The sequence below is a fragment of the Phlebotomus papatasi genome, chromosome 3, assembly GCF_024763615.1.
Source record: "Phlebotomus papatasi isolate M1 chromosome 3, Ppap_2.1, whole genome shotgun sequence".
Lineage (NCBI taxonomy): Eukaryota > Metazoa > Arthropoda > Insecta > Diptera > Psychodidae > Phlebotomus > Phlebotomus papatasi.
This window is the reverse complement of record NC_077224.1, coordinates 56,600,694-56,889,051: the sequence shown is the minus strand read 5'-3', so window position 1 is coordinate 56,889,051 and position 288,358 is coordinate 56,600,694. Positions and strand designations below refer to the sequence as shown.

Below are 288,358 nucleotides of genomic sequence, written 5' to 3'. Positions count from 1 at the left end.
CATTTTAAAATGAATTAAAATGTAAACATATCTTTGGTGCCCTATTTCGGCCACCTTCATGCTCATAGTTCCTTGCTCTTCGGGAATTCTTCCAATGTCTTTTTCACGTCTTCTAATTTGTCAAAGCTACATTTTTTGCTATTCTTTTGCATTGTATAATCTCTAGAGTATGTAAAAACTAAAAATTTATGGAAATTCAAGGAACAAAAAAGGTGGCCGGAATTGCAAGCTGGCCGAAATTTGGCACACTTACCCTAATCTCCAGTGAGATTGAGACTCTCGCCAATTCAAGTAGAAATAACATTCAGTCAAGGAAGTACCTGACAAAGGACAGTGGAACAATGTGATCTGATAACTGCCTATCGATACCCACACTGAGAGAGAAATCCGAAAAAGTTAAAATAACATTCCGGAAATGTTAATTTTACCCTGAATTATTGATCCGAAATCTGTGGTACTATTATGCTTTTTAGGTGTATTATGGGTTACAGTTACCCTTTTTCATGTTAATTTTACACTTAAAAAGGTGTAAAATTAACATTAAAAAATGTTGATATATTTTTACACATAAAAAGTATTAATGTTACGAGGAAAAAAGTTAATCGCACCCTCTCTTTTTCCTCAGTACTGTCCCTAAAAATATCAGCTCCTCGTTTAGGAAGCGTACTAATCTCTAGTTTGTTACAAAATCACCTAAAATGTCTCAAAATGGCCTGTTTTCCAACTCTTCAGAATGAGTTAATCTTACTTTTAGTATGCTAGTAGTCCTGCTTGGGATCCCCGCAAGTTTTTCCGCTTTAAATACTTTCTTGCACCTAATACTGTTCGTTTTTCCGAAAAATTGTTTATTTGACTTGGTCTTTTGAGTTCCGAATTAGTGCATTTGTTTCATTACACAAAAGCGTTCACAAAATAAATAATTCTATCAAATAAAAATTTTTATTAATTAGCAAACATACTCTAAAAAAAGGTTTTGTCATATTAAGAAGAAAAATTTGTCAAAAAAGATATTTTTGCATACAGAATATGGAAAAGTTTAATCATACAGCAACCAACTTTGAAAAATTTTTTTGAAATCAACGCTTTTGGTCAATTAATTAGTAGTTTACTTATAGTAAAAGAAACACCCTGTGTCAGTAAAAAGTTTAAAATAGTCAATAAAATGTTCCAGGTCAGTAAGTAGTTTTAGTGTTCAGAACCAGGGTCCCTCCTTAACATTACTTAAAAACCTAAACGGCGTAAGATATTAAAGTGCTTGAGATTTTTTAAGTAGCCCCTCTGTGATTTATTGAAGTGAATAAAAGGGAAAAAATAACACATGAATGTGAATGTAGCAAATCTCAAGTTTCCTTCTCTAATCCTCGTTGAAAATATTAAATTTTCTGGGAAATTGGTTTGATGGTCAATGAGATGAATGGAATAAATAAAATTTATAGGCATTAAATCTTATCCCACTTTTCCTGTTGCCACCCCCATCCATTTGGAATCTCCACCTCTGATGATAAAGGCTAGCTTCCGAAGGGATGAGCTACACATGTAGTACGTGAGATGAAGTCATGGTGTTCATGAATTTTTTCTGACCCTCTGTGGGTTATACAAGCAAAAACAGAGATATCTGCACGTTGGGTCAATTAATGAGGCGTGAAAAAATACTTTCCCATGCTTCGGCATGGAGTGTAGGTTTACTTGATACTGAGAGAGGAACCGACCCTACAAATCAATGATACACAATCACCTATTTCTCAGTGGTGTCCGTTTTGAGATGAAAGGCAAGAAGATGAAGATGAATAAGATACCACAGAGTGAAAGGAGACCCACTCATTGTCAGAGGGATGAAAGAGGAGACACTGAGGTTGATGGGGAAAAAATTCCAGTGGAAAGGGATCACGTAATGGGGTAGAAGGACTAATCCATTAAATTACTTCTTCAAACTCCCGACCATGAAAAATTGCTCCTCACCAACTGTGCGGGTGGCTTTTTTCTCCTTGAGTACCAATTAATTGCTTCTCCAAAATGCGTCTTTGTATTCAGTTTGTCACACAAGTTCACACGGGTCGAACGTGGGGTTCATGTTAAATTAAAAATTCAATTAACATCATCACGATTCCGGAGATCTTTTTCTCAGAACCAAAAGCTTGGAAAGCATTCTGACCCTTGGAGAAAAATTTTTTGTGCTATCACAAGAAGTGGTTTGAAAGGTTTTATTTTCTAAGAAATTCTTAAGGGTAAATGGGTTTAGGACAAATTCTGAACTGATTTTAGGGCTTTTCAAATATTTTCTACAATGCTTCTGTTTTGCTTTTCAAAAATATTAAAATTTTCTAGATTATGTCTAAAGAAACCTACTAAAAGAACTTGGATTAGAATCGAATAAGTGATTTTGTAGGGGAGACTGGGGCTAAAAATTAAAAATCGAAAAATTCAAAATTCAATATCATTTAAAGCCTCAGTTGAGGTCACCACAAATTCGCTCCTCTTCCTGCTCCCTCTCAAAAATTTTCTTCTGCGATTTCCCCAACGCATTAAAAGAGCAAACAACATAAATCCCATAAAATATCAATAAAATACTTTTTTTAATTAAATTGTGGGATTGTCTGGTGACATTAATGTATGTCCAAGCGGTCTGGTGCAACTTATGTCAAATTTTTCTGAACCTTCTCCCATCATAACCTCCTTGTACTTTCTTCTGGACAAATAAAATTTACCACGAACTGGGAAGGGATAATCTAAAAAGCCATAGATTCTAATTGTTTGATTTATTTACACCAGGTAATCCACTATATACTGTTCAGGGACGAGTTAAAGGATTATAGGTTCTATTTTGTTTGATTTATTTGCACCATGTAATTTTACCCTTATTTTTTTTGGTCCTTCGAATCGGATAACCTCATTGTTCTTTCTCTCGGAGAGGTAATTTACCACGGACTGGGCAGGAACAATCAGAAAGGCCATAGGTTCTAATTGTTTGACTTATTTGCGCCAGGTAATTTTACCCACATTCGGTAAGGAAAATATTTTATTAAGATCTGAAAAGTTTATTTTTTAATTTTCCATATAGCTTGTTCGAAAATCTTAAAACTTCTAGCGTTTAACCCTTTAAGGACGAGAGGGTCAAAAATCGGGGGTTAGAAAAAATCACTTTTTACTTTTTCTGATTTTTTAGAGCAATACACAAATTTAGATGACCGTAGGAAAAAATTAATTTTTGGGTCGCCGGTGACCCAATCGTCCTTAAAGGATTAAAAAGGTTCATCAAGGCTATGTATTGTAAAAATTTGAAGCCTTTGTCTATCTTACTTTTTAAGGCTTTAAAATTTAAAATTTATCATTGTAACACTTTACCTAGTTGTTTACTCATCATTTTTTTAGAACTAAATTTTATTTTATTAGATTACAAAATATTTTTCTAAGATTATTGAAATGCAAAAACAATTTTCTTATTCATCTTTAAATAAACTTTCGAAAGGAGTGTCCCTTATGTTTAAATAATGGAAGTTTACTTAATTTTGGGTTTGGGAAGTTTAGGGTGATAAGGATACATAGACAAGATAGCCTAGTAAAAGGCAATGATATTTAACTTGTATTTTGCCCATGTTGCGTCTTTTTTCTCTCCGTTGTCTCTTGGGCTTTATGTCATGAACCAAAGGCCATGAATCAATAGAAAACTGTGTCTTATAGCAGAAAAGTTCTCATCCTTTGTCATACCCCAAAAGTCAAGCAATCATATAAATTGTCTCTATTCTGTACAAAGAGCATCCAAGATGAGAAACCATCGGAGAAACCATGTAGTAATGCTCTTTTGGGGATATTTGCGCTGATAAATATACTCACGTTTGCCATTTATACAAAAGAACCCTCGGAAAAAATCATATACAGATAGATTTGTATTCTTTTAACCTCTTCGAAAAGGGTGAGAAATCTCTACCGGGGATATCGCTTTCTTTCCCAACCTCAAAATGTGGGCGATATGATTTCTGAACGGAGAGAGATTTGCGGAATAGTTTCATATAAATTTTATATGACCTTCCAATATGAAGCAATTTCAAAACGAAATCTCAAAATTTCATCCTTGACCAAGAAACTGCCAAAACATGAAATATATTTTACCATTTGCTTATTTATATACAATCTCATCAATTTGTAATTCAATCGACAAGAATCCTCAACATCAGCAAAAAATAATTTTGGACTGGAAAGCTTATTTTCCTATACTGAAGTCTTATAGCAATCGTACCGGAAATTAATTACTTTCGATTAAGACGACAATAAAATAATTCTTTATCAAATATAATTGGTCCAAAGAAAATGATTTTCTCTCAGGGGGAAATTGGCATGAAAAATATCACACAATTTATTACACATCGATAAAAAATATGGAATATTTTGCTCAAATAAATTTTTATTTCGCTGACAGACGTTTAAAATACCACATGCCATTTATATGTATACTAGTAATTTCCAAGAAAATGAGTAAAAAATTGTTTACGAAAATTGGTTTGCAACTATCAATGCTTTATTTTGGAGAACTAGGGTAAAGTGGTACGAGTTGGACCATGGTACAAGTTGGGCAGTGCTTTTTTTCTTGATAAATTTATTACTTCATTTTTAAATGTATATTTTTAATGCTTTAGTTTTATAATTTGGTTCCTTGTGCTTAAAAAAATTTAGTACTGTATTTATCAAGGAAAAATCCCTGTCCAACTTGTACCGGCGAATTGTCCAACTTGTAACACTAAGTCCAATTTGTATCACTTTACCCTAGAGTGTTTTATTATTTGGCAGGGTGAAAGGAACACCTATTGACACTTTTAATACCACTTTGGGATATGAAATTTTAGTATCTCGTATAGGATCATCGTACCATCGTATAGAAAAAGGTAGATAACAAAAAAAACGTTATAGGGGAAACTGAGGCACCACCGAACATGGGGTAGCCCCGAACAGTGATTTTTATTCCTAGTGAACAAGCATCCCTATACTATCTGTGAATTTATACAAATCACGTCTTCTGAAGTCTAATATCTAATTTAAAAAATCACAGTGTTCGATACTACCTCGTGTTCAGTAGTGCCCCAGTTTCCCCTAATTCTTACATTTTATTGAGTACATTATATATAACATAATTAAGAACACAAGGACAAGGGTTTCTTGTCGAAGAGGTATTCCTTCGAGCATATCCAGTATCCACTGGTAAAAATAAAATGAATCATACTGATCCAAATTTGATCCCTTCGCAAAGTATTTATCAAATTTCAATCTTTGAATGCAAATTTATCATAATACAACATGTTTTAACATAAATTTATTATGCCCAGTAAAATGATGGAAAACTCTTTCTCATCTGCGTCTGATCATGGTAATTACATCATCAATATATACAAACTAGACAATTTTGGATAATGTAATTCTGCTAAACCAATATTCAATTTCAAATTGCTGCCGAAGAAGAATTTTTAGTTATTTGAGTTTTTCAATGACGTGACAAAAATAGCCCGACAGAGAGATATACATTTTCCTGTGCTCTTCTCACTTCGCAGAAATTTGTGAACATTTTTAAGCATAAAGTTAAGCACTAAAAGTTTGACATTGCGTCGATTTTGGTAATATTTTCCTTCATTTTCTTCACTGATTTAAATTCAGGGTAACAAATTCTTTTCTTAGATAGCTGCACTCTTTAAATATACATATGTTGCTTATTGTAATGGTTTACTGCAAATAATTTTAAACCGGTGACCGTTAAGACACGTATTTGATATCGTCTTCTAACGCCCCCTTTCACAATAAGGAGGAAATTTTTAAACATGAATAATATGTGAACGATACGCTAATATTATTATGCCCAGGGGCCCATCAAGCCTAATAAAAAGTGAAGATATTTTTCACTTTTCCTTGTAAAAATTTTGCAGATATTGCACCGCGACTTGAACAAATTTCCTCGTAGTTCTTGTATTATTTCGGCGAGCACTATGAAATATGTATTTTTAGATAGCTTTTAATGCACAATTTTGAAATATATCAGACTGATAAGTCAATTCTCTTTAGGAAAAAACTTGCCAATAGTCTTCAGTGCCTCTATGCAAAAACGTATGGAAAAATGAAATGTCGAGAGGCCCCTGCCCCTGATTTTACTTAAAATTAAACTTGTAAAGATTTCTTTTGGAAAAGAGAGTGAGTAATGCTTAATTAATAAACTTGTAGTGTTTTTCGTATCGTACTTTTATTTGTGCTGTTAATTGACAAAGCGTAATGAAAATTATTAGTAAAATGTCTATTATTAAGATGTTTTCATCTTAAGTGCTTATTTGCTAGCATTTACTAATTAACACTTTTTCAAGTTAAAGAAAGAGTGAAAAAGGAGCTTTCTGAAGAGAGTTTCTCAAGATGTTCCGCTTTGAGAAATTTTTACTTTCAATCAATCATTAGAATTTTCAAAAGTTTCTCTTCAGAAAAATAAGGTATATTTGAGAATGGTAAAAGTAAAGCTTATATTAATTATCTTTGATTCTTCGATGCAATTTATTTTGTAGGATTTCTTTTAATCTTCTAATGTATTATACCTGCAATTTGCACTTTTCAGTCTTTCTCCAAGCAATTTGTTTTGTCTATATTTGAAAAGTATATCGAAGGAGAAATAAAGAACAGTGAGAAATTAAATTAAATTAAATTTCTACCAACAGTCTGGATTAAAATACTCGGTTTACCTTTTCTAAATGGCCAGAGAGCTTGGGGTGTATTTTTATTTTACCCTGGAAATGAGTGTTTTAGGAGCTCGATGTGAAGAAAAATCAATAGATGGGAGGAAAATAACCAATTATTTGCTCATTTGGGACCAACAATTTATACCCTCAAATGGTGAGTAAATATAAATTTATCCCCAAGCATGGGGATTTATATTATAATTTTTTTTAGCTCCCTTGTGGTGAAAGCAACCCCGGAGATTTCTACGGAAACCAACATCACTTGTGACGCGCGGCTAAATAATTAAATGAAGAAAGGATGTGTGACTAGAATTTAATGATTTTGCTGTTGCTCCCGAATTTTACGCACAGTTTATTGTGGAATTGATTACATCCGGCCGGCCAGCCGGCCGGCCGGGAACGTAACTTAGCCACATATATATTCGGAATCAGGAAGTGACGAAACACATTTTGGCCAAATTTGAGGTCGATCGGACGACATGAAATTTTGTTAGGATTATAGTAGGTGAGATTGTTAAGAATCTCACCTAATACCCCTAAATGTATTTTTTATGTCGGTAAGTTTGAACCGTTAGCACGGAAAATAGCTCGAGAAATTGGCGCCAAATATATTTTGCATATTTTACGGCGTTTCTTTAACTTATTCGAAAGAAATCTCCTAGAGGTATGCAAATTTTCTATATGCATATAGCTATTTCGCGCTATTTTCTTCGGTACCGGAAATATGCATAATCTCGGGACCCCCTGTAAGCATAAAAAGAGCTTTATTTATAATGCAATATTCAAGTTAAGCTTTTTCTTAAAGATTTAACGAAAAATCGCGTCGTCAGAAAAAAAATGAGATTATCTTCTACACTCAAGATAGAAATAATTTCGTGTATACAAACGTTTGAAATGTGCTTTGTTTATGTTTTCAATAAACGGCATTAGACAGCTCGAAAGATTCAATTTTGTCAAAATTTAAGCAATAGGGTAAAATGAGATAATTTGGAACCATTTACAATTTGGGACATTTGAGATTTTCTCACTGTTTTAGCGATTCAAAAGGAAAAAATCTGTCCCTTTTCTTCTTAATCGTCTTTTTCTTGTATTTTGCGGTCTTTATTTTCTTTTTGCTCATCTGAAACAATGAAAAAATCTCAAGTGTCCCAAATTGAAAATGGTTCCAAATTACCTCATTTTATTTTTTTAAAATTTGAATGTTTGAAAATATTTTTGGCTCATCCTCAGTCACCAGTCACCAAATTGCCATAATCGCTATAACAGGCTCATGTACATCTCTTTTTGAGTCCTTATCAGAATTATTGTATGTTATTCAATTTATTTTTTAAAAAGCCATTATACTCCTTCATGAAATTAAATTATTTTTCACTCTTTGTTTAATATATTTTTCGATTGAGTAATTGCCTTTTTTGGTATAAAATTTTTGCTGATGAAATAGAGTATAATGAGGTAATTTGGAACCATTTATAGTTTGGGACGTTTGAGACTTTCACACTGTTTCAGATGAACAAAGAGAAAACAAAGACAGCGAAATAGAAGAAAATTACAATTAAGAAGAACAGAAACAGCTTTTCTACCCTTTGAATCTCTAAAACAGTGAGAAAATCTCAAATGTCCCAAATTGTAAATAGTTCCAAATTACCTCATTTTACCTTATTGACCTCAAATATATTAATGCAAGCAGAAAGTGAAGCGTTTTCAATTTCACATCACTTTTTGATTTTTTTTCATGATAATTTATTTTAAATTACCTTCCATTAAAACAGCTTTTAGTATGACCATGTAGACCAGTCAAAATGTAAACAAATTGATTTTGAATGCAACCGACACAAAAGCTGTGCATATAGAGAGTGTGCATATGGAGAGACAGCACTTTATTTGCCAATAAACTGAAAAATATGATTTGAAGATTTTTATTATATGCAATATTTTATGCAAATTTCTGAGCAATCTGTGGAAAATTTGCACATACAATCAATATAGATTTGTTCAATTGCATTTTATCTTAAAAATCCTTTTTTTATTGAAACTTAACATTTCTTTTTAACTTGTTTGTGGACAAAATAATTTAGAATATATCAGTAAAGACCCAATTTGATACCATCTGTTATACTGAGAGAGCTTTAACCAGAGCATGCTGGTAATCATTTTCAATTACTCAACTACACACATTTTGGAACAATCCTCCACAGAGGAAGATCAAGAGGAGAGCTATTGAAAAGCTTGGCTAAAAGTGTGCTTCAGTTTTGAGGTGGAATTCCTTTTGTAACAAAGAGTAGTTGTAACTCTGAACATTCGTTGTTTAATGGCAATCCTCAGGCTCTATTTCAAGTGAGGTTTTTGCGTAGGGTTTTTGCATGTTCCGCATATCCGAGCTATTTTCAGCAATAATACACCTTTTACGAGTAACAATTAACATAGTATTTCGTCTGATTTACATAGACATGAGGGGATTATGGGAATTTGTATTGAATAGAATTTACATTTAAGAGAAATAGGCGAAAGCGACAAGGGATAATCGGAGGAAAATTTCGCTGTTGTATGCTAACTCTTAATCGGTTTAGATTACCATTTTGCTGAAAAAAAAAGATACATTTTCCCATAAAATCTCATTATTTTTTTCTTGTGTTGGAGAATTGCATAAAACCACGACTTATTTGATGTTCCCACTAATGAAAAACCTCAGTAAATCTCTGGGGTGATTTTTCATTGCTTATCAACGTTGAAAAAAAACTCATTTTCTCGGTACTGGTTTTGCTTTTCATTATGTACCGAAGAGGACAATGTGCGGCTGGTAAAGTAAAATCAATTCACCCACATTTCCATTAGTGTCTTTGCATAATGTGTGAGAATTGGTGAAAATCCAAATATTCGCATCACTGTTATAGTAAAAGCACAACTCGATCTGAAATTTTCTGATCTATTAGGATTATTAATCTTAATCGTATCGAAATATTGAAATACAAGTTAATTATTTTTACAATGTTATATCGCGTGTTGGAAGAATCTGCTAAGTCTATTGTAGACCGCCCAGTCATGCCTTATGCCCTAGACACAGTTACAACTTAAGCCGAGAGAAGGCTTAGTGGAAATTGATGGAAATGTAGTTTGAACATTATTTCTAATATATTTACGCAAACTCGTCTCCCGGCTAATCCTCAGGTCTGTCAAGGCCCTTAACGTAGTGTGGATTAAGGGGTGGTTAAGTGGCTCAAAGAGTGAACCGTGAGCTGCGATCAGCAAAATGTTGCTGATCTGGAGCTAAAATCGACAGATCGGCACTATTTTACTAAGAAATTGACAGATCGACACAATTTGGCCAGAATTCGGCAGATTGACATAAGATTGGTAGATTGACACGAGATCGCCAGGTTAACACGAGATCGGCAGATCGACGCCACTTTTGGGAGAAATCGACTCGAATGAACCGTGAGCTACACAATTATCTACACCATGGTGTGAATACTTCTTCCATGCTCTCTTCAATTACTTAATTCTATAATGCGTTATTCAGACTAGACATTTAGCCCAGTTCCCGAAAGTTTCAAAATCCTAAATAGCGAGCAATTTCGTTGCGTTTTGAGAGCCTCATTGGTAATTTATCTTTAACAATTCAATCCTGTGTTAAATTTTTCCAAAAACAAATCGTGATTGATAATAAATTAGAGCAGTTAAGCCATTTGGTTAAGCCTGTACCAATAACTGAGATGGGCTTATAATCGCTTACATGTAACATAATACAATAAAATTTGAGGTTAAAAGTAAGTTTCATAGACGCGGATACTTTCTTGTAGGAAACTCGAGCGCCAACTGGCAGAAGTATTTGAAAATTTATTATGTAAGTCGTGTAAGCCCTTCCGGTACATTTGTCAGTCTTTTTGTAAAAGCGTGGCGTGACATGTAATTGTGTAATACTTTTGGGAGAGAAATTTACGTAAGTTAGGATATTGCCTCATGTTAAAAATCTATGTAATTTAGTAGTATTTATTGTATAGGTTTGGCTGAACTTCTGGGGATACGATCAAGCTAGGTCCTGAGTCAGGATAAAGAGTTTTACAACTTGGTAGGTTGAGAGAAAAATTAGGGAAATTCAATATGGCGGATAGTATGAAAATCGTTAGATTGCAGGCTGTAAACTCGTTGGAAGCAAACGGAGGCCGTTTGCGTTAAAGTAAGAATTGAATTATCTTGTTTAAGAAAATGAATTGAAATGTAGGTTGTATTTTAGGGACCATCAACACACATATAAACATACTCGTATTGCAATTTATTGAAATAATTAGCTAATCAGTCACCGCCATACTTAATCAAGTCCTTGCAGTCCGCCATGTGCGAAATCCATTGATAAAAATAAATACAGTCCACTAACTCTTGAATTTGATTGACCCAGGGTACTTGGTCCCCAACATTTCCGATTGAGTCTTGTTCATATTAGTCCGAAATTCAAAGACCTTTCAAATAAATCAATATTCACGAAAATTGTTGGGAAAACACACTTAGCACAGATTATTAATGGATGAATTTGAGAAAGTAATTAATGATTTAAGTCTATTTTCTTTAACATTCTTTTACTGTACAACTTCATTTCTTGAACATTAATTTTAAACGAGTTTACTTCCTCTATTGCAAAGGTCCGACATATAGGAAGTTTGTGTGGTTTCATTCTTTGACACTAACAATACTGCATGTCCCTTTTTAGTTCATCCCTTTTGGGAATATCCTCGATGAAATATTATTTGCTATTTTGTGTCACCACAGATGAATTGTATCGTCTACCATTCGAGATAAACAATTCAAAAACCACCAATGAGGTTTTCATAGCAGGCCCTCCCGATGGGGCTGATAAAATTTGCCCCAGTCAGTGATTTATTGAATAAACCACCTCGGAGACCACAACGAGAATGAATTTTCCGAAACCCAAAGCTTTCATCGTATTGTCCAAAATATGTGTAGAGTTTGGGTGAAGATGGTGTTAATGTTAATATTAAATTTGTGAATTATTCACTGGGTGCCATCCTTGTCCATAGAAAAAAAAAAGACCTTCTCTCTGTTCTGAAAAATGTCTTCGACGCAGAAAGATTTTCATTTCCATTTTACATTGCTGGTTGGTATTAAATGATTATGTGTTTTGCATAAATTTTCACACATATTAACTCACAATCCACCGAGAAAGTACCACTCATCACTTTATCTCCTACCACTTGTGCTCAACTTCAAAATTTTCCCATGCATTTTTCATTACTTTTTCCACGCGTGATAATTTCTTTTCGGCACAATTCCTCTTTTACCTAAGGAAACGATTTATTTGATTTTTTTTTCTTTCCTCAAACTTCCCGCTATTTAATTTTATACCAAATATTCCATCAAGATTTACAGGGAATTTTTGAGCATGTGTTAGGAAATTTAGCATTTTAGTCAATAGCAGGAGCTTCCTTACAATGCTTGATCAAAATTTCAAATCAAGAATTTCGATATATTGTGAATATATATCCAAAGGAACTCTTGAAATTGTCTCATGTGAATTGTATATGTTGGTTTTTGGGAAATCGTTCACGTAAATTCAAATAATTTTACCCCTGAGAGCTTACATGTTGGTAATTTCTCTCAGAAGCAACATTAAAATAGTGTATAAAATACTTTAGTAGAAGTTTAGAAGCTCTTGTATGTCAAGAAAAAGAGTTAACAAAGAGCTTTCGTATGAGTAAGAAAAAGCTATAGCCCATCTCAAGCCATTATTCGCTTGTGTCACAAAAGTCACATTTTCCACATATTTTTATATAAGTGACTTTGTAACTGATGACTTTTGTTAAGACAATTGTCATGAGCAGCTGTGTCGCTATTCGAAAACTTCTGTAATTATTTTCAATAAAATTTCTCACATGACAATTATCACAATGAACTTTTTTCGAACGTAGGCAATAAAATTAGTTATGAAACCTGGTCACGAAAATATTCGAAATGCGATTCAGCAACGTATGATAAAACTCGTGATAAGTCTTGTCAATGAGTAAAGTCACTGACTTCAAAGTATATGAGAATACTAACTATCAAATTTTCATAAAATTAGGCTCATATTGCTTTTTGTTTTTTATGCATATTTTTTTATTTATTATATATTTATTTAAAAACTAATTGCTAATTCACGGTTTTTAGAGTGTTACATGATCATATTGGAAAAAAATCAAGGTGTTTTTAAAGAAACTTCTGTCTAAAAGAAATCTAAGAAGACGTGTAATTTAACATCACTCCACAAACACTGCATTTTTTGGAAAATCCGGAAAAGAAAGCATGAAAATGAATGTGTGAAGTATACTATAAGAATTTTACGTGAGATATACCATAAAATGGGGAGAAGTCATAAAGGTGGAAAACCTAGAGTGAACACCAGAGATATTCCCAATCGATCTATCATGATAGGTTTGCTCTTAAGCGAAAATTTCGCAGCTCATGAAAAACCTCATCCCCCAGTAACATTCGCGTGCGTACGCGTTCTTTCCTAGAAATTGGCACATTATTTCCCCCTAAAAAAAAACAGAACAAAAAAAAAAACAATAACACTAGTCCCTGGAAAATTCGTGATTTCAATGACTTCAATTTTGTGTGATCCGAATTAAAATGAAATTCATTCTCGCGATAAATCCTTTTTCAGTGTGATACTTTTCAACTTGTTGGAACTGAACTCATCGTGAATATAACATACAATCCATTTTGCAGTTGCGGTATATCAATCAATGTTCACCACAGTGTAAAATTTATTTTCTAAATCCCTTCAATTCAATTCAACACTCTTGCTTGTGTTTTAGTGAGAGGTCCTTTAAGTTTCATTTGGCACAAGTTTCAACCACAAATTGCATCGCTTTGTCTCATCGTTACTCAAAGTTGTTAATTTAATAGCGATTTCACAGAGAACATAATGATGAATTGAGAGAATAAAACATATTTAGGATCAAGGGGTTATTCAAAGAGCAATTAAAGTGTCTTCAATTACCGGTTGCTCGAAAAAAAAATGTATAGGAGACCCTTGAGACTCCGTGAATTTCTTAAAAAATATATTAGGTTCCCTGAAAAATATGGGTTCGCTGGTTTTCTGAAAAATGTATGCTGATGCTCACACTGCGTTCCTTAAAAAATGTTTTGAGTTCTAAAGTTCCTCATTAATTTTCCGAAAAAAAATGTACGGGTTTTCCAGGTTCTTGAAAAATTGTAGGGGTTCCTCGAGTTTCCACCCAGAACAAATATGGTTTCTCTGATTCTGGATTTTTGGAAAAAGTCTGGATTTGTGGATTTTTTGAGAAATATATGGGATGCTCGGGTTCCCTGTAAAACGTATGGATTACTTCGGGTTCCTTGAATAAATATTTCTCAAGTTTTGTAAATGAGTTCTCAAGTTGTCTAAAAATGTATGGGTTCTACGGATTTTCTAATGGGCTTTCATAAATTTCCCGAAAAAATATACAAGTTCCCCGGGTTCCCTGAAAAATGTATGTATAAATACCCCGTGTGCATTGAAAATTGTATGGGTTCCTCGTCTTCCTGAAAAAATGGGTCTTTGATTCTCTTAAAAATGTATGGGTGCCTGGAAAAATGGGATCTCCCTGGTTTTTTTGAAAAAGATTATGGGTTCTCACGATTTCCTGAAACGTGTATATGGTTTTTGCGGGATCTGCATGAGTTCTTTCAAAAAATGTATGTCATTTCGGCATTCTTAGCTTTTCAATTCAATTTCAATTCAATTTATTTATAATACCAACAACAAAATAGGGTTCAACCCTCTTACAAGTGTGTGGCTACAAAAAAACTAAAGAAAAAAATATGACGAAAGCAGAGAACGCATCAAGCAAGCCTGGACTTGAAATAACCCTCAATGTTTCCTTACAGAAACGCGAGCATCACGAGGAAGTGAAGTGTAAAGCGATACTCCTCTGACAAAGAGTGTGTGATAAAATGTCTCTTGCATCGCTCTAGGGACCAGGTATCCTTGTATCCTGATCGAACCCCCCCTCGTCAAGAGGGAAGCCAGGTACGCCGGACTCCCAGTCGTTATCAGACGATGCAAAAAGATAAGGGCACGCATCCGAGGGAAGGATGGTAAGTCACAACCAACAAAAATGTCCTTGTACGGAGAGATGTGGTCATGTGAGCCTAGAGCACAGATGTATCTCACACAGTTATTAAAGATAACCGTTAAGTGGCGAATGGTTTCACCATCCGCAGAAAAAAGAGTTTAGCTCCATAAGAGATTATGGGCAAAAGTAGCGCTCGTGAGAGAAGCAGGCGAGTGTCATAGGGTGTAATGTCCCGGTAATGTCGAAGGGTATAGATAAATTGTATAGGGAGCATGGTACGATCTTTGGGCTGCAGACACCTAAGCTCTATTTGAGCCCCTTATGTCTACCCAACAAACCTTACTCCAATTCTCTTAAAACCTGGCTGAACTGCAGAACATCCTGAGCTGCCGCTCTTTTGATATCCTCCAGTGTCAGCACTTCTTTCCGTCTGTTTCCGTCGAAGAGTTTAAAGAGAATAATTAATTTTACGACAAATGGAAGTAGCATGATCTGACCATGATAGGGTTCTGTTGAAAATGATTCCAAGGTTTTTAACCTAATCCGTAAATGGAATGATTTCTCCGCGGAGAAAAAGCGGGCTCAAAGTAAAGGAAAGTTTTCTGTGGGATACTCAGCCAGACTGGATCGACTTCAACTAAATGATTTACCCCTTGCTTAGGATTTTCCTAAAGAAGTTGCTTCACTAATAAACATCTTCCTCAACGCCGAACCGTACAAAATTAAATGCTATGAAATCTTGCTAATTATTTACAACCTGCCAATATAATTTGTAACAAGTTATGCTCCTTTTACATGAAAAAATCTTTTACATCTATTAAGTTAATAGAATAATTCCCCAAGAGTCGACATTTTTTTAAGCAACACAATTTAATTAAGCATTTTTTCACTGACAGCAGAGACATAAAAGTTCATTTAGCTTACCCATTTTGTAATTTTACTCCACTTCGTGCTACGTAATAGAGCTCGTTTTTCTTCTCTTAGTGCTAATGTTGGAAAAAGGGTCTCTCCCTGAAAAAGAAAAAAAATACAAGAGTAAATTTAATGTTCCAATGAATCACTTAGCACATTTTTTATCCTTATCGCGTATTGTGCAAAGAAATGCATATCAATAACATTTAAATTTTATAATAGAAGACACAACACAGGTGACAACACCTGATATGTCAAGGAATATCTAATATCCTATTCATATACATTTCTAGAGCATAAATTTGCTTATGTTATGGAAGAATTTTTGAATGTTTACTTTGCCATCACAACACTGTACCTTTCAAGGAAGATCAAATAGTGTGACAGAGGGAGAGAGAATGGCAAGAAATTTGTTAACATATTGGGTGAAAATGGGGAAAGTTTCCTTGCTGACTTGTAAAACATTTCATGTGAATTTTAAATTAATTTACTTCGAAGTATCCCTACAGTTTCTCAGAACTTCCAAAGTACAGAAATCGATCTTTAAAATTTTCTGCACTTGACTCACAACGCCATGTTTGTCTAGTCTAAGTGCATAAAAAATAAACAATGAAAAGTGCAATAATCCTGAAAAAATAAGGAAAATTCTTCAAAGGTTTAAGTACAGTGATTCAATTTATTTTTGTGATTTCAACAAACGAATTTCAATTGAATTTGAAGATTAAAAGTTTAAACACGAAATCTTAGTGCATCACGTACAAATCTCAAAGCTCTGACTCGACGAAAATTTAATTGCATGGGCAAACTGAACAAACGTAATCCACATCAGTGTTTAACTTGAAAATCACAAAATACTAAACATTGAAAATTGACAAATAAATCACTTAAATTGATTCTAGTATAATGTCATTAAAGCAATCTAACTAGGAGAAAGCGCGGTAACCTTTGGACGACTCAAGCTTCGGACAATTCAATTTTTTCTCAATGTTCCTTATGGATTTGACCCATAGCTCTTTTCTGAAAATTTGAGGTATTGGACTTAATTAGTTAGTAAAATATAATATTATAATGGCCCAAATTCATTTGAAACACCTTGAAAAAAATTAATTGTTCGGAGCATAAATCTTCCGAAGGTATAGCGTACGTTCTACTAAATACTTCTATATGCCCTCAGTATAAGTTCCATATCAGTTATATTTTAGAATATAAATTTAAAGCAAAATTTCTTTATTAATTTATTTAATTTCTTTATTTGCTCTCACTTTGGGCTTGAACAATGAAATAAAAAAATACATCTGATTTCTGACTTTGATAAATAAAAATCCTTATTTATCCTCGTTAATCTTGTTGCAACTCTTCTTGGTACATTTCCCCTATTTTGTAAATTAAATTATTTGCTCTTAATCCTTTCGAATCAGAATGTTCAAAAATTTGAAAATCTCTTTATCAAATTACTCTTTGTCTAAAGTGGTTGTGAATGCCCTGAAGGTGCGTTTAAATTTTTATTTGAAGAGAAGTAAAAGGAGTAAAAGGCTTGAAAGGTCTTTTTCATTGTAAATTCAAAATGACAAGAAAAGAAGCAACATCAGGAGCAAGAAAGTATTAATAATACTGAGTAAGACCCACAACAATGATCAAAAGCTTTATAGAAAAAAGATAGTTTTTCAGTTTGAACAAAACACTTCTGAAAAATAACCGGAAGAGTTGTAAATTCTTAATATTTAACAAATAACAACTTTACTGAATACAACTTCGTGTGTATACCGTTATTGGTACTGAAATCTAAATTAAAAGCCTAGCTAATTATTATTTTTTTATAAACTCCTAATTATAGATTGCAATCTGTCTCAAAATCACTTTACAAATTAGATTCATCACTGCACTGTGAAACTCTGTATAGTCATTCGAGGAGAGTTGGAACAGTGGGAGAGATGGACCACTTCTCTTCCTGCGTACGCCCTATTCACGATCTCCACCTCATTTGGTCTATTTGTGCCCTTCAACATTCTAATGAAAACCCCCAAGTTACAGCTTTCTACCTTTAAAATTGTACGAGAAAATTGAAATTGAATTTTTTGGATGTCTGAAAAATGGCCAAAAATTTTTATTTCGCCATAAGAATACGTGTATTTGGGGGTTGAGGAGAGATGGAACTTAATTGTTTTGGCAACACTTCTGGTGTGAATTTTGGTCAATATTCTTCAAAATCTTTTCAAGTAAATCTTAGAAATTACTTTCCCTGAATTTCTGGTAAGACTGACTTGATACACTCAGCGAAATTGCCATCGAAGTATATGAGCCACATATTCCACAAAATAAATCATTTATACTGAAAAAATAAAATAAACTCCAATAAATTCAATGAACTAGTGTTTATGTCTAAAATCACATCCCTCCTATTCTAAATTAATAAAATAAAGTAGAAATATTTTGTTAAAATTAGGGGTGTTCCATCTCACACGCACTTTTTTTAAGTGCCTCAAAATGCAACTTTTTTTAAATCCTATTTTTCGAAGTGACTATTTTCATCTAGGCATTTCTAATATTGATATCTTAAATTTAGAGGTGGAACACCTTTTATTTAAAAGGTGTTCCATCTCTCCTCGAATGACTATATCCCAAAGGTCCTCAGGATCTCGTCACCTCAATCTCGCAAATACTCCCGGACGAAGGAATTACGTGGCTAATTATAAGGATCGAATTAAATACTGTAATATATTTATGTAATAGCCCTTAAATAAGAATTAAAAATTTACAAATTCTGCAAATTTTATAGATTTTATGTATTTGGAAAATCCAAAAATAATATTCGTATAGATTTCAATTTTCAATTTTATTTACGATAGAATCGATAGAATAACATGAATAACATTTAATGACACTTTTAAGAGAAGCTTTCTTATAAGTTATAAACTAGTCAACTGGAACCAATAAAGTTTAGACTGAACATAATTTTAAAGCCATGCCTTTCTTTGTATCTAGAGGACATTCCTATAATTTTCTTCTAAGCCTAAAGTACTATTAATTTATGAAATGGGAAAGGTTTGCATCTGAAAACTACTGGGTTAAAGGGGTGACAAAGCATCGCAGACCTAGCTGAATGCTCGAACTCGTGACGTCGTGAATTAAATGCTATACCTCAAAAGTATTTTCGTATTATTCATCATTTATCAGTTCCCAACCGATTTCAATCGTTTTATAAATCACTTAAAAGATCACTCAAAAATAGCTTAGGAATAATAAAATTGATTTTAAGGTAAAAATTAGTTATCGGCTATGAACCCATTTATTACCGGTTTAGAACCATTTGGTACTGGTTCAAACTTATCAGACTAAGACCTTTACAACGAGCCCAAATACGAAATAATTAGGTTGATAAATAAAAAATAACAAGAAAAATGGGAAGCTATTTATTGAAAAAATAATTTATGAGTCCTAGATAAGTACTGCTGTAGAAGTCTTACGGAACGAAAAACTATTGAAAAATTGCTTTTTTGTGTAGAATATATACACTGGCATTTTATGCCAGTTTGGTATTTTACGTGATTTTTTGGCTCGGGTTTTAAAGTGTTAAAATGTCTTGAAAAAATTACTTAGTACAATTGGTATACATAGATAGTACTGCGTATGGGGAATGATATCAAAACAATTTTGACAAATGATGCGTGACCAGCCGGGTCTTTTGGCAGCGTGGGAAACTCGAGTTGTTCGGGTCTTATCCTGAGCTTTTGATATGACAACTCAGGAAAAATATGTTTCAACTCGGAAAATATTGTAATAGTTATTAAAATACACATTATTTTGTGAAAATTTTATAGAATTAAGATAGCTATTATCGAATCCTTTCGTTTGATGTACAATATTAGGAAAGTGAAGTTAAATTAATTGATTTATTAGCAAATGCAAATCTCAGCTTTAAATCGCTCTCCTGTAAAGTTGGCCATTCGCGAGTTGTTCGTTACTTATTCTGAGTGATCGAAATACACTCTCAAGAGCCTTTTAAACCTTTGACCTGGAAAAAACATTTTTAGGAATGATTCAAAGGTACTTCAATGACCGTTTTAGACAAAATACTGCCCAATCTGCTGCAGTCAAAATTTATTACGTTACTAGGGGAAGGATTTCAGGCTTCGCATACATTTTTGCTTCTAACACTTCATATTTCTTCCCATACTACTTTAAATAATCTTTCCTTTTTATGGGGAAGTGGGGCACCTTTGACATTAGGATTTTTCTCCTATGTTTAAGTGGAACTGAGCTATATCATAATGTATTTTAGCTTCTTAAATTGTTTGTGCAGCTAAATTATATCACGATAAGGCTCAATTTTATTTAAAAATAGGTGAAAAATCACAATTTTAAAGCTGCCTCACTTTCAAACGTGCCCCACATTCCCCTAATAATATATCTTAGTAACTAGTATTGAGTTTCATATTTTCGGAAAAAAATTGGTTCGAGTCATTGAATGAATATGGAAAAAATATGAAGTGTTCGAAGCCAGAATATGTGCGAAGCCTAAAAGCATTTCCTTACATCAGATCTAAATCTAAAGAGAAATATCATCAAATAAGTCATTTCAAGAGTTCCTTATCATACAAAATTATCATAGTTTTTGCAATTTTTAAAATAGCTATAGTATAAAAGTAATAAATTTATTTAAGGTGACATAGAACGGGGAATGACATTAAATCGTACCACCACCTTATTAGACAGAAATGTGTTACCAAACAATGGTTTTAGGTGTTGTTTATTTATATTTTTCAACAATAACGTCTCATGTATAAAATCAATTGCATAGAAATTCATGTGAACATGATACTTTTTTCTATACTTCACGGTTTCAAATAAAATTAGAGATGTTTTTTTTTCTTGTAGAATTTCTAAATTCCCTTTTGATAACATAATCCCGACTTGATATATCAATTGTCACAATGAATAGCGACACTCTCATGATTAGGGCTCTTGCAAAGCCCATGTTCGTTATTGAAAAGACAAACAAATGTGATGCTGTGGGCTGAGGTTTGTTGAATTTTGCGAGTGAATGCACAGAAATCAATGGGGGAGACCTAGGCTGTAATTTAATTTAAGCCACAACACGGCTTTTTTTTACATCGACTGAACCTGTGATGTGAATGTCTAAAATTATTTACCATCCAAGAAGAAATTCCCATGCTAGACGACAAAAAAAAGTTTGTGAAGGATATTTTGAGGGTTTTTGACACACAAAATATGCCCATGTGACGAGTAGGTGGGTCTACAAAGGAGTTGGGGGGGCAGGAATTTATTGTGAAAAACATCCTTGACATATTGAAAGCTCATGTGTGTAATTTTATAATACACCCTGACAGATGCTTCAGATTTATTGATCTCACACTTTTTTTTTCTGATACAACGGGAGCGACAAGCTCAAATCGACAAGCAATTTCCCTTCATTTGAATTTTCGATTAGCTATGGCAGTTATTTCGAAATATGCATACATTTATGTATTTCCGGAATTTGAAAAGTCACAGAAATTTTCACTGGAATTCACACGACATTGAAGGTTGTAACGTGCTGTGAGTGAGTCCTGATGGATTTAAAATATAAGTTCTCGAAGGATGTTATCCTTTTTAATAGGTCTTCAGGGAGAAAATGTGACTCATAAAAATATCGTTTCTTTTTATTTAATTTTGTAAGCCGTAGTATATCACCCAAGGACTTTATTGTATCAATAAAAGAACTTGGTGAGAGGTGAAGGCTATAAAATAATGGAAGGATATTGAATTTTGTCTCAATATAATTTCTTCATGGAATTTTTCAGTGAATAAAAATGTATGGGAGAAACTTCGATACAGGAGTATGCGGAGTATGTATGTATAAGAATCATCCGTTCAACTCTTCTTCCTTTGATCCCTTTCTTTCCCATTTTTAGCAAAGTCATAGATTGCAAATGCAAATTTATCCACTAGCAGAGATGGGATTGAGTTGGAGTAGGGGAATGTAGGCAGCCTTCGCACATTTTCTCGTGCTTCATATTGAGGATTTTTTTCTGACTAAATTGTAAAATGGGCAATGAATTTTACTACACCAGAAAGTTCTCTGATCTTTTAGGTTTCTATGCATGCCTAGTCCTCTATGACAGAATTATTGGTTTTTCCTGGGCAGGAAAATGAAAAAAATATGACGATTTGTGCGATTCTTGCCCCCAGAGACAGCGTTCACACGATGGGGGTTCGGGTTTGTCATTGCTTTTTTCTCGAAATAAATTTTATCCACAATTAAAAGTTATTTTTCGATTGTTATACTGTATCCTAGTGAACCCGCGGACTATCACTGCACTAAAAGAAGATCTTTAAAACACTTTTTTCACATTTTCTGGAGCACTGTTTTTTTTTCTTCCAAATGAATATCGAAAAATCGACTAAACTGTCAAAATTTCAAATGTGGCAACCCTAAAAAATTAATCATCTGGTCTGCAGGATTGAGTGAGGACTCTCACTCAATCGGCTCTTTTTCAATCGGGCGCAAAATTTTGTTGACGATTTTCACGTTTGATTTTAAAGCAAATTTGTTCAAATTTGCTGTATTTCCTCTTGTTTTATTGTGATTTTTTAAATTTCAGCACTTTTTGTGGAATTTATAATGATTTTTATGCCCAAATCTCTCGATAATTCCGATGACATTTTGCCCCATATGCCCGATTGAGAGAGAGTCTACTGTAGAGGTTATGATTTTCAAGCTGGAGTTGCCTGATGGATGTGCGAACACTCACACATTCAGTGTTTGAAACCACACACAGCGTAGTACTTGCAAAATTTCCGCCACCGTGAAAATAATTTCCCTCCGATGCAAAAGTTATTAGGGGGAAGTGGGGCACCTTTAAAAATGGGGCATCCTTGAAATTAGGATTTTTCTCCTATGTTTAAGTGGAACTGAGCTACATCATAATGTAATTTAGCTTCTCAAACTGTTTGTGCAGCTAAATTATATCACGACAAGGCTCAATTTTACTTGAAAACAGGTGAAAAATCCCAATTTCAAATGTGCCCCACTTTAAAACGTGCCCCACTTCCCCCTACGTAAATATCATCTCAAGTATACTCTTCATCCACTGTGTAAGTAATCTTTCTTAGAAATTAGTTTAACTATGAGAAATCAAATGAAATGTACGTCATCAAAATTACCTATTTTGGGCCAATTTTCTATTTGTGATCCTAAGAAAGAAGGACTTGGCTGCCTGAAGATAAGACACAATGAAGATAAGGTTGGTAAATACTTAACTTATGGCTAAGAAATGTGAAACCAACTTTTTGCAAACAAAGAGAAAATTCGCATCCTCCGAAAGCTCACACGTGCAAACCCTGCCTACATTCCTCTACAAACAAATGCTTGGAGTTTATTCTGCTATAAAAATAGTTGATATTTGATGTGGGAATGCGTGGAAAAGTTTGCCAGACTTTCCCTCTGCGGGTGGGATGTTTTCTCATAAACTTGGAAGACGATACAGCTAAAGAATAAATTAAAATATCACAACAAATTTTCATCTCATTCTGCATTTGGATAATCTAACCATTAACTTTAGGGAGATAATTTACATAACTAACTTTAAACTTTTTTCTTGAGTCTTTTTTTGTAACTTCACACAAATTATGAGGTTTATTTATATCACTAACCATAATGAGATTTTTCAACTACACTGAACATTGCCTCAATGAAATATTGATATGGGATGTTTAGAGTGGGAAAACTTTTACTCCACCACTCTCTTAATTGCCATTTTTAATTAACACAGAATTATTTAAAATATTCAAGGAATTCCATTCGTCTTCGTTTTGCCGTTACAGACATCCTCCGTACAGACAACAGAATCGATTTTTCTTATCTGTAGCATTTTGAGTTAGATGAATGGGAAAGAAAAACGGTTGTAAATTTCTTATTGAAAGTCCAGTAAGACTGATACCAGAAGAGTTGGACAGGTTAATTGATACAATTATACTAATTTTTAAAAATCGATAAGTATAAATTTGAAAACTTCTTGATAACATAGTTGTTCGTTCACAAATTTAATGATATTGTACACGAATTCTCAAAAGATAAAATTTACAGCCATAAAGCCCTTTATGCTTTTAATAGCTTCTATATAGGTCGATTTATAAAAAAAAATAATAAAAAGGGGTTGCAAGGCTTTGCTAAGTGCTCGAATTCGTGACTTACACTGAGAAAAAAGGGGGTGCGATTAATTTTTTTCCTCATAATATTAACACTTTATAGGTGTAAAAATATATCAACATTTTTTAATGTTAATTTTACACCTTTTTAAGGGTAAAATTAACATGAAAAAAGGTAACTTTAACTCCTATTACACCTTAAAAGCATAATATTTACACCGATTTCGGATCAATACTGCAGGGTAAAATAAACATTTCCGGAATGTTATTTTAACTTTTTGGATTTATTTTAGTGTAGGTTCTGTAATTCCTTCAAAATAGTTATAGTAATTAATATTTACTTTCAGTTATAAATTACTTATCAATTCATAACCGGTTCATTAACCGTTCACAACTACGTTAGCAGAAATATTATTCAATTTCGTATAGGAATTAGTTATCGGTTATAAATCAGTTTATTAACGGTTCATAATCGATTGTAATCGATTCAGGCTTTTCAAGAATTCCAAGACCTTTTCAACGAGCCAAACATGACCCCATTTGGTTGAGAAATGTGCTATGTGGAGCCTTTTTAACCTTTGACCTTGAAAAACCATCTCAACTGTTCAAGTCTCTATCTCCAACCTTTGTTATTTTCTTATTAGTTTTCTAGCGATATATCTACGTAATATCTATCTGCCTGAGTATATACGTTCCAAATATAAATAAAAATGAAGCCGTTTTCGAAAGAAACGAATGGTTTTGGAAGAGAAGAAAGATGTAGGATAAGTCAAAATGTCGACTTATTAAAATGGGTTATAGCGAACAAGAAATCGATATACTTGTCCTATAATTTCTAATGGTTAACGACGATAAATATTTATTCTGCTATTTTAGGATAAATTGTCCTTACAGTCAGCGTTTGTGTGATAGTCTACTAATCCATTAAAACCATTAAAACATACCATGTCCCAAAGCTTTCGGCACTGTATCGCATCTTCTTCTGGCTGTTTGAAGGAATTTTATTTGAATTTGAACGATCTATTAGTTTTTAAATTTTCTACTATGTCGTTTCTTTTACTGTTTGGTTAGTCTATTCTAAATTGTTAAAGTTTTATTAATAGTTTTTGAAGGCAGGATGAACTTTTTGATCAAGAACTAGAGTAGGTAGTGTTCAATGATGAACAGCAGTGCTAGTGGATATAAAGATATATTACCATCATTAATGAAGAAAAGCTTAGATTTAGGACTTTATTTTAGGAAGTACCTCTTGAACTTTCTTTTTCGATGTCCAACTTGTGAGGATAAAAAGGGGTAAAGCATCCCAGCTATGCGAAATTCTCAAACTTGTAACTTAGCTTCACTATCCCAGAATGACGTTCACATTATTTACGTAGTTTCTTATGTATAATCTTGATTCAGCTTCCAAATTACTGCGCAAATGTAGGTCAAAAGTATATTAATTCTAGAAAATTGCAAAAACGTTCAGATGTTATAATATGGTAACCCAAACATTGAATTCGGGTTTGACAGAATACAAAAAGAAAATAAAATAAATAAAACATCAAAGTGGTAAATGTGAAAAAACTGTAAACGGAAAAAAGTGTATTTAGTTGATTTAATTAATTCAGGCACGTAAAACTTCAAAGAATCAATTAATAAAAAGATTAGTAACAAAACCGTAAAAACAAAATTAATGACAGTTCTGGGTAAATTTAGCGAATTTAAACTAATAATATGAAGATATGCGGTGCGATCTTGTGTAAAAGCACCTGAGTGGAATAAAATAATAATAATAAACTAATAATAAATGATAATTCTAATCTTACCGAATCAAAATGATTTTTTTGTGTCATTACTTACCAAATTTAGCTTTTTCTGACTAAATTTCGTTTGTCAATTAAATAATATTATTATTATTATTATTAAATAGTAATATAATATTTATCTCTAATAATAATAATATTAGGGAAGACATAGTAGGTAGTAGACACTATTGAATAAGTGTAACTTTTGAAATAGGATTTTTTCTCATATTTTTAAATGGAACTGTACCTCACCATGTTGTAATTTAGCTTGATAAACTATTTTTGAAGCTAAATTACATTATTATAAGACGCATTTCTATTTAGAAATAGGAGAAAAAATTGTATTTCAAAGGTACGTCATTTCAAAGGTACCCTACTATTCCCTAAAGTTCTTCATGGGGCTTTGTGAAAACTGCTTTCTCGTGGGGATCGAACAGTTAAAGTACTATTAAATAATGCAGATTATTAGATCATATTGAAGCACGTTCCTTTTTTTTTAAATGGAAAATCCATAAAAAAGTAACTCGGTACATAATCCTGATTTCCTGTCTTCCAATTACGTTGTCTTTTATTGATTGCATTTCAAGCATATTCTATATTGCATTGCTATATAAAAAGTAGATATTATAAATAAAACGCAATATCAATGTTGCGATAGATGGATAAATTAGTGGGATTTAAAGTTATTTTTAAAGGTCATAGCAAAAATAACCAGCAAAAGAATTAAATTACTTCAGTAGAAAATCAAATTTTACTAGTTATTCAATTTAGAACTTTAAAAGCAGTGAAACTTTGATGCAAGCTTTGAAAAGGAAAAATAAGGAGGATTTCATTTTACCTGTAACCATCTTGGATTTTTCTTAAAAGACCCATTTTTTTTTAAAGATTTAGGCTTTTACGGAGCAAAATTTTAAATTTTTCTGACACATTTTTTTTGGTAACTGAATATAATTTTCTGACATACTGTATTGATCCTCTTGTTTCCTACCTTTGTAAAGGCATTTAAATGGAAATTGCGTTCAATGAAACAACGTTTTGCATTGTTGATTTGCTTACTTACCATATACATATATCGCACTTTGAGGATTTGAGTGGCATTTTTAAAATTTCGATTTTTCGAATATTACAGTATTATGAAGGGAATTTTGTGCACTTTCAAAATTCGGTTTTATATCAAAAAGTCTGTATTTAAAATTTTCCATCATTTTAGATTTTCCAAACCCTTGTTTGCCGTATTAATGACGTTCCCAAGATTTTCTTTAAAAAGATTAATAATATAGTGGTTATTTTGCATAGTATGATAATAAGATGATAATTAACAACAAAAATTTATTTATTTTAATAATAATTTATTTAAAACTATGTTTGAACTATAATTCACAGACATTTTAAGTGTAATATTGATGTTTATAAGAATAAAAGAAGAATTTATCATGGTCATTATCACGATATACAGAGTGAGCTTTAAATTGATTAATTCTCGTACACAAAACTCACAGTAGGGGAGACTGGGGCAAAATTTGTCAAAACGAAAATTTAAATTAATTAACTATTATTAACTATTAACTATTTTCTAGAATAAAAGAGACTGAGGCTTGAAATTTTTATTATAGATAGCCTTCATGAACCTTCTTAAACTTATAAAGTTTCAAGGGATTCGAGGAAGGATTCTGTAAAATAAAAAATAATTAAATTTTGAGCCGTATTTTTGGAATATTTGGCTTACAGAAAATATCAATACTGATTAGCTCAATTTAAGCACATTTCTCGTTAAGATAGGGAAAAATTATCTCCGACAAAGTTGTAGAGGAATAAATTTTCTATAAAAATATGTCTATTTGATATTTTTAACGTTTGCGAGAGTAAAACGTCACAAATTATCCGAAGACTAACAAAATTTGCCCCAGCAGTTTTAAGAAGAAAATAGCCTTCTGCAATGTTGTAGAGCAGTAAATTTCCTATAAGAATATGCTCATTATAAAAAGTTTAAGTTTTCTCAGAGCTCGTGAAAGAATTAAATATGCATTTTGACAAGTTTTGCCCCAGTCTCCCCTATCGCCCGTAAATTTCAGAAAGCCAATGGGTCAGGACATGAGATAATATAGACATATCGATCGGGAAGAAACACGCCAAAAAACCTTTCATGAAGATTCCTGAAATAATTCAACGCGCTCAGACGATGATTTGTGAAGATCCAAGGCATCCAAGGCTATCAATCCGGAAAATGGCATCGATTCTGGAAGTGAGTGATCACACGATGCGCAAAATAATCGAAGAGGATCTCAGTTACAAATCTTATACACGGAGCGCCCGCGCATACATTTGATCTAAAATTGGTTAAAGGACAATGTGCACATGTCCTGGCCCAAGTATTTCTGGCCTTCAAACAGCCTGGATTTGAATCCCCTGTATTACTACGTGTGGTGCGTTATCGAAATAGTAACCAACAAGCTCAGACATCCCAGCAGCGTTCCGCATCTAAAAGCAAGTATTGAGTCTGCATTAGCGGTACGGATAAGGACCCGCTTCATTGCGTGTGTGAGCGCTTCAGGGCCACTATGGAGTCTTTTGTGGCAGTGGGAGCGGGATATATCGAATAAATGTAATCTATAACACCTAATAAGAGAAATCATGAAGACAAAAATTTTTCTTTTTTACCTGAGTAGTAATACAGTAGACTCTCACTCAATCGGCTCTTTATCAATCGGGCGACAAATATTGAAGCTAACTCGCTCAAATTCGCTGTAGTTCTTCCTATTTTATCGTGATTCTTTATAATTGAGCGCTTTTTGTGGAATTTACAAAGGCTTTGACGCTCAATTCTATTGCTAAACCGGATGACATTTTGCCCCATATTCCCGATTGAGAGAGAGTATACTGTAAATATTAGTAAGAATAAAAAGATGAATAAGTCTCTATTTAAAGCACGCACCCTGCATTTGATGATATACTTAAACTGGATCATAAATCATGATATACTGGACATTATCATGATATAATTAAGGCGTTCAGAGCAAAAAAAACTCTAAGTCGTATGCATTTCCCTATTAAAATAGCGTTTTTTTGCTCTGAGCTCCTCTATTTAGCTCCACAAACTATTTGCGAAGCTAAAGTACATCATGATAAGGCTCAATTCCGTTCAAAAATTGAAGAGAAAAACCCAATTTCAAAACCACACCAATTCAAAGATAGATACATATAGATAGATTTTCCTTCATCAGCAATGCTTATTTATAAGGAATATCACAAGTACATTGTAATTAGCGGCCACCGCCGTCTTAGCGTTGATGACTAGCCTCAGCAGTGAAAACGGTGGAAAACTTCATCACAGGTTGTATATGCCAATCATCCATAGGATGTATAATTTTATACAGTATTTATTTCAAATTTACAATTAATCATGTTAAGAAAAAGATTAAAAAACAGTTAATACTGCTCTGTATGATAGTGCCCTAACAAGCATTGTGAGAAGAAAATGGCTAGCTCTGACTGAGCTGTGAGCCATTGATTATGGCATCAGCCTCAAAGTGGACAAAAGGTCACACTTACAATAAAAAAAGTATATAAAGTTGCCCCATTTCTCCCTAGCGATACTTTAGAAATAAAAACAAAAAAAATAAATATTTTAAAAGCAAAAATTATGTTAAATGTGACTATTTCAATCTTTCTCCAGCATCGTACGTTTGGATCTCAGTGGCGCAATAGGAAGATCGTTGAGTCTTTGGCGGTTGAGATCTCTGACTCGACCTTTGCCTAAAAACTCCGGGAGCATTCACACCGCGGCGAAGGCGCTCCTGGTCGGTCTACAAACGAACTCAGTAGATTCTTACATAATATAACATAACATGATTACATTGTAACAAAATGTCCGCATACGATTAGTAATAATAGCATCATACATATGTTACTTGTGCAAAGTTCCACTTGAAATATTAATTTAATAATTTATATGAAAAACTACAATAAAATGTTTGAGGGTTTTTATCTCAAACTGATGCTCAAAGTGCCACTCAAATACTGAAAGTGTGATATCATTCGGGCTATTTAATCCTCAATAGCAAGCCTCCATTTCACCATATTCAGTTCCCCACAGATAGTTTGGAATTTGTGAACAATGGTTAGAAGAGGCATTCAAAGGTGAGAATTAACTTGCGTGGATTCCACCATTCCCACCAACATTAAATCAACTTTAAAAGCTCATTGAACGAACCACAGCATCATGCTCAATGTCCTAGATTATATTTAGGTTATATACTGGACACCTAAAATTTCACTTCACTTATCAAAAAATTTCCTCTGTTGTCAGTGATTTTATTTTCATCCCACAGAATTTCAATAAATACAGGATATTACATATTGATTCACGGTGAATAAACCCAAAAATTGTATTTACTTCCCTATCAAGGGTGTTTTGTTATTCTGTTTTTTTGTACGTACTACCTTCTATGTAAAAGAAAACTTGAAGGAATGTTGTTGGAGCACTTTAGCGCTCTTCACTCTCCATCCTATCTGGGTTTCCGGTTTCAATGTCGGTTATGATATAATAGAATTTATATGGATTAAGATGATTCTGAAGATACTGCGGAGGATGTTGATGTTTTTTTTATAGCACATACCACACAAGTGATTTCTTTTCCTCAATCATCCTTCTATTGTGCATTCAGGAGAGTATTCTTGGTATTCTTAGTACTATAGGGATGTATTAATAAATAATTCTCAGTAAAATCCCAAGATCACACTCTGCGTTAATCAATCTTTTAAATATGAGTAAATGTGAGGATATAATGAGCAAGGATTTAAAATGGCATTAATTATGTAAATTCGCATTTATAGCTTCATAAGTGTTAGTTGGGAAATATTGTCAGCTTTTCACAATACTTGGGTGAATTATAAATGGAAGAACACTCATCAAATTTGCAATTATGGGAATTAATTTGAAGTATACCCAAACAGTTTAGTATGACATTTCTATGCCTCACCAGAGGCTCAATTAATACGTCCAATTTGTTTGCTTTATTCATAGATATACCCAATATACCAATAAAATAGCATCTCGTCAGTTTGAAGGCTTTTGCACTAGAAAATGCAATTTTCACATTGAGTGCACTGCAATGATAGGGTGCTGAATTCAATGTCAATTGAACATAGGTTTTCATTATTTTCAACAACTACAAACTCAAATCAATTCGTATATTGATCTCTTGCATTACATGAATATTTATGATGTACATTTAATCAATTTATTTCAGGCTTGTTTTTCCTACAATTTTTTTTGGGGAAAAGCCTTACAAAGGATGCAAAAAACAATATGTTTGGTTTATTAAAATAAATATTTTGTGCAGTGTGCGTGTTAAATAATTGACTAACCTTATTTTAATGAGATTGTTATCTTTTAGAACTGAAAAAATTCATAAATTGATATAAATTTAATTTATTTCTGCAAATAGAGACTAGAACATGAAAAGTTGATGCAGTTTAACCCTTTAAGGACAAGTGGAATCAGTGGAACACCGGTGTCCCATTCGTCCTTAAAGGGCTAAGCAATATATTCATTAAATCAAAATTCACATCCTTTTCTTTCTCAATCATTTTGCATAAGGTAAGTGTGCCAAATTTCGGCATAGTTGCAAATAAGCACCAAAGTCCCAAGTTTGAAATGCTATATTTTTAATACATATTGAAATTTTTTGTTACTTCCTTTTCGGGAGGGTTGTATGGAACCTTGAAAACTAGTTTATTATCTTTGTTAAAAGTTCAAAATATTGAAAAATTAATAAAAATATAGACATTGATTTGGGTAGTATTCCGGCCACTTTGAGTGTAATACCGGCCACCTTGTTTGTGACCGCCTTTTGTGAAGCAACGGATAGAAAATTTCACAACGTTTTACGGAACGAGTTTAATATTTAGTTTATTACGTTTATATGACCGACAAGCCCTGAGATTTTCCGTGTAATTTTTCCTGAAGGCCCGAAGAGTTTACCTTGGCATCTGCTCAAATTTACGCAGAGATTCCCGTAGCAGTTTGCCCTTCCTGTACTCTTCCAAGGCCTTTTCCACATCATCTTTTTCATAAAGGCGAGCTTATTTTCTATGGGCATTGTAGAACTCAAAACTTGAAAAAATAAATAAAATGAATAAGAAATTTAGAAAAGCAGAAGCAGTTGCCGGAATAGACAACATTGCCTCATCGGAGAAACGCTCACAAGGTATCTACTTTTTTACGCGAAATACAGGATCCAGCTGGGAAATTTTACCGGAAATTTAAAGATTGATTCACTATTAACTTAAACAGAAAGAGCCTTTAATGAAAACTAACCAATTTTCATGAAAAACATCGAAGGAAAACCCTCTGCATTTCACCACAAATCACAAGACTGCTAGAAACACAAGCAATCTGTCACATTTTTTGTAAAACTCTTTCCACACTGAATTTTTATAACACAATTTAAATTCAAATTGTAAGTAAAATTTACCGATTTTTGTGTTAATACATCCTAAAATGAGTAAATATTTAAAAGAGAAGTAAATTAATTGATTATTCGAAGATTAAATCCATAATATTCTAATTCATTTAATTGCTTGGCCGAAATTACACTCAAAGTGGCCGAAATATAAAGCTGGCCGAAATTTGGCATACTTACTCTATGTCTATCCCACTCTTTCTCACTCTTCTTTTTCTTTTCAAAAACACAACGAATTCAATTTGATAGCCTCCACTCCGACATACCTTTTAGACCAAAAAATTTTATGAATCCAAAATTCAAAACCCTTTCTTTCTCAAACATTTTAGTGCAGCGTCAGTACTTTTGACCACCCTTAGGATTTAATGGCCTCGTAAGGTGTGAAATTTTTGTCAGATGAAATTGAATTGTTGTATAAAGATACTTTGAAGCAGTATTTATCTATATATCTAGGATTTGTTTCGAAAATTTTGGTGAATCTCACTGAAACATGTGCATTTTCTCCAATTACGCTTGTTTCAGTACTTTTCGCCACTTGTTTTAAAATGAATTTTAAATAATTAAGAGATGTAATAACCCATTATAATAGTAGAATAGAATATATTGTAAGTGTTGAAATACAACTTATTCTTAAAGTCCTTAAATTAGTTGATTAATCTTAGGTGGCCAAAAGGTGCTTACATGGCGAAAAGGGCTGACCCTACCCTATATATATATATATATATATATGAATATTAGGCCGGCTTCATACCTGAGACTAATGCCAGTTCCTCACTAAGATGGCTTGATTAGTGACTGAGGATGAGCCAGAAAGCTTTTCAGACCTAAATTAAGACTTATTCTGACAATATTGGCGGGCTGTCAAACGACATTTTCCGAAAATATAAACAAAGTGCGTTCTCAAACGTATGTCCCACACGAGCATAGCGTGCACCTCGAGGCAAGATATTCGCTCATTGCTCGGCCAGTCACTCAGTACATGACGAGCGCCAAGGCAGTGTAGTGGAGTCTGAGGGTCGTTCCTCAGGTGCTCGTGCATTTAAGCCTCGATCTCTCTGATTTAGCTTTAACAATAAAGTAGGAAAATTTCTTCCTCATCACTGCTGAACTCACTCATTTTTCTTATAATTATCTGCGCGGCTTTTTTGAATTTAACAAATTTCTCGCAAAAATGTGTCCTGGCTATGAAAAATTTCAAGTGGTTTTTGCAATTTCAATGCTCAATTTTCTGAGTTCAATTTAAAATTAAATTGTGAAAAATCCTAGTGTGATAGCACCGTAAAGGGAGTCGGAGCCAATAACAGTCAAATTTGGATAGAATCAAATCGAATTTGTTGTATGTCTGGCAAAAATTACAAAATTTTACGAACATTTTTTGTGTGTTTACGAACATTTACGGACAAATGTTTGTAAAAGTTAGAAAAAATGTTAGCCAAGAGATCATGTTACGAACAATATTTGTGAAAAAATGTAAACTTTTACAAACTTTTTTATGGGTTATACGATTTACGAGCTTTTCGTAAGTCCCCAATAGGAATTCACAAACATTTACGAACAATTTTACGAAATTTCTGTGTATGATTTTGTTAGGTGGGATTATCCTAGTAAGTAAGAGGTTTTTTGCCATAGTTAAAGGATCGGTCCAGTTTGTATGATAAATCAGACATAGTAACCTAAACTTGGACATCATTTTTGTGTGCGACTTCCCTTACAAACATGAAAGCTCTCAAGTATTTCTTCTTTTCTTTGTGTTAGTCAGGACTTGTCAGGAGGACATAGGACTATTTGGTGGTTTGGTATACGATAAGAAATGGGAAATACAGTCGTAGATACCATCACAAAGAAAAGTCGATTATGCATACTTTTATAAGAGCAAGAGCAGTCATGTAGGAGCACTGCACCAAATTTCGGACAGCTTGCAATGTCGACCACTTCTTGTATTCCTAAAATTTCCATGATTTTTTTTTGCATACTCTAGAGAAATTACAATACAAGAAAAAAAGATTTTGAGAAACGAGATAATGTGAAAAAAAAACTTTAGAAGAATTCCGGAATGGCAAGGAACTATGTGTAGTCAAGGTGGTCGAAATATTACCCAAAGCCGTGTCTATATTTTTATTAATTTTAAAATATATTGAGAATGGTTTTAGATAAGATAAAGACGATAACCTATCTACAAGTTTCCAAACAATACTCCTTAAAAAGAAAAAAAACTTTAAATGTGTATTAAAAGTATTAACATTTCAAACTCAAGATTTTGCATGAAACTATGCCAAAATTCGATACGCCTACGCTACTAAAAAAAAAATTCAGGACAAAGATTTTTCCTTTTCGTTTTTTATTAGAATAGCGAGATTAAACTTGTTTAAATTAAAGTTTGAAGAAGGTTAATTTGCTTTTTGTATATTAAGAAAATCATATTTGATAAGTGATTATAAGCAAATGATACCAATAGGGGGAACTGGGGCAGTAGTAAACTGGGGTAGATGTAAACACTGTAATTTTTTTCATTAATTTTAAGACTCCAGAGGATAAAACCCATAAGCATTCATAGATACCACGGGGATGTATGTCCACAGAAGAATTGGTCAATAAAATCCTAATACTTTAAAAATAAAAATCATTTTTCCCGAAAATGTTGATATTTCGATTATTATGGTCATTTGGATTTCCACCTGGAAATTAAAAACTGTGTAAAATAATCGAAATGTTACGAAATGAACCAGTTCTTTCCTACATCTTTTAGGATTATATTTATGCATTTACTAGAGAAATTGAGATTCTCATTATTTCAAAAGAATTAATAATTGGTCAGAAAACAGCATTTGGGGTAGATGTAATCAGGCAATTTCAATTACACAAAATGAGTAGGTAAAAGAGCGGGAAATTGACCTTCATGCGAAATATCTATAATTCATAGATTACGAAAAAAATTGGTGGCGCTGTGTTCAATAAAAAGTCACATGATGTCAAAATATGGGGAAAATCCATTGAAAAATGTCTTTGATATGCATGCTTTTAGTTTTTTTGCTATTTTAATTATTCTTTGTAAAAAGTGTAGTGATTTTTTGCAAAATATACAGTCTTTATATATCTCTTAAGTAATTAAAATAATCGAAAGTGGTACAAAGTTAATTTCAAGGGTGAGAAAAAAGGTGTTTACTTCCTCCCCAGAAAGTGGTTACTTCTACCCCAGGTATTTTGTGAAAAGAGAAAAATGCACAGTGAAACAAATTTTATTTTTATGGAAAACTCAATTGTTTTCCAGCATCCGCATTACCCTCGACGAATTACCTATACCCAAGGGTAAAACATGAGCTAAGAAATATTTTCCAAAAAATCACGGTGTCCTTGGAAAATCACCTCAAATTCGCATGTATCGAAAATGATTACATGTGCCCCAGTCTCCCCTATACTATCAGAATAGTAACAGTTTTGAAAATATTCAACTTGATGTTAATATAATCTGCTTACATAACATTATGCAAAAAGTATTTGCAAATAATGCTGTATAAAATGTTTCAATTTTAAGCTTTCAAGAAGTATTCAAACTTCAAACATTTTGGAGAAAAATTTACCTGGAAATTTTGTAAGAGAATTCCTAACATAGTCCAAAGGAATAATTTAATTCAATCTCAATGTTTTTTCTTCTCAAATTATTATTTACTGTCATTAAATAAAATGTGTCTTGTTTGTTGTTTTGTGTGGTTTAAAGTGAGGAAAATGAATACTCCCGCAGAGCTGCAAAATTTTGGAAACTTTACAAAAGAGAAGACGAGAAACTAAATAATGTGACATGGAAAATTCACTTAAGTGAGAAATTTATTTATGGATAAAATGTAAATGTGAATATTCACCCGCTACACAAACTTTTGTAGCTACTTTTGAGTCTCTCATTCACGAATTTAGGAGCTATATCTGGTACTCTTAGGTTAGGAAAATCCTTTTCCCTCAGTGGGGGAGTCTATGTGGATGATATTGTGAAAAAGGGAGTCAATATTGAGGCGTGGAATCTTGAACATTTCCCCAATATCCATATCCCAAATATTATTTTTTAAGGGGTCGAATATTGAGACTTTTTCCCACCCAAAAGCTCCAAATTCATGTTGTAAATGTTGCTGGTGAGTAAGCTTCTTTTTCGCTTAAAGCTGTTTAGATATGAAACGGGTTTTGTTATGTAAATCGATATGATGATAATTAAATTTTATATCTCAATCTTGACTTGATGATAAAATCTGTAAATTTATAGAATTTCTGCATATTCAATTTAATTTTTGGTCCTTCAAGTTGACGAGAAAGTTCTTGAGTGAAAATTTTCCGTTACAAAAGCACGACAGAATGTGATTATGATGGAAAATAATAACAGGAAAATTTTCCCCAAATGCATTAAGTTATGAAGAGAAAATGTTCCCAGAGAGAAGGAGAGATTTATTTGAAAAGTTTCCCTTCCATATTAGTTTCTCTCTTAATTTACATGGCTTTTATCAACTGTAATGACTTTCAAAGAACTGATTGGACTTGTACATACTCGAGAATGAAATTTATTAAGTCAATTAACTCGAATACAACTTATAGCTATGGCGAGAAAGTTTTGACATCTTTTGGGTTGTGGGGGGAAAAATCTCAAGATACTTTCAGTCCTTTTGAAAGTATAAAATAGCTCAATATATCTAGAAGGAATGCCTATGTATATTATGGATAAAATCCTGACGAGGAATTTTAATCTTTTATTGTGAGAGTGTCACAAAGGTTAAAATCTCTCTCTGGGAGGATGGTTTAGAGGCGTCCTTTTGGGGGTGGTGAAGTTTTCCAGAATGCGCCATAATATGATAAAATGACGTTAAAGACAATAAGCCAGAGGACGTGAACATTTAATAATACGACGGTAATTCTAAACAGTAGCCTAATTCCTATGAGCATATAATTTTCAAAAGAGAAACATTATACTTAAGGATATTTAGTAAAATGAGGTGGTTTCTGTAGGAAGGAGAATCAATTTTATAATTTAACTTAGGATCAACGTAAAGTCTAAAGAAAATTTCGCCAAAAATATATGTGTACACAAGGATATGGATTAAGTGATTTGACATAAAGTTTATGTATGAGAAAAACTTTTAATTATTGCAAATTGAGAAATTTACGTTGTATGATGTATTTGTGTTTCGAAGAATTTACTTCCATTTGAATGCTTAAAACAGGAAAAGTAATCTCAAGTATAGAATGACTTCATTTCATACACATAAGTATCTCCTCAAATATAAATTCTCCACAAGTGTGTTTTCACTTCAAATAGAGGAGTACCTAGTGTGGCTGAATTCATTGGTATGATTTTAACCACACCGGAGGAATTTAATCCATATAACTCTTCGTCATCACAGTTTCCCATCCTCATCCTTCTTGTTTCCACAACATAGGATCTTCTTTGGTAAGTGAGCACTAGTTGGGGATAAAGCACCTCACAGTAATATCGTGAGCAATTTCTTCGTATTTTCGCAATCGATCGTCAAGCAGGAAACTCAGAATATGTATCACTATAAGCTCCCTCTTTGAGCTTCAAACTTTAAAATTAATTGGGGTTTCAAAAATTTATTTAGCGTATCATGAGGTATTATACATTACAGTCACATTCATGTAACTTAATTTCTCACACGACAAACCATAATAAAGTTATTAATTGACGGAAACTTACGGTAATTGTCATGTTATATAATTTTGTCACAGATATGAAATATTGGATTAGTTATGATTAATTTTGTTTCATTTTATGAATATGCCTCGAGAATTTAGTTAAATAACTAAATAACAAATTCAAATTCAACTATTTGCAATATTAATAATTTTTAATTAAACAATTTTCAATTGATTAACATCCTAAATTAAGGTATAGAATCACATTGAATGCTGTATTCTTGTCACTTCTTTCAGATTTTACTCTTATTCACGTTATTTACGCTATATCTCCAAATAAATTTTAAATTCCCCAGCTTATCCCTAATATTATTTTCATGCAATTCTACAAAAAGAGCTTTAAAGCATTTGAAGCTCTCAAAAAAACGCATTCAGAGACAGTCAAATACTTTTATGGATTTAAAAAATTTATTCTTTATGACTTAATATTTTATTACTTTTGTGAATAGTACTTAAAACAGTAATCAATTCAATTTTCACACCAACATATTTTTCGCTCACTCTTTTTTATATATTTGGTATACTAGTTTAATTTTATAATATGATTTTAATTTGAAAAACGATAAATCATCGGAAAGGAAAATATAAAAATTTAAAATTTAAATCGGAAAAAAGGATCAAGGAAAGCATTTGCAATTTTATTGTCTGACAAAATTGAAATTCAATTTCAATTTTGTGTAACAAAAAGAAACATCGCTTAGCGTTATGCCTAATGCCCAACGCACAATAACTTTTGTTTACTAAACATGTTTTTTACATTTCAATCAGAGTGAATGAAACGTAAATCTAGTCATCTCGCTCGTTCTCATGGGAAATTTTGAAAACATGTTTACAAACAAAAGTTATTGTGCGCTGGTCATAACGCACAATAATTTTTGTTTGTAAATATGTTTTCGAAATTTCCTGTGAGAGTGAGCGAGATGACTAGATCTATGTTTCATTCACTCTCATTGAAATGTCAAAAACATGTTTACTAAACAAAAGTTATTGTGCGTTGGGCATTATGCTAAATCTAGGTTCACATGTTGTAAAATATAGCAAATATTGCAGAAAAAACACCTTTGTATTAACTTTCTACAACAAAAAGATTATACTAGGATAACATGTATTATTACTGTGCTTAGGATACTATAAAATGTAGCTATGCTAAGCCCAATGTACACTAATATGGTTTTAAAACTAGATATTAGTGTGAAACCTTATGTATTACAACCAAAGTTGTCAATTTATCAACAAAAGTTGTGTGAAAGCATAAAATTTTCATTTAAGTTGTATACTTCAGTCGAGATACTTTTCATTGGACAAAATTCATAACAAACATCAAATATCCATACATTCATATGAGTGTTTCGTGAAGACACAGTGCACTATACGCAAAGGGAAATCTTAAGTTTAAGAACTAAAGACAAGTAGAACGAAATTCAATAAATTCATAAATATCTAACAGAAATATCCAACAATGGCGCATCAGTTCTGAGATCAAAATCAAAATCAGGATCAAGAAAATTTCAAGATTTTGGTATTCTGAAATCAAAAAATCAAGATTAAGATGTCAAATCTGTCAAATATCTTGGAATCTTGGTATTGAAGATACAAACTGAATTTCAAGATTTCCAATTCTGGAACCAACATTTCAAGATTTGAAAAGTTAAATTTCTGAATTTTTTGAAATCATTTCAAGAAGAATTTGGAGGTTCTTGGAATTATCAAAATTCAAGATAACTAACAATTTGAAGATTTTCAATAATTTTTACATAGAATTTGTTCTATAAGAAATATTTTTGGAATAGGGGGTTCAAAAAGGATAATAATATAAAAATACGGTATTTTTGAACCTCCAACTTAATCGAAATATGGTGCATATTCTAAAATGTGTGTATGGAAGTACAACACCCTGGTAGTACCTGCAAAAGAATTACGCCTAGTATTTGCACTTTCTGTTTAGATGATTATGACCTCTTAGGGGAAACTGGGATACCACCAAACACTTTTGAAAGATGCGATTTTGACTGAATTTCCTAAGAAAACTGTGAATTTTAGAAAAATGTGGCTTTCCCCATGTTATAGTCTTAGGTATAGGCTGCATATTAATGTATACAAGGATGATGTGAAGCACTTCAATTTTTCGTAAAAAGGAAAATTATGTCACCATGCATTTTTAGCTTTTTTCCAACCACCCGGGGTACCAATAAACACTTTCTGGGGCACCAAAAAACACCTCATTTTCTCACTCATTGAAGTTAATTTAGGATTCACGACAACTATTAATTATAAAGAAGGTATATTGAAAATGTAAATAACATGAGGTGTAATACCTATTAAAAAAATCGCAGTGTTTGGTGGTATCCCTGTTTGGTGGTGCCCCAGTTTCCCCTATATTTGTTACAGTCTAATATTATTTTTTCTAATTTTTACAGCGATATTTCAACAAATTCTGCAGGGATATTGAGATGCTTTTCAATATTGACGTTTCGTTAAATGTGGAAAATCTTGATTTCTTAATCTTAGAAATAATATTTGACAGTTGAATATTTGGATCTTGATCTTGTTCTCAGAATTGAGATTGAGACCAACATTATGATTTTAACTTTTGAGTAAATATTTTAGGGATTTCACGTACATAAAATGTGACCTATTAAGCGACTAGGAATGAGGTGCTGGTCTATTTTTCAAGAAATTTTAACGAAAACAAAGTTATTATCACTTCGTATGAAACAAAAAAAGTATACCAAGTCAGAGGATGAGTGAATTTATTTTTATTTACGTGCTAGCAATAAATGTTGTATTCCGCTCTTTCTCTGTTCAAGAAGAGTTCTATATTTTCCTGAAGGATGAGAGGATTAAAATACTGATTTATAGGCAACTTTAAAGATATTTCAGCTTTAATTTGAAACAATTGAGGACAACCTAAGCTGTATGATTTTTTTCGAATCGTGAAGAAACATCTCAAGAATGATTTAAAGCTGCTTATTGTAAAGTTACCACCAAGGTAAAAAAAAAATTAATTGTTATACTCTATATTAACTTTTTATGTTTTCTACACAGAAAATACTGCAGAAATATTTTGGTGTATATTTATTAGAGTTTTAATAGTGTTTAAGAAAAAATGAAAACCAATTAATTTGCAAGAAGAAGTTCTAAGTTTTGGGAGATAGGTTTGATTTATTATAAGGCCATCTCAACTTAATCCTCTCTAAAATTAGACTGTAGAGAATCTCACCAAGGACATTAACTGATTCATATTTGTTTAGAATAAACTATTTGTGATTTCTCTAAGCGCATTATAATTATTATTGTAACAAAACATAATTCATAATTGAGAGGAATTACATTAAATTCCATACAATCTTTTTATGATTTCTTTACAGATAAGGTAAGGGCTCATAATTTTGGACAGTCTGCTTATAAGCATTGATTTTCCAAGTTTGAAGTGCGATATTTTCAATACTAATTGAGTTTTTTTGTAACTCTTTCTTCAGAAGGGTTGTTTAGAAACTTGACAAGGGTTTATTGTCTTTGTTTTTACTAAAATTAGTTTTAATACGTTTAAAAATTAATTGATATGTAGAGGTGAATTTGACTCTTATTTTGGACAACTTGGCTGTAAATTTGGATAGCTAATCCGCCTCAACAGGATGCCCATTGTTCTCAATTTCAAGAACTAATCTTACCAAGTCCTCTTTCCAATCATGAAAGGGAACCGTACAATGTCACAAAAAACCCGGAAACTTTCCATATCATTCATTAAAGTGAGTTGACTTCGGTACTCCATGTACGTGCGGATTCGCACATTCCCTGAGCTTTCCCGGAGCCTTTTGTAGAGATGATGCTCCTTTGTTTCTCCAGGCATTTGTCCAACCTAGTCATCACAAAAGCTAAAATTTCACGAAATTTCGTGAGAAAAACACCTGTCCAAAATGAGGAGTATCACCTCACTGGTGAATGTCTTAAAAAATTCCCATTTTTCACACGAAAAATCTAATTCACAAGGCAAATCTCACTTCAGATCAAATGTACAAATCACCAGTAACGTGAATCAACACAATATTCAATGAATATTTAATAATATCACTCAAGAAAGCAAAGAAACATTGTTAGTACTTCACCACAGCTAAATAAGACTGAAGTAAACATGAATTTCTGTCATATTTCTCGTAAGCAATTGCTCACACTGAATTTTCAACAAAGCAATTTCAACTCAAATCATATTCAAAATTTAACGTATTTAGTGTTAAAATCTTCCAAAAAGAACAAATATTTAGATAGAATTCATTGTAAAGAGTGTTTTAGGTTTATAAGAAAAAATTGCTTATTTATCCCGTTTCACCGATGCTGAATTCTCCTAATCGGCTCTAAAAATGATGGGCAGAATCATTTACTCACTCCTTTCCTTCACAGTCCCCTCTACCCGATTATCTCCAATGCACCACCGAAAGGACCGAAAGAATGACAATACTCAGATCCTATGTTCACTTTGTTCTTTATTACATTAGACCCCATTAAAACCTTCCGATCCAAATTAAACATCACTTAGGGAAAACTATCGATCTATGGCCCATATAAATGTTAATACTTTAATTCAAAGTTACAAAATATAAAAGGAGTTGACAAGTAATGGGGTAAATGATACTCAAGGTTTTGTTGATCCTGAATCCTCGATGATATCCGATGGCATAAACGTAGGGTCTCTCTTCTGCATGATCCTTGAGATCTAAGGAGCCGGAAGACGGGAGAATGATAACTTCGCTGATCCGCATTCTCTCCACTGACGCAACATTGAAGTCGATAACCCGGTGATCTTTCGGTGAAGATGTCCGGAGGCGAGCCTGGAGCCTCCCATTATAAAACCCCTCCGACCGGTAGATGGATTTTCTTCTCGGGTCTTCTGGACTTCGTTGTCTGCTGAACCGGTAAAGAAACGTCTCCCTCCCTCCGTGGGAAACAGACGGTGGGCGCCATCAGCAAGACAAAGTTCTCCTGGACCACAAGGAGCCTCCTCAGCACCCCACTGACATTTCACCTTCGCCCTCCTGACGGGAGGAAAAAACTTAAAACATCCACTCACTATCAAGCTCTGTCCCCGACTGCCCCCACCAGGGTCAGTACAATTACCTCTCTCCCTGTGACGGTGGGAAAGAACACACACACAGATACACAATATAGCACAAAACATAGACTTTCGGAGTCCGAAATTTAGTACATGGGGAACCCGACAGCCTCAGTGATCATGACTTTGAACCTCAACGGCCGAAATTAAGAAAGTGCATGTTATATCATTATTCATCAAATATTGGAATAAAAATCCATCATTTTAATTAATTTATTTTAAGTGTCCAATTTTATCCTCAAAGTGTCCAAAATAAGAAACTGGACAAAATTATGAGCCTTTCCCCTATACAGTAGCTACATAGTCGAAGGAATAACAGGAGTTGCAGAGGAGAGGATATTTACAAAATATCCAAAGTACTAGCAAATTGAAAATGTGTCAAATGGTGAAAATGGGGGTGGTGAAAATGACACACACTGTGGAAAAAAGCTGAGAAAACCAATGTGCAATTTTCAATCCTTCAAGTACCCTCTAGCTAGATTGAAAATCACTCTAGCAGAACGTTTTTCCATCTTTTTCCGTTCCCTATGTTGAAATATTTTCACGTTAGATCATCTACTTTACAGAATGGTATTTTCAACAAAGTGTTGGATTATGGAACACGTCCTTCTCTCTTAACAATAAGTCAGTTTTATTTTCACCAACTCCCTTTCCATTGTAAACTTATTATCTTATTCCTCTCGAAATGAAGAATCGTAATTTGCTACTAGAAAAGTTAATTAGATTGACAAAAAGGTAATTCTATATTGGTCTTCTGCTAAAAACACAAAGAAAAAATAACTTTTTTCTAACCACGAGGTATTTACATTAATTAGCAAATTTAAGTGCCAATGACTGAAAAGTTTCTCTAATGCACTATTTCTGTGAAAGAAAAACACTTTTAGCCGTGAATGTTGTCTAAAGAACTTCTAAATTATACAAAAATATTTTTTTAGGCAATACAAAATTTAACAATTTTAAATGAAAATTAAGAAAATTAAACCAAATTCAAACTAAATAGTCGTGAGATTTCTTGGAATATAAATAGAAGTTTCTATTTTATTGATTACGAATGTGTGCACAATGTTGTTTAAAATTGAATAGTAGAGAGAGTGATATTTCCGAGAGGTAACTCGCTTCATTTGCAACAATAAGAAATAGAAGCATATTCTTCTTCCAACAAAATTGCATATAAGATTTTCTTCAATTGATAAAGAACGACATTTTTCTTGGAATTGAATTTGGAACCAGAAGCACATCCAGCTTGTATTTCACAGAAATAAAATCTTATCCCATGGTAAAATCTCTGCAAAGTGCTTAAATGTGAAGTTTTATAAGGTAGAGTTAAGTACTAAGTATACGATGATATAAATTCAACATAAGTTTTGCTTCAACTGGGTATCAGTTTTCGTGCTTCAAATTGTTTTCAAATTATTGAATCAGAAAATTCTCAAAATTTATTGAACATTATTATATATTTACGTGCATAATGTTTGATGTTTATCGTTTACTCAGAAATAAATACTTAGAAATTTACTTTAAAATTGATATTGAAAATACAGCATCTGAAATTCAGGAAAAATAAAAAGTCTCTGAATCTGGACCATTACCTTTTGTCTATTTTAAATACTCGTCCATAGGTAGTAAGGGAAAGTGCTCATGCTTCGTACGATTCCAAGCTTCATAATGATTTTTTTCTATGTTTCTCAATAAATGTGACTAATCACACCCATATTTTCAAAACTAGGGGAAAGTGCCCAGTTGTTAAAATATCGTCGGTTGCGGCTACTTCTGTCGTATCTGCATTTGTTTTGTATCTGCATTCGGAGCAAGCTACAATACAGACGTCCCCTCTTGCGTGAAATGCTGACACAAAAGAAATGCAGATACGACAGAGGTAGCCGCAACCGACGATAAATTACGGAGTCGCATTTATTCAGAAATATAGGAAAAATTTAGTCATTACGAAGCTTGAGATCGTACAAAAGATAGGCACTGTCCCCTAATAAGATATATGCAAACAATCTTCTAATATGCGTACATATTAAAGATGAAGTTTATGTAATCAATTTGGCTTTTGATTATATTTGATAAAATTATAGAATTGTTCAGAAGTTATAAGATAATGTGCAATTACTTTTCTCTAGCGAAAATATGATTTTGAAATAAATATATTATTAATGGATTTCTATTTCTTGCTCATTAATTTGATCAACAAGTGTTTTAATTGATTCTCTTGGTTGAATCAGTAGACGAGATATAATATATATACAAGTTTTAAATGCTTCCTTCTTAATTTTAATTTTTGAAAGTAATGGACTTTAGAGTGCAAAGGCGTTAGATAATGATGACGTTAGAGTGCAAAGTGACAGAATGTATTGGATTTGAAATTGACAAAATACTGGGATTAATACCATATATAGGAGGTCCCGGAATTAAGCGCATTGCAGGTACTAAAAGTATCACAAAAATTCCCAATTAATTACATGTAATTAACTCAGTAATGAGACAAACAGGAGATATCTTTCGAACATTTTCGGCAAATTAAAAAATACCCAAAAATATTTGCCTTAACACATTGCCTTAACAAAAATCTGTTAAGGATCGGCATAAATTGCAATTATTATGTGCTGAGGATGCAATGATATTGAGGAGTCAGTTATACATTTAGTGTGTGTGACTGCCCCAGTGCATAACATGACACGAATGTTACTTGATAAAGGAGTCCTGTCTCGGGACGAGTTATCGAGGGTTGAAGCCGGCCTATTTGATGAAAATGAGCAGATGCATAATGGATCCAAAAAGAGTGCTCTGAGTGCAGCTGTACCATATACACACCGCTCACTCTTATAATCTAATCCACACTGAAAGGTACCCCGAAATTTTAAAATAGCATAAGGGTAATATTGATATTACCCTTACGGTAATAATCCAAAACCGGTGTACATATTATACACATTATCATTTTAGGTGTATCAGGAGCATTAGAGGTTACAATTATTAACAATATTAAAAAATAGCCCGGAAAAGTTGTAAAACAAAAATGAAAAAAAATGTAGAAAATTTTTACACCCAATACATATTACCGCTATAATGGAAATAAGTTAATTCTAATTTTTTTTTCTTTTCTCAATTTGATTACTCTTTACCTTGAGTTTTTCAACAAATTGTTCCTATTCACAAAATTTACTTAAAAAAAAGAAATGTTAAAAAAATGTATGTATTTCAAAAACTATTTTACGAATTTATTCCCAATAGAAAGTAAATTCATCCTATCTGTATCTTGTCCATTTCGTCTCCAGTTCGCCTTTACCGCCTTTTCAAACTAGCGATGTGATTTTTCTTGCAGAAAACATATTTTACAAAATGACTTCACAAGAATAGTTTTCATTAACGGTAGAAGCAATTTTCGTCAAAAACTGCCTTTTTAAAAAAAAAATCTGAAGTTTCTGCTGCAAAGATAGGGGAAATTTTCTTTAAAAAGGCATTTTTTAAAGAAATTGCTGATAGTGTGTAGAGGCCTTAAGATAGAAAACACTACATAAAATATTGAAAATCACAAAGTTATAGAGAACTGAATTTCCTCTAAAAGTATATAAACTGGATATTTCTGCAAATTGTGAGAGTAATCACAGAAAATATCACAAATTACGCTGTGTTTTATAAATATTTATCCCAGAATTTTTAGCAAACTTTTACAAAATCAATTTAAATGGTATGACTCGGTTAGAATCGTTAGAATACACAAGAATACATCCTTTAAAAAATGAAAACTACTCTCTCTCTTGAAGTTCAAGCAGTTAAAAGGGAAATGATCTTCGATAATTTTGGAAAGTGGTAAACTGCTTAAATCATTTTGATCTTTGAAAAAATTTATTATTCGTTGTATCATCATTCATCCCAAATTTATCTACGAAATATTGCAATAGTCTAGTAGAAATTTAGTGTTTCCTTTGGTGTTTCCTTCAACAATAAGGATGAACAAAAGATGAAAGTCATTGAATGACTTGAAACAACATCAGACTTTGATCAGACTTTGGAGAACGATTCGAAAGAGACTTCATCTATTAATTTAATTCTCCTTCAATGGGAGAGGTTCGTCTAGAAAGCTATTAAAGTGGTATACCATTCCGACAGTTATCATCTCTTTCGGTAGTAGAAAGACATCACAAGTAGCCCTCATTCCACTATACCATTGGCATTGCAATTCCAAAGAAGTATGAAAAACTCTGACTTTTAAGTTCTGAAGTCAAAGACTTTAAAAAGTATGTGAAACTCCTCACGACACAATTACTTACTATTTTTATTTCAAAAATCCGACAAAGTACCTTTTCTTTTTTCATAATAATATAGTTGCCAAGTAAAGAAAGTAATCCCAACTGCAAACTAGAGAGGATAATAACATCTTGCTGTAATTTTTCAGATTTATACTTTCAACTTTATTTTTCACATTTCTCTTCGCCATCCATTGAAATTCTTATGAAATTTCTCATCCGATATGAATTTAACCATGGAATTTCACTTTACTTATGTTTGTTTTGGAGAAAGAAGGAATGGAAGCTTAATTATATCATCAGAATTTTCTGTCAACCATAAATTTAATTAAATTGCTCTCACAGTCAACATAAACGAGTCTTCAAATTATTTAAAATAAAATATTCATCCATCGAGTCCTTCCTTGCAAGTCACTATGAGTTTGTTAATGTAAGAAATACCCTTTTGTTCATCTTAAGCTACATGAAGCATTAACCTTTTCAAATTTCTATAGGGGGAACCTTTGCAATTTCGTACAGAAAATTATGTCCAACTTTTAAAATTTTTTACTGAATGTCACGCAAGCTGAATCAATTATACCACTATGTCAAAATTTTTATTTACTTGTTAGGTACGTAATTCCACTTCATAAAATTTTTGGAAATCCTTGGATTTTTCTCTACAGGAAGACGAAAATTTAGTGGAAATTTTTACAAAGCTGCCCCAGTATGCTCAGCTGCGTAGAAAATTTGTCCACCTACGTATGCCTTATTTTCACCGCAAATACTACACAAAAAATTTCACATCAATGTTTAGATGGAATTTTAATCTATTTGCTTTAATAGTCTCTGTCGGTTCCGAAGAAGACTATTGTAAGTCCAAAATGTAAACTTTACAGGAAAGAGGTTTAAAGTTTGACAGCTAAAATTTATTTTCATTAATTTCACTGCAATTAATATACTTTCAGCTTTTGAAACTATTTTATCATACTTACGTATTGAATATCTTCTAGTTAACTCTACTTTTAAATTAATTACAGCAAAACTGTGTGCAAAAAACTCAATAATTGCGCACGATGATTTTAAGTTTTTTTCTTGTAACTTTTGCAGGAATATTTTAATCAACATAAAATTTTGTGGGGATATAGATATAAGGTTTCTGCATCCAATGATATCTTTTTATACTATTGTAAGTAGACTTACAATAGTCTTCTTCGGAACCGACGATATCATGCTTTAAAAATCAATCTTATGTTATTTTTATAACACGTGTTTTTGTGACACTTAGAAAACCATTTTTTCACTGCACTTTGATAGTCAATTAGGTGACAGTCAATTGTAACACCTGCAATCTGTCTTATAGAACGTGTTTTGACCATAACTGATTCCAAAAATGACCAGCCATATATTTGAAGTGAGATGTGGGAAATTTCACTTGAAATCAAGGAAAAATGGATAATAAATACTAAAAATGCACCGAATTGGAAATGAAAGAATCACACCTGCTTATATTTTATTTGATATAAGCAAAACAAAAACATCGTATGAGTCTCAATTTACTGTCGAAATGCGTGTTTTTCTTTGAATTTTTCATAAAAAAATATTTGATATCACTCTTAAGTTTTTTGAACTATTCTAAGGAATACCTGGATGAGCCAAATATTTCAGAGGGCCTTGCAAAGTGGGCTCAAAGCATTGTGATATTCCCTAAGGCGGGCGGTGGTCAGAAGTTTTGACTGATACTATTACAAAGCTACAAAAGTTCGATTTTCCCCAAGCTGTCAAGGTGGTAATTCTAGTCAATTTTAAGCAAAACCACAAAAAAACCTATTTAGAGCAAAAGATTTTTACATAACTATTAACCCTGATAAACTCCTTATAACTTGTAATAGACTTTTTCCCGAATACATATTTAAAATATGAAGAAATACATAAAATATTATACATCAAAATTATAGTTTTAGTTTAGACGGAATTTTTATTTTCACTTCTTGAACTTAGGGAAAAAGTCTAAGAATCCCAAGTTTCACAGGAAATTCAAGTGTTATACTGCCTTATTATGATGGCTATGGGTTACATTCATTTAGTAAAATAGAAAAAAAATCGACTTTTATGAAGCTGAAACTGAACAAAGCTGCAAATGTTTCCCCTATACAGATCAAAGACATGTGATAATGTTCTTTAGATATTTGTCATGAAAAATTATTTAAAAACAATTGTTTAAATAAACTTTTGACGATTTACCGATTATTCATTCTACAATCGAAAATTATAAAATTTCATCAAAATATTCACAACAAAATGAATTAATTAACGAATAAAATAAATATCTCTGACTGGAATCACAAATTTTAATTGGCTTTTCATATTTAAATTTAGTTAAAGGAGTGAAACAATAATGATTGATTTCCTTATGTGAATAAATATTAATTAAATTTTAAAATAGTATTTATAAATTTATGACATTTTAATTTGATGAAAGAAGTATTAGTTTAATTGTAGGGTAAATGTGCCAAATTTCGGCATAGTTGCATGCAAGCGCCAAAGTCTCAAGTTTGAAATGTAATATCTTTAATAGAAATTGATTTTTTTTATTCTTTCCACTTAAGGAAAGTTTCTTATTAGAACCTTGTAGACAGTTTATCGTCTTTATTTACACTAAAATCATTCTTAATACATTTTAAAATGAATAAAAATGTAGACATAGCTTTGGTGCCCTATTTCGGCCACCTTCATTCTCATAGTTCTTTGCCGTTCAGGAATTCTTTCAATGCCTTTTTCACGTCATCTCGTTTGCCGAAGCTACATTTTTTGTTATTCTTTTGCATTGTATAATCTCTGGAGTATGTAAAAACTAAAAATTCATGGAAATTCGTGGAACAAAAAAGGTGGCCGAAATTACAAGCTGACCGGAATTTGCCACACTTATCCTACTCCATTTCAATTATATTAACTCGAGTTTTTTTGGCTTCTGACCTTGTAAACAGTCTGAGAAAAATGCTTGTTATCTTCTACTTTTGTCAGGATAGTCACCTTGCAAATAAGAAAAGGGCAGGTATGAGAACAAAACGAACTTCACATTCAAAAGAATTTTCTCTATCAAATCGTATTGTTTTGATGTTGCAAGAAACGATTCCTCTGAAAAAAGACAATTCATGTGGAAGAAGAAACATGTTAAAAAAATCTTTTATATTCTCTTCGCAAATTTCTACAGTTTTAATTGAGTCTATCCACTGAAAGGTAATCTCTACCACTAGATTAAAAGTTACTTTAAGGGAGGCACTGAAAGCCTCAATTAAAGAATACATATGTATTATTTTAGAAGTTTTACTTATACATCAATGAACACGTTTAACATCCTTTGTTATTTTGATACATTTCCATTCACATGCTCTTTCCTAAAATTCTATGGGGCGCACTCCTTTCCAAGATTTGCTTTTGCAAATGATGTTTTCATCTTGGCTGGAAAAGTTTTCTTTTCCTTCTTTGGAGAGAAGAGAGACTTCAGACGATTGCCCGAAAGATGTTGAATTGTGATGAAGCACTTGACTTTCATTGTCAATTTATCAGTAAATCGAGGAAAACTTCCGATTGAGCTAGTCAAGAACTTTAAACAATTCATTGATTCAACAAATCACCAATAGGTCCCAACAACATGACTAAGCTTCAGGTGAATTTATTGGTGATGCTGACATTTTCAGGCTTTAACGGATTTTATAGGGGGAGTAAAGCACTTTTTGGGGTGAAATACGGTGAAACAGGGCGGAAAAAGAGATCCTAAAGAGCACTAAATCCACCCTTTCAGTTAAGTTAAAGCATCATAAAAGCACCAATACGAACCATGGTTTAGCTTATTCTGAGCTGTGATTCACATGGAAACCAGAATTGAATAATAGATTTTGTTAAAAACATGCTAAAAAGATTATTACACTACAAAACTCTGTGCTACCATAAAATTTATGCAAGTCATTTTTTCCTCAAATATTTTGGATTATACAGATGTTATATTAAAACTGAAATAATTAATTTTTTGCTCAAAATGCTTCATTGCACCATAACTAAAATATTTTATGGGATTGAATACTTTGTTATGTTACAATAAAATTTCTTTAAAATTAATTTTATACTACACATGTCTCCATCGTTAATTAAAAAAAATGTATTAACATTTCGAAAACTATTTTTACTCAAAATACTTTCATCAAAATTATATTCTATTTCTTGATAAACAGAATTAATAACAAAACATTGATAAATTTCAATAGAATGTTTACAATCCGTTTTTACTGATAATATTTCATTTGTGTTTCTTCTGTACCTTTTTAGTTGTTTGTTTAATTATTCTGTAATTGTTTGTTGTTTGTTTTAAGTGTTTAGTAGTGATTCTTTTTTATCACAGGTATTTTAATTATTATTGCACTTCTCAATGATTTTTAAGAAAACTTCAGAAAGATATCCTTTAACTTTAAATTCGCTAAAATAGAATAAAAATTGATTTACACATGGCCTACGGCTGAGAATATAATTGTTTTATAAATATATCAAATGATAATACGTGCCTCTATTGTAAGAATTTTCTCTTTCATCCCAAGTGAATTATAAATCAATATATTTTAGTTACAGTAAAAAATCGTACCAGCATTTTACTGCTCGAAGTCAAAGAGAAAGCAGTTGTATAGTCCGCATTTTTCAACGTGTCAAAAACGGTAAAGATATTAGTTTTCGGTCTTCGGTGACCCCCGATAAAAAACATTATTAGTTAACATTTTTTTTCACCCCGTTTCCTTCCATTTCCTCCCAAATCATGTTTTTTTGGTTCTTCTAGAAGTTGGCCCAAGCTTTTCCATCAATTTTCGAATGTATTCCTAGAGCCTAGCTAGACAAACATTTCCGTTATGTACCGATGACCGAAAAATTTGCAATTTTGAATTTTTGATGGTCGAAGTTCAACTAGTTTTAGAGGCTCATTTTTCAATAGACTTACTAAATTTGGATTTTTTATAAATGCATTGAAATATACAAGTCGGTTGTACTGATCTTAATCGGTAATTTTTCGTTTAAATACGGGTAATTGATTCATTTTTCTCGAAATTGCTACATTTTTGTTCCTGAGCTAGAGGACAAACGACAAGAGATAACGACTTCTGGTTTTTGATGACCCCTCCCCTCATAATACGGCATTATCTCGGGCGGTCGTTTTTTCTTTTTCCTCTCGCCACCCTCCATTCCCTCAAAAATCATGTTTTCTGTTTTTTTTTTTAATTAGTCTGAATTTTTAAAAAGACGATGTTATCTATAACCGGAAAATTCGCCATTCCGAATTTTCAAATGTCAAAGCTCAGCCGCTTTTAGAGGACTCATTTTTCAATAGATTTGCTTAAATTTGGTATTTTTGGAAAGGTCTGCGATTTACTTTTTTCCACGTAACTTTAACACTTTTTAGGTGTAAAAATATATCAACGTTTTTTAATGTTAATTTTGCACCTTTTTAAGGGTAAAATTAACACGAAAAAGGGTTAATTTAACCCCTAATACACCTAAAAAGGGTAATATTTACACCGATTTCGGATCAATAATGCAGGGTAAAATTAACATTTCCGGAATGTTATTTTAACTTTTTCGGATATCTCTCAGTTCGAGCATTCCGCAGAGCAAGAAGCCTAAGTCACCTCTTTTTATTTTGTAAAACGAAATAAAAGTTTTATTTCATCGTGCTTTAATAAATTGGCTAATGAAGGTTTTTACGTAAAGCTAGAAAGCTGTAATAATATTGAAAAATGTATTTCAAAAATATTCTTTAAATTTTTATTTTAAAGAAATATTTGCTGAACATTTTTATTTACTTTTATATGAAATAAGAACTGTTAAGTTACTTATGCTATTTTCTGTATCAAATTTCTTTCTTTTTCTATCACATAAGAAAGCGTTTCACATCGGAATCAAGTAAAAGTTGTATTGTTAAAATAAAATATTGCCAGATGATAGAAAAGAATCCTGCTGATGAATGAAAACTTGACTTGAACTGGAAACCGTATATGAGAAATCATTCCTTATCTGATTGGTATGGCAAAGACACAACTAGAAATGTGGCAAAAATTGTCGTTCGCGTAGAAAAGCTCTTTTCTCTGACATATTGTGCAACTTGATAGAGTTCAAATTCTTTTTTTGGTTTCCAATGATAAAAATTTTCCATTCAGCAAACAATTGAGAACCCATAAACCCAAATAGGATTTTCATATTTCTCTGATTATTGACTGACGGCGGAAAGAAAAGATTTCAGCAGAGATTACAATTGAAATCTTCAGTTAAAACGATTTCAAGTGCTGAGGTATGAAATGAAAATGGATGGAATTACCTTCAAGGATGCTTCTTATGTTCTTCTCCGTGAGCTTCCGCCTTCCTATCGTGCTCTATAAATTCCTCCTTTGGCGCTCCTTTTCTTTTTTTTTGCTCAAGTTAGAATTATTTTGAATTGGGAAGATTCTCTAACTACTTGACAATTTTTTTGTTGAAAGAGAAAAAGAAGGTTTCTTATGATGCCACCTTTATTCTATCCCCCCGCCAAAATGACAAAACTGTGTCTATTATTAATGAGTGGTGAAAATATAGAGGAAAATATTGAGAAATTCTTCCATTCCACGCCATTTACTTATTGGCACTCAAGAGAGTCAAGATGAAAAGTTGATTGAAGAAATTTCATTATAGATTTTAATGTTATTTGCATTTTACTGTACACCGTCTTCGTACTTTTTTATTAGTGCGAAAAGGTGCCACTTCACGAGCATGAAAAAATCCTAAGAGATGATTGAAGTTTGTAGGATGGGATGAAGAAAAAATCAATTTTATATGACTCAATTTTGATGTGGCTGTTCATGGAAATTAATTTTTCATAGGCATTATAATGCAATTATATGTTCATTTGAATTTCTCTCTGATGGTTCTCTTCATGCTCCTCCTCGCATTTGCAATTTATTTTGCTAAACCCTTTTTTACTAACCCATTAGATACTATAGCATAACATATTAAATGCAAACTAGACAATTGTGTTATTCACCATCCATTATGGTACGTTTATCTCAATTTTCAAGCCTTTCCATTTTTTCACATTATTATTTTTTCTGCAGAAAGCCAAAAAAAAAAACTAATCAAGAAGGTAATACTGGAAGATCTGGGGAGTTGATACATCGCCCAAAATTGAGGTAATCTCCGTTCGTCTCCAGTTCGTCAGACTGGATCCATTCTGTCCGACGTGGACACTCATTGGAAAACTGAAGGAAGGCGGGCATGTCAAGTAATTTGAATCCGAAAGTCAGATTCCTGATTCCCATCAAAAATCCCAATTCGCAGTCCATCCCCAAAATTTCGTACATTTAAAAAGGAATTTAGTAAGATTTTCTATATCGGAATAATTTTTGTTTCTCTGGTTCTCCTTGTTCTTCTACCCTTTCGTTGGTCATTGACCACCTTGAAATGCCTTGAAGCACCTGTCTCTAAATTTTGTTTTATCAAATATCTCAGTATCTACAGCAAAGATCGAGATGAAATTTTAGGATGTTTTAGCTGAATCCAAGACCTTTCCATCTATAGGTCAAACTCCTTTCTCGAATTATCTTGACTGGAACTATAGGCAATCAAATAATAAAATTTGATCAACTTACTTTTTAGTCAGTCACTTTAGTTTTTCTAATCTTAATTTTTGGTTACTTAGTACTTAGTACAATAGCCTGACAGAAATAGAAAGGGGAAAGTGGTCTGCCTTTTAATGCGGCAGCCTTTGAACATTTATTTTTTTCTTTTATTTACCGAAGCAAAAATTCTATTTTGTTAATCGAAGTTAATAGAAAATAGTTAGTTGTATTGACTATAGTTTAGAAAATACGGCTTTTGCTTTGGGAAATAAGAGAAAAATTTAAATATTTGTGGTACTTTTCTCGCTTCGCAGAGGGTTTGTAAGGGAAACTGGAGCAGTAGCAAATATGGGGCAGTAGTAACCACCGCGATTACTTAAAATTAGATATTAGACTTTAGAGGACGAGACCTATACATATTCACAGATACTACAGACATCCTTGAATCACTGAACAAATGATAATAAAAGGAGTATAAATTTCCCCTAATTTTTTACACGAAGTTTGAGCACAGATTCTTTGACACAACTTCGATTTTTATAACAATTTTTTCAATTCTTTTTTCTAATTTAATTCTTATTGACAAATTCTTTTCTTAAGATAGTAACACTATATTAATAATTTTTGTTTTTTAATGATTAATGCAAAGAATCGCAAATCAACGACAATAAAAATGTGTGCTTGATAATGTCTCCCCACGCCTCCATAATAGATATTTTTCTCAATAACCATTTACTAATTTATAAAGAAAAAAATCCAAAAATATTAACATTCTATCACCATGATTTCACGTACATCATTCTAATGGACTAATGATACATATATTTTGGAGAAAATTTTATTGATTAGAAACAATCAACACTCACAAAAAGTTTTCCGAGAAACTCATTTTTGCTCACCGAAAATAATAAATATTTGTGACCTGGGTTTTTCAGATAATGCGAAAAAGCACAATAAAACAAGTAACCAATCCCGAGGGTAAAAGTTGATTTGCTGTTCTTTGTTCTGGGAACTGGTACGAAAAATGTGAAATGCATAATCCTCGTGTTTGTTACGGGTGACGAAATTGGAGCAAAATTAATCCCTGGGAAACTTTTTGTACAGACTTAGCAGTGGCGTCAATGGAACTATACATTATTTGGTATGTGTATATATATATATATATATATATATATATATATATATATATATATATATATACGGTACTTTGTACGAATGAGCAATGAAATATTAAATAAAATTAAATATTAAATTAATTAAGTGAAATATTAAATAAAAAATCAAAGCTATTCAGAAAAAATGTTGTAAATTCCGCAACACTTTTGTTACGGATTTTAGCAACAAAGTGTTGGAAAAACCGCAACAAACTGTTTTCAGCGCTCGCGGTGGATGATGGCGGAACTAAACACCGCCAAAAAATGGCGATAGAAACCATTTAGCAGGTTATTCTCTTTTATTTGTTTTCTTTTTCTCTCCAAATGGACTTGAAATATTTTCACTCAAATTATTATTGCCTTGCTGGAAATTATAATCAGGATTTTCATGATCTATTTTATATATAGGAATTATGCGACGATATGCTGTCTATAGAGAATGGTCGAATTTGACTATTAAACATATTTCCGACCGAAAATTCGGCATTTTTTGGTGAATTGTCACATTTTTCATGAAAAAAAAATTGTTTTTTGTTCCGAGTAAAATTCACTCGAGGTATATAAAATTATTCATTATTTATGAAAAATGTGTTTTTCCTTTGCAGAATATTTCCCTCTATTTTTACAATTAAATGTTGGACTGGTTCTTGAATCCGTCATTTATAAAATTGTTCACAATTTGCCACAACTGTCACTTGATTGAAGAATCCGCGTGAAAGTTCCCCAATCCAGAACAATTTCATTCAAAAATCGGGCACTTTGTAAGAAAAAAAATTGCATTTCTATGAAACTTACAGTACCAGAATTGATTTAAATATTTTTTATTAGGAAATCTCTTTTTTTTAATATAAAATTTTATCGTCAGAAATATGTAGCAAAAGTTTTCAATTAACATTTTCCATATAGTTTTTAATTAAAATTATACCTAGAAAACTTATCCATGGGCTCCAATGAAACTGTCCTTCACGTATTTTTAGAAGTTAACATAAAATATTGAGGAAACTATTACACAATCCATTCAATGCGATTCATTTTTTATAAACCTTGAGACCACTAGTAAATTATTGTTATTTTACTTCGATACATAAGTGCAATGGTTCAGAAATTGGTGAAAGACATCCCAAAAAGTTTCATTTTCATGAAATTTTATAAAAACAGTTACAGAACTCAGTTAAGAAGCGCTTCAAGATTAATGGTATTCAAGAAGATTCGGCTTAGCGTATCGCTTTAGTAATGCGAAGGTTTTGACTTTGACTCGATCCTATCCTATTAAATACAGCGGTAAACCCAAGATTCAATTTATCTAATTTATTTTATCTATCAAATATTGAGAAACAATTCCCAAACTCGTACATGTTATGTAAAAAAGAAGCTTAAAGCAAAACTATTTCAAATAGTCGAATTATGTGTGCTAATTTCTTGAAAATTAATTTGTTAATGAGTTTAATTTTGTATAAAACTGCCTGATGTATAGAGCATGTTCATCAATTCTAGAAATCATCCTCTTTATAATTATTAACTTTAAAATTAATGATTTTGTTGACAGAATTTAGCTTGAAAATATAGTAATTCTGATGTTTACTATCAGTCACGATGTCCAATGTTGAATATTCTAAATAAAACTGTCCATTCCTCTGAAAAACTTTTCGTAAATTATATGTATCACTTTAGACAATAATCAGAGAACACCTTTCAGATTGTCAATTATTATTTCGAGCAGGAAAAGAGGGAAAACACTTTTCCAAGCTCATGGAAAACTTCATGAATATTTAACGATGATCCAAACACATAATTATTCTTGAATTGAAGAATGGTAATTCTGTAATCTACCAGGGATATCGATTGGATTTATTTTTGAACGCATAGCTTATATGTATCAATGTTTGTGTAATTAAAAATGCCAAATAATCTAGAAAAGTGTTCATGGGGATAGAAGAAACAAGAACTAGGATTCAATTACCAATTAAGTAATTAGCACATAGTATAATAGGAAATTGATAACGCCAGATGTAAAATTCCTGCTACGTGTCCCATTACCATTCAAACTAATCAATATCGGGTTCATCAAACAACAAACTTTATCGGCAAATGATTATGCCTTAATGTGAGAGACTTATTAATTCACTTTCAATTATCCACGATGCGAAACATTCTCTGACGGTGTTTATGAGATTGATTTAAATTGATTATATTGCTTCATCTAACTATAATGTCTCATTATGATGTTAATAAATTGATTAGGTGAGATATATTGATGCCTCTTTGTGGTATAGCAATAAAAGGAGGGGTGGAAATTAGGGTATGCATGTATGAGGAAAGGCGCAAGAGTAAATTGGTGAAAATACCTTTAATGAGTGTCTCATACAGAGACACTTTCACTACGGGTTGAAATTACAGCCAATGGAGTTAGCTTTTTTTTGGACGGTAATACCCTGGCTAAATTGTGTTATGTTGCCAAAAGGAAATTTTAACTCATCTTTCTCCCCTTTCTTTTCGCGCAATGCTCCAGTACGACCTCGTCTGATGCTGGGTATGTTTGCAAAGTGCTATTCACGTAGAGCTTTCGCTTTTTGGAGCTCAGCCAAGTCCCCAATAAAACCACATCAAGGCACATCAAGCTCAAATTCTAGTGGAATGGGGATTGGCAAGTCAACCCGAACAATCAACAGGCTGCCTTCACAAACTCTTGCTGGAGCTTATGAAAATTTTCACACACTACCAAAGGATTTGACCAAGATAAAGAGGATTTATCTGAACATTAATTGAAAAGGCAACATCGGTTGAAAAACCTTGTGGGAGACTTGGAAAAAAATTTCAAACAGTATTGTTTTTGCATCATAAATCAAAGCATATCATTCTTTTTATGAATAGGTTCTTAATTATTAAAGGAGTAAGGGGATGCTCACTCTGCTTTTAATTTTCTTTAACCTTTTATGGACAATTTGAACATCGGTGCACTACTGTAAAGAAATTATTTTTTTCTGAATAGAAATCTAGGATATTTTCCGCAAATCTCCTGGTGTAGGGTAAAACTTTCAGGCTTCGCACACACTCTGCCTTCGAACACTATTTTTTTCATATTCCTTTGATGATTATGATCTATTTATGTTGTATTTTAGTAGCTAGTCTAATGTCAGATACTTTCTGAAATTTTCATTTCAAAATTGTAAAAAATTTAGTCGTTGGGACCTGATTTGTAGAGATGGTTTTTGAAACAAAACACATATTTTTACGAGTTAAACTCGTACTTGACGGTTAGATTTTTTTTACCTTAATCACAACTAATTTTACAACAGAAAATATGGCGTAAAATACGCCGAAAATTGTATGTTTGTAGAAAATTCTGCAAAAAATCATATCATTTTGAAAAACAAAAATGTACCGTTTATGTATTAGTAAACTTTTCTTTATTTCTAGAACTTAGGGATAATCTTTACCGATCCGAACTACCATGTCTGATCGGTAAAGACCATACTTAAGTTCTAGAAATTAAGATAAAGCTTCCGAACAGGGGGGTGTCAAAGTCACACGCAGGGGATACAGATACCCGCACTTACGGTACGAGTTTAACTTATCAGCTAACAGCAAATATTTTAATTTTTTGACGTCAAATGAAAAATTTTGTCCACCGAAAAGTTTTTTTTTTTCAAAAAAAAGTCTAAGAAAATCCGGTCTCAGCTGCAGAATTTTTAGTATTTGTAAATAAAAATTTCAGAAAATATAGTTTAAATCGTTTAAATATTGTACTTTTATGTGCTTAAGAGCTTAAATTAAAATAAAAAATTATTATGTTGAAAAAACATTAGAGAAAATACGGTGTTTTCCTGTTTATTGACCCACTATTATAGTTATAAACAAAAAAAAATATTTTGCAATATTTTTTTTTCAATATTGCATTAAAATTTCTTCTCAAATTTTCTTATTTATTCTTATTTAGCTACTTATTTAGTTATTTAGTTTAGCATTTCATAGGGTGAAAGAAACACCTATTGACACTTTAAGAACTCGTTCCAGGACTTATTGGCACTCTACTTTGTACCATTTAGAATACGAAATTCGAATACTTATCCTTATCGAAAAACGCAGATTGATGAAAAAATGTTATAGGGGAAGGTTTTGCACCTTCGTAAAAGTTGATTTTTTTCCAAGTTACTAAATGAATTTCATCCATGGAAATATAATCTAAAAGCCAGTCCTACATCTCACATTTCCTGAGAAACTTGGAAGCCTAGGCCTTTTTTCCTGGGTACAAAAGGCAAAAATAAAAAATAAGTCTAAAATTCTAATTCTGGTGTTTAATATTTTACGCATTTTTGCACACTGCAAGTGTCTTTTCGAAAAATCAACTATTCCAAGTTATAGAGGGTTTATTAGGATTATTATTCACCGTGAAAATCTTTTGCCTGAAGGGGGTCGTTTTTGTGGGTGGAGGAAAATTCATAAAAATTACCACCCTTGCAGCTCAGGAAAATTGAATTTTTCAGCTTCGTAAAAACATCTGTCAAAATTACTGACCACCGAATTTGAGAATTCCTCACTGTTTTGAGTCACACTGTGAACGTCGCTCGGGATATTTGACTCATCGGAGATTCCACTGAATAAATTCACAAGAAAATTGGGATATTAAACAATTTTCACTAAAATCTCGAAGGAAAACACGCATTTCCCCATCAAAATGAGACTTCATCAGATTTTTTATTTCACTTCTGTCAAATTAAACATTAAGCCTGAATCTGCTTATGGTAGGTGTGATTCTTCTCTCTAAAAAATGCCACTACATTTTCATTCTCCTGTAGAGGAAAATCCAAGGACTTCCAGAAATTTTGTGAGGCAGAATTATGAACCCAATAAGTAAGAGATTTTTTTGATATAGTGATATAACTTATTCGGTGTGTGTGGCATTCAGTAAAAAATCTTAAATCTTGGACTCCTTTTTTAATACGAACCTTCAAAACCTTCCCCTATTACTTAAGTTTTATTGGATGCATTAAATAAATTTTAACATTTTGACAAAAGTTGGAAAAAAGGTTCCCTATCGAAGAGGTGTTCCTTCGAGCCTATATTAAAAAAAATTGTATGGATTCCTAGTGGCTTCCTGATAACATGATTATAAGATTAGTTGCAATCTGAGATCAATTTGGCATTGTTCCTTTTACATCCGTTTATTATATTTCTTAATGATATTATGCTAAAAATCTATAAGTTATTCATAATTTTGAAGATTATAACTTTCATAAGAAGCCTAAAAGAAAAATTCTAATGCTATTTAGAGACACTTTTCATTGTACATGGTTGTGTACAAATATATATAATTTCTGTATTAAATTGAAAGATATTATAAAATTGCGCAATAAAAATCTTGCTGAAGCATAATTTCATAATAAGAATTCATAGAAATATTAATTTAGTAATTCAAACAAACTCATACTGGCATTCAAAGTTTCTTTTGAAAAGTGTGAATTCACTCTCTAATTGGAGAACTTTTATGTTTCATCACAATTACTATAAATGTCGTAAACATAAATCAATAATAAAAATGATTGTTATTATTATTAATAAACTTAAACTCAACTGTTACATATATAGGATGCACTAAAGTCTCCTGATCTGTCCATAATATTATTATTTAATAATATAGTCTCAAATTCCAATTGAAAGTTCATATATATGAAACTTTCTCTCCCACCCCTGTACAAAGTTTTTCAATTCCCTATTTTTCGTTTTATTTTATAGAGGATCAACTCTATAAAAGTCTTAATTAGAAGTTCGAAAAACTTTTTCGGTAAAAAAAAGGAATCTATAAAGGAAAATTTTCTAAAATTAATTCAAAAACAAAGCTAATTGAGACATATAGATTTTTCTAAACATTTTATGAAATTTTCATCTTTTAGAACATATTTTAAATAATTAGCAAGTATTAGTAAAATCAAAGGATTGTTAAATTGCTCTCCCCAAGTAGCGTTCGAGCAATCCAAAGAGCTCACAATTTAAACTTTATATTGGATCTCAATAATATAATAAATTGCTGAAATTCGCGGAATTTCAGCAATCTTCTGAATTAGAAAACTTTGTAGAGAAAATTAGTGAATTAATTTATTTTTCAGAATAGCTTTCTTCGCAGAAACGTCCCTAAAGCTCCAAGTTGAAGAAAATTCAGAACCTTCGCCCGAGTAAAATTGTATGAAATGAATTCTAAAATCGAAAATAAACAGAAAAACATTAAGCAAACTAGCATTGAAAACTTTCCACGAATATTTTAAACTATTTTGTAAAACATAAATCCAAAACATTTTTGCAGAACTTTCTCATGGCGCATTTAACTTCCACCATCAGTTTTAAAGTTTTTTTTAATAGTTTTCTTCCAAAATGTTAGTTAAAGCATTTTTTTGCAATTTATTTCATATCTCAAAGAAAAAGTTTTCAAATGAAAAAGAAATCTTATAAATTTTTCGACGGAATGAAAATATTATCGTGGACTTAACTTTTCCAAAGTTAGCTAAAATTTATACGAACTTACTTTGTCAATATGAAAATTACAAAATTTGTACCTTGTGGATAATTAGAAAATTTTTTTAAATATTAAATTATTTTTGATTGCAAATTAAATTTTGTTTTTATTTTTGGAAATCAATTAATTATTCATTGGTGGCTATCAATCAATCATCGGGCACACTCATTTGGATTATAACAAAAAATCCATAATTTTTTTGTCACAGGTTTATTTTAGTGTCAGCAAATGAAAATCCATGCAGAATGGTCATTTAGTAATCATTCTTCATATACAAAATGATACAAGAAAGACCAAAGTAGAAAGGAGCCTAATTGATGCCTGGCGAGGAAAATAGATTTTCACGCATGAGGGTATAATTATTTTACTTTTTCATGGTAGTCATTAGATTTCCTTCCATCTTTTCTCTCTTTTTTTTTTTTGGTGCTTCTTCATGAAATAATTCTTCCCAATTTGTGCAAATAACAATAGTGGATTAGGAGAAAATTTATTTACACACTTTTGCTGTGTTATCCTCGGAAATTTATCTTTCACTTGGATGTCTCACTCAAGGGAGATCATGTCTTCTTTTTTGTCCTCTTCCTCAGTGTCGAATCAATAAATTTAATAAGCGAAAAAGTCTCGTATTTGTTGATAAATCGGAGAAAACGGAAAATCCTTCTTTTTTTATTTCTTTGCGAAGAATAAAATATCTGGGATGAACAATTGAGATTACTCTTTAATCACTTTTCTCTATTGAGAATAAAATTAAAATTTGTGTCTCTGTGACTTCAACACTGATCACCGGGAATGGGATTCTTTGCAATTTTTTTTTCTTTTTGGGGTTTAAACTTCTAAGGCTTCCGACGGAATACTCTTTGCGTGATACGAATCACTGAAATTTTCTGCGTGACTCACGAGACCGTTTTCCGAACAGCGAATACAATTTCAATGTTAACTGATGAAGAGTGTTTAAGAATTCAAGAGATTCTCCTTTCCCCGCCACACGTTCGCACAGAACTGGAGAGATGGCTTTTAGCTCTTCTGAAGGCAACCACCAGTGGGTACCTAAAAGCGCCCGCAGATTCAGTCACTTGTTGGTGATTTCCGTTGGGGCGCAAGCATGCGCCTAGGCCTGCCCTCCTGGAAAATCTCTTTCCCCTTTAGTTCCACTTTCTCTCAGGCCAGGCTTACTAGGCGCTACCTCCCCTCTTTGACCCCCATGAGAGAGCCACGAGAGCGCTAAAAAAGGCACCAGACTGGGTTTTACGTATGCACCAAAAAAAAAACGCGCGTCTCCAAGTAATTTTTGCACTAGAGCTTATCAGGAAAAATGGAACTGGTTTTTCATTTTCCCTTCTGTGCAAACACTCATTACTTTTCCCCAAATGTTCTCCACACGCGCCAGACTGCCTATAAAAAAAGTTCCAAGAAATTCTAATAATCTAACATCAGAAGAATTAAAGTTGAGGCATCGGCTATCTCAACTCTCCCATGTGAGATTCACATTGTGGGAAAAAGCATCTTATAACCTCTGGTGCCCAGATTTAGAGCTGTGCTGAATGGTGGTAGTGGTTCGAGAACCTCTCACCGAGAAGGTCACGTTTCATAAACCCACCATTCTCACCTCAACTAATCGGTATCCTTTTAGTCCATTTGATAAGGACCAAACATGTGACATGAGAGACATTTCCATCAGAATGTTCAATTTGAAATCAATTCCTCACATCTTCTGCAAATACCAAAACACTCTGCACTTTGATTAAAATTTGAAGACGTCAAACTCACAACCATTCAAAGCTTAACACTTGCTTAATTATACCCTTGGTATCTAATATTCCAGAGGACACCAATTAATTAAACTCCAAGACTGACTTCCTCGAATTCTGTCACATACACTTACTGCTCCGCCCCCAAATGTTTATTGAATAACATCAAATTTGTAGGTAGATACTCTATTTTTATCATCAATTTACACACGAGGAATATTGTAGTGTGCAAATGAGGTGTTGTAGCTTACGACATTTGAGAACCTTGTTTTAACCATCAAACTACAATGCAGTTCAATTAAAAATAGGAAAATTGGGAAAAAAATCATTTATTATGTCTTATTTTTGAAAAATAAAATTTTTCGCATTCATAATGATTTTTAATTGGATTTTTTTAAAAATGTATCATATAATTCCTCTTTATTTGACAAAACTCTGTTCGCTCTGTCCCATTATTTATTTATACGTTTTAAACTTGCAAGCATATGAAACACATAACATAGGTATTTCAGATAAAAATTAATAAAATTTTATTCGAGTCACCAAACTACAAAATGGCTTTTCATTGATATTCAATAATATGGGATAAATTCAGTTATTTTTCATAAATAAAAATATCACCAAGCAGATCAATACAAAAGCTTGTTAATTCAAACTTTCAAACAGGTTCCAACATGAGAGATGGCCTAGAGCGTTTATTTCATTTAAAATAAATTGAAAAATAATTATTCACTTTGAAATAATACAAAGCTAAAACTTTTTTGGTAAGTATTTTGGTAAAAACGGTAAGTAAAAAAATAAATTCGGTTAGTAAAAGTGATGGAATGTTAAGTAAAATTGTAAGTTTGGTAAGTAAAAAATCAAAATTGATAAGTAAAAAATCAAGAATGGTATAAGTAAAAAAATCCAAAAAAGTAATTAAAAATCAAAAATAGTACAAGTATTATAACTTCCCAAAATATTCCCTTTGCCCAGGAAATTTGCCTTTGCGCCACTACAAGATGAAACTAGTAATTTCTCAAAACACAGAAAATTTCCCGAATAACTTCCGAAAACATAGAATATTTTCCTTTGCCTGAAAAAAACGATACTGATGAGTTCTCAAAACACAGAAAATTTCTCTTTGCCCCAAAGAGCAAAACTGTTCCCTTTGGGAACAATTTTGATAACTTCCCGAAGGACAAAAAATTTCCGTTTGCCCCAAAGGGCAGAACTAATAACTTCCCGAAGGACAAAAAATTTCCCTTTGCCCCGACAGGCGATACTGATAACTTCCAAATCAAAGAAAATTTCTCTTTGCTCCAAAGGGCGAAACTCATAAATTCCCAACACCCAGAAAATTTCCCTTTGCTCCAAAGGGCAGAATTAATAACTTCCCGAAGGACAAAAAATTTCCCTTTGCTCCGACAGGCGATACTGATAACTTCCAAATCAAAGAAAATTTCTCTTTGCTCCAAAGGGCGAAACTCATAAATTCCCAACACCCAGAAAATTTCCTTTTGCCCCAAAGGGCAAAACTGATAACTTCCCGAAGGACAAAAAATTTCCCTTTGCCCCGACAGCCGACATAGAAAATTTTCCATTGTCCTAGTAGTGAAATATTTTAACATTTTTGATTTTCTTACCTACCAATTTAGTTTTTTTTACTTATCATTTTAGATTTTCTTACTTTACCATTTTAGATATTTCTACTTACCATTTTTGCTTTTTCTAATTACCACTTTTGATTCTTTTTTCTTACCATTTTAAATTTTTTACTTACTATTTTTGATTATTTTACTTAACAATTTTAAATTTTTGGTTACCAATTTTTATGTTTTACTTACCGATTTTGATATATTACTTGCCAATTTTGATTTCTTATTCACTAATTTTGAATTTTTACTTAACAATTTTGATGTTTTAGTTACCAATTTTGAGTTCCTATACTTACCAAATTTGAATTTTTTACTTACCAATTTTGAATTTTTTACTTACCAGTTTTGAATTTTTTTCTTACCATTTTTGAATATTTTACTTACCATTTTGCAAAAAAAACTTTGGGGCGTGAAAAAATTGAGGGATTATAATATTATACTTTTCTCTCCGTAGAGTTCGAGCAGTAAAAGCAAAAACTCACAAATTATTTCATCCCTGTCAAGTTTTGGCGGAGTTTTAAGAATACCCACAAAATCGACTTTTAGAAAAATTGACTGGAAAATCACTTTGTCTTTCTAGATAGAAAAAAATCGTTTTCACAAAAGTTATAGAGCAGAAAATTTCCTTTAAGACTATCCTTATCAGAAATTTATTAAATTTTCTTAAACATTGTTAGAAGATAAATATTTGTTTTCACAAATTTGTCCCAATCTCCCCTATAACGTTCTAAGAAATAATTTAATGTATTGGAATATTTCTATTCAAATTAATTTAAGTAAATTATATTCCTTTTGTGTGAATGGTTAGAAAAAATTCTCAGTATATCAGTGTAAGATTTTTCACATATATGTATGTATAACGGCACTCTAGTTGATTTTTCCAATAAAAGAGACAGGACACCAAAGTGACGAAGGCATCTGACGTCACTATGGTTGAAAGCGTTAAAAGCGTATGGTTGGTATGGTATTATGACCTTTTAAATTTGGTATATCCACTTCTTCAATAATGTTCTCTTGTAGATTTTTTTTAAGTTAGACCTTTTTACTCATCAGGCACAATTTAAGAAATCCTCAAATATTCATTTAAAATCTATTTAACACACTGTCACTTTCAACTGTAATATGTAACAGTCGTGAAATTATTTCCAATGACATTAAAAACAATATGCTCTTTCGGGACATAGAAATGGATGTTAAAAGCGGAGAGATAAAAGTGTTTCTGAAAATAGAATGACCAAGTATACAGTTGATACACATTATTAAATTATCAGTGAAATATATTGAATGAAATGGGATGAGAGTAAGTGGTGCGGTACATGAGTTCATGAGATAGTATTTGTTGCATAACTTTCCCCCCAATAAAGTCTGATGATGGCAAAAAATGTATAGTAAATAGTCATGGAATATACCATTTTATTCACAATCAAATTTCACTTGTTTGGCGAAAAGTGCTCTCACATTTCAACTGCAAAGCACCAGAAAAGTTTTACAAACAGACACCATCCCCTTGGTAGAGTTTCTTAGCGTAAAATTTTCCCATCTCAGGAACAATTATGTCACTGTCACAAAAATAGAGTCTGTGGGGAAGCTTTTGTGGACTCTTAGCCTTGGCATGATGAGAAAGATGTGTGAGATGGGCACTGTGAGATAACGAGCACGCGTTAGATGTGGCGCTCTTAATAACCTTATCACTTAAACTTCCACCGATCGAGCTTTTGGCTTTTATCTGATTTTTCCCTTAATTTGCTTTGCCCAATTCAAGTGGGAGAAATGAGATCATAGGAAAACTTTCGGTCAATAGAAACTTTCACATACTGGCTAATGATGCTCAATTTGTATGCAAATATGAACAAATAGAGCCTGGAGATTTGCTTGATACACAGTTTGCCCTAAATAACGTTTATTGGTAAATCTTGTTTCGCTTGTTTCAGAATAAATTTTGTAAATGATATAAAAGGAAAGAGGATAGACTTGTAGAAATTATTAGTAAAATGGAAAACATTCATTTTAAGTTTTCACAATTGGTACAAAACAGCTGCTGGTCGTTAACTATGGCCAGATAGATTGTTACATAACTAATCAAAAATAAAAATGTTGCAAAAAACAATTCTAAACGTGTTAACGTTGTAGAAGACCCACTGCGTCAGTTTTTCAATGCACATAAGGACATTGATCACGTCCTCTTTAGATGACAACGCTCTAGAATTAAAAGAGACGAGCTGATGAACTCCCGCAACCGTATAACCCCTAATCTTTGCGTTAATGACATTCTAGGACGGTGTATGGAGCACACATTGTCAGAACCCTTGAAAAAATTGTGGCATTTTTAAATAGGAACGGCTTAGAATATAATTTACAATGATACAGCATCTTGTTCATAATAAGCCACTAGGCTGCAGACTAAGGGTGAGGGATAAAAAGAATAAAAAAAAACCAAAATCATCCTGTTGTTCGTTTGCGAATTTTTCAAAGTGATTTTCCTCCAGATTCAGATTTATCAAAAATGAACACTCGAGGTAAAATTTGCCAGAACGCATGGGGCAATAATTGGCAGAAAACGAATAATTCTGACGTTTCACATGGCGAAAAGACACATCCAGTCACTGGTTCTGATTAAACTGCAGATGATTTCTGAGGCAGTACAATTCCAACAGAAAGAGGATTAAATGATTTTTGGATGAATTCCCAACATCACAAATCTGTTTTTAAGGCTTGAATTTTTCTGAGGATTTATAAATACAAAACACTCTCCACCACCTTTCTTCCTCCGTTTTGCTATGTGACATTTACTCGGCAAACTTCGTTTAGTCAACTCGCCCAAAGGCGGCGAAGAAGATTATCTTGCCAAAAACAGCTTTTGGAAAATAATTTGAAAAACATATTTCTGTTTTAGATATTAAAAATTGATCTGCATAAAGTTATAAAGGAATAAATATTCTATCAAAACATCTCAATTGAATATTTCTTTGATTCACGAGAACCTGTAACAAAACGAAAGAAAATGACAAAAAATACTCCACGTCTGACAAAATTTGCTCCAGGTTTTGAGAATTTCCTCAAAATCATCTTTTGAAAAATAGCTCGGAAAGCGCATTTCTTTTTGAGTTAGAGGAAAATAGCTTGGGCAAACTTGTAGAGCGGTAAATTTCCTATAAGAATTATGCTAAATAAAAGTCATTCAGATTCACTGATAACTTGTTAAAAAATGAAATATCCGTTTTGGCAAATTTTGCCCCAGTCTCCCCTAGTAAAAAATATGCTTTTCGGAAAATACACCTCTTTAGTTTAGCGGTTGATAACCAATTTTAACCTTTTATTATAATCCACTTAAAATATTTTTCAAACTATAAATTGACTTTTAAACAAAATTTCATTAGGGGGAAGTAGGGCACCTTTGAGTTGGAGCAGCTTTGAAATTGAATTGTTTTGTTGGTTTTCTCCGTTATCTCCTATTTTTAAAGCAAACACGATGTTATGATGATATAATTAATTTAGCTCCACAAACTAATTGCGAATCTAAATTGCATCAGGATAAGGCTCAATATCATTGAAAAATAGAAGAAAAAGTCCAATGATAAAGCTCTCCCAATTGAAAGGTGCCCCACTTCATCCTATCGGTTCATAACTGGTTCCTTACCTGTTTACTGTTTATTGGAAGTGACTCAAACTTTTCAACGTTTCAAAGACATCAAAAAACATTCGTGCTTCTTAACTTTTCACCTTGAAAAAAAAAACGATATTGGGTGAGATTCAGTTATTTTTCATATATGAAGATAATGTACGCCTAGACAGTTTCTAAAAAAAAAAAAGTTTTGGAGTTCAAGGGAAGAATAATGTTAGTCATGTTAATGTTTTTGAGCAGAATATGGATCGGTCGTTGTAGATCCCAAGTCGCTAACTCGAACCGTATGGGCTCTAGGAATGTTTTAATTTTTTAATTTTTTTTATTATTATTCAAAATAATAAAAAAACACAATTATTTAGAAAGTTAATACGATTTGTTTTCAGCTCAGAAAGATTTGTGTTATACATTTTTTTTATCTTTAGAAGGAAATGGAGCACCTTTAACACTTCGTAGAACCCTAACTAAAAGTGTCACGGAGGGACCAAGTGGCAGCCGCTGCCATTAATCGAATTTTACATAATATTTTGATATTTTTACTTATATTTTAACACTCGGAGCTTTAGTCAATTCTTTACTGGTGTTTGAATAAAAAATTTCATCTCTTTGGCTACTGTATCTAAAGATTTTTAACCATTCGATGTTTTCATCTTTATCAGAATCATGGAGTAAGGGAAAGTGGTCTGCCTTTGAATGCGGCAGCCTTTGAATGTTTAAATTTTTCTTTTATTTTTCAAAGCAAAAATTCTACTTTATGCACAATAGTTAATACTATTAACTATTTTCTATTAACTTCGCTTAACAAAATGGATTTTTAGCTTTGGGAAATAAGAGAAAAATTGAATAATTCCCAAAATTATTCATATTTCATTCATATTTCCAAATTCAATATTTCCCATAATTCTTCTCAATAATTTGCAAAAACACTTTCAATTTGTTCTTTTAATTTGTTCTTTTTCTTCAATTTGTTCTTTTTACACTAACAATCAAGAAAATTACATCTGTAGAACGTCAAACTCCCATATAAAATGCATATGGCAGCAACTGCCACTTGGTCCTTCCGAGTGCAGTTTTTTGTTTTTGCAATATATTTACATTAATATTTAATTTTTATTAAAAATTTTATAACGAAAAAATAGCCAGAGAAATTCTGCACGCATTCAATCAGGCCTCCAGGTGAAATGATATATTCTTCAATATAAAAAATTAAATTAAAAATTAAATTGGCAGCGGCTGCCACTAGGGTCCTTCCAAGTGTTAAATTGAAGCTGAACTTTTTACCAAGAAGTAACCCCTAAGCCCCCTCCTAAGCAATCTCCCGGTTCCCCGAAATAATATTATATGAGTTCTCAGAGTTCCTCGAATTCCTTGTTCCCAATCAAAATATTTATGATTTCTCCGTAGATTCTCTGGGTTCCCTGGCCAGATTGATTCCAGTTCTCTGAAACGAGTGACTTCTTGTTTATCATATTTTGTAAATTGGCTTCACAATTGGTTTGTGAGTCTAAATTGCATCCATGGCAAGGTTCCTCCAGTTACATTTAAAAAATAAAAGAAAAAATCCCTATTTTAAAGGTACCCCACTCCCCCCTATAGCAATATTGCAATAAAATTTTTAATATTGTTCTTTTTGTTATTAATTATTTGAAATCACGAGTTTATAATTTAAAATTTCCCTTAATGTATTGCTTCATACGCTTCATACGGAAAATCGTCTTCTAAGGTTATAAAAAGAAAATCAATTCCATTAACTAAAACTTTGTAAATATTATTACAAACTTTGCTTTTTGGAGTATAATTTTGAATTCGTCTATCTTTTTCTTGAAAGAAAAATCGTCTGCTGAATTGAAAGTAAATCCTCTTACAATATATAAATGTTGCATGGAAAGTCTTTCATATAGAAAGGATAAAGATGAAAATTGCATAAGCATCTGCATGGGTATTCATCCCTTTTCTTTAATAAAACCACATATTGTTTGGTTATGTCGTTGAGCTTAAGACTCGGTCGATTAATTTTCATTTAGACAAGTAAGAGCAACGAACGCTTTTCTATTAAATTGATTACGATTACGATGAAGGTCTCCTCCTTGGGTAGAGTCGACGACACAATAGGTGTATTTTTACCCTAGGCTTTTGTCTAAATAATTTTCAATAAAATGGAATAACAGGTGAGTGGGAGACTATGCCATCTCCTTTACACCTGGGATGCCATTGTTTGTAGGGGTTATGCTTGGTGCTAGGGAGAATGTGTAAATTAGTGTAAAGCTTGGTGTGTTGAGACACAAGAAATTCTGGTGAGGACAGCAAAATGGGGAAGAAAACATAACACATGTGTTCTGGGTATTTGTCCTCTGCTGTATAGCATCCCCCGTACATTTTATATCGCTCTTTCGCCAGAATATCATTCTATTAATATCCAGAGTCTGGTAGGAGAGCAACCCTTGTGCGAACGGAAATTAACTTTGGTGAGATGCGCAGTGAAGTTAGACACACATATCCTCATACAACCCCAAGGACAATCGACATTTATGATTACCTTTTCTCTCATCTCGGCATGCTCTCAACTCCCAACCCCGGGTTCTACCATATTTCCTTCAATAAATTAATGAACAACACATTAAATCAATACACTTTCATGCAACATTGAACAGGTTGAGTATCCTTAAGATTCTCCCTTTTTCCCATCTCCATCCATCATAGCTTTCATTCGAACACCCACACCATGCGACCAGGACAACAAGATCCTACCACATGTGTGATGACCCGGCTCAATTATATTCACAATCTATACATTGTTCCCAATTTACGTTAACACGCCTCATCAGTAATTTTCCGTCCATTATAATCATTCCCTTTGATCCTCTAAAACAGCTGAATTTTCTGCCCAACAAAACAGATTTCTTTTTGATTATCATACATTATTCAATTAATTTTGATTGCTGAAAAAACATTTAATTAAAATCACTTAATTCCATTATAAGCTTTCCATATTGTGCTTCTGCATGAATGACGAAATGTTTCAACAAACGCTCCCCTCGGGATAGTTAACCAAACTTGCTAATTACCAACAATTCCCAACAATAATGTAGTAAAAAAACAAAGTTTTGCTACAAAAATCAAGGATAATAAACTTCTCTATTTTTTCATTACCAAGGAAACATATACTTGAGTCTTTAACTCTTTATACTTATACCTAGGGGCTTCTTAAGATTTCAGTTGATTGTTGGAATGAATAGCTCTTTTAACAATCTCAATTATTTTCTTTAAGAAAGAACTCTTATCAGATTATCCACCAGGAAGTTTCCTGACATTAGAATAGGTTTCGTAGAAAGCTTTCTTCAGAAAATTTATAAAACATTCAAAGAGAATTAATTTGATTCTTTAAGAAAATAATGTAAGCTAAATTAAATAGGGTCAATGAATGTGACCCTGATTTGTTACGATTTACAACTTTTTTCTATTCAAAATCCTTTAAATCTTGTAAAAAGAATATTTACTATTTACTCATCAGTTACCAAAAAGTAATGTTTTTTTCTGACAACTAGGGGAAAGTTCCCATGCTATGCACGTTCCCAAGCTACATAATGACTAAATTTTCCTATGTTTCTGAATAAATGTGACTCCGCAATAAATTTTAAAAACAGGACACTATCCCCTAGTTTTTAAAATATATGTGCGATGAGTCACATTTATTTAAAAAACATAGCAACAATTTAGTCATTATGTAGCTTGGGACTGTGTAAAGCTTGAGCACTTTCCCCTAATTCCTCCAAATAAACTTTAATTACTTTTTCTTCATTACTATTCTACATCTATTCTCTATTACAGTTCTATTCCTTTATCTTATTCAAATTGTAAATGTAAAGTAGGGGAAAGCTTCTAGGCTTCGCACACACTTTGATTTCGAACACTTCATATTTTACTCATAGGATCGGAGGAACGTCTGTTCGACAGGGAACCCCTATTGACACTTTTGTCAAAATGTTGAAAATTATTTAATGTATCTAGTAAAATATAAGTAATATAACGTTTTTTCTGTAATATACCTTTTTATAAACAGAGATGTTCAAATTTCATATCCCAATTGGTACAGAGTAGGGTGTCAATAGGTGCTGACATGAGTTCTTAAAGTGTCAATAGACGTTCCTTTCACCCTATTCCCTTAATGAATCGATCTATTTTTTTTTTCAAGAAATATGTGACTTAAAACTAGCTATTAAAAAATTACCATTGATGTCATATTCATTCAAGGAATATGGGAAAAATGAAGTATTTGAAGCCAGAGTCTGTACGAAACCTGAAAACCTTTCTCTACTATTCCTAAGGGTGAAGCAAGTTTTAAGTACTCAGCATACAAGAGATTAGAGATTATGCAGGAAAGCCTCAAGTTCTAAATAAGTCGCTCAATGCTTATGTTCTCTCTCAATCCACTAAAATAATACACTAGATATACTGTAAATAGACTGTTCATATATTAGACCAAACTCCTGACAGATTAAAAACTGATCGTTGGCTTAAGAAAAAATAAGAATCGCAAATAAACGCTGTCAAACGCGTTTTAATTGTTACTGAATTTAAATTCTTTGAATTAAACTTAAAAAAACACCACATAGGGTAGAAGCTGGTATTACCAAAACGCTCCTAATATTGATCAAGCGATGCTTGTAATATCGACTTCTGTTCCAATTGATGGATAAAAAAAATTTCTACGATTACACTGTGCGACAAAATTTAGGTTTTTGTGGGTGTTTCTGACAAGAGTGCAAAAACTTGTTAGAGGGTCATTTTATATAGTATAACTATCAAAGAAAATAATTTGCAACCTGAGGTTCAAACCAGGGAAAACAATGAAGGAAAATATTATCAAAATCGAAGCGGTGTCAAACTTTCTGGACTTAATTTCGTGTGCAAACCGCTTTGAAATTTGCGTAGCTTTGAAACAATCTTTTTCACTCAATTTTGAATTTGCAGAATGTTTACGAAAGTTTTTCCTAGACCTTTTCTCGAAATAACTTGTATTATTTCTCTACCAAATTTTGTGATATTTTGCTATATCTTCAATAAATCTTTTTATTAAAAATTAATCAAAAACATAAACAAAATTTTATTTAAAGTTATTTTTTCAATAACTGTTAAGATTTCCTTTAGAAAAAAATTTCCCACACCCCTAAATTTACACCTTCCACCAAATGGAGATCACTTTTCTCAACATATCTCCAAGTTTCAGACGATTTCTGTGAAATGATTTCACGCTGTTTGTCCGTCTATCCGATCGTTACCACGGCTAGAGACCAAACGGTTAAAGATGAAGACTTAGAACCTTCAGGGAACCGTCCCATAAGTCGATCTTAGGACAATTAACATGCCCATTATTCTTCTCCACCAAAACCATGTTTTTTGGGATTGCTCGAAAACGTTTCATATGTCTTTTTTATTTTTTTTTAATACATTTGAGAGGTTGTCCAGGCAGATATTTATCCGAAGATACTGTTAAATCATTCCTAATGACGATTTTCAAGTACCACCAATCCTAATCCTTTATTCTTTTGAGACGCCCAACCCCGTACCATCCTCATGGGTGCTTAAAGGTTTCTTTGGGGCTCTTATTGTTAGGTAACTGTCCTCAGTCTTCAGTGAGTGAGCATCAGTCGCCGTGGATGGTGCACACTCATGAAGTGAAAAATGGGTGGCACCTTCAGTTCTCCAATTTCCCTCTATAAGTTTGTAATTTTATTTAAGGTGAGCCTCATCAGGGCTTACAATTTGGGCTCGTTGGAAAGGTCTTGGAATTCCTGACAAGTCTAAATCGGTTCTATTCGGTTATGAAATGATAATGCTCTGGTTTATAATCGGTGATTAAGATTAAGATTTGTCTATGGGTCGGTTATATTCCTTCCGGAACCGCTGCACCCAGGCCACTTATTTGGGCCCATTATGCACTCCCAATTCTCCTGTTTTAGCTTAACCCCCAAGGCGAGTAAACCTGCTCCATATCACAGTGCTCTGTGTGCGTTCTAATACACACAGTACAGTAGACTCTCTCTCAATCGGGAATATGGGGCGAAATGTCATCCGGTTTATCGATAGATTTAGGCATCGAAGCCTTTGTAAATTTCACAAAAAGCGCTTAATTATAAAGAATCACGATAAAATAGGAAGAACTACAGCAAATTTGAGCGAATTAGCTTCATAATTAAGCGTGAAAATTGTCAACAAAATTTGTCGCCCGATTGAAAAGGAGCCGATTGAGTGAGAGTCTACTGTACTGCTTTATATCACGGTAGACAAGCCTCGGTTTGTGGATCTGGGCAGTGAATGTGTATTTGTACTGAAACTCTGTATTTGTACTGCACTCTGTATGTCGAAACTTATTTCCTACACCAACCTCTCTTTTTAGGCGGTTCATTGTAAATGTATTGGCATTACTTTTCCATTCATTCACTGGACGAATTCGATACTAATACAATAGCTGAAAAATCTGCAGCTGCCCAGTCTCGAACCCGAGACCTCACAGTCATAGAGCCACTACTCTATCCACTGATCCACTGAGGCCCCTAATCGGTAATTAAGTTTTATTCAAAAATAAATTTTATTACACCTATGCTTATTTGGGTGATATGCGTAAATAAAATAAGTCATAGCACTAAGGTATGTTACCCATATATATGAATTGTTGATCTATAAATAGCGATTTCACATAATAAACTTTTTTTATTATTTTTGATGGAAATTTTAAACTGGCTTAGTGTATCAGATTAACTCTGAGCCTCAACAGGTTAATGAAATATTATAAATTAGATGTGGAATTGTAGTGACTAAAATATACTAAACACATAATCTGTTTTGGTAAATATATGCTACAGCAAAACTGATGTAATTTAGTTAATGCAGTAGTGGTGTACCAACCCCTTTTACAAAACGTTTTACCCCCTTCACAAAAGCTCCTGGAAAAGCTTCCTGAAATCATTTCAGTTTGGAATGATTTCTCGTAAAAATGATTGTAGAGGGATATTAATGCAATTATTTGCATTGATCCTGTTTTGCCAATAGAATGTTTAATGTTCTAGTAGTGGCTTCAATATATTTCCCATGGTGTAGCAGATGAAAAGGTATGGAAAAGCATTTAGTGCACTCTTGCATTGGGGTCTGGCTGGAAAGTTTTGTTCGAGAAAAAATTCCCCTCTAGCTTATTTATTCGCCAATCCTCCACATGATGGATTGCAAATTGCCAACTGATATTTTTTTTTGTTGATTTATGTTGTATGAGAAAATATATCGGTGATATGGGAAAAAGTTTGAGATATGGGAAAAGATATGGGAAAAGCCAATCATATATGAAGTTTGCTTTGTCAGGGAAAAAAGTGTATATCTTTTTATGATGGAGAAAAATGATATCTCTTCTACCTTTTCTCACAGTTGTATCATCGGTATCATCATTCTTTCCAATTCTCCGTGCCTGATTATCTTGTGTTTTTATTTCATGGTGGCTGGGGGTATTGGCTATGAGGGTAGATAAAATTGGCACAAATGACCATAGAGACGAAAAGTTGAGTGTATTTGGCTTCTGGGGGAAATTCCTTGAGACTTCCTGCGAAAGACTTTCCCACAGGAAGTTTGTGGGTGAAATGTTTAAATGTGAATTGAAATGGGAAGGACATCGTGAGTTCACCAATATATTTTACCATCAAGTTCAACTTTTCGTCCCTTTTTGGCCAAGTGTGGGATGAAATGAACTAAAGCGAATTACATTTCCGGCTAATGGACATCATCGAAGCGTCTTCCACCTCAGTTCATGGTGTGACTCCTCCAGTTAGATTGAACACGAACCTACCTTCAAGGCTTGTGTACATCCATATAGATAATGCAATATTCTTCGTTCTAGATACCCAACGATACACACCATAAGATAAACATGTGGAGCTATATCGCAAATGCAATTAATTGTTTTAATGGGTGAGACACACGTCGACGTATTTCATTGCCCGACGGATGAGGGGTTGGATCAACAAACTCAATATATGGATTTTCATTGCCTCGCAGGGCAAAAGTCAACCAAGTATATAATGTGGGAAAAATATTAGATTTATATGCAAGTAAAAATAATATTTTCCAGAGAGAAACTCTGACAATATTATACGACTTGGGGAGAAAAAAATTCAGGGGATTCATACTAATAAATAAAGCAATGGAAGAGACTTTGTGAAAATGGGGAGCTTCTGAATGTGACTTTAATATCCCCACTTCATTTGTCGTGACACACTCGTTATCGCATAATGTTTATGCCTCATTGTCAGTGTAGGAATTATGTGCCCTGCATAAGGGAGGATTATGTGTCCAGAAAATTCATACTCTCTAGGTCCATCCAAACACTCTTTCTTAATCCCCAAAAAAAGATTTTAGGCTACGAAAACACGTTATAAATCTCGGACATTCCGTTAAAAGTTTCATGAAATCTTTCATTGGCTCCCAAAGAAATTTATGAGGGAAACATGAGAGGAAACTCATGAAAATGTTACGTGAGGCGGGTTTATATACATTTAATAATCTGAAATAAACTAATATATAACTTAAGTTGAATACAGTTTACATACATTTAGAAAAACAAAATTAAAAAATAGAGCTATATGCAAAAAAATTTCACTTTTAGCAATTTTGAAAAATGAAAAAAAATTGAGCTCATTTTTTGTAAATAATTTTTCAATACAGCATTTTTAAAAGGCTTTCCCTAAAGGTATGAAAGTGACCTTCAATTAACAAACCATCAAGCACTTAACCCTTTAAGAACGATCGGGTCAATGTGTTGCAAAAAAATATCCTACGTCCATCTAAAGTTGAGTTTTACTCTAAAAATTCTGAAAATTATTATTTTTGACCCTCTCATCCTTAGGAGATTACGTGGGTCTCAAAGATTGAAAAAAAGACGTGTTCTCTAATTTTTTTCCAACGTAATTAAAAGGTTATTTTATTCAAGTTCTTAGCCATATAAAAGCGCAATATTTAAGCAATATTTTCTAAAATTTTCATTAAAAATTTTAAATGAATAAAATCATCCAAAAAATATAATTATAAATTCTTTTGCAAGATTTTTTTTGTCTAAGTACAAGTTTAACTCATCTGCTAACAGTAAATATTTGTTTTTTTTTTTACTTATCATGAACCTACTCTGAGAGTAATCGTGACTACCACAAAGTAAAGTTTTTCGAAAAAGGACTCCGAAAATCAAGTCCTTGTAGCTGAATTTTTAAAATTTATAAGCCAAAATTTTTGAAAACATTATTTAAATATTGTTCTTTTGTATTTGAGAGATTAATGCCTAGCACACAATAACTTTTGTTTGTAAACATGTTTTCAAAATTTACCATGAGAATGAGCGAGATGACTTGATCTAGATCTCACTCACTCTTATTGAAATGGTAAAAACATGTTTACTAAACAAAACTTATTGTGCGTTGGGCATAAATTGGAAAAAAAATATTTTGCTGATTTATTTATTTATTTTTAAGAAAATATGCTGTTTTTTTATTTTGACTTCGATAACCCCTTAATGAGTTAATTCACAATTTTTTGGTGCAATAGAAAATTTTAAAATTAATAACTTTGGAATTTTAACATTAAGGAATTTTGTGGACTCATACCTTGCTATAATTTTGCAAAACACATAAATGACATGATGTGATATTACCCAAGTAGCAATTTAGAGAAAGAATATTGCTTCAAAAGTTTGTATTCTGGATTCAGGAAATAGTTCTTCTACCGGCTAACATGCAGAAAATCGGATAAGGGTAATAAAAGGGAATGATTACGTTTAATAGAAGGGTAGTTATTTCGCGCACAAAATTACTCTGAAATTTTGCTCGAATGATTAAAAAATAAAGCATTAAACGTGCACGAAATCTTAAAAAAGCATGATATTTCCACGACTTTTCTTTGATTTTGATCAATTTCTTAATAGATTTGACGGAAAAAAACTACATTTAAAGATTCCAATTCAAAGTTTTCCGTCCTCACTTTGAAAACCGAAAAAGAAAACTTCAAAAAGAATTTGTATTGGGGACCAAAGAGGAATTTGTCATCAATGATAAATTAATGCCTATAATAAAACCGTTAATTTTCTCAGAACTTCTGTACAATTTTTTTTCTGATCATCAAATCACACTGTGCAAAAATTCTTTGGTATAGTAAAACTTCAAAATTCTACTTATGTAGAACATTTTATAATTACCAAAAAGGGGTTTCACAATTTTCTGGGAAATTGTATATTTTATTCTCGAATTCTCTTAGTTATTCTAATCCCTTCCGATACTTTTAACTTTGGTTTTATTGTGACCACGATATGTAAAACTTTCTAAGTTTACTGAAGTTCAAAAGTTATATGATACAGACATTTTCAGAAACTTTCATAGCATATTTGAATCTTATCCCTTCTCTTTCACACATATCATATTCATCAAACGAGGTGAGATTGTGGTGAAATGGGAAGAAATAGTTGGATTTTGTGGCGAAAAGCTAAAGTGATGTGGATAAGTTTGTTCTAGCTTATTGAAGCTGGTGATTATTTTTTTTTTCAAAACTTGTAAATTACCTTAAAGAGATAGATATTTAAAAAAAAAATAGACACTAGACAGTTTACGTTTAGACCCTTATATCCATAACCTGGATCATGGGTAGGGAATTTTGAAAAAACCATTACTCTAACATAAACTCAAAAATTAAAAAATAAATAAATAAAAGAGATAGGGTCAAAGGAACACCTATTGGCACTTTAAAAACTTGTGTCACAACCTATTGGCAGTCTATTTTGTACCGCATTTGGGATATGAAATTTGAATATCTTTCCTTATAGGAAGAAGTAAATTAATGAAAAAACTTCATATTATTTGAATTTTGTTAGATACATTAAATAAATTTGAATATTTTGACAAAATAGCCATTAGGTGTTCCCTGCCGAATAGGTGTTCCTTCGACCCTACAAAAAAATGAATTAGAAGAAATAAAACTTGAATATCAAAAATCGTTAACCGTATAATAATTCACACTGAATTATTCAAAAAATCTGTCTAAATATTTCTTCCCAAAACAGAAATAAGGGTGACAAAAGAGCCTCCGATTAACGTAACATTCGAACTTATATATCGAACCAATACATAGAACACCTAAGAGTGTATCCCAAATCTAAACCGCTATCTATAACGGCTTCCACAGGTTCCAGCTTATTTGGGATTCCAAGACCTTTTAAATTAATCCAGACGGACTCTCATGGGTTAAGTTACGACAAGTACTTAAAGATTGACCTTAAAAAATCATTGTTAGGAATTATTCTAGGATATTTTCGTATGGACAAAAAATCTAACTAGACGTTATCTGAAAAAAAAAATATATATATATATATAACTGAAAAAATGCGCAACATCTAAAACATATCCCAATAAAACATGTTTTCAAAAAAGGGGTTGATAAAAACTGAAGATAATGTTGAAGAACTTTGATTGCCTAATGGGTGGATCCTCTGAATCACTATCTTTAACCGAGTGATCTCTAAAAATATGAACATGAATAAGAATGGAAAGACAAACGGAAAATAGCTTTAGGTCCTTGACATACTTAGAACTTAAGACAAGAGACGGCTAAGTGGAAATTGATAGACATGTGGTTTAACCATTATTTCGAATATAATTACTCTAAGCCGTGTTTCGACTAATCCTCAAGTCTGTCAAGGCCCTTACATAATTTCTAGAAGTAATGAGATTTAGAAAATGATTTAGGTTCCCTGAGGTTGGATAATGGGAATTTATTTAAATGTTGAGAAAAAAAATGTTGTGAGTATACCTGTAGAGTCATAAATTTAGAATTCAGTAAATTTAGTAAATTAAAAAAATTAAAGCATCGGAGATAATGCATATATCTTAGGAAATTAGTTTTTCAAGCAAAATTTACGATTATACTTTAGCAAGAACAGTAATATAAATGTGACTGGCACAAAATTTGGTGACAACGATGAAAGTGATGATACCGCACTCCTGGTTTTGGATGTTGATCATTTGTGGCATCGTAAATCTTCAAAAGACGTACACACCACACAGCTTGAAACTTAGTTACTGGAGAAGGTTCACTTTGCAAAAACCAACTCTCTTTGAAAGATTGCAGAAGCTGTGATATGGAATAATCACAGTTAATACACCCTTTGGATTCATTTCCTTCTCTCAAAATGAAAGTATCTCTAACCACTCTCAAAATAATATTGCTATACCTTCTTCTCTTGGACTTATGTATTTGTAAGGCATAAAATTTATGTGCTAGATATGTCCTTCCTAGAGAAAGAGAAGATTCCACATTCACACATAAGTCCGAGAGGAGAGTTCATGATCAAAGCTTTTGAGATTTTTATGCGTTAAGAGGGTTGGGCTTTTTAGAAGAAGTTGGAGATGGGAGTATAGTTGAAACCTAAAAAGCAGCTCATGAAAAAATTTTCTGCTCTTTAGAACGATTTTTCAACAACGCACGAATTCATCTCTATTTTCATGGCATTTGGCCTATATTCAGTGGAATGTTTAATGTATTTTCGTACAATAAATCGCATCTTGTGCAATTTGCGTTATTTGAGAAGGACTTTCTTTTTTGAATATTTTGAAAATTTCACTTTATGTCGGTGTTACCTGGTCCTTTGTGTATTTGGTTTTCATGGCTAAAATACCTATGGCATAAATTTCATAATTCATCTGGGGATGTTTTTTCTGCGCCAGAATTTCACTGGCTTTCCGTTGGGGTATGCACAAATTTAGCAATGCCTGTAGAAAGCATTCATATACCCTCTGAGTCAAAATGAATAACGCTGTCTAAAAAAAAAGAAAGTAGGGGAAAGGGAGGTAGCTCTGCACCAGGGTAGCTTTGCTTTGAACGATTTTTTCCATAAGATTTGAGACTTCAGTGTACAAGACCAATATGTATTCATATGATATATGACAACTCTGTGAAGGAATATTAGGCAATTGGGTGTGAGTGCCACTATTACTTCTAATCCTGACCACATATTTTTGCCTGAAGAGCTTAATCCTCATTTCACGTCCGTTAGTGTGTCTCAAGATGACACTGGCACTATCTTCTGCAGTGTGCTCGGCTACCGTCACTTACCTATAATAGAGGTGACATCTGCATTTTCTAGACTAGGTTCTTTATCCCAGACATAAATGGTGTTCCAGAATCCTTGCTAAAACAGCTATTTCCATTAATTCAGGGCCTTATTACTGACCTTTTTTTTATCAGATTATTATCACCTCAACCTATCCCGAAAATTGGAAGACAGCTCTGAGGATGCCAATAGTAAAAGTAGCTAATCCTCTCACTAGACTAGCTCGGATTCCGTCTGATATCTTTACTACATGCGCTCTCTAATGTTTTTGAATCCTTCTTGTCTCTCAGATCACAAAGTACTTTAATTCTCACGGTTTCAAAGGGGACACAGCACTATGAATGTTGTTTTTCGAGTTGTCCACGATATCTCCCCATCTTTGGACAATTCATAATTCGCAGTCCTGGTTTTATTGGACTTCAGCAAAACACTTGATGGTTTACTTCATGGTCGATTGCTATGAAAGCTTTCGAACCAGTATGGATTTTCCTCATCTGCCACTTCATTGAAAAGGTTTCATTCAATTCATTCGAAAGGTTAAGTTCTACAGGCAAACCTCCTCTTAAGACTCTTGGCATGAGATATTGGCCAAGGCTCAATTTTTGGACCTTTACAATTCTCTATCTTTATAATGACTTACCAGACGTTTTGTTTCTCTTCATTACCATCTTTACGCAGATAACTTACAAATATATGACTACGGTAACTTTGGAGGTCCTCAGTCTATTTTTCTGCGTCTGAATACTGATGACCATGTCACATATAAGATTAATATTAAGATTAATACTTTCTGAACTGCGAGAATGGCAAAAATAGATAGCAATTGTTTTATCTTGCCTCCCTCTCGCATTTCCCCTCTGCGTACAAAGTTGGCAGCAATACAATCGCTCGAAAACTCACCGAATCACAGTTAGCATGCATGGAAAATTGCTCGACCCAGCTAGCACAGTTAGCAGAATAAAATAGGATTTTCAGCATTTTTTTGCTGAATCGGTCTGCTGGCCAATCAGCAGCTCTCGAACAAAAAGTGCTAAGCAAATACATAAAAATGGCACTGTTTAGCGCTCGCAGTGGATGATGGCAGAACTAAATACTGCCGGTAGATGGCGCCAGGAAGCATTTAGCAGCAAATTTTCTCTTTCATTTTTTTTCTTTTTCTCTCAAAATGTCAAAATGGACTTGGAATTTCCCCTGAAATTATTTATCAACTTGGGGGATATTATAATCACGATTTTTATTACTTATATTATTATAGGAATTATGCTGCGGTATGCTGCCTATAGAGAATGGTCAAATAAGAGTATTAAACATACTCCCGACCAAAAATGTTGCATTTTTTAGTGAATTGCGTCATTATTTTCCCGAGAAAAAAAAATATTTTTTTCTGAGCAAATATTCAGTCGGGGGTTATAAAATTATTCATTATTTATGAAAAATATGTTTTTTCTTTTGCAAAAAGCATATTTTCCTCAATTTTCGCAATTAAATATTGGCATCTTTCCTGGAACAGCCATTGAAGTATTATGCTCACAGTCGGTCACAACTATTGTAATTGATCTTGAAACAGGATTTTTCTACTTTTTTAACTTTTTATGGTAAATAAAGTTCCAGATGCATTTAAAAAAATCCATTTAAAATTTGTGACTCCCCCACTTAACTCTTTCGCCTCTTTTGGGACTCTGAGTACACAAAGCAGCATATGAATACTTTGTGGAAAACAATGCTTTTTTTTTAATTATTCAGAACTGATGAAAATCCTATTCTTGTGAATGATTACAAACTATAAGGATGTCTAAATGTAAAATATTTTTTTGTAGGACCTCAATTACAATAGACTCTCACTCAATCGGATCTTTTTCAATCGGGCGACGAATTTTGTTGACAATTTTCACGTTTAATTATGAACCTAATTCGCTCAAATTCGCTGTAGTTCTTCCTATTTTATCGTGATTCTTTATAATTGAGCGCCCTTTGTGGAATTTACAAAGGCTTTGACGCTCAATTCTATCGCTAAACCGGATGACATTTTGCCCCATATTCCCGATTGAGAAAGAGTCTACTGTAATTTCTGAGCAAAGATATTTTTGATTTAAAAAAAAAGTGAAATTGGCTTACAGTATATGCTGCGGTCCGGAAAGAGTTAATGAGTTCAAAATTGCCTTTTAAAAATACTAAAAAAAAATTTCTATGGATACTACAAAATAAAATATAATTGTTTTATCACAATTTAAGTTGAAAAATTTACATAAAAGCGTTTTTGTTTGTTGCGGCAAATGCGGAAAATATATATTTTTTATGTTATAAAATGTTTTATATTTTACAAGTGAAATAAATGTATGATCCGTGCACGATGCATATGCATAATGTATATGCTGCACTTTTCTATTTATAAATTTTCGATTATAAATTTTCTAAAGCGTATTTTTACGCAAAAAACTACTTTTATTATCGTGGTAAAATAACAAACCAATAATTATCGTTTTTTTAATACTGTACGTATTCTTTTTTAAATGAAAAATTTATTCAATTTGATGATTCATTTTTTAAATTAAAAAGATATGCATTTATATTTTTTAGAAGAGAGTTTTTAAATACCTTTAAAGTCAGGAAAATATGCTAATTTGTTGGAAATCATTTCAAATAATTTTGAGTAGACTGTGTATACCATTAAATAAAAATTATAGAGGCTCTAAATTCTACATGTTCTTGATCTTCTTGGTATTTCCATGAGGTTCCGAAGTTTTTTCAATATTTCTCGAATTTAGAATTCATTAAATATCAAAATATCTTGAGAATTCCCAAGAATTTCTTGGGTTATTAATTTTCTAAAATCACAGCGGACAAGAATTCTTGGCAATGCAATTTTAATTTAGGTGTAGTATATTTTTTTTATAAATGAATTCACAATATTTTTTGATAAAATTAGATAAAAAAATTAAATTTATTGGTCGGAAAAGGTTTAAGAATACATATTATTCAAAATATATTATAAATATGATTTTTTAAAATTTTTGTGAATTTTAAATTTTTTGCTTTATTTTTTAATGTCAAATGTGGTTATTGTAAGAATCATAAAATTGTAATAATGGAAAAGGTTAAACTTAGCTTCTACTCAACTCAGCAAAGACAAAAACCAAGTGCATTAAAGTCTCTCACTCGATTGGGGAAAAAGAATAACTTTGACTAATTGCCACTGCGATCGCTAGTGTAACTTCGAGGTCAGCAGAGCTCAGCTGAAAAAATATATGTTTTCAGCTGATTTGAAAAAGCTTAGCATTTGGTGCTCGCTGGGGAATTGCTTGTAATACGATTCAAAAAACAATTGATACGAACAGTAATATCGTACTCATCGTATTACTCCACTATAGTGTACTCTTTCTAACACAAGTAATTTTCCATTTGAAATTTTGCATACTATATACCTCTCTTTCCGGCTTTTCTTAATATTAATATTAATCTTATATGTGACACCACGGTGAGCTTGACCGAATTTGGGAATGGCCTGTAGAGAATGGCTTAGCACTTAACACTGACAAATCCTAGGCTATTGTTATCTCGAACAAAAGCTTTGAAGTTACACTACCGGTATTGAGCATTGGAGGTTCTCCCATTCCTTATGGTCAGTTGGTCAAAGCCCTGGTTGTGATCCTAAATGGGGATATCACTTGGTTAGATCATGTGTCTTTTCTTTGTACACCCTACGGCGGCATATAAAACTTATCCTCACAGACACTCGGCTGTTGATCGTCAGGTTTCTCATTATGCCGCACTAACCTTCTGGCACTAAAATTTGTAGCTGTACGACCATGTTTCCTCTGTATCTCGGTGTTTTGCAGGATGTTACCTGCCTCAAAATCTTGAATTTAGAACTGTGCTCTTTATTCTACGCCTCTCTCTGACCTCAACTCTGTCCTGTCTCTTCTGTTTGTTAGTTGAGGGACGTCTGTTATGTCTCGGTGCATCATGGTACCGAGATCGCGGAGCACCAGTTTCCAATGAACTCTCACTGTAGACGGGATCTAAATTTTCAACTCAATTCCACATTCCTGGATGTCTGAACTCTTTTGCTTGTAATCGTACATGAGGGCCTTCGTTAGAAGACCTCCGGTTGTATGGTATCCGGTTGTATTCGTAACGGTCGATGTAACCGACGGACGTAAAATTCGTTAACTCTCTCTGAACCGTAAGATATTCATAAAGACAATTTCATTCAACTTTACTCTTTTCAAAGATTTATTTCATTAATAAAATATTTCATTAAAAAAAATTGTCGTGAGAAAGAACTTCCCGATTCACAAGAAACTTCTTCATTCATTTTCAACCACTTATTCCTAGTAGGGTCATGGGCCCAGGATATCCAGGTTAGCTGCCCACACATATCGATCCTCCACTACTTCGGCAAGGTGTTCACGATCAATTTCAAAGCGCTCCAAGTCAAGATCCCGAATTTGATTTACCCACCTTATCCTAGATCTACTCGTACCCCGATGTCCCTGCACAATGGCTGACATAACTTTCCAAAAACATTCAAATCTTCAAAAACGTGTCATAGTTCCAAGCTTGGTTTACAAAAAAAAATACAAAAAAAGTACAGTGGGACCTCGATAAAGTCAACTAATAATTTCCAGGCCTGTTGACTCTATTGAATTCATTGACTCTATCGGATTCCGAAAAAATCAATTAAAATGTGAAGTTTTAATATAAAGGGGTATTATTTAATGTTCATTAGATCATTGATAAATTCAACACGAAAGTAGAAAATTTTATTAAATTAATCCATATATTCTATACCCTCTGGCCCAAAAAAGTCGTGTGTTTGGGCAAAATTTGGAGATTAAGGAATGATTTTTAAGAATATTTTTATTATTAGTAAAAACACTCAGTCCCGATTATGAGGATTATGCACATTTTCGGGATCGAAAAAATGCGCGAAATGGCGTTATGCATCAAGAAAATTTGCATACCCGCAAGCGTTCTTTTTAATAAATTTACTTAAACATTTTTTTTTGCTTAAACATTTTTTTTGCTTAAAAATTTTAATTTTCTATTGTTTATTTTTGTTTTTTATCCAAATTTTCTTTTGAGATACTGATATTTTAAATTAAAAATGTAAGTTAAAATGTTAAAATAAATTTACACGTTTTCTTTAAAAGCGTAATTTTTATGATTGTTTATCATGTACATTTTTTAAAGAAAATATCTTTAAAAAGTTCCAATAAATTAAGAAAAGTTTCTTCACTACGTTATACTCAAAAAATCTAGCATCCTGTACGTTTTTTTCTTGTAATTCGAGTTAAAAATTTTTTTGCCATAATATTATTCACTTACAAATTAATGATAGCTCAAAATTTCTTACATTGTGATCATAGACCTTATCGAAAAATCTTAAGACAAGAGAACTTTCAATCGGTCAAAAAGCTTAAAAAGTACGTAAAGAAAATTATTTTGTTGGAAAATGATTACACGGTTAATAAACCTACGAATTTTATCACAAAATTACCATGTCCTTACATAAATATTTTTTCTTGTGTTCAAAAGTATTACGCTGATACACAATAAGACTGGTTTTTATTTCTAAAAGATCATATTAAAATCATATAATATTATTCGTTCAATAATGCAAGAAAAGTTGACTCTATCGGAGTCAATTTGGGTCCAAGTTGACACTATCGGAGTCCGTAGAGTAAAAAAATAGCTGTTGACTCTATCGGGGGTTGACTCTATCGAGGTCCCACTGTACTTCTATTTCAGAACTACACTCAATGTGTTGTAGAAAGTTTTAAAAATTTAATAAAAACATATGAATTAAAAAAACTTTAACATTTTTATGAATTTGAAAAGATTCTGATAAGATGTCCCAATAATTTACACGACTATCTGGTTTAATTCTCCAATGACCATTTGATCAAAATAACTCTAAAAATATTAAATATAAAATAGGAAAAACAAAATCATTCAAAAATTATTTTTTGAATATAGCGGTATATATTTGCCGTATGACGATAAATTGATAAGATATGCAAAACAAAGTGAGTTAATTATCCTTTTTGGAGGTCCCTTCAGCTTTACAGTCCAGACTATGTAGGATGTTGATGAGGAATTTCGTGTGAAGAATTTCTACTCTGGGTAAATTTATTACTTCAAACATTGACTGAATTTTTCTCTCTATAAAAAAAATACGATGGCTGAGAAAGAAAATCTAAAGGGGACCTCTTTCCATGATTCTATGGCATTGGAAAATTCCCAGAGAGAATTTGGGAAAAAATGTGTCGGAGAATGAGTCTAAATTCAGATTTAGCGACCCACAGTATCCCCTAACCCTTGAATTGTTGTGTTATGCCATTGATTGGGGATGGATTTTATAAGGGATGAACCGAACTGCGAGAGTGAAAGCACTGAGATGGAATATAGGGAGGACTTTTAGAAGTTTATGAGCGACATCGTTCCCATCCACTGCCTAATGGACTTGTTTAAAAGTGCGCCAAAAAAGCTTCAGTGTGGCTTTTCTTCCGACGGGTTTTTCCATTTTAATGCTGTCACCCAGTTTTCAACTACGCAGTGTGATGACCCTTCATGATTTTCCACTAGCTGGATATTCAGATTGATGTGACTTCCCGGAAATTGAGGGGAAAATCGTCCAAAGTCCTCGAGGCCAAAAGATATTCCATGAAGCTTCTGCTGCGCCCACAAAATCCCAAATAAAAGATGTCCAAAAATAGAGTTGAATGTATATTACCCCAGGAGGGTCGTTTGCAGGGCTCGAGAGTATTACTAGTAATAGGGCGAAAGTATTGCTAATTAAAATAAATTATTATACTGAAGTATTTATTTTTGCAAAATTTTCCTCCCCTTGATTTCACAAAGAATTTATGAGTATTCCTTATCTCAGCACAAATTAGACTAAATTTGATTTCCCAAGAACTTTCTAACCAACTCTTGATATTTTCGCATAACCGCCTTTGGTATGTTTTAGAATATACACAGTCTTCCTTTTTGTGTATGATAAAATATACCAAATCGATATTTTTACCTCAATTCCTTTTCCATACCTCCCGCAAGCAAAGCGCCTCTATGCTCGTTTTCACTCCACCAAACCGCTAATACTATCGACGTTATAATTACATTAAGTACCTACCGAGAAGAAATTATTGATGCTGTTTTTCATGTTCCTTCTTTAGCTGCAATAATTCATCCCCAGTTCCAAGGATTTCCGCTTTATTGGGATCATGGGAGTGTGAGTAGTGGGAAACTTTTTCTTCATTCTCAAACAATAATTCCATTATTTGCACTGAACTCTATGGTAATTTACAGAAAGTCTTTTTTATCAGCTTCAACCACTTTTCATTAATCGAAAAAGGCGAAAAAGGTACTAAAAAAAGGCTGGGAAAAGTTTGAAATTCCCATTGAAAATTTATCTGCAGTTTGGCTTTTCTATGTCTTCCGGAGATATTGGAACGTTGAAAGGGATCTATGTCGATTTTTCATCTCCAGAGATATTTAATAAAATAAAATAACGATTGCATAATGGTAAAGGATTCAGTGAAGGAAGAAAAGATAATTCCATATAGAGTATATAAGTGAACATCTGATGGTAGATTGAGATAAGATTCTTTTTTTTTACAGAAAATCAGTAGAAGACTTCCCCAATCAAAAAGAGAATATGTAGATTCTAGAGCTTAAATATATATATTTAGTTTGCTCGCAATAAAGCATAAAGTTCCTCAAATCAGTACATATGCGACGCAAATAAATAAATAGAAATTGGAGTAATCAAAATGTTCAAAGAGAATTTCAAAATAAAACACTATGTATTTACACGAATGTAAAAGCCGAGAAGAGAATTCAATGCAATGGAAAATAACAAATGAAATTAAAAACAACTTAAATTAGATTATAGCTGTAGCAATAAAGCTCATTAGTGGACGAATATTCATTAAATTTAAAAAAAAAAACTTTTGCAAAAGCCAGTTAAATCAATTGCTAGCTATTTGCATTTTCCATCATCCAATATAATCTATATCTATAGCTATGACCGACTAATTGTTGCTGCTGAAAATTGATTAGTCGATTTATTAAATTAGTATGCTTTTTTTCAACACTTGAGCAAAGAATATTTTAAGAGGAAAATGAATTTGTCAGGCATGTTCTTCCTTCATAATCTCATGCCAAGGAGAATTTTCTTCACTACGCCTCATAATTCGATGAAAAATGGTGTTTTGAATTTTGGAGGCTGATCACTTCTCAATATTTATGAAATAAAAATAGCAAAATTACACATTACCTTAAAACTTGAAAAATCTCACATTTTACATAAACATAAAGGATTTTTAAGTAATTTTGAACGATATCTAAATTCGAACTTTTATACAAGTGATGTACTTGCATTGATCCAAAGACAATGATTCACGGTTAACCCTCTAACGGTGTTTTCTTTAATATGCGAAAAAAGTTTTAAAACAATGTTTTCTAGGATAATTATGATCCAATAAAGTCGAAAAAACCATCCATTCTTCATTATCTCTTTTAGTTTAGGCGCTAGGTGAGAAAATATAAAATTTTTTTGAAACTCTTTTTGCTTCTAAAATTCACATTTTTAGTTTTTTTCAATTTTTTTAAATAAACTAAAAATGTGAATGACATATCTTTCAGTAAAAAATAAATTTATTTTAGTCAGATAACTTTAAATCGGTATTTTTATGGAAATTGGAAATGAGTTTTTTTGCACTAATATTTTTTGTTGCTTTTTCTCTGACCTGTCATACAAAACTGGGAATAGCAACAAAACGAAGAGTCAAAATGAGTTCAAACTTTCAAGAGATTTTTACAAGACTATTACCGAGGACACTATAGCACTTTCAAATAAATAAAACCTTTATTGTCGCTGTAAATGTAATTTTTGTGAAGACCGCCTGGAGGCGGTCTTACCCGTTAGAGAGTTAATATACGATTTTTATCATAATATTGATTTTCTTGTGTTAAAAACATTACATTGATACACCAAAACACTGATTTTAATTTCGAAAAAGTCATACAATATTATTAGTTCAATAATAATGGAAAAGTTGACTCGATCGGAGTCAATTTTGGTCCAAGTTGACTCCATAGAAGTCCGTAGAGTAAAAATATAGCTATTGACTCAATTGGAAATTGACTCCATCGGGGGTTGACTTTATCGAGGTCCTCCTGTTTGATCCTGTTGCAAAAATGGATCAAATTTCAACAATGTTAATTTGATCCATCCTCTGCATACGAATCAAATTTGGATCTGTTTGATCATTTTATTTTTTCCAGTGTTATAATATGAAATCTTGATCTTAGAAGTATTTGACAACTTGAAATTTTGATCTTGATCATGGTATCAGAAGCTCTTAGAAAATAATAAAATAAATTAGAATTTCACGTGAAAAACTCATGTGAAAAAATGAATACTAATTAATATGGCAAATAATGAAAAATCAATCTCAGCTAATATATTTAAAATATCAAAAATATGTTTTTTTTTTAATAATGCAATAAAAAATATGTTTTCATAATCCTTATACGGGCTTCAGCAATTTATGCTCAGCGCACAATAACTTTTGTTTGTAAATATGTTTTCAAAATTTCCTATGAGAGTGAACGAGATGACTTGATCTAGATCTCACTCACTCTCACGAAATGTCAAAAACATGTTTACAAAACAAAAGTTATTGTGCGTTGGGCATTAAACTCCTTAAAACTCAGTGAGATATCGATGTCCCAAAAACAACAAAAAAAACATAAATTTGACTAGAAAAAATGAGTTTATCCTCTCTAATGGCCTCTACACATTGGGAGCAATTTTTGTCAAAAATTGCTTTTTTGAAGGAAATTCCCTGCAGCGTTGTAGGGGGAAACGTCAAATTTCTGTCAAAAACGCAATTTTTGACGAAAATAGCTGCCAATGTGTAGACGCCTTAAATAGGCAGAAAAAGGTTTTTGTTTTTGCTTGAAGCACCGGTGTTCCACTGGCTCTTAAAGATTAAAGTTTAACAAGGCATCTTCAGTTCTCTAATTGCAAAAAATCATTTCAAAATATCCGACTTTTATGCTAAAACTTTGACTTAAGTTGATATAATGAAATTAATTAATTGTTTTTAATTTACTCTAAATCCAATGCTTCCGCGTGTTATTTTGTTGTTAAGACACATTTAAAATGGTGTTTTGTTTAAACTTTAAACAATGAATCTGAAAACCAACTTTAGGTGTCAGTTACATAATTAACATATAATGAAATTATATGTATAAAGCCCATGTATTATGTTTCACATTTACGGAAAATCTTATTATGCTTCGGTGAATCTTCCCATTGTATTTTCCGAAATCTAATTTAAATTTATCCCCCGAGGGCCAAGCACAAAACATCAGGAAGAAATAGCCCTTCCCAAAATTTCTATAGTGCGACTCCTCTTAAGACTTTTCCGCTTGTTCGACTGGAAGAAAAATGATCAATCTGTTTTGATTGAAAAACTCTAGCTTAAAGGGAAAGCTCTGTGGTAATGGAATATTTCTCAATTTACAGTTCCCCAAAGGGATAACTTAGAAATACGGATATGTTCAAAATCCTAAAATGGGAACAATGAACGCCTCTGTGATATTTTTAGATTTCCTAAAGGGCTTCTTAATTAGACACAATTTATTCCTGTGAAGTATTATTTAGTATCGAAGGATATATTGCGGGCATTTCCTCATTCTGAACACTTGTTGTCATGGACTTGGGCTAAGAGAAAAAAAATTGCCTTGCTGAGAAGTAGAAAAAATTAGTTTGACCTGATGAATTTTTGCTCCTGGCCCAAAGTCAGGGAAGTGAATTTAATTTGCATGTGTTCGTCGACAGTTACAAATGATGTCGTAAGGCTGTCTTTTACATCTTTTCTGGCTGGCTTTATGCCCTGTCGAGTATTGGGATGATGGCAGAAACAAATAAGACATGCGAATGGTACTGGGGTAAAGTGAAAAGAACATGTTTGAATAATGCTGGTTGAGGCGCAAAAGAGCTTCCTTTTTTCTGCTGCTAATGGTCCTAATGTTAGCACAACCCCTCAACTTTCCAACGTAAAATGTTATCTTACGGCGCGGCTTAAGGGCTGATAGAGTAGCTGCTCTATGTATCCACTGTGGAAGAACGAAGAAAAATCCCGAGACAGATGGTAAAAATGTCTCATACAAAATACATCAAATGTGTGATGAATTTACAGCCTCCACAAAAGAGATACCTTAGGAGGTAAGGTTCAGCTGGAAAATTTTACCTTTCCGCCCAAACCAACAAATAAATCGTATGAGTGATTCAGAGGATCCATTCTCTAACGCGTTTTTGGAAGCTTTCAAGTGTGAAACACTTGTGAATTATTAAAAGATTATTCAGTAACCACTCGTACGATTTGTGGGTGCTTAATGATTTATTACTTGGCTCCCAAATCTTGGCCCTGGAGTGACTCGAGTGTCTGTGCTCTTCAAGAAATATTTGAATCAATAAGAAAGATGCCTATAGCAAGTCAAGAAGCTATGCTTATTGCCTTAATCCCCAAAATTAATAAGATACTTGAGCACCCTGATCTCACGCCTTTTTCTCATCTTACCACATTGACTTTGGCGTCGAAGAATCTACGAGCTTCGAGAGGTTACTCAATCAAAGGACTTTGTGGCATTTGGGGTCTCTTTTACTGAATTCTTTTAATATTTACAAATTTCATGAAAGCTATTCTCCCTTTAGAGAGAAGGAGACTTAACTCATAATGTCCAACGCACAATAACTTTTGTTTGTAAATATGTTTTCAAAATTTCTTATGAGAGTAAGCAAGATGACTAGATCTAGGTCTCACTCACTCTCATAGAAATGTCAGAAACATGTTTAATAAAGAAAAGTTATTGTGCGTCGGACATAATATAAAATCTAAGATAATAAGCAATATTTTCACTGATCCCTAATCAGGGAAAGACTGAATAAGTATAAATAAGTAATTTATTGAATAGAAATAAAATATGTATATAAGTTCGATGATATTTAATACCTAAATTAGTATTTTTACACCCGAATTTCGGATACCAACCCATTACTACGGGTAAGTTGGCGGCAGACGCTAAATAAGAACACAAACAAATTAAGTTTATAATCCACCAACAGGAAATTTAATGCCCTAGACACACATACGACTTAAGCCGAGAAACGGTTTAACTTAATTGCAATCAAAGTAATGATTTGACTATCTATTTCCTACTCATTAACCCTTTAATGACGAGACACTTTTTACGGACTGAAAATCAAAAATAAAAATTAAACTGGGACACATAATCAATGATAAGTCTTACATCTAACCTTGGAAAGTCCAACAGAGTCTGTTTCGGTGTATTTTGTGCTTCTATGAACGATAGGGACAAAAATAGCCCAAAAATTTAAGTAATTTTTCCGACAATACTAATGAATAATATTTTTCGCTTTAATGAAAAATATTACGTATGAGTATTGTAGTTTTTATTGCCAAAAGGGTTTGCTTAAAAAAACTTGGAAGTATGAAAAATAAATAAAATAATTTATGAATTTGAGAATTTAAAAATTCACCATTTCTTAGCTTAAATATTTACTACAAAACAAATAGCTAGAGACTTGTAAAAAATATTCTAGATTTCTTCAACCTTCTACTTTACAATTATGTACAGACATAAGAAAAAAATAACTTTAGGTAGTCAGGAAAAATTATTTTCTTTATGGGACATCGGTGTTCCAATCGCCTTTAAATGGTTAAGCCGTTTCTCGGCTTAAGCCAAAAGACGGATTAGTCAGAAACTGATGGAAATGTAATCCGATCAATATTTAAACCGTGTCTCGGCTTAACACTAAACCTACTGACCGTTTTTGGTCATTTTTCGGTCAAATGACAAACCGCTGTGGGGTAGGATACTCAACAAATTTGTCTTGGAAAAGAGCGAAAAATTAATATTCAAATACTGAAAAATATATTTCATTCATATTATAAGAAATTCATGAAGGTTGATAGTGACATTGTACCGTTTTAATATGTGTTAATTTTAAACCGGTCAATTCGACCGGGTCTTTCTTGGTAGGTTTAGTGTTAAGTCGTGTCTCTAGGGTATAACAATAAGAATAACTAGGTTCTCCTACTCCTATTCTCTCTCGCTCTCTCTCTCTCTCTGTAAACATAGAACACTTCCAGTTCCATCTTCCCATATACGGACCTATGTACAGAATGTACGATCACTATAATAAAATCTACGAATAAGGGAGCTTTCATCGCTTTCGTCTGGGAAGTTGGACTCAACTATCTTAATATTAATCTTGTTTCAATATTTTATTTTTTATCAAATAATTTTTAATTATTAATTTAAGATATTAAATTAAAATAAAACATTTTTTTTATTCCAAATCAAGACCTTCGCTCTTTAAATAACCTCTTTATTCTCAAACAATTTTCCGAATACTTTCACCATTGACAATCATTACAAGAAACTTTTTCTGCCGAATTTAGTGATTTTGATGCTGAAAATTCTCTCTACGGGTGTCTTTTTCCAATGAGATTTGAACTTTTTTTTTGTTCTTTGTTCCATCATACCAAATGACGAGTCCTCTTTCATTTTAGACACTCAAGGAAGACAAAATGAGCCACCAAGAGGTGAAGTATAAAACACGCAAAGGGTTCCGCTCCGGCTATTTTCCCATGGGTCAATGTAATTGTGAAAAACCGGAGCGTGGGTGAGGAAAAAAAATAAAAGAAAACAAAATTATCAAACTTTTTCTACATCTCGCAGGTCTTTTTCCTTCAAGGGAGAAATTCGGTGCTTTTTACTGTGAGATATTTTCTCGCACAGTCACTTTTCATTAAATTTTGCCCATTTTACTCGTGTTTCAGGAGCATTTTTGCTGCGATTTTTTTTTCACCCTTTAGCGTTATTTTAGGGCTTAGTATATTGTCTAATTTAATGGCCTTTAATGGGGAGAGTCTCATGAAAATGATTCCCATGCCTACCGTAAAGTTAATTAAAATCCTCATCTCTTGATATATTACTAATCAATATATTGCAGAGAAAAAAATTAAAATGGTCTCATATTAAGGATTTACACTTAAAATTGTTAAAAAATGATAATTTTTAATTAAAAAAATCGTTGCTTGGATCAGCAATTATCGTAATAATTTCAATTGAACAAATTGAAAGAAATTCCTGTATTTTAATAGAAATACAAGTACTTCTTACATTAATAAAAGAATTGCTAATTTCCTTTAAGAGCAGGTTACGACAATTGTTAATCCAAATGACGAAATTAATTGATAACATATTTAGTAAGGTTCAATAATTTTTTTACTGCTGGAACTCAAGGAGACAACAGTTATATTTTGTAAGTAAATAGAGGTTCTAATATACTAATATAGTATACAACCGAAACGAACTGAAGGGTTAACAGAAGTCGTTACAAGTACATTTTGAAAGTCTCAAAGAGAACTCATGGTAACAACAGTGCGCGTCTCGACTAAACCCAAACCCGATAAAATCCTCGATTGTCTTTGACATCGATGAATTCACCAAACCCAGTCTCTCAAATAAAAATGATAAGTTATGTGTTTGTGAAGCTGAAGGGCCTGTTTTTGGGAATTTTAACCCTCTTCAGACGTGCTCTCTGCTTCTCTCGCCGGCGAGGACAATCTCTGGACTCTGGCGATGAAGTACTTCAGGCTGTTAGTGTCGTAACTAGCCACAGGAGCTCTAGAAATAAGAATGAGGTGAAGATTGCTATCAATTTCATTGGCTTCTTGAGAATAATTTTTTGACTTTCTCGGTAGCCGGAAAGAGATTGGAACACTTGGGATGAGTCGCCGAGGACTGTAGAAGAGCACATTGAAGTATACAGACAGAAACTAGCCAGAAGGTCTGATGAGAAGAATGATACAAGGGAGCCGGATATGGATTTCTTTGGGGTAAGACTTTCACTATATCACGTGTAAATACGATACCCAGACACCTGCAAATCTTCAGGATAACAATTCAGTTTTTAAAAAAATCACAATTCGATTTTTTTTTAATTTTAATTTTTTGGCGCGGATATTTAAGGAATAACAATCTACATGGTGTTAGAAGCACTAATACTAGCGTTCTAATAAACTTTAATGTATTGGCGACAAAATACAGTTCCAAAATGTAACCTTCATTATATATAATAATAATATTATTAATACAAAGAAAATGATAAAAAGAAATCCGTTTAAAATCTGTTTCAAAAATGTATTTTAAGCCCTATTTATTTTAACTTTTTATTCAGTATACTTTGTAGACTTTCGAAGATTGTAAACTTAAATGACCATTCATATAAGGCTTCAAATAAACTAAACCGATCCTCGACAATATTTATCTCGTAAAATTAGACGGCAAAAGATCAGCCAAAACCATTCTTCATTAAGAGTTTAGTATCAAGGATTAAAGGTTCTTTTGACAAATTTCCTTTCAGAGATCATTTTACGCCAAATTTTACAGGTTAAATATCCTCGAGGTTCAGCTTGAGCCTATGGATCTTAATGTTGACCTTTCGTCAGTTAAATCAGCATTTGTCGTAACTTCATTTTTGCGATTTTGGGATTACTTATTTTGAATCAGAGTAATATTGTTTATTAAACTCACTTGAGAAAAGAAACTTTTATAAGCCCATTAAAATTTATTTTAAACAAAAATTATCGTAAGTGCCCTTAAAAAATTTATCAGAATTTGTCGTAACTTCCATTTTTGGGGAAGTTACAACAAATTTTCATACAAAATTTGCTATAATCAGCATTTGCCGTAACTTCTTTTGCTCGTTTGCATGGCTTGTAATTTGCAGCAAAAATTTAATATTTCTCAGTAAAACGTTCACAAACTCTTCCATATATCCAAAGACAGTACGAATAATGCAACATTAAATCATTTTAATTCGATATTTGTGAGAAAAAAGTGAGAAAAAATCCCAGCCCATCTGTCATTAATTCAAAACATAACAAATGACGCAGCGCACAAAATTTATGAAATAAAAGCTTTTAGGGACAGGGATAACAGTTTAATTAATTAATTTTGTGAAATAAAGGCACTCATTGTCACTTGAATAATTAAAATTGATATAATGTGTTTTTGAAAATTGTCGTAACTTCCAAGTTCTCCATACATTGGAAGTTACGGCTTTATAAACGATGGAAGTTACGATAAAATCTTATTGTGTTTAATCGAACATATATCTCAATATCTCAGCTTTTAAATAATTTTATAAAGATTTTCTCGAGTTAACTTACAGTTTATTAATGCCACTTTTATTATTTTGACTCAAAAGTATCGCATTCGGGGTTAAATTTTAAGAAAAATAATGCTGAACTGAAAATTTCGTCTCCTGAAAAGTTGTCAAAAGGAAGTTACGACAAATATTGATTTAAATGACGCTTTATGGCGTGACTACACTAGTTTTTAACAGACGAAATTTTTGGGAAAAATATTTAGTCCATACAATTGTTAAGGCTCAAAGACCTAAGCTGAATTGTTAAGACCCAAGCTGAATTTCCTTTACCATGACCTTTACCGCCAAATCTTACTTAATTTTTGTGATTTTGAGAAATATACATTATTCGGAATCTTCGTAATTTTTTTTTATTAAACTCACTTGATAAAAAGAAACTTATAGGGGAAGTGCTTATAATTTTGGACAGTCTGCTTATAAGCATCGAAGTTCCAAGTTTGAAGTGCGATATTTTCTATGCTAATTGACATTTCTTGTTACTCTCTTTTCAGAAGGGTTGTTTAGAAACTTAGCAAGCTATTTATCGTCTTATTTTTATTAAAATTAGTTTTAATACGTTTAAAAATGAATTGATAAGTAGAGGTGACCTTGGCTCTTATTTTGGACAACTTGTTTATTAATTTGTCCAACTTGGCTGTAAATTTGGACAGCTAATCCGCCTCAATAGGATGCCCATTGTCCTTCATTTCGTGAACCAATCTTACCAAGTCCTCTTCCTGTTCATGTAAGGGAAACGTAGAATGTCACAAGAAGCCCGGAAACTTTCCATATCATTCATTAAAGTGAGTTGACTTCGGTGCTCCAAGTACGTGCGGATTAGCTCATTCTCTGACCTTTCCGGGAGCCTTTCAAGGCATTTCTCGCTACATCTCTTTCGTAGAGATGATGCTCCTGTGTTTCTCCAGGCATTTGTCCAACCTAGTCATCACAAAAGCTAAAACTTCACGAAATTTCGTGAGAAAAACACCTGTCCAAAATAAGAATCATCACCTCACTGGTGAATGTCTTAAAAAATTTCCCATTTTTCACACGAAAAATATAATTCACAAGGCAAATCTCACTTCAGGTCAAATGTACAAATCATCAGTAACGTGAATCAACAAAATATTCAATGAATATTCAATAATATCACTCAAAAACAGCGAACAAACTTTGTTAGTACTTCACCAAAACTAAATAAGACTGAAGTAAGCCACGAAGTTCTGTCATATTTCTCGTAAGCAATTGCTCACACTGTATTTTCAACAAAGCAATTTCAACTCAAATCATATTCAAAATTTAACGTATTTAGTGTTAAAATCTTCCAAAAAGAACAAATATTTAGATAGAATTCATTATTCATCAAATATTGGAATAAAAATCCATCATTTTAATCAATTTATTTTTAGTGTCCAATGTTATCCTCAAAGTGTCCAAAATAAGAAACTGGACAAAATTATGAGCATTTCCCCTAACCCTTAAAAAAAATTATTTTAAATACTCCCTCCGTTCCGAAATAAATCGTACGTTTGGGAAAAATTCTTGTTCCGAAATAAGTCATACGTTTGGGAAAAATTGGGATTAAGAGAAAGTTTGTTGGTAAATGTTTTGTGTATCAACAATTGTCTCTTGTAAAGAACTATTGCTAATGTCCAGTACTAAAATTGGGGTCCAGTCTTGATGATATGTTGAGGAACGAATGTCCTAAAAATGTCTTATTTTTGGCGTTTTATTTTCAATCTAAAATAGGTGCAGAATGGTGAGAGATACAGACTTGGGACCTTCGGGGGACCCCCCCCCATAAGTTGACCCTGGGACCATTAATATTTTCTTTATTTTGCCCCCACTCCGTCCCTTCCCCTCCAAAATCTTATTTTTTGGGGATTTCTCGAAAACAAGTCGTGCGATTTTTTTCTTCAATTCTGGATATGTTTTAGAGAAACATATAAATTGTCCCAGGGTCAACTTATGGGGGGTCCGCTGAGAAGGTCCCAAGTCCCCATCTCTCAGCATTTTGCATCCAGATATTCGAACACATAAAAAAAGGATGTTCTTTTTATTGCTGATTCTGCAAAACTTAAGCAATAAAAGATGTCATATCGGTAATAACTGTTGAGTTCTACTTGTGCATACTAAAAATTTAGAACAAATTCTAGCCTATGATGTTGTCGCATTCTCCGCGACTCCCTATTTGTTGAGGGAATCGTTCTTTGGAATAATTTACCTCGCGAGCGGAAGAGGGAGCTTATCCTTAGATTTGTTGGTGCCGCGCGCTCCTCGTGCCCCACATGAGCCTTTTTTTTTTCTTCTTCTGCTTTTTTTTTTTTTCTAAATTTAAAACTTCTTAAATTTTATGAAGCTAAGCTAATTGTATAGAGGACAGATTGTCCTATTCTTTATCAATAAATTGAATTGAATTGAATTGAATGTTAGTCACAGTTCATCTTGTAGTAGTTAACTATCTACCGGATCTCTTTAAGAAAACGCGAAAAATGGACAACTCCAACATATCGATTCCTCAACTTACCATCGTGATAGGATCCCCATATTATCCCTGAACATGGAGGATAGTTCATACACAAGATATTTGCAAATAACAAAAACATTCTCTGAAACCATTCCTTAATCCCTAAGTTTTCCCCAAACGTACGACTTATTTCGGAACGGAGGGAGTAATTTTTTTGTACGTGCCTTTAATTAATAAAATGATCGATCAGTATTTGTAGAAACTTTCATTTTTGGTGAACTTACGACAAATTTCCATACAAAATTCTTTCCAATCAGCATTTGTCGTAACTTCTTTAGCTTACTTCACCGAGAAAAATGTGGATGGTAAAATTTACCATCCTCCATACAAAATTCTAATGGCCGGATAGTAAAAAAGTCACCCAGCAAACGCGATATTAAATTGGACTGTCAAAAATTGTAGAATCTATTGCATGGATAGTAAATTCTAATAGCCGGATGGTAAATTCTAATATCCCGGATATTAGATTTTACTAGCCGGATGGTAAATTTTACTGGCAGGATAGTAAATTTTACTAGCAGGATATTAGAATGAAAAATGCCGGAAAAATTTATTTTTCCTTATTTTCATTGATTTTTGGCCATTGTTTGAGGGCTTGGGGCCCTTCTTGGATGACATTCTCTGTATTTCAAGCCATTTTGGTGCGTGAAAATTGACGACTCCGCCGAGATTTGAACACGCGACCTTTGTGATGGCAGTCCAGCATCTTCCAGCTGCGCCACGAATTCCTAGCATATCGGGAACTGTTGCATCGGCACACACGATATTCCAAAATGACATTCTAACAGCAGGATGGCAAATTTTACTGGCTTGGATAGTAATTTCAATCCAAATTACTATCCTCCGTTAAAATTTACTGTCTTCCAGTTAAATTTTAACATCTAATATGCGGCCAGTAAAATTTACTTCCCGAATATTAGAATCTAAGAGAGGTCAAGGTAAAATCTAAATTAGGATAGTAAATTTTACCATCCGGCTGTTAGAATTTACTATCCATAGGATAGTAAATTTTAAAATGTCAAGATGGTAGATTCTAAAGGAAAGTATCTATGGAGGATGGTATTTTCTACTATCTTTTGAGGCAGTAGAATTTAAAGACACGATTTGTAGAAAATACCATCCAAATTTTTCTCGGTGTTGTTTTCTTGTAATTTTACTTTGAAAGGGAACACTTCTAAAACAAAAAAAGCTAAATTGAAAATTTTGTCTCCTGAAAAGTTGTCAAAAAGAAAGTTACGACAAATGTTGGTTCAACTGACGATAGATGGAAAACTGAAAACAAATTCTTTTTCTTGGAAATAATATAATAAAAAAATTAAATATAAAAAAAATACCTCAAAATTCTTCGATTCCAATCGGTTATGAACCGGTTCGTAACTGGATAACTAATGTTTATCCGAAATTCAATTAATATTATATTACTCGTAAGGTATTTTGATCAATATTTTGAGAAGAGACTTTTTTAGCTAAAAAAAATCTTTTAGAAAATTACTTTCAAATCCCATTTGTGGTATTAAAATAAGGAAATCTGGGACAAATCTTCCATTTAGGGTGGGAGCATTACTTGTAGTCTGCCTTATGGCCTCGTCGCAATTTTTGTCACAAAACTTGAAATCGTTTTGTGCCAAAAGGTGAAGTTTTTTGCGAGGAATCCATAAGTAAAGACAGACCACAAATAATGCCGCCACCCTACAAGAACCTGTAATAAGGCGAATCAAGATAGCACAACTTATGAACTGCCTATTAATTTTTTGAGCTTTAATAAACTGATTGAAAAACACTTTTTTTCGAGATAGAGAAAAATAGGATTGAAAAAATACGATTGAAAGACAATAGAACATAATTATTTTTCAATTGGCGTGAAAAACTTTCGCCAAATTGTGAGCAAGGATTCAGGATCGAAACAATCTTTTAGTACATACTCGAATTTCCCATAAATATTTATATTCTTGATTGATTTGACTATCTAAAAACCTACACCCAAACCCAACTGTAAACAGATGAGAAATAAAAACTAGAAAAATCGACAAAAATCATCAAGACTTAATGGATTAATAATGTCACTCTCACACTCTAAATAAAAATTATTAAGCTCCATAAATGATTGAGAATATCCTTCTTTTAATCTTCAATCAGATTTGGCTTTAATTTTACCGAAATTTTACTATTTTAAATATTTTTGAAAATTAATTTTCAATGTAATAGCTCCATATGTCATAAGAAAAATCCTATTAGAAAAACCTTATTTTTTTACCAAATGCAGAACCACATCATTTTAGAAAATACATTTTTTTGGCAAATTTCGTCGCAAATAAATCACAAGGATTTTCGTTGGAAGAATTTTTTTTGTTCTAAATAACAAGATTAACTAATTTCTGGAAAGATGTAATTTTGATAAAAATCACTAACTCTATGAGGGGATTTTTTTTCTCATTTTTTTAAATATTCGTTCAATATTTTATAATACTTTTATTTTTCTCCTTTTTCATTTAATAATTTTTATCTAATTTATCTGGTTGTTTATTTTTCTTTTATTCTTTTGGAAGAGCATTTTTTTTTAAGGTGTGTCATCTCTCGGGGAAGTGAAAATTGCAGGCTTATAATGAAAAGCGTCGCTCGTAAAATATTCAACAGAATTCTTTATCCACTTTTTTTTACTATATATTTTTTATCATGATATTTTAACTGTTCATTGATCGTTAACTGCTTCATAACACGTGTTTTTTCGTATTTCTACTGTAATTTTTTTTGGTTTAATTTTTCTTTTTCTTTGGTGAAAATTCACTTACCACGATAGATCTCAATGATTCGATCTTGATCTACATACTCAAATATGTGAGGGGCATCCATAAGGATCCCCACAGTGCCGGCTGTGGTGACTATGAAGAAAATGTAGAGCTGAAGACGATCGATCACCATCGCCACGTACTTCCAGTCTTCACGAGTCTACAAGAGAAAATCATGAAAATTTATAAGTTAAGGAAATTTCTTTGCCAAGTTATGCGAAATATTCGCAGAAAATCTCTCCTCCCATCTGCAAATACATTGGAATGTTTCCATATGACGCAATAATTGAAAATGTTGTCTCCTCAGAAGATTTTCATAAACTTTCTCAAAAGTTTCAATTTATTTTCAGCAAGGGAATTTGATGCAATTAGCTTTTGAGGAGAGATTTTAAATTGAGAGAAAGTTTAAAATAATTTAAAGATAATGCGTGGAACACAATAACGTAAGAACAAAGAGGAAATTCTTACATTTGATAACAATGTTAACAAAATTTTAGAGGGTACCTGAAGACGCCAGGTTTGTAGCTCTTGTCGCTTGACTTGTAGATTTGAATACGTTAAACTTTGACGAGAAGAAACATTATTTTTCACAACATTTTGAATTGTAATATTTATTTTAAAACATGACATCTTGTCGTTAAATTCTGGTAAATTGTTGGTTCATGCAAAAGAGGGTAGAAATGTCAGGAGGGTGACATTATCTCTGAAAAATGCGACCGTTTTTAGTGTAAGTTTTTCCCTGTTTTTGTACACATTTCACGAGATATCTCCAAAACGACGTAGGTTGCCAATTTAGGGTTTCCGGTTGCCTCTTCGTTATTAAATTGGCTTTTATTTTGTATTAGTATTTTTAGCTAATTCATTCTACAATGACAGAAAACGGCTAATAAACTTAAAAGTTTTTCTGGCTCGCTAGAAACATATGGGAAACATAGGAAATGTCAAGCCCCTGAGAAAAGTATTCCCGTCTTGCAGAGTCAAATGCTTGAACTCGTGAGAGAGGCTTATATGCTGGACACACTCACGACTTAAGCCTAGAGACGGCTTAGCGTAAGTACACTGAGAATAAAAAGAGGGTGCGACTAACTTTTTTTCCTCATAACTTGAACACTTTTTAGGTGTAAAAATATATCAACATTTTTTAATGTTAATTTTACACCTTTTTAAGAGTAAAATTAACATGAAAAAGGGTAACTTTAACCCCCAATACACCTAAAAAGGGTAATATTTACACCGATTTTGGATCAATACTGCAGGGTAAAATTAACATTTCCGGAATGTTATTTTAACTTTTTCGGATTTCTCTCAGTGTATAATCAAAATAATGATTAGACTACATTCTCATCAGTTTCCCACTAAACCACCTCTCGGCTTAACTCGTAAATATGTCGTCTAGTCTAGGGCATTACACCGGCTTCACACAAACTACGGTTTGAGCATAAAGCTTATAGCTTATCTGATTTCTTATCAAGCAGGATATTTGGAAAAATTTTAACTTAAGATTAGACATTAATTAGGACTCCTAATTAATTAGGACACTCATCAAATCTTTCTTGAAAAACAATAAAAAATCAAAATTTACACACTGAAAAATATATTACATGGTAAATGATGCATTAAATAATAAAAAGCTCAAAAATTGCTTCTTATTTAGGATTTAGAAATATTCGAGAACAGGGCTAAACCGCTAGTGTGAAAGCCATATTAAACTAAAGACGTCCTTTGAAGTTCAACTCGAACAAATTGAATTTTAATTCCATATATTTTTCTTAAGGTCAGAAAATAATTTTTCTACTACGCATTTTTGTTTAATGTTTACCGATTCATAACCGATTTGATCCGATTAATAAGTCACTTGAAAGATCACCTAAGTTAGCTGAGGAGTAATATTATTCAGGTGAAAATTTAGTTTTCTATAGATAACTGATTCTTTTCCTGTATAGAACCAGTTGTAACCAATCCAGACTTGCTAGGATTTCGAAAACCTTTTCAACGAACCTAAACTTGTCCCAATTGGTTGGGAAATACGTTACGTACTCTAGAACACTTTTAAGCTTCAATATTATAACACCATTATTTGGTATGATTCAAAGGCCATTTCGTGTTTGGACGAGTTGTTTACATAAACCACTCCTTAAACGTATCCAAATAAAAAAATAAACAAAATACAATAGAAGAATACGGTTTGGAATTTGCAAGATTTAGAATTTCGGACAACGCAAATTTTCGAATAGACCAAGTTAGAGTTCGCTAAACTGATCTTAAAACCTGATTCATTCATCACGGAATAAAACAGCAATATAACATGATTACATTCGGACTTATCACACTAGAAAATTTCACATTAAAGTTAAAGTGAAAAGTTGCTCATTAATACTTCTAGAACCACTCGAAATCACTGATTTAGTCAGCAAACATTGCTAGAATTGCTCAATTTCACGACGGCACACGGGTTTTCAGATGAGTCTTTTTGTTTTTGAAGTATTTCAGTTGCTTGAGCGAAAATGTGCGATTTTAGTGAAGAAGAGGAAGTTTTCCTCTTGTACACTACTTTTATGTCGTGCAAAAGGACCCGCTAAGCGAGAAGAAGGAGGTTGTGGGCGAGAGATTGGCTCGTAACGCGACCTTCACATTGGTGTCGTTGAAATTCTCTGGGGCGATTTTTTTGGACATAATAATTTTCTCCGGATGACTACGGAGGAATTTAAAGAGCTGCTTCAAATCATAGGGCTTTATTTTCAAAAGGAGACTACGATAATGAGAGAGCCAATATCACCCAAATGACGGTTTCTGATGCACAGCCTCAATTAATTCGGCCACCATCTCATTTGACCACGAAATCCTAGAAGTTTAGCTTTTTTTGTTTAGCTTTTTTCTTACTTATCCTCTGCACCGATCGTTTTCAAGATCTTTTGTCTTTTCTCCATCTCGTGCGCGATAAAAAGTAGGTATTAGCACTACTTTTTATCACAATTTAATCACGAATAAATTGGTGAGAAAATTGTGGCGCAGGAACTACCCGAATGACTGCAATAAAGTAGTACCATATTTAGTGAAAACGGAGTAAGACCCTATTTCGCCTCTTTCAATTTTTATTCGCTACAACGTTTCTGTGTCTATCCTCTCCATGGTGATGAGCTCCGTGATCCAACCTTGTCCACCAACTCCAGTGCAAATCAAGTGTAACGATATATACCTTACGTGTTTCTTCCTTAATTATTCTATACCTGATGAAGGGGACATCGTATTCCCGAAACGTTGTAGCGAATAAAAATTGAAAGAGGCGAAATAGGGTCTTACTCCGTTTTCACTAAATATTGCACTCCACCAGACCGTACATAGTCGAATAAAGTAGTACCTGATGAAAATTTAATGAGCAAATTTTGCTCATAAATTTGCTCAATTCTCATTAATTTGCTCATTAATTATCAACCATATTTATGCTATTTTAATCTATTTAAACCAATTTTTGTGACTCAAGTCCACTTTTTTTATCACTAAATTAATCGATTTCTAAAATCTCTTGACGAAAATTGCACATTAGGACACATATCAGCAACAATGAATTTGAATTACATTAAAATTTTAATGTGAAATTATCTAGTGTGATACCACGGTAACATATTCCGATACGATTAATAATAATAATAAATATAGCCTATACAAAGTACACATACTTGAATGTACAAATCCTCATTCCTGAGATGCTCAGCGATAAATTCGACAGCTTCCGTGGCTTTGCTGGCCTCCGGTGACAAGAGTATGGAGTCCGAGCTCTCACTCTCCCGACGACACGGATCCCCGAGAGTACCGAGCTCGGGTCCTGAATTCATCTTGCGGTTGATCTTGCAGTTGGGATGATGGAGATCCGACAATTCCATCACCTCCATCTTGGCTTGCTTGGCTGCCCCGATGGCGCTGAGATGCTTAGGGATCTCCGTGGGGGAACCATAGGAGGGATGTGGATGAGGGGGTACACTCATACCGGGCATCTCCATCATCCAACGGAGGCGAGTCTTGCGAGGGCGCTTCATGAGTAACATGGCAGGTAGGTAGTGGAGAAAGACTGATCGAATCCACATGGGCATACGGTGGGTGCGTGGCCCACGGAAATTCCAGTTGATGATGATGACAGTGACGAGAATGGAGACAGTGTTCATGATGAAGGTGAAGAGGAGGTACTTGGCAATTAGTGGAAGCACCAGTGATGTCGGCGGAAGAATTTTCGACACCAGCAAGAGAAACACAACCAGCGAAAGGAGAATACTAATGCCAAGAGTCACCTTCTCACCAGCCTCAGCAGGGAGGTAGAACACCAAAACGCAGAGGAAGGAGATGAGCACCGTGGGAAGGATCAAGTTGACAGTGTAGAAGAGAGTTTTGCGTCGAATTATGATATAAAATGTTATGTCTGTCTCTGTGGGATGATTTCCATTACCCTGGTACACATTCAAATACGCCGGTACCTCAATAATATCCCAAGTGCCCGATTTCCAGTAATCCGAGAGATCTACAAAATTCTTGTTGTTGTAAAGTGCCAAGGATACTTGGTCCCCATTGAAGGTCCAGGAACCAAATTTCATAATGCACGTTTGCTGGTCAAAAGGAAAATATGTCACATCAATTGTGCAGGAACTCTGGTAAATAGCTGGAGGCACCCACAGCACTTCACCGTTCGGATAGATGAGAACGTTGGACTTGTAACGAACCTCATAATTTCCATCAGCGCTGAAAATTACATTGAAAGAGAATTAATTGAAATTAAATAGAGGAGAACATTGTCTCTTTAATTAAGGATGAGTGTTCTAAATTCACAAGTATCAAGTTTTTAAAGAAACTAGGGGAGACCGGGGAGGTTTGGGACACTTTTTCATGTTGTGACTTTGAGATACTATTCCAAAAAACCACGATAGTGCATTACAATTTTATGCAGTATATAGGATACTTATGGGTATTGACTTTATAAAAAGTACTCGATAGAACTTGGAAAACAACTGAGTTTTCTTGGAGAAGATAAAACATTTTACTTGACGCTTTGTCCCAAACCTCCCCGATGTGGGGCAGTATGGGACGCAAAAGGGGATGTTTGGGACGCGTTTTTTCTCGCATAATTTGTATTACTGGAACACGTTAATTAATTTTAAATACCAGATTAAAAATATTTCTGATAGAAATAAAAATGTTTCATCTTTTATTTACACTTAGAAATTAATATCAATTTTATTTGTACAGTAGAGTCATTTATTGTCAATCAATTATTTAAAGTATTTTCTTCTTATTTTCCATCTACCTTTCTTTTCCTTTTTTTATTCTAAATATTGCAAACATGATTATCAAATTCCTCAGGCGAGTAGATTTTCTTGCAACTCTTAGTTTTGAACTCATTGATGGATTCCTGTTTGATTTTACGACAACTGCATTGTACCTGTTTTCTCATTATTTTTCTAAATTAGCTCTCGCCTTGCCTTTTCTGGAGAACTTGTTCGAGAAATTTTCGAAAAAAATAATTTTAACTAGATTGGGCAAGGATCGAATATCCTCTGAGAAGGAATTATTGATTCCCAAGACAATGATGGTTTAATTGTCCCTGTAGTTAGAGAAATCTGCTCCACTGGTAAACTTTGCACAAGAGGGAGATTTCCAGTAGAAACTGGGCATCACTCTTCATTTTTACAATAAATAATTGCATACCACCTACAATCTTGTCGAAAATCAACGTCCCATTCATCCCCTTTCAGGTGTCCCAAACATCCCCACGTGTAATTCTGGTTTTTAAAACCTTTATGTAAAAAACAAGAGCGTATAATCTCTGAAACTTTTATAAAAATATGTTCCCAGATTACACTGCTACTTAATGAGATAAAAAAGTTTTGATTATATGTCGCTGATATAAAATACAAAGAGGAAAACTGAGACGTCAAAATATAAAATTTTTATCAATTTTTAAAAAAATGTTCATAGAATTAAAACAATAAAACTCAGGATATCCATTCTTTTAGTCAAGATACATCTTAATATTGCCTACGATACAGTAATGGTTAAATCCCATATATTTTAAAAATTAATTGAAAAAATCGCCTTGTCCCACACTACCCCTGTCCCAAACCTCCCCGGTCTCTCCTATATTATTATCGTAATGAATAACAACATGTAGTGAATGTGGATAATGTAACTCTCATAATCGACTATCTTTCATATATTTAATAATACATTTAATTAAAAACTAATAAAGATAATTGAATTTTCTTAAAACACATTAAATAACGTTTCGATATTTTTTTTTAAATTCATCAGTAAAATAGCCATAATGTCTTCAAAGTCTTCCCTTTAGATATTTACAAATAAATTCAATTATACTAGGGGAAAGTCTTTAAAGCTTCGCACACATTCTGACTTTGAACATTACATATTTTTCCCAAATTTCTTTAATGAACCAGACTTGATTTTGAATGTGACTATAACCTTAAAGGTCTCAAGTCACACATTTTTTGAAAATAGGCCATATTAATTAAAGAAATCTAAAAAAAAAATTAAGAGTTCGAAGCCAGAGTGTGTGCGAATCCTAAAAACCTTCCCATAAAAAAAAAATGTAGACGGAAATGAAAAAAGTACAAAGATCAAAGTCGTAAAAATTTTATGATAAGCACTTCTGAAATTTACGCCACACTCTATAAATTGGCAATTGGACAGTCTCTCAAAGTAAATATTGCGCATATTTTGCACGATTCTCTATCAACTTTTTATTAGGGGAGGGTTGAGCAGTTTTATGGAGCAATTTCGACTTTGACTTTGGTATTTTATTAAAAGCTGGTAAAATATGATTAAGAGCTTACGATTAATAGTTTTTCTGTTTTGCGTTTGAAATGGTTTTTAATTTAATCCTTATTTCATCAGTGAACTGCTTAAGGCTGAGCTTATACATTCAGCAAAAATAAACCAAAAGGATGTAAAGTTTGGTAAGGCAGACACAGAAACGACTCAAATTTATTTATATGAGGGCTGAAGCCACCTTTCATTGTCCGACTTTCAACAAATTACCCTAGTCAGCAGAACTATTTCCAATCGTCATCCACTACTACAATTTTAACTATTGCTATTGATCTTCTTAAAAACCAATTTAACATGAGATTATGTGAGCTTTTAAGTCTAGTCTCTACTTTCACTGCTTTACATAACTTATCGAAAGTTTAATTCCATTCGCCTTTAACCCCTTAAGGATAATAAAGAATCTTACGATCCAATTACTTAATAAAATTTATTTTCTTTAATTTTTTCTCGCTTATAATAGAAGAGGTTTGGCGGATCCAGAAAGGGGTAGTTTCATTTTTTCAATTTTTTCATAATCTCTAGGAAAGGAAGTCTTTATGTTCCTAAAGCTGTTCTTCAGTTCTATGTTCACTATAAATAATTAACTTCATAGCCAATGTTACTTAGAATTTCGTAATTGAATTTATAATACTACAAGAAAACTCTAGAATTTATTATTTGCAAAACTTTTGTAATGCTCAGTGCACAATAACTTTTGTTTGTAAATATGTTTTCAAAATTTCCTATGAGAGTAAACGAGATGACTAGATCTAGATCTCACTCACTCTCACGAAATGTCAAAAACATGTTTACAAAACAAAAGTTATTGTGCGTTGGGCATAATAAGGGAGGAGTAGTTTCAATACGTATTGGCCAAACGTTTATGAACTAATATTGAACATGTTCAAGCTTTAAAAATAATTTCTAATCGGTATTGCCTATTTAAAGATATGCGGTAAAATTCCTGGATATAAATTTATTATCAAAAATAAGATACATTTTCTAAAGCCGTGAATATGTGAATCTTCCCCACTGTACCTTATTGAAGTCCACTGCTAAGTGCAACAGTTTTCTAGTAACTTTATAAGAATAATAAAGTATCAAGCGTAGTACGGCTAGTGATGTGTAAGGTCCAAACTTATATCTGTTATTTATTTATTTATTTTTACAGTTGATAGAAAAAGATTATTGATTGATGATTTGGTATTTTTGAATACATATATAGATAATTTTATATCGGATCTCCCAACATTGGATTTTGGTCAAAATAGGCCTCAAGGCCTAAGACCTTGATAAGAGGGGTAGGTAAGGGGGGAAGCAAAAAAGGTATCAAGCACTGGATGAATTCTAAGAGGATTCCGACAATTTAGTTTTGAAATTTAAAAGTAGGGAAGACCGGGGCAGAGTTAGCTAGCAAATGCAAATAAATTAATTTATCATAAACTAAATACAATTAACAAGTTATTATGACAAAAATATTATTTTCTGACTGTTTTTTTAAATAGTAAAAAATCTATCTCAGAAATACTTAATATAGCAACTAATAAAACCTTTTCTGCTATTCTGAATTTTAAATTAAATAGGGAAACATGAAACATGTAAAATGCAGGAATCCAGCCTAATTCATCTCTTTCCTTATTTTCTATCCAGCGTATCTCAGCGAGATGGCTGTTTGATCATGTATAAATGCTGGTAGAAATAGAATGTCAAGAAATTCTACCTCTATAACACTTTTTCACTATTGAACAATGTGTTCATGAAGCTGGTCAGACTGGGAATCCCAGAAAATTAGTGAAAAGATAATAATGCGAAGAAAGTGCTATGCTTTGTGTGATGCCCCAACCAAGATCTATCAATAGGATTCGTATGACCAGTGAATTTTTCGGCTTTACTTAGGGCAGAATCACATTGACAGTAAAATGCTCACCGTATTTCGTTAATTTACGCATTTTTCTTGATACCCTTTCACCGCCAATTTAATATACTTGAAGAAGGAACTTTCTAACAAAGAAATGTTGGCTAGAAAATAAAGCAGGAGAAGAACCAGGCCGAAATATTGTGCTTTTAATTTGGATGGTAAGTTACAAAGGGGATTTTTCCTTCTCGAAAACTGCTCCAATTTTGATTGAAAGTGTCGTACATTGAGCAGTTCTATTATTTTCTTTATCAAAAAACCAATGAAATTCTTTAATTATTGGAATTAACTCTAAACCCAAATGTAATTCATATGGAATACACTTGCTTTTGGTTTTGCTTATATATCATCTTTTTGAAGTATTCAAGTTCTATTCGAAAGTCATGAATATAATTGCCCCACCCCATTGAATAGAAAATCAACTTTAAGAGTTTGAACTATTTCTAATTTTTCTTCCACAATTTTCAATGATCTTCTGACTTCTGGTAATTATAGTAACATTCAGAGGTAATAAGGGATTACTTCAGATTTTTTTTGTGTTAAAACAAAAATGTTCAGATGTATCCGTTACAAAAAGGGTTATCAAAGGGCGGAAAAAATCTCACTGAGTAAATACGTGACTGCACGAAAATGCCCCTACTTCCCCTACTCCTGTGTAAATAGTTTTATGTAATTGTTCTATGAAATCTGCTAGATGAACTGAATATTTGCTTACTTGTTGAAGAGGACAATATCGGGCTTCCAGACTTTGTCAGGGGGCAAACGTAGTACCCCAATACCACCGTAATCTGCCTCATCCCACTGCAGTTGGTAGTCACTCCAGACAAGTCGGAGCCATACGTTCGATTTCATGATCTGATTCTTCTCATTCACATTGATGAGCTGCACGAAGGCCAGTCCAAAGCGGACATCCACCTTCTGTGTCATATTCTGTACGGGTCGAATGAGTTTATTGTAACCACGGAAGAGATCACGCACCAATCTCTCCTCATCCTCTGAGCTATTGGCTGCAAAAGGGTTGAAAGGGAGAGGCGGGAAAATAAGTACCTTATACATGAAATTAATCAGAGTCAGAGATATTAATTTCCTTTACCAAACTTGAGCAGAGAGACAGAGATGAGAAGGAAGGAGGTCCAGGAGAGAAGTCTCAGTGATTTGAGCAAGTGAAACATTATCAAAAATTGAAAAACAATTCAGCTATATTGTCAGGCTATTTCACATCAAACTGAGCAAAATCTGTTGGGAGAAAAAAAATTTGGATAATGAAAAATAAGTGATTTTTCATTAGAGGGAAACGCCTTTTCACTCCCAAAAACACTCACTGACCATTCTTTCACCGTCAGATACATTGAAAATTGTATTGCACACCTTATTAAATCACTATAAATTTCAAGTACAACCAACACTTTAATTATTTTTCTATTGAAAATTGCTTAAGAGTTTCCTTATTTTCCACAACTTGGATTATTTTTTTTTTTTTTTGAAAAAAGGGAAGAAAATGTTCTGGCAGAGAGATGGGTGTCCCTTTTGACGGATTTTCCATTTGGGGAAATTATCGATTAATTCACGTCCCAAAATACCTACGCATGCCTCATGAGAATTTCCCATCAGCAGGACAATTTCCATGCACTTTCTTCGCAATTCCCCTTAAAAACAAAAACAACTTCTTTTCCTATCACTTACAACTATTTTTTATTGAATTTACCATAAAATTTACATTTTTTAATCTTTTTATAAAAGCCTCAGGTAAAACAGTGATTAGAATTGAGAATTTTGGCAACAAAATATCTTCTAATAAAATTTCAATTACAATTTGGTCTTTCTCTAAAAAAAAATGGAACTAACAGAAAGCAGTGGGATTCACATTGGAATGCTTTGGTGCAAGATTAATTCTCAAAGGACAATGCCAGAAAGTCCTCCTTCCTCTGTAGATACTCCTCATAGCGAATCTGTGCAAATCTCACAAAGTCAAAGTCAATTGTCGAATGCTCTGCCTGAATCAGTGCCCAAATGGTCCAGAACAAATGTGAAGCCAGAGCAAATTGATTGACCTGCACATAGAGACGTTCCAGGTCAGTCTCAGTCACACATCGTGGATGCTGATATGTCTCCAAATAGACTCTGAGCCATTGCATTTGAAAATCCCGCGAAGGATACCGCGCGTAGTCAATCTCATCAATTCCGGCAAACTCCGTAAAGTGATTACCAATGTCAAAAGCCTGATAATTGTATGCTGCATATTCGTAGTCAATAAATGTGACTTGGTTGAGGGCTTCTGTGTACACAACATTGCCCAGAAGGAGGTCATTGTGAGCAAAAACCACAGGACTGCCCAGAGTTTCCAAGCGGTCACAGAGGTTTTCGACTTCTTGTCGAAGTTTAGAGACAGGGAGAAATTGATCCTTTACCCTGAGATAAAAATATTTAGAGGACATTAGACATAGTATCTAATTATCCAAAAAAGGATCAATTTAAATCGATTAACCCTTTAAGGACGATTGGAACACCGGTGTCCCATAAAGAATATTTCCTGACCACCTAAAGTTATTTTTTCTTATGTCTGTTGTACATAATTGTAAAGTAGAAGGTTGAAGAAATCTTCTAGAATATTTTTTGCAAGTCTCTAACTATTTGCTATGTAGTAAATATTTGAGCTCAAAAATGGCGAATTTTTAAATTCTCAAATTCATAATTGATTTTATTTATTTTTTATACTTCCAATTATTTTTAAGCAAACCCCTTTTGGGAATAAAAACTACAATACTCATACGTAATATTTTTCAATAAAGCGAAAAATATTATTCATTGGTATTGTCAGAAAAATTACTTAAATTTTTGGGCTATTTTTGTCCCTATCGTTCATAGAGGCACAAAATATACCGAATCAGGCTCTGTTGGACTTTCCAAGGTTAGATGTAAGACTTGTCATTGATTTTGTTTCTCAGTTTAATTTTTATTGTTGCTTTTTAGTGCATAAAAAGTGTCTCGTCGTTAAAAGGTAACGACTAAAGAATTTTCCATTTAGGGGAATGTAGGCATGGTTCGCACAGAGTGAACCTTCAAACGATATGAATTTTCTCTTCGTTTGCAATGAACTGACTTACCATTTCTCATCTCTTCTCATGAGCTTAATAATTATCTATCTTATGGCTAAGAAATGACGACCTAGCTCTTTGTAAACAAAGAGAAAATTTGCGTTGTTTGAAGGTTCACTCAGTGCGAACCATGCCAACATTCCCCTAGAATTTGCTAAAGCTTAAAAATCAAATAAACTTTTCAAAGCTGACAATCAAAGAACACAATAAAAATAATTCTTTTAAATTAAATATTTAATTTGATGTTTAAATTATTACGACTTAAAGTAGATTTTAAGATTAAAAAAAAGTGTTAAGAAGGTTTTCAACGCACTTTCATCGTTTTGCTCCTTGGAAATTACAAGGAGCTAACTTTCTTTTTTGCGATTTTGAGATTTTAATGCACTTAGAAAGACAATTTAATAAATTTCCAGATGATATGATTCACTAAATTTCGATATTAGAGATATTTTTCAAAATTTACTCTGCTTTGATTGCTTGAGAACTTTGTTTGAAGTAAAGGGGCATAAAATAGATTTATCGTTCATTTTTTTTGTGAAACGAAAGATTAACTCAAGCAAGTTGATTCCTTGTCATTCTTAGTTCAGGAAAATTTGACAATCACTTAAACTTAACTTTTGTAAACAAATAATGAGGAAAGATTTCATTCTATTTTTATTAGGTACTCATCAGATTAATTTTCGTTTTTACTCTTACAAAACACTAAGAGTTGTTTTATTTGTCATGTTTTTATGGAAAGAAAACACATTTGTTCTGTAAAAAAAATTAAATTCTCTCACTAAAAAATTATTAAATTGTAAAAACTTAAATCTAAAGATTCCCCAGAAAAGCTATGCAAGTCATTATGAGGACACGTCGACCTCGAGGCAGACCTAGGACAAGGTGGCTGAATAAAATTCAGAATCTTGCCTTGGAGCGCCTAGGGATCGAACCCGAACACTAGGGTGTTTCAACAAGGAAAAAAATTTTTGAAAATTGAATAAAATGAATGGAAAAATAATTCGACGACTCAGAATATAAGTCGAACAACTCGATTTTTTACAAAAATCGTTTTATTCGCTTTTTGGATACTTCTTCATACCCTCTACCTTCCCTGTGCATATTATACTTGAAAGATAATTATTTTCAAAATTACAGAGAATTTAAGTCTCAAAAATCCTATACTCTGCATGTAAAATCTCAGCTTCAAATCGCTCTCCCGCAAAGTTTGTCTACTGCGAGTTATTCGTTTCTTATTCTGAGCGATAGAATTCATCTAGGTTCTATTTATACTGCATTAGCAAAGCTGCATATGCTACATGTGATACTTATTGGTAAATTCTCTCTTTAATAATTAAATTACTCAGTGAAAAATCGTGTAAAAAAAATAACGTGTATTTTCCAAATTACCACTAAAAAAATGTAAATTTTGATTTTTACCACTATTAAAATGGTAAATTTTGTGTAAAAAATAATTTGTGTAAAAATTTTCATCGTGTAATTCAAACATATAATTTTCAAGTGGAACAGTGTCACTTAAAAAGTGGTAAATATTCTGCAGCGTGTAAAAATTGGTGTGTGTAATAAGAAACGTGTTTTTCCTTATTTTCTTCATCTTTTCACAATCGCGTCTATGTCGCTCTCGGAACTACAAATTTTTAATTTCTATTTTGCATCTTTAAAAACTGTTTTTTTTTTTCTAATTTACAGATCTGTCATCAAAATCACATCCTCCTTCCAAATAAACGAGGCAATTTGATGCTGGACGTGGAGAAATCTCTGGCAGCCATGAAAAAATACTTGGAAAAATGTGAAAAGAAAAATTGCAAAGAAATAAAATTACACGCCAGAAATTACACGTTTTTTTAATTTTACACACTCCTTCTTACACATTATTTAAAAATTACATTCTGCAAATTACACGCGAAAAACTAATGTTTTTCGCGTGCTGGAAATATTATTTAATATGCTGGAAATTACACGCAAAAAAATTACACACTGAAGATTACACGTTTTAAAAAATACACTTCCCAAAATTACCACTATAATAGAGATGTCAAAAATTACCTATACTATTAGAATGGTACTTATTTTTTACTGTGTAGTTTTAGGGGCTCCAGCGCCCCATACATCCATCTTATAAATTTTAAATGTCCATATAAGTCGTTGGGCATTTAATATCTTCCCATTGCATCCCAATACGAATGGTGTCAGACCATAAACAACTCGTTAAATACTGTGAATTCCAGCAATACAAAATTTCATACACTGAGAAAAAAGAGGGTGCGATTAACTTTTTTTCCTCATAATTTTAAAACTTTTTAGGTGTAAAAATATATCAACATTTTTTATGTTAATTTTACACCTTTTTAAGGGTAAAATTAACATGAGAAAGGGTAACTTTAACCCATAATACACCTAAAAAGGATAATATTTACACCGATTTCGGATCAAAACTGCAGGGTAAAATTAACATTTCCGGAATATTATTTTAACTTTTTCGGATTTCTCTCAGTGTACAGAATGAAGATTCCAAGGTATTTTTTTAAAGTAAAATTGTGGGTCAACGATAAAAAAAATGCTTTTGTTGTTGCATGTTTCACAATGTCTAGTGTAAGGCTATAAAAATCATCAGAACCCTATCTTCTATTTGCTCTGGGTAGATTTTTATTTATTTTTTCGTTCAGCTTTGAATTATTTACTGAAGCATTTGCTTCAGTGTTTTCGAAGGAAAAATAGTAAGTTCAAATGACTGATAACACAGAAATAATAATAGAGATAAAATAAAAAGTTCACTCGAGAGATCACTCTTTCATAATCGGTTATCAATAACTATAAATACGATAACAAACCGGTAATGAAGATATTGTATCCGGAAATTTTATAATGAATCATGGAGCTACTGAATCACTGAGATAAAAACTTTTAGTCTTACCTTTCATGAATTTCTCTCCGGCTAAATTTCTCGGGAATGAGATTGAGAAATTGCTCTAATTTCCATCTGAGCATAGCTTTCCTTGAGACTTCGGCCCCACACTCCACTTTGTGCATCTTTGCCATTTTCCTGGCCACGAGTGTCCAAATGGCGGGATCAGTGACATTTTCAGGATTCAGAGTGACTCCTGGGACATACTCATAGGCCAGTCCATTGGCAAAGGTGGCATGGAGTCGAGGGGCGAAGCCGTAGCTGTGTAGGAGTTTGATATTCCTCGTTTCTGCCGTCCTATCGATTAGCAGATCAGTCTTGTTTCCATAAACCCGAATCAGGACAGTATCTTCTCGATCTCCATAAAAGCATCCCACGAGTTTATTCGTGATGCCATCGGTGAATAGCTGCAAGTTGAATGCATTTGAAATTTGAGACGAGGTTAAATGAATTAACACAGGCAGTTGACCTCGTAGAATGGAATTCCTTTTACCTTGAACTCAATATCTTCTGGCTTCCAGTTTGGGCGGATCTTTTCGAGAATCTCACGCGCTCCATCGAAGATTGTAGCCTCATGAACAGTGACGGGAATGTGGGGGGCTTGAGGTTCTTCCAGGAGCCTCTTTGAATCCATTTAATTGATTAAAGATAAAAGCCGGAAATTCCCGGAACGACTATTTACGTGTTTTATCACAAAGAAAATTTCTACAGTATTGCCTAAAAAATATCACGCGCTCTGGCTCCAGACACTTGCCAACACAGCTGGGAGTAGACTGATAGTGATGGATGATCAGTGCGGGATCAGCAATTGACTGTAGAAAATAATACTGATGACCTCAAGTGTAGATGTCTTCTGTTTCTGAACTGTTTGTGTGAGGAGAAATTCAAAAAAGTTAATATGCTCCCACTCTATAGTTTGGCAATGAAAATCACATATCTACGTTTTATCAGATTGAGACACTCACCTGTTTGGCATTCCCTGTGCAATTAGCACGTAATTATCATTAAATTATCACTAATTTGCCTCAGAAAATGTGCATTCTTTTGCACACATTTTGCCAAACATTCATCTGACAGTTTCCAGCAGTTTTAACAACACGGACTTGTCCTACGACAATCTGCTAGAAAATCTAACACTATCTTTTGATGGATCCTCTTCCGTCATTTGAATTTAAATGTGCTTTTCCAACATGCTGTGAGTTTTCAGATGAATAAAAATATTAGTTTTTGTGTTTTATCGTGATATTTTCATGAAAAACTATACAAAAAATTGTGAACACTGTATATGCAATTGCTTAATAGAGATTTAAGAAGGTGTTTGTTCAGAGAAAGCTCGAATAATCTGTGCTAAACTCTCATAACTTCCTGTGATGAAACCCAAAAGAGCCACAACCATAATGGCGACATTTTTCAGCAAAATAGCGGCTCCGGGTCCTTTACTATCCTCCCAATTGGACACCAATTCGATAAACGGTGGGAATACCAGAGCAAGAGCTGTGGAGCACAGAGCACCATTGAGAGAGATGAAGAGGCTCAGTTTTGGAACAGTCATCGCAATAGCCACTGAAAAATTGAGAAAAAACAATTAATTCCTGCACTTCCTGATCCTCTCTAGAATCCTAATTCTCTTACATGTAACTAAAACCATAATTGTCCGGAAAGCAAACTCTCCAATAATTGGATGGGTAAATGGTCCAAATTTCTCCTGAATCCCTGGCCACATAATCTGGATGGCGATGAAAAATTGCAAGGCATACCCAAGGAGAACACCCAGGGAGATTAAAAGTTTCACAGATTGAGCCAGTTGATCATCCTCAGGTAGATTCAAGGTAAGACTTCCTTCTACCTTATCCCCATACTTGAGATATCCCAGGCACCCTAATCCAGTGAAGAGGAATGTGACGAAACACATCCCAACATTGAGAACTCCAGCTGGTCGATGGAAGTTTCTTGGCACCTTCATGGCATTTTGCAGTGGCAGGACGAGGCTAATACCCTCGAAAGCGAAAAGAGTTGTACCGAAAAACAACGGCAATGTCTCCCACGAAGCTACAAAATTCCTCTCAGAAGGACTGGGAAGGTCACCCACTGAGAAGTAGAGAGTAATTCCTGTTCCAATTAACATACAAGCACTTGCAACAACAGAACATGGTGCAAGATATTTGAGATTTGTTATGAGACTGGTGAGGAGAATTGGTGCGCAAATTATCACCAGATTCAGGTAATCGTTGATGCTGATACCATACTGGTTCCAGATCTGCAATGTATTACCATAATTAAGTGAAAGTGAAGTGAAAAATAGAGGTGAGACAAACCTGCTGAAGATTTGTGCTGACAAATACAAAGTAAACGCAGCAGAATCCCAATTGCGTGACACAGAGGAAGACATTGACGATGATCCTCATTGTCTTTGACCACTGTCTCAGTCGAGGTGGTCCATTCTCGAAGCACAATTCAACAGTTCTTGCAAAATCTGGATAGGTCTGCATATTTGCTTTATTTCGCATTCGCTTTGAGCACTGCAGCAGGAGATGCTGACAGTGGACACAAACTATCCCAATAATCACTGTAAGAACCGGTCCAAGAATCAAGCCGGCATTCTTCATCGCATCACCCATGGCAAAAAGCCCAGGTCCAATATTTCCCTTGAAGACATGTACGATTGTCTCAAGGTACGACATGGCATGCTCATTGGTCGGCTCATCGCTGACTCTTTGGTCACTGTGTCCATTCTCCTGCTTCTTCTGATCTCCATTGACTTCGGGATCTATAGGAATATTCAACTGGTAATTATATTTTCTTATTTAGGACAAAGTGCCCATGCTTTGCACGGTCCCATGCTTTACAATGACTAACTGTGTTATCACACTTGCACATTAAAATTTTAATATGATTCACATTAATTGTCGCTGGTGAGAGTCCAAATGTGTAATTTGTGTGTTTGAATCATTTTATATTCAAAATTTGATATATTTGTTGATAAAAAGGTAGACTTGGCCCGCAAAATTTGATATAAATTGATTTATAGCATTAATGCGAAAAATTAATGCGATTTTCTCTTTAATTTTTTAATGTGAAAAATATTTATTCTTTAGGTAAATTTAAACTTATTTTTGCAGGCCAAGTCCACTTTATCAATAAATAGAAAAACCCCAAATATTAAGTGACTCAAAGACACAAATAACATATTTGGACACTCTCAAACGACAATTAATGTGAATCACATTAAAATTTTAATGTGCAATTGTGATAACGCCGTAAATCCAGGACCCTTGAAAAAAATTGTAGCGTTCCTAAATAGTAACGACATTAGAATATAACTGATACTGATAGATTTTTATGAGGGACATTTGTTTAATTGTTAAGTGTTTTAGTTGCAATGGAATTTTGGTCACAATAAGCCGATAGGCTTCTTCAGACCTATATCAAGGGAAAGGGGGAGGATAAAAAAAACAATGACTAAACTTTTCCTACTCTGAAAAAAAAATGTTTTGTTAAACGAACAAATGGATTTTGTTGAAATTTTGTCAAAAGGATATTATTTACCAATTTGACAATTTTTTTCTTGTATTTTGTGTGGAAAAACATCCTTTTGACAAACTTTTAACAAGATCCAGTTGGTCGCCGATTTGACAAAACTTTTCCATATTCTGTATGGAAGAACATCCTTTTTACTAACTTGTCTTGTTAATTTGACAAAACATTTTTTTCAGAGTATGCTTCTGAATAAATACGACTGCACAATATATTTTAAAAACAAGACACTTTACACTAGTTTTTAAAATATAGAAAAGATGAGTCACATATATTAAAAAACATACGAAAAATTTAATCATTGTAAAGCTTAGGATATTGTAAAACATGGGCACTTTCCCCTACTTTTTTATCAAAGACTTTGGAATGGAAGCAATTTTTTGGGGTTCATGATTTTTTTGATTTTACTACACTAAGGAAAAACAGGGTATACAATTAGCTTTTTTCGTTATAGCCGTAACACTAGGTGTAGAAATATATCAACATTTTAACTTTTTGGATGGTAACTTTAACCCCTAAAACAGCTTAAAACGGTAAAATTAAAATTTAAACCGATTTCAAATCAATACCTAGGAATAAAATTAACACTTCCGTATTTTCGAAAATTAACTTTTTTTAGATTTCTCTCAGGAAAGTAATTAGAATAAATTTTGATTTTTTTTTTAGTAAGGTTAAAAAAATATAATATTTCATATAACATTGAATTGTAGTAGTAACATTCAATTACTCGAACTTTAAGGTCTTATCTGCTTTTAAAAGTTTTGTCAATTGTTTGTTAAAATTTTGTGAAACGATTATTTTTCTATGAATTAGAAAAAAAATTGTTAAATTGGGAAAGAACAACCTTTTGACAAACTTAAAGATTTACGTCATAACCACATATTTTCTTTACATTTTTTTTTAAATAATAAAATAAGTTTTTAATTCGAACTCTTAAGCATATAAAAATACAATATTTTTAGAACTATAATTTGTAAAATTTTCATCTAAAAATTCTAAAAATTCAATCGTTGCGGCCTGATTTTTAAAGACGGTTTTTGAATAACAGACTTTGTGATTAATAGATAACTCGGAGTAAATTCATCTGACACTAAAAACCTAAATATTTCCCATTAGTTAATGAGTTAAAGTCGTAATTGAACGATGGATTTTTTTTGTTTCTTTGGACACAACTCATTTTAGAAGACAAAACGTGGTGTAAATACGCCGTAAATGGTATTTTACTTCTCGAACTCAAAGTGAGAACAGTTATATAATCGTCTTTTTGCAACTTTTGTCACCGTTCTGGAACGTAAACGGTAAAAAGATATCAACTTCCGGTCTTCGATGACCCCCCATAAAAAAAACAATATCTCCAGACGTATTTTTTCTCCTCCCTTCCAACCCCTCTAATGGCCTCTACACATTGGGAGCAATTTTCGTCAAAAATTGCTTTTTGAAGAAAATTCCCTGCAGCATTGTAGGGGGAAACGTCAAATTTCTGTCAAAAACGCAATTTTTGACGAAAATTGCTCCCAATGTGTAGACACCTTAAAACCACATTTTTTGGTTTTTCACAAAATTGTCCCTAGCGATTTCAAACATTTTCGGATATGTATTAGAGGTAATCCAGACGAAAATTTCATCCAAACATGCCTATAACCAGAAAATTCGCCGTTTTGAAATATTGAAGTTTCAAAGGTCAACCACTTTGGGAGGGCCTATTTTTCAACCGTTTTCGTTAAATTTGGATTTTCTGGAGAGGTATTGAAATTCTGAACCTGACTGCAAAGGTTCAACCACTTTGGGAGGGCCTATTTTTCAACCGTTTTCGTTAAATTTGGATTTTCTGGAGAGGTATTGAAATTCTGAACCTGACTGCAAAGGTTCAACCACTTGGGAGAGCCTATTTTTCAACCGTTTTGGTTAAATTTGGATTTTTCGGAAAGGTATTGAAATTCTGAATCTGGCTGCATCGGCCTTCATCGGTAATGAACCGGTTAAGTAATGATTTTTGAATCAGTTTTTTCGGATTTTGTGTTTTTACTTCACCTTAAATTTGTTCCCGTGCTAAAGGTCAAACGGTAAAAGATATCGATTTCCGGTCTTCGAAGACTCCCCCCCCCCCCTATAAGTGGAGCTATCTCGGACGGTCTTTTTTCCTATTCTCTCTATCCCCCTCCAACCCCTAAAAACCATGTTTTTTCGGTTTTTCTCAAAATTGGCCCAAGCTTTTTCAATGATTTTTGAATATGTTTTACGGGAAGTCAATTACTTTAGAGAGCTCATTTTTAACCGATTTTGGGTAAATTAAAATTTTTGGAAAGATTTTATCAATAAATTTCTTATTAATTCTTTCTAATTGGTCAAATAATCGTAATTGACTTATTTTTCTCGATTAGCCCTTAGCCAATTTTAGAGTTCAAAATTGTTTTTTTTATTTGCGAATGAATTTAATCGGTAATTAACCGATATACAACCAAAAAATATATAATTCACGGATAGCTCTATCTCTTGAGTTCGAGCATTCTGCAAAGCTGGGACGCTTTGTCATCTGTTTTTCAAATCACTTGCGATAATAGAATTTATGTTCAGAGTAAATTTCGTCTATATTTTCCCAGTCTAAAAAAGTATCAGTTTTCAGAGTGAGACAGGTTATTATGACTACTAAAACTGATCTAATATTGGCGGAGTATATTATAAAAGATTTGTACTCATTTCTAATACTTAGATAATTAGGTACTCAATTCAAATAATTTTCCCTGAGTTTGAGAAAGTGCTACAGGATCGAAAGAATACCTGTTCGGTAGGGAACATCTATTGGCAATTTTGTCAAAATATTAAAATTAATTTAATGTAGAGGAGGGCCGGCATGTTTGAGACACTTTTTATGTTTTGGTTTTAAGACAAGATTTCCAAAACCCTGAATTTTATTTTGAAATTTTCTATAGCGCTTAGTATGCTCAGTAAGACTTTATTAAAATCACTCCTCTAGTATTTTTGTCACATTTATTTAAATAATCAGCAACGCTAAGACGGCGATGATAGCATAAACGCAAAATATAAAATTATTTGAAAAGGACTTGAGTGTTAGCACAATAAGTAAATAAATAAAATAAATAAATAATCAAAAAATAATCCACCGCATATCAAACTTGCATATCCCCTACTTAATATTTACGAATTTAGCGTTTTTACAAGAAAACAGCTCAAAAAGTAGAATTTGTACAAATATTTGTGTTTGTTACAAAAATAATACGAATTCTTAATTAATTCAAACTAGTTATGGTAATTTTATTGAACATCAAAAAACAAATATTTTGTACTTTATTTGCTTAATAATTTTACGGTAATTTATGTATCTGCTATTTTTTATGAACCGATAAACGAAAAAAAAGCTTAAGTAATACGTAAGATGCTTTGTAGAATGCTCGAATTCTAAAGCACACAAGCCATAAGTATTGTATTAAAATTTGATGTTGTTCTCTCAATAATAGAAAGCAAAAATAATATTTCAAGCATAGCGCTGATAACTTCCACTCTCTACTTCGCCATTGCAAAAAAATACACTTCTTATAATTGCTATTTTGCCCAATCTTAAATGAATTATAAATCGATTCAAATTGATCGTGAACCGATAAACATGAAGATGTGGCGCACTGAAAAAAAACTGCCTGTACCTCGTGAGTGTGAGATTTTTTCTTTGCTAATTAAACCAATAAACAACAATATTAAACAAATAATGCAAATTTACTGTTTGGATTTAGTATTTAAGTCACAAGTTCGAGCATTTCGCAAAGCTGGGCACCGATATATCGTTCCTAGTTCCTTTGAATTTCATAAGATATTGGATGCTTTCAAACTCTTTCCATCAAAGTGTAGGGGAGATTGGGCAAAAAGTCACAAAACGGATATTTTTTTTACAAGCTACCCGAACGCCCCAGAAATTTCTAATTAGCGCAGTTTTATAGGAAATTTACCGCTCTACTACTTTGTGAAAGTAATTTTCCTCTATTTTGTAAGGAAATATATTTATCGAGCCGGTTTCTAAAAGGTAATTGTGTGATCATTCTCAAAAATGTTGGAGCAAATAGTATCAGGCATGCGGTAAAATTATCACATTTTGATTCGCTTTATTACGGGCTCCTGTAAATTTAAAAAATATCTAGATGACATATTTTCATAGAAAATTTATTCGTCTACTTCTAGAACAACAAGCGGCGACACATGGCAATGACATTTCATTTCGCCGTGAGCCATCAAATTGCTTCGGTTTTTGTTACTTTTTGCCCCATACCTTTCATTACTTCTTAACCCAAGTGATCATTTATAATTAAAGGATTTCTGGGAAAAAAAGAAGCAGTACGGCTATTAATGTGTAAGGTTCCCGTCTTTGTTATTTATTGTTTTCCTCGGTATTTGTCAAATATTAATTTTATAGTTTGATGATTTTGGTATATAATTTTATGGATGTTTTTAGTCTTTAAAAGATTTTCAACATAGGATACTGGTCAAAATAAGCCTAAAGGCCTAAGACCGGGGTAAGGGGGGTAGGTAAGGGGGGAAACAAAAAAAAGGAAAAAAGGAATCTACAGAAAATGCTAAAACGGATAGCGGTTTCGTTTGGGATAGGAAATATTCACCAGTACATCAATTTTAGAAAATAAGTACACTAAGAAAAAAAAATAGGGTGCGATTAACATTTTTTCCTCATAGCTTTAACACTTTTTAGATGTAAAAATATATCAACATTTTTTAATGTTAATTTTACACCTTTTTAAGGGTAAAATTAACAAGAAAAAGGATAACTTTAACCCCCAATACACTTAAAAAGGGTAATATTTACACCGATTTCGTATCAATACTGCAGGGTAAAATTAACATTTCCGGAATGTTATTTTAACTTTTTCGGATTTCTCTCAGTGTAAGTAAAAATTGATGTCTGCTGTGAAGAAAATATTTCAAAAATACGGTTAAAAATTTAAATTTTTTTATTTTCTAAATTCCTTGCTCGAATTCTAAGAAACTTACATTGCAGAAGGTCTATGGAGGCTATCTATGGACAAAATTTTAAGCCGCTACCTTCTTTATATTGGAAGATATTGAATTTTGAAATAATCGATTTGTGACTTTTTGCCCCAGTGTCTCCTACAACAAGTTTAAAATCTCTTAAAAAATTAAATTTAAATAAATGATGCAATTGGATTCATAAAACTTAATTTACTTTTATATATCAATTTTTTTGTTAATTTGGTGATTTATAGATAAAAATATGTAGTTACTTGTTTTTTTTTTCAAGTTCTAAAGTGCGGCATTTCTAGAAAAGTACAAAGACTTTACTTTTGTAAAATAAGCTCACTTAAAATCCCTGAAGTAAATATCGCAATAAATTTAGTTTCTTTCTATATAAAATGTACATTTTCACTTAGCGTATTTCGAAATTCTCTTTCACCCACAATTTACAAGAAAAAAAATTAAGTTTGTTTGTGTTGCTGTAAGAACACAAAAGGAAGTATCACTTCCCAAAACAAAGCTTTGCCAATTATCGTATTTCCTCTTTCTGTCTTGTATTTTCACTTGAGAATACAAAAGTTGAATAGTTGCCAAAGAAATGCTTTCTTCAGTTTTCTTCGAAACGTATTCTGAATACAAATCTCGTAGAGAAGTCCATAAAGAATGCAAATTATAAAAATGATATCCAAAAATATTCCTTCCAAAGTCTAGTAATATATTATTCCTACAATATTGTGTACAACAATTACCACTTCTATTGCCAGCATTGCTGGTGTTTAAACTCGTTTCTTCAATATTCATGATCTTACGTGGGATTTTATTTATTTATTTGTTTATTTTTATGTCACTTGCACTACACTCGTCGAACATTGATAAGTTTAAAATGCAAAATTATTGCATTTTCAGTGAAGAGAAGGTGAGATATCAGGTATAATGCTATTGAAAACCTTGTTTGAATGTTTTATCACGTTTATTTTAGAAAAAAAAACCACCCACTGTTCTAGTGTAAATTAGTTTTGTTTATATTTCTTTTACTATCACAATACACTATGTATTTAGCACAAAATATAAGGCCACCGTTTAACGCACAGTCTTTAGAGTTTATGATAAAAACTTTTATAACTCCGTTTAATTTTTGTGGATTGAACGGACGTAAAGTTTATTGCTTGAACGTGAGTATCACACTGTGAGATGATTCAATTGAAGTTCATCTTATCTCATGTTCAAGTTCATAAAAACACGAAACAAAAAGCTCAAACTGAAGATCTTTTTTTTTGTTAATTTAATTTAACAAATTGAGAAATGCACTGTTTTAAATTGCCCGGTTAATTGATCTTCGATGAACGTTCAACAATACTCATTATCTCGTAAGTCTTGAGACATTCTGTGAGAAATTCCTCTTGAGTTGAGTATATAGGTTTTTGTGAATGAGATGTTAATATGCGTTTGTGTGCGTGTCAAGTGGTATTCACCAAGTTAAAAAGAGAGAATATATTATACTATTCTTGTCAATTTTTCACTAAAATTCTTAATACGATAATTATCGTGTTAATTGGTTGAAAATGCAAATGATACTGTACTCAATGAGATAATTCACAATATGTTATTTTTCACAAATAGTTGATTAGTGACCATGTAGGGTCACATTCAGGGTGTGTGATATGATCTACTATAAGATTAATTCACTGTGAAGAAGCTAAAAGAATTTCTTCAGGCGATCTTGAGCGATCGACTGAAGGAGGAAGACTGAAGAAGGTGGAGAATTCAGAGAGAGAGACTCACATGTGTCGGCTTTTGAATCATTGAGCGTGTCTCATATTGAAGCAATCGGGAAAGATGAAAGAACTTAAAATCCCAGAGAGAATGAGAATATGGGTAGTCAGTGAGAGATTCAACAAAGAGAGAAGTCAACAAGTGAATTGTGGTGGGAGGAGGATTGAATTTCCTGTAATCTTCATAAATGTGCAATATAAATCATAAGATTAAAAAAAAAGATATTCAATTACCATATTCTTTATGCCACAACAATCATTTTTTCTCTCTTTACCTTTGTTGAGTGAACATGGGAAAAGATAAGCTTTTAAGCAGAGATTCATGTTTTTAATTTTATTATAAATGGAAAATTTGTGTTCAACTGGAAAATTACTAATTATTGAAATTTGGGTGAGTCTGTTATTTGTGGAAAATTTATCATATTATTATTGTTCCTATTTTTGGTGATAAAGAATATTGTTGATGTCTGTATTATTCAAAAAATCGCCCTGTTTTTGTACAAATATGAGGGTTAGCTGTAGCTCAGCAATCTCCTTCTTTGGAATATCATCAGTTGCACAGATCATTGTCATATCTGCATCATTGATTTCTACATTTGATGCAAGTGACGATAAAAACGTCTCTTAAAAGAAATGCTGACTCAAAAGAAGTACAGATACAACAATGGTTGATGCAACCGACGGCGACGATATGCTTCTGAACAAAATTTGTGATTTAACTTCTTAAAGACGATTTGTTCATAATATTAACTCGTATAAATTAGTTTTTTTATAACATTAAATGTATAGCAAAATGTCCTAGAATTGCCGATTGCTCGAACTCACAAAATAGGACACTAGATACAGTAGGTGTCAAAAGTTTGTTGCCTCATGTATGTTCGAGAAATCGGTGCAAAAAACGATAAAAAAAATTATTTTTTAATTTTTTCTTTTCGCAAATTAGTTGCCTGTAATCCGTAGATCTTATTTATGTATTTCGGAAAAATTATTTTATTTTATTTCATATAAAAAATTATTGTTTTCCAAAAGTTGGTCATTTTTGAAAAATCAAAAGTTTGTTGCCTCATTTAAAGAACTAATTTAAAATGATCAAAACATGCAACCAACTTAATGTAAACCGGTTACATTTTGAGTTTATGTCGTTTGAAAGGCAAATCGTGGATTTGTACGTTGCTAAAGTTGTCTATGGTAAATAGGGGAAAGTCGTCTGCCTTTAAATGCAGCAGCCTTCAAATGTTGCGATTTTTTCGTTGTTCTCAAAAGCGTAAATTATATTCTATTAACTATTAGGTAGCTATCCATCATCCTCACAAATCATCAAAAAATGGAGAGCCTAGCTCCTATTTCCTAGATGCTAGATCAAAAAAAATGAAAATGAGCTCTAAACTGTAATTTTGATGTTCCACAAATCATGTGATTTTTCACAGTAAAAATCATTTTACAAATCTTCCATTGTGACACATAGAAGGTTAATCAGGCTTAATATTTCTGTTAATACATTTTGGTTCAGATGACACAATTTTTGTGGGTGGCAAAAATTTGCAAATATCACCCTGCAGCAGCCTTTAAATGCTAATGTCGTGTGCCTTTAAATCCTATCATTCCATACATCAAAACATGTGAAATCGAACTCCTACTTTTCTCTGACGAACGTCATACAAATACTTATAACCTGCTATCTTGCTCCGGCCGGGATGTTTCAAGTTGACAATTTTCAACTTCAATGGCTTTTTCTTCCAAATTTTCATGTGCAAAACAGTGCTTCAGAAAAATGTGAAGAAAAGTTATTGTTTAATGTCTTTTGACTGAAGTGATGATTTTAGTGAGTGCGTTAGGCTTCAATCTAATCATTTATAGCCCATTTAGTTTTATTGATTCAATATTCTCAGTGAAAAAAAAAAAACATTTAAAGGCAGCTGCCTCGTGTTTGAAGGCAGACTATGCCAGCTGCCTTCATACAAATCGACATCACTTTTTTAATTTCCTCAGAAGGAAAAACTGAGGACTTGCGAGTGCTAAATGAGGTAATCATATACGCCGAATGAACAAGAGAATTTTTTGGTGTAGTAGAAAATAAAATCCATTTTGTGGATTCTTCAGAAAAAAATCTTAAATTTGGAACTCCATTTTTCGTTTGAAGGCAGACGACTTTCCCCTACATGTGTATAAAAGTATTGATAAATAACAAGAAATAATCTATTTCTTGATAATTTATAATTTAGGTTAAAAATTGCAAATTACAAAAAGTTAAAAGGAGGGAAATCGTCCAGATATACTGCAGGAATGAATCTTCGTTGTCAATTGTTTAATTTTATGAAAAATCTCTACAAAATATACATAAAATCGCCAAAATATATGGTGATAAGGTATGACCACATCTAAAAAACGTTACTGGCAGACCTAAGGTTTCGACTCAGAAGGTCGATAACAGCATTATAAGTATCACTGATAGTGACTCTATGATGTCTGCTTCAAAAATTCGCAGTCAGTTTGTTACTGAAAGGACACAGGTCCCTACTGTTATAAAAATTAACTGAAAATGGAAACCAGGTGCAAGAAATAATAGAATTTTTTTGCACCTGGTTTCCCGATCATACGTGAGGCAATAAACTTTTGACACCTACTGTAGATGAATGTTCCTTCCACACTACCCAAAAGACATTTAAGGAAAAATTATCATTATTTCCGCTAGATTTGAAAGAGTCCTTTGACGGTTGTCAGAGCATCAGATTACAAAAAGTGATGAGTAATATGACAGTTATTGTGGAAATAATTTTGTGTCAGAATAACTCTAAAATTTCCAAAAGACGACTCAAAAATTTCATGTAAAATCTGTGCCAAAACTTGGCATTGATCAATTCCACAGTTTTAATTCCGAATTTTTATTGAAAGTAGTGTATTCGCAAAGTAGTTTTCTCAATAATAATAGAAAAAAAAACAAATTATTAATCAGGGATACCTTATAAAGAAGTATCTCTCAAAAACTGAAATCCAAACTTGAACGAAGAATTTTTAATAAAAATAAAATTTGATTTTTTTAAAGAATATTATACAGAAAATATATTTTTTGACACTACGTTTCGTCTTATAGAATTAGTTGCGATCAGGTAAACATAAAATCCTTGGTTCAAGTATTAGTTTAACTCATGAGCTAACAGTAAATATTTGCGTTTCTGATTGCAAATGAACCTATTCTAAAATATATTGTCCACCGAGAAGTTTTTTTCAAAAAAAAAATCTCCGAAAAGCCATAGCTCCATAGGTTTGGTTGGACGAAATGTTCGCCTGGGCCACCTCTAAAACTTAACCAAAAATAAAAGAAATCGTAGGAGCCGTTTTCGAGAAAAACCAAAAAACATGGTTTTGGAGGTTACGGAGGAGGGGGTGGAGGAAAAAGAAAAAAAAAACGTCCAGAGATATCGTTTTTTTATTGGAAGTCACCGAAGACCGGAAGTCGATATCTCTTACCGTTCATGCTCTAGAACGGTGACAGGTTGAAAAAAACACAGGTCGAGCAGTAAAATATCACTTTTTCAATTCAATTCAATTTATTGGAAAACAATAGGACAATCTGTCCTCTATACAATTAGTATAAATTCATATTTATAGAAAGTTTTAAAGTTGAAAAAAAGAAAGTAAAGCTCATGTGGGGCACGAGGAGTGCGCGGCACAAATAAATTTAAAGATAAGCTCCCTCTTCCGCTCGCGAGGTAAATTATTCCAAAGAACGATTCCCTCAACAAATAGGGAGTCGCGGAGAATGCGACAACCTGAACTGGGCACACGGAGACACGAAGCCCTAGTTGATGATCCAGTCACCACACGCTCCGCAAGATACCGTGGCAAACCACCACATAGTAACCGTGAGATATACGGGCTTCAGACCTAAGGCTTAGTTATCTGGCTTAACTCTTCTAATTCCTTATCCAGCATGATTTTTTAGGAAATTGTTGTTTAGCATTGAATATTAAGGACAAATGATTCATTACATTTTAAAAAATTAATAAAATTGCTTGTTATTAAGATTTTTGAGACATACGGGAACTGGGCTAAACATTCAGTCTAAAGCCGGCAATAGAGTCTACAGCACGAGTCTCCAGATAAGGAAATAGAGGAAGACCAAGGATTGAATCCACCCAAGGAGAAATATGATCAAACTTGGGGAGTCCGAAGACATACCGCACACAAGAGTTAAATACCCTATTCAGTCGGGCCTATGTTTCAGCGTTAGCACTGAAAAATAGTTCAGCCCCGTACGTGAAGAAAGGGACATAATTAAAGCTCTAATAGAAGCCTTGTACCCTGCGGCGTGAAGGACTGAAGGCATCGCAAAGTGCGCAAAGTGGGGAGAACTTTCCTGCAAATCTCAGCCGCATGATCAGACCATGTCAGAGTTTCATTAAAAATGATACCCAGGTTCTTTCAACCCTAGATGCAAAAAAAATCCCGAATAATTAATTTTTAATGATCAAAGATTATTTCAATGTTGTATTTATAGTTACTATACACATTTCTCTTTAATTGAGTTGATTATACTTAAGTAGGAATTTAATTTAATGAAAAAAATTGATAGCCGTGTATTATCTTTTTAGGATGAAACTGTTACGCGTTATCAGTGATCTTGTGTGATGGGTCAAGTGATTTTCTTAACACGTGCCACAAGAATTTTAATGTGGAAAATTACGACAGAAAATTTTACAATAAGTGCAGTTACTAGTGTGATAATACAAAAAAAAAATTAACACTTGAGGTAACAGAAATTTCACCTGCACTCGATTTTTTTAAATGTATTGGCATGGAATGGAATGCTCGAACTCGTTCTAAAGTCGATTGCTTTGTAATTAATCTAATCTAAATCGATAAGTGATACATTTTTTTTTTTGAAAAATCGAAGACAATTGAAGACCTTAAAAAATATTTCGTACAAACCAATTAGGAGCTAATAAGCGTTAATTTATTGATCTTTTTTTTGATGATATTTCTTTGCTCGAATAAATAATTAACAAATGGAATATTTAAAAAAATATATTTCTATTGTAGTTTTAGCACACTGTACTGAACTAAAGGATTAATAATTTGTTGAAATTTTGTGTCCGAGGTATGGAAGTTCTCATACACTGAGAGAAATCCGAAAAAGTTAAAATAACATTTCGGAAATATTTATTTTACCCTGCAGTATAGATCCGAAATCGGTGTAAATATTATGCTTTTAAGGTGTATTAGGGGTTAAAGTTACATTTTTCCATGTTAATTTTACCCTTAAAAAGGTGTAAAATTAACATTAAAAAATATTGCTATATTTTTACACATAAAAAGTGTTAAAGTTATGAGGAAAAAAAGTTAATCGCACCCCCATTTTCTTCTCAGTGTACCAATGATTTGTTCTTCCTATAAACAGGATGTCGAATAGTGCGCAGTTTTATGAAATAATATTTTAAATTTTAAAGCATTTTCATCTTGCACATTTTAACTTCATACGCTAAAATAAATATTTAAACTGAATATGCTCTCATAAGTTCGAAAGTTGGGATGTAGGAAAAATTTTAGAAAAAAAAGTGTAAATAGTTTTTTTGGTTGATAGTAAAAGGTGAAATAAAATAACACTTTAAAGAACTTTGTGTTTGCACTTTTTCTTCAGTTTTACCACTCTTTACGAGGCCATTAAACATTAAACGTAAAATTTTTATTGTTATGTACCACTACCATGCAAAATAGCATGAAAATAATGAAGTTTTTTTTTGTTGATATTAATAGAATCAATGCCTTACTATATCCCATCTGCTCTTAAGTTCAAGTTCAAGTCATAAAGCCCTATATATCCATTAAAATGATATTAAATTGAGAATTCTGGACAGTAAGTGGACTGGAAAGTGAATCACTTTAGTATAAAGAAACATTTTGGCTAACTGCGAATTGATATGTGTTGTGAGGTAATCAAATGTAAATGTGGTCTTGAAATTGACATAACATTCAATTAACTGATGATTTCAACCGTAATAATATCAATTTAGTAGCATAATTGAGAAAAATGATCCTCCTCATGTGACAATTTTCTCCATCACAAATCACTGATTTATCCTCTTTATGCACTCAAGTAGTTCAAAAAGTAAGAAAGTACCAGCTAAGTGTCTTTTAGTCTTTTCTGAGATATCGGTTCGTGAAGATCTAAATGTTTGATCAGTGGAGATGACGAGAAAATTAATTTATTGTAGAAATCTAATATTTTTTGGATATTTTGTCAATTTGTGTATCTGTCAGCAGCTTTTAGTGCAAAGAACACCCCAAGCCAATTGGAATTATAGTAATATACTAGTGACTAAACATAATTACTACAACTATTTGAGAAGAACAACCCCTAAACCTATTAGTGTTCAGAATGATCAATCAGCATCATGGGAGTTGGTAGCAATAAATCAAAATAGTGATAAAACACCGGACAAAAATGCTGAAGAAACTGCTCACCCAACGAGGAATTTTACCAATGATTTCTACTCCTTCAACTGTACAATGACAGGAAGACCTACGACAAAACTTACACCTATCCATAATCGTTATCCTATGTCCTCAACTCAAAAAATTCCTCAAAGACCTCCGTCTTCAACACGATCACCCCTCTTACTAACTAGATCTTCAAAGAAGAAGAAAGTCATCTATGTTGATCCACCAATAATTTCCGCAGTTGAAACAGTCTTGGACAGTGCTTATGATATGGTTGAGGATGCGTTCACGACAAAGAAGAAAATTAGACTGACAACAGTATCCCCTAATGTGAAGAAACGCACGAAAAAGTCACCAAATGGAAATAAACTAATAACCACACAAGTACACGTTACGAATGAATATGAACCAATTACTCAGGCCACAGTATTAACTGCCAATAATCGTGTTGAGAGTTCAGAATCGAGTAGTTCAGAGGAATACTACGAAGAGGATCTTTTGTATTACGACGAAGATGACGATGAGGAAAGTGATGAGGAATACTCTGTAGAAAGTCCCCCAGTTAGAGCAAAACCTGAAAAAATTAAACCAGTCATTGTTAAACCCGTTCAGGTAAACATTTTTAAAGCAAAAAAAAAGAAATTGTGCCGTATTTCTTGGAAAAAATGCGCTTGAAACTGAAATATCATTTTTTTTTAATGAGTGAACCAAAGGAGATTCAAAACCCTGAAAATTTGAATTATATAGAACGTGTACCTTCCATTTAGTTTGATTACTTAGTCAACATAGTTTTGAAATTTCAGAGACCCTTTGTACACTGAGAAAAAAAAGAGGCTGCGATTAACTTTTTTTCGTCATAACATTAACACTTTTTGGGTGCAAAAATATATAAACATTTTTTAATGTTAATTTTACAACTTTTGAGGGTAAAATCAACATGAAAGAAGGGTAACTTTAACCCATAATACACCTAAAAAGGGTAATATTTACACCGATTTCGGATCAATACTGCAGGGTAAAATTAACATTTCCGGAATGTTATTTTAACTTTTTCGGAGTTCTTTCAGTGTATATACAAGCCTTGGATTCCAAAGTTTGCAACTCAAAAATTTGAATACTTTCAAAGTTTGCAGTCTGCATTAACTTTTAAAAAAGGAAAAAAAATGAATCAATATCTGTAATGACATAAGAATCTCGAACTTTTTGTTCATGAATTCTTAAATCACATAAACTGATAAATCTCTTTGGAAATTTTGAATTACCGCAAAATTGAAAACTCCACACTAATTTGCGATAATCTGTAGGGGAGACTGGGGTAAAAAGTCACAAATCGAAAATTTTAAAATTCAATATCTTCCAAGATAAATAAGATAGCGGCTTAAATTTTTTCCCATTGATAGCCTCCATAGGTCTTCTTCAATGTCGTAAGTTTGTTAGAATTTGAACAAGGAATTTAGAAAATAAAAAATATCGAAATTTTTAGCCCTATTTTTGAAATATTTTCCGTGCAGAAGATATCAGTTATTAGCTACTTATATTAAATTTGATGCACTGGTGAATATTTCCCATATTATCTGAATATTCTTTGAATACGAATCCGCTATCTATTTTAGAATTTTACAAAGATTCTTTTCTCCAGAAATTCTTTTATTAAAAACGACCACTTGGGGTAAAAAGTAACAAAAGTTATGGAGCAAAAAGTAACAAAAACCGAAACAATTTCTGATGTCCCACAGTGAAAAGAAACGTCAATGCTATGTGTCGCCGCTTATTGTTTGCGTTGTTAGTTTTTTGTGTGTTTTTTGTAAAATAGCTTAAGATGCACTTTTCTCGCTCGGATAGAGGAAACGGTGTTTTACAAAGGTGTAGAAGAATAATTTCCTATGAAAATATGTCCTGTAGGTATTTTACTTAATTTTAAGGAATCCCGTAATAAAGTGAATCAAAATGTGATAGTATATCTTATGCCTGATACTATTTGCCCCAGCATTTTTGATATTGATATCAAAATTACTTTTTACAAACCAGCTCGATAAATATATTTCCTTACAAAATAGAAGAACATGACTTTCACAGAGTTGTAGAGCGGTAAATTTCCTATGAAACTGTGCTAATTAGAAATTTTGGAGCTGCTCGGGTAGCTTGTAAAAAAATAAAACATCCGTTTTGTTAATTTTTGCCCCAGACTCCCCTACCCATGAAGAGCTTTTTTGGAAATATCTCATAACCTGTGAATTGATACGCACAATTTTTTTAATCAGCTATCAACAAAATCTTTGAACTGACCCCTCAATTTCCGCAACTAACCGTCTTGGATTGGAAGGACCCGTTGGTAGCCCATGTCAATATTATTTTGAATGTTTTTTTTTTTTTAAATGAAAAATATATTATTTCGCCTGGGTCCTGATTGAATGTCTGAACAATTTATCTGACTAAGGTAAAGTGCCCTCACTCGAGCGGTAGAATTATTTATTCAATTTATTTATATTTGCTATAACTTACTGTAATAAAGCATGTACACGAAAAGATTTCTCATTCGCTTAACATGAAGCTAGTCATAGTAAGGGTTGGATTTTGTTTTGTTCTTCATTTTCGTTTCAAGAAAATTTAATCAGCCTTCTTTTGGTGAAATTATTGCTAAAAAATATTGATTTTTGACTAAGTTATTGCAAAAAGATGGAGGCCATGCAAAGATTAAAAGTTGGCAAATATCTTGAGAATCCAAATCCGAGTTATGCTGAAATCGCGAAATTGACCAGAAAGTATGTAACTCACCGTCCTGAAGATTTATAATTCAGTTTAAGAATCTCAAGATTGTTGCTCAGAAGCCAGGAGAAAGTAGCTAAGCCTGGGATTCAGGACTAGAGAATAGAAAAGTAAGTGCTTGAGCTTTTCGAGAATCAACTCAATCTTTTCGTGCGAGATATTGGCAAAGAGATGAGAATACGTTGAAGCTTGGTCCATAAAATCAAGAGGAGGAATGGTTTGATAACCTGCAAAGCTCAGGCTGCTCCCCATCTGACCGACAAATTCCAAGTCTTTGAGAAAGATGTTTAACTCGTCTTACACTCTGAAAGATCGAGAAACACTGGGTAATTTTGAAGACAAATCTCAGGAAGTAGGGTCAGACAGCTAAAAACTTGCCGGATTTCGAGAGGAAGTGGGAGAAAGACGCCCGAGACCGCGGATACGGGCTTGTCAAGTCTCCAATGTCGAGAATTAAAAAGAAGGTGCAAGAATTCGGCGAGAAGCCATTGCATTAAAAAAAAATTAAAAACTTAGAAAAATCCTAATAAAAATATCTTTCCAAAAATAATATGTTTTTGTTATTGTGATTTGTGTTTGAGTGCCATTTTTCAAATGAGAAATCTTTTCTTAATATGATCTATAATAGGTCAATATTCAATAAGTCAATTAAAATTGACCATCAAACATTCAAAAATTGACCCACCGGTCGAGCCGAGGACACCGCTGGAGTGAGGGCACTTTACCTTATGCCATTTTTAATTGTCATTTTTTTCGTTATATCATTTTTAATAAAAATTAACTCCATTTTTTAAACGAAATCCTTAAGATGTCATGCGAATGACTCCGATCCGAATAAAAGAGCAGGCACTAATATATTTTCCAATTTATTGCGCTTGAAATTACAATTTTTTTTATAATCTGTGCTTATATGTTATCATATATGCGGTGGTAATTTTGTACTAATAAATTCTAAACGTGATGGTTAAAAAATCATCAAGAAAAAAATGTTTTTATTCTTTTTACTTTGGGAAAATCTAAGGAATTCCTGTTTTTAGAATCCTAAAAACTTTGTAGTATTATTAATTAGGAAGAAATTAAGAATGTTAATAAATTGTCAAGACGATCATGACAATTTAATATCTCTTTAAAATAAGCCTTGAATACGATATTTTTGAATCAAAATTAAGATAGATAGATAGATATGATTTATTTGGTAAATCGGCTATAAGCCATTTCCACCACAGATGGCAAAAATCAAAATTAAGAAAGTAGTACTAAAAAAGTGTCAGCTAAATCGAGAAAATGTTTATAAAATTGTTTAAAAGCTGAAATATTAAGATAAAAACAATAAAATTTTATCGTATGGAGGTTTTTGGAAGTTAAGACAATTTTCTAAAATGAAAAATATCAATATGAATTTTCTAAGTAATAATTTTTATTTAAAATATTTTCTATTAGAGTTATAAGTTTCTTTTTCTCAAATGAGTTTAATAAAGAAAATTATACAGATTCCAAATATGTATATAACTCAAAATCGCTAAAATAAAGTTATGATAAATAATGATTTAATTGACGATTTCTCTTCAAATTTATATAAGCGCTATATGAAACATACCTAAGCGGTTTTTTATGATTTTGCGAAACATGTATGAAACATTTCACTTATAATTCAAATTTTTAACGCATTTGCTACTACTCTGCCACTCCTCCACAAACCTTAATTAGAAATTTAAGGTAAAAATAAGGTAAGGTAAACGTTAGTAATTCTCAATTTTCGTGCATTTTTTCCATGAAATAATCTACGCGATTTTCCAGAAATATACCTGCATACTTATTCCAATTTAAAATACTTTAAATAGGTAAAATCTACAAGTGCAAATCCAATAAACGTTCATGAAAATAGCTTAAAAAGAAAGCGTCGACGACCCTCGAAACCTTCAGATTATGATAGTTATGAGTACTATGAAGATGAAGAGGATGAGGAGGAGGATGACGATTTCAGCCTGGAGAATACATTTAAGTACGGAAGTCCTGTTAGAGGAAGTGTTTTTGATTACTTTAGTGATGTCATCTCCCGATTTGGACGATTTATCACAACTCTAATGGGATTTACTGGTAGGAGAAGGAGAAAAGTATATTCAGAAGAAAGTACAGTAGTGGCTAGCACAACTCCACGGACTCGAAGACCAAAGAGACCAGCACAGAATTATTATGAATTTCATGATCTCTACGGGTATTCTGATGAAATAAAAATGAACAATGATTTGGAGAAGAAGGAGGAGAGTTCAACTGTGGACAGTGAGAAGGGAATGTGGTCAGGATTAGGAACATGGTTTGGTGGAGATGATTCATCATCTACAGGGCCTCCAGAGTTGTCTACGAAAGAAAATTCTTGGTTTTTCAATATTTTCACCTCAACGACAACCCCTACAACGACCACTGAGAAAACAGAAAGCACTTCTTTGAATCCCTTGGATCCTGGGAATTTTATTGCACTGCTAGCACAGCATTTGGTCAGTACTGAGGCTCCTGAAAAGATTCCAGAAGATAATTTAGGTCAGAATCCTGGCAAAAAGGGCGATTATAGCAATTTTCAACTTTGGAGATTGAGACCCTCAGATTCCTGGCAAGTGAGATTCCTCACAAATCTCAGGGCATCTTCGGATTGTGAGAAGTGTCAGTGGTGGAAAGGTCCAAGTCTGCGTGGTCCTACGGATTTGGTTATTCCTCCGGAATCTCTTTCTTTCTTCGAAGAAACGCTGCACAATCAAGGAATTATGTTTGAAGTTGTTATCTCTGATCTTCAGAAAGCTATCACTTATTCCAATCCTAGAATGACCAGAAGGGAACAGTATGAGATTGAGGTGGCTCAGGGACATCCAGTAACTTTCTACAGATACCACAGATTTGATGATATAGTCAAATTTCTGGAGTTTCTGCAGAGAAAGTATCCGGAAAATGTTGAATTGAGCCATTTTGGAAGATCTTTCGAGGGATTGCCTCTGATTATGGCTAAAATCTTCTCCCCGGGAAATGGAACTATGGAATTGAGGACAGAAAGGGGACATAAGAAGCGTTTAGTAGAGAGAAAGTATCTCAAACCAGTTGTTTTGATTGAGGCAGGAAGTCATGGGAGGGAATGGATAGCTCCGGCAGTTGCCATGTGGATCCTAAATACCTTGGCTCAGGGAATTGGTAAAAATGATCCTCAAAGTGAAATTTATAGATCAGTGGATTGGCTGGTGGTTCCAGTACTCAATCCAGATGGCTATGAATACACGCACACTCATGATAGACTCTGGAGGAAGACCAGATCGACAGCACGTCCTGAGAAATCTGGATTCCTCTCAGTCTTGCCCTTCTGGAATTGGTTTCAGGGCAATACTGACGAAGAATCTGCCAATTGCACAGGAGTTGACCTGAACAGAAACTGGAACTATGAGTGGACAAAAAAGGGAATTACAGGAAAGCCTTGTGGGGATCTCTATAGTGGTCCAAAGGCTTTCTCAGAGCCTGAGAGCAATGCTCTGCAGAATTTTGCCATGAAACATCGTAAAAGGATTACAGTCTTTATTTCACTTCATTCCTACGGGCAGATGATCAGTATCCCGAAAGAGATTAGGGGTAGAAATGAAGATCTCATTGATATGGCTCATGTTGCTGCCCAGGCTCTCAATGGGCATAGCAGCTTGAACAGATATCTCGTTGATGACACTGGTGAGATGCTCTTCCCAAGACCTGGCGCTTCAGATGCATTTATGCTGAATACGGTTGGAGCTCAGTACAGCTACACCCTTGAACTCAGGGATACAGGAACTCATGGTTTCCTCCTGCCACCATCATACATCGAAGCTACAGCAAGAGATGCATTTGATGTCATCAAAGCCATAATTGATAACTTGTAGAAACAATTTTTCTATCTAAAGTAATAATTTTTAGAAATTTGTCAAATATTTGTTAAATTTCAAAAAAAATTAACCAATTCTTGACAAGTCAATAAATTAATTTTTACTTGAGACTAATAAAGTTCGCCTAAGTTTGTAAATCATTTTGAAAATTTAATATTCAATATTTTTAAAATTTCTATCTATATCGCTCCTTGGAAATTACAAGAGGTCAACTCAGTTTTTTGCGATTTTGAGATTTCAATGCACTTAGAAAGACAATTTAATAAATTTTCTGATGATTAAGTCATTAAATTTCGTTATTAGAAAAGTTTTCAAAATTTTAATCTTTTTGATTACTTGCCCATAATTTTGTTTGAAGTAAAGGGGCACAAAATATATTCATCGTTCAAATTTTTGTGAAACAGGAGACTAACTCAAGCAAGTTGATCCCTTGTCATTCTAATTTCAGCAAAATTTGCACATCATTTAGAATGACAAGGAGTTAACTCATTAAAAAACATATTTTGGAAGGTAAAAATATAAAAGTTTCGATGTTTATATTAATGCTCATACAAATAGAAAAGAAATAAATTGTTTTTGTTCAGTCATTAAACTGAGATACTTATTTACACAAAGTTGAATCTTTCATGCTGTCTCCTGAAAAATGGCCGAAAAGTAGTTGGCCCCTTGTAATTTCCAATGTTTGTTAAAATTCATTTTATATCAACAAAGGACTTAGTAAAATTTTGTTATTTGTTCGTATTGATTTTAATTATAAAAAGTTATATTATATTTTGGGATTTTTTACAGAAAATTTATGTGGTAAAAATAAGTAATTTAAAAATTGTGTTTTTTTTTTGGTTTTTCTGATTTGCATTAGCGTATAACTTTTAAATCCATAAAAATTAAGTTATAGCAAATTTAACTATAATGTGGTATACTAGTGATGTAATGTTTTATTTTAGTAAATTTTGTATAGCAATAAATTTTCCTTCGTCATTGTTTTAGATATCGATAATATAATATGTGCAACGATTTATAACTGACTTAAAAAACTTTTCAATATTATCTCGCAACCTGTTTAAAATAAAAAAAAAATGCGGATTTTTTCCAACTAGTTTTATTTTCGAATTTTTCGAATAAATCTAATTTAATTTCAACCTGTAAAAAATATGCGTTATGACAAAAGATCTTTCAATTTTGGAAGAATCTGAAAATGGGATAAAGATGACTACATTAGGTAGGGCAAAATGATCAGATTTTAAAGATTTTGACTATATTTTGAAAGTTGCCAACAGTATAATTGTATTGGGTTTCCAAAAATAAAAAGAAAGAAAAATGTACAATTATCGTTATACGGGCTTCATTCAGACCGAAGACTTATGGCCTCTGTACACTAGAGAAATTTATGTCCATATTGAAGAATTTTTGCAACACGAGCATAGACAATTTCTTTTTTTACTAATGCACTGATGCATTATTTTGCTGCACAGTAGCCAAACAGCTGTTATAGCTAGGCTCTCGGTCTTACTATTATGACACTCCATGGACAAGCTCACAATTTCGAAATATTGTAAAAGTGTAAACCTGACAAACACACAACCTGCGAAGGGGTTTTCCATCGTTTTACACTGGAGGTTGGTCATCAACACTAAGACGGCGATGGCCGCAAGGTAAGGTGGGTCAGTCACATGTGATTGTCGATGGTAATGAAGAAATAAATACAATATAATACAATTTACTTCAATAATTGACATAAATTTCTGTAACGTGTAGAGGCTATAAGCCATATGGCTTAACTGCTCTAATTCCCTATCAATCACGATTTTTTTGGAAAAATTTAACTTTAATTTTAATTTAAATTTTTTTCTCAGTGTAGATAGACCACCTCCTTCCGGGCGCATCAGTGGTGTTCTCTTTTCAGGGACACGAAAAACACACAGGATTCTTTGCCAAAGCTTTCGAAAATATTAATTATACTAAGTAATTTTATTAAATAAAAATTACCCTCCTTTTTAGCCACTGAGGAAGGCGCACTGCAGCGTCGAAAGCTTTGGCAAAGAATCCTGTGTGTTTTTCGTGTCCCTGAAAAGATAAACACCACTGACGCGCCCGGAAGGAGTTGGTCTATCTTGGGTAAATGTCCTAATTCAAAACCATTTCTAGATGCTTTAATTTTGACAGAAGATTCAACAATTTAAGTACATATATTTTTTGAAGAGGATTACATGAATTTGCTCCTTGACTCTTCTAGAATGTTACTGTTTAGTGAAAATTCTTTAAATATAATTTGAAAACTTCTTAAATACAAGAAAAATACGCGAGTGTAAAATGCTTCTATTGGAAACAAATTAATCCAAATGGAGACAAGGGAAAGTTTCTAATTGGAGACAAGCAGTGTAAATAAAACCGAGACGAAAGGCTTACAAAACCTTGTTGGGTTGCTCTTGAGTGCAGGATTTGTTCTTATTCCTGGTCTTTCCTCTTTTACCATCTAAAACAAATAGAAAATCTCTCCAAAAAATCAATTGCCGGGGTTTCCTATTGAAGCATTTGCAGCATTTGCAGACACTTCAGAAAAACCCTTATTGTTCACGAAATAGGTAATTATTTCATTTGAAAACTTCACGTACCGTTAACAATAAAGATTAGCACTTAATTTAGCTATAATCAGCGAGAAATGTAACATGAAATGTTAAACAAAACGAATCAACAACAGTCACCTCATTGTGTTTTTCATTGGAAAACATTGTCAATCGATGAAAAATTCGATGGTGAAAAGGTACACTATTAATTTTTCTGAGAAATTAACAAATTAAAATTTGTGAATATGAATGGATTTTTGCTTTATTTGGAGCAAAATTGACTAAATAATGAAACTGTGGTATAGAAAATTATATTAATAATAATTTAGTACTGTTTTTAACGTGGAAAAAATGACGTTTCCATTTGGAGTAGCGAAAAGTTTCCATTTGGAGCAGGTTTTGAATTAGCTTAATTTACCCTACTATCTAGGAATATAGTAATCCGTGGCCAGAGCCATTATACCTCCGGAAAACCTTTTGATCAGAAAAATTTCATGAAGTCGAAAATCGCATCCCTTTCTATCTCAAAAATTCAGCATAATGTCCATCCTACTCTATCGTACTCTTCTTCTTCTGTTGAACATCACACCAAATTAAATTTAATTCAGTCCAATTTTGAACCCGAAGGAATGGGATACACTTATGCAAAATATGTAAGCGAAGTGAATTTCGATTTCATGAAATTTTTCTGGTCTAAAAAGCGTATCAGAGCCAATAGTATTTAAATTTAAATTGAATTTGTTTTGATATTCTCAAAACGAGTGCAAAAGTCGAATGCAAAACGTTTGAGATGTGAATTTAAATTTCATCATGTCTTCCTGATCCAAAAGGCGTGGCAGGGGTAATAATGGCTCGTGCACAACTTTTAAATCAGGAAAATTGCATGAAATCAAAATTCATATCCCTTTCTTTTTCGCACGTTTTGTGTATATCTATCTCATTATCTCGTTCGAAAGAACGAGATAGACATATGCAATAGGTTTGAGAACGAAAAGATGCAAATTTCGACTTCATGAAATTTTACTTATCTAAAAGGTGTGCCGGAGCCATAGAGAACCAGTTTGATTCAATTTTAAACCAGTTCAAAATCAATGGCGAAGGAAAATTTTGCCGTGTTCGAATAAGTATTAAAGTTAATTTATTGGAATAAATTTTCTTCGCCACAATGTAAATCATCTTGTAAATTGCTGGCACTTAGTTACTCGCTAAATTGAAAGAAAAATGATAAACAGCAAGAAGTATTTTTCAGAAATATTTACAAACTTCTGCGAATTCCATTCTATACTCTGCATCCGAATTCCAAGTTCCTTCCACAAACAGAATACCAAGAGACATAGTGTAATGATTTTTTAAAATTTGTTTACTTTATTATATCAGTTTTTTTTGTAATATTTTTATTCCTTTTTTTATTTGGGACTAACTACAAAGAGGTTATGCCCGAGCCAATATTAATCGTGTTTCATTCTCTCATTTATTTTCTAATTTTATATCATTCCTAAAATAATAAGACTTACATTTAATAATAGATGATTTTTTTTTAATCTTTCATTTCTACTCTTGTTTTTTTCTCCCTATCATCCATAAAGTATAATTCTCTCCCTCCCCTCTTAACTCTTCTTCTGTAAGAAGAAAAAGTCGTTCATTCGCCAAACAGGATGAATCACTTACGATAGAAAATATAGAAGAAAATCACGAAATTTTCATCATTTTTTTTATAATGCAATAATTTTACATTGTAATCCAGTTGCGAAACAGTGTTTAGTTAGCAAATCAAGGACAATTACAGACAAATAAAAAGAAACACTGGGCGTACGCATAAACAAAAATAGATTTTTCTTTCCGTCTGAGATTTTGAAAAAGGAAATAAATAGCAATTTTTTTTCTTTTGTATCTATTAACATTATCATCTTGAAATACTTTATTACCATTAATTTCCATTGATTTATTTTTTTTTAGTCCCTCAAGAGGATTTTTTTATACAATTTTTTCTCGACTATCTTTTGATTCATTGAATTAGCCTTTCTTCTTTCTCTTTTCTTTTTTTTTTGCTTTGCCTATTTTTTCCATCAGTTTAGGGTTAAATATTTTTTTTTAGTTACTCTATTACAAATGTGTTTCACTTTTGTGTTTTTTTTTCAGTAATTTTTAAAAAATAAAAATGAACGTCAATAAGAAAAAAAATAATTTAATCACTAATATATATTTATAAAAAAAAAGTTGTCTATATAGAATTATACAATAAATAATAGTTATTTTGTTTTTTAATTATAAAAAGAACCTTTCACGCCACCGACATTATTTTTTTATCCTCTACTTTTATCAAAAGTTTTTTCTCTCCTTATCTCTCTCGCGTTTTTTTTTTAAATTGTGTTATATTTGTTTTAATATTTTTTTTGTTTAGCCAGAAAAAATTTATCATATAATTTTTACCTTTTTAAATTTTTTCATGACTTCTCTAACGAAGAAATAAATATATTGGAAATCTTTTGTCTACAGCCATTACCATCTATTTTTTTTTTATTTTACTTTTTCATATTTATTTGTTAAATGATTTTTTTGGGGTAAAATACGAGAACAGCATATCTTTCTCTTTAATATTTTTTTTATCTCATTCTCTTTCTCTCTCTAAAAGTTGAGGAAACATTTTGCAGGTTATTTTTTTTTAATTTTTTTCGTTAAAACAATGACATTAAAAAAAACTAAAAAAAAGACCGTTTTGTAAAAGAATACCCTGCAGACTTTAGAGATCTGTAGAATTATTCTTTTCCATCCGCCTTTTTTCACTATTGTTATTTCTATGTGTAATTTTTTGTATTTTTTCTTGTTCTTCACTTTAACAGTTGTGTTTTGTTTTGTGAAAAATATTAAAATTGTAGATACATATTTTTTTAATATTTATATATATCTTTTTTTATATATAAAAAAAGAAAGAAGAAACGTACACAAAAAGAATCACTAATATTTTGCTAATATTATTTTTCACTTGTAATCTTGTTGTTTTTTTTTCCTTCAATTGTAAATTGGTATATTTTGCGTGGTTTCGGGATAATCTTCACTATTTTTTTTCTTAAATTTTTTTTTCAATCATCTCTGTAAAAAATTCAGTGCTTTTGTAATTGCATTTTTCAATAATAGTAGACTTTTTTTTCTTTAATTAATATACTCTTAATTTTATTTATGATCATCTAAACTTTCATCTTTTTTTAATTCTTTTCTCTATATATTTTTTATATATATAATCATATTAATAATTTTCCCCCATCAATGTCTACAGCCCAACTTTATGATGTTTTTTTTCTCTCTCATTTTGTTCTTTAGTAAAATTTTCCGTACAATTTATCTGCTGTAAAGCATGTATCTTCCAGTCCTTTTTTTCTTAAAAATCTTTCTTACCTTTTGCCTCAATCGTTTTTGAACATGTGTGAAGAAATACAATGGACATTGTGCCTTTGTCACACTATTAAAACGTTTTTAATTATGTTTATCCAATAATTCTTACAATTATTAGTATTTTTTCTTTGTTTTCCATAATTTTTTATTCTTAACCTTTATAAATTAAGGAGGCTAAAGATCGTCAGACATAAATGAATTCTGTGATTTTAATTCCTCTAATCGTCGAATTTGTTGTCGTAAATACATTATTCTGGATGAAAAGAGTTAATAAGAAAAAAACGCTTGTTAGTATACAGTAACATAATTTAAGGGACTTCATACCATAGTAAAGTTTGTTTTTTTCTAACCCATATAATAAAAAAAAGTATAATTGAAATAAAAATTAACAAGATATGCTACTGTAAAATTTATTGTGGAATTCAGTCAGGTTAAATTCCTTTAAACCGAACATCTATCAGGACAATACAAAAAGTACCACATAGGGGAGACTGGAGCAAAACTTGTCAAAAGGCATATTTAATTCTTTCACGAGCTCTGATAAAACTTAAACGTTTTATAATGAGCATATTCTTATAGCAAATTTACTGCTCTACAACATTCCACAAGACTATTTTCTCTATCTCGAAAGAAATGTGATTTTCGAATCATTTTCTAAAACAGGCCTGAGGCTACAGTAGACTCTCGCTCAATCGGCTCTTTTTCAATCGGGCGACAAATTTTGTTGACAATTTTCACGTTTAATTATGAAGCTAATTCGCTCAAATTCGCTATAGTTCTTCCTATTTTATCGTGATTCTTTATAATTGAGCGCTTTTTGTGGAATTTACAAAGGCTTTGACGCTCAATTCTATCGATAAACCGGATGACATTTTGCCCCATATTCCCGATTGAGAGAGAGTCTACTGTAAAAGAAAAGTCGAAGTGAATTTGGTGGTGCCAGTTGGGATTCTTCGAAATGCCGCGAAAATCCACGTAGAGAAAATGAGAGATTTTTAATGTGAAAATTGTTTAATTCCTTAGAGTTAAGTCATTTTCACAAGAAAATCCTTTTAATAATTTAGTTGAATACAGTTATTTGGGTTAATTGTGAATAATTGTCGATATTACAACAAAAACATTGGGATGAAATTTTGAGCTGGAAGACTCATATTCTTTTGAGCTGTCCCAAAATTCAGGATAGGTTTGAGAAAAACCCTTTTGTACAACACTATTTTGGTTAATAAGGAATGCAAAAGTACATATTACAAGAAGGGACACGACCTGCTAATAAGGATAAAATAGAGAAGAAAATATTTTGTCGCATTTCAGAGATTTTTTGCAACCGCAGCGCAGCCAGACGTTTGTCAAGTGACTTTTTTGTGTCTCTATCTCTCTCACAGTTGAATTGCACGCGATTTAAGAACTTTCCATTTGAAGTGATATTTGAATTTAATTTCTTTGTATTTCTGCAAGATTCAAGTAAAAGGGTGTTTAGTGAACAGCTATCCGTCTTCCGACAAAGATATCAAGAATACAAATTCTTTCTATATGATTTTTTATGTCTGTTATGTCTTTTTAGCGCAAAAATATTTATCATGACACCGTGAATGAGCGGGATTAGTTTTACCAGTATGGCTCTCTGTAATTTCCATTGAAATTATCAACACAAAATTTCCGATATTACATGACTTTTAACGAGCACAGGTCTGTTCTAAAAGCTAATTTTGTGGAGATTCTCAAAATTGCTGGGGCAAATTTTGTCAGTCTTCGGATAATTTGTGACGTTTTACTCTCGCAAACGTTAAAAATATCAAATAGACATATTTTTATAGGAAATTTATTCCTCTACAACAGAGGGGTGCAAGAACCGTTGAAACCGAATAAACGTCAAAATAAGTTTGTTCTGGTAGCGTTTTGACCACCGACGTACATGTTTCATTTGACGTTTATTCGGTTTCAACGGTTCTTGCACGCCTCTGCTCTACAATTCTGCCGAAGATAATTTTTCTCTATGTTAACGAGAAATCGTGCTTAAATTGAGCTAATCAGTATTGATATTTTCTGTAAGCCACATATTCCAAAAATAGGGCTCAAAATTTCATTATTTTTTATTTTACATAATCCTTCCTCGAATCCCTTGAAACTTTGTAAGTTTAAGAAGGTTCATGAAGACTATCTATATAAAAATTTCATGCCTCAGTCTCTTTTATTTTAGAAAATAGTGAATATTGAAATTTTCGTTTTGACAAATTTGCCCCAGTCTCCCCTATCTTTATTCCTTAAAAAAAGGAAAACAGAACAAAACGAGATGAATCTGGGGCAAAATGTGACAAGTGTTTTTTTTGTATTTCCTAAAAAATTTTGCTTTAAAAATTTTTTGTATCAAAAAGGTTTTAAAAAAAGCTTGGACCGAATGATATTTACTCGGACACTGTCTCCAGTTCGCTTTTTCTATCTTTTCTAAACCAGCGAGAATACTTTTCGTAGATTGATCAGCTTTTAAGTCAACATTTCGTCTATAAAAATATTTAACTGGAAAATCGCGAAATTGAATTTTTGGAGTTCAAACAAAGTTCAACTCGAATCTCTATCGAATTTGGATTGAAAGGTATTGAAATGTTCAACCTAACTTTATCGATCTCAATGATTCGATTTATTCTTCTTGAATTTTACTTCACAGAGAACTTTACAGAGACAGAGCGGTATAAAATCCCTCGATTTTCAATTACATATATTTTACGACTACTTACACCATACTTACGTAGAATTTTGGAAATTTTTAAGTTACTGAGTTTTTTGACGTCACATTGTTTATTCGTCTATCCGACCGTCCGGCAGTTACTACGCTTAGAGCCCAAACGGTTAGAGATAGAGACTTGTGACTTTCGAGGACCACCCCCCCCCCCCATTAGTCGACCCTGGGACCATTAATATGTTTCTTGTTACCGCCCTCCCCCTCCAAAACCATGTTTTTTAGAATTACTGTTTTCTAAAAATTTCGGAGATTGACCTTTTTCTGGTTCTGTATCGTGCGCTTTTAAGAGAGAAATATAAATTTAAGTGAAAGTCTCCAATTTGCAATTTATCCCGAAAGGGGAGTGTCGAGCAGTTCTATAGTATAAAGTATAAGAACATAGTAAAAAGATTTTTACAAACATATTAGAATTAATTTAAAGTTAGGGGAAACTGGGGCACCACAAAACACGGGGTACCACCAAACACTAATTTTTATTTCTAAACTACTTGGACTATCTCGACCTTTCCTTCAGTGGACAAGCATCCCTATAGTGCCTATAAATTAATGTCGGTCTTATCCTCTGATATCCAATATCCGATTAAAAAATCGCAGTGTTTGGTGGTACCCCGTGTTTGGTGGTGCCCCAGTTTCCCCTATGGGAAATGTCCACTGAATCAAGAGACAAAGGCCAGGCTGTGACAGCCGTTAGGCATAAAGAGTAAAGTAAAATTAAAAAAAATAAATAAAAAAAATAATTAATCTTAGATAAACAAGAGAAATTAATTGATTAATAGTTAATTTTAAACCCATTTTAAGAACTTATATTTATAAACCTTTAAATAAAATGAAATTATAAAAAAGAGAGCAAAACTAAACAAAAATATAAGAGCCACTTAAAACATATGACCCAAAAAAAAGAGAAAAATAATAAATAATAAATACTCAAGCTCAAGACATCGAGAAAAAGAAAGACACAGAGAGTGTCAGCACATCACCGCCAGAAGACAACCCCCCAAATCCCTCTGCAAAGACGACAGCCCCCCAATTGCAAGCCCAGAAAGCATCCCAAAGGGTGTACTCCGGAGACTGTGCGCCCCCGGGGCGGAAATCGCATGCTTATACCATCACAAATTGGGGGAAAGAACTCGGTGAAGCCGAGGAAGAAACCCCCTCAGCATAAGAATGCGACCATTCACTCCGGATAGGAAGCTGAATTAAATAAAACCATCCTAAGCACTTAGCCCCGTCCATTAGGTCAACCAAGAGATGCCCAGGCAAGCAACCAAGGCTCATGACCTCAAGAAACCCATGACCTCAGTCTTCGCACTAATCTGCATCCCGTGAGATATAAGCCATTTACGAATCGCAAGAAGATCAGATTCCATTCCAACAATAACATTGTCATTAGAATAATCCCTATACAACAAAGCCACGTCGTCCGCATACGCAGTAGGTTTTCTATACAGATCTAACTCTAATATATCATTTATGTAAATTAGAAATAAAAGTGGCCCCAGTATCGAGCCTTGCGGCACCCCAACAGTACATGAGACTGGAGAACTGTTGACATTTGGAGATAGTTTTACTTTTTGAACTCTATTGGCCAAATAGCTTTTTAACCAGGAAAGGGGAAGACCCCGAAAGCCTGCAGCCTCAAGCTTGTCAAGCAAAACACCATGCCGAACTGAATCAAAGGCCTTCGTAAGATCAACGAAAACAGCCATGTTGGCGGAATATCCATCATTTAAATTGCCATTTAGGTCACCAATAAATCGTGAGAGGGCATCCTCACATCCCAACAACGGTCTAAAGCCAAACTGCGAGGTTTGATTTAAAAGAAATAAATACAAAAATATTGCTTGAAAACACTTCGTGTGATTTTCTTTATTTTTGGATATAGTAATTCGAGGAGAGATGGAACACCTTTTTTATATTCAATAGTGCGGACACATTTTTAACGGGAGATAAAAACGAATCTCACTATTTTGTCATTTAAAGACTCTAGATTCATGTTATCACCATTTGAAAACTATTAAAGAAAAAAATCACCTCAAAAAATTGATTTTAAAAAAAGTTGCATTTTGGGGTATTCAGAAAAAGTGAGGGAGAGATGGAACACCGAAAATTTTATCAAAATATGCAGTTTTATTGTATTAATTTATAAGAAAAAAACACATTTTTAAACAAAAAAACTATTTTATTGCATTTCTCAATTTTTTCAATGAATTTGAAACTGATTTTTTAGAGGTCTTGGGAATCTGTGTAATACTTTTTTTGCGTTCTTGGGATTTGCGCTCAGTTTCTTTCTGTTTTTCATTTTTCATGCGCAAATTTTCTCTATTTTCGGTAGAGGTGAGTACAAGGGCTTTTCCACGGGTTCGATTCGATTTCTTTACTGCAATGGTTATTTCAGGAATTGGAGCAATCTCTTGCAAAAGTTTTTCTGACGTTTTGTTCTCAATCTCTTCCATTTTAATTTTAACCTTCTCCGGAACGACCTTCTGAGTCTTTACTGGTGCTAATTGTTGGGCACCAATCACTTTTGCTGTACCATCCGCAGGAATGACTTTTCCTGCACTCGGTTCTTTCTTGATCTTATCCACTATGGCGAAATGATCATCACGCAGAGTTTGGCGATTCAGTGGGTAAATTCCCGTTGTCCTAAAGCCGTTCACAGCATTTTTTGCCGTAGCAGTTTTTAGCCACGCCTCCCGTACCAAGGGACCTAGCTGATAACGCGTTATATTGCGACCCGGGTGGCTAAAAATCCATGCATCAGCGGTAACCCTGAATTGATATTTAAATGGCTGGAAGAACGATGTATCCAATGGCTGGAGTACATGGGTTGTGTGAGGAGGAAGACAAAGAAGCGTCACATTTTCTGCCGCAGCCCTATCCAGCAGTTTTAGAGATCCGCAGTGAGAAACATGTCCATCCAAAATCAGAATATTTCTGCCCTTCACTTTTCTTGGCAAGAACACTTCCTCAAACCAACGTAGAAAAATTTCTCCGGTAACATATCCTGATTTTGGATTCATAAAGACTCGCGATCCAGGAGGCAGTCCATCTGAAAATTCAGCTTTCATATTTTTTCCTTTCAGAATCATTGTGGGAGGAAGGAATCTGCCCTCTGCTGAACAACACGCCAATATTGTTACAGTTTCTCCTCGTTCTCCCGTTGTAATCTGATTCACATTCTTTTTCCCTTTTTTTGCAACCACTTCTCCGGTACTGTTGATGAGTTGAAGCCCACTTTCATCACAGTTCCAGATATTTTCAGGCTTATCCTGTAAATTGAACTTTTCGATTTCATTGAAAAAAAGATCGTAAAATCCATTTACAGATTCCCTTGTGAGATTTTGTGCTCTTGAAATGGATAGTCCTGCAGAATGCCGAATTGAAAGACTTGGATTGCGGCGCATAAATGACTGGAACCAAGAATATCCAGCTATTTGTTCTTCCTTATTGAATCGATGAGCGAGACCCAAATTTTCAGCGAATTCATAAGCCAAACGCCTGATCTTCTTTCTATTAAGAGGAAACCCTGCCTCATCCATATTTATGATGTGCTCAACCAACAATATCTCATTTTCTTTACCAAGATAAGCTCCAGGACCAAATCCATCACTTTTCTTCATTACCTTCATATTCCTGAATAGTGTAGTTTTAGGAATTTTATAGAATCGCGAGGCTTCCCCGAGACTCAATGTCTTGTTTTTTACTTTTGAAATGGCTTCATCTAGGTTATGTTTGGTCCACGGATGTCTAGACAAATTCGCCTTCCTTTTATATTGTGTTGGCATAGCTGTCACATAGAAATGAAAACATTCTAAATAGAATGTTCTAAACAAAGTTATAAAGTCACTCTTACCCGAAAAGTTCTCTTCTTTTTGGAAAATACTAAACAATGCGTTGCTTAACTTGGTTATGTGTATTTTAATGACGTCCGGATACAAAATATTTAAAAGAAAGAAGAAGAAGAATTGCTGTGAGAAAAACGTTCCAACTCTCCCTCAAAAAATTGTTCCAACTCTCCCTCACTTTCAAATGCACGTATTCTTACGGAGAAATAAAAATTTTTGGCCATTTTTTAGACATCCAAAAAATTGAATTTCTATTTTCTTGCAAAATTTTAAAGATAGAAAGCTGTAACTTGGGGATTTTCCTTAGAATGTTGGAGGGCATAATTAGACTAAACGTGGTGGTGATCATGAGGAGGATGTGGGCAGGAGGCGAAGTGTTCCATCTCTCCCACTGTTCCATCTCTCCTCGAATTACTATATGTTTTAGAAGTTGATCAAGATGGACATTTCGACCTTATATGAAAAAAACGTTGAATAATACCTAATAACGGGTTTTTAAGGGCAAAAGTTAAAAAGCTCGAAAGAGCGTATATCTCAACCGAATCGGGTCATATTTGGGCTCGATAGAAATGTTATGGAATTTCTCATAATCCTAATTAGATTCCAGTAAGTTATAAACTAATAAACAATTTTTATCCGACAATTATATTACTCCTAAAACTATTTAGGGCGAACATTTGAGTGATTTATGGATCGGTTAAAATCGGTTATGAGCCAGTAAACGGCAAATGATTCGAAAGTACTCTTGAGGTATAGCATCTAAGTCTTGAGTTCGAGCAATTCGCAAAGCTTGGACTGGAATGCTTTGCCTTTCCTTCTTAACAGCCTTGACAAGAATAATAATAATAATAATCCTCATTCTCCTAAAAAAAAACGGTAATTTTTGGCTTCTTAAATTGGTTTTTCTCTTAAAGGTTTTTAATATAAACTTTTTAATTTTTTACTGAGAAAAATGTGAACTTTTCTTAATCAATATAGATTTTTTACTATTTTGAATTATTTACTAACCAATTTTGATTTTTTTTTAATCTAGGATTTGAAGGTTTATAAAAGGTCTTATTTTTATTTAAGTTGTTTCAATGTCGACAATTATTAACTTTTTTTTTGTTTACGCCGCCCGCAAACCTGAAGACAAGCTGGGATAATTCTTAGGTCTATCATGAACATTAGATGAAAAAAAAATAAACGAAATTTGTAAAATCAATTTCGATTCAATATTTTTTGTTTTGGGGGGTCGCCAAAAATCGGAAGTTTAATACCTCTAACCATTTGGTCTCTAGTCGTGTAACATATTTAAAGAAGCAGATTATATATTGCTCTCTCCTCAAGTTTGTTTAATAATTTTGTGGCTATCAGTAATAGTTTACGGGGTATACGATAAAATTTACAGTAGCAGTTCAAGTTATTATATTTCTAAAATTCAAGATAATTTTAATTGTAATAAATGACTTCATTTCGATTTATGGAAGAATAAACAAAAACAATGTTAATTTCTGTGATGTAGTCCCTTTAAAAAAATAATAAATATTTAGTACTCACTTTTGTTCATGCAATGTTGATTGTATTTCTGTGATTCTAACTATACTTCGGGCAATTTTCAAATCAGCAGATATCTTCGTACACTGCAGATCCCCCAAAATGTGAGTCTCTTCCGAACACTTTTGTCCCTTAAAAGACCAAAATCAATGTGAAAGTTTACAAATGACGCCAGAAATAAAAGAAAATTCCCATTGAAAAATCTCATTAAAGTTTCCTTACCTGTTTCTCCAGTAAATCTGCTGGCCAATTTGTCACATGCTGTATTAAATCTGCCCTTGAGTAATTTGCGAGACTTGGTGTTAAACTAGGCCCTAGTGTTCTAGACACTTGTGACGTCACTCCTTGGAGACTACTTAACGTGGCCGATGATGTTCCATCCACTTAACACGAAACGAGAAAAAAAGAACATTGCAATAAGAAACTAGTTCTACGTGACACCTTTTCATAATCTCAAAGATCTTAACTCACTCTTTTTGTGTTCAGAATTTAAAACATCCATTTCTTGTGTTGGCGTCGGAGGTCCTTCGCCCATTACTAAACTATTTCCACTTGTATCTATTTTAACGGCGCTTCCTGTTACACCCTGGGATACTTGGGTCATTGCACTGCTGAAAACACTCCCGGACGCCGTGTGATTGAGAAGGGACATTGTATGCAAGTGTGGGAGGTTATAAAGTGGAGAATTCAGAACGTGCTCCCTGGAAAAGCCAAACAATTTTTTTTTGTTTATAACAATGAGGACTATAATTGTCTAATAGTTTTTTTTAAATAAATTTTTAGGAGCTAACAATTTTACAAGAAATTCAATTTTAAATATAATACAGCGTAGCAAAATTCTTAATGGGGAAGCCTGAATTACAAGGTCAAAAGTGATCTATATTTTCTATTGCTTAACCCATTCAGTCAATGTACTAGAAATACTTGAGGTAGAATATTCATATTTTGGAATTAGTTTCTTACAGATTAATAAAATGATTTTTTTTTTGAAAAGAAAGAATTTTTATCTAATATGGGGGCTCGGGGAGCCGCTGTCAAACACACCTCTTAACGGTCACTGAATTTAAATTCTGTACATTAATTCATTACAAATCCTATTGATTTATGGTGTCTACACACCATATAAAAATTTTTTAAAAAAATTCTGACGTTTCTGCCTACAAGGATAGGGGAAATTTTCTTTAAAAATGCATTTTTTAGAGAAATTTCTACTAGTGTGTAGAGGCCATTAGATAGAATAACTATCTAAAAATTTTGCATGACTTTCTGCGAAGCAAGAAAACAATAACAAAATGTATTTTCATCTCTGTCGGGCTATTTTTTCCATGTAATTGAAGGACAAAAGTAATTAAAAATTCTTTTCCGACAGCAATTTGAGTAGGGGAAAGGCTCATAATTTTGTCCAGTTTCGTATTTTGGACACTTTGAGGATAAAATTGGACACTAAAAATAAATTGATCAAAATGATGGATTTTTATTCCAATATTTGATGAATAATGAATTATATCTAAATAATTGTTCTTTTTGGAAGATTTTAACACTAAATACGTTAAATTTTGAATATGATTTGAGTTGAAATTGCTTAATCCGTTGAAAACCGTTTGTCGATATCTTTTTTCCGTTTTCTCTCCAGAAGCGTTTGTATTCCGGTCGGCACGGACGGGACGGACATCCCCAGCAAAACTTCGATCTGCAATTCTGCACTTTTGAAATTTTAACGTTTCTTGTCATTCAATCGGATACTTCGTGTGGCTTCGGGATAGTCGTGCGACTTCGTGAGCATCGCGAATTTCTTTCGTGTTTTCTAACCATTTCCTTCCCCCATTGCAAAAGAAAGCGGAATAGGAATAACAAACGAAAAATTCCTTGGAATTTTCCACTATTTTTCCTTAAAAAATTCCATAGGAATTTTCCATAATAGGTTCCAAGGAAAATTTAATGGATTTATGCTGGATTTTTCTATAGAATACATCCATGGAAATGCTCGTGGAATTTATGTGGATTTTTCCACCAAAATAAAATGGAGAAAAAATGAAGCTGTCACATGCACCTCATGATTTTACTTCCGAATTTTATAGAAACGGCAAAGATTACGAGGATTATAATATGTTTTTATGAACCAGCAATAACGAATTGACACTTTGAGCAATAAAAAAATATTTTATTAAAAAAAATTTTTTTTTCCTTAAATATATATTAATTAACATAAAAACAGCATTATTTTAGGTTGGCGACCTATTTAATGTAATCACTTCATTATTATCTACACGAAACGCAGCATCGCATAATTAATTATATTATAATTGCCACATGAATCACTAGAAATGTTTGCGGAAGGTTTGGAAACAAATTCTAAAAGTTGTCGCTCGCAACACCATTTTATTTGTTTGACATTTCAGAAAACTAGTGGAAAAATCCATATTAAACACTATGGAAAGATAGTGGAAATTTCATTATGTTTTTTCCAGCTTATCCCGCGGACGTTTCACGTGTGAGTTTCCATATAAATCTTCCGCGGAATACCGCGGAATTTAACGCTGGAATTCCAGCATGTCGTACTAGTATATTCCATGGAGCACTATGATTTCCATGGAATTTCCGGCTTTAAATTCCATAGGAAATCTTAATGGAATTTTAGCGTCAAATTCCAGCGAATTTAGCCATTTGGACGCAAGTTTTCCATTGGAATTTTTGCGGAATTTTGCTATGGGGTCCCCTTCGTATTTTCTATTACCCGTCAAATCATTGCTCTACCTGTCGATTTTACTCGGAGGTTTTTTTGAATTTTAACGGTATATTCTAGTACATTCAGAGAAAATCTGCAGATTCTCGGCAGAATTTCTCCCTAGAAAATCTGCATAACCTCCATTACTTCACAAAAATATTGTTGATTTATGAAGAAACTGTAGAAGTTATAAAGAAAATTGTATGCTCTGCTTAACAAGCATTACCGAGTACACATTTTAGATAAGTAAAAAAACTGCGAGCAAAAATACTTCTTAAAAATCACCAATCGAATGATACAAAAACACGAAATTTTGGTCGACACTCTGTTTAAAGTTTTCACTTCACTTTTCTCTACTTGTAACACGGCGTCGCAGAATTCTTTATTTTATATAAACACCGTGATATCACAAAAAATAACTCTATTGAATTTTGCAAACTTCAGTGAAAAATTCTTCCATTTCTTCTGACACATCTTGTCTGGAAAGTCTGGAATGTAGAAAAAATCTACAGAATATCTACAGAAATTCGTCAGAGATTCGTCAGAAAATCTGCCGAATTATTCTGACGAATTTTGTCCCAAGCCCAAATAAAATTCGTAAGAATATCTACAGATATTATCTGCAGATATTCTGTAGAGGTGTAGATTTTCTCTACAGAAATCTTAAAGATATCTGCAGATATTATTTGACGGGTACGGCTGATTTAATAATATTGTATTATAACATCATAATAATATTGTAAAAAAGAGAGTATTCACGTAAAATTGTTGAATAAAAATTGAATTTTAAATAAATTGAAATACATATTTTTATGTAGTTAAAATAATGTTTAGAAACATTAGAAAGGGTAGAAGAAATGTAGAAATCATCTAAATACTCTAAAGAAATTCTGCCGATAATTTTAAAATTTTCTATAGAAATTCTGCAGAAAATTCTGCAGAATTTTCATACAACGATCGGATCCACCTTAGAACAAAATTCTGCAGAAATTCTGCTGATTTTTCGGCAGTTAGTAATTCAAATCTGACGAATTTCTGCAGAATTCTGCAGAATTTGCCGGGTGGGTCCACGAAAATCGATTTTGGCACACTTCATATTCGTGATCTATGAGTGTCAAAACGTGTAAATCCAAAATTTGAGTCCAATCTGACGAGGTCGGATTTCACCTGTGACCACAAAAACTGAGATTGTGAAGAATCTCAGCTATCCTTAATTTTAAAATGTGAAATATCTTAAATTTCACAATAATGAAGCTGAACTGCACCTAACTAAATTATTATTGTTGTTTTCACAATAAAATACAAAAATTGGAAGTGCTCAAGTGTCAAAATGTGACGATCTTCACATTGTTGTGAGGAAAAAAACAGAACAACAACGTTTACTGTTCTTGCCTTAGTATTTAGTCAATCCATAATGACTGAGTAACTCTTTTGCCAGCTCTTGAGTGTGATATTTCATACATTTTCCCCACTTTTTGCTCGAAAATTTAGTATGAAAATTCGAAATTGAATTTGAATTATTCGAACTTCAACGACTTTTTGTGCAAATAGAGTTCCATTTACATTTTATCCAAGACACTATTGAAGAATCAAAATCTACTTGTGTTTGGGCTCATTCTCGATAAAAAAAAATTGTAAAGCAGAAAACAAATTGATAATTTCTGACTCACCTGATGTTGTTAGAATTGCTACCATCTCCAGCAATGGAGACATGATGCTGCTGCTGCCGCGACGACATCATGAGGGCATTGTTGATGGTCTGCAGTGCCTTCTGGGGATTGAGCTCGGTCTGATCCAATGTCTTGTTGCCAGTGATCTGGGACAGGATCTTAGGCAGATTGGCCAGTGACACTGGCGGTGGTCCCGGTGTGTTGGAGTTCATCACAATATCACCACCACCCGTGGCCGAGCTCTGTGCTGCCACTGCACTACTTGTGAGTGACAGACACAGTCCGGCCGACGATGCGGCTGATGCTGAGGGCGAAGACACCGGCATAGAGCTGAGATGATGGTGATCCTTCATCTTCAGCCCCGCCACAGCAGCACTCGTGGCAGTAGCTGTACTGAGGGCCAGAGTACTGGACGATGGGATTGTGAAATGCGGCTGCAAGTGGGAATTGGTGGGTGTCACTGGTTGATGGGTGGCCAGTCGAGGCAAAGCATTGGCTCCCATAGCCCCAGATGCTCCCCCTCCTCCACCGCCGCCGCCGCCCCCTCCAACACCAGCACCACCACTGCCACTACCCACAACCCCATCGCTATTGTGATGATGATGCTGCGGTTGCTGCGTCGTGGGTGTGCTGGAGTGTGAGTAGTTGCCCTCGGAGGTGGGCGTTGAATCACCCGGACTGATATCCATATCCTGACTGTCATCGTGACGTCGTCGATGACCATCGGACGATTCATGTTGCCAGCGCATCCGACTGCTGCTGCTGCGGGAACTGGAATGTTTGCCATACGACGATCGCGAGAAGCGATCATCACGATCACTTCGATCTTTGTCACGATAGTCACTACTTCGCGCATGTGGCTGTTCTTTCAGTCCACCCCTTTCACGTTCCACCCACTCACGTGGCTTTTCCCACTGTGACACCTCCGTCTTGCAGTTGTAGTAATACTTCTTGCCCGATGACGATGTGTGCTCACTCCAGTCACCCACACGCGTTATTCGTTCCCGATCGCGTTCACCCCTGTCACGATCCCGATCCCGATCATTTGATCCCGATCGCTTTTCCGACTGATTGCTCCCACCACTTCCACTCACACACACCTTCGATGAACGACGCGACTGATCAATTCGATCGTGATTTGTTCGATGCTCAGAATCACGATCGCGGCGATCCCGTTTGTCCTTTGGAGATCGCAAACAATCTGTGGAAATTCAGGAAAGAAAAAAGAAAACATTTGCCCTCAATTCTAACACCAAAATCAAGATCTCAACATCTCAATTCTGAGATAAAATCTTTTAAGCTCTCTAAAATCTTCAAATCGACTTTTTAAAATTATTTCGATGGAGATCTCTCATTTTTAATGGCTCCGGTACACCATTTAGATCAGAAAAATTTCATAAAGTCGAAATTCGAATCCTTTTCTTTCTCACATACTTTGCATATATCTATCTCATTCTCTCGCACTCTTCTTCTTCTTTTAAACATCACTCCAAATTCAATTTAGCTCAATCGAATTTGGTATGCGAAAGAATGAGATAGTCATATGCAAAGCACGCGAGAAAGAGAGACATTCGAATTTCGACTTCATGAAATTTTCCTGATCTAAAAGGTGTGCCGAAGCCATAAAGGTCAAATTTCTATATAGTAATACCCAACATTGTTATATCAACTTTTTCGAAATTATTTTCAATGAAAATTAAAAATCTATCGCTTTAACACAAAAATTGTTTAAGGTCAATAAAAAATTGTTATATTACAAAAGAAATTAAATATTTCAAGGATATAAATACAAATAAATAAATAAATATATTTATATTTCGAGAATTTCTCCAATTTTAGGTAGAAAATGTTCGTAAATATTTAATTATTTTGATCTCAATTTTGGTATTAGAATAAAGCTTGTTATTATGGTGATTTTGTTTTTTTCTTTACCAACAATTATTAGGAGAAAGTGATCTCCCTTCGAACGTTCATGCCTTTGAATAATGTGATTTTTTTTGTTTTTCGTAAGAAATTTACACTAATTAATCATGGAATTATCAACAATTGATGATAAACCAACTAATATTTAATAAAAATGTTTAAGTCTCTTAGGAAAACTTAAAGAAAATTCACATTATTCGAAGGCATGAACGTTCGAAGGGAGAGTACTTTCCCTTACAATATTCCGTGATTTTTTTTTATGAATGAAAATGAAATGAAAAAGATGAATAATGAAGCTTTTGGCTTTCATTATCTTTTGGTATTATTTACCAATTTACGAGAAACCTTTTTGTTAAGCTTTAAAATCAGTGATTAGCTTTACATATTAAATCATAGTTAACCATTCACTAATTAGTAGGAGAGACCGGGGTACTTTTAGCCAGCAAATGAGGCTTTTTTTGCGCATGATTTGTGAAAAAATAATAAGGTTTATCTAATGTTTTTATGTTTCATAAGTAGCATTAGGATATTGGCTGTATGAATCCGTGTAGTTCAAAGAATCCTTGACAATTTTTTAGAGAGGATAATGAAAAAAATATGACACATTGGCTACACGTGCCCCGTCCTGGGTAGATATAGCCACTTTCAGGGTAGGGGAGACTGGGGCAAAAAGTCACAAATCGAAAAATTTAAAATTCATTATCTTCCAAGATAAAAAAGATAGCGGCTCAAAATATTGTCTATAGATAGCCCTCATAGACCTTCTTCAATGTCGTAAGAGTCTTAGAATTCGAACAAGGAATTTAGAAAATAAAAAAATATCGAAATTTTTAGCCCTATTTTTGAAATATTTTCCTTGCAGAAGATATCAATTATTGCCTACTTATTTTGAAAAATTGATGCACGGGTGAATATTTCCTAAATGATTTGAATTTTTTGAATACGAATCCTCTATCTATTTTAGAATTTCACAAATGTTCTCTTTTCTCTAGAAATCCTTTTATTAAAAATGGCCACTTGGGGTAAAAAGTAACAAAAGGTATAGAGCAAAAAGTAACAAAAAAGCAAAGCAATTTCTGATGTCTCACGGCGAAAAGAAACGTCATTATCATGTCTCGCCGCTTGTTGTTTGCATTGGTCAAACGATTTCCAGTCTTTTGTGTGTTTTTTCTAAAATAGCATTAAAAACGGTTTTCTCGTTCAGATAGAGGAAACGGTGTTTTACGAAGATGTAGATGAATAAATTTCCTATGAAAATATGTTCTCTAGGTATTTTTTTCAAATTTACCGAAGCCCGTAATGACGCGAATCAAAATGTGATAATACCCCAATTCCTGGTACTATTTGCTCCAGAATTTTTAAGAATGGTCACAAAATCACCTTTTAGAAAACGGCTCGATAAATGTATTTCTTTACAAAATAGAGGAAAATGACTTTCACGAAATTATAGAGCGGTAAATTTCCTATAAAACTGTGCTGATTAGAAATTTCTGAAGCACTCGGGTATCCTATAAAAAAATAAAATATCCGTTTTGTGACTTTTTGCCCCAATCTCCCCTACTAATTGCCACCAGTTTTCCAAACGAAATTTTAAATTGGAGATACCAAATATTGTTTCAAATTATACACTGAAATCCACTGATGCTAAATATGTCACTTAAGCCTAAAGAAAAAGGCTTTACCCGACTTTTTATGATATTCTTGTAATTACGGCAAAATTGATGCAAACATCATGAAAAAATCTATTTCACAAATTGCTCATCCAAATGCAAATATTGCTTGGAATACCAATAGTACTTTTTCATCTAACAATTATCCATTTATTAGTGAAAAATCAATGATAGTTTTAGCCCGCCACGGAAAAGTGGCTACAACTGCCCCGAGGGCTATTTCAGTGTTTATCATTTTATATAAAAAAGTAGATAATTATTATCCAAGTGAAAAATGTCTTTTAATTAACTTTATTAAACCAGAAACGAGGTAAAACTATAAGATCTTGGATGGAAACTCAGAAAACCAAATGTTGGGCCAAAAACTAACATCAAAATTACAATTTTATACCAATTTTAAAAAAAAATGCTTCTAAATTGCAGGATAATAGGATCAGACTTATAAATATTTCTGGAAATATGGGAATGTGTTACTATTTTCATTAAAAGATATCAATGTCCAATAAGGAGTACCCGCGACGAATTCCCAATTTTTCCTGTAAATCCTCATTTGGAGTAGTAGACAGACAGTGCGGACAAAATTTCAGAGACAAATCACAGATTTGACCACTGAGGAAGACGCGTTGAAGCGTCGAAAGCTTTGGCAAAGAATTTTGTGTTTTCCTGTCCTGAAAGGATTGCACCCCCTGACGCATCCGGAGGGAGTTCATCTCCTTGACCTTCGTATTAAAAAATAATTTGCTCAAAGTACAATTTAAGGGAAACGAGAAAAATCCACTGTATAATTTTACCCCTGGATAATTGTACCCCGGTCTCCCCTACTCCATTAAGATTATAAAATCCAGTCTATTGAATAGAAGATCAGACTATCTATTTTAGCAGAGATACACTTGGCGATTATAACAGACGCCAAGGAGAGTTTAGCTTAGGAACAAACCTTTATAGGTGACTTTCCAAGACTTAACGGTATATACAGCACAGTAAGAAATCTTGAACTATTTCGCCATTAACCAAAGCAATAAATCTTTATCTCATGAATGGGTTAAATCGATTTAGCCCATTTCCAAAATTTATAACTTCTTCAAATACAGGCTTCAGACTTAAGGTTTATCTATATGAATAACTTGCCGTAATATCTCAATAATAAAGATTGTTGTGCAAAGTCTGACTTATAAGCAATTAATCTAATAATTTAATTAAAAGCAATTAATTGACAGATTTTGAAAAATCACTGCAACTACTTGTTATTCAGAATTTCCAGATCTTTGGGCACAGGGGTGAACCTCTAATCTGATTACCTTTCATTATTATTTAATGACAAAATAATTTTTGGAGAAATTTAGGACTTTGGTAATAAATTATGTAAAAATCAAATTTGGAAATAAATAAATCGGAATTAGATTTTAAATGTATTAACGTGGGGCAAAAAGTAGCAAGCTGAAGTTTTTAAATTGTAAAATCTTCCAAGAGTTCCAAGATAAAAGCCTCTTCTCAAAGTAATACTACGAGAGAACGCGCTAGGACATTTTTTTAAGCAGAAAGTGAAGCGACCTCAACTCAAATTTAGTGAAAAGTTCTTTCACGTCATTAGGGTCATATATAAACCTGGGAAACGTTTTTTTTTTGACTATATTGAAATCTATCTCGCACATCATAATAGAAGGATGTAAGATTCTTGTCTAATTTTCTCAAGACTCCAGATATTCAGAAAAAGAAAATATTTGAGATCAAAAATCACTAATTTCGAACTTTGTGAAATGACTTTTCTTATTCAAATTTTTTTATATTCATTTATTTTTTTTTTTAGCACAAATTTCTTTAGAAATACAAAATAGAATATCCAAAGATTGTATATTGCATATTTTAATATAATAAACTACTCTCAATTTTCCAGAAAAGCGCGTAGAATTTTCCAGGTCATATATGACCCTATTGTCGGCAAAGGTAAAAGTTTATGAAAGTGTTTTCGTGCCAACAATGCAGTTGGCACAGTTGGGACATTGTTTAACTTTGTGAAATCCAGAAGGAAAATATCTTGCTCCTGGACATTTCATCTTATATCTGATGAATTATAACATATTTTGCAATATTTTAGAGTATTCTGCAAGCGTCTCATATTGTGCAATTATATTATGTGTGAATAAATATGTAGATAAGTTTATTTTTGCCATATTACCACTCAAAATATTGTGACAGAAACTGTTCAAGGGATTACCAGGAAGATCCCTTGCCTACCGCCTACCGCAAGGTCTGTTTTTTTTTAGGAATGGTTCCGAAAATCAGCTAGAAAGGTCGAATTTACAAATTTTTTCAAATTTTTTTTTACTTTGTTCTAAATTTGCTCTTTCATATCCCAAAAGTTGGAATTTTTAAAATATTTTTGACACAATAAATTAGGGTAAAGTGATATAATTTGGAATTAGTGTTACAAGATGGGCAATTCGCCGGTACAAGTTGGACATGGCTTTTTTCTTGATAAATACAGTACAAAATTTGTTTTTAAGCACAAGGAACCAAATTATAAAACTAAAGCATTAAAAATATACAAATAAAAATGAAGTAGGGTGATTGGTCTAAAGCGAGACAGTTTGGAAAGTGGGACAAAGCAGTGTGGAATGTGAGACACCTCCTCAAAAACTTGATAATAAATCAATTAAATATTTCAATTTTTGATAAAAAGATTATTAAACCTAATTTTGTGATTATTTGAGAAGTTAAAAATTCAAAAGTCGTTATTAAACAATCAAAGAGTGACTTGCGAGACGAATTTAAAAAATGTATTGCATGCATGATATTCATAACCTTTACACGGTAGTTGTCATTTTCACTGTTTCTTATGGAAGAGTTGCTAGGAAAATATCAGTTTTTTGTTTGATTTTTCGGCATAATTTGTGAAATATTATTAAGGCCGTAGTGAAAATCAAAGGACATACACCTATTTAAAAGGTGAATAAAAAATATTTGTGAAATAATTACATTTAAAAAGGATAGAAAAGTTATTTAATTTCGTGTTGCTTTCAAAAGAAGTTTTATGAAATCTTGGACAAGTTGATTTTGTGAATGAATTTGGTGGTTTTGTGCAGTGAAATCATGTTAACAAGGACGACAAAGATCCTTAAGTATCCGGAGAAATAGTTGCGACAGCAGTTAGCAGCTGATAAGGAGAAAATCTCCTGGAAAAGGCTGTAAAGATTTCCAGATTCCGAAGACCATTTTTTCTGATAGAGTGGCTAGTAAATATCGCAAAAACACCTGGAGAAAGACAAAGAGGAGCCTCTACAGAACTCCCAAAGCAAGTGGAAAAGGACCTGGCCGGATGGGGAACTGAAATGTGCTAAAAAATAGCATCCGCTTTAAAGCTATAACTGCTGGACAGCACGAGGTGTCTGTGAAATTTACAGAACCTCTTTTTGGTTGGACGTCCAGGAAGTTCTTGGTAATTAGCGTTCCTCAACTGTTACCCGGACATAAAGGAGGGATTAACATAACCATCCAATGTGCAAGTATACGCAGAAAACCTTCAACATTTGTTTTTCTACATATTTCGTATAATATTTTGTCATTAATATCACTATGTCCAGCTTTCCAAAAATTTTTGTCCCACTTTCCAAAATTTTGTCCATCTTTTTAAAATGTCTTGTTTTCTAATTTAATTGAATATTCTAATTAATTGGTTGAAATATCTATTAAAAACTGTTAAGATTCTGTTAGAATATTTCACAAGCAATCTCATGATGCAAAGAAAATGAAAAAATATATATATATTTATTCGGCTTAAAAATGCATTTGAAATTGAACTTTTTCTTAACACTTGGAAGGACCCTAGTGGCAGCCGCTGCCAATTTAGTTTTCAATGTTATTTTTTATAGTGAAGAATATATCATTTCGCCTGGAGGCCTGTTTGAATGTGTGCAGAATTTATCTGGCTATTTTTTCGTTATAAAAGTTTTAATAAAAATTAAATATTAATGTAAATATATTGCAAAAACAAAAAACTGCACTCGGAAGGACCAAGTGGCAGTTGCTGCCATATGCATTTTTTATGAGGGTTTGACGTTCTGCAGATGTTATTTTCTTGATTATTAATGTTCAAAAGCCCTAAAAGAACAGTTTGAAAGTGTTTTTGCTAATTATTGAGATGAAATATAGGAAAAAGTGACATACCTTTAAATGCGTCAAAATCAGAATGCTTCAATTTTTCTCTTATTTCCCAAAGCTAAAATTCCATTTTGTTAAGTGAAGTTAATAGAAAATAGTTAATAGTATTAACTATTGTTCATAAAGTAGAATTTTTGCTTTGAAAAACAAGAGAAAAATTTAAAATTCAAAAGCTGCCGTATTAAAAGGCAAACCACAGTCCCCTACTCCATGATTCTGATAAAGATGAAAACATCGAATGGTTAAAAATCTTTAGATACAGTACCCAAGGAGATGAAATTTCTGATTCAGACACCCAGAAAAGAACTGACTAAAGCTCCGAATATTTAAATATAAGTAAAAATATCAAAATATTATGTAAAATCCGATAAGTGGCAGCGGCTGCCACTTGGTCCTTCCGTGACACTTTTAGTTAGGGTTCTACGAAGTGTTAAGTGTCTCCCTTTCCACCATTCACCCTACTAAATTTATCAAGACAAAAAGCCCTGTTCAAATTGTACCATTGTCCAACTTGTACTACTTTACCCTATTATCAGAAAAAAGGCCTATTTTTTGACCTGAGAGATCCATGTAACCCCTTGAAGAAGGAAGAGTCTGGGAGTAGTACAGAATGGAGTGTTGTACAAGATAATTAATTTTAGCCATGGCTAAATTTTTATTTAAACAGGCCATTGAGAAATAAAATAGACAGTAACCAATTGGGACTGGTTACGTTCGCGAATTCGACCTCTGGATTATTTTCATTTTTTTTTTCTTTTTCGGAAACCAGATGGGAAAGATTTCTTGTCACAAGTTTTACTTGGTTAGATGTTTTCAAAAAGTCCTTTCTGAGTCTTAAAAAAAATAGAATGCAATATTTACTCGTTTCTGACTATTAAGGTTCTTTAAACTTTTTCGTACTTGTATATCATACTTTCCCATCTTAATTTTATTAAAGACTTAAGGATTTGGTTTATTCTGCTGAAAGTTTTAAAGTTCTTTCTCTAACACAGAAAGAAAAGTTAATTAAAACCATTCCTTGTATAATTTGCGAATATCTCGGCTTTGCATAAAAAGAAAACTAAATTCAGTTGCAGTAACCTTTGAGTGAATTTTTCAAAACAATTTCTCCTTCTGTGAATTCTAAAATCGCGAATTTGAATCTTACAGAGTTCAAGAAAGTGCTTCAAAGATGGTATCTCAATTGAGTATAATTGGATATGGAGAATGTGAAAGAAGAAGCAGATCAATGAAGATGCAATGCTATACGAAGACGGAAAAAAACAAGAAACTGGTATGTTGAATCTTACCTATATATTTGTCCTTCTTGTAGGAGTCCCGATCACGCTCCTTGTCCCGCATTCTCATTACAAAACTTGTGCATCGGTCTGAATCACGATAGCGATTCTCACGGGGCGGAGAATCCAAATCCGGGGAAGCAAATCTGTATGAGTTGTTGCCTGAAAGATTGTCCGGAGGTTGAGCCATAATGTTTTGTGTGCTAGATGTCTCTCTTTGAGGATAGTAGACTTGATCAGACAATGCATTACCATTGTTCAAGGAGCTATTTCCACTTCCGGCACCACCAGACGGCGATGAATCCCTGTCGCGCAAATAACTGCTTGATCTACTAGCCTCTCTTTCATAATCTCTCTTATATTTTGAGTTCTGCAAAGATAAATTATCATACAAGACATTTTTTTTTTATTCCGGAAAAGTTCAATGAGAGATTTGGGTTTGGTCGTGTTCAATGTTTCCGGGAAGGAGAGGGAACTTGTGAGAAAAGTTGATGTGGTGGCGCTTGCAACATCTTTTCTAGGTTGTGTCCCAGAGAATCCCATTTTTCCCAGAAATCCCCAAGAAAAAGCCCCAGGGCACCCACAAAAACCCCCACAATGCCTGGAAAGGTATTTTTCTCCCGATTAATTGTATTTTTAGGTGGGATTTGGGTGTCAAACATGGAGAAATATTGAGTTTCACCTGAAGTTTGACAGGTGAAAATAAATCTCAGAAATACACCTGGAAAAAAGTAAAATATTCCCAAAAACCCAATGTTATCACAAAATGGGGCTCCCTAGGAATAAAATTGGGGCAATACATATATGTTTACGTAATTAGATAGCCGGAAAAAATGTTGATATATTTACCTGGTAGGGATGAGGATGGGGATGTTTATCGAAATACCTGAAAGAGATAAAATATACCATTAGGCTGTAGAGAAATTTAATCGGAAAAGCCTGAAAAGAGTCTAAATAGAGGCACTTGTAATATTTTCCTGCAAAATTGGGTGAAAATGGTAAAACAATTCAGTGGGAGGTGAAAAAATGCCATGGCTGAATTGAGATTAATATTGAGGGAATATCACAGAAATAATCAATGAAAATTATTACCCATCGCTACGTTGAAGTTTTCTAGCATGCATTACCATTAATGCAAGACTCTGGGGACATGTATTTCGACGCCTTTTTGTAAAATTAAAGTCATGAGAAAAACACAAATGGATAATTTTTTGGAAAGCTTTCGAAGCGACATCTACACTATTACACCGATTCCGCCCAAATTTTTGGGTACATTTCGACCGCCATGTCAAATGCTGTTAGTTCCATGCTGTGAGTTTTCTAGTAAATAAAAAGCGGGGAAATGAGAGAGAAAACTACTAGAAAAAGGAGAAGTTTGGGAATTCAAGACAAAAATGTTGCGCTTCTAATTTTATTGTGAGACATCAAAATAATTCTGTTTAAATATACAAAAAGTTCCAGAGTAGTGTAGATTGAAGTGCAAATTGTATTAAAGGTGTAGTAATCGTAACATATTGTAATGAGTGAGCTGAAAATAAGTGAAAATCAATATAAAACCCACAAGAAAGGGCTATTTGCTTAGAATTAAAGATGGTGGTCAAGAATGGTCATGGAGAGCCCGAAAATGATGATCATTCAAAGAACCCTATAAGAATCTAATGCGTCCTCAACTCCTCGGCAATAAAAACAAATTAAATATTTTAATTTATTTAAAAACAAAATGCCTGAGAAATTTAAGTACTAGCCACCACATTTAAATAACTAGTGATTGCAGAAGCCGGACCTTCTTCAACGAGATAATTCTAAGGTAAATTTTGAAGATTTAACAATTTTTTAACGCAGATGATTTTACAATATTTTCTTCGTTCGTCATTACGGTCATTACTGCTTCATTGAACTTCTAACTGAATATTGGCATAGATATAGACAAGAACAATTTCATAGCTCCTTCTCTATTTTTTTAACCCTTTGAATTTTCTTCGATATGGAAACCCAAAGGTTGGTTACTTGAAGAACCAAACGATTTCCATTAAGATATGATGTTACGCTCTTTGTCTCACTATCTCTCGAATCTAAAACTTATCAGAGCTACAGAGCAGAGTATATGTGCTTCAGATTTGAGACTTAGCCATATGGCTTAACTGCTCTAATTTTTTAACAATAAAGATTTTTTTGGAAAAATTTGACTTAAGATTGGATTACTAATGACGACCTATTAAATTCTGAGAAAACAATTAAAAAGGTTGCAGTTTAGGATCTTGAGACCGTCGGGAACTGGGCTAAACTTCTAGCTTGACGACCGCTTTATGGATAGAGACATCGGGCCTTTAGAAGACCTACGTAGATCGATATTCCCATCATTAGCATGACTTTCATTTTTACTTTATCTATGTGTTCCCGTCTTCATAAATATGTTTTTTCTGGATATTTAATAGGGGAAAGTGACCATGCTTGATACTGTAAAATGATGTCCAAGGTTTGTGATTATTTTCTGATTAACACACAAACCGAAGTGATTCTTCCACTATGACAAAAAAATGTCTCACTTATTAGGTTCATAATCCAACCTCAAATATTTCCTGAAAAACCTTAGATTTTCCTCAAGAAGAAAATGAAAATTCAGTGACGACTTTTATACAAGTCGGGTCCGGGGCCTTCCTGTATAATAATTGATTCGACAAATCGGAGGCCTATTTTCACTGCAAAAATTTCACCGGATACAAAAAATTGCACATCAATATTTAGACGGAACTCTAATCTATCTGCTTAAATCGTTTGTACGACTGGTTGTTAGTTTTAAAATCACTTTTATGTAATTTTTCTAAGCCGTGTTTTTATGACATTAGGGCACTAGCGAAAACCATTTTTTCACTTTGAGTCCATGAAAATGTCACTCTGCAACCTTAAAATTGAGGCAACAGGGTTGAAGGCTATGTCAATTGTCGATAAAATTGGAGGATTACAATAGGTGTAATTATGAAAGAATCACATCTAATGATAGAGTTACCACTTTTAAATTATCATTCATGGACCCTTTTTAAAATATAGGATGGACACAGGTAGAATTTATGAGTTTGTCACCACCAACAAAAACAGTGTCCCCAAGTAAAAATATTTTTACATAAATATTAATACTGATGAACCCTCTATGTGCCTATGATAGTAGTTTTCCTGAACAGCGACATTAATTAAGAAATACTTATGAAATATCATGTATCGAAATTACAGTTTTGGACCTATTTTTGATTTTTGCTTCGTGAAACTAGGAAAAAAGAGCTAGGATCCTAATTTTTTAAGGAAATGTGAGGCTTAGCACCAGCTATTGAAATATATTGCAATAAGTCATAACTATTGATTAACATAGAAAATAAATAGTTATTATTAAGCTTGGATCGTATCAAGCATGGGCACTTTCCCCTAATGCCCAGCACACAATAACTTTTGTTTGTAAATATATTTTCAAAATTGTTTTTGAGAGTGAGCAAGATGACTAGATCTAGATCTCACTCACTCTCACTGATATGTCAAAAACACGATTACAGTAGACTCTCGCTCGATCGGCTTTTTTTCATTCGAGCGAAAAATTTTCTTGACAATTTTCACGTTTGATTTCAAAGCAAATTTTCTCAAATTCACTTTAGTTTCTCTTGTTTTATCGTGATTCTTTATAATTTAGCCTTTTTTGTGAAATTAAAAATTACTTTGGTGCCCAAATCTATCGTTAATTTGGATTACATTTTGCCACATATGCCCGATTGAGAGAGTCTACTGTACAAAACAAAAATCTTTGTGCCTTGGGCATAGGAAATGCGTGCTGTTTATTTGTAGTATCTATGTTACTTTTAGAAACTGGACTACCCAAAGGAACGGTACACTAGACTCTCGCTCAATTGGCTCTTTTTCAATCGGACGAAAAATTTTGTTGAAAATTTTCACGTTTTATGAAGCTAATTTGCTCAAATTCGCTGTTGTTCTTCCTATTTTATCGTGATTCTTTATAATTGAGCGCTTTTTGTGGAATTTACAAAGGCTTTGACGCCCAAATCTATCAATAAAGCGGATGACCTTTCGCCCCAAATGCCCATTTGAGAGAGAGTCTACTGTAGATAAATAATGATCATTCGAATACGGATTTTAAAAGACAATGGTTAAACAAAAGTTTAGAGAGAATGTATTTTTTTTTTACAAATTTAGGCAAGTTAGAGTTCATTAGAAAGGCTTTTAAATTCCTTATAATCATGGCAGGGAAAATATTGTTTGAAACTTGTTAATTTTGGCTAATTAATTAAATATCGGTTGTTATTGTGGACAACTAAACATAAAGGAATATTATTTTGCAGTAAATAATTTAAAATGTTCTCAAGCACAGTTGAACCGTCAAATACTGACAATTTTAATCCAGACAGAAATTCAGGCAATGTAAAGCTAACATGCTTTGCCACAAAGATTTACGACGAGGTCTAAATCTATCATGAGTTTTTTTTATTCATATGAATTTACATTTTTCAAGAAATTTCTTAACAATTTTCCGAAATTTATAAATAAAGAAATTTATTTGGAACATCGCAGAGTGACCGTTAGAATTTTAAAATTCACTTGCGATGTTTTCTACATCAATTTCGCCGCAACAACCAAACACCACGAAAACACGTATGGCGAAAATTGACAGACAAGAGAGTTTTTTTACCGCGATTGAATGAGAGAAGAAAAAAGTTTTTGTTCCGTGAAATTTATTTAGACTCTGAATTTGATTTGTTCAATAAAAAGTAGTGAAGTAAAAAATCGCCTTTCGATCCAGATAGTACTCAATAGTTAACTATTCCAGGTATTTGAGGCAGTCCTCTGGAGCCTTCCGGATAGGTCTAATCACATTTCTTTGTATTATTTAATCCAGGTATTTGAAGCAGTACTCTAACCTTCCGGACAGGTCGAATAACTCATCTTTGTATCATTTTATTCAGGTAACACATTACCATTTTAATGGTCCTTTCGATCCAGATAGTACTCAATAGTTAACTATTCCAGGTATTTGAGGCAGTCCTCTGGAGCCTTCCGGATAGGTCTAATCACATTTCTTTGTATTATTTAATCCAGGTATTTGAAGCAGTACTCTAACCTTCCGGACAGGTCGAATAACTCATCTTTGTATCATTTTATTCAGGTAACACATTACCATTTTAATGGTCCTTCGTCCGCCAACTTTGAAGCAACTCCTGTGGAATAATTCAGACAATTGAACATAACCTCATTTTGCTAAAGCTCGAAGCATGGCCACAATTGCTACTCTACACCGCCAAAGGGGTGCTTACAAGGGGAAATTGACCAAGCTTGAGGGTCTCATTAGCCAGAAGTTTGATCATTCTTCTCAAGAACTCCTTGTCTATGAGAAAGAGCTTCAAACCCTCAGTGAGAAGTTCGACAGTGTTCAGCAGCAAGTATACAGCGCGCCAGCACTCAGTGATGAAGGTTTTTCCGCAGAACAAGAGGAAGAGTCACAGTTCAGTGATCGAATTTTGGCACTGCAGATAAAACTCAAGAAGCTTTTGAGCGAAATTGAAGCACAAGATGATGCCCAATCTACAACCAGTCACGACAACATCAATTCAGAGTCAATGCAGAGTCTCACACGCATGTGGGAAGAACAACTCAAGCTCAACAGCAAGCTTATGGAATCCATGAATGGCTCAGCGTCAGGCAGCACCAAATTGCCCCAGCTCTCGGTTCCTAAGTTTTCTGGAAACTATACCGAATGGATATCATTCAGGGATATGTTCACCAGCGCTGTTCACAACAAAAGCTCTCTCTCAGACGCCGAAAAATTCCAATATCTGAAAGGCTACCTGTGCGGAGAAGCAGAGTCTGTAGTACATCATCTCGCAATGACAGGCGAAAATTACCATGTGGCATGGGAGCTCATTCAGGATGAATACGAGAAGAAGCAGAATATCACCACAGAATATCTGCGCACATTCTTTGAGCAGCCAAATATTGCTGATGCAAACCCGAAAGTTCTACGCAGCCTTTACATCACATCCAACAAGGTTATACAGGCCCTGGACACCATCGGTTGCACTGAACGCGACATTTGGCTCATTTACATCATTCTTAACAAACTGGATAGTGAGACAAAGACACTTTGGTCCAGGGAGATCACAGCTTCAGAGGTTCCCACATGGCAACAATTCATGAAATTCCTTAAGAAACGCTGTGATTCTCTGGGAATGGTCTGCTCTGGCGACGCTTCTGCAGTCAAGAAATCCAAGGATTTCAAGCCAGCTAAGGCTGACGGAAAATCTGAGGCTAAACCCACTCAACGGGTCAGTTGCGCTGTCACTACTGACAAAAAGTGTGTCATTTGCTCTCGAGGATCCCACAGGATCATTCAGTGCTACAAGTTCCTGAACTCATCTCCATCTAATCAGTTGGAATTGGTCAGGGCACACAAGATTTGTATCAATTGCCTCAGACATTCTCATCCCATTGAGTCTTGTGAGTCATCCAATTGTAGACGCTGTGGCTTGCGTCACAATACGCTTCTGCATGAAGCAATTACGGCAGGCACTTCTTCAGGAAACACTTCAGTTTCACCACAAGTGCGCTCGCAATCAATTGAAGACACAGCAGCTTCACCTCAGGCCACATCAGGGACCTCAGCAGTTCCACAATCGACGCAAACACAGAAACCGTCTCAATTGTCAGCTCCAGCTACACTTGTCAGTCACCCAGCAGTGGCCCAGCATTCTCTCCTTCCCACAATCAGTCTCTTCATCATTGACAGCGATGGAAGGAGGCAGAGATGTAGAGCTTTGCTTGACTCTTGTAGTCAAGTCAATTTCATTACAAAACGATTTGCTGAAAAGATTCACCTGCGAACATACGTGAAGCCAAATTTCACTATTGCTGGCATTGGCAATACGTGTACAGACATTCCTCATGCCACGCAGGCGACAATTGTGTCCAGAGATTTTTCATTCACCGCCAAATGTGAGTTTCTCATATTGGACAAGATCGTCAATAATCAGCCCACAGCAAAGATTTCAGCAAATTGGACACTTCCTCAAGGAATCAATTTTGCAGACCCGCAGTTTGCATACCCAAGTTCAATCGACATGCTTTTGGGAGTTGATATATTTGCCAAGGTGATCCTCCCGGGGAAGATTGAAGGCTCACCAATGCTACTTGAAACTGTTTTTGGGTATGTGGTGGCCGGAAGCTTCACCTCAACACAGACCAGTGGGGATGCCAATTGCCTTTGTGTAGTCGACACCTGTGAGCAATCCGATTCACTTCAGCACCAGCTGGAAAAGTTCTGGAAAATAGAGGAGCTGGAAGCAACCAAGCCCATCCTATCCAAGGAAGAAAGTAATTGCGAAGCTCAGTACAAACAGAACACACATCGAGATGAACGTGGTAGATATGTCGTCTCTCTCCCTACCAGGGACAATTTGCATCTCTTGGGTGATTCGCATGACATTGCCAGGAAGAGGTTCCTCTGTATAGAGCGAAAACTTCGCAAAAACCCAGAGTTGCGCGAGAAGTACATCAAGTTCATGACAGAGTATGAACAACTCGGACACATGAGATTGATGCCCCCGGACTACTCATCTACCAAACCAGCAGTATATCTTCCTCACCACCTGGTTGTGAAAGAATCATCCTCGTCTACGCCCGTTAGAGTGGTTTTTGATGCATCCGCCAAAACCACTACAGGAGTAGCCCTCAATGATGTTCTCATGGTGGGCCCAAGGACTCAAGAGGATATATTCAACATCTTGATTCGCTTCAGACAGTACAATGTTGTGATCAAAGCCGATATACGTAAGATGTTCCGACAGGTGTTGGTTCAGGAGGAAGATCAAAATCTTCAACGCATCTTGTGGAGGAATGACCCTTACAAGCCAATCCAAACATTTCTATTGTCAACTGTTACGTATGGGACAGCCAGCGCGACATACTTGAGTACCAGAACAATTCAGCAGCTTGCAGTTGACGAGGGGAATCAGTATCCATTAGCTCAAAAGGCAGCAGTTACCGATTTTTATGTTGATGATTTTCTTTCTGGTCAGGCAACATTGGAGTCTGCCAAGGAACTTCGTCATCAGATGAGTGAGCTAATGGAGAAGGGAGGCTTTCATCTTACCAAGTGGATGTCTAGTGACTCTGCAGCACTAGATGGAGTACCTGAGGAAGAGTGTGAAGTCCAATCAGCGGATTTACCAGGAGCAGATGACAGCATCAAAGCACTCGGAGTCAGGTGGAGCCCTTCACAAGACGTTTTCACTTTCACAACTTCACCATGCAGTGAGATCATCACAAAACGTGTCATTTTGTCAGAAATTTCCAGAGTCTTTGATCCATTGGGATTTCTGGCACCAGTAGTTATAACCGCTAAGATTCTCATGCAGTCATTGTGGCAGTTGAAGGTCGATTGGGACACTGATTTGTCTGGAGAAGAAGAAATCGTGCAAAGATGGCTTATCTACAGGCAAAGCATCATGGATGTCACACATATTCACGTTCCGCGACACGTCACTTCCCACCAGGAGCCAACAGAGTATCACATTCTACTTTTTTGTGATGCGTCCGAGAAAGCCTATGCGGCTTGTGCCTACATCATGACTGTCAACAAGAATCAGGAGACAAGTTGCAGACTTCTGTGCTCCAAGACAAGAGTGGCACCACTCAAGCAAGTTACATTGCCACGTCTTGAATTGTGTGCAGCGGTACTGGCAGTTAAACTTCTACAATCAATCAAGGGAGCACTCACAGTCAAAATTATGTCTGTGAAGGCATACTCAGACTCAAAAATCGTGCTTTACTGGCTTGCCAAGGAACCCCAGAAGTGGAAAACCTTCGTTGCCAACCGGGTCTCAGAAATTCAAAGTGAAATTCCACGCCATCTTTGGAATCATGTTCCATCAGAATTGAACCCCGCAGATGTAGCTTCAAGAGGAATATCTCCAAGTGAACTGGCAAGGCATACACTCTGGTGGTACGGTCCAGATATTTCCGCCCTTGATAACTCACTCACAGATGACATCTCCGATTCTGAAGAACTAGAGAACACTCCAATCACTTGCACAGTGAGTTTTGAAACTAGCTTCTGGAAGGTAATTGAAGATTTTTCATCCCATTCCAAAATGATCAGACTTTTGTCGTACTGGAGAAGATTCATTTTCAACGCGAGAGCGAAGATTACACACACAAGTGGCCAATCTGGTCCACTCACCGCTTCCGAGCTACGTGCGACAAACACTCACATCATTTTTCACATTCAAGCCCAAGCTTTTCGCCAAGAAATTCAAGCCTTGAGTTCCAAGAAGCCATTGCCTAGGCAGTCGCGAATTCTTGACTTGAATCCTTTCATCGATAAATCAGGACTCATCAGAGTCGGAGGTAGGATTCAAAAGTCGAACTTGCCAGTTTCTCAGAAGCATCAGGTGCTACTCCCGGACAAACATCATTTCACACATTTGATTGCGGAAAGGGTTCACTTGGAAACTTGCCACGGTGGTCCACAAATGATTTTATCTACCATGCGACAGCAATACTGGCCTCTCCGTGGACTCGACATCGCCAAGAAAGTCGCTCACAAATGTGTTCAATGCTTCAGATGCAATCCGAGATCAGCACATCAAATCATGGGAAATCTTCCGGCAGATAGAGTGCAGTTTTCACGCCCTTTCTCGAAAGTTGGTGTTGATTTTTGCGGCCCTTTTCACGTCAAGTTACCGATTCGTCGTGGAACTACTGTGAAGATGTACGTGGCTGTCTTTATCTGTTTCGTGAGCAAGGCCATTCACCTGGAGTTGGTCACAGAACTGTCTGCAGAAGCATTCATCGCAGCGCTGAAGAGATTCACTGCTAGACGAGGAAAACCATCAGACATATTCTGTGACAACGCAACAAATTTCGTGGGTGCCTCTGGACAACTCACCGAAATCCATCGATTCCTCACAGAGAAATCTCTTAAGGAGAAAATCATCAAGTATTCAGCTCAGGACAGTACAACATTTCATTTCATCCCTCCACGAAGTCCACACTTTGGGGGTTTGTGGGAAAGCGCAGTAAAGATGTTCAAGAGACATTTTTATCGAGTCACCGGAAATGTCAAGCTCACCCAGGAAAACTTTCTCACAGTACTTGCAGAGGTAGAAATGTGCCTAAACTCGAGACCGCTTACATCACAATCATCAGATCCTTCAGACATGGACGTCCTTACCCCTGGGCACTTCATCATTGGAGGACCAATGAACTCACTACCATCTCATGACGTCACGAACATTCCTCCCAACCGACTCAATCAGTGGAGGATCAACGACCAACTCGTGCAGCACTTTTGGCGACGTTGGAGTCGCGAAGTTCTTCTCAACATGCAGAAAAGACGCAAATGGAAGACGGCTCAACCCAATGTTCAGCCAGGAGATTTAGTTCTTCTCATTGAGGAAAACATGCCGCCACTTGCTTGGATTCTGGGAAGAATTACGGATGTTCATCCCGGGGAAGACCAGAAGATAAGGGTGGTGACAGTTCGCACGAAGAATGGTACGTACAAACGAGCAGTCACACGAATCGCTCCACTTCCGATGCCAGAGGAAACAGAACAAGAAGTTCTGAAGCAGCCGCTTCATCCCGGGGAATATGGAACATCGCAGAGTGACCGTTAGAATTTTAAAATTCACTTGCGATGTTTTCTACATCAATTTCGCCGCAACAACCATTCACCACGAAAACACGTATGGCGAAAATTGACAGACAAGAGAGTTTTTTTACCGCGATTGAATGAGAGAAGAAAAAAGTTTTTGTTCCGTGAAATTTATTTAGACTCTGAATTTGATTTGTTCAATAAAAAGTAGTGAAGTAAAAAATCGCCTTTCGATCCAGATAGTACTCAATAGTTAACTATTCCAGGTATTTGAGGCAGTCCTCTGGAGCCTTCCGGATAGGTCTAATCACATTTCTTTGTATTATTTAATCCAGGTATTTGAAGCAGTACTCTAACCTTCCGGACAGGTCGAATAACTCATCTTTGTATCATTTTATTCAGGTAACACATTACCATTATTAAAATTCACCATCGGTTGGGTTATTTTCATTAAAAAAGAAAAACAAAATAAGTTATTATTATTATGTTGAAATTTGACATTTTCTAGTTATAAATTTTAATTTCTGTTATAAAACTAAAAACCAACTATAATTAATGTTGTTTAAACTTTTTTTTATTTTAATGTTATATTTTTGTCCGGTTAAATTTGAAGAAAATTTGGTGTAATAAATGAAGTTTGTTACACATGAATTTGAAGTTGAAGTATTCTACGCTCTCCTGTCCGTGCTTACTCAATCTAGCAGTTTTTTTTAGGTAAACACACACGTTCCGGGAGAGCGTGCTTGGCTAGAAAAATATTCTGCTTAACAAGTCAGTAGTTTGGTTTCCCTGGAAGTAGCAGCATCTCCAAGCAAGTCTCATAATGGCTAAATTAACTTTTAAAGTTGGTGAGTGTCAATTACAGTGATTTTCTGAAGATTATATTCCCGGCATTTACTAACATTGAGGTTATACCTTTGCAGCGGACATGTCCCTGGCGGACTTTGGCAGAAAGGAAATCATTTGTGCAGAGAATGAAATGCCTGGACTGATGGCGTGTCGCAAGAAGTATGGACCACAGAAAATTCTCAAGGGTGCCAGAATTGCAGGATGTCTTCACATGACAATCCAAACGGCTGTTCTTATCGAGACACTGGTTGAGCTGGGAGCTGAGGTGAGGTCCATAATGTCATTTTCCTGAAGATTGTTAGCAATAATTTGATCATGCGAGTGAAATATCGTGGCTATTTCTGGGAGAATAGAAACAAAATTTGGGCTAGCAACGTCATAGATTTGACCCCCAGTAGAGATTCCATGGGGTCATCTTATCTCTGTTTCTGCTTATTCATTGTGATGCTGCTTTGAGGAAATCTTTCCCTGGGGTTAGCGAAATAGCTTATCAGATTGGGTAGTCGTTGAGCTAACATGCTTTTTGATCTTTTCTTTACGTACACGTATTTATTTATCTCCTAATTATTCAACATCTCTGAAAACAGTTTTTTTAGTACGACCCACGAGTTCACTAAGTTAAAAAAAACAGTGTTTTTTTTTAAATACTACTTTATGATTTAAAATTTAAACTTTTAATATTACTTCCTCAATGATGAAACATCGTGCGAATTCGTCAAATTCCATAATAAAATATTAATTTATTTTAATGGAAGTATTTCAAAAATACTTTTAATGCTTTGTGAAAGCGAACTTCACAAGAAGCATATGATTCATTTATATTATGTGCAGCATTAATTAAAAAAGAAAGCATTAGGATTTAAACAGCGATATTTGGAAAAATATGATTTATAGAAAATTCTTGAAAGAACTTAGAAAGTTTATGAAATTATGAAGATGGTTTAGTATTAAATATACGTTCAAAATATTTGTGCCCATTTGTGTCACAAAAAAATTATTAAAATATTTCCTAAGGGTCAGAAGTAGTGAGTAAAATTTTGTATGAGGTAAAAGGAAACTACATTATTTTTACATCAATTTTATTCAATTTACAATTTCAATTTCTGTTTAAATAATTATTATTCATTCTTCAACGCAAAAACTAAAAGAAACCAAAGCAATAAATCAGTAAAATTTCATTTGATTTTTTACTACTTTTTTGCCTTTGGTTCCAGATAAAAGTAAAAAAAAAAATATCTTGGTGAAGGATAACTGACTCGCCTTCAAAGGCTTAATGCTTTCTTAATTCAAAATTTTATATGGTACTACTAACACGGTAAAAATATTCGACACATATTTGTTCCAAAAATTATCTTGTCCACGGATACCACAGTTTTTGGCCCAATCTTGTTCATTTTACGAGACTCAAAAAGATACCCAATATTACTAACGAATTTGTTCCAAAATGTAGCTCGCCCACGGACATCGAAAATTTTTAGAACAAATTTGTACCTTCTAGGAGGAACAAAAAGATACCCGATTAGTAACGAATTTGTTCCAATAAATAGCTCATCCAGTATAAAATCGTATATCTCCTCCTCGCACACTCAGTCACCCGTCACCAACGAAGCGAGGAGGACGCCAAATCTGTAGCAATTTTCGTGCTACATGATTTCACTTTTTTAATTCGAGATTCCCTTCTCCTGCTGCCAGCACTTGCGAGTATGCTTATGATTTCGTCATGCACGCGTCTGTATAAAACACTCTTAAGTTGATTTTTATTTCATATTCCTTATGAACTTTCGCCACCGAAATCCACCTCGACTGAAGTATAAACCTTAACTGTAAGACGAAATCATTTACACGGATTTGTTACCGACAATGGGAACAAAAAGATTCCCCATATCAGTAACAACTTCGTTCCAAAAATTACCTCGTCCACGGACACCGAAAATTTTTGGAACAAATATGTTACAGATTTAGGAATAATATTGTTATAAAAAATATGTATCAATTTGTTCCTGACAGTGGGAACACACTCTCGAGTGCAACAAATTCTGTTCCAAATTTCAGGAACAAATTTGTATAAAACGAAATCAACTCAAATTTGTAGACATTCCACCGTATCACAACGGTTCAAAAAGAAAACTCTAATAAAATTGTAACTGCATTTCATAACAAAACTATAAAGAAAACTTTTTGGAACAAAAAAATACCTTTTTAAGATGCAAATCGATTCCAAAAAAAATTTGTTCCAAGGAAAACTTCTTTGAATATTTTGGTCAGTGTCCAAAAGTTTTTACTGTGTACACTATTTTGAGTTGGCTCTCATATAAATTAGAACCATTTTATCCTCTTTATTATTCAAGATATTAATAAAAAAGTTGGCAATATATCTTTGTAAAGTCATTGATAAATCTACGGTTTAAGCCGAAAGGCAACTTTATTCGTTCACAAACAATTTCAAAGTAAACTTGAAAATAGTTTCCTTTATTAATAGAAGAAAAGGTTAAGTTGACAAAACCTGATTTTTACCTTAAATCCTTAAAAGATTTAAAAAGAGTACAAGAACTGAAGCATAAGCTTCATCAATGTCGATAAGAAATGCACATCACAGATGAAATTTATTTTTAGAATATGCTTTTTAATTTGTAAGTTCGTGGAGCAAATTTTATAAATTTATATATAAAGTATATTTCACATATATATTATAATGATAACGCGAATGTTATTTTCTCTTGTATTTTGAAATTTTTTACTTTAGTTTTAAATTTATATTATGTACTAACAAGTTTCAATGATAAGCACTTACAATCAGCAAAATCTTAATCTTATTCTTGTTCGATCAGACACATCCTGGAGGATTGTGTTTTGTATTCGCAAGAAAGAATGGATGTCGGAGGTATCAGAATGGAACAGGATCTAGGAGACGAAGCGACAAATAATAGTATCAAAAAAAATATTAAGTTTTATTGAACTAATTGGAATGAGCTCCTCCTTTTAATCTGAAAGACCAAAGAGCCGCCTCACTCCTGAGGATCGCAAAAATCGGTCAACGGGCGCATATGGATGGCCGATATCGTCGCGCGCCTATACAACCTCAATAATAATAATAATAATAATATTCTTGTTTACTTTTTTGTGAAAATAAATCACCAGACTGTTTCAACATAATGCAGCACAATTGGTGTCCCTTCTTTACAGGTTCAATGGTCAAGCTGTAATATTTTCAGCACCCAAGATCACGCTGCAGCTGCTATTGCTGCTGCTGGAGTTCCAGTTTATGCATGGAAGGGGGAAACGGACGAGGAGTACTTGTGGTGCATTGAGCAAACACTTGTCTTTGCCGATGGTGAGCCACTAAATATGATCTTGGATGATGGAGGAGATCTTACCAATCTCGTACATGAAAAGTACCCACAGTTCCTGAAGGGGATTCGTGGAATCAGTGAGGAAACTACCACTGGTGTCCATAATCTCTACAAGATGTTCCAGGAAGGAAAGTTGTCGGTGCCAGCAATCAATGTCAATGACTCAGTGACCAAGAGTAAGTTTGACAATCTCTATGGATGCCGGGAGAGTTTAATCGATGGAATCAAGAGGGCTACAGATGTAATGATTGCTGGAAAGGTTTGTGTAGTGGCTGGCTATGGAGATGTTGGCAAGGGATGTGCTCAGTCACTGAGGGCTTTTGGTGGGAGGGTGTTGATCACCGAAGTTGATCCCATCAATGCTCTTCAGGCTGCCATGGAAGGTTATGAGGTCACGACAATGGATGAAGCCAGCAAACAAGCCACAATCTTCGTTACTGCTACTGGATGTGAGGGTATCATTGAGGATCGTCATTTCCAGAACATGAAGGATGATTCAATTGTGTGCAACATTGGCCACTTTGATTGTGAGATTGATGTCAGTTGGTTGGACAAGAATGCAGTTGAAAAGGTTGAAATTAAGCCACAGGTTGATAGATACACGCTATCCAATGGCAATCACATTATTGTCTTGGCTTCTGGACGTCTTGTCAATCTGGGTTGTGCTACGGGACATCCTAGCTTTGTCATGTCCAACTCGTTCACCAACCAAGTGCTGGCGCAAATTGAGCTATGGACCAAGAGTGATAAGTACAAGGTGGGCGTGCATATGCTACCTAAGAAGCTGGATGAAGAAGTAGCAGCTCTGCATTTGGACAAATTGGGCGTCAAGCTGACTAAGTTGACGGAGAAGCAAGCCAAATATTTGAGCGTACCCCAAGAAGGACCATTCAAGCCAGATCACTACAGATATTGAGAACTGCAAGATACAACGATCAGGTATATATTCTCTTATTGATTGCCATTATATTTTGGTGAATAAATTTGATTTTGATGAGAAGGAGACTTTTTTTTAATGCTCTTACTTTAAATACTTCCTTTCATTTTCGTCATCTCCAAACATTTTTTATTTGATTTTCAACTTTACGATATTTAATCTACCACGAAGTATTTATTAAAGAAAAATAAAGGTAAAGGAAGAATTCAGGGTAAGATAATTTTATAATTTCGAGTCAGATTTTCATTGATGGCATATGATTACAGGGAAATCTCATAAATTCATGGAACAAGAGGACAAAAATAAACCGAGAACAAAGTTGGAAACGGCGCCAAAAATACAGCAATGTCTCAACTAAATCACTAATAATAAGAGATCTCTTAAAAATTTGATAAGAGAAATAATCCAACCAAAATAATAATGAACAATTTAAAATTATAACACAAATTTAAAACTAAAAAAGACTAATAGTGAGGAAAAAATAGTGATATTAAGTGATAGGCTAATTATTACAAAAATGTCAACACATATCAGAGTACCAAGAAGACGATTAGAAGTTTCTCTCAAAACACTATCCTCAGTATCAGAATCCAAAATACAGTGAAATTCCTATACTCCAAATTTTCAAGGACAGGACAGACAAGATGAACAGATCTAATATGGGACGTACCTTCCAAAAACTCATCAACTGGATCAGGCAGCACAAACTATGTCTGAAAGATATCTCTAAGGAATCTACCTCTCGTATAGTATGTGAGAGAGCATGATCATACATTGAATTTCGAGGAGATCCCGATTCTCGATTGTACCCAAAATTTCCCATCATCTAGACTGGATGAAATGGCATACATCAACCGGCTCCGGCCGGGACCCTCGTTGTGTGAATCAGAGAGTGGAAGGTTTTCATCTCAGTGACTACTACTGAACAAAAATTGTTAACATACCTTTAGGTATGAAATACACTGCAAATTGAATTGAATCGCTTAAAATCAATTATAATTCAATTTATTTATCTCAAAATAGAAGGATGGTTGTTGTATAGTTGTATACTGTATACTATATTGGAGTACTCATGAGTTATCTTCACTGAGAAAAAATGGGGGTGCGATTAACATTTTTCCTCGTAACTTTAACACTTTTTAGGTGTAACAATATATCAACATTTTTTAATGTTAATTTTACACCTTTTTAAGGGTAAAATTAACATGAAAAAGGGTAACTCTAACCCCTAACACACCTAAAAAGCATAATATTTACACCTATTTCGGATCAATACTGCGGGGTATAATTAACATTTCCGGAATGTTATTTTAACTTTTTCGGATTTCTCTCAGTGTTGGTCCTCATTTTGAATGTTTGGAAAGAAATTCGACCAAAGATCATCACTAAACTTATACAGAGTATATCAAGTCGCATCTTTGAAGTTGTAAGGAAGAACGGAGGAATAACAAAATATTAAATCAAGGCTTCAAAATTGTTTCTTGAATTGATTTTCATAAAAAAAGATAAACGGTTCTTATGGTTTTGCATTTGCACACCCAAAAAAAGTGAAATATACGTATATCGAGTATTTGTTATTAATGGCTCCGGCACACCTTTTAGATCAGGAAAATTTCATAAAGTCGAAATTCGGATCCCCTTCTTTCTCACATGTTTTGCATATGTCTATCTCATTCTCTCGCACTCTTCTTCTTTTAAACATCACTCCAAATTTAATTTAGCTCAATCGAATGAGGTATGCGAAAGAATGAGATAGTCATATGCACAACATGTGAGAAAGAAGAGGATCCGAATTTCGACTTCATGAAATTTTCCTGATCTAAAAGGTGTGCCGGAGCCATAATAAATTAAAGTTTTCTTCTCTAAAATCACGTCTTTATGCTTTACTCTAAAAGAAAAATATGTAAGATGAAGGTCAGAAGTCCCATATCCCATCCTAATGAAAAAATTATAGGTGTTCTTTTGGTTTTGCACACCACTTTATAATATAAATGCAACTGTCTCATAAATGTGGAGCTCAGAGCAAAAATAAAACATATCTTATGGCTAAAGCACAGGATTTCATCCATTTTCGCTCTGAGCTCCACAAATAAATCCTGATTGAAATTCCATCAAGTACTTCTCAGATCTTAAAATAAGTAGGGTAAAATCCGTAAAATCGGTTAAGATCAAATATCTAAACCTTTCAGCACGTAATATTCTCTTAAATTTTTTAAACCCAAAAAAAATATCCTTGAAAACTAATAAATGTATAATGATCATCATATAGTCAAAAAGTTCATTATTTCAAAAATTTATTATCAAAAAAGTGCATAACAAGTATTAAAAGTTTCTAAATTAAACATTTTAAATTTAGAGCTTTATAATGTCTCTTTGTTATAAGTAAACCTTTTAATTAGCAACACTCTCAAGTACAGATTGGTGTTTAAGTCTTTTTAACTAACAATAAATTTTTATATAGTTGTTTTCACCGGTGAAGTTTCAAGTTTAATGGCATCCTTAATTTTTGCATATTTCTCTTTAGCTAGCTCTTCTAGTTTAAATTTCTGAACTTTCCCTGATGCAGTTCTGGGAAATTCAGTAACTACTTCCATAAATTGTGGAATTTTGAAGTAAGAGATTTTTCCATCACAAAATTTCTTGATATCGCTCGCGGTGAATGATTCAATTCCAGGCTGAAGGCGAACGAAAGCAAATAATTCTTCTCCTAAACGTTTATCAGGTACCGCAACTATATGGATTTCGGCAATTTGAGGACATGTGGATAGAAGAATTTCAATTTCTTTGGGAAAGATTTTGTCTGCCCCTCTAACTATGACTTCCTTAAGCCTTCCAACGACTTTTCCATATCCATCTGCTTGGAGGATAAATTGATCTCCAGTCCTCAACCATCCATCTCTTGCCAGAATTTCTCTGGTCTTTTCCTCATCATCCCAGTAGCCCAGCATTGTGATATATCCGCGAATATTGAGTTCTCCTGGAGTTCCGAATGGTACAAGATCACCGTGCTTATCAGTCACTTTTACCTCAATGTGGTCTTGAACATGACCAACTGTCTCAAAAATTTGTTTTTCTGTATCTCCCGGGAGCGATGAAAAACTCGTTCCGGAACTTTCTGTCATTCCAAATAGATGCTGAAGTAATAAAGAGATAAATTAGAATTTATATAACTAGAAAATGTTATTTGAATTTAAAATTTTAACTAAAAATCTAGTGATGAACAATATGATACTCCCAAAGATAATTTAGGCCACACCCCTTCCTGTTTGGTCATTAAAATAATAATTTTTAATTTACATTATACTTGAATCACTAAGATATTCAACAAGCCAACTTCTCTATTTTTCTATTTTTGTGGTCTGAAATGGGATCCGCCCAACAAATTAACCACGCCTTCAAAAGGCGTGCTAAAAGTAACAATATATGTAGTTACTTTTGATTTTGACACGTACCGTAAATGTGGGTGACTTTAACCCCCTCCTGTTCATAAATTTTACTTTTTTTCTAACACACTGGTAAAAATAAAAGGATCAAATTGATCCAAATTTGATCCTTTTGCAAAGGATGGATCAAATTTCACACTTTCAATGCACATTTTTCATAATTAGAACATGTTAATTTGATCCATCCTTTCCAAAACGATCAATTTGATCCTTTTATTTTTACCAGTGAATTCTTAAGAACGGTTCTCATTGATCAGACATGGTAGATTGAATCGGTAAAGTAAAGACCATCCTTTAGTTCTAGAAGAAGTAAAGAAACGAACAAGAGGGGGTGTCAAACACACCCGCAGGGGACAAACACACCCGCACTTACGGTAAACAATATATATAGTGAATATTTATAAATTTTTTACCAAAAAAAAAAAAAAATTACATTGTAAATTAGGGAGAAGTGGGGCACCTTTGAAATTGGGATTTTTCACCTATTTTTAAATAAAATTGAGCCTTATTGTGATATAATTTAGCTGCTTAAACAGATTGAGAAGATAAATTACATTATGATATAGCTCAGTTCCACTTAACCTTGTAACGGGTAAGACCGCCTCCAGGCGGTCTTCACAAAAATCACATTTACTGCGGCAATAAAGGGTTTATTTATTTAAAAGTGCTATAGTGTCCTAGGTAATAGTCTTATAAACATCTCTCTCTCTCTCTCTTCTTTTTAAGTTTTGGCTGTCAGACTCAATCAGGTCCATATAGCCAAAGACTTATAAACATCTCTTGAAAGTTTGAACTCATTTTGACTCTTCGTTTTGTTGCTATTCCCAGTTTTGTGTGACAGGTCGGAGAAAAAGCAACAAAAAATATTTGTGCAAAAAACTCATTTTCAATTTCCATAAAAATACTGATTTAAAATTATCTGACTAAAATAAATTTATTTTTTTTACTGAAAGATATGTCATTCAACTTTGTATATTTTATTTAAAAAATTTGAAAAAAGTAAAAATGTGAATTTTAGAAGCAAAAAGAGTTTCGAAAAATTTTTATATTTTCTCACCTAGCGCCTAAACTAAAAGAGGTAATGAAAAATAGATGGTTTATTCGACTTTATTGGATCACAATTATCCTAGAATACATTGTTTTAGAACTTTTCTTCGCATATTAAAGAAAACACCGTTAGAGGGTTAAATTTTGGATAAAAATCCCAATTTCAAAGGTGCCCCACTTCCCCCTACATTTTATACATACTTGCACTCTTTTCACTCCCAGTACATTTTGTATTTCACTGCACAGTTGAGGTGGAAGGGAATCTGACCCATTTGCAGCAATTTCTGCTTTTAAATCCAATTTCAATTTCTTTTGCTTTTCCACTAAGTCACTATACATCGTAGGTACTCCAAAAATTATATCACACTTCTCATCTTGAATTGATTGAAGGGCTTTTTCTGAATTGTAGACAATTGAGGGAACAATAGTAGTTGCAACCCTAGATAAACTTCCTATTGCTCCCACAAGAGATCCGTATATGTGAAAAAAAGGTATTGGCATTAAGAATCTTTTTTCATCCATTCCAGTGCTACTGTTAATTCCATTATTAATGAGAGCAAAGTGTGATAATAGGGCAGGTTTAGGATTTCCTGTTGTGCCTGAAGTAAATCGAATATTACTTCCACTATCTGGACTAATACATTTCTGTTGGAATTCAATGTGTTTAATTTGAGAAGACGCTGCCATAGATGAAACATCCTTGAGGCGGAGAGTTCCTGGGTAGTATTTCTCAGAATCAATTATTATACTCGAAAGGAATGGTAATTTTTCGCTTTGAATTTTGCCATGAGATACTTTATTCAATTTAGGGACAATCTGCAAAATTTTCTCGTAGTATTCCTTATCGCGAAAACTCTCTGAAGTCACCAAAGCTTTAATCCCAGCCTTTTGCAAGCAAATCTCCGCCTCTGGAACCTGATATGCTGGATTTAGAGCCACAAGAATAAGTCCAGCTCTTGCAGCTGCATATAACACAACTGGCCACATGGCCATGTTAGGAGCCCAGATTCCAATACGATCTCCTGTTTTCAGTCCGATGGCTTGAAATCCTGCAGCCAAGCGATCTGCCTTTACTTTTAACTGACCATAAGTGAATCTTTTCTTCTCTTCGACAAACACATAAGCTTCACGATCACCAAATTCATTAGCCACTCGACTCAACTCTTGCCCAATTGTTCTATACACCAAAGGATATTTTCCAATTTTCTGAATATAACTTAATCCATTGTGATTTGTATAAAATTTCCGAAATATTTTATTGGTTTTTTGGATCCGAGATAGAATTTTCAATGTACTCACTAAACGTATCATGACCACTATTCTCACTCACTGAAAGTCGAAAGGTGTCTCAAGCCCAAAATCTCGCCTTAAATATTCCAGATTGTCGGTAATTAAGTCTATTTTAGTGTTTTTTAATTACAATTTTCAATGGGCAAACTCAAAGTGGACTTTTTGTGATTGACTTTTTTACATTCTACTTACTCCAAAAAGTTATAATATGTTTAGGTTTTTAGCATGACTTGAAAAAGGTTTTTTTTTAAAGTTGATTGATTTTTTTTTATTAAGTACTTGCGCAAATATAGGTAATATTTGCAAAAAGAAGCGCAAATAGAATAATTGTCAGAAAAAACGATTTAAATTCTTCTTTACTGTGTTTTATCACACTTGCACATTAATATTTTAATATGATTCACATTAATTGTCGCTGGTGAGAGTCCAAATGTGTTATTTGTGTGTTTGAATCATTTTATATTCAAAATTTGATCTATTTGTTTATAAAAAGGTAGACTTGGCCCGCAAAATTTGATATAAATTGATTTATAGCATTAATGCGAAAAATTAATGCAATTTTCTCTTTATTTTTTTAATGTGAAAAATATTTATGCTTTAGGTAAATTTAAACTTATTTTTGCAGGCCAAGTCCACTTCTTTATCAATAAATAGAAAAACCCCAAATATTAAGTGACTCAAAGACACAAATAACATATTTGGACACTCACAAACTACAATTAGTGTGAATCACATTAAAATTTTAATATGCAAGTGTGATAACGCCGTTAGAGTCTCAGCATGTTTGTCTATATTTTAGTAAATTTAAGAAGTAAAAATTAATTTTGCTAAATAGGGGAAAGGGCCCATGCTTCATAGGATCCCAAGCTTCGTAATGACTAAATTTTTCCTATGTTTCTCAATAAATGTGACTCCACAAACTGGGGTAGAATGATAACTTTTAGACACTATCGAATCAATAGTATCGATAAATCTAAATCTGTTAGATTAAGTGAGTAAAGACATTTTACGCATTATTGAGCCATTCATTGTGACATTCTTAAAAGAATGAGATTGTTGATAAACATCTAATTAATTACAGGAAATGCAGCTATAGTTAAAATTTTTCAGAATCTTTAGTCGATAGCATCGAAAATAAGTTATCATGTCACCGCTAGGCACTCTCCCCTAATTTTTAAAATATTGATGCGATCAGTCACATTTATTGAGAAACATAGGAAAAATGAAGCTTGGGATCGTACGAAAACAATTAAATAAGCTTTTTAATCTTATTAGTTTCTTAATCTTCTTAGTTTCCTTGAAAGTGCTCCACTGTTTCATGCGCAGCTTTGCACCACCTGCAAAATGAGATCTATCATGTACTAAAAAAAGGTCCAAGAGCAAGATTCATTTCATTTTTCAATGAAATAAACTAGGTAATTATTAGATTCTGCCCAGGTCTGCCCTAGCGGAGACAAGACATGTTCAAAGTGAACAAAAAATATATAATTTTTAAATGACCGACGCCGACGGCCGATTTCTTTAATCTACGCCCGCAAATAAATGCGTAGCAGAAGCTTATCTCAGGAATGTCTGAAAAATTTTATTCATTTTAATTTACAGTAGATTAAATAAATTTAGAAGGAATGTATAGAAAATTTAATCTCTCTGACAGAGGCATGGCATGACCTACATTTAGATAATTTTTGTAGGCTCTGAGCACCCAGAGCACAGTAGGGGAAAGTGCCCATGCTTGATATCATTGAAAGCTTCATATATATATATATATATATATATATATATATATATAATATATGTGCAATATATATATATATATATATATATATTGTGAAATATAGAAAATTTAATCATTACGAAGCTTCCTATGGTATCAAGCATGGGCAGGGCACTTTCCCCTACACATCAAATAACCAGTAAAAAGTTTACATTAAATTAGAGGAAAAAAATTATAGTAAATAAAGTTTTTCTCCATTTGACTTGGAACCCTTGTAACAATCTTAATTGTTAATTATAGAAACTGCACCTATTTTTATAGGGATTTAGGTTTTTTTTATTAACCGAATTTAATACCTTTTTAACTACTCTTTTTTTTAATGTTTTGTTGTTTGTGTTTTTATTTGCCATTTACATGTAGAGTTTTTTTTTTAGAACGTTCACAATTTAAGCTTCTCACGAAATACGATTATATGGGGAAGTGGGTCACCTTAGAAATTGGGATTTTTTTTACCTATTTTTAAATAAAATTTAGCCTTATCATGATATAATTTAGCTGCACAGACTGATGGAGAAGCTAAATTACATTGTGATATGGCTGTCCCACTTAACCCTTTCTTTAAAAACGATTGGAACACCGGTGTCCCATAAAGAAAATAATTTTTCCTGACTACCCAAAGTTATTTTTTTCTTATGTCAGTACATAATTGTAAAGTAGAAGGTTGAAGGAATTTAGAATATTTTTTACAAGTCTCTAGCTATTTGCTATGTGTTAAATATTTAAGCTAAAAAATGGCGAATTTTTAAATTTTCAAATTCAAAATTGATTTTATTTTATTTTTATACTTCAAATTTTTTTTAAGCAAAACAAAACCCATTTGACAATAAAAACTAATTGTCAGAAAAATTACTTAAATTTTTGGGCTATTTTTGTCCCTATCGTTCATAGAGGCACAAAATACACCGAATCAGACTCTGTTGGACTTTCAAAGGTTAGATGTAAGACTTATCATTGATTATGTTTCTCAGTTTAATTTTTATTGTTGATTTTCAGTCCGTAAAAAGTGTCTCGTCGTTAAAGGGTTAAACGCAGGAGAAAAATCACAATTTCAAAGGTGCCCCATTTCCGTCTAAGTTCACTGAGATTGAATTTTCGTCCAATTTCGTCCAGTACTTTGCAAAGTGTCTTGCTTCCCAATTCCATCACTTTGTAATTTCTTTTACTTTCTTCTTACTTTGTAAATTTCCTACAAAACTTTTATGCGATATCCGTTAAACGAATACTAGGGGAGACTGGGGCAAAAAGTCACAAAACGGATATTTTATTTTCTTACAAGCTACTCGAGTGCTTCAAAAATTTCTAATTAGCGCAGTTTTATAGGAAATTTACCGCTCTACAACTCTTTGTGAAAGTAATTTTCCTCTATTTTTAAGGAAATACGTTTATCGACCCAATTTCTAAAAGGTAATTTTGTGACTATACTCAAAAATGCTGGGGCAAATAGTACCGGACATTGGGTATTATCATATTTTGATTCGCTTCATTACGGGCTTCCGTAAATTTGAAAAAAATACCTAGAGGACTTATTTTCATAGAAAATTTATTCATCTACACCATTTTAAAACACCGTTTTCTCTGCGAAAAAAGTGAGAAAACGAGAAAAGCGCTTTTCAAGCTATTTTAGAAAAAAACACACAAAAGACTGCAAATGGTTTTGACCAATACAAACAACAAGTGGCGAGACATGATAATGACGTTTCTTTTCGTCGTGAGACATCAGAAATTGCCGCTTTTTTGTTACTTTTTCCTCTATACTATACCTTTTGTTACTTTTTACCCCAAGTGGTCATTTTTAATAAAAGGATTTCTGGAGAAAAGAACCTTTGTGAAATTCTAAAGTAGATAGCGGATTCGTATTCAAAGAATCCAAATTATTTAGGAAAGGGACAGATAATCCTAACCGGCTTATGTAGGTGAGATTCTTAACGTGAGCTAACTCGGAGTGCATGCAAATTCGATTTGATGCTGAAGTAGGGAGACGCCATTCAGTTATCTTGAATCAAATTCGTGAAATTATACAAGTTTTGTATTTGAACCAAAATGTCAAGGATTTGGTTGAACTGACAGAAAAGTGTTATATGGGTGAAATGTAGACCAGAATGTTCTCTATAATTTTGCCGTAGAACTTGAATTCATCGATTACTCAGAAGCCAAGATAAGCGAGGTTTTTTGTTTCTTAACTCGTTTTTTCATCCAGAGTGCCCCAAGTGTTCATTTGTTGAACTTCAACTAAATCAAAGAATTGTTGTATTTTGCGGGACTTTCCATTTAAACCCCTATTTTAAGTGTCTTGGTGGAGTAGAGGCAGTCAAATTGGCATCTGAGTGATTTCAAAGCGTTATTATTGGAAAAATCAATTTTTCACACTTAAACGGCAAAATCGGAGTGATAGCGTAGTCTGAGTGGAAAATGATGTATGGACGAAATGTAGAGACAAATGTGCTCTACAATTATGTTGAAGTAATCATCAAAATCGGTTCAGCGACAGTCGAGATAATTGAGGTTATGTGATATTGAAATTGGTTTTTCGACTGTGGCGCCCCTGGTGTTGATCCCACGAAGTTCAAACATTCTAGAAAGTTGTAGCATTTGGTGAGATCTTTCGTTTAAGCCCTCACTCATCAAAATCGGTCACATAGAACCGGAGATATGATTTTTTGAATTTTGTGAACTTTGACCCCTCATATCTCCGGTTCTATTGAAACCACAGCACACATACGCACCATTTTGGAAACGTCCTAGACTGGACTACAACATACTAAAATTTCATTAACTTGCACAATGCCGTTTTTGAGAAAAGTGACTTTGAATTTCGATGAATTTTGACGCTATCGCAGCGCTACCTGTGGTGACTTTTTGAACTTCCATCTGAAAGTGCTCATCGAGACGAAACCAAAAAGGTAAAATTTATGTCGATATGTTAATTAGAACCGGAGATAGAGGCCGGTCAATGTTCGAAATTTGACCCCTTATAGCTCGGGTCAGGGGTTATGGATCGACTTAAGGTTTTTTTTGTTTGATAGGTATAATCAACGGCTACAACATACTAAATTTTCAGCCCGATGCACAATGGAATTTTTGAGTTATTTAACTTTTAAGATTTAAAAATTTTCTTTTTAAAAAAAGCGCCCCTAGCGGTGGTTTTATGAACTTGCGATGTTAGAAGGAGAAGTGGCATTTCACGAGAGCTTTCCAAAAAGCCCTCACTTTTTAAATTCTGACAATTAGAACCGGAGTTATGGCCATTTTAAGAAATTTTTTTGGACCCTTATAGCTCGGGTCAGGGGGGTCGGGGGACCTTAAGTTTGGTATTGATGGAAAGCTCTAAGGCCCAGCTATAACATACTAAAATTTGAGTCCGCTGAATGCCATAGGGGCGGAGCTATTGAGAAAACAAAAAAAGGGGGGTCTTCAAAATGGCGGAAGGAGGGGTGGGGGGTGGGGGGTCAATGCACCAAGTTGCAATTTTCACCCGATATATAACCTTTGCCGAAAACCGCAAGTCGATATCTTTTTTAGTTTAGGAGCTATTAAGCTCCAAAGAGCGGCCGGCCGGCCGGCCGGCCGGCCGGGAACGTAACTTAGCCACATATATATTCGGAATCAGGAAGTGGCGAAACACATTTTGGCCAAGTTTGAGGTCGATCGGACGACATGAAATTTTGTTAGGATTATAGTAGGTGAGATTGTTAAGAATCTCACCTAATATTCACCAGTGCATAAATTTTGGAAAATAAGTAGGTAATAATTGTTATTTTCTGCAAGGAAAATATTTCAAAAATAGGGCTAAAAATTTCGATATTTTTTATTTTCTAAATTCCTTGTTCGAATTCTAAGAAATTTACGACATTGAAGAAGGTCTATGGAGGCTATCTATAGAAAAAAATTTGAGAAGCTATCTTTTTTACCTTGGAAGATATTGAATTTTGAATTTTTCGATTTGTGACTTTTTGCCCCAGTCTCCCCTAAGCTTTATTTGAAGAAGTTTTTCTTTGTGCCTCACCACATTTTCATTATTTACCAGAATTTTTGCAAAATTATAAATTCTATCTCGATCATTCAACAATTCAGTAATCATTAAGAAATGTTGTGTTTTTGTAATCCATTTTATTTTTATTTAATAATAATTATCAAGATTTTTTTATAAAGAGCCTTTTATATTCACTAGGCAAAAAAAAACTGAATAAATCAGAACTTCTGAGGAATTTTGGCTTCCTTCTAGGCTTCTTTGTAGGTGGCGAAGAGATTGATGTGCTTCAAGTCTGGGTCACTGAGGCGAAGATCACTGAAGTAGGCAGAAAAAGTGTTTGAGATGCGATAGAGACTTCGCTTAACTGCACTTTTGAGTGTCAGGAAATTTCGATCTACCCTCCTCTCGCCCAGCATAATATTTCCAATTTTGTCCAGGGTATTCTTGAGCTGTATGAATGCCCGGATGATGTCTGTGAGATCATTCTGAACTACGCCAAATGTATCCTCTTGAACGGATTTCTCAGCCAAAGTGGAAATGGCCTGGACAATCCAAATGATCCGCTGAGAGTGCATCAGGTGAAAAAATGTCTCTTCGAAGGGAGTTTCACTGAAGAGATAGTGAATTCCTGGATAATTCATCAGATACTTCTTTCCTCTTTCCACGAAGTTTCCCACAATTTTCCAAAAATCTTGAATGGTGTAGAAGGTTTTATTTGTTGTCTCACTGACTCGTGGGTTTTCCTGGGGATTCGTGTGCCTCTGAATCCTGAGTCCTTCATTGTGTTGCATCCAGAGAATATGATCAGCAACTTCTGTTGCTGTTGGCCTAAAAACTGCAGCTTTACTGGGCAAAACTGGCTCCAATTTCATGCCTTCGATGGATTTCATGAGCTTTTGGTTGAATCCATTCACCAGTTCCAGGCACTGACTCACCAGGGCTTTCCAGTTATTGGGATGTCCTCCGGGAATTGAAAGCATAAAGATATCCTTCCTCCTGGCTGAGTCACATCCATTGGCAATCATAAAGAGATCCTGACAGGCAAGATCCTGAATGACTGGAAGTTTTTGGGTTGCCAGAGCTTCAGTCAGAGTAATTTCCTGATACTCAGGATTACTTCCCAAGGGTCGAACGATCGGAAAGGCTCGGTATTCAGTGAGGAAGACAATCAACAATCTGTTGATCAAGTACATATTGCTAAGAATTTGCGAAGACAGAATCCACTCATAAATGATCAATCTCCAATCCAATAGGAAATCCATCAGATGCACAAAGATGGAATCATCGGCAAATTTGAGGCCGAAAATTGCCTCAAGGCTCCACTTGAAGAGTCCATTTGATACCCAATACCCCAAAACATAAATCAGGGCAGAGAAGAAAGTCATAGAGAGAGATTTGCAGAAGATCCCAGCGAGATTGGTTGTAACCTGCTGGTACTTTCCCTGCAGAATCACTGGGAAAACTATGAGATTTTGGGACTTCATGTGCTCCTTCAGAAAGAAATAAATCCCTGTATAGAATCCACTGATAATGATGAAGATGTACTTGTCATTGTAACATGACTGGCCATCGCAGGGCCTTGTCAGGGCACTGTAATCTTCTGGCAAATATTTGGCATACAGCCATGCTGTGAGAAATCCCACAATTCCATGTACTCCCAAGTACATCAACTTCCTCCCACTGGACCTATACATTGTGAATCTATTGCGATAGTATTTGGGTTCAGATACCAAATGCCTGGCCATGAGCATCCCGTAGATGGCCACAGAGCCAATAAGTGGAGTAATACAGAGCCAGGTGTATGGGGAAAAAACCTTTGAGATACTCCCGGCAATCCATGCAATCGGATGGACAATGTTGACATTGATAAAGATGAGGAAGAGTCCCAGCATGACAAATTGCAAGCCTGTACTACATGCAATGGCCAAGAAGAATCTCTCGGAGCAGATTTTCCGGCATTCCAATTCTTGGGGACTTATCATTTTAAGGTTAGGGCAGGTGCCGCTCGACGTTTCTACAGTAAATCCCTGCTGAAGAAAGAATGTAGCTATTAATTATTATAATCAGGACTATTGGCAAGAATATGGATGCATAAATTGCAAGATATTACCTGATTTTACGGCAAAATTCACAATTTGACGACACAGTAAACACAAAATCTTCGCGTTTTTTGAAGTGAACTTTTTTATCCAACTGCCAGACGTCGCTTACATCGCGGATAAGATATTTCAAAATTAAACAGTCATTTCACCCATTTCACCTTTCTTGAATTTCTCAACACCTCCCTGAAGCTGGGCCGAAGCCCGATCTGAAAAGAGCCGAATTAGCGAGAGTCTGTTGTAGCAGGTTTTTTTCGGGCATTAAAGGTGCTTAAATTGCATCCACTGCGAGGTGCACTGCACTTTATTTCATGGGTCATTGGGGTCATTGGTCTGAAAACCCCATCCTTATTTAAGAAAAAATAATAATAGGGGAAAGTGGGGAAAGTACTTTCCCTTCGAACGTTCATGCCTTCGAATAACGTGAATTTTCTTTTAGTTTTCCTAAGAGACTTACACATTTTTGTTAGTTGGCTTATCGTTATCATCAATTATTGATAATTATGTGTAATGGCCTCTACACACTAGAGACATTTATGTCCATATTGAAGCAAATTCCCTACCCTTGTGCAGGAAAAACTCTAAAACGGAGGTGTGCAAGAAACCGTTGAAACCGAATTAACGTCAAAATAAGTTTGTTATAGTAGCGTTTTGACCATTTGCCATTGACGTACAGTTCTGTCTCTCTATATGCACAGCTTTTGTGTCGGTTGCATTCAAAATCAATTTGTTTACATTTTGACAAAGTAATAAAGAAAATTATTTTCTTGGTAACTAATTTTTCTCGTTTTTAATTATCTTAATTTTATTTTTTCTGTCTCATATTATAGTTAAAATAACACGGGAAATTCTAGAACAATAAAAAAATAATAATTTATTAAAAGAAGGAGAAAAACCGTTGGGAATTTCAAAAAAAGTTGTGCATATTCAGAGATAGAACTGTCAAAAAAAGTACCCAAACTGTGCATATAGCGAGACAGCACTGTACATGTTTCATTTGACGTTAATTCGGTTTCAACGGTTTCTTGCACACCTCTGCTCTAAAATATGGACATATTTTTCTCTAGTGTGTAGAGGCCATAAGTCTCTTAGGGAAAATAAAAGAAATTCACATTATTCGAAGGCATGGACGTTCGAAGGGAGAGTACTTTCCCCTAGATGTTCCGAACTCCCTTACGGGAAGGTCTAGATATAGTAGACTCTCGCTATTCGGCTCTCAGTTAAATTATAAAATAGTTTGTTGGTATTTTTCAAGTTTCATTTTGATTATCGGAAGACGCAATCCTTAAATTTTCCATGGTTTGTCTTTATTATGATGTGATTTTGCATTACTCTCAGTCCCGAGTCCCGACAGAAAGTCCATCGAGATTATGCACCTGACGGAATTTACAATTATGCAAAGTTTGCCTACCATTGGGGGTAAATTTGTGAAATCATTTTTTAGATACGCCTGAATGTATACAATACAATGTTGCGACGCGGGAAATTTGAAAACATTTTGCTAATTTTTTCAAATTAAACTTTAATTTCTTTTATTAAGGTAAATTTTTTTTTAAATATTCTAACCATTTATTGAAGAACTCTGGCCAAAAAGTACTGTTTTGTTAATGCATTTCTATTAAACAGTTGAATCTTTTTGTTTGAACTACTTTTACCTCGCATCACTCCGCGCTAAATTCGTTCTACGGCAGATTTATTCAAAAGAAAGCCCCTACGGGTATGCAAATTTTCTCGATGCGTAATGCCATTTCACACGTTTCTTTTCGGTCCCGAAAATGTGCGTACCGGGATTGAGTGTATTAATGGGTTTTCAGATGAACAAAAAATCGTTGCACTTCAAACAGTTTGATGCCCGAATTTCTCTTTAATTCCGGTGAAATTTCTGTCCCATTTGCCCGAATTTGAGAGAGTCTACTTCTACTGTGCTAGGTTTAAAGTGTAATAAAGTGCAGTGATCAAGCTCACTGGATGCAATTCAAACACCTTTAACGTCAGAAAAATTCCTAGTGAAATAAAGGGGATTCGAATCCGGGACACTTGCATAACAGAGCAAGTGCTCTACCACTTGACCCATTGAGTGACCATGGTATATTCTTAGATACACAGTAAAAACAAACTTACAATTATTTTTTTGGTAATTTTTGCACGAGCATTATAGTTGTGAGATTTGTGTATTGTCAATTTGTGTATTTTATAAAACGGCTTCCTGTCTATAATTTTGATTGTAGAGCAATTTTGTTCGGTTTATGTGTGAAAAGTCTCTGTATTAAACTAAGAAAAAAAGGAAAAAAAGAACAAAAAAATTGTTAGCTCCGGATAGTGGCTACAGGGAGACTCGCCATATACTTACAGATCATTCCACATTCACATAGGGGAGTCAATTTATTTACAGGTCCTATGACCAAATTCAATCATTGGTTTTATCATAGCTTGATAAAAACCTAAGATTTTTTCGGATCAAAAAAAATTTGTCAAACTATGAATAAAGCCAATGATTGAATTTGATTTATGGTCCATTAAAATTCGAGGTTATGGTTAATTTACCCTAAAACTTTTTGAATAACCTTTTTGGCTGAATATAAAATTGTAGTGCTGGCCAATCGTCAAACGGTCCCTCGTGTGGAGCAAATCTCTCTGGCGGGTAAAAAAAGAATAAAACAATTCCTTAAGTATGAGAAAAAGTGTTTATTATGTTTTTTTTGTTCTTTCTATATACAAATTCAGCTAATGTCGATAGATTTATTCAGAGAATCTTGTGTTCATCTCAAAAAAAAAACATATCTACAGAACTTTCCCTCAAAATTATCAATTTTGGATAATTAATAAGTGAAAAATTTCGAGGGAAAAAAAATCTTTTAATTTTAATTTGCGAGAATTCCAGGTGTGAAAAACATCATTTTTATCTTTCTGCAAAATAATTTATTTTGTAGAATTATCCATTTTCTGTCTCTCCTCTCTCAATCTCCAATTAGCAATTTATAACATCTTCCTCTTCTAACAATTTAATTTGAATAAAATAAAAAAATAAAAAATAAAACTGCCAATTCTGGTAGTTATTTTCCATTCATTCCTTCATCGCTCAATTTTCTCTTCTCCTGCGTCAATAATTTCTATAATAATTAATTATATATTCACAATGTCTGGATAACTTTTTCACAAACATCCTTTTATCATTTTTTGTCCCTATTTTGCTCTTCTGTTTCTTTCTCATTGTAATTCTTTTTTTTTTGTGGCTTAGAATCTAGGATTTTATTGTTTTTTCTTAATTTTTTTTAAGGAAACAAGAATCAATTCAAAATACACATTTTTTCAGAAATTTCTTCTCTATTATTAAATTTTTTTTTCTTTTTTAATTACTGAAACATTTCTCCTCTGTAATGTCCAACGCACAATAACTCTTGTTTTGTAAAGATGTTTTCGAAACTGCCTATAACTGTGTTATCACACTTGCACATTAAAATTTTAATATGATTCACATTAATGTGTTATCATTTTATATTCAAAATTTGATCTATTTGTTGATAAAAAGGTAGACTTGGCCCGCAAAATTTGATATAAATTGATTTATAAGCATTAATGCGAAAAATTAATGCGATTTTCTCTTTAATTTTTTAATGTGAAAAATATTTATGCTTTAAGGCGTCTACACATTGGGAGAAATTTTCGTCAAAAATTGCGTTTTTGACAGAATTTTGACGTTTCCCCCTACAACGCTGCAGGAAATTTCCTTCAAAAAAGTAATTTTTGACAAAAATTGCTCCCAATATGTAGAGGCCATTATAGGAAGCTCCGAAACATGTTTACAAACAAAAGTTATTGTCCGCTGGGCATAAAATTTTGCTTTTGTGTTTTTTTTTATATATATTTTTTTTGTAGAGGAGTCCATAATTTACATGGTGTACTTCATGAATTTCTCTTTATCCTTGTCCTTCTTCTTGCCGCCCCCAGCAGAATTAAAAGCTCCAGCAAATGACGTTCCATCGGAGAAATTCTCAATTTTATCTTTGGAGATCTTAATCTTGAGCGATGATGACGCTTTCTCCGGCATCAGATCAACCGATGGCATTCCCGACATACGATCCTCATATCCTCCCGTATGCCCTCCGCCAGCATTCAAATCAGCCCTTATTCTATCCTTGGGTATTTTAATTTTGAAACCCCCATCGCTCGGTCCTCCTTCAAGGGCTCCCTTTTCCCTTGGCAGTGTTATCTTGAGTGTGACTGGATTCTTATGCTGCTGCTGCTGCTGCTGCTCTTGCTGTTCTCCACCATCTCTCACCTTATCCTTCTTATGCTTCTTCCGTTCTTCCCGATCTTTGGACTTATCCTTCTCCTTATGCTTATGCTTCTCCTTCTTCTTCTTCTTCTCAGCCTTGCTCTTGTGATGCCCCTCAGTTGAATCTTGATTGGCTTCCGGAATCATCTTCATTTGTTGCTGCTGCTGCGGCTGCTGCTGCGGCTGCTGCTGTGGCGGAGGTGCAATAATAGGTTGCTGTGGTGGATTTTTCACTTCATTCACTGGCCCCGGATTGACATCTGTTGTAGCCATGGCAAGGATATCAGCTGGTTTTTCATTTACTCCACCACCAGCAGCAGCCATTGCATTCAATGCTGATCCATATTTACTGTCACTGAGACTCTCTTTCAACAGACAACTCACCAAATCGGGATTTGTCTCAATGCTATTGGCAATTGAGGGCGGAAATACTTTATGACTTCCTCCTCCTCCTGATCCTACTCCTCCTCCTGCTACTCCCATTGATTTTGGCTGATCAAATGTCGTATCGAAGGCATTAAAACTTCCACCTAAATTCAATGGATTCATCGTTGACATTGAATCCATTTTTCCAGCTGCTCTTGCTGCTCTTGATTCATTTTCAGCCTCTGATCGGCGCATTTTGGCCTCCCGGAAATCAATTCCACTATCCTCATGTCGTGTCATCTCCTCAAATGACCTCTTATTGATACTACTTGAAGATTTATAAGGTTGCTGCTGCTGCTGCTGCTGTTGCTGCCCATAGGGCGCATGCTTAGCCAATGGCTTTACACTTCCTGCTTTTTTACTATCACCTGAAGATGGAGCCATCTGCAGCGTTTTACTTGAAGGATTTTCCATTCGTTTCTCCTTCTTCATTTCCACTCTTCTCTCATCAAAACGACCACCACCAGGTGGCAGCCCAGACTTTCGGAAATCCTCTCCACTTGGCTTCTTCATCACCTCCATCTTTTCCGGTTGATCCGGACTAAAGATAGACTTCTGTGGATGCCTTCCTGCTGTCTCAGAATTATTTTCACTATTTTGCTGTCCATCCTCCAATTTTATCTCATTCGGATGCATCTGATTCTTCTGATGCTGTTGCTGAAATTCCGTGTGCTTGTGCGAATTCTGACTGTACCTCATGCTCTGTGACGCATTCCCCTGATGACTTCGTGTAGGATCACCAAAATATCCCGATTGCTGATACTGACCACTCTTTGTCGATTGCGCAGACGATGATGACGATGACGGTTTCTGCTGTTCCCCCCGATGTGGTGGCGGAAATCCCGTCGTCCCACTCGGTGGATGATGCTGAAATGACGGTCTACTACTCCCCTTTAACGACGACGACGACGTAGCATCCCCCCGTACAAAGGCATCTCTCGGTGGTGCCAATGATGATGATCGACTACTGTGTCCCGAACTACCACCACCCTGAATGGCATTTTTACTCCCCCCCAAATTGCCACTCTTCATGCCCCCATCTGCTGCTGCTGCAGCACCAGCAACTGGTGGCACAATTGGACGTTCCCTGGATTTTCCCTGATGATGCATCTGTTGATAGTGTTGCTGTCTCGATGACGATGGTATCCCCTTGGGATCAACACCCTGTTGTTGTTGTTGCTTATGATGATGCGAATGTGACATAGCCGATGATGTTCTATGATGATTTGATCTCTCCTGACTCCCACTCCCACCACCACTACCACTACCACTCCGGGCATCATCGGGCTTTGCACTCTGTGCCAATATCTTGATCGAATTGAGTTTATTCTTGAGTCGTGACGGACTCTTGTCATAGATCTGAATAAACTCTTCAGTGAGTTGCGTCAGCAGCTCCTTAGTCACAGTCTTGTCCACATAATGAAACCACGGAAGTCCTTCGGACGAATGGGGAATGTCCCAATTGCTCCAGCGACAGGCCAAATGGATGCAAAAACACGCCACCACAGTGGGCTTGTACTGAAGACACATTGTTGTCAGGTGCAAACTGGTAAAAGATAAATCAATGCCAAAAAACAATTCTAAATATAAGGAATACAAAAAAACAACCCTATTTTGTTTAGTTTTGTTCCCGCGTTCACTAAACCATTATTTTTTTTTAAATAATAGAAGATGAAGACTAAATGAAATTGTAAATACGTATATAATCCTTTTCCCCCAACCCTCTCTAAAATAATGCGCAAAAAGCTAAAATTAATTATAAATAACAAAATAAACATCATTATGTAAGTAAAAACCATGTAAATAGTAGCAGGCAAAGTCCTGGAAATATTTGTATAAAAGTACCCAAATTTTACAGAAATTGTACAGTAGACTCTCTCTCAATCGGGAATATGGGGCAAAATATCATCCGGTTTAGCGATAGAATTGAGCGTCAAAGCCTTTGTAAATTTCACAAAAAGCGCTCAATTATAAAGAATCACGATAAAATAGGAAGAACTGGAAGAACTATATCGAATTTGATCGAATTAGCTTCATAATTAAACGTGAAAATTGTCAACAAAATTTGTCGCCCGATTGAGAAAGAGCCGATTGAGCGAGAGTCTACTGTATATGTGAATTCAAAGATCGAAATAAATATTGTATATATATTTTTTAAATAAATAATTGGGAAAATTATTGACTACTCGAACTCTCAAAAAAAAGGGTAGTGTAGGGTCAAAAAAAAATCTGTAATAGTAAGGTGGGGTAACTAGATCCTTTTCCCAAGAGTGCTACTTAAACGCTTGTTTTTGGACTGATGAAATTCTTTTTTACTTCTTCTAAATCCATAGAATTATATTACTGTTTCATTCAGAAATATAATATAAAAAATATTAAAGAAAATTTATAAAATAATGATAACACTGAAATAAGTCAGCATGCACTAACTGAGTCGCCTTTTCGCTAATTTACTTTTAATTAAACCTTTGGATTTATTTTCACAAGGAAAAAACAATAAACGTTTTCAATCAACCAACTGTCCTTAGCGAAAATATCACTGCTAGAATTTTTTTAGTGAAAAACCCAGCTGGCACAAGATTGAAATGAGTCGATTACACTCACTTATTTAATAGATAAAAATATAAATTTTGCTTTTTCTCAAACTTGAATAGTTATATTATGTTACTGTAGTGACTATATTACTGAAATTAAAAATTAAAATATTATTTTAAGTGGATTAGTCATAAACGATCCAGATAGCGAAGCGCCCGGATTAGCACACTTGACTGTAATTAAAATGTTGCAGATTTACATGCTTAACTCTTTCGTCTCTTTTGGGACTGTAGTACCCAAAGCAGCATATGAATATTCTGTGAAAAACGATGTTTTTTTAATTATTCATAACTGATAAAAACCGATTCTTGTGGATGATTACAAACTATAAGTATGTCCAAATGTAAGATATTTTTTGTAGGACCTCAATTAATTCCTGAGCTTAGACATTTTTGATTAAAAATTGTGAAATTGGCTTGCAGCATATGCTGCGGTCCGGAAAGAGTTAAGGGCTCAAATGAAATATTTTTTACTATATTGAAAAAAAAAAAAAAAACGTAAAGAAAATTATGATGGTTTTTTAGTCTGCGCGACCCACGTAACCCCTTAAAGCTTAGGACAAAATGTTTAAGAAGTATTTATAGTTTCTGTGAATAAATTAAATTTTATCGTAAAATGAAATCATGACGGAGGGACAGGTCCTTAATTATACGAGGGAATAGTTGTAACACGGAGTATTAGCTGTTAAGGGGGTAAGCGGGTTTGAAGGCTTAAAAAAATCGTTTTTTTTATTTGCTTATTAGGGTAAGTGTGCCAAATTCCGGCCAGCTTGTAATTTCGGCCACATTTTTTGTTCCTCGAATTTCGATGAACTTTTAGATTTTACGTACTCAAGAGATTATACAATGCAAAAGCATAACAAAAAATGTAGCTTCGACAAACGAGATGACGTGAAAAAGATATTGGATGAATTCTCGAAGGGCAAGGAACTATGAGAATGAAGGTGGCCGAAATAGGGCACCAAAGCTATGTCTATATTTTTATTCATTTTAAAATGTATTAAGAAAGATTTTAGAGTAAATAAAGACGGTAAACTCTTTACAAGGTTCTAAGCAACACTCTTTAAGAAAAAACAATAAAAAATCAATTTGAATTTGAAATATCACATTTCAAACTTGAGACTTTGACGCTAAATAGTATAATAAGTAAAGAACTTTTTCTGAAAATCTCAAGCCAATCGGAGTAATACTCTCGGAGTTAGAGCAGTTTTAGTTATGCATTCCACATGCACGCGCATTTTGTTGTAAAACTTTAAACGCCTTTTTCTCAGAACACCATTTTCAAAATCGGTTTTCAAGATATATTTGGAAAATGCCTCAACCGATTATTCTGAAGCTTTGCACACTTCTAGATATAGTTGATTCGTGCTTAACATAAGGGTTTTTAGAAATAATCCATTCTTTATTATCTCTTTTAGTTTAAACATTTGGAAACTAAGCTAAACCTACAGACTGAAACCTGTTAGGTACCTCACAAGGCGACGAAAAAAGGAAATTATTAATCTTAAAAATTCATTTGAAGTTAGACCTTTTTATAAGCTATCGAAATCCCAAATTTTAACCTTATTTCTTTTATTTTACTAAGACCCTGTAAATGAAGTAAGAAACAAACATATTCCACTAAATTGAATTTTAAAAAATTACAAGGGCAATTTCCTTTCGAAATGGAGGAAGACTTAGACGAAATTTCAGAGCATCATATCATATAACCATAACTCAAGCAAATCATATAACCTACAAAAAGGTTCGTAAAAGTTTGTACCATTTTCCAATGTTCGTAAGATGATGAATTGACGAATACATTTTGTACTTTCACGTTTTTTTTTTGTAAATTTTTGTCATTTGTTCGTTAAGTTTTGTCAGAAAAACAAAAATATACAAACAAATGTATGTAAAACAAACAAAAAACAAATACTCGTCAAGTGATGACATTCCGAAGAAACTTTGTGAAAAGTACAAACTTTTACGAACTTGTTTGTGATTACAATTACAAGAACTTCGTAAATCTTTTTTTCTGCAGTTAAACTGTTCTTTCCTACTTGAAAATTTATAGTACATTTCATTTTCCGGGAAGTTTTGACCTTGGAAAAGTTCAGGAAATGGATAAAGGTCAAGTAGGATATGAGACTTGCAAAAGCAAAATCTTATATGCATTTCCTCATTGATGTTGCGAACCTGCTTTGAGGCAAGCCCTGCCTAGGGGATGCTGCACGGCGCTTTTAGGGGTTGAGTGCCGTGCATTGGTGAATTTTTAATTTACCCCTATACTTCATGCGAGAAACACATACTCGCAGCGATGCGAGCCAAGTACACAGTAAAAAATCGTGTAAAAAAAATAACGTGTAATTTCCAAATTACCACTAAAAAAATTGTAAATTTTAATTTTTACCACTATTAAAATGGTAAATTTTGTGCAAAAAATAATTTGTGTAAAAATTTTCAGCGTGTAATTCAAACATGTAATTTTTACCACTATTTAAGTGGAACAGTGTCACTTAAAAAGTGGTAAATATTCAACAACGTGTAAAATTTGGTGCATGTACTCAAAAACGTGTAAAATCGCCATTATAGTTTGACAGCTGCTGGAAGCATCCACCTCGGTGAGTATTTTCCTTAGTTTTTTGAATTTTATAGCCCCTAATTTTGCGAAAAAGACCAAATCCCTCAAGGAAAAAGTGGAATACTCCTGGTAGTGTGAATTTTCAAAGTTTTATGTGAGTGATTATTGAAAAAATCCAGTGTTAAAATTTACGTGGTATCACTATCAGTTACTTTCTACTGTGCATATTTTTCCTCGAATTTCTGGTCCAAAGGGCAGTTTTCTGCCAGTGGTGACCCCCACAGTAACCACCCCTTGTGATCATCAATCCTTCAGTCCAATCCTTAAGAAATACAGTGTGAAAATTTGCATATATTTCAACGGGTATTGAACATGTTACAACTTGTCACAATTCCACATTCTATTCCCGGAATAGACGATTTCCCTCAGTGTTTCTACCACGTGGGGCCCTCCTGTGCTCTTACTGAATCTCAAATCCATCACTCATTGATCCTCCCAAGTTCCAGTGAAAGTTTGGAGCGTATTTTTTCCGCTATTCAACTTCTACGATTACGATTGTGTAGTTCCGGGAACGATATCCCTTAGTACCCTGTTTATAGGGCATTTACTATTGTAGGTGACTTTCATTTAATTAAGCTTATTTAATATGTACAAAGGGAACTGGATCACGGAGATGGACATCCAGGTGAAATGAAAGTATGCTGATAAAACGACTAGAAGCTGGAATGCAGCAATTAGGAAGATACGCATGGAGGAATATCTGACGAAGGAAGCAAGCAGCCCCCTAAGGTTAGAGTTTTTTTTTCTTATTATCTTCTTAATCTTTTCAAAATTGCGTTTATGTCGCTCCTGGACCTGCGAATCTTAAATTTCTATTTTCCGTCTAAAAACTGATTGTTTTTTTTTCTAATTTACAGATCACCAAAATTGCATCCTTAAAAAAGAAGTCCTTCCACATAAACGAGGCTTTTGCTGCTGGACATGGATAACCAATAAACGAAGAGGGAAAAATTGTGAAAAGAAGTTTTTTTAATAAAAATAAAATTGCACGCTAGAAATTACATGTTTTTTTTAATTTTACACGCTCCTTTTTACACATATTTGAAAATTACATTTTCCAAATTACACGGAAAAACATTACACGCTGGAAATTACACGCAAAAAGAAATTACACGCTGAAGATTACACGTTTTAAAAATTACACTTTTCCCAAAATTACCACTATAATAGAGATGTCAAAAATTACCTACTATTATAGTGGTACTTATTTTTTACTGTGTATGTGTGCTCTCATCATTTAAGTTTGAGCTTGGGTATATCATCCGCGCTCTAGTGAGTGAATAAGGGCAGTAACTATCCTACCTGCACCTATTTCACCAGGTCACCCTAGAGCGGGAATTCCCTTCTCTGTGCGCTTTTTTGGCTGCACGAGATTCCCGTAATATTTGCTGTTAGGGCAGAATCACATTGACAGTAAAATGCTCACCGTCACCGTCAAAGCCCTCACCGTATTTCGTTGATTTATACATTTTCATTGCAATTCTTACGCAAATTTTCCATTACGATATTACCTTGTCTCATACTCGGTGGCACTAGGTGAAAATAGTATAAGAAAATTGAATAAATAAAGCGAAAATGCGATAAACGGTAAGCAAAACAAAAAACTGTAGGATTTTTTTGCTAGTTTTTCGTAGTTTTATTGCTCACCGTTTATCGCATTTTCGCTTTATTTATTCAATTTTCATATACTATTTTCACCTAGTGCCACCGAGTATGAGACAAGGTAATATCGTAATGGAAAATTTGCGTAAGAATTGCGGGTAAAATTAACATGAAAAAGGGTAACTTTAACCCCCAATAGGGGAATGTAGGCATGGTTCGCACAGAGTGAACCTTCAAACGATGCGAATTTTCTCTTTGTTTGCAAAGAGCTGACCTACTATTTCTCATCTCGTTTCAGGAACTTAATAATGATCTATCATATGGCTAAGAAATGACGAACTAGCTCTTTGCAAACAAAGAGAAAATTTGCGTTGTTTGAAGGTTCACTCTGTTTGAACTATGCCAACATTCCCCTACACCTAAAAAGGGTAATATTTACACCGATTTTGGATCAATACTGTAGGGTAGAATTAACATGTCCGGAATGTTAATTTAACTTTTTCGGATTTCTCTCAGTGCATAGATCAAATCCATTTGGATCATAGATAAAAATTGAGTTGCCCGAAGTTTGAGTCGTCCGATTTTAATGATTTAGGACTCCCTGTAAATTAAGTGTTCTCAAGGAAAAAATCTCCATGAAATTATTACCCCCTTTGCTGGATATATTCCAAATTAAAAAGATATTTAAGTACCTACTGAAGATAATTTAAATGATTTTTAATGAAACTCACCTATTGGACGCCATGAAGTAGGAAGTTTGGGCGAGATCCTTGCAAGCTGGAAATGAAAAAGTGGCTGAGATTTACTGTGAAATTCCACAAATTATTTATAAAAAAGTCAGGCCAGAGACAATGAAACCACTTCAATTATCGAGCCAGGGGTACAATAAAATTTTTCGGAGAGACCTTCCAATCTTCGGCAGACATTGTCCCTTCCTGACATGGTGTCCCTTTTAGGTGCAGTCTGAGAAACTCTAGTGTCTCACCTTTGACCAAATGGCACGTCTTGACGACGTGCGTATGGGGATGATCAATGGCTACGTCAAATCCCAGTGTCTGGAGGAGGACATTCTCATTGAAGACCAAATCCTGAGCCTGCTCGGAAAACGACTCCTTGGAGGGATCGGGTGCCTCGATGTTGAGACATGTATTGGCTGCACGGATAACATGTTCTAGCTTCCGTGGTTGCTCCTCCACCTGCAAAATATTGTCCCAACACATTCATTTTGTATGTCCGGGAACAATATGGGGGAAGCATTTCACAACACCCTCACCTTTGCCGCCAGGAAGAGACTGGCTGCACCAATTCCGTGACGGTTGAAATGTGAAAAGGAGTGAAATGCATAGAACCGATGCATATAGACTATGGCGGTATTTATGCAGAGTTGAGATCTGAAATGGAAATCATCACTGATAGGGCATTTCTTTTGGCCATTTGAAATTCGGTGAAAGAAAAAAAATCTGAGACATAGCAAGCCACTTCGCAATGAAACAGCGTGCTTTTTTGGGCAAATTTTGTCTGACTTCCTGCGTCTTTAAAAGATCGTACATCCTGCAGAAACTACTGCAAAAACCTTCTTAGGCACCCATAGAAGGCCACCCGAATGTTTTTCCCAAACTCTACCCCGTGGAAAATCCATTTTTCTGCATGTTTTGTTTGCACGCAAAAAAGCCTCCATCTGTCAAAATCAGTCCTCCATGGCACACGCAATATTTTCCACTACGCAAAAAATCATATTTTTCACAATTATATACTTACACTCTCAGCGCTTGTCCCATCTCTTGGATCAGGTGGGCAGTTTGCTGTCGGTAGACGAGTTCCTTGTCTGCATCTATGCCACATTTTCTGCTGGGTGAATTCTGTAGTTGTTCCGCCGTGAAGTACCATCTTGAATCTTTGTCACCAGCACTCTCGGCCATAACTTTTTCCACCCCGTCGAAACACACAAAGTGTTCACGCAAAATGGCACAAAAGCACACCAATCTTCACTTCTGGCTTTCGTACACAAACTCCAGCACCCAAAAAAGGCAAATATTTGCAAATAATCCCCAGGAAAAGTGCATAAAATAATGCTGAAGCAGACGGAGGATTTGTTTTGTCACCACACCTGTCAAACTGACCCTCCAGTGGCGCCTCTAGCGGAGAAATAATTATGGCACGTCAATTTCATCGATTTTCCATCGATTCGCCAACAACACAACAAATTTTTGGTTTTTTCTCTGGAGAAAAATCGCGGAAAAAGTGCAAAAAATGGACGGATCAAAAGCAGGAAATGAGCTATTTCTCGTGAGAAATCATTTCTACTTGGGTAATTACCAGGAATGTATCAATCATGTGCAGAAAATCAAGGTAAATTGTAAAATTATTGAATATAACCTCAAAAAAAATTAATCGAATTGTTTTCGGGGGGATTCCAGACAGCCTCCTTGGAGAAGGATATGTTCCTGTATCGTTCGTACATTGGACAGAAACAGTATGGAATTGTCCTGGATGAGGTGAAGAAGGACAGTGAATTATATCCCATTCGCTTGGTGGCTGAGTATTTCACGCAAATCGACAGAAGACCAGCAATTCTTCAGCAAGTTGATGATTTTGTGGACAAGAACAGGGGTTCAATGGATCCCATCTGGATTGTTGCTGCTGGAACTATTTACTTCCAAGAAGGTATGTATGAGAACTGCTTGAGTATTGCTGGAGAGGACCTCGAATCCCTTGCTCTGAGTATCCAGTGCCTCCTGAAGCTCAATCGTGTGGACATGGCCAGGAAGACCTATGAGACCATGCAGAAGACAGATGAAGATGCCACCCTCACCCAGCTGGCATTGGCGTGGATTTTCATGGAAGTTGGCGGGGAGAAACTTCAGGATGCCTTTTATATCTTCCAAGAATTTTCCGACAAGTATTCTCCGACTGTGCCTCTCCTGAACGGTCAGGCTGTCTGCCTGATTGGACAGGAGAAGTATGAGGAGGCAGAATCCACACTCCGAGAGGCCCTCAACAGAGATCCCAATAACTACGACACTCTCATCAATCTCATGGCTCTGGCGCAGCAACAGGAGACCGGATGGGAAATTCCTCAGAGGTACTTGACACAGCTGCGGGAAAACTACCGAGACTCCACCTTCATCCGGGAATACACGAAGAAAGAGACGGACTTTGAGACCCTCTCCCTCCAGTACGCCCCTTCAAAATCCCTGGACCTCGAGGCATTTTGAGCATCATTCCGCAATTAAACGAAAAAAAAATAAATAAATAAATGTAATTTTGAAAAGATTTTCAATTTTTTATTTGTTTTTGTTCTTTTCTGCCTAAATTTGGACTCCATAAAAGTGTGTAGTGTAAAAAATGGTACATATTTTTATGCAATCGAAGCGAAACATGGATTATAATGGAGTTGGAGTAAATTAAAATCAGGCTATCTTGAATCCCAATCCCTGAATGGCCATTAGGAGCATCCTGAGACCAGCACAGAGATGACTGTTGGGATTGGCAGCAATGTAGGTCTGGCAATTTTGATGTAATTCCCTCATGACACTCGGAGCATGTTCCTTGGTTATGATATCCTTCAGGTTCAAATTCATAACAGCCTCCGACAGATACCTACAACAATCCATGGTAAATAATTCGCATCTTATAGCATACAACAGCATAAAAAGCTGAAAAAGAAAAGAGATTCTCACTTGTGCTTGACGTCATTGTAGCTACTCATATCTGCTGTAATTTGCTGGATGAGCGACAGAAGTACAGTCTGTTCCAACGGGCAGGGATTGAAGACAGTCTTGTAGTCCGCCTTGTCGATCACAAATTCCACCAAGGTCAGATCATTGGCAATTAAAGCCTGATGGAAGGCTTTGTTTATCGATCCCTGACCCAGGAGTATCTTAATTTTCTCCTGAACATCGAAAATACTCGGAGTCTGTGTTTGGGATCTCACCACAGACAGCACTGAATCCTCTAGGTTAGCTGCCTGTGTCTCAAAACTCTTTTGCATCTAACAAATTCAATAAAAAAATAATACAGGATTTAGACCGGAGGTTTTACCCAGTTCGCAAAGTTCTTAAATTATAAATAGGGGAGAGTGTGGCAGGTTACGATGGAGCAATTTCAATTTTTGTCTTTGATACTGAAGCGGTAACTGAAGTCCTCTGTAACGGGCTGTATACGAGCTTCAGACCTAAGGCTTAGCCATAAGGCTTAACTTCTCTAATTTCTTATCAGTCGAACAATTTCGAAAAATTCATCGAAAAATTTTGACTTAAAATGGGTTATTGAGGGGAATTAATCTTTTTGAATCAGAAGAACGAATTAAATTGGTTGCTATTTAGGATTTTGAGCCCTTCGGAAACTAGGCTAAACCTCTAGTCTTTAGACGATCTTAACCTTAATCGGCTTAACCTCTCTAATTTCTTATTAGTCGAAAATTTTTGGAAAATTTCGACTTAGAAAGGGAATATTCAAGGAAAGTAATCCATTTGAATCAAAGGAACGAATTAAATTGGTTGCTCTTTAGGATTTTGAGACCTTCGGAAACTAAGCTAAATCCCTAGTACGAAGACGGTCCTGCCGCACAAAACCTTGTTTTTTGAGATTTCTCGAAAACACGTCGCGAGATTTTTTTTTCATTTTTAGATATGTTTTAAAAGAGATTAACCTAGGCGAAGATTTCGTAAATACGAAAATACCATTGAATAATTCATAATAACGGTTTTCGTGGTCAAAGGTTTAACCCTTTAACGACGAGACACTTTTTATGGACTGAAAATCAACAATAAAAATTAAACTGAGAAATATAATCAATGATAAATCTTACATGCTTACATCTAACCTTGGAAAGTCCAACAGAGTCTGATTCGGTGTATTTTGTGCCTCTATCAACGATAGGGACAAAAATAGCCCAAAAATTTAAGTAATTTTTCTGACAATACCAATGAATAATATTTTTCGCTTTAATGAAAACTATTACGTATGAGTATTGTAGTTTTTATTGCCAAAAGGGTTTTGCTTAAAATAAAAAATAAATAAAATCATATTGACAGTAAAATGCTCACGGTATTTCGTTGATTTACTCATTTTCATTGTAATTCTTACGCAAATTTTCAATTACCGTATTACCTTATCTCATACTCAGTGGGACTAAGTGAAAACATAATATTAGAAAATTGAAGAATTAAAACAGTCAAGAAACAGGATTTTTTTGCTACAGTTTTTCATACAGTTTTTTTTGCTCACCGTTTATCGCGTTTTCGTTTTATTTCTTCAGTTTTCTTATATTATTTTCACCTAGTTCCACCGAGTATGAGATAAGATAATACGTAATCGAGAATTTGCGTAAGAATTGCAATGAAAATGCGTAAATTAACGAAATATGGTGAGCATTTTACTGTTAATGTGATTCTGCCCTAAAGAGCGATCAGTGGTTCACAGAATGAACCGTCAACGGCAGTCGACAAAATAGTGCCGATATTGAGCTAAAAATAGGCAGAACGACACTACACTCAGTCCCGGGATTATGCACTATTTCGGAATCGAAAAAACGCGCGAAATGGCTTAATGCATCGAGAAAATTTGCATACTCGCAGGAGATTTCTTTTGAATGAAACGACCGCAGAACGAATTTCGCGCGAATTAAAAGTAGTCTGAGTAAAAAGATTCAACTGTTTAAAAGAAATACATTAACAAACAGTAAGGGAGACTGGGGCAAAAGTCACAAATCGAAAAATTCAAAATTCAATATCTTCCAAGGTGAAAAAGATAGCGGCTCAAGTTTTTTTTCTATAGATAGCCTCCATAGACCTTCTTCAATATCGTAAGTTTCTTAGAATTCGAACAAGGAATTTATAAAATAAAAAATATCGAAATTTTTAAATATTTTCCTTGCAGAAGATAACAATTATTACCTATACTTATTTTCCAAAATTGATGCACTGGTGAATATTTTCTAAATAATTTAAGTTTTTCACAAAACCCAAATTTGGGAATTTCACAAAAGTTCTTTTCTCCAGAAATCCTTTTATTAAAAATGGCCACTTGGGGTAAAAAGTAACAAAAAGTATAGGGTAAAAAGTAACAAAAAAGCGAAGCAATTTCTGATGTTTCACGGAGAAAAGAAACGTCATTATCATGTCTCGCCGCTTGTTGTTTGCATTGGTCAAAACTTTTGGTTTTCTCACTTTACTCGCAGAGAAAACGGTGTTTTACAAAGGTGTAGATGAATAAATTTTCTATGAAAATATGTCCTCTAGGTATTTTTTCAAATTTACGGAAGCCCGTAATGAAGCGAATCAAAATATGATAATACAGAATGTCTGGTACTTTTTGCCCCAGCATTTTTGAGAATAGTCACAAAATTACCTTTTAGAAATTGACTCGATAAACGTATTTCCTTACAAAATAGAGGAAAATGGCTTTCACAAAGTTGTAGAGCGGTAAATTTCCTATAAAACTACGCTAATTAGAAATTTTTGAAGCGCTCGGGTAGCTTGTAAAAAAATAAAATATCCGTTTTTTGACTTTTCGCCCCAGTTTCCCCTACCCTTTGGCCAGAGTTCTTCAATAAATTGTTAAAATATTTAAAATTTTTACCTTAATAAAAGAAATTAAAGTTTTATTCTGAAAAATAAGCATAGTGTCTTCAAATTTCCCGCTTCACAAAATAGTATAGGTACATTCAGGCGTATTTCAAAAATGATTTCATAAATTGACTCCCAAAAGTAGGCAAATGTGCATAATCGTATGTGCATAATCTCGTCAGATGCATAATCCCGAAGTGCATGATGCCGGGACTGAGTGTATTTTGCTAAGAAATGGACAGATCGGCAAAATTTGGCTTGAAATCGGCAGATTAACACGAGGTCGGAAGATCGGGACCATTTTTGGGAGAAGTCAACAGATCGGTACTCGAGTGACCCGTGAGCGGCACAGTTATCTACCCCTTGGAACAAACTAAATTCAAAATAATTTCTAGCTAGATTTTGATTCTGAAAATACACAGTATAATTTCTATGCAGGAACTGCCTCCCTCCCCTCTATCCAAATTCCCAAATCCCTTTTGTTCTCACCTCATTTTTTATGCACTCCTTGATGGTTTTTAGCAGGTTCATCTGCAGCGATTTGAAGTCCTTATTGAGGTCCTGAATAATCTGTGCAGTGCAGCTGTTGATCATTTTGTAATTAGCCACTTTGAGTTGTTCCGGAAGTCCCTTAACGAGTTTATTGGTCTCATCACTCTTCTCCTGAATCGGTTGCTGTTGCATCATGTAAATCTCCAGCTGACGCACAAATTTGGTAATACCAACTGTGAAGGTGCTATTGATCTGACGGAACATTTCCTGTGTGGCTCTCTCGAAGGCCGGAATGAGTGTTTTTGTGAGTGTCTCGGTAAATGTGGTCTGGAAGATACCCTGAACACCCCTTAGGGTGGCATTTGCAAAGGAATCCACAATTTGTTTACTAGTGCAAACTTTTGAAATTGTCTCCCGCAAAAGATGATCACTCTTCTGTCCAATCTCCATCACTAAGGATTCAGCTTTGTTGGAAAGTACTGGCATTAGTTGATGCTTCAGTTCAACCAGAAGGATTGCACTTAGCTTCTCTGTGATCTGATTGACGAAGGCCTGATTGAAGGAGTGCAGAAGTGCTTCACGTATTTCACGAATTTCACTAGCTCTCTCAGCCAAAAGACTCTCAATTTTCACCGAATGCTGCCTATCCACTCTCTGTAGGTAGTTTTCTAGCAATTGCTGCATATTCCCTTCGAGATTCTCCGATAACATTTTATAGTCAATTCCATCGCCATTTATCTGATTCTTCTTGAGATGCTGCAATTCCCCTTCAAGTTGCTCAATTTTATTCTTTTGCTGATACATCAATTGCATCATCCTGTCCAGTTTCTTCTCAATATTCCTGGCTGTTGTATTGGTATCTGTGAGAATTTCTGTGGGCATTTGTGAAATATGCTGAACATTTGGCACTTTAGGCCAGTCATTTTTTGTCTCATCTTGGTGTGTTTGCGATGCCACTGCATTGTCCTCCGCCTCTTCGTCTCCAGCATCGGCATCATCAAAGTACTGACTAAGGCAGTCTTCCTTGTTGAGTGACAGAATTTTTTCAACCTCTCGACTTGGACTGGAACCACCACTGGCCAGAATTTCTGTCGGTGGTGCTGGTAAATCACGGAGGAATGAATGGGTTCGTGGTACTTCTTCACTATTCACGAGTGCTAGGAGATTTTTCTGGTCAGGTGATGTCGTTGAAGCTGCTAGCATTCGAATGGCTGACATTACAACTTCACTCACACCATCAGGCACATTGTCCTTCTTTCCGGGCGAATGGAAGGAATCCGGTGTCATTAAATTGAGCTGAGATGATTGCTTCTGACCAAATCCACCACTGAGATTGAGAGAATTTGTTGGTTTTGGTGAGATGATCGATTTGAATTCCTTCTCTGGAATCTGCTCGTCATCTCTAATACCCTCATCTTCGGACACTTCACCAGGTTGCAGATTGAGCGTACTGCCCATTTGGGAGTCAATGGCCAAGGTGGGTTGGTAGAGAACATGACATTCCTGGACACTTTTTGGCTGTACGAGGAACATATGGATAACCACACAATAGAGGGCATTATTTTCCTCATCATAGTCATCCATTTCGTCAATCAAGTAGGCATCTGTCACTCCACACTTGTACTTCCGGAGAGCTGCATCGACAATCCCAAAACTGAGAATTGGCGATGACATGGGAAATTCCGTGATGGATTTGATGTAGGCAATTGAATTGATATTGCTGCTTGCCCCTCCTTCTCCTTTGTCCTTCTTCTCACCATTCTCCTCAGATACTGAGTCGTCATCTTTGATGGTCTTGACAATCTGCAGTGCATAGAGACCGCGATTGATCGTGTCTGAGATCATCAGGTACGATGATGTCTTGTCAATTTCCGCCTTTAGATTCAGCGGAAAATCACTGCAGGAGGACTTGAAGGTGACAGTTTGAATACATGTCCAGGTATCACATCGCCAGACTTTGAATTCTGTATTGTTGTCAGCTCCGGTGATTGCATGCTTCCAGAATGTATTATTTGAGGTGAATTCCGTGTGATTATCCAGGAAGAAGAAGCTCGTCACAACTTTGCCATTGTGTGGCTTCCAGTGATGCAGACGCCTTGGGCTAGTATCCTTGAGATGCAGGTAAATCTGGTAGAAATCAATGGAGCCATCATCACTGCTCACACCCAAAGTCGTACCATCGGGCGAGAACATGGCGTAGGTGATGATTTTGGAATTTTCCTGAAACTTGATACTTCCATCCGAGATATCAGCAGCTTCATGGATACCCGTCCCATAGGCATCCAGTACAGCATTAATGCTATAGCACTGAAATTGACTTCCTCTAGCCCAAACCAGCAACTGACTGGCATATTCATCAACATCATCCTTGCTCTGTGGCACTGACGGACACCATGCCACTTTATCGTATTTACTATCGTGCGCCACAAGGGTGTCCTGAATCTTCAGCAGAAGCACCACAGCCAATTTCTCAGACAGTGTCTCAATGCGATGGATAAAGAGGGAAGCCTCATCGATACAGCCCAGGATGATTTGTGACTCCAAATAGGCAAATTGAAGGTCCAAAACTTCATTGGCCATTCCCTTGATCAAAGCCCTCTGACCACTCTGAACATTAACCACCCTCACCATTCCCTCTGCTGTTCCATGGTTATTCACCTTGATACTATACGCAATGTGCTTACCATCCAAATGGATGGCTATCAATCTTCCCGAGTAATTTTTCACCTCCCATTTGTAATCAACAATATTTTTCAGCTTTACCTTTGAACTGCCATGATCGTGCTTTCCGGAAAAACCCACAACAGTCACATCTTTGCCATGTGTCTCGAAGCACTGCTGCTTCTCGTTCGGTTTGATTACCCTGCAATCAAAAGAGACAAAGGAAAACAGTAAATAAGGGGCCAATACGCCAAAAGAGCTCCCAAACTTACATTTGTGAGGTTATGTCATGGGGTTTGGCGATGCTGCTGTCATCCATGTTTCAATGATAGAAAAACACAACACTTAACTAAAAAATAGATAAAATTCCGTGCACACCAGCTAAAATACTCCCTAAAGCATCGATTAATACGTCTTTCACTCCTTAAAACCAATTTTATCACGCTCTAAATGCCGCACAAAAAACTCGCGAGTCCTTTTTTGTCCGGGGGTAGACTGTGGCACTAACTGGTGGTGGGTGACGGAAACACAAACTGTCAAAGTCAATAGCAAAGCCAGTGATAAGCCTAGATCAGCTTATAGAGGTGTGATTCCTTCGTTGCAAATTCAGATTGTGGCACTGCTTGTCAGACCTCAGTTAGGGCAATACTGTCAAGTAGTTTAGGTTAGATGGACTCACTTATATTTTGTACAAAATAGCCTCACGGCTGAAGTACAATAAAGAATTAATCAATCAGATTGTGGCAAACTTGATCGATATTTATAAATAAATATTGCAAATTTCGTTTAAATTGTATGTAACTTCTTATCGTTATTAATGAGGAAAATTGGAAGAGAAATGCATAAAAGTATCTGAAAATCTTTAAAGTCAATTATCTCGGAAACTATGAGAGATAGAGGCCTCAAACTTTACATCCATTTAGAGCCTCTTTCAGGCTTGATATGTGCAAAATTTCAATTGAAAATGAAAAAAAATGGATGAGAAATGCATAAGTGTCTGAAAATCTTTAAAGTCGATTATCTCGGAAACTATGAGAGATAGAGGCCTCAAACTTTACGTCCATTTAGAGCCTCTTTCAGGCTTGATATGTGCAAAATTTCACTTGAAAATGAAAAAAATTGGATGAGAAATGCATAAAAGTGTTCTAAAATATATAAAGTCGATTATCTCGGAAACTATGAGAGATAGAGCGATAGAGGCCTCAACTTTTACATTAATTGAGAACCTCTGTCAGCGACCCGAGAAAATCGCTCCCCGCGAAAATCCACGATAAAATTCGCGACCCGCGAAACTCCGCGAAAAATTACGTGCCCCGCGAAAATCCGCGAAAAAATTCGCGCCTCGCGAAGATCCGCGAAAGACATCGCAAATCGTGAATTGTATATGTCACCTTACAAATCTTCGAATATAGACTGACTATGTAGAGAGGGAGAGTGAAAGAGTGCTATATATATGGGGAAAGCTTGTCCGACGCCGCTTATTCTCCCGCTTTTTTTCCCGCAAATATTCTTAAAATTGAAATCTTTAAAGTGAAATATCTCGAGAACTGTTGTATTTTTTTCCAAACAAATTTTATTTTCCCAACAGAATATCAGAATTTCTACAGCGGAAAAAGTTTTGGCTATAAAAAAAATTAACAAAGCGTCAGTCCTATCCAAAAATACCCCAAATTAAAGAAAACTTACATTTCAAAGCCTATCTGCTTCTCCTACACAAATTCCTATGTCCTTGACCTAATCCTTTTCCTTTGAATCCTAATAAATGCAATATGATTAGCTAGATATTTAAAAATATGTCCTTTTACTTTACAGTAGAGTCTTCTTAATTCGAACGCTCGGGGGGTATTTTTGACATTTCTCACCTCCCAAATTCGAACGATTTTTTCAAAACTAACGAAATTTGTGTGAGATTAAATTGTATTTTGAATCAAATTCTCGTACTTTCTCGAAAGTTTTAGTGGTAACATACTTTCTTTTCATTTTACACGACCATAATGTATGTAAACATTCAGGAAGAAGCACAAAAATATGATTTTCATTCACCTAGAATAGAATACGAACTTTCTAACATAACCTCACAATTGACATTTTGAATCCAAACGGCCGGCGTTCGAATTTGAGAGATTCAGATTTGAGAGACTCTACTGTACTTACAAAATTTCCGTCTTGTCTAATGCAATATTTGACTCAAAATGGCGAATGCCTATTTCTATTCCAAATAACCCTTCCCAATTCTAATAGACCTTTCCAATGAAATTCAAAATTATTTAAAATGCTAACTGACAGCCTTTTCTTTTTAATTCAATTAGCAACAAGAACCGTTCGACGAACCGGTTTTTCAAAAACTAATAGCACAGAAATGACAGAAATAGTCGTACGCGCGCGTAGATATATTAAAAAAAAAGAATTATGAAGATATCTCTATCCAAACCAGTTGCGTACTACGGACGGCCGGACGGCAGCCGGACCCGAAATTGCCGGCTTATGATTTTCGGCATCAGGGATGTTCAAAACATATACCCTGTGAATTTCAGCTCGATCGGAGCACTTTGAGAAAATCCGAGGATTACAATAGGTGTGATTAGAAGGAACACACCTAAAAACAGGCAGAAAATTTTTAGTGGAAAAAATATTTTTGTGATTTTCCTAGTTAAAGAAAAACAAGGGAAAAGGGCAGTTTTTGTGGGCAATTCATGAGAAAATGTGTCATTTGTTGTGAAGTGGGTAAAGTCTGTGTGTACGTGTAAATAGTGGGAAAAAAAGTAGGTCCTCAAGATGGATGGAAGCAGCAGATCCAGCAGGATTCAGGGAATCCGGGGATTTTTCCAGTTTGAAGCATCAGTGAAATTTATCTGTCTCATCATCATCTTTGGCTACTGTCTGTCGTACTTTGAGACTGTGGCTGATGCACTTATCGTGACTCCGGGGTACTTTTTGCCCCCAGAGATGCAAATCTGGACAGCTTTTACATTCTGCTTCGTGGAGAGGCATCTGTGGGAGGTGCTGGTGGATTTTGCCACAGTGGCACTGTGTGGGAAGCTCATTGAACCACTATGGGGCTCACTTGAGATGATGACGTACTTTGCAGTGACGAATTTTGGTGTGGTTATCCTCACGACCACCTACTACCTGTTTCTCTATGCCTGCACCAAGAATCCCCTGATTCTCTTTGAGGTGCACATCTATGGTCTAGCTGGGTACATTGCTGCTGTATGTGTGGCCGTGCATCAAATTATGCCGGACCATTTGATTGCCCGGACACCAATGGGGAATTTCACTAATAGAAATATTCCCCTGACTCTCTTCCTGGTGGCTGTGCTTCTGTGGTTATTGGGTCTACTGGAGGGTAGATACCCCACAATGTTTCTGGCTGGTATCATCACCTCCTGGATCTACCTCAGATTCATCCAGCGGCATCGAAATGGCTCCAGAGGGGATTACTCGGAGAATTTTGCATTTGTCCGGTGAGTATGGGAATGATGGGAATAGTAAAATATCTCCCGGAAGGTATCTTTGATGAAGTCAAGGTCTCTTTCTCCTGTAGATTCTTCCCGAATGTTCTACAGCCCATTGTGAGCGTGGTGGTAAATCCCATTTACTACATGTGCAGAAGATTGGGAGTTATTAGGCATGTACCTGTGCCTCCGGCAACCTCAAACACACTGCCCCTCAGTTCTGTTAGCATCTCAATGGGCGGAGTGGATCCATATGATATGGAGAGAAGGCGTCAGATTGCCCTCAAAGCGCTCAACGAGCGCCTGTCCAAGGCAACAGATTCTAGTCGTAGCAAGGCCCTACCCAAGTCCTTCCCGCAGTCCACAATAAAGTCCTCCTCACCAGCTGTTTCCATCAACATCCCCACCACTACATCCTCATCACCCAGTCAGGAGTCCCTCCTCAAGTTCACCCCAGACAATGAGCAAAATAAAAATCAATTGCCTTAGTGTGAAAACAGTTATTTCTTTTATTCCTCATCATGCCTCAAGGCTTCAATAATCTCAGCATTGTCCCGAACAATATGTTCCATGTCCGTATGACATGAGAACAGCTCCTGCAGTAGAGTCAGGTAGACGGTTTTGGTAACACTGCTACTGTACATCTTGTCGTCAGTTCCATTCGGTGCCTTTTCCTGCGTCTCCACTTGAACCTCATCCTCCAACAGCTCGTCCACGATGAAGCACAGCTTGGACCGAATCTTCTCCATCATGTCCCCATAGTGAGTGGCATCCTTATCTAAAATCGCCGTCTGGAGGTAAATTGTCTGAGACATCTTGTACCAATCAGCCAGACATTCAGCCATGAGGCTCAGGGCAGGCTTTACTTCAACATTCAACTGATTCTTCACCCTTTTCCCAGTCTCTGTGATCTGCAAAAATATTCAAAATCAATCTAGCATCCCAGCGAGCACCAAATGCTAAGCTTTTTCAAATCAGCTGAAAACATATATTTTTTCAGCTGAGCTCTGCTGACCTCGAAGTTACACTAGCGATCGCAGTGGCAATTAGTCAAAGTTATTCTTTTTCCCCAATCGAGTGAGAGACTTTAATGCACTTGGTTTTTGTCTTTGCTGAGTTGAGTAGAAGCTAAGGTTAACCTTTTCCATTATTACAATTTTATGATTCTTATAATAACCACATTTGACATTAAAAAATAAAGCAAAAAATTTAAAATTCACAAAAATTTAAAAAAATCATATTTATAATATATTTTGAATAATATGTATTCTTAAACCTTTTCCGACCAATAAATTTAATTTCTTTTGTCTAATTTTATCAAAAAATATTGTGAATTCATTTATAAAAAAATATACTACACCTAAATTAAAATTGCATTGCCAAGAATTCTTGTCCGCTGTGATTTTAGAAAATTAATAACCCAAGAAATTCTTGGGAATTCTCAAGATATTTTGATATTTAATGAATTCTAAATTCGAGAAATATTGAAAAAACTTCGGAACCTCATGGAAATACCAAGAAGATCAAGAACATATAGAATTTAGAGCCTCTATAATTTTTATTTAATGGTATACACAGTCTACTCAAAATTATTTGAAATGATTTCCAACAAATTAGCATATTTTCCTGATTTTAAAGGTATTTAAAAACTCTCTTCTAAAAAAATATAAATGCTAAAAAATGAATCATCAAATTGAATAAATTTTTCATTTAAAAAACGATAATTTTTGTTTTGATATTTTACCACGATAATAAAAGTAGTTTTTTGCGTAAAAATGCGCTTTAGAAAATTTATAATCGAAAATTTATAAATAGAAAAGTGCAGCATATACATTATGCATATGCATCGTGCACGGATCATACATTTATTTCACTTGTAAAATATAAAACATTTTATAACATAAAAAAATATATTTTCCGCATTTGCCGCAACAAACAAAAACGCTTTTATGTAAATTTTTCAACTTAAATTATGATAAAACAATTATATTTTATTTTGTAGTATCCATAGAAATTTTTTTGTAGTATTTTTAAAAGGCATTATTGAACTCATTAACTCTTTCCGGACCGCAGCATATACTGTAAGCCAATTTCACTTTTTTTTTTTAAATCAAAAATATCTTTGCTCAAAAATTAATTGAGGTCCTACAAAAAAATATTTTACATTTAGACATCCTTATAGTTTGTAATCATTCACAAGAATAGGATTTTTATCAGTTCTGAATAATTAAAAAAAAACATTGTTTTCCACAAAGTATTCATATGCTGCTTTGTGTACTCAGAGTCCCAAAAGAGGCGAAAGAGTTAAGTGGGGGAGTCACAACTTTTAAATGGATTTTTTTAAATGCATCTGCAACTTTATTTACCATAAAAAAGTTAAAAAAGTAGAAAAATCCTGTTTCAAGATCAATTACAATAGTTGTGACCGACTGTGAGCATAATACATCAATGGCTGTTCCAGGAAAGATGCCAATATTTAATTGCGAAAATTGAGGAAAATATGCTTTTTGCAAAAGAAAAAACATATTTTTCATAAATAATGAATAATTTTATAACCCCCGACTGAATATTTGCTCAGAAAAAAATAATTTTTTTTCTCGGGAAAATAATGACGCAATTCACTAAAAAAAGCAACATTTTTGGTCGGGAGTATGTTTAATACTCTTATTTGACCATTCTCTATAGGCAGCATACCGCAGCATAATTCCTATAATAATATAAGTGATAAAAATCGTGATTATAATATCCCCCAAGTTGATAAATAATTTCAGGGGAAATTCCAAGTCCATTTTGACATTTTGAGAGAAAAAGAAAAAAAATGAAAGAGAAAATTTGCTGCTAAATGCTTCCTGGCGCCATCTACCGGCAGTATTTAGTTCTGCCATCATCCACTGCGAGCGCTAAACAGTGCCATTTTTATGTATTTGCTTAGCACTTTTTGTTCGAGAGCTGCTGATTGGCCAGCAGACCGATTCAGCAAAAAAATGCTGAAAATCCTATTTTATTCTGCTAACTGTGCTCGCTGGGATTCCATGAAATTTCTTTAACAAAAATTATGTAAAAATTTTTCAGTGAATAAATAGGAAAAATCCACGAAAAGTTGAAAGCAAAAGTTCATCTGGTTTCGGGTAAGTCTCAAAAATTTCAAAATCTGTTGGCACAAGATATTACATTTGAAATAATCCCTCGATATTTAGGGTAAGTGTGCCAAATTTCGGCATAGTTGCATGTAAGCGCCAAGGTCTCAAGTTTTAACTCTTTCGTCTCTTTTGGGACTCTGAGTACCCAAAGCAGCATATGAATATTCTGTGAAAAACAATGTTTTTTTTTAATTATTCAGAATTGATAAAAATCCGATTCTTGTGGATGATTACAAACTATAAGGATGTCCAAATGTAAGATATTTTTTGTAGGACCTCAATTAATTCCTGAGCTTAGATATTTTTGATTAAAAAGTGGTGAAATTGGCTTGCAGCATGTGCTGCGGTCCGGAAAGTGTTAACTCTTTCCGGACCGCAGCATATGCTGCAAGCCAATTTCATCATTTTTTAATCAAAAATATCTAAGCTCAGGAATTAATTGAGGTCTTACAAAAAAATATCTTACATTTGGACATCCTTATAGTTTGTAATCATACACAAGAATAGGATTTTTATCAGTTCTGTTCTGAATAATTAAAAAAACAATGTTTTTCACAGAAAATTCACATGCTGCTTTGGGTACTCAGAGTCCCAAAAGAGACGAAAGAGTTAAATGCAATATTATTAATACAAATTGAATATTTTTATTACTTTTTCTTCTTAAGGATTGTTGCTTGGAACCTTATAAACAGTTCTTGTAGACAGTCTTTATTTACTCTAAAATCATTCTTAATACACTTTAAAATAAATAAAAATGTTGACATAGCTTTGGTGCCTTATTTCGGCCACCATCATTCTCATAGTTCTTTGTCAATCGGGAATTCTTCAAATGTCTTTTTCACGCCATCTCGTTTGTCGAAGCTACATTTTTTGTTATTCTTGTATAATCTCTAGACCTAGAGTAATAATAATAATAATAATTTATTCAACTTCGTATAACCCCCCGTACCATGCGTCCGCCGCCGTCTCAGAGTATGTAAAAACCAAAAATTCATGAAAATTCGAGGAACAAAAAATGTGGCCGAAATTGCAAGCTGGCCGGAATTTGGCACACTTACCCTAAACCCCTGGAATTTTTTACCTTTCATTCTCTAGGTATTAATTTATCATGGGCAAACAATTGAAGATGACGACTTGGGGTCTTAGTTGTATCCCCATAGTATAACCTTATTTTGTTGCGTGCAGCGATACCTCTTCAAAACTAAGTGTATATTCTAATTGTGGTATATTTTGAAGTTTTCGATAATGACCTTTACCCTTTATTTATTCCTAATGCCCAGCGCACAATACCTTTTGTTTATAAACATATTTTCAAAATTTCCTATGAGAGAGAGCGAGATGACTAGATCTAGATCTCACTCATTCTCATTGAAATGTCAAAAACATGTTTACAAAACAAAAGTTATTGTGCATTGGGCAAAATACTGATATTTTCAAGTTCAAAAGTTAAACAGCTCTTTAGAGCATTTCTTAACCAAATCGGCTGCTCTTGGATTCATTGAAAAGGTTTTTGGTACATATCTCTGATAAGAAAGTTCTATGCGGTTACAAATTTATTTTCTATATCGACTAAATAATTAATGTACTATAGAAAAAAAACATTAAGTCGATATCACTCACAGTTTGGTCGCTAAGTTTTAAATATATATACGAAAGGTATATTCGAGTAAAATAAATATATCAGTATTTAATAGATTCATTACTAATTGATTCGATAAAGTTGAGTTAAAAATTCCAAGACCTTTCAAGTAATTCTAAATTTGACCAAATCGGTTGGGAAATAATCCATCTAAGTAGAGTGGATCAACTTGGATTTTGAAAGAATTTAAAATGACGTTTGGGGAAAATACTCTAATAGCCAGACTCAGAATTGGGCACACTCGACTGACCCACAAATATAAAATGGAGAGAAACAATCCACCTATGTGCGATGTATGTCATGAAATCATAGATGTCCCCCATTTGCTTAATATCTGTCGCAAGTATACTGGTCAGAGAGATTCTATTCTAGGGAGCCAGTCTGTACAAAATTTGCTTTGTGACCCATTGGGTCATAAGAAAATTGTTCAATTCGTAATGGAGATCGGTTTACACAAAGAGCTATAACACAACCACAGACTGTTCCGACGGGTCGACCGGGTGGTCTGTGGTCATGTAAGCTCAACACCAAAAAATAAATAAATTAAAAAAAATAATAATAATAAAATAAAATAACATAAAATACAATAATAATATAATAATAAACAATCAAGATTCTACATACACACTAAATCTAAAAAAATGCACAAAATTCATTAAGCACTCAAAACCAAAGGCGATATGTATTAACAAAGCCTTAAAAGTTTAATAATAATAATAATAATAATAATAGTAGATGATTTTTTTGAAAAGAAAAAAATTTTATCTCATATGGGGGCGCGGGGAGCCTCTGTCAAACACACGTCTTAACGGTCACTGAATTTAAATTCTGTGCATTAATTCATTACAAACTCTATTGCTTTACGGCGTTATCACACTTGCACATTAAAATTTTAATGTGATTCACATTAAATGTCGCTTGTGAGCGTCCAAATATATTATTTGTGTCTTTGAGTCATTTAATATTTGGGGTTTTTCTATTTATTGATAAAGAAGTGGACTTGGCCTTAATTAAATCGAAATTAAAGAGAAAATCGCATTAATTTTTCGCATTAATGCTATAAATCAATTTATATCTAATTTTGCGGGCAAAGTCTACCTTTTTATCAACAAATAGATCAAATTTTGAATATAAAATGATTCAAACACACAAATTACATATTTGGACTCTCACCAGCGACAATTAATGTGAATCATATTAAAATTTTAATGTGCAAGTGTGATAACACAGTTAGATAGAGTGACTATTCAAGAACACCAATTGGCAACTAGAATTCAAATCAGGAAAGAGGAAAGAGGCCAATTTTAACAAATTCGACGGGATGTCGTATTTTCTGTCCGCCATTTTGAGCAAAAATTTTGCATGACCTTCCGCGAAGCAAGAAAATAATAACAAAATGTATTTTCATCTCTGTCGGACTATTTTTCTCAAGTAATTGAATAACTAACTTTACTAAAAATCCATTCCTGACAGGAACTCGGATAAAAATTGCCCAGAAATAAATCATCAAAAATCACTCAATTTGCGTATGATGTATAATACAATGGTAAGGAATGGGTTAATGAATTTGCTTAAAAATTTTAATTTTCAGTTGCTTATTTTTGTTTTTAATTCAAATTTTCTTTTGAGATACTGATATTTTAAATTAAAAATATAAGTTAAAATAAATTTACACATTTTCTTTAGAACCGTAATTTTTAAGATAGTTTGTCATTTTTTAACATTTTTCAAAGAAGTAATGTCTTTAAAAAGCTTGAAATTTAGAAAAGTTTCTTCACTATGTTATACTCAAAAAATCTACCATACTGTACGTTTTTTGTAATTCGAGTTCGTATTTTTTTTTGTTCTTGCCATAATATTATTGACTTACAAATTTATGATGGTTCATAATTCCTTATATTGTGATCATACACCGAATCAAAAAATCTTAAGACAAGAGAAGTTTCAATCAGTCAAAAAGCTTAAAATCACGTAATGAAAATTATTTTGTTGGAAAATGATTATACGGTTAATATACCTATGAATTTTATCACAAAATTACCATGTCCTTACATAATTTTTTTTTGTGTTCAAAATGTTACGTTGAAACACAATAAGACTGGTTTTTATTTCGAAAAGATCATATTAAAATCATATAATATTATTCGTTCAAGAATGCAAGAAAAGTTGGCTCTATCGGAGTCAATTTGGGTCCAAGTTGACTCTATCGGAGTCCGTAGAGTAAAAAAAATAGCTGTTGACTCTATTGAAGATTGACTCTATTGAAGATTGACTCTATCGGGGGTTGACTCTCTCGAGGTCCCACAGTATATTTTTTTTTTAATTCCCTTTTCAAATCGCTAAATGGGTATTTTTGTAAAAGGGCATTGCGAAGAAAATGCTACTTGGGGTATTTTTAGTGACAAAATTTAAAATTGATCCGGAAAAAATTGAAAAAAAGAACATACCTTGATCTTCTCGAGCGCATGAAACTGCTCATCATTGTACGTGAGAGATCTTGTGGCTCTGTCTCTCAGAAGGTGCTGCCAGGATTCCCTCAGCCTATCCACAAAGTGCTTCATCTTCTCATTGGCCCTCTGTTTGCACGGGCACTTGATATCTCTCGTTGTGGAAGTCCATTGGCGCGTGAGATCATCATCAGCCACAAAGCGATTGTGCAGCTGCTTCACTGGTTCCACCAGACTCCCAAAAGAAGCCCTAATTGTCTTCAATTCTCCTGCAATTCGAACAACTTCCTCGGCGAGTCTCCTATCGCCGGCTTTCTTGGTCACTTGAGCCAATCGCTGAACAGAAGTGGCAAAATAGCTTTGAAGCTGTTCTCCATCCTCCAGCTTCTGTACTCTGTCCAGCAATTTGGTCAGTTGGACTTTGAGCATGCTGATGAATTGTTTAACACCACACTTTATCAGTCGATCCATCACTGAAAACATCTCCACGCGCCTCTTGGCATCGTGCCCGACACTGCAAGCCATCTTGGCCATGCTGGCATCATTCTCCACGGAAACCGTATTGGGGAATGTGGGAAATTTTGGTTGTTCAGTTTCTGGCGGGAAGGTAACATTATTGTTGTCAATGCTAAGGAGGAAGATTGGAGTGTCCTGATTGGTTTCTGGATATCCCCGAACAGAGGTTTCTGCCCCAACTCTCTCCTCCAGGCATTGATTGTCCAGGAAGAGAAGTTGATTCTCCGATCTCACTTCAGTTTGCAATCGAATATGTTCCCGGAAATTGAACAAAGGCTCATCCATATTCATGAAGATCTTGATGGAAGAGACTTTGTTCATGTAGAAGACATGAAGAACCCTTTTACTGAGAATATTGGTCACTTCAGCGAAGAATCTGTCAAAACTCCACATCTTCTGCTGATTCTCCTCCAGAAGTCCCGCAAGCAGAGGAGTCACGTAGTATTTGAGTCCTGTACTGAGCTGACAATGTGCTGGAAGTTCCCTGGACCACTCAATTGGTCCATTGTCGGAAGTCTGAGTGCCCGAAATGACTCCAGATGCCTTTTTCGTGGTGATCAAGTGCATCATCTCTTTGTTCTTCCTACCGCCAAATGGTCTAAAGGGCAGATTTCCCGTTGCCACATGATACAGAGTCACACCAATTGACCACAGATCAACATTGGCTGTGAAGCTTCGTGTAACTGATTTCCTCAAAACTGCCCTTTCATACATGTCCGGATGGAGATATTCCTCAGTTCCGTAGAGACTTACAAATTGCTGATTCTCCTGCAATTCCCTAGCAGCTCCAAAATCTGTCAATTTGAACACTGTTCTTCCATCTTCTGAGATAAATTTCATGATATTTCCGGGTTTGAGATCACGATGCACAAGATTATTGTCTCTCAAATGCTTCATTCCAGCAGACAAATGTTCCAGCACCAGCAGAAAATCCCCTTCGGGCAGTCCAAAGGTGTTCTCAGGATCATCGAGGATATTAAATAAACTACCTCCAGTACACAGTTCCATCACAATAACCTTCCCACGACCCTCCTGGTCATCCTCGATGGCCAGGAGTTTAACAATATTCTCATGCTTTACCTTCCGCAACACCTCAAATTCACGCATCTGAACATCATAGGGACGCATATGACTCAGCTGATTGAATGTTTTCACGGCCACCGGTTCGCCATTGTGTTTATTGACACCCTGAAAGAAAAACACACCAAATCTCCACGTCAGATTCTTCCTCATCCCCTTTTCCAGCAACACTGGCTCATATTTGGTCAAAGTCATGATCAGCAGAGTGTCTTCTGTAGAAAACTACATTTACTATCAAAGATTTTATGACCTTATCTCATTGCTATCACCACTGAAGCGTAAAAATATGAAAGTCTGGAGAAATTGACCAGAGGGGTAAAAAATTTTCAACAAGGACTTTCTCACCTGGAACACTGCCCCAGTGGCCCCTTTTCCAAGGACACTTGTGGTGCACCACACATAGTTGGTCGAGCCACGAAGAAAAGACATTTTAGTCGAGATTATCACAATAAAAAAACACTTTTATCAGATGTAACAAAAAATTGCAGTGACCTTATCAGCCATATTTGTCCCAAACTAATCACTGTCTCAAAAACCCGGTTGCACTTGCGATTGCATACTATTCTTCTAACTTTTATGCTTGCATAATATTTAAGACTAAGGCATAAGTTAAGGTTTACCTTTGGAGTTACGTTACAGTAGTGTTCCTCAAATTTGAACATTTGGGGGGTGTAGATGACATTTCTCACTCCTCAAATTTAAACAATATTTTCAAAAACGTAACAGAATTCATATGAAATTCACTCTCCCTAAATTAAGATAAGTAACTTTAGAGAAAATATCAATGTAATTTATTGTGAAATGAATGGAATTTCTTGCGGAAGTTAATAGAATACGATATTAATGAGAAAACACCATAGAAAAATAGTTCTACAGTAGACTCTCGCTCAATCGGCTCTTTTTCAATCGGGCGAAAAATTTTGTTAACAATTTTCACGTTTCATTATGAAGCTAATTCGCTCAAATTCGCTCAAATTCGCTCAAATTCGCTGTAGTTCTTCCTATTTTATCGTAATTCTTTATAATTGAGCGTTTTTTGTGGAATTTACAAAGGCTTTGACGCCCAAATCTATCGATAAACCGGATGATATTTCGCCGCAAATGCCCAAAATTGAGACAGAGTCTACTGTAATTCAGACTCCTCGCAAGAATTTCTTCACATAACCTCAAATTTTACGTTTCGAACTCAACCGTCGTTCAAATTTGAGGAGTTCAAATTTGAGGAACTCGACTGTACTGCTAGACTTTCATTCGAACTGAACCGAGATGTCACCCAAATGAGAGAAAAATTCGGGCATCAAAATGCGTGAAACACAACGATATTTTGTTCTCTTTTCTTTTACATACACAGTTTATTGTACTTTCTTGAAAAAGTCCAGCAACTCCTTCATATGTACCTGTATATGTGTGATAATATAATTGAGGCGTTGAAAGTCTCAATGGTCTCAATAATAAAAAATCCTATCATAACTAAGCCAAATCATGACAAATTTAAGTATATATATTTCATTCGATATCATATAATCATAAAAATTTGGTCGTTCTTTGGATTTCGATGCTTTAATAGTCATCGAGGGCATCGACTACAGAAATCGATTTATGAATTTTTGTTAATTTTTCAGTCAAAACACAAAACTTCCAATTTCCTCCATTTAAATTTTTCTCATAGCATGTAAACTTTGATGAAAACACTTTGATGATTCATATTTAATACTCCTTGCAGCAACTTTTTCTGATCGGCGTCATCAATTGTTTTTGGTCCTTTTGTCCTTTGTGTCAAAATCACTATTTCTGAAGCGTTTAAATTTAAACCGAGTTGCGGTGGTGAATGTTGGCTGTAGAACGTTTTAGTACAATTCTTATAACTTTAAGGGTCTGTCTGGACAGACCTGAGGATTAGCCGAGAGACGGGTTAACGTAATTTTATTAGAAATAATCGTCAAACTAGATTTCTGTCATTTAATACTAAGTCGTCTCTCGGCTAAAGCCGTAAGTGTGTCTGGGGCATAACGCTAGATAAATTACTGGTTGCCTAAAGGATATTCGAACCCGGGACCCGGGACACTAGCATTTGACCCATTGAGCGCCCTAACGGACGATGACTAACGTATAAATAAAGTAAATGCAACTTAGGTCATGTTTGCCGATAAATGTGTCGTTAGTATTACTTCAGTCTGTTGTCTAAAAAATTAATTGAAGAAGACCTAGTTACTCATTAGAACACTACTAAAAATACAAACTTCATATTTCTAAATTTGTGCTTTAGAGACTAATAGATGATTATTGTGGGAAGAAGAAAATCTATTAGGCGGACGTGGAAAACTCTATGCATGCCTTAACTAGCATTGAATTTAAATTGATCACGTTTAATTTATTTCAAACTTTATTGGTGTAGTCTAGTGCAAGAAAGAGCACATAAAGATGGATAGGATTACTACGATTTCATCCTCAAAGATTAAATGCGGGATTTACGAGACTTTTAGTCTCGAGAATACCAAAAAGAAGTAAGAAGAAGAAGAAAAAAGTAAAAAGAAGTAGTAATCCCCCTTGGAGTTTTAAATATTCTAACATTAATTCAGCAATCAAGATCTTTTAAAGTAAGTAAGTAGATAAATTTGAGGAATATTCTAGAATTCATTCTAACTGGGATATTATCTACACAGCCTCTTGCAAAATAAAAACGTTAGCAGAATTGCGTACTGGTCTATGGATCGTAACATCTCTTTCCGAAAAAATATAGTTTCACACACGCATAACGTTAACGCTGATTTAATGACAATTATGGAAGCCTGTGAATGTTATATTCCTGAAGGTAACCCAATTCTAATAGTTACTAGATCCCTATCAGGCATAGAAGAGTTATTTAATCCCAAAAGTAGAAATTATTTCATTTTAAAAAATCATGATTTTATTTACAGTTCTCAGGGTCGCATTAATATAGTTTGGGTATTCGAAGAAGTTCATGGGATGAAAGAAGTGAAGGCTTTTGTGAAGGAGGACACTGACAGATATATAAGTAGAAGTAACATTATAGACTATACGGACATGAAAACGAAAACTACAATTAAAAGTATTTTAAAGCAAAACAGACGGAAAGACTGGAAGGACTTGGACTTGACGAATAAATTGAGAAACATTTTCGAAAACCCAGACAAAATCGTTATCCTTGATATGAACTGTAGAAATACTTGTATTATCACCAGACTTCGAACCGGCCATACGTACGCAACACACTCCTACTTAATGAACCAAACTGAACCCCCCCACCTCTCCCATCTGCAACGTTCCACTCACAGTACAACATATCCTTATCACCTGTCCCGAATACTCCCAACTCAGAAATAGCATAGGTATCACCGAGATGGATTTGAAACAGCTGCTCGGAAACAATATAGTCTATCTCGCTAAAGTAGCTCTTTTCATAAGAGCTACAAATTTAAGGATTTAATTTGAAATCTCATTGGTAAGCAACGCATTAACCTTTTTGCAGTGTTTCATTGAATTAAAATTTTGTTCTCTTTCTCTTTATTTTTTCTTTTTTTTATTTAATTATCACGTATAAATTATTATTCTTAATTAGACATTTAAGTTATTTTTTCTACACAGGTATGGCTAGAATTGTTACTGAATTGTAGTCTTCAATTGTACCTGATTTGCCGCTGCATAGGGGATACTGGGGCACCACCAAACACGGGGTACCACCAAACACTGTGATTTTTTAATCGGATATTGGATATTAGAGGATAAGACCGATACGAATTTATAGGCATTATAGGGATGTTTGTCCACTGAAGGAATGATCGAGATAGTCCAAGTAGTTCAGAAATAAAAATTACTGTTTGGTGGTACCCCGTGTTTGGTGGTGCCCCAGTTTCCCCTAAATAAATAATAATAAATAAAAAATAATTCATATTTATATGCTAATGGTGCGGTATACTGTATACTTTTCTAAAGTTAATCAGTCATCGATTAGTATTCCCACCGGGTAAGTGTCCCAAAAGAAATGTAAAACAGCTGTCAAGTAAAAATTCACTTGGGTCTTTTTATTTGGTTTGGTTGCTCCCCAATTCTTTCTAAAATTTCCGCATTGTCCTGTTTTAGAGGAGTGCAAGAATTGTGAATTTTTGAAGATGGAGAAGCGTGTGTCCAATGTGTACACCTCCTCCAAAGTGGGCAGCTCAAATTCCGTCGATTCTGACTACTCCAAATCCTCTTCGTTGAATTCCAAACAGGAAACTCTGGTGAGTGCTGTGTTTTGGGGGATTTCCCTGCCTTCAATGAACTGTAAATGTTAATAGGATACCTTTGGGGATTTTTTTCAGGTCAACAATGAGACGAGTTTTCCTCTGCTTCCGGGCGAAAAGAGGCATGATCTGAAAACAGATGTTACCTACGTTTGCCCCTACAATGGTCTGTCGAAAGGTCTGTTGACCATTACAAATTATCGCTTGCACTTCCGGTCACAGCCGACGTCAGACAAGGAGATTGCTTTTGTGGTGGATGTACCCCTTGGGGTGGTGTCACGAGTAGAGAAGGTTGGTGGAGCTAGTTCCCGTGGTGAGAACTCCTATGGCATCGATATCTTCTGCAAGGATATGCGAAATCTCAGATTTGCCCATAAACAGGAAAATCACAGTCGTCGGACTGTTTTTGAGAAATTGCAGATGTTTGCCTTTCCGTTGGCGTACAATGAGCGCCTCTTTGCATTCTCGTACAATGAGGCATTTCCTGAGGATGGCTGGACGGTGTATGAGCCAGTGGCTGAGCTTAAGCGCCTGGGAGTGAATAATGACACATGGAGAATCACTCGTATCAATGACAGCTATGAGATTTGCGATAGCTACCCAGCTGTTTGGGCAGTACCCAATAATGCTCCGGATGAATTGCTGAAGCAAGTAGCTGGTTTCCGGTCAAGGAATCGTCTGCCAGTACTCTCGTGGATTCATCCACAGTCTCAGGCTACTATAACGAGGTGCTCGCAGCCATTGGTTGGGGTTTCGGGAAAGCGCAGTGGAGACGATGAAAAGTACATCAATCTGATTATGGAGGCAAATGCAAGATCTGACAAGCTGTCCATCATGGATGCCAGGCCGAGTGCCAATGCGATAGCCAACAAGGCCAAAGGTGGCGGGTATGAGTCTGAGGATGCATACCAGAATGTCGAGTTAATTTTCCTGGACATTCACAATATCCACGTGATGCGAGAGAGTCTGCGAAAGCTCAAAGAAATCTGCTTTCCGGCCACGGATGACAAGAAATGGCTGTCATCTGTGGAGAGTAGCCTCTGGCTCAAGTATATCAAGTGTGTCCTCAGTGGAGCTGTGAGGATTGTGGATAAGATTGAGAATATGAGTACATCAGTTGTGGTGCATTGTTCAGATGGATGGGATAGGACGTCACAGCTCACGGCCCTGGCAATGCTTCTCCTGGATCCCTACTACCGCAGCCTCAAGGGTTTTGAGGTGCTGATCGAGAAGGAGTGGCTCAGCTTCGGGCACAAGTTCCAGCAGCGCATCGGACATGGTGATAGCCATCATTCAGACGCAGACAGATCACCTGTCTTCCTTCAGTTCATCGACTGTGTCTGGCAGGTGACCAAGCAGTATCCACATGCCTTTGAATTCAACGAGCATTTTCTCATTACCATTCTGGATCATCTCTATTCCTGTCGCTTTGGCACCTTCCTCTGCAACACGGAGAGGGAGCGTGTCCAGGAGGAATTGAAGCGTAAGACTGTATCACTTTGGTCCTTTATCAATTCGACCCCGGAACAGTACAGAAATCCACTCTATGGTGGCTATCCGTCGGTTATTCAAACCATCCTGAAGCCCGTGGCCAGTTCTAGGCACATCCGACTGTGGAAGGGACTCTACTGTCGCTGGAATCCCAGCATGAGGGCTCAGGATCCCATTTATCAGCGAACGAGGGAATTGCTGGTGTTACAAGAACAACTGCAACGACAAGTGGATGATTGTCGCTTCGAATCGAACGCCAAACCAAACTATCAGCACACTAGATTGGCCTCGCCACTTCACTGAATTCCTCAATGTCCTGTTATTCAATTTATTATAAACTTTTAATCAGTTCAGAAAGCATTTTAGTCCAAGGAATAATAAAGAGAGAAATTGGATACAATAAATTAGGAAATAAAAATAAATGTTTTCATTCAAACATTTTGCGATTTGAATCAATCATAGGCATCATAGGTGATTAAACTCTTTCCGGACCGCAGCATATGCTGCAAGCCAATTTCACCATTTTTTAATCAAAAATATCTAAGCTCAGGAATTAATTGCAGTCCTATAAAAAATATCTTATATTTGGACATCCTTATAGTTTGTAAGTTTGTAATCATCCACAAGAATCGGATTTTTATCACTTCTGAATAATTAAAAAAAAAACATTGTTTTTCACAGAACATTCATATGCTACTTTGGGTACTCGGAGTCCCAAAAGAGACGAAAAAGTTAACCCATTCGCATTATCGCATATTTTATGATAAACGCAAACTTTGATGATTTTCCAGAGTTAAATAAATAAAATCAGCAGATTTACACGGATAGTACAAGGCAAAGTAATGGTGCTAGTTTTGGAGTTTTTGTACCGTCGAATAAATTTGAAGTGCGTTGTTAACTCTTTCGTCTCTTTTGGGACTCTGAGTACCCAAAGCAGCATATGAATATTCAGTGAAAAACAGTGTTTTTTAATTATTCAGAACTGAGAAAAATTCAATTCTTTTGGACGATTACAAACTATAAGGATGTCCAAATGTAAGATATTTTTTGTAGGACCTCAATTAATTCCTGAGCTTAGATATTTTTGATTAAAAAATGGCGCATTTGTCTTGCAGCATATGCTGCAGTCCGGAAAGAGTTCAACACCACGATGAAACCACGATATACACAGCTGAAGCTAAGGGCGTTATCTTTGCTCTGGACTCTGGAATGTCTGGAATTAATAAATAAAGGCCAAAAAGGCCCTTCACTAAAGGCCCAAGAAGCATTAGTGATGGAATGTTCTTCGTTAAATCCTTGATAAATCCTAAATCATGACAGTGAGTTCACGATCTTCTAATTAATAGAGCAGCTAGAGCAACCCAACTCTAAAATTGTCTGGATTCTTGGGCACTTATAAACTGTAAAAGAATATCGCTCCTATTTAAAGAAAAAGTTGGAATCAACAAGAGAAAAATGGGTGGAGTTCACTTCCCAGGGAGAATGTGATCAATCTGCCATAATTTCAAAATAATCCAGAGACCTACAAGATTTAGTAGAGGGGAGCAAACGATGAATATCTCATAAAAAGAACCTTTCCAACATGTGACTATTGCCAAAATGTACTAACAATCAGACACATCTCGGAGGCCTGGAAGATTGTGTTTTGCACTAGGATGATTAACTAACGGATGGAGCATTTTAATTCACAAATGGTATATTTTTCTTAAATTCTTTATAATTTATAAGCTTTATTCCTCAAAAATAAAATACAAAATGGTAGCCACATATACAGAGAATATATTTTTATTGAATTTAAAATTGTACACAGATAGAAAATTTGTCAGAAAAATTCAAAAAATTGCGAATTTTACATTTTTTTTATAAAGGTTTTAGGAACTATTATCCTCGTGCAATATCATTATAAATTTTGTGCTAATAACATAACATTAGATACTCTTTGATGTGGTAAAAGTTTTAAAATGATCGCATTTGGTTTTACACCAAAACTAAAAAAACACGTAAGAAAAAATATACCACATTTTTGTACGAAAAATGTATAAGAATGATCTGCCTTGGTTTTGCACTTGCAAGAAATAATGGATGTCGGAGGTATCACAATGGAACAGGATCTGGCTGGTAGACGAAGCTACAAAGTCTGGTATCGAAAAATAGTTATTAAGTTTCATAGAACTGATTGGAATGAGCTCCTTATTTTAATCTGAAAGACCAAAGAGCCACCTCACACATGAGGATCGCAATAATCGGCCAACTGGCGCGGCCTATGTTGTCGCGCGTCTATACAACCACAGTAGTAGTATTATTTATGCGCAATTATACTTGAATCGCTGTCATAAAAAGTTTGACATTGCGTCGATTTTGATAATATTTTCCTTCATATTCTTTATTAATTTGAATACAGGAAGACAAATTCTTTTCTTAGATAGTTACACTCTTTAATTTAAATAAATAGTGTTTGAAAGAAATTTATTGCAAATAAATAAAATATACTGTTAAGATAATTATAAATAAATATGATTTTAATAATTATATTCCAGAGAGATGCTTTTTACGAAATTTGTAAATCATCTTCTCAATAAATTTCAAAATGCTTCACAAACTATTAGATAAATTATGTGAAACTTTCTTTTTATCTAAATTAGTTTGAAAAAGAAATGATTCAAAAACAAGTTTGTTAACTTTTCTAAAATTAATAAGAATATTATAACTGAAATTTATAAATAATTTTGCTTCGAGTTTGAAAATGGGTTTGTATTACTGTGCTACAACAAAAATACTTCGCGAAACCCGAGAAACCTACTCTTTGTATCGCGAAACCCGAGCAAGGAGCAACCCAATTTATGCATCGGGAAGCCCGGGAAACCTACTTTTTGCATCACGAAACTCGAGAAACCCTTATCAGAAAAAATGGGAATGAGTTACCCCTTGGACTTAACTATTAAACATAAACAAATTAGTAAATTGGTATGTAACAATTTCTATTTCGCAAAATTATAGATAAAAAATATATCACAAAATTAGATTCTGATTTAAAAATATTCATAATTTCGTGAAAATAAAGGAAGTTCTGGAGTTTTTGTTAAAAATGTACCTCGAAAACAAGCGCCTGGCAAGTTGGCCTTTTTATATGGAGCTATTTGAAGCCAATTCCTAAATTGATCTCGGACTCAGCTCACAGTGCTGCAAGGAAAAAATTTATTTAAACAAAAATTTAGTATATTTATCCCTTCATACGGAAAGGTATCTTATAATACGGAAAAAACTTCTAAATTTTTAAATATTTAGCATAACGATCACGAGTGCAGAAAAAATCCCATACGCATTTGTATGTGAAAATAAGAAATTGGCTTCAACTTTGAAGGCCACTCGCCGGGGACTAGCTCGAAAATAAAAAAAATATCAAATTTTTGTAAAAGGATATACAATTTTTTTTACTAGAGAAAAAAAATTAAATTTACATACAAATTAAAACTGCAAAGCAAACCACAATCTTATATTTTGCACAAAATCAGGAGTGACATAATAACTTATTTTAGATACTATCGACTGTCGATTTTGAAAAATTTAAGCTTATAGCTGCTCTTCCCGTAACAAATATAGATTTTTATCAGTAGTCACATTGTTTTAAGAAGTTTAAGAATGGCCCAACAATGCGTAAAAAGTCGACATTCTCTTAATCTAACAGATATAGAGTTATCGATACTGTCGATTTGATAGTGTCGAAAAGTTATCATTCCACACTCCGTGTTTTTTTTTCAATGCAAATAATTTTTTTGCAGTGAATCCTTTGCATTTGGAGTTAAAAAAATGTTTCACTGAATAAAAAGAGGAAAAGTTGTTTTTCGTAGTGGATAGTACAGTTCGCACATTTTAGCAAAATTATGTAGTTCATAATCAAAAGAAGAAAATAAATAATGATTTTTTTAATTAATTTGTTTATTAATTTGAAATTTTCTTGATTTTGTTAATTTCTTTGGTAGTCATATCAACTTTTCTCTGTGTATGTATCAATGGGTTAATAAGCATACGCGATACGTATACAAATGATGATTCATAAGAAGCATATGCATCATGCGCATCATGCTTTATTTAAAAAGTGCAACAAAGAGAATTATTAAATGGGACAAGTAGGAAAATTAAATCTTTTCTGTGCAAATAATATCATTCCCAAGTTTTTCTAGATTAAAAAAAATACAATAAAAGAAATAAAACGCGAATAACAGAGCAAAAGCAGTTCAGTCTCCTCTGTGAATTAGAATTCTCCGTAGAAATTCCTTTGGATTTTGCACGATGATTTCTTTGATGGGGCCTCAGAGTAAAGGAATATTTTCGTCAAAATTGTCACTTTTTTACAGTGTTAACTTCAGTGTGGTGGAAAAGCAACAAAAATTTTTATTTTCCAAATGTATAAAATGTGCTCAAAATCATAATGTTAAAACCAATAAAGTCCTTTTTGACGTACTTGAGTGTTTTCGGGTAAGTGGGACGATACAGTGGCTGGTGGCCAGGAGTGTGGGTGTGCGTGGAGGGCCCAAGAGAAATATCCTTGTGCAAATTTCTAGGACATCTGTAAATATGGACGAATGTGACGATGAGACGCCCATAGAGACGGAAAAAGTGATCGAATACGAGGATATTGGGGAGGATCCACTCTCAGATCCACTAGCTCTGGATGAGAGTAGTCATAGTGGTCGTGGTGCACAGAATTGTACAGTTACGATACCCGTCGTTGAAGAGGAGGAAGAGGAGAAGGATGTGGTGGAGGTTGCTAAAGAGACAGTTGATCAGCAGCAGCAGGAAGAGGATAATATCCTCTTTGTGGACATTGAAGAGATCCAGAATGCTGGATGTGAGGAACAGGTAAGTGTTGGGATGGGAAAATGTTCCGGGGGGAATTATTGAAAAGGTTCGTCTTGTTTCGATGAAGACACTGCCGGAGGAGGAGCCTGTGGTAAATAGTGGGCAGGAGGATATTGAAGCTAGGAGTGAGGGTTCAGATTCGGGTTTAGGGCCAGAATCAGCTGCTAATCCTGCACTAGTTCAGCCACCGCAGCCACAGAGGAGTGCCCTGAAGAGGAGATCTTCAGAGGCAGCAGATGGGGCCAAACGATGCAGGCGGAGTATTCAATTTGAGAAGGTGACTGTGTACTATTTCCCCCGGACGCAGGGTTTCGTCTGTGTACCATCGCAGGGTGGTTGTACACTGGGTATGAGCTTCAATCACAGCGACGTTAGGACTTTTTCACTCAGTGAAGCTGCAGAGCAGCGACGGATGCAGCATCAGCAGCGTCTACAGGAGCTCAATCAGAGGCAATCTTCCAGTGATGACACAGACAGCGACGATGAACCGAGTGAAAGTGCTTCAGATGCCGATACTGAGAGCTACGGACTCCTGCAGACGGTCACCATGAAGCAGCGACGGGCGCTCCTCAAAGCTTCCGGTGTACAAAATATTGATCCCATCGAGAAGAAGGAATGCAGCCTCATTCGCACCTCGCGGGAATCCTGCGGTTGCAACTGCCGTGGATACTGTGATCCGGAGACGTGCTCGTGCAGTGAATCAGGGATTAGGTGTCAAGTGGATAGGCCAAATTTTCCATGTGGATGTACTCGAGGTGGCTGTGCAAATCCCATGGGTCGTATTGAATTCAATCCCGAAAGGGTTAGGGAGCACTTCAATGATACCATAATGATGCTGGAGCTGGAGAGGGAAGAGCTTGGTGGTGGACAGGAGGAAGCCGGAACATCTGAATGGCTACCGCAGCTCAGTGAAGTACCAACAGAGACTGATGCCCTAGATTACTATGGCAAGGAGCAGTATATCATACCACCAACATTGCCCAGTTCTCTCGATCTCCAATATCGCGATGGCATTGGGGAGTTTCTGGAGGAGCAGCAATTGTACAATTTTGACCAGAGCACGGTACCAAAGCTACCAATACCATGCTACAATTCAAATTATCTGCCTCAACCCGAATACCATTTGCCAACGAATTCCTACGCCAGTCCACCACTTCTCATGCCCAGTCTCTACGAGGAGCGCTATCCAGACTTTAGCACAGCTCCCAGTCTTACCTCCCACCCTAGCACAATCGTTAGCCATTTACCACAACAGCCCGAAGACACTTCCAGCGGCACAACACCGCCCATATGAGAAGATGTCACTTTTTGGAGATTTTGCTCCCACGCTTAAACCTGCCTCACCGATGTAAGATCTGAGGTGAGTTCAGTTCTACTATTTCTATTAATTACTTTCAGTTAACTTTCCTTAAAATACTCTTAATATCGTGAATGGGGTCTGTACACTGAGAAAAAAAGGGGGTGACATTAACTTTTTTTTCCTAATAACTTTAACACTTTTTAGGTGTAGAAATTATCAACATTTTTTAATGTTAATTTTACACCTTTTTAAGGGTAAAATTAACACAAAAAAGGGTTACTTTAACCCCTAATACACCTAAAAAGCATAATATTTACACCGATTTCGGATCAATAATGCAGGGTAAAATTAACATTTCCGGAATGTTATTATAACTTTTTCGGATTTCTCTTAGTGTAGAGATGCGATTCCTTCACTGAGAGAAATCCGAAAAAGTTAAAATAACATTCCGGAATTGTTTATTTTACCCTGCATTATTGATCCGAAATCGGTGTAAATATAATGCCTTTTAGGAGTGTTAGAGGTTAAAGTTGCCCTTTCTTATATTAATTTTACCCTCAAAAAGGTGTAAAATTAACATTAAAAAATGTTTATGTATTTTTACATCTAAAAAGGGTTAAAATTATGAGGGAAAAAAGTTAATCGCAGCCCCGTTATTTTCTCAGTGTTTATTGCAAATTTGGATTGTGACAAACTCGAACGATATTTATACATAAAATAATGCAAATTTCGTTTAATAATTCTTAAAGTGTATGAAACATATTATCGTTATTAATGAGGACAATTGGATAAGAAATGCATAAATGTTTCTGAAAATCTTTAAAGTCGATTATCTCGGAAAATATGCGAGATAGAGGCCTAAAACTTTACATCCATTTAGAGCCTCGGACTTGATATGTGAAAAATTTTACTTGATTTTTTTCCGCGAAAAAATTCGCGACCCGAGAATATCCGCGAAAAAATTCGGGGCCCGCGAAAATCCGCGAAAAAATTCGGGCCCCGCGAAAATCCGCGAAAAAATTCGGGCCCCGCGAAAATCCACGAAAAAATTCGCTCCTCGCGAAAATCCGCGAAAAAATACGCGCCACGCGAAAATCCACGAAAAAATATGAGCCACGCGAAAATTGGCGAAATAACCCCTCCCGCTAACGGTTTTGAATCGGTAATTAACCGGTTCATAACCGATAAATAATTTTTATACAAAAATCAATTAAATTACTTCTTAGGTGTATTTTGGGAAATATTTTGAGTTTATAAGTCGGTTCAAATCGGTTGACGACAAACGGTAAATGATGTGAAAGTACTTTTGACGTATAGCATCTAAGTCACGAAGTTCGAGCATTTCGCAAAGCCTAGGACGCTTTGCCACCTCTTTTTATCAGAAATTTAATCAACATTAAACCTACCGAGCGTTTTTGATCGATTTTCCTAGCTGCCTTGATCAAATGACACTCAACAAATTTTTCTTGGAAAAGAGGAAAAAAATAAAATTTCAACAGTGAAAAATATGTTACATACATATTTTAAGAAATTCATAAAATTTGATAGTGACTTTGTACTGTTTATGTGGTTTATGTGTTAATTTTAAAAAGTTTTTAAATCGATCAATTTGACCGATCTTTGTAGGTTTAGTGTTAAATTAGTACGCCTAAGGTTCCTAAGCTATTTTGGATGATCTTTTGAGTAATACATAAAATGGTTTAAATCGGTTATGAATCTGTGAACGGCAGTAAATGACGAGAAAGTACTTTTGATGTATAGTATCTAAATCACGAGTTCGAGCATTTCGCAAAGAATAGAACGCCTTGCCACTCCTTTTTTATGACTATTTGTTTTCTCTAAAGCCATTCTTAATACATTTTAAAATGAATAAAAATATAGATATAGCTTTGGGTAATATTTCGGCCACCGGATTTCGGATATTTCGGATTCTTTTAGTTCTTTGCCTTTCCGGAATTCTTCCAGTTTCTTTCACATCATCTCGTCCGAACGACATTTTTTGTTTTTTTTTTGCAATAGCCTCTGTAGAGTATGCGAAAATTGAAAATTCATGGATATTTGAGGAACAAAAGTGGTGGCCGAAATTGCAAGCTTGCCGAAATTTCGTAGTTCCCCTAAATATTTATAACCATTTACATTCTTTGAAGAACAGTACAATTAATGGTCCAGTTACGTTTAAAGTCCGGCATTCATTTAACCCTTTAAGGACGATTGGAACACCGGTGTCCCATAAAGAAAATAATTTTTCCTGACTACCTAAAGGTATTTTTTTTGTTATATCTGTACATAATTGTAAAGTACAAGGTTGAAAGAATCTAGAATATTTTTTTGCAAGTCTCTAACTATTTGCTATTTAGTAAATATTAAAGCTCAAAAATCGCGAATTTTTAATTTCTCAAATTCATAATTGATTTTATTTATTTTTTATACTTCCAATTTTTTTTCAAGCAAAAGCCTTTTGGCAATATAAATTACAATGCTCATACGTAATATTTTTCATTAAAACGAAAAATATTATTCAATGGTATTGTCAGAAAAATTACTTAAATTTTTGGGCTATTTTTGTCCCTATCGTTCATAGAAGCACAAAATACACTGAATCAGATTCTGTTGGACTTTCCATGGTTAGATGTGAGACTTATCATTGATTATGTTTCTCAGTTTAATTTTTATAGTTGATTTTCAGTCCGTAAAAATTGTCTCGTCTTTAAAGGGTTAAACTAGTTATGCTCCAGAGCTGTGCAGGCCGTGCGAAATTCGAATTTGAAATATTACCATTAACTCTTTCACCTCTTTTGCTACTCCGTGTACGTGTACTCAAACAAAGTATGGATACTCTGAGAAAAACATTTTTTTCACTTATTTAAAACTGATAAAGAACCAATTCTTGTAAATGATTGCAATCTATAAGGATGTTAAAATCTGCATTTTTTTATGTTTTTGAGCAAAAAATGGTGAAATTAGGATGTAACATATGATTCTGTAAAGATTTAGTGGCATTTACGTAAATCGTTAAAGTTAATATAATTCTATAATAATAATCTCTTTATGACCAATGCGTTTTCTAAATCATTAAGTTCATATTAAGTTTTCGTTTATTAAATTCGAAACTATTAGGAGTAAGTCCAAATTTTCGAAATAACCTTTATACTTGACTCCATTTTTTACGTATTACGAGAAAATTTACTTTAAATTTCTTTAAAAGGATTTCTTTAATCCCATTTCTTAAATATCTAATTGTGATTTTTCAGTTGGACGTTAAGTTGTTTTCTGCGATAGCTAAACTTTCGTTGTTATCATCTGGATTCCAAAGTTTTCGTCAACATCTGCTACTGTTTTAAGTCTTCAAAGGACAGCTTAATTTCATTTCATCTAATAATAGAATAGGCATTCATTAATATTTTCAATTAAAAAAAAAAGTAATAATAAAAGATTTTACATGAACTCTCGAAAAAGTTCAACTGGACATATAATACAGGCATAAAGTAAAATTAGAAAATTCAGCATAATACATTTTTGAAAAAAAATTAAAATTGAATTAAAAAAAAAGAAAGAGAAAAATCTTTGCATACAATTGAATAGATTCGTTGCAGGGCTATTTAATATTTATATTTACGTTTATTTATTTAGTTTATTTTTTTGCAATATTGAAATATTGAACATTATTAAATACCCAAAAGACTTTTGAAAAACATATATTGCAAACCAAATAATATTTTTAATTATTTTAGCATTTTTGCCCATATTAAAAAAATATTATGCTGAATATTTGAAGAATAAGACAAAAGACATTTTTCCCTTTAAAAAGAATATGTATAAATAATTTTCAAATCAAAGGAATAGTTTTTTAGATTTCGTTTTTTATGGCGCTGGCAGACCTTTTCAATTTAGTAAAATTCAATCGCTTCAAATTTTAACCTCTTACTCTTTCAAACTGAAATATGATATGTTTGTCTCTTTCTATCAAATGAAAATTGAAATTTCAATTTAATTTTCAATTTAAATTTTAATGGCGCTGGCACACCTTTTCAATTTAGTGAAATTCAATCGATTGAAATTTTACCTCTCTTACTCTTTCAAACTGAAATCAGATATAGCTGTCTCTTTCTGTCAAATGAAAATTGAAATTTCAATTTCATTTTCAATTTCAATTTTAAATTTAATTTGACAGAAAAGAGACAGTTTTATCTGATTTCAATTTGAAAGAGTAAGAGGTAAAATTTCAATCGACTGAATTTCACTCAAGTGAAAAGGTGTGCCAGCGCCATAAATTTCATTTTACAGAAAGAGACAGCTGTATCTGATCTCAGTTTGAAAGAGTAAGAGAGGTAATATTTCAATCGATTGAATTTCACTAAATTGAAAAGGTGTGCCAGCACCATTAAGAATTAAAAACACCTTTTAAATGAATCCTTTTGAAGATTGAATAACACTTTTGCCCACTTTGCAAATACTCAGAGATAATGACAATATGTTCCCGAGTTTTTCTATATTGATCTTATAAGTCCATTGATTTGGATGATCTCCGTGAATTCTTGTTTTTTTTTAAGTTCTTCTTATTTTTTGTAAATGACTGTTTTAGAAGCAGAAATTGTAAGAAGAATATTGTACATTTGTTTTATCTTAGTTAAGAAATTATTATTAAAACTATTGAGCAGTGTTTGGATAATTGTGTAAAAAATTATTATATATGTAGAAAAATGAAGGAAATAACACTGATCATCAAAAGATAAAAAAAAAATAATACGTATCATGATTTATTCATGGACGAAAACAAGTATGAAAAGAACATTAAAATAAAAGAAAAAAGAAAAACATTTTGTAGGGAGAAATAGCAATTAAAATTTCAGAGTATTTTCTAAAATGTCTTTAATACGCCACAAAAAGAAAATTCCACAAAAGTAAAATGACTAGAAATACTTTGACGAAGGAGCAATGTTGAGAAGAGAACTCGAGACTAGTTGGGTTGCTCTGGGGGATTCTGGAGCAACTGCTGAAGCTTAGCAGCAGCTGGAAAAGAGGCCAAATCGAGTGGAGCTGCTCCTGTGGTACTCTGAATGTAGGCCAGAAGGCGACGCATCTCCTCCAGGGCATTTTGCTGCATCAGGATGTAGTTCTTGGCTAGCAGTAGAGTGGCAATCTTGGACAGCTTTCTCACAGAAGGCGAATGGGCGTATGGAATAACACTGCGAAGTTCATCCAGAGCATCGTTCAAATCGTGCATTCTTCGGCGTTCTCTGGAGAAATAATCAATTTTGGTCAATGAAAAGCCAGAAAGATGTGAAATATTTAAAAAGATTTGTACAACTGTAACTAAAAGTGAAAATGTCTAAAATGGTAAGTAAAAAGTAACATTTCAAGTTAGAACTGCAATGTAGACCGTTAAACAAGATCATTAAAATTATTGAAATATTGGGGATCTCAGTGGTGCAATAGGCAAAACCATTTGCTCTTGGGTGAATATAACAGCAATATAACATGATTATAGTAAGGTGGGGTAACTGGATCGTTTTCCGAAGAGTGCTACTTAAACGCTTGTTTTTGGACTGACCAAATTCTTTTTTACTTCTTCTAAATCCATAGAATTATTCACTGTTTCATTCAGAAACATAATATAAAAAAAATATTAAAAATATTAACCCTTTAACGACGAGACACTTTTTACGAATTGAAAATCAACAATAAAATTTAAACTGAGAAACATAATCAATGATAAGTCTTACATCTAACCTTGGAAAGTCCAACAGAGTCTGATTCTGTGTATTTTTTACCACTATGAACAATAGGGACAAAAATAGCCCAAAAATGTAAGTAATTTTTCTGCCAATACCAATGACTAATATTTTTCGCTTTAATGAAAAATATTACATATGAGTATTGTAGTTTTTATTGCCAAAAGGGTTTTGCTTAAAAAAAATTGGAAGTATAAAAAAAAAAATAAAATCAGTTATAAATTTGAGAATTTGAAAATTCGCCATTTTTGAGCTTAAATATTTACTACATAGCAAATAGCTAGAGACTTGCAAAAAATATTCTAGATTCCTTCAACCTTTTACTTTACAATTATGTACAGACATAAAAAAATAACTTTAGGTAGTCAGGAAAAATTATTTTCTTTATGGGACACCGGTGTTCCAATCGTCCTTAAAGGGTTAAAGAAAATTTATAAAATAAATACTGAAATAAGTCAGCATGCAGTAACTGGATCGCCTTTTCGCTAATTCACTTTTAATTAAACCTTTGGATTTAAAATACTTTTTTTCACAAGGATAAAACAATAAATGTTTTCAATCAACCAACTGTCATTAGCAAAAATATCACTGTTAGAAAATTTCTAGTGAAGAACCCAGCTGACACAATATTGAAATGAGTCCATTACACTCACTTATTTAATGAATAGAAATATTATTTTTGCTTTTTCTCAAACTTGAATAGTTGTATTATGTTACTGAAGTGACTATATTATGGAAATAAAAATAAAAATATTATTTTAAGTGGATTAGTCATAAACGATCCAGATAGCGAAGTGCCCGGATTAGCACACTTGACTGTACATTGTAACAAATATCTCGATCCGATTAATAATAATAATAACTGAAATCTTGAGTTTGATAAAATATGCTCGTAAATCGCATAACTTACTAAAAAGTTCAGAAAATTTGTATTTTTTCACAAATATTACTTGTGACATGATCACTTATTCGTAATTTTTTGTTTCTCTGGCAAAAATTAACGAACATTTTTCTGTGTGTTTACGAACATTTACGAACAAATGTTAACTGCTCGTTGAGTAGTGTCTATTCTACAGGGTGGCTGAAAAAATTAAACAAACTAAAGCGCTATTATATTATCCTCATTTCTTGTTCAACTGTTTTGAAATAAAGAAAAAATGGTAGTAAATACATCAAAATTTTAGGGTTTTGTTCAATACGATCTTATTTTGACTTAATTATGATCTTAAGTCTGTTGGAAGTGCTATAGCAGTTTGCACGAATGTCAGCCTTCTGAATGTCCTGCTATTCACGAGGAAGGGCTGCCTTCAGCTCATTGATACTTTGCTATACTTTTCAGTTCTAACATTGACCAACAAAGTGCCTCTTTTGGAGAAGTCAAACGATTTTAATGTGTTTTAATGTAAAGTAGTGCAGTATTAACAGATCTAAAAGGTAATTAATAAATAAGATATAGTAAAGTTCGTGAAGTTAAAGAATATTCTAAAATTTTTATTAAAAAAAATTATTGGAGAGATTACTCAGAGTAGATTCATCTATATATTAGCCAAAAACTAAATTTCCTACCAATCAGTAAAGTTAAACTCATACTTGAACGAAGGATGTTTTGTTTCATGGGTTATAACTTGTTTCACAATAGTTACAAGACATGGTTTAAAATACTTACGTAAAAAATGGTATTTTTGTATATAAAATTCTCCCAAAAATACAAATTTTAGTTTTTTGTAAATCCTACGTTTAAGGACTAGTTTAAATCTGCTTACAGGAAACTTTTGGTTTTTGATGTCTAAGGATTTTACTTTGAGTATCTTATCCACCAAAATGTAATATTTAAAATATTTATATAAAAACTTCAGAAAATGTAGCTTTATGTTGTACTTTTTAAGAGCTTGAATGGAATGATTTTTTTATGTTGAGAAAAAATTACAGAAAATATATTGTTTTTTTTAGTCTTCTTGACCCATGCAATCCCGATTAAGGTTCTTATTGAATAGAAGATTTTCTGAAAACAAATCATATTCTTATTTCTTCATTTTCCCTGCAATTTTCCATACTTTTTTTTTAAATCCTTGAATATCTTTTATATCCATGAAAAATTAATTGTAGGGTGTTGAGTTAAATTGGTCAAATCAAATAATATTCGGAATAAATATTTTTGATCAATAAATTAACAGATTAGACAGTAAAAACAAAAATTATAAATAATTCGCAATGTTCAGTAAAAATTTCAATTTTGGTCATCTAGGTAAAGTGGCCTTGCTCGAGCGATTCCTCATCTAGACCAGTAGGCTTATTTATTCAATTTATTTATATTTGCTATAATATTTTGCGTATGATCTAACATTAATAGGTCAATCATTCCATGAATAATACGAACCAGTGACAAATTCATAGAAATTGACGAAATTGACCATGAAACATTCAAAACTGACCCACCAGTCGAGTCGAGGAACCTGGTCGAAAGAGGGTACTTTACCTTATATACTAAAAAATGATCAGGAATCTCTTTAAATAAAACCGAAAATGCCAAGATGTTTTATAATTTTTTAATTTTCCCTTTTCCACGAGTGTTTAATTACTTTTCAGCATTTACAATTTATGGTCTGTCTTTTATTTATATATTTACAAAATTTAATTTCATGTTTACTGACCAATTTCTAAGAAGTAATATTTGGTATTAAATAATCTTCAAAGTATCCTAGAATTGTACTTTTAGTGATTTATTACTTTTTTATAAAAAAAAAAAACAAATTTGCAAATCGGGTGAGACCGAAAATCCGCGGTGTTCGGAAATCTATGTCTTACCCTATTACACAATAAGATTAAAATAAATTAATATTCTTTTCAACAATTAATTTAAGTTAATTCATTAATTTTGCCCTTGTTCGCGTTCCCTTACTGTGTTATCACACTTGCACATTAAAATTTTAATATGATTCACATTAATTGTCACTGATGAGAGTCCAAATGTGTAATTTGTGTGTTTGAATAATTTTATATTCAAAATTTGATTTATTTGTTGATAAAAAGGTAAACTTGGCCCGCAAAATTTGATATAAATTGATTTATAGCATTAATGCGAAAAATTAATGCGATTTTCTCTTTAATTTTTTAATGTGAAAAATATTTATGCTTTAGGTAAATTTAAACTTATTTTTGCAGGACAAGTCCACTTCTTTATCAATAAATAGAAAAACCCCAAATATTAAGTGACTCAAAGACACAAATAATATATTTGGACGCTCACAACCGACAATTAATGTGAATCACATTAAAATTTTAATGTGCAAGTGTAATAACGCCGTTATGTGGATAATGGTTTAAATTTTCTTTGTTTCTACTTTGTCACGATTTTATTAAACGCAACTTAATAACTTTACTGATTTTTTGCATAATATTTTAATATTTAACCATCAAATCATTAAATTTGTTGTGGATATTTCTTAGAAAATTAGTATTGAACAAGCATTGATAGGAAGGAATCCTCACCTGGCATTGATGTTCAGACGGACAGTCTTTCCCTGTCGATTCTTGGGCTTGGCGCCCGGTGGTCCAGGCGGTCCGGGAATCCCACTGGATCCCCTCTCAGAAGTTCCACTTGGTCGATTTTCATCCGCATTCTGCTGCTGGTGCATTGACGAGCCAGGATGAGAGCCATGAGCATAGAATCCGCCCAATCCAACAGCACCCAAAGGAGTCCTTCGTCCTGGAACACTCTGAGGGGGACTCCCACTTGGTTCTGCCACCGCGGGTAGCGCTGGTGCGCCCAAATGGAAATTATAGGGCTGATGCGTGTCCATAGATCCTGGAAATCAACCTAAGGTGAAAATTTGAAAGGTAAAAATAGAAAACCGAGAAGAATTACACTGAAAATTGTCCAAATACTCACTCTCTTTTTCACTCTGAGCGTCTCAGGAAAATTGTTTTGGCACTCTCATTGATTATGATTCACAGGACCAATTCAACCACAAATACAGAGACATTGAATCTGCACAGGAGCAGGATTCACTCAGACAGTGAGACGCCCTCGAGATTTCACCCCAATTCGCTTCTGCCACAATTCTCTCGCTCTCTGTACATAAGCATCTCTCTATGTAAAGTAACAGTGAAAGAATCCCTTCGTCTGACTCCTCATCAACCCCGGCAAAAAAAAAACATCCCTACTTGCTCGCTCTCGCACACTTTTACCCCCTCTCTGACCAGGAGATTTCCTTTTTGAAGCCACACAGCACAAATTAATGCCGAGGAAAAATCCCACGACACCATAGATAAAAAAATATACCCACAATCTTTGACCTGAAAAGGTTCAGGAAATTTGATAAAAATCCCTCTATCACCGGACACAGAATCTCCGGCAAAAAAATTCCCCCAAGGATCCCAAAGCCATAAAGTCCCCCGAGAAGGACAAATCAATGAGATCTGGCCAGATGGAAAAGGGCCCAGTAATCACTAGGAAAATTGCTAAAAAAAAGGGAGAGGGTGGTGAAAAAAACAGCAAGAGCTGAGGACAAAGGACTCTTGCCTCAATAGACGCGCGAACAGATGCGCTCCTGGATGGTGATTTGGGCGCGTTGGCATGGTTACCAAATGGATTTAATACACTGTAAATCATCGATGATTTTAATTATAGTGGCACAGCCCAACGAGATAATACGTGATTGGAGTTTAGAGGCCATTCTCTCGTACAAAGTCAGATCACTATCATCACATTAATATTCAATAACACTTGGGGATACACACATCCCTTTTCACTTTCTCACAGCCTAGTACCATATCCTTTTTCTTCTGCCTCCACCATCTATAGGGAGTTACCCGGGTCACAGAGATGCTTATCGATCCAGGACATCTCCCATAAAAGTATTAGCAATATACATTTTCCTTAAGAGCTTCCGAAAGATTCTCACTGAGGCTTTGCATGAAATAAATATAAATTAAAAAAAAAGAAAGATAAGCCTTGGTTAGCTTATAAATACAGAGATTTTTTTTTGTAATTCAAGGAAAAATGTGCGAATATTCGATTTGGAGTGCATGCTGATAGCACTAAAGATGTATTTTCTAAAAAGAAATATATTCATCTCTGATCGCTTTCCATCAATTTTGCAAAGAAAATTGTTGAAAGATGTTCATTAGAAATTATGGGGATATTTGTTATAGGAATCATCCCAAGTAGCACAGCATTACTATAGACATAAAAGTATTAGGTCACAAAGACGTTACTTTAACGTTTTTAGTGCTACGTCAGCAAAATTATTAAACTTTATTATAAGCCTTATCAAAAATAAGTTATCATGTCACTCTTGACCTCATATTTCTTCTTAACGGATTATCCACTTTCAGTCATATGACTGTCAAGTGATACTCATATATGACTATTGGTCTCTACATTTTTTGAAAGGTTTTCGTCGTCTTTTTGACTGATTTTTTGATATTTCGCAAACGGACTGAAAATCATCAGATCGGTTGCCTCTATTTTTGTATTCCCGGCATTCTGTAGTCCCAAATGACGGATTCCTGATGCATAGCCTCAATAAATTTGGCCAGCATCTCATTTGACCACGAAATCCTAGAAGTTTATGAAGGAATATATAAAATGTAGATCGAACACATTTTTGTTTAGATTTTTTCTTACTTATCTTCTTGACCGATATTTTTTAAAGTCTTTTGTCCTTTCTCTATTTCGTTCGCGATAAATAATAGGTATTGGAACTACTTTTTATAACAATTTAATCACGAATAAACTGATGGGAAAATTGTGGCTCAGAAACTACCCGAATGACTGCAATAAAGTGTTATCCGATGAAAATTTAATGAGCAAATTTTGTCCATTATTTTGCTCATTAATATCAATCGTATTTATGCTATTTTAATCTATTTAAACCAATTTTTGTGATCCGAGTCTACTTTTTCATCACTGAATGAATCAATTTCTAAAAGCTCTTGACAAAAATTGCACATTTGTAGACATATCAGCAACAATTAATTTGAATCACATTAAAATTTTAATGTGAAATTCTCTAGTGTGATACCACGGTAACACTTGGTAGAACCGTAAACAAAAGTGTCACGGATGGACCAACTGATACTCTTGATCAGATTTCAGAAACTATTTTAAACACTTTTACTTTTATGTTAACGTACAGTGCTGTAGAGTCTTTTCTGCTCTCTGACCTTTAGTCTTCTTCGTCACTATGAGGTCTTTCTAAGAGTTAAAGTAATACACAAAACTTGATGAAATTTCCGTCGTTTGAATTAGTTTTTACTACTTGGGTTGCTTTGTAATTAGAACACCTCTAGTCTAGCAAGGTAGAACGATCAGTATTTTTTATAATATTTTATTTTAACTGCGAAATTTATGCAAAAGATTCAAATTCACTCAGCCACTACAATAAAGTCATCTGAAACTCAGATTATGATTAAGACGGGGGCCCGTGATTATTTTTTGCTAAAACTCTTGTAATCAGCTTATTATAAATTCACTAAAATATTATAAAACTGTTACAGTGCTATCACACTAGGATTTTTTTCAATTTGTGTTATTATGCACTAAAAACCAATTGAATTGATAGATCTTCACATATTTATTAATAAAAAGTAATACTTGGTCCAGAAAAACCTGTTTATTAAATATGTTAAATAGCATAAATGTAGTTGCTCAAATAAATATGAATTCAGCAAATTAAAATGTAAAAATTGCTCAATAATTTCAATTTTTTTGCAGTTAAACAAGTAGTTTTTTGAAGTTCTTATTAAATTTATTTGCTCGTAATTAATATTATTTGTAGCCAAAATATAAGATTAGTTGTTTTAGTGATAAACTTGCATGAAGTGAAGCTTAAGTATCGGGAGTAATTCATTAAGTTCCTGCAAAGCCATTCGAAGGAAATTTTTATGTTAAGATATTTCAGTTGGGAGTTGGGATGACTTCATACAGATTTTCAATAAGACTGTAATACAGGCTTCAGACCTAAGGCTTAGCCATATGGTTTCACTTCTCTAATATCTTATCAGTCAAGATTTTTTTGGAAAATTTTGACTTAGGATTGGATTTAAGGGCAAATGACGTTACATTTTGAAAAATCAATAAAATCGGTTGCTGTTTAAGGTTTTGAGACCCGCGGGAACTGGGCTAAACCTCTAGTCTGAAGACAGTCTAAGAGTCATTGCATGAGCCCTTTGCCTACAAATCTTTTTACTGGCTTGGGGGATCCTTCTGAATAACAGATAAGTGACTTATAAGACATTTTAAGTACTATTACACATTTTCCGGAGTCATCCACAATCAAAAATCTCGCGGCACTATTTAAAATTGAGCAAATTTCTTGCAAAATGTGTCCTGACTGTGAGAATTTTCAAGTAAATTCTAGAAATCTTAATACTTAATTGGCTCAATTGAATTTAACCCTTTAAGGACGATTGGGTCACCCGTGACCCAAAAATGAAACTTTTCCTACAGCCTTCCAAACCTGTATTTTGCACTAAAAAGTTAGAAAAAATGATTTGTTCTGATCTTCAATTTTTGACCTTCTCGTCCTTAAAGGGTTAAAATTAAAACGTGAAAAATCCTTGTGTGATAGCATCGTTATAAACCGTGGCTTTTCGATTTCAGTTCCATAAGTCCAATTTCACTATAAAAATCGATATATAGATTTTTTTCTTTCTTCGCTCTTATAAGTATAGATTATGCTTTTAACTTAATTTTTATATTAATTGTATTATTTTTTTTATGTTCTATTAAGTTAAATATACGCAAAAAATAATAATTCAAGCTTATTCATTCTAAATTAAGAAGAATTGAATTTGAATTCCAGCTAAATAAAAAATATTTATTATAGGATTAAAGAAAATAAATCATACTGATGCAAATCACGATATATTGCTTTTATTGAGTTCGAGCAATAAAATCCATATGAACTATATTTTTTCGCTCGAATATTGTCAATTAAATATAGAATAAATAAAGATTATAGAATAAAACAGACATAATAATATTAGTGCTAATAGAAATATAATTTTTCGAGACAATGCATGATACTGCCCCACCCTATTGTGTATTTGAAAAGTTATATTCACGTAAAAAGCAAACGATGTTTTATCTCTAAAATCGTGTTTCTATTTTCTATAGATTTATACATTTTTTATACTGCTGACGGATTCAGATAAATCACTTATTCTAATTGCATCATGCATCATTCAATTCCTTTCAAAATGGTTGTTGAAATGTAGTCAGAAAATCAATATATTGTGCTTTTGTGGGAATGGAGAGCTATTCTTCAGCTTCAGATGAGCATTTTTTATATTGATTTCATTGCACAAAGCCTCCGCCAAAATATTTAACCGCAAAATCATCAGAATCCTTGCCAATTTTCTTACCCAATACCCAGATGAAAAAATGCTCTAGAAACCCATGGTATTAAGTATAGGGGAGGAAGAGGCTGTTACATATACGTGATTTTTAAATTTGATGGAATTTTTGAGCTTGATAGATTTTTTTTCTGATTATTATAATGCGTTAAGACGATGATTGGTCTATTATGACCTCTTCACATTGGAAGCAATGTTCGTCAAAAATTGCCTTTTTAAGCATTCTAAAAAGCATTTTATTTTACAAAAAATGCTAACCATTGTGTACTCGCCTTCATGGAAAGATAATAGGGGTAAGTGGGGCAATTTTGAATAGGGGTACTATTGAAATTGCATTTTTCACTTATTTTTGAATAGAACTGTGTTTTATCTTATAGTAATTTTATTTCGCAGTTGATTTGTGGAGATTAATTATATTCAATTCCATTTAGTAATCTTTAGGACAAAATGTCCTCTGAATAAAGGTTGGCCCTATACAATAAGTTATAACGATTTGTTAATGGAGGCCACATGACTCATGATATGCCCCCTCTTAGGCTCCCTTGACAAAGCGTTCCAGAGAATGACAGCCTTCACAAATATGGAGTTACGAAAATTACGACTCCCTGAACCAGGCACACAGAGGTACGAAGACCTGGAAGATGATCCAGCAATCACAAGCTCTGTGACTCTACCAGTCGAAAGAATCCTTTAGGGGAATTCCGTAACAGTATGACAATGTCAAGTGTCAAATTTTTTGTAGTAAATTCAGGGACAGGACAATAATAAAGCCCAATAAGCATCGAATGACCATTCCAAGGAAGTCCATGAAACTTATAACTGGTATCAATCGGATTTACGATTAGTTTTTCTTAATTTTCTTAATTGCGCTTCATCCGGAAGCGCAGAAGTTGGATGGGCATAGCCCGTCACCCCGAACGAGGGACCGAGAAGAAAGGAAGGAAGTAGGAGATCAGGGAGAAGGAAAGGAATATCCATTGATGAAAAAATGTTTGGAAGGATGTAGGAAAGGAGAAAGAAATTGAGGAAATAAATATCTCTCTTAACAGCTTTCTGGCATTCAAGACCAGATCATTGTTGTCGGCCCAGTGTGAGATCCTCTCCAAATCATCATTCACAACATCGAACGCGTGAGATGAATTTAACAGATCTCCAGGGCAATAAATGTCATATCATGGTAAGATTAAGTTCAATTTATAAATAGGAGAAAAAATTCCAATTTCAAAAGTGCGTCAATTCAAAGGTGCCCCACTTCGCCCTATTTCTGTAAAATAATAGAATAATTAGAAAGAAAATGATAATTTATAAGCTTTTTAAATAACACTGTGTTAAAATTACGGAAATTATATAACTCGAAATATTATTCTTTTAATTCACTGCTAAGTTAAGCCATACTAACAATGCCCTTTTCAGAATTATATCAAGGTCTGGCTCTCCATGATTACATTACAAGTTATCAGAAGTAATATCATATTTCGGTATGCTATTATCTTCCGGGTGTTCAATTAATTAAACCATTTCTCGTGAAGGTTGTTCCTCAATTGGATTGTCCTCTGCAACTTTCCTTATGCGTGTGCCCAATAAGCTCAGAGGATGGCTTTGCAAGATACTACCAGTTGGATATGCTATATTTAGATTAAATCCCTAAAGTCAGGTTTATCTTCGAGAATATTTAGCTTGTAAAATTTTATGGTTAAGCATCAGCCCAAACTATCCAACTACAAGTTTAGAATCTGGGTTAGAGGCTGTTTGCATTAATTTCCTTTACTTGATACTTTATTGACAAATTTTAGGCACTTGATATTCCCAGGGATCAGCTTGAATCTATATAGGCTCTAATCTTTTATGGTCGATTGGGACACAGCACCAGGGGCCTATGGAATTTCTTTTTGGCTCTCTAAGGTTTTTCCTAATATTTGTACATAATAACAATACGTAATAATGTTGGGTTATATTGTTTCAGTTTTAATCGTTTATAGAGCTCATAAAACATGGAATCCTCCTCTAATAATTTTTTTAAGATTTGAAGTTAGATATTTCATTATTTTAGTTTATCGGTTTTATTTTTATTGTTGATTTTTGGTCAGTGAAAATCCTCCCGTCTTTAAAGGGTTAATACTCTTTCATTGTTTTCTCATATTCTTTGTTTTGCTTTAAAATAATTTAGTTTTTTCCGTAACTTAATAAACAATATATGTGAAGCGGACCCTTAATTAATAATCTTGTGAAATTTCAATTTTTAAATCAGTTATGAAATTTCGGGAATTTAAACAAGAAGCACGAATAAGTTAATAACTTTTACTGAACAAAAAGGCCAAAATAGACTCAGTCTGATCCTTGAGAATATTTAGCATCTAAAATTTGACATTAAAGATTTATTCCAAACTGTCATGCGCTAAGGACTAAGGACTTATATCCTGGACACTCTTACGATTTAAGCTGAGAGACGGCCTAGCGTTATTATAATCAAAATATTGATTTGACTGTATTATTATCAGTTTCCCACTATACAGTTTCTTGGCTTAAGTCGAGAGATGGGTTAGACAGAAACCGATAGATATGTAATCTAATTATACTTTTAATTATAATTACGCTAAGCCGTCTCTCGGTTTAAGTCGTAAGTATGTCCAGCACTTTAGGATCATCAATTAGAGGATCAGACTAAATCTATTTGGGCCCCAAGGCTCAAGTGGTCTTGTTAATAATGTGAAATTTTTGGATCATCCTTCAAAAGCAATAAGGAAAATTAAACTGCCCCACCCTCCCCTACTATTGACGAGATATCTTCCAGTCCAAAATCCCAGCTTTTTTTCGTGAGGCATTTGCTTGGTGCAAAAGGAGTTGAAAATTTTCGGGGAGGGTGGTTATAGCTCGTTTCTCATCAGTATTTTTTTTCCTTTTGATACAAGAACTTGCTCTTGTCTTTTCAACATTTAACTGAAGCAAGTAGTGGTAGCTTATGTATGTGTGAGTATTGGGTGAAACAGTGGAAAATCCGGGGAGATGAAAATCATTATAGAAGCTCAGCATCCCCCCAAAATGATAAAATAGCCATGCGCAGCATTTCAGTTCAATATCTTCTTCACCGTAACTACCAATTCAACTTCAAATATACCCATGTGAAGAGCAAGAGGACCAAAAAGAGGTGCAAAAATGCATGAAATGGAACTTTTTTTTTTACTGTACAAAACATATTGAGGTACAGTAAATTTATTTCAAAAGTATTACCTGAAGTTCAGCAATGTGGCTGTTGTATGGTTTGTAGGAGGTTCGAAGGAGCAAAAGTTTGCACTGTCGTTAGCATTCTTAAGAGGTGTTGCTCTAGCTGGAAAATATTTATTTAATATTTGAGGGAGATAGAAGATGAAGATTAATCCGATGATGGGGTTTAGTGTCTGGGTTTCTCTGGTACAGAAAAGATGCTATAATAGAACAAATATTTGGTTAGGACACTCTCTAACTGGAATGGAATCCATTTAAGAGTGTTCTTATTTATCAAAATTGATTTTTCTTTTTTTTCTTATATCAGCCCATCCTACTAACATTCTGGGGCTTTCTTTTTTACGGCCTGGTCATATCTCTAAACACCCTACCACAGCAGAAATCTCTACACCCTCCACCCCTTCTGGAGATGGTGTGCATACATATATGTGACTCTGTGACTATTTCTTTTCCACTATACACCCAATCTTCTCGTATTTATGTATATATCGCTGAGCTCTCGTGAGTTTGCCGTCTGTGACGTCACATCGAATCCCAGGACGTTACCACGGTAACCGACCAGGCACTTTTCTGAGCTGTATCTCTTTTTCACACACAGGAGGAATGCTTGCTCACACATAGATTTGTCAATATCCTTCCCTCTACATCTAATATAGGAAAATTTCCACCCCAGAAGCTCGCCATCTCTCGTTCTCTCTCGTCCTCTCCCAGTACCCCTGGCTCTATATCCCAGTTCTTGGTTCATGGTGGGAGGATGAGGTCCTCTTTCTCCGCACAAGAAGAGGACAAAACGAACCAAAAAAAACCAAGGGGAAGTATGCTATATGATTTTATAACTAATTATACAGCACATTATTAACATTTATGTCTGTGTTTGCACATCTCTGGCTTCCAAATTGAACGGCATTGTCGGGAAGAAAATTCAACAATTTCATCCGCCCTGGAAATACCCACCCACCGTGAACAAGGAGCTTTTCGACAAGCTTTCTTTGTCTTCATCCTTTCTCCGGGTATTGCTTGCCTCTCCCATCCCATATACCTCTGTGCAGAACAACAAAAAAAAAGACCGAGGCATGATAGTACTCCTTTCCCGATTAATCTCATTTTGTTCGTTTCACCGAGTGCCGTCTGTGAGATTAATTCTTTTTATTTTTAAAGATTAGTAGAGGAAAAATAAATAATTTTCTACAAATTTCTGGAAAAAAAACTTAATCCACAAACAGAACTTTGTGCTTATAGGTAATAATTTTGAATAAGCTTCAATGGTGCGCACCATTGAGTGTTTCCTTCCGCCCGTCTGTTCGTTTCTTTGACATACAATCAATTTTTGAGAGAAACAGTGAGTGATATTACCTTGTAGTTCTCCATAAAGGCTTTAGTGATTTTCTCAAAAAAATATTTGTCCTATTTATTCTAACTAAAATGAAAGAGTTGATGAAATTGATTAAAGTGGAAAATGACCAGTGTCAGTGATAAGCCTAGATAAGCCAATGGTAAGTGTGATACTTTATAGACAACCACGAAATGTGTGAAAATTCGATTGTGAATTGATAAGCTTATGGTATATAGGGTAAAGTGATACAAGTTGGACACAGTGCTACAAGTTGGACAATTCGCTGGTACAAGTTAGACATGGAGTTTTGCTTGATAAATACAGTACTAATTTTTTAAACCCAAGGAACCAAATTATAAAAATAAAGCATAAAAAATATACAAATAAAAATGAAGTACTAAATTTATCAAGAAAAAAAGCCCTGTCTAACTTGTACCATTGTCTAACTTGTACCATGGTCCAACTTGTACCACTTTACCCCAAGTAAGAGATTCTTTACAGGTAATTTCACTGAGAGAAATCCGAAAAAGTTAAAATAACATTCTGGAAATGTTAATTTTACCCTGCAAATGTTAATGTTAATTTTACCCTGGAAATGTTAATTTTACTCCTAAGTAAGTTATTCCTCTTTTAAATTAAAAGAATCAAGTTAAGTAAAGTGTTCCCTCTACACTACTAATATTCCGGGTTCCAATCCTGCTTAACTAAAAGAATTCGAGTCCCCTAATCAAGAATCTGTTCTTGGTTTTTCTCCTATACGTCACAATTTTCTTTAATTAATTTTTTTGTTTTTGCTGTTTTGTCTCATATTATCAATTATTCCTCCGGTTCTAGTGTACAGAACTTAATAAATGGGCATTCGTTGGAAAGGTAAGTAGTTGTGATTCAACTTGAAAATTGAAAAAATCCTTGGGAGCGGAAAAACAAAATCAAACTAAAATTTCTCAAAAATGACCTAAGAAAACAACTTTTGAAAAATCATATAAACTAAACTAAACTAAATATTAATATACTCTCTTCAATATATAATAGATTTCACTTAGGACTACATTTTTGCCATAGAAAACACCCTAATCCGATACTTCGAAATGCCTTATTTTTTGATTTTCAAAACATATGAAATCTTGCAAATTTTTGCCAAAAAACTTATTTTCTCAACAAACTGATGATGATATCGATTTCTGAGTACCCTCCCATAAGTTGATCCAATTCTTTTAATTTGAAAGAGGAATAACTTAGGAGTAATTGAGGAGAGTGAATAAATAATAAATATAAATAGCTTGTTTCGGTGCTCTACACACCTTCTTCTGTTTCTGAAGAGGTGAATTTATTCAACATCAATCAATTTTCCTTTATAAAAATCTTTTTAGAATTGTTCATTAATTGTTTATTAATGAAATTGTTTATTTCAAAATGTTTGTGAATTACTGTAAAATTATCTAAAGTGTGAAAACTCAGTTATAGTCAAGAAAAACATCTTCCTTGTCCCCAAATTGAGACGAAGTTCCAGAAAAAGTCCCACATTTTCGAGTGAATGTAAAAATATTTTTTTTTGTAAAGGAAAATTGATTAATGTTGAGTAAATTCACCTCTTCAGCGACTAAAGAAGGTACGTAGAGCGGGTCCCGGTCAAAATCTTGAAAGCCAAAATTCCGAAAGCCAAAATCCCGAACGCCAAAATCCCGAAAGCCAAAATCCCGAATTCTTAAAAGTGTTATAGCTACTCCCATGATTGCACTCGCGTTTGCTGGAGGCAAAGAAAAATCTTCTGTGTCTTGGAAAATTATTCTAAACATTTTCCCCCATATAATTTCATCCCTTTCAGGATTTTGAACATTCGGGATTTTGACTTTCGGGATTTTGGCTCTCGGGATGGGATTTTGGCTGCCACCGACGTAGAGCACCGAAAGCTCGGGGAAGAAAAAAAATTTCAATTTGGGCTGTACCCTCCCTCTATCCAACGGCGATCACCGGATTTGCTTTTTGAATTGGAAAAATGTATGCTTGCAAACCCACCAGGAACCACAGGTCTTCTCCAAAATTTTCATAAACGTGCTTTTCAAATTATTATTGGACTTTCCTAAGAATTCCACAAGAATTATCGAGGTGGATTACTAACAGAACATTGACTGAATGCCCCAATTATCTGCAAACGGTCTGAACGGCAGTCTGGACCGGAGTGCATATGATACAGAAGTTGTATACCAAACAGACAATGGAGGATTTTCAAGTTCTCAAATACTCAGCGCCAGACTTGTGGCGTTTGTACAAAACACCATACACTGAGAGAAATCCGAAAAAGTTAAACTAACATTCCGGAAATGTTTATTTTACCCTGCATTATTGATCCGAAATCTGTGTAAATTATGCTTTTTAAGTGTATTATGGGTTAAAGTTACCCTTTTTCGCATTAATTTTACCCTTAAAAAGGTGTAAAATTAACATTAAAAAATGTTGATATATTTTTACATATAAAAAGTGTTAAAGTTATAAGGAAAAAATGTTAATCGCACCCCCGTTTTTCTCTCAGTGTAGATATCAGTTGTTTTCAAATTAATAGGATGAGTAATTTATTCAATTTATAAAATAAAACAGGAAGCAGAATTGGGATAAAAGATTAAGTTTGGCGTTAAGGCTGAATTTATCCAGGAAATTTCAATAAGATCTACAATCTAAATTTGAAATAGGGGAAACTTGGGCACCACCAAACACGGGGTACCACCAAACACTAATTTTTATTTCTAAACTACTTGGATTATCTCGACCATTCCTTCAGTGGACAAGCATCCCTATAGTACCTATAAATTCCTATCGGTCTTATCCTCTGATATCCAATATCCGATTAAAAAATCGCAGTGTTTGGTGGTACCCCGTGTTTGGTGGTGCCCCAGTTTCCCCTAATTAGTATCGATTAGAATGAAACTAGGATGGGAAATAGCTGGATGAGTTCAATCCTATAAATTTCCATAGAAATATCGTCGGTTGCGGCTACCTCTGTCGTATCTGCATTTCTTTTGTGTCAGCATTTTACGTAAGAGGGAACGTCTGTATTGTAGTTGCTCCGAATGCAGATACAAAACAAATGCAGATACGACAGAGGTAGCCTCAACCTACGAATATCAAAAGAAGTGTTTTAGAAGGCAAGGGATAAAGGAAGAACAGATTCATTGTAAAACGTCGATTTACGAAATTGGGCTACCGAAAATTCGAATTTAATATCTCTTACCGTTTGACCTCTAAGTCGGTAAGAGTTAAACGAAATAACGGTCAAACTGTGTGTTTGTTTTCTTTGATATTCTAATTGGCATGGTAATGCTAAAACATGATCATTCTGGGGATGGGCAGTACGGGTATCTCTGCATACAAAAATTCTTGAACTCAAAGAGAATATAAATTCGCTCTCTCTTTGAGTTCGAGCAACAAAAGTTTTCACATGAAGCCCCGTGATGTATACAGATGTAAAATCAATATCAATTAAAATTTTCTTCACAGCTTCGAATAACCGTGCTAGCAATAAACTTTATAGAATCGGATTTCAAATGCTTCAGCTCTCAAAAGTTTCTGTGTCTATTGAATATAACAAGAATTGCTGATATTATGAGCAAGAGACGACACTTCAATATTTTCTGAGTACACCACAAAAAAATGTGTTTTAACATATTCTCCATATTCTTTTTTTTCTCGAAGAAGCCTTGTATGGCTTTTATTTGCCCAAACAAATAAAAATCTTGAAGGATGATAAAGCCTCAGAGTGTGTTCTTTTTATGACTTTGTGGGCATATTGACCTTCTACCAAGGTCAGATATCTTGCTATTGAGATGCGCTATACTCCCGAGAAAACTCCCCAAGCTTCCCATATACAGAGGCTCTTTCCTCCCGCAAATCATCCCTATTAATTACAGTGTATTTGGACATATACCAGAAACTTCGCGAGGGCAAGGACTCAAGAGGAGACGTAAAGAAGGAAAAACCTCCGAATCCATGGAGGGAAAATTAAACCTGTCGAGGATGCTGAAAATGAGAAGTGGGTGTTTCCACGTAAAATGTGTATAAAATTTTTATTATGTACACCCCAGTGCTACCAAATACGATTTATATCCCTTCACTCAAGCAAACTTCTCTTCGTTCTTTTTTTTTTGTTTCTTCTCTGTGCCACCCTCCTAGCATCTCTCTCCCGGCCAGTAAAAGGACCCTCTTATCATCTCCTGTGTGTCAAACATCCACATCGGCAGGGACACCTACACAGTGGCGAGAGTACGGGAGAGGGAAGGGATACCGGGGTATGAGTTATGTAGTAGCTTGGGATGGTGGACTATTGAGTGGCGCACATAGGGATGCTGTTTGTGCGCCTGAGTGCTGTTCAATGGGATGCTGGATGGGTGGGAAAGGCAGACGAGATGGAAAATCAGCTATGTAGATAGTTGGTGCGGCTTTTCCAACATCCCTCTCTCGTTCTGTTCCGCGGCAAGGAACTGGCCACGAGAGCAGGATGAAGGAATATTCGCTTTGGGGCGTTTTGCGAAGAGGACTGGGGCTCGCTGTACCAAAACTGTGTGGCGTAGTAGACGTTTAGGCGTCAACTGGAGAACTAGAAGCTTTCTTGTGCATTACGGAGCCTCAATATTTGATAGGGACAGAACAAATTTTAGTGCATTTTCCCATTTGAAAAAAAATCCGGATTTTTTTCTTTTTGACTTTCAACCCAAAAAATCCCAATCCTCACGCATCCTGCATAAATTTTCTGTTCATTCCCAATACCAAAATTTTTGATTCTGTGACAAAAAAAAAGCCCATCCCGTCTGAGACGCCACCGGATTCGATTTTTCCGCAGACCCGGGAAAAAATGGCGAAGAAACGGAGAGAAGCGACTACGAAAAAAAAATTACCGGAATTTGATAGTGAAAGATATTAAGTTATTTTTAACAGTGAATCTCTGTGGGTATGTTTTCTTGACTTAATACCAAAAAAAAATTATGTATTATTAACACACAATGGACAAAAGCTGAAAATTTCAACACGACACACCCACACACCAGAGAACAAACAACTCCCCATAATTGAGCTTTTCCACCATCCACCTCCACTATACCATCACACTTTTCCACCGAATTTCTCTTTCTACATATTGGAGATTTTCTGTTCTTCTCAGAAAGAAAAATTCACATAATTTCAAATGCAACACGAAACAACGCCCATATTTAAAACATATACTTTACACGTAGTGCAAAAGTTATTGATATTTATACAAAGATTTTTTTTAATCTTTTTTAATTTTCGTAACATATTTCTTTAATTTGTTGTTAAATAGCTTTATTTGGTTTTAAAAAGTTTTTTTTCTATATAAATTTTATTTAAGGTTTGGCTTATTAGGAAGGCTGCTCTGGCTAAGCTTAATTTTTTTCATAGGTGTAGCTTATACTTTATTAAAAAATAACCTTATTTCTTAATTATTAAAATAGTGCTTCTTTTTTTATTTATTGAAAATTTGAAAAAAACCATTTGCTTAAAATAAGATGTATACTCTTTAATTTAATATCCATGTCCCAAAAATCATTAATTTAATAATTGTTGTTCGTTGTGAAATTAGGTTTAGAGGTTAACGACTGCGTACTTGTCGTGTCATCTGTCAATCAATCACAATCTGTCAGTTACAATTCAAATACCACTCATCATATGTCAAAATTTGTCAATTTCAAATTTAAATTCAATTCCTTCAAATTTTATCGGTTTTAACACAATTTAAACCGATTTTAAAGTATCCTTTCGCGACAGCTAGCATGCAATTGTTTTATTTTTTCAAATTGAAAATTCAGTCTCAATAGCGTACCCTTTCCCCTTTCTACATATAAAAGCATGATGCAACCTCATAGAGTCAGATATCAATCCAGTTTTGTCATCCCATGACCGGCAATTGCACCCCTTCCCATTTCCAGGCCAAAAAACGAAAGTGTCCTTTTTTTGCCCGAGAGAGAGAGAGTAGCTGATGGCAAATGGTTTGCCATCCCTGCTGAGCAGACAAAAAAAAACCCGAGGCATTTCACTACATAGGAGATTTTTACATAGAAAAAGAACAATGTACATATTGCACTGAGGGTTAGAAATTCGCCCTTCAATCAAATAGTACGCATTCAAATAATCAAAACGCGCTAGTGATGAAGTATTTATCCATTATTCGTGCCATTTGTGAAACATTCGCATTCACATTCGTCACAATTTTCAACTCGTTTTTTTTCTTAATTTATTTATTTTTTTTAATTTTCTCTCCGGACACACAATCTCCCTGCGGCAACAATTCTATCGAGGAAACACCCCTGTGAAGACGTATCCAAAACGCGCGACTCCCCAAATGTGCGCTTTGTATTCCTTGGATATTTTCTGTGTCTCATTTCTGTGTTCGCGCTGGTTTTAACGTATTTATCCTTCAACCGTCAACCTCAATTACCGGAAAATCACTGGCGGATTCTTGAACGGAAAAATTGCTTCTAATAGTGATTTAGGTGAGATTTTGGGGTGTAAGAAATTATTCTGAAAATAATTTCCTAAAGAAATGACAGCTGCACATTTGGCTCTCTCACTCTCTCTCTTGGTTTACCTTTCCTGGTTCTCTGTGTGCGTGTTAATCGAATTCAAGAGCGCGCGAGCCCAGGTACATACAGTGATACCTTTGTTCGCGTCCCAGGAGCTACGAGTGGTCCAGACTGCAGACAGAGCTGGACAAAAGGATGATACAACTTGAGATGTTGCAGAAGGTAAATCAATATATTTTAGCATCCTTGAGCGTTTTTCTCCTGGTATTCACTGTAGGCCTCTATGTTCATCTGATATATCCATAAGGCACGCGGTGAATGCCAAGAGCGAACGACAATCGCAATTGTGACCTCTGTAAACCAATAAAACCATCATCCAAAATGCATGATTTTCCAATAAATCATTTTGTATATTTTCTATACAACACCAAAATCCCTGTTAAGAGATTAATCATTTGGATTATCATCAAAATTTAATTTAAAAAAAGGCTAATAAGGGAAGAGTACCCCGGATCGGAATGTTAAGAGACATGCTCCATATTTAGTTAAAAATATAATCCACACAACATTATTTGGTATTTTTATATTTGCTAATTGATACATTAGTGATCCCTTCAACTATATCTATGCTTTTGAATTTTAAATTTTTACATTAAATTAATAAAAAATATGTGTAATTGCAAACTTGCACTCTGTACCTCGGATCGTCAGAAATTTAATCAAGTGTCTCAGGGAAAATTGGTTTTATAAATTAAATTTAAGTAAATGCACTGTATTCTTGTAAGAGTTAAATGGTAAAAAGTAGCTAATAATTTTTAAAAAATAATTTAATTTGGAGCAACAATGTGGTATTAACCTGACGATCCGAGGAACACTGCCGATCGCTGGTACACTTCCCTTATATTAGATTTAATATCTTAATTGCAATAATAAAGATGAAAATCATCGGAAAAAATAAAATTAACAAGCTTTGTATAACATTGAAAATATAATTAAAAAATATTTCCTGATAAGTTTCCAAATCCGATTTTAAAATATTATATACTCTATACAGTGGTCTGCAAAAGTAGTAGGTCAGTCTAATTAATTTCTTTATAGGGTAGAATAACCTAATTCAGAACCTCATCCAAATAGGAACATTTTGAATAAATCTTATCAATATGAATCGGATTTCAATCCCTTTGTAGGGCAAAAAATCAGATTATAAGATCCTAGCATTGATAATATAGGGGAGGGTGGAGCAGTTCACGCAGCCGAACTTTATAAAAAAATATACAAAATACTTGCTAAATAATTATTTTTCCTGTTAAAAATGCTTATTTTCGAAAGTAATGCATGCGTGAAAATACCCCACTCTCCCCTATAAATACTATATTCCCATATATAGAGTTGTAAAGAATTCCCATTTGAATAATGCTCTGAAAATTAGGTTATTCTACTCTAATCTGCAAATCCTCATGTCTTACTGAACTTAGAGAGCTTGCAGATGGACAATAAGCTTTCGTACCAAATATTTTTTTAAATGAAAAAAAAACTTTGAAAATCTTGCGATTCTTTGTATTAACTCTTAAATTTTTGGAAAACTCAGCTGTAACTCTTACAGTTAATTAAAAAAGGTCTATCGTAACTTCATTTCCCTAATAGCCCGCTCTTGCTCTGAGTGACAGAATTGAAATTTATCAACTGCTTCTATAGGTGAACGGTGGAGAAAGTCTGAAATGAATTAAAACCGTTTATACTGATTCATAGATTACCCTAAATTTGCAAGGAATTCTATAGGAGTTACACAATTTACATCACAAACTCAAATTATTTATCGATTTATAATTTTGGCACTGGTACATTTTTATTCGTGATTCCAAGACCTTTTTAACGAACCTACAGTGGCCTTGATCGGTTGAGAAATACGTTTTCTAAAGTCTTTTTAACCATTCATCTTGAAAAACCGATAATAAAAATACTTTAAAGGTATTTTTATGGAGACAAACCAAAAAATATGGGTTTGGAAGAAAATGAAAAGGATGAAGGAAAAACAAAGGTCGCGCTCATAATGTTAATATCGATTCATAAGGGCCGGAGACGTCGCCGAAAACCCCAAGTAGCTATCTTTCACCGCTTGTCCTGCAGCTTTGGGAACCGTTAATAGGTTAAATAGACAAACATTTGCGAAGAAAACGTTTGATTCACAAAGATTTATTAAAAATTGGGGATGGAAGATAGAAATTTTGATTGGTCAAAAAATCTAGCGATTTATTGGTATCTTAGTAGAATTCGAGTAAATACAAATTTATACGACAATTTGTCAATATTTTAGGAAAATTTAATATAAAAGAAATGTAGGGGAAACTGGGGCACTGCTGAACATGGAGTAGGACCGAACACTTATTTTTATTTCCAAACTATTTGGACTATGACGATCATTTCTTCAGTGCACAACGATTCTTTTTATAAATTTAAACAGGTGTCGTCCTCTGAAGTCTAATATTTGATTAAAGATCGCAGTATGTGGTGCTGCCCCGTATTCGATGGTGCCCCAGTTTCCCCTAATAACCGTGAATTATATAGTGCAAATGAGGTAGATTTTTAACTCTTTTTAACTGTTTCTCATCTAATTTTAAAATACCGATTCAGTTTTCTGTAAAATGGGGACGCAGTTAATGCAGAGATCAAACGTTTCGGGATATCTTTCCAAAAATCCATAATAAATTCAATAAAACCAAAATAAGGTAAAGTGCCCTCGAGTCGACCGGTTACTCGACTCGACCGATGATCAATATTTGAATGTTTTAATGGTGAATTTCTATAAAATTGACACTGATTCATATTATTTATGGAATAATTGACCTATTAATGTTAGATCATACGCCAAATATTAGTGCAAATATAAGTAAATTGATTAAATAACTCTACCGGTCGACTTGAGGGCACTTTACCTTATAAGGACGTTAAATTTCCTTTATCCATTTTTCTTCATTGAAGTACGCTTTTAAATTACTCCTTAAATTTGTTTTCTTTTAACCAAAGAAATTGAATCAAATATTGCCCAAAAGGAAAATGTTTAGCTTTGGGTCAAACGCTTTGAGATATCCACTTGGGGTCTCCAAAGCATCCCCGACAAAATCATCTTTCAAACAATAAGTACGTTCAAATTCTCTACACTTGTTCCTATTGCTTACATTTGATTTTATGAACTAAAAAAATAAATGGATAATACACAAAAAATGCTGTATAGAAGTCAAACATTTTGAGGTATTGATCTCGGGTCTTCGAGAAATACCCTATAAGTCAATCGCTAATTGATAAGAATGATAACTTCCCCAGGTCTTCCCTCTCACCCATTATTGTCGTAATTTTAGATAGTGTTTCTCAAATTTTAATCATATTTTTTCAATTTATGAATTTTGAGTGTGCAAACGTTTACCTCATATACATGATATATTGACAAACCACTTTTAATTGTTGCAAAGTATAGTCTGTGCAAGTAAATAAGCAGCGAGCTCATTAATTGAACAAACAACAATTTTAATTAAATATTAATTAATACCGCATAAAATATTGTAATATTCTCAAAAAAAAAAAAATACATTTATTGCGCAAACAATTTGTGTACTATCAGCGGAAACGCAAAAATTGTCCAAAATAAAAAAAAATTGATTTTGTGGTGATTTCACGCCAATTACCTACAAAGAAAAAAATTGTTTGACTGTACATTTCCCCCAGATAGTGGAATGAGGTGCCCAAAAAAAATCCAATTTGATTCTTCATTCTGTCCATTGAGGGAGAAAAAAAGCCCACATTCATCAGGGAGTGTGGTAGGCAGAAAAAATTGCGACCTGCGGAGTGTTATCCCAAAATGATTTGAAAGATGAAAGCTCCTAGCTTTTATGAGCCGATCAATATTTGTACGCCGAAAAAACATTACTTACACATAACGTCTGTGTGGGTGGGACATGTGTAAGTGTGAATGAAAAGCCAGTGGAAATTGCGAGTGTATGTCGCAGGAAAACCACCCCAATATAGAATTTTCCATTTGTGTTGTGCAGAGGAAAATCTATGCGGGATATGCCTTGGTACAAATGTAGTGACGGGTCCATATTGGATGGTTGAGAGCAAGAGGAGAGCAATTGTAGCCATGGTAACCTTGCAGAATAAAATTAGAATCAAGTACAAAGTGTTTCTCATTTCTATTTCAGAAAATTCTCCAAGAAATATTTCTCATTTTTTCCCCATTCTTTTTCACTGTTCTCCTGCAATTTTTATTCCTCTTAATTTGCAATTTTTTTGCTTATATGCACATTTTTCTTATTTTTCTTTTAAATACCCACCTACCACCCACATTTTCAGTGACTATTATTTTTTATTTAATCTTCTGCATCGGGGAATGATTCGCTATTTCTGCAATGTATACATAGCATATAATCTGTATTGGAATATTCTTTCAAATGAATCATCATTACTAGCATCTGGGAAAGAGTTGAAAGCGCCATTGGAAAAATTCGCAACGGAAAAAATAATGAACATAAAATAAAAACAAATCAATATTATATACATATCCCTTTTATTTGATTTTCCAATCTGGCATGATGCAATTTTATGTGGATTTTATGTACTTGAGAGCATTACGTTCATCGCTGAACTCATAGTCATCATTTCCTGAAATTTATTTTATTTATTTATTTTTATTAATAATAATCTACATTTTATTTTTTGCTCCATTTTAATTGGATTTGTTAATTATCAAATAATTAAACTTAAACTCACTGTTTGGATTGAAGAGACTTCCCAGTACTTCAACAATAACTGGTATTAAATCGCAATTTTCCATTATAATATTCACTTTCAAGCACTTTTGCAGATAATTGGTATATTTTATTTATTCAACAGCCAGAAGAGCTTCCAAGAGAGATATTCAAATTGGACATTCACGGTGAAATATGAGATAGACTACTCTGAGACAGGATCACATATAAGCTTGCAAATGCTACGTGAAACCCTAGATATATGAGAGTGATTTCTGTGGCTACAGAACACTAAAGCCTAAAGCGGAAGTATTCATGGATCTAGTTTAATCTTGGATGAGCATCAAAAATTATTGTAGCATTAAATGACTGTGCAATTTCCCATTGAGAGATTCATTTTAAATATTATGTCATAGTTCTGATAAAAATGATTAGGTAGACACAACATCGTCTATGGCTTTAATATAGGAAAATTGCTCACTCATTCTTCATCCCAGACCAGCACACATTGAACTATTTTATCGACATAAACCAACCCTGCGTATTTTTGACCACTCAGACTTATATTTGAATCTACTCTTTTCATTAATATGGAAATATTAGCAGTCTCGTGTAGGAAATAGGATAGCAGACTTCCATATATTCTGAGAATTAGTATTCAATTTAATAAAGGATCACTTTTCGGTTTCAATGACGACAATGAATCGACGAGACTTCAATCAAATTTCAATGAATGTAAAGCTAAGTAGGGGAGACTGGAGCAAAATTTGTCAAAAAGCATATTTAATTCTTTCACGAGCTCTGAGAAAACTTAAACGTTTTATAATGAGCATATTCTTACGGCAAATTTACTGCTCTACAACATTGCAGAAGACTATTTTCCTCTATCTGGAAAGAAATGTGATTTTCGAATCATTTTCTAAAAGTCGGTTTTGTTAAGATTCTCAAAATTCCTGGGGCAAATTTTGTCAGTCTTCGGATAATTTGTGACATTTTACTCACGCAAACGTTAAAAATATCAAATAGACATATTTTTATAGGAAATTTATTCCTCTAAAACTTAACGAGAAATGTGCTTAAATTGAGCTAATCAGTATATTGATATTTTTTGTAAGCCAAATATTCGTAAAAATAGGGCTCAAAATTTCACAATTTTTTATTTTACATAATCCTTCCTCGAATCCCTTGAAACTTTGTAAGTTTAAGAAAATTAATGAAAAATTTTAAGCCTCAGTCTCTTTTATTTTAGAAAATATCACTAAGAGAAATCCGAAAAAGTTAAAATAACATTCCGCAAATGTTAATTTTACCCTGCAATATTGATCCAAAACGGTGTAAATATTAACCTTTTTAGGTGTATTATGGGTTAAGTTACCCTATGATTTACAGAAAATTGATTTATTTAAGATCATACCTTCCTACTCCTTCCTCTCCTCGAAGTCCAATGGATCTTCGAATCTGCCCTTGATCAGAAATTTATGAGACGGGGGAATGTTGGAAGTTTTCTTTCCGGAAGAAATTATCGGCAAATAGAAGATTTTCATATGCTTATTTCTCACAGAATTTGCTTTATTGCAGCTTCCACTTTTGAACCTTCCTGTTGGAGTGGTCTTGGAGGAATACCACCAGCTTCCTCATGATCTTGGACTTGCTGGATTGGCTGTTGATTGTGGAGAATCACAGTCGCAACACAAACACTCCTTTAGCCACTTTTGCAAAAATCTTGCAAAAATCTTAAGTTAATACATAAAACAGATTTCAAAAAATCACAAAATTTATTAATCACATCATAAAATAATAATTTTATGACTTTTCGCAATTTGTTTTAGGTGAGAAATTAAGATTTTTGCACGCTGTCCATAAGTAGGGGAGACTGGGGCAAAAAGTCACAAATCGAAAATTTTAAAATTCAATATCTTCCAAGATAAATAAGATAGCGGCTTAAATTTTTAATAATAGATAGCCCCCATAGATCTTCTTCAATGGCGTAGGGTGGAATCACCAGTTCTCGCCAGTGCCCCACTTCTCGCAACTTACATTGAAATCGCTATTTTTCGCAATTTATGAAATAAATGAGTTTTTTTTTTGTATTGTTTCTGCTTCTACGCATAGAATCGAAAAATAATAATTATTCGTTTTGGATTCATGATTTTGATCACTTTTTAGAGCAATATTTTAAGCAAGTGCATCGAATCCAACATCTCTTACCAAATGTACTAAGTGTCGTCAAATTTTCATCAGGCCAAAAATACCTATTTGGGTAAATAATTTGTCTATTGAATATTTAATTGCACTTGTGGAATACATAAAATTTGTATTTAGTCAATTAATAATTCATTTTATATTATTTTTGTATAAAAATGAGGCATGGCGAGAAGTGGTAATATTCTGGAATTGATTTTACCACCTGTCGCCATATCTTTTCAATAGGCAACGCTAACTTCACTTCGTGCATTCTCAGTTGTCAAATCTGCATTGTTTACTTTCTGCAAAAGCCCCATAATTTGATTTCTCAAATAAAAGTGAAGAAAAATCATTTAAAGAGAGTAATAATAAAGTGATCACAAGGAAAGAGAAATGGTGAATGTATTCTTTTTATAGCATTGCCTAAAATAACCGAGTGTGGTTCTTTTCAAGTGGGTGGCGAGAAGTGGTTACAAATTTTACAAAACTGGCGAAAAGTGGTAAAAAGTGGCGACGAAATGGTTATTTTTGCATTATTAATAAAAATCAGTTTTTTAAGTAGTTCAGCGTTATGTTCTAGGATTATTGTTTTCACGTATCTAGAGCCAATACATCTAAGTAACTTTGTGTCAAATTTGACTTATCTTGTAACAAGGATTCAAAAGTTATGATTAAATGAATTTAATTTTTTCCTAAACATGGCGATAGCCGGTTATTCCACCCTAAGTTTGTTAGAATTTGAACAAGGAATTTAGGAAATAAAAAATATCGAAATTTTTAGCCCTATTTTTAAAATATAATATTTTTCATGCAGAAGATATCAATTATTAGCTACTTATTTTAAATTTGATGCACTGGTGAATATTTCCCAAATTATCTGGATATTCTTTGAATACGAAGCCGCTATCTATTTTAGAATTTTACAAAGATTCTGTTCTCCAGAAATCCTTATATTAAAAACGACCACTTGGGGTAAAAAGTAACAAAAGCTATGGAGCAAAAAGTAACAAAAACCGAAACAATTTCTGATGTTCCACGGTGAAAAAAAACGTCAATGGTATGTGTTGCCTCTTGTTGTTTGCATTCGTCAAACGATTTGCAGTCTTTTGTGTGTTTTTTGCAAAATAGTTTAAAATGCGCTTTTCTCGCTCAGATATAGAAAACTGTGTTTTACAAAGGTGTAGAAGAATAAATTTCCTATGAAAATATGTAATCTCGGTATTTTACTTAAATTTACGGAATCCCGTAATAAAGCGAACCAAACTGTGATAGTATCTTATGCCTGATACTATTTACCCCAGCATTTTTGAGAATGATCACAAAATTACCTTTTAGAAAACAGCTCAATAAATATATTTTCACAGAGCTGTAGAGCGGTAAATTTCCTATAAAACTGTGCTAATTAGAAATTTTGGAGGTGCTCGGGTAGTTTCTAAAAAAATAAAATATCCGTTTTGTGACTTTTTGCCTCAGTCTCCCCTATATAAATTCCATAAGTGTAGACTCCACCCTACTGTATCTGAAGTGTACTTTTATTAATTAAAACAAGCAAATAAAAAAATCGACTATACTTTAGTGCATAATTTTGCTAAATCATTTTATAAAAAAATTGCAAACAAATTTGTCAATGGATATATTAATTTTTATATTTTTCACTTTAAAACTTTAAAGGTTAAAGACAATAGTGTCCAGGAAGATTAGAAGCTAATACACTTCAAATGAGATATGGAGCTGAGTTGTCGCAAGTTTTGAATAATGACATATGTAATTAGACCATGACATAATCGAGGAAATTTAGCAAAGTGTCCATAAAATTACACATCTTAAAATAGGTTACTTAATACCCTGGATACACTATTTTATAGGAAACCCAGGCATAACTTTATTACAGTTGAATGTAGGCAAATGGATATTATTAATGTAATCAGAGGTATGACTCTACCCTAAGGATCTATTAATGACTTTCATAAAGGGGTAAAATATTTTGAAAATGAAGCACATGCATCTGCAATATTGAGCCCACTGTGAAAGCATTTTCCTAACCAATAGCACCATTTACCGGAAAATAAATCTCTATGGAAGTTGGATTTCATTCATAAATTGAATGTTGGATCAATAAAAATTTTCAGTGTTCCGGGATGGTTTTCTAAAGTGACAAATATGAGCAAAAAAGTGGAATTTTCAAAAGAAACAGCTAAAGTTCATCATTTAAAACCTCTCTGTAATCCTCATTTGGTCTCCCGTTTAAAATGCTACAGCCTCAATGAGTCTTTCTCGAAGGAATTCACCAAAAGACAGAGGAATATCTTTTCATTGCCCCAGAAGGATCTCACTCATCTTAAATCCATCAAAAGCACAAGGTCTAAATTGTCTGTAAAGTATGAAAAGAGTAAGTAGACGGATAGGAAAATAATCTATGAAAAAAATCTCCTTTGAAAAATTCAACTTTCTTTCAAGCAGAAAAATCCTATACAGCCCTAAGGATTCAGCGTGAGAAATTTCGACTGAGAATTCTTGAATTGATAACAAGGGGAAAATCCCATGAGATAAAAGGTGGCTTTCCTTCGACAAAGGATGAAGAATTTTTTCGGTTCTATCACTACATTCAGCATGGCATAGATACCATTCACATTGCAGCACTGGACAAAAAAGTTTTATCGCGAATCCTCTGTCTAATCCCAAAACGTCTAGCTAAATATGTTGATATTCTTGATGGGATAATTGAGGAGATGAAAAATGAATATTTTATGGCCATGAAGAAATCTGTGATTAACTACGTACTTCATGATTCCTTGCCTGATTCATTGACTGAAGAAAAATCCAATTGGGCATCCAAATCCTCCAGAATCCAGACCAATTGTGAGCATCATTTTGCTGAAAATCGTGCAAAACTCATGAAATCCCTATTTACCGTGAATCCATGCATGTCCCAAATATTAGAGCTCTGGCACACAAACTTTCAGAAGCTTTCCTTTGTCGACTTAGACAAATTGATGGCACACGACAAACCCTATGATTTACTCGAGTTTACGGTAAGTTAAGTAGTTTTTTTTTTAAATCATCTACACAATCTGAAAGAAAATCCTCTATAGCCTTTCAACAAGAGCATTGTTTATTAAAATCAAAATAAGTTAAAAATAATTCTTTAAAGTTTGTGCAAGAAAGTGGGAAAACTTCGTGAGAGATTTACAAAACTTTCGTTCCAAGATTTTCCAGGAGGGACTTATAAAATGCAAATTGGAAAGATTAAGTATACAATGAAGTTATGAAAGAATTTCTGAATTAATTCTAGGCGACAGTTTTGCGACAAATTGATGAAACTAAGAATATTCTCAAGAATGATTGGTACAATCTAATCAAAGGGATCATCGTAAGAGGTGTTAAGAAGAATATAGTTCCCAAGTTCGATAAAAAGCGTCTAACTAGAAAATTCTTCAATGCTACAGCCACAATAATGGAGCAAAATCTTCAAGATGTCTGTGTCAATAGCCTCAACATTTATTGCCACTATATTTGTGACCTAAATGTAAGAGAAATATCTTTTTTTTAAAGAACATTCTATTCCATAACTTTGATTTTCAGGTTTCTAACAAGAGGTTCAATTTGACCATCTTGCTAGAGGAAGAAGATACTCTGGTCTTCAATCCTAGTTTTTTCAAGATCGAAGCTGAAATTCTGAGAGTTATTGACTACATTATAAAGACAGTAAAGGCATTCCCAAGGATTGAAAGCCTCTTCGATCTTCCGGATTTCTCATCAAACCCCTGTCTTCAACCAATTATTTCTGAGGCTGCTTTAGATGACTGTCGCAGTAAGATTCTCAGAGTGTTGGAGGATCAGCGGATAGGTCCAGAATTGCGAATGCAGGATTTTGACGAGTACATCACATTGATGAATGGACTGGCCTCAGAGCAGATTGAACAATTTATTGGACGAAAGCCAAAATTTGAGGAATACTGCGAGCAAATTCTACATTTCAAAGAAATCGAAGGCTCCATTACCCGAAACATAAGTGGTGTCATAATTCTGGGACTTTATGAATTCCATCGGGAGGGACTCATTGAAACCCTCGAAAGATTGGCCAGATTCATGCAGAATGAACTTATCACAAATCTCACAGCACAGCAGCAAACAGAGATTTCGAATTTTGCCAAAGAGTACGAAAGTATTTCGATTAAAGCCAGAAAAATTCCCAAAGATACACGAGAATTGATGGAACTGAAAAAATATGTCCAAGAAACAGAAGAGAATAAAATTCCAGAGATGGAACAGAAACTCAGGCAGAATATGAAGGAACTTCTTTGGCTTTTTGATCATACAATTTTTACACCGCTTGAAATCAAGCAAAACAGCTTGACATTCCAATGGTATCTCAAGATGCCTAGTGTCTTCAAAGAACATAAGCAAATAATTACTGAGAAGACTTTGGAGTATCAAGAGAGCCTTCGACGGAGAATTGAGACTTTCAGAAGAGATTTAGAGGTCTACTGGGAACAGGTTCAAGACTATGAGAATTGGGGGGATATTAAACATCTGGCTAAGTACAAGAGAAAGGCAACTCTTCTGGACAATAAGTAATTACAAAAAGAAGTTATAGAAAATCTAGTAGAAAAAAATCATAAATTGCACTTTTGTATTGCAGATTGATAAATGCTCAAGAAAAGATTAATCAGATCAACGAAGAGGAAAGATCGTACATGTGGGAAGAATCTGAGTTTCCACTGAGAAATGCTACATACGAGAAATTGGTACCGCATAAGAACTTGTTCGATGCTGGTCAAGACTTTATGGACAAGTACGAGGTTTGGATGCATACACAAGTAGGAACATTTGAACCATCTGATATAGATAGCGATGTGGCTGTAATCTACAAGACTATCATTATGCTAGAAAAACTATTTGTAGATAGTCCTAACACCCAGAAATTGACCCTTGATGTAAGTCTTTTGATGTCCTTAGGGGGAAGTAGGATACCTTTGAATTAGGGCAGCTTTGAAAATGGGCTTTTTCCTCCTATTCTTAAATGGAAGAAGGTCCAGAAAAAAGCTCAATTTCAAAGCTGTCCTGATTCAAAAGTGACCCCTTTCCCCCTACTTTGAATGTTTCCAATTGTTTTTTTTTCTATTCCTAGATCAAAGATGTTGTAGATGAGTTCAAGACTCACATGCCCATTGTGAGAACACTGGGAAATTCTGGCATGAAAGAGAGGCATTGGGAACAAGTATCGGAAATTATAGGATTTCCCATTAAGATCTCCCCTGATTTAACTCTCGAGAGAATTATAGAATATGGCCTAGATGACTACATCTCCAAGTTCCAAGTGATCTCCGAAAGTGCAACGAAGGAGAATAACTTAGAGAAGGCAATGACGAAAATGGTAGATGAATGGACAGATATGGCATTCACAATCAATCCATACAGAGATTCAGGAACTTTCATTCTCCTAGCCATTGATGACATTCAAATTCTACTAGACGATCACATTATAAAAACTCAAACCATGAAGAATTCTCCCTACATTAAACCCTTCGCCAAGGAAATCTTGTAAGTCTGAAGCAAGTTTGAACTGATTTAACCTTCAAGGGCATAGCTAGAATTTTAGTAAGAGGGGGGCTAAATTTAAAATATCAATTGGTTTTTCAGAATATAATACTTTTGCAGAATTATACTACAAATAAACGTTTTTTTGAACACAAATAACCAACAAAGAACACAAAGAATCAACTTTGAACTTGAGCTTTTTTAAAAAAGTCAATAAAATCCATTATTTAGAACTTAAAATATTTAGATAGGGGGAAGTGGGGCACCTTTGAAAGCGGAGCACCTTTGAAGTTGGAATTTTTCTAGTCATATAATTTAGGTGCACAAATATATTGAAAAGCTAAATTACATTATGATATGGCTTAATTCCACTTAAACATATAGGAGAAAAATCCCAATTTCAAAGGTGCCCCACTTTTAAATGTGCCTCACTTCCCCCTATTTTGGAAAAAAAAGTCACTTATAGGAACTGTTCTTTGAGGGGATTCTATTTCTTGTACCATTTCTGGACTGATTTTGATGACTTTGACAGATTTAGACAAGGTCTCAAAAACGTTCTCATGAATCTGGATCGGGGTGTTAAGGAGTGTTACTTGGGACTTTATACGCAGTTTATCATCTTCATTTTCACTCAAATCATTCTTATTCTATTTTAAAATAAATAAAAATGTAGACACAGTTTTGGTGGTCTATTTCGGCCACCTTCATTCTTAAAGTTTCTTGCCTTCCCAGAATTTTTCCAGTGTCTTTTTCACATTATCTCGTTTGTCGAAACGACATTTTTGTTATTTTTTGCATTGTATAATCTCTGGAGTACGCAAAAACTAAAATTCATCGACATTCGAGGAACAAAGTGGCCGGAATTGCAATCCAGCCCGAATTTGGCACACTTATCCTAATTTTCATTCGAAACTTCTTTTCGAAGTTTTCTAACAAAACAAATTGCGAAAGTTCCGACAAAGAAAAACTGTTCTATAAGTTAAACCTTGACAGATTTCGTAAGTCGGTTAAGAAGATAAAAAATGCTTTTCAATGAATAAAATGCCGGGAAATCTGCCAAAAAATGAATGGAAAATCGTCTGCTCAAAATGAAACTGTCCTAAGTGCATTTAATTTGTATAAGCATTTGTTGCTAATAACGCATCATGAAACGGCGTTTGCTACGATTGTAGATACAAAGAAAATGCAGTTAGAACAGTTTCATTTTGAGGAGACGAAATGTCCTTCACGAGTCTCAAAAGCCTTGTTTTTTGAAAACTTTTGTTCAAAAATGCACTAAAAACTTCAATCGGTTTTGCATTATTTTGGGTAGATCTGGAAAAATTCTCTAAAAGCTCTTCTACGTCGAAATTACAACGTTCTTTGAAAAAAGTTGATCAAGGGCTTCCTCAAAGCTCACCTAAAAATCTATTCAATGTCTTTAAAATTAGATTTTGCAACGTTTCTTTCACAAAAATTTCTCCATAATTCGAATCGAAATGGAATCAATTGATCCATTTCAACTAATCCAAAATGGATGATTTTGGTTTTTTTTGGAAAACTCGTAAAATTCAACAAAAGACTTTTTAAAAGTTAATAAAAGGTGCTTTTTCGGGTGAAAGTACCCTTAAGATGAGCGAAATATTAGTGTTCTTGTTAAGGGGACGTGGGACTACTTTGAACTATGAGACTACACCGATATACGATTTCTTCACATATTTCTAAAGTAAACTGTACTTAACGGTTTTGTAATTTAGGTCTACGAAACATATGTGTAACTAAATTAAATATAAGGCTCAGATTCCTTTTAGAAATATTCGAAAAAGTCGTATATCAACGTAGCCCAACCAGGGCGGAGCATTCTCATACATTTTACGTACAAGTGATTTTTTTAATTTTAGTAGTATAAAACCAAATGCAATCATTTTAAAACGTTTACCAAATGAAAGATTATCTAATGTAATGTTATTGGCGCAAAATTTATAATGATTGCACGAGGATAACAGTTCCTAAAACCTATATGAAAAAGACGTAAAATTCGCAATTTTTTGAATATTTCTGACAAATTTTCTATTTCTAACACCAGTAACATTTTAAATTCAATAAAAAAATATTCTCTGTACATGTGCCTACCATTTTGTGTTATATTTATTTTTGTGGGATCTAAGACTTAAAAATTATAAAGAATTTAAGAAACATATACCATTTTTGAATTAAAATGCTCCATCCGTTAGTTAATCATCCTAAAGCCCAACTGCTCAATATAGCCCCACATCCCCCACATCGCTCTATTATTTTCTTTAAATTGGTCGAATATCGTGTGGGGGCAAAGATCCTCCATGATCCCCTTTTTTACATCCTAGTCAGCCTTCTTAACTAACAAAAATATCCTTTTGCAGGGCCTGGGAAACCACTCTGGTTCTTCTTCAAGATATTCTCGATAGTTGGCTCAAAGTCCAGAGCAATTGGATGTACCTAGAACCCATATTTTCCAGTCCGGACATCCAACAACACATGCCAGAAGAAGGCAGACGATTCAGTGCTGTTGACAAGATTTGGAAGGATCTCATGAAACAGGTTGCTATTGATACTAAAGTAATGGCCGTTGTAGAAATTGAGAAAATGTCAGACAGGCTCAAAAAGGCTTTCAATCTCCTAGAAGTCATTCAGAAAGGACTCAACGCTGTAAGAACTTTATTAATTTTCAATTTTAAAATCTGTAACAATTCCCGTTCATTTGCAGTACCTCGAAAAGAAGAGGCTTCACTTTCCACGATTTTTCTTCCTCTCCAATGAAGAATTGCTGGAGATTCTGTCAGAGACAAAAGATCCAACTATGGTTCAGAATCACTTGAAGAAATGCTTCGAAGGCATAGCATCATTAACATTCACCGAAGAGCTTGATGTCACCACAATGAATTCTCAACATGGGGAAGCTATTGATTTGATCGAGGTGATAGCAACAGCTAAATCTCGGGGACAGGTTGAGAAGTGGCTCACAGAATTGGAAGAAGTTATGAAGAAAACTGTTCTGAAATCGCTGCAGGGTGCATACAGTGATTACAAGAAATGCAACAGAGATTCTTGGATTCTAAAGTGGCCAGAGCAGGCAGTGATGAATGTTTCAAAGATCTTCTGGACACACACTGTGGAAAAAAATCTGGGAAAGGATCTAATGACTTTGGTGGAAAAATGGGTGGATAGCATTGAAAAAATGTCTCAGTCTTTAAAAGAAGTGCCTGCAGAACGTCATAGATTTACTTTAATTTCCATGATCATCTCATACATTCACAGCAGAGACATAATATCCAATCTGCAGAAAGAGAAAATTTCCAGTGCTAAAGATTTTGAATGGATATCTCAAATGAGGTATTACTGGACACAAGATTTGTGTCTCAAGACACTAGATACAACCCTACATTATGGACATGAATATTTGGGAAACACCATGAGACTCGTAATTACTCCACAAACTGACCGATGCTGGAGATCAACTTTTGTAGCTCTCCAATACAATTTTGGATGCAGTTTCGAAGGTCCAACGTCCATGGGAAAAACAGAGACTGTCAAGGATCTAGCAAGAGCTGTAGGGAAACAATGTATTATCTTCAATTGCTCCAGAAACCTTGATTTTGTAACCTTTGGCAAGTTTTTCAAAGGACTTGCCTCATGTGGTTCATGGTGCTGCTTCAAGAACTTCAACAGTGTCGCAATGAAGATAATCTCCGTGGTATCTCAACAAATCCTAACTTTGCAGCGTAGTATTTCTGCTAAATCTTCAACGGTAACTTTTGAAGGGACCCAACTTAATCTCAATCCCACTTGTGCAATATTTGCAACTCTTATTCGACCCCAAAGGACATCTACTGATCTACCTGATTCCATGAAAGTCCTTTTCAGACCTATTTCGTTCACTAATCCTCATAGTCGAATGATAATTGAAGTGGAATTATACGCTTTTGGATTCCGGGAGGGCAAATCTCTCTCCACAAAAATCATAAAGCTCTTTGAATTGTCGAAGGAATTGTTAACAAAGGTTTCGCACTATGACTTTGGCTTGAGAACCATCAAGACAATCCTAAATGTGGTAAAAGATAAGAAAAAATCTCTTGGAGACTTCAATGAAGACAAATTAATCCTAGACACTATCAGATTGGTATGCATTCCAAAATTTAGAGATGTGGATTTGCAGATTTTTGAAGAAATTCTTGGTGATCTGTTCCCTGGACAAGAAGCAACATCTACTCTCTTAGAATCCGAAGAAAAGATGAAAGACATCTTGGAGAAGGTCTTTGAGAAAAATAACAAAGTTTTTACTGAGCATTCCTTGGAGAAAAGTCTCCAGATTTTAAGAATGTTAGATGTGGTTCCCGGAATAGTTATAACTGGGGGACCATTTGGAGGGAAAACCACAAAATATCGGATGTTAGCTGAAGCTTTAAGAACATCTGAAAATGATGAGATTATCAACGACAAATTGGAATATGTAGTGATCAATCCCAAAGCTATAACCTTTGATAAATTCTATGGGACATTCGATGTGCAGACTTTTGAATGGTCAGATGGAATTTTCTCTCATTACTATCGAAAATTCACAGGATCTCGATCAAACAACATGAAATGGATAGTATTTGATGGACCCATAGACACCTCTTGGATGGACAATCTGAACACTGTGCTAGACGACAACAGGAAACTCTGCCTAGTTTCTGGGGAGATTATTCATTTCAAACCATCAGTTCGATTCATCTTCGAGACTGAAGACCTCAAAGCAGCTTCTCCAGCTACAATCTCTCGCTGTGGGATTGTCTACCTAGAACCTGAGCATCTTGGATGGAAACCTCTGTTGACGGCATGGGAAAACACTCTTCCAGAGACCCTCAATTTAAATCAGAAAAATGATATACGTGATCTCTTCATGAGATTCTGTCCCCTACTTCTTTGGTTTATCCGTCAACCTGGTATTCATGAGATGATTCACACCCAGGATGCCAATATTCTCGTCTCTGTAACAAATCTTTTTGATTGCTTCCTAAAAGATTACGCAGATAAGAAACATGTCGATAGTCTCTCAGAATTTGATATTAGAGCTCAAATGGAAGGGATTTTCTTCTTTTCATGTGTCTGGGCAATTGGAGGATCACTGGATACATCAAGTCGTGAGAAGTTTTCAATTCTCTTTCGTGGACTGCTTGAGAAAAAATTCCCACCAGATCTATATGAAACTTTTGGTATTCCAGATGATTTGAAAGTAGGAGACTTGGCTAGAGCCTACATCTTTCCCATTCCCAAGGCAGAGAGTGTCTTTGACTACAGGTATATAAAGGAGGGCAAGGGTAAGTGGAAGCTCTGGTCGGATGAAATAGCTCAAGCTCCTCCAATTCCTCGAGATATGCCAGTCAATCAAATAATCATTAGCACGGCAGAAACCATTAGGATTTGGGCACTTTTGGATCTTCTGACGAGTCACTCCAAACAAATTCTCTTAGTTGGACATACAGGAACGGGCAAGAGTGTTTATACGTTGGAATTTCTAAATAAGAAACTCAATGGAAATCTCTTCAAGCACCAATTTCTTTGCTTTTCTGACCTCACCACAGCCAGTCAAACCCAGGAGATTATCATGTCAAAACTGGACAAGCGAAGAAAGGGAGTCTTTGGACCCCCACTTGGTAAGAAATGCATCATCTTTATTGATGACCTGTCCATGCCAATTAAAGAAAAATGTGGTGCTCAGCCGCCTATTGAACTGTTACGAATGTGGATGGATCATCGGATGTGGTATGATCAGACAGAAAATGTACCAATAAAACTTATTGATATTCAACTCCTTTGCGCAATGGGATCAAGAGGAGTAGGAAATATAATCACACCCAGATTTACGAGGCACTTCAACACCATTGCAATTGATAATTTTGTTGATGACACCCTAAAGGCTATTTTTAGCAAGATTGTCCTGTGGCACTTGGATACTAGAGGATTCTCTAAAGAATTTGATCCCTGTATCGAAGAAATTGTCCTGTCTACCCTGGAGATATACAATAAAGTAAAAGTACGACTTTTACCAACTCCCAAGAGACCACACTACATTTTCAATCTCAGAGACTTCGCGAGGGTCGTGCAGGGAGTGCTACTGTCAGTCCCAGAAGCCATTGAAGACCTCAGTGGTATGAGGAGACTTTGGGTTCATGAAGTTCTCAGAATCTACGGTGATCG

The 288,358-nt window shown here is 34.1% G+C and overlaps 20 protein-coding genes and 2 long non-coding RNA genes across 27 annotated transcripts in view; 10 read left to right on the top strand and 12 right to left on the bottom strand.

Annotated features, from left to right (window-relative positions):
• The window catches only part of LOC129806917 (uncharacterized), an 89,150-nt gene extending 25,493 nt beyond the window's left edge, over window positions 1-63,657 (bottom strand). Inside the window, exons 1-2 of one of the 2 annotated variants that reach the window (XM_055855773.1) lie at window positions 62,895-63,657; window positions 15,692-15,778 (exon numbers count right to left, since the gene is read on the bottom strand). In XM_055855773.1, the coding sequence (XP_055711748.1) occupies window positions 15,692-15,695 (4 nt within the window). In that variant the 5' untranslated portion in view covers window positions 15,696-15,778; window positions 62,895-63,657. Of the gene's footprint in view, window positions 1-15,691; window positions 15,779-53,460; window positions 53,679-62,894 lie in introns of those variants that run through there. The other variant, XM_055855774.1, reaches the window with a different exon arrangement.
• Window positions 63,658-97,058: 33,401 nt separating this feature from the next.
• Window positions 97,059-97,515, top strand: LOC129806951 (uncharacterized). Its single transcript, XM_055855831.1, has 2 exons — window positions 97,059-97,278; window positions 97,339-97,515. Exons 1-2 carry the CDS (start codon window positions 97,072-97,074, stop codon window positions 97,498-97,500), a joined length of 369 nt encoding a protein of 122 aa, XP_055711806.1. The 5' UTR covers window positions 97,059-97,071; the 3' UTR covers window positions 97,501-97,515.
• Window positions 97,516-103,847: 6,332 nt separating this feature from the next.
• LOC129806912 (acetylcholine receptor subunit beta-like 1) lies at window positions 103,848-114,369 on the bottom strand. The gene is made up of 5 exons (XM_055855764.1): window positions 114,148-114,369; window positions 113,915-114,057; window positions 113,537-113,828; window positions 107,777-108,827; window positions 103,848-104,259 (listed from the first exon to the last, which is right to left on the bottom strand). Exons 2-5 carry the CDS (start codon window positions 113,991-113,993, stop codon window positions 104,095-104,097), a joined length of 1,587 nt encoding a protein of 528 aa, XP_055711739.1. The 5' UTR covers window positions 113,994-114,057; window positions 114,148-114,369; the 3' UTR covers window positions 103,848-104,094.
• A 119-nt stretch (window positions 114,370-114,488) lies between these two features.
• On the bottom strand, window positions 114,489-119,906 carry LOC129806931 (ethanolamine kinase). Its single transcript, XM_055855800.1, has 4 exons — window positions 119,787-119,906; window positions 119,315-119,685; window positions 118,831-119,228; window positions 114,489-115,230 (listed from the first exon to the last, which is right to left on the bottom strand). Exons 2-4 carry the CDS (start codon window positions 119,453-119,455, stop codon window positions 114,708-114,710), a joined length of 1,062 nt encoding a protein of 353 aa, XP_055711775.1. The 5' UTR covers window positions 119,456-119,685; window positions 119,787-119,906; the 3' UTR covers window positions 114,489-114,707.
• A 139-nt stretch (window positions 119,907-120,045) lies between these two features.
• LOC129806921 (proton-coupled amino acid transporter 1) lies at window positions 120,046-129,136 on the bottom strand. The gene is made up of 4 exons (XM_055855785.1): window positions 128,097-129,136; window positions 121,137-121,588; window positions 120,454-121,078; window positions 120,046-120,384 (listed from the first exon to the last, which is right to left on the bottom strand). The coding sequence occupies exons 1-4, from the start codon at window positions 128,146-128,148 to the stop codon at window positions 120,128-120,130; spliced, it is 1,386 nt and encodes a 461-aa protein (XP_055711760.1). The 5' UTR covers window positions 128,149-129,136; the 3' UTR covers window positions 120,046-120,127.
• Window positions 129,137-132,879: 3,743 nt separating this feature from the next.
• On the top strand, window positions 132,880-142,210 carry LOC129806730 (uncharacterized). Its single transcript, XM_055855501.1, has 3 exons — window positions 132,880-132,982; window positions 135,508-136,169; window positions 140,165-142,210. Exons 1-3 carry the CDS (start codon window positions 132,880-132,882, stop codon window positions 142,208-142,210), a joined length of 2,811 nt encoding a protein of 936 aa, XP_055711476.1.
• Window positions 142,211-148,082: 5,872 nt separating this feature from the next.
• Window positions 148,083-170,968, bottom strand: LOC129806901 (WW domain-containing adapter protein with coiled-coil homolog). 2 transcript variants are annotated; one of them, XM_055855748.1, is made up of 9 exons: window positions 170,801-170,968; window positions 170,558-170,594; window positions 169,961-170,078; window positions 169,721-169,870; window positions 160,681-161,881; window positions 156,757-156,986; window positions 156,508-156,668; window positions 156,289-156,416; window positions 148,083-148,420 (listed from the first exon to the last, which is right to left on the bottom strand). In XM_055855748.1, the coding sequence occupies exons 1-9, from the start codon at window positions 170,836-170,838 to the stop codon at window positions 148,342-148,344; spliced, it is 2,142 nt and encodes a 713-aa protein (XP_055711723.1). In that variant the 5' UTR covers window positions 170,839-170,968; the 3' UTR covers window positions 148,083-148,341. The 2 variants fall into 2 exon arrangements, with proteins under 2 accessions (XP_055711723.1, XP_055711722.1); XM_055855747.1 differs by having other exon boundaries at window positions 169,721-170,078.
• A 3,433-nt stretch (window positions 170,969-174,401) lies between these two features.
• On the top strand, window positions 174,402-174,850 carry LOC129806954 (uncharacterized). The gene is made up of 3 exons (XR_008752215.1): window positions 174,402-174,474; window positions 174,534-174,669; window positions 174,734-174,850. It is a non-coding gene; the product is annotated as an uncharacterized LOC129806954 (long non-coding RNA).
• A 642-nt stretch (window positions 174,851-175,492) lies between these two features.
• LOC129806893 (uncharacterized) lies at window positions 175,493-180,726 on the top strand. The gene is made up of 2 exons (XM_055855733.1): window positions 175,493-180,560; window positions 180,620-180,726. The coding sequence occupies exon 1, from the start codon at window positions 175,588-175,590 to the stop codon at window positions 180,373-180,375; it is 4,788 nt and encodes a 1,595-aa protein (XP_055711708.1). The 5' UTR covers window positions 175,493-175,587; the 3' UTR covers window positions 180,376-180,560; window positions 180,620-180,726.
• A 317-nt stretch (window positions 180,727-181,043) lies between these two features.
• On the top strand, window positions 181,044-185,924 carry LOC129806924 (adenosylhomocysteinase). Of its 2 annotated transcripts, XM_055855787.1 has the most exons (4): window positions 181,059-181,201; window positions 181,277-181,467; window positions 184,386-185,491; window positions 185,756-185,924. In XM_055855787.1, exons 1-3 carry the CDS (start codon window positions 181,177-181,179, stop codon window positions 185,466-185,468), a joined length of 1,299 nt encoding a protein of 432 aa, XP_055711762.1. In that variant the 5' UTR covers window positions 181,059-181,176; the 3' UTR covers window positions 185,469-185,491; window positions 185,756-185,924. The 2 variants fall into 2 exon arrangements, with proteins under 2 accessions (XP_055711763.1, XP_055711762.1); XM_055855788.1 differs by lacking the exon at window positions 185,756-185,924 and having other exon boundaries at window positions 181,044-181,201; window positions 184,386-185,552.
• A 1,849-nt stretch (window positions 185,925-187,773) lies between these two features.
• Window positions 187,774-191,324, bottom strand: LOC129806918 (medium-chain acyl-CoA ligase ACSF2, mitochondrial-like). Its single transcript, XM_055855775.1, has 2 exons — window positions 190,181-191,324; window positions 187,774-188,623 (listed from the first exon to the last, which is right to left on the bottom strand). Exons 1-2 carry the CDS (start codon window positions 191,288-191,290, stop codon window positions 187,943-187,945), a joined length of 1,791 nt encoding a protein of 596 aa, XP_055711750.1. The 5' UTR covers window positions 191,291-191,324; the 3' UTR covers window positions 187,774-187,942.
• Window positions 191,325-197,128: 5,804 nt separating this feature from the next.
• Window positions 197,129-199,223, bottom strand: LOC129806910 (nucleoporin Ndc1). Of its 2 annotated transcripts, none has more exons than XM_055855762.1 (2): window positions 199,124-199,223; window positions 197,129-199,043 (listed from the first exon to the last, which is right to left on the bottom strand). In XM_055855762.1, the coding sequence occupies exon 2, from the start codon at window positions 198,993-198,995 to the stop codon at window positions 197,262-197,264; it is 1,734 nt and encodes a 577-aa protein (XP_055711737.1). In that variant the 5' UTR covers window positions 198,996-199,043; window positions 199,124-199,223; the 3' UTR covers window positions 197,129-197,261. The 2 variants fall into 2 exon arrangements, with proteins under 2 accessions (XP_055711737.1, XP_055711738.1); XM_055855763.1 differs by having other exon boundaries at window positions 197,129-199,040.
• A 2,554-nt stretch (window positions 199,224-201,777) lies between these two features.
• On the bottom strand, window positions 201,778-212,765 carry LOC129806897 (cyclin-T). 2 transcript variants are annotated; one of them, XM_055855738.1, is made up of 5 exons: window positions 212,389-212,765; window positions 211,904-212,021; window positions 211,616-211,826; window positions 211,362-211,425; window positions 201,778-205,360 (listed from the first exon to the last, which is right to left on the bottom strand). In XM_055855738.1, the coding sequence occupies exons 1-5, from the start codon at window positions 212,547-212,549 to the stop codon at window positions 203,002-203,004; spliced, it is 2,913 nt and encodes a 970-aa protein (XP_055711713.1). In that variant the 5' UTR covers window positions 212,550-212,765; the 3' UTR covers window positions 201,778-203,001. The 2 variants fall into 2 exon arrangements, with proteins under 2 accessions (XP_055711713.1, XP_055711714.1); XM_055855739.1 differs by having other exon boundaries at window positions 211,362-211,407.
• Window positions 212,766-212,797: 32 nt separating this feature from the next.
• Window positions 212,798-213,901, top strand: LOC129806934 (coatomer subunit epsilon). The gene is made up of 2 exons (XM_055855804.1): window positions 212,798-212,979; window positions 213,048-213,901. The coding sequence occupies exons 1-2, from the start codon at window positions 212,881-212,883 to the stop codon at window positions 213,843-213,845; spliced, it is 897 nt and encodes a 298-aa protein (XP_055711779.1). The 5' UTR covers window positions 212,798-212,880; the 3' UTR covers window positions 213,846-213,901.
• Window positions 213,890-220,870, bottom strand: LOC129806896 (enhancer of mRNA-decapping protein 4 homolog). Its single transcript, XM_055855737.1, has 4 exons — window positions 220,625-220,870; window positions 217,689-220,554; window positions 214,311-214,621; window positions 213,890-214,230 (listed from the first exon to the last, which is right to left on the bottom strand). The coding sequence occupies exons 1-4, from the start codon at window positions 220,669-220,671 to the stop codon at window positions 214,041-214,043; spliced, it is 3,414 nt and encodes a 1,137-aa protein (XP_055711712.1). The 5' UTR covers window positions 220,672-220,870; the 3' UTR covers window positions 213,890-214,040.
• Window positions 220,871-222,792: 1,922 nt separating this feature from the next.
• On the top strand, window positions 222,793-224,304 carry LOC129806930 (transmembrane protein 115). The gene is made up of 2 exons (XM_055855798.1): window positions 222,793-223,816; window positions 223,897-224,304. Exons 1-2 carry the CDS (start codon window positions 223,128-223,130, stop codon window positions 224,294-224,296), a joined length of 1,089 nt encoding a protein of 362 aa, XP_055711773.1. The 5' UTR covers window positions 222,793-223,127; the 3' UTR covers window positions 224,297-224,304.
• LOC129806905 (serine/threonine-protein kinase TBK1) lies at window positions 224,293-233,154 on the bottom strand. The gene is made up of 3 exons (XM_055855751.1): window positions 232,975-233,154; window positions 231,034-232,737; window positions 224,293-224,718 (listed from the first exon to the last, which is right to left on the bottom strand). The coding sequence occupies exons 1-3, from the start codon at window positions 233,056-233,058 to the stop codon at window positions 224,317-224,319; spliced, it is 2,190 nt and encodes a 729-aa protein (XP_055711726.1). The 5' UTR covers window positions 233,059-233,154; the 3' UTR covers window positions 224,293-224,316.
• Window positions 233,155-236,620: 3,466 nt separating this feature from the next.
• LOC129806908 (myotubularin-related protein 2) lies at window positions 236,621-238,800 on the top strand. Its single transcript, XM_055855760.1, has 2 exons — window positions 236,621-236,870; window positions 236,952-238,800. Exons 1-2 carry the CDS (start codon window positions 236,760-236,762, stop codon window positions 238,665-238,667), a joined length of 1,827 nt encoding a protein of 608 aa, XP_055711735.1. The 5' UTR covers window positions 236,621-236,759; the 3' UTR covers window positions 238,668-238,800.
• Window positions 238,801-242,701: 3,901 nt separating this feature from the next.
• LOC129806914 (cysteine/serine-rich nuclear protein 1) lies at window positions 242,702-249,388 on the top strand. Its single transcript, XM_055855769.1, has 4 exons — window positions 242,702-242,840; window positions 242,927-243,224; window positions 243,292-244,584; window positions 247,776-249,388. Exons 1-3 carry the CDS (start codon window positions 242,794-242,796, stop codon window positions 244,516-244,518), a joined length of 1,572 nt encoding a protein of 523 aa, XP_055711744.1. The 5' UTR covers window positions 242,702-242,793; the 3' UTR covers window positions 244,519-244,584; window positions 247,776-249,388.
• Window positions 249,378-255,153, bottom strand: LOC129806944 (class E basic helix-loop-helix protein 22). The gene is made up of 3 exons (XM_055855823.1): window positions 254,146-255,153; window positions 253,746-254,073; window positions 249,378-249,761 (listed from the first exon to the last, which is right to left on the bottom strand). The coding sequence occupies exons 2-3, from the start codon at window positions 254,054-254,056 to the stop codon at window positions 249,482-249,484; spliced, it is 591 nt and encodes a 196-aa protein (XP_055711798.1). The 5' UTR covers window positions 254,057-254,073; window positions 254,146-255,153; the 3' UTR covers window positions 249,378-249,481.
• An 18,794-nt stretch (window positions 255,154-273,947) lies between these two features.
• On the bottom strand, window positions 273,948-275,305 carry LOC129806953 (uncharacterized). Its single transcript, XR_008752214.1, has 2 exons — window positions 274,461-275,305; window positions 273,948-274,352 (listed from the first exon to the last, which is right to left on the bottom strand). It is a non-coding gene; the product is annotated as an uncharacterized LOC129806953 (long non-coding RNA).
• A 4,031-nt stretch (window positions 275,306-279,336) lies between these two features.
• Window positions 279,337-288,358, top strand: part of LOC129806728 (dynein axonemal heavy chain 7) — a 23,538-nt gene continuing 14,516 nt past the window's right edge. Inside the window, exons 1-7 of the mRNA XM_055855500.1 lie at window positions 279,337-279,654; window positions 279,915-280,148; window positions 280,205-281,196; window positions 281,265-281,559; window positions 281,754-282,166; window positions 284,542-284,827; window positions 284,886-288,358. The exon at window positions 284,886-288,358 is cut by the window's right edge and continues 118 nt beyond it. Coding sequence (XP_055711475.1) covers window positions 279,352-279,654; window positions 279,915-280,148; window positions 280,205-281,196; window positions 281,265-281,559; window positions 281,754-282,166; window positions 284,542-284,827; window positions 284,886-288,358 — 5,996 coding nt within the window. The 5' untranslated portion in view covers window positions 279,337-279,351. The remainder of the gene's footprint in view (window positions 279,655-279,914; window positions 280,149-280,204; window positions 281,197-281,264; window positions 281,560-281,753; window positions 282,167-284,541; window positions 284,828-284,885) is intronic.

Coding starts and splice junctions, on each gene's coding strand:
- LOC129806921 (XM_055855785.1), bottom strand. CDS start 128,148: ATGAATATTGAAGAAACGAGTTTAAACACCAGCAATGCTGGCAATAGA. Junction 121,079..121,136: donor TCAGCACAAATCTTCAGCAG/GTTTGTCTCACC, acceptor AATACATTGCAG/ATCTGGAACCAGTATGGTAT. Junction 120,385..120,453: donor AATTATGGTTTTAGTTACAT/GTAAGAGAATTA, acceptor TCAATTTTTCAG/TGGCTATTGCGATGACTGTT.
- LOC129806951 (XM_055855831.1), top strand. CDS start 97,072: ATGAATTCACCAAACCCAGTCTCTCAAATAAAAATGATAAGTTATGTG. Junction 97,279..97,338: donor GCTCTAGAAATAAGAATGAG/GTGAAGATTGCT, acceptor CTTTCTCGGTAG/CCGGAAAGAGATTGGAACAC.
- LOC129806931 (XM_055855800.1), bottom strand. CDS start 119,455: ATGGATTCAAAGAGGCTCCTGGAAGAACCTCAAGCCCCCCACATTCCC. Junction 119,229..119,314: donor CAGAAGATATTGAGTTCAAG/GTAAAAGGAATT, acceptor TTCAACTTGCAG/CTATTCACCGATGGCATCAC. Junction 115,231..118,830: donor CGGAGAGAAATTCATGAAAG/GTAAGACTAAAA, acceptor TTTTTATCTCAG/GGTAAAGGATCAATTTCTCC.
- LOC129806934 (XM_055855804.1), top strand. CDS start 212,881: ATGGACGGATCAAAAGCAGGAAATGAGCTATTTCTCGTGAGAAATCAT. Junction 212,980..213,047: donor ATCATGTGCAGAAAATCAAG/GTAAATTGTAAA, acceptor GGGGGATTCCAG/ACAGCCTCCTTGGAGAAGGA.
- LOC129806924 (XM_055855787.1), top strand. CDS start 181,177: ATGGCTAAATTAACTTTTAAAGTTG. Junction 181,202..181,276: donor TAAATTAACTTTTAAAGTTG/GTGAGTGTCAAT, acceptor ATACCTTTGCAG/CGGACATGTCCCTGGCGGAC. Junction 181,468..184,385: donor TGGTTGAGCTGGGAGCTGAG/GTGAGGTCCATA, acceptor CCTTCTTTACAG/GTTCAATGGTCAAGCTGTAA.
- LOC129806908 (XM_055855760.1), top strand. CDS start 236,760: ATGGAGAAGCGTGTGTCCAATGTGTACACCTCCTCCAAAGTGGGCAGC. Junction 236,871..236,951: donor ATTCCAAACAGGAAACTCTG/GTGAGTGCTGTG, acceptor GATTTTTTTCAG/GTCAACAATGAGACGAGTTT.
- LOC129806912 (XM_055855764.1), bottom strand. CDS start 113,993: ATGTTTCACTTGCTCAAATCACTGAGACTTCTCTCCTGGACCTCCTTC. Junction 108,828..113,536: donor GATATTGTCCTCTTCAACAA/GTAAGCAAATAT, acceptor TGTAATTTTCAG/CGCTGATGGAAATTATGAGG. Junction 104,260..107,776: donor ATGAGGATTTGTACATTCAA/GTATGTGTACTT, acceptor TTTCTCTTGTAG/ACTCGTGAAGACTGGAAGTA.
- LOC129806893 (XM_055855733.1), top strand. CDS start 175,588: ATGACAGGCGAAAATTACCATGTGGCATGGGAGCTCATTCAGGATGAA.
- LOC129806897 (XM_055855738.1), bottom strand. CDS start 212,549: ATGGCCGAGAGTGCTGGTGACAAAGATTCAAGATGGTACTTCACGGCG. Junction 212,022..212,388: donor ATGGGACAAGCGCTGAGAGT/GTAAGTATATAA, acceptor TTTCCATTTCAG/ATCTCAACTCTGCATAAATA. Junction 205,361..211,361: donor TACTTCATGGCGTCCAATAG/GTGAGTTTCATT, acceptor ATCTTTTACCAG/TTTGCACCTGACAACAATGT.
- LOC129806901 (XM_055855747.1), bottom strand. CDS start 170,838: ATGGTAATGCATGCTAGAAAACTTCAACGTAGCGATGG. Junction 161,882..169,720: donor CAAGAAGGACAAATATATAG/GTAAGATTCAAC, acceptor GAATTTCCACAG/ATTGTTTGCGATCTCCAAAG. Junction 156,987..160,680: donor AGCAATTCTAACAACATCAG/GTGAGTCAGAAA, acceptor TGGCTTTTCCAG/GGAGCACGTTCTGAATTCTC.
- LOC129806914 (XM_055855769.1), top strand. CDS start 242,794: ATGTTAAAACCAATAAAGTCCTTTTTGACGTACTTGAGTGTTTTCGG. Junction 242,841..242,926: donor ACGTACTTGAGTGTTTTCGG/GTAAGTGGGACG, acceptor GCAAATTTCTAG/GACATCTGTAAATATGGACG. Junction 243,225..243,291: donor ATGCTGGATGTGAGGAACAG/GTAAGTGTTGGG, acceptor GTTTCGATGAAG/ACACTGCCGGAGGAGGAGCC.
- LOC129806944 (XM_055855823.1), bottom strand. CDS start 254,056: ATGGACACGCATCAGCCCTATAATTTCCATTTGGGCGCACCAGCGCTA. Junction 249,762..253,745: donor CGTCTGAACATCAATGCCAG/GTGAGGATTCCT, acceptor TTATTTCTCCAG/AGAACGCCGAAGAATGCACG.
- LOC129806910 (XM_055855762.1), bottom strand. CDS start 198,995: ATGATAAGTCCCCAAGAATTGGAATGCCGGAAAATCTGCTCCGAGAGA.
- LOC129806905 (XM_055855751.1), bottom strand. CDS start 233,058: ATGTCTTTTCTTCGTGGCTCGACCAACTATGTGTGGTGCACCACAAGT. Junction 232,738..232,974: donor CCACTGGGGCAGTGTTCCAG/GTGAGAAAGTCC, acceptor TTTTTCTTTCAG/GGTGTCAATAAACACAATGG. Junction 224,719..231,033: donor ATGCGCTCGAGAAGATCAAG/GTATGTTCTTTT, acceptor ATATTTTTGCAG/ATCACAGAGACTGGGAAAAG.
- LOC129806896 (XM_055855737.1), bottom strand. CDS start 220,671: ATGGATGACAGCAGCATCGCCAAACCCCATGACATAACCTCACAAAT. Junction 220,555..220,624: donor CATGACATAACCTCACAAAT/GTAAGTTTGGGA, acceptor TTTTGATTGCAG/GGTAATCAAACCGAACGAGA. Junction 214,231..214,310: donor TACAATGACGTCAAGCACAA/GTGAGAATCTCT, acceptor GGATTGTTGTAG/GTATCTGTCGGAGGCTGTTA.
- LOC129806918 (XM_055855775.1), bottom strand. CDS start 191,290: ATGATACGTTTAGTGAGTACATTGAAAATTCTATCTCGGATCCAAAAA. Junction 188,624..190,180: donor TGGGAGTGAAAAGAGTGCAA/GTATGTATAAAA, acceptor TTATTACTTCAG/CATCTATTTGGAATGACAGA.
- LOC129806730 (XM_055855501.1), top strand. CDS start 132,880: ATGCGACAACCTGAACTGGGCACACGGAGACACGAAGCCCTAGTTGAT. Junction 132,983..135,507: donor CAAACCACCACATAGTAACC/GTGAGATATACG, acceptor ATGATCAATCAG/CATCATGGGAGTTGGTAGCA. Junction 136,170..140,164: donor TCATTGTTAAACCCGTTCAG/GTAAACATTTTT, acceptor TACTTTAAATAG/GTAAAATCTACAAGTGCAAA.
- LOC129806930 (XM_055855798.1), top strand. CDS start 223,128: ATGGATGGAAGCAGCAGATCCAGCAGGATTCAGGGAATCCGGGGATTT. Junction 223,817..223,896: donor GAGAATTTTGCATTTGTCCG/GTGAGTATGGGA, acceptor TTTCTCCTGTAG/ATTCTTCCCGAATGTTCTAC.